Source organism: Malaclemys terrapin, chromosome 3 (genome assembly GCF_027887155.1).
Source record: "Malaclemys terrapin pileata isolate rMalTer1 chromosome 3, rMalTer1.hap1, whole genome shotgun sequence".
Classification (NCBI taxonomy): domain Eukaryota; kingdom Metazoa; phylum Chordata; order Testudines; family Emydidae; genus Malaclemys; species Malaclemys terrapin.
Genome location: NC_071507.1, coordinates 164427714 through 164716071, shown reverse-complemented (window position 1 = coordinate 164716071; position 288358 = coordinate 164427714).

Here is a 288358-nt window from a genome sequence, read left to right as displayed (position 1 = left end):
GCACACATATTTAACACTCCCTAACCTTGACAATGACAGCTATTGCTACTGATTTTACATAGACGGCACTATAGTCATGGGCAGCAGTATAAAATCCAAAAATAGATAAAAAGCAACAAAGAGTCCTGTGGCATCTGTTAGTCTTTAAGGTGCTACAGGACTCTTTGTTGCTTTTTACAGATCCAGACTAACACGGCTACCCCTCTGATACAAAAATAGATAGTTATTCCCTCTTCCACGGTACTACACATGGCAAGTAATTAAATGCCTGGGTTGCCTGTGAGTGGATATGCAGGAAGAGAATGAGGTCTATTAATTAGAGCAGGGAACTGGAAGTAAGACTTCTGGGTTCCATTCTCAGCTTTGTCTCAGTTTGTTACATAATTTTTACCATAATCTCTCTATACCTTTGTTCACCTATCTATAAAATAGAGACAATAATACTTTGACCAACTCACAAAGGGGTTAGGAAGCTTGATTTTATAAAAGTATTTTTCTTATGATTTTATTAGTGGTTAATTTATTACCAACATACAGTGCTTTTGATATTCTGAATTTATTTTGTATTTGTGCATTGCATTTGATGGCAGCTGCAATAATGATGTAACTTCATGTAAAATGGAAATTTGATCAGCAAAGGGTCTAACTCTCCTCTCCCTTTTTTTCCCCCCACCAATACAACTTGATTGACTTCAACAGAGCCTATCACTGAGAGCAGTATATGAGCCCCAAAACTATAGCTAATGAATTAGATTAGGACAAACATAACCAAGGGCCGTACTTAAAAGGGGGGAAAGTATTAAAATATCTCCTACACTGAAGCAAAATAAATTCATTATAGAGGATAAAAAACTGACCTGGAGCAGCTAAATTAGTTCAGAGATTCAAGAGCCATCTTGTGCCAGCAATTCCTCAGAGATAATCCTTGTTAGACAATGACAGATGATAGGACCAGGGGTATAATGAAAGTTAGCAAAAAAAAAAAAAATCAAAACAGACATTAAAATAACAGTTCTTCATGCAGGGAATAATAAACGTTTAACACAGCCTAATGGGCCAGTTTGTTGGCGCAAAGACACTACGGGTCATTTAAGAAGCAGTTACACACTGTCCTGAGGAAAACATCATTGCAAAAAAAATAAAGGATGGAGTCTGATAAATCAAATAGTCTGCATATATCTTTGATATCCCTTATGTGGAAACAGTTCTATAAACACTTTCCCTCACATTTTAGGAAAATGCAATATCAAAGAAAAATAGCTGAATACTGAATAGCTTTTATATTTTTTGTGCAGAGAATTAAAACGTCTAGACTGCTTGCTTGTGCAATAAAAGTATGAGACATTATTATTAGTCAAGCAACTGCAATCGTTTAACCAATTATAATATCTTCATATTTCCTGCTTTTGTACTAATTTTTCTCTTGTATCTAAATGTTCATACAAGTGCTATAAATATTGAAGAATTAGTGAAATCTCATTATGGGACTCCAGGAACCAAGACTGCTGCACAGCAAAACATGAGCATTTCATGAGCAATCTGATAATGAAACTCATAGGACCAGCTCCTCAGCTGGTCTAATTTGCCATGGCACCATTGACTTTAATGGACTTCAGCTGAGGATATGGCTCATGCTATATAGTTCCATTCATAAGACAGGTTGTTAAAGGAAAGTCCTGTCTACTATTTCTGATCCCAATAGAAGATAATCATAGATTCTACTTTATATAGATTTTTAAATGGTGTCCATCACCATAGTATCTGAGTACCTTCCAGTTGTGTATTAAGTGATGTGACTAACATCCATTACTTATGGTTCATTCTCTCATCCTTTTCTCAGAGGCAGCAGTGTGTGTTTGTTTGGTTTTGGTGTGTGGGAGTGGGAGGGGCAGGAATGTTATGTACATATTGCTGTGTGTTTATATTACAGAAAGCAGGTCAAATAAATGTGCCTTGCATTTAAAGTGGAATGTGATGAAATGTGGGATGGGCCTTAGTTCTTGGGGGAGTTCATTAGACCCCCCCACCCCCAAAAAAAGTTCTGTCTGCCACACAGATGAGCTTTACTCTTATTGTAGAAAGTTCCATTGTGCCAGAGGAGTATAATTGTCAACGCTCTTCTTCATCCTAGAGTTGTAATCAATCTTTTAGACATCCTAAGTCCAGGCCACTATGTACTTTGAAGATAAGGACTGAGATCTTGAATGTGACTCAGTAGTCTATGGGAAGCCAATGTAGAGAACTGAGAAGAGGTGTGATGTGCTTGCCATATCCTGTGTGGCTGCGATGATTTGCTGCAGAATCTTAGATTTTATGGCCAGAAGCAGATACTTTCATCCGTCTTGGAAACAAGCCTTTCATTTCTGGGTGTGAGGATAAGTGATGAACAGGTCAAGAATTTAACAAAGGCCTAAAGGACCTCTTTGACCAATGTAGTGAAACATGATCACCATGAATACAAGTGGTAAATCACCATAAAATGTAGCTACTTTTTTAACTGCACTAGTTTCTTTACTATAATCATTCTCCTGCCAATATGTCTTGCCCACTTGCTGTCTGCCCCCTCGCTTGTTGAGGTACTGGTATGTATTATTTTTTATTTGTCTCTAATGAAAAAAACCTGAGAGTTGTACAAGCACAACTGCTATTGAAATGAATGAGGGTTGTGCAACTGACAGAATGACTGAGCTCAAGGATTCTCTTTTCCTTTTCTTTTCTGGGAGCTCTAATATATAGTATGTGCACAAGGATGAACTCTCTAGTGTCAATAAAGGGAAGGTATATTCAGAACTTCAGTGTTAGATATTGTTAACTACATTGAAAATGGAGCCAAAATTTTAGGAAGCACCCAAGGTTAGTTAACATAATTTAAATGTTTCTGGTATCTGGTATGTATTCGTGGGTGAATACATGCATCCGACTAAGTGGATATTCACCCACGAAAGCTCATGCTCCAATACGTCTGTTAGTCTACAAGGTGCCACAGGACTCTTTGCTGCTTTTAAATGTTTCTATCACTCTTTGTTGTAAGTTGATCTAATTGATACATCTTAAGTCTCTTTACCATAAATCAAAATACCTTGCAATGAATTGTCACCGCAAACTCCAAAGGAAAGCAGTCTCAGTCCAGTTCCTTGTTGCCATCTAATGGATGCTCATATGGTAATCTCAGACATATTCCCAGGTGATAAGTGTCCACATCAGAAAAAACACCAATACAACTGGCATAATTTGTACCTTTGGCTGCAATCTTAATGAGGCGGACAAGGACTGAATCAGACAGTAACAGTGAACTAACCTGGTGCCCTTCCCCCCAGCTCAGACACCCTCTAAAAGGAATATGTAATGTAATTGTCCAAGGGGGAGCAGCTTTAATAAATCGGAAACGCATTAGCAGAACATCAATAGGGTGAACACGAGCAATTAAATGAAGAAGATTACATGCATATAGTGTTGGAAGTATGTCAGGGAAAAGCCCTGAGAGTTCAAGGAGTCATTCAGTACCTCTTTTGATGGGTGGTCACACTAAATGAAAGAGGTCCCTCATTTTTACTGAATTTTACTGAATTTCAGCACTGGCTATAGAAAGGAATTCTCTACGAATACAGTAATATGAAGTCTCCCTGTCAGTTGAAGGTTTTAAATCAAGATAAGCTCTAACTGAGCCATAAGTTATGAACTTGCTGAAAGAACTCAAATGTGAAATTGCGGAACTATTAACTATGGTTTGTAACCTGTCCTTTAAATAGGCTTCTGTACCCAATGATTGGAAGATAGCTAATGTAATGCTAATATTTAAAAAGGTCTCTAGAGGTGATCCCAGCAATTACAGACTGGTAAGTCTAACAGTATACCGGGCAAATTAGTTGAAACAATAGTAAAGAATAAAATTGTCAGACACATAGAAGAACATACATTGTTGGGCAAAAGTCAACATGGTTTCTGTAAAAGGAAATCATGTCTTACTAATCTATTAGAGTTATTTGAAGGGGTCAACAAACATGTGGACAAGGGGGATCCAGTGGACATAGTGTACTTAGATTTCCAGAAAGCCTTTGACAAGATCCAAAGGCTCTTACGTAAATTAAGTTGTCATGGGATAAGAGGGAAGATCCTTTCATGGATTGAGAACTGGTTAAAAGACAGGGAACAAAGGGTAGGAATAAATGGTAAATTTTCAGAATGGAGAGGGGTAACTAGTGGTGTTCCCCAAGGATCATTCCTAGGACCAATCCTATTCAACTTATTCATAAATGATCTGGAGAAAGGGATAAACAGTGAGGTGGCAAAGTTTGCAGATGATACTAAACTGCTCAAGATAGTTAAGACCAAAGCAGACTGTGAAGAACTTCAAAAAGATCTCACAAAACTAAGTGATTGGGCAACAAAATGGCAAATGAAATTTAATGTGGATAAATGTAAAGTAATGCACATTGGAAAAAATAACCCTAACTATACATACAATATGAAAGGGGCTAATTTAGCTACAACTAATCAGGAAAGAGATCTTGGAGTCATCGTGGATAGTTCTCTGAAGACGTCCACGCAGTGTGCAGCGGCAGTCAAAAAAGCAAACAGGATGTTAGGAATCATTCAAAAAGGGATAGAGAATAAGATGGAGAATATCTTATTGCCCTTATATAAATCCATGGTACGCCCACATCTTGAATACTGCGTACAGATATCGTCTCCTCATCTCAAAAAAGATATACTGGCATTAGAAAAGGTTCACAGAAGGGCAACGAAAATGATTAGGGGTTTGGAACGGGTCCCATATGAAGAGAGATTAAAGAGAGTAGGACTTTTCAGCTTGGAAAAGAGGAGACTATGGGGGGATATGATAGCGGTATATAAAATCATGAGTGATGTGGAGAAAGTAGATAAGGAAAAGTTATTTACTTGTTCCCATAATATAAGAACTAGGGGCCACCAAATGAAATTAATGGGCAGCAGGTTTAAAACAAATAAAAGGAAGTTCTTCTTCACACAGCACACAGTCAACCTGTTGAACTCCTTACCTGAGGAGGTTGTGAAGGCTAGGACTATAACAGGGTTTAAAAGAGAACTAGATAAATTCATGGAGGTTAAGTCCATTAATGGCTGTTAGCCAGGATGGGTAAGGAATAGTGTCCCCAGCCTCTGTTTGTCAGAGGGTAGAGACGGATGGCAGGAGAGAGATCACTTGACCAGCTCTGTTCAATATCTTCATCAACGACTTAGATATTGGCATAGAAAGTACGCTTATTAAGTTTGCAGATGATACCAAACTGGGAGGGATTGCAACTGCTTTGGAGGATAAGATCATAATTCAAAATGATCTGGACAAATTGGAGAAATGGTCTGAGGTAAACAGGATGAAGTTTAACAAAGATAAATGAAAAGAGTTCCACTTAGGAAGGAACAATCAGTTTCACACATACATAATGGGAAGAGATTGTCTAGGAAGGAGTACTCAGAAAGGGATCTAGGGGTTATAGTGGACCACAAGCTAAATATGAGTCAACAGTGTGATGCTGTTGCAAAAAAAGCAAACATGATTCTGGGATGTATTAACAAGTGTGTTGTGAGCAAGACACGAGAAGTCATTCTTCCACTCTACTCTGTGCTGATTAGGCCTCAACAGAAGTATTGTGTCCAGTTCTGGGCACCGCATTTCAAGAAAGATGTGGAGAAATTGGAGAGGGTCCAGAGAAGAGCAACAAGAAGAAGTGAGGTTCTTACCCACGAAAGCTTATGCTCCCAATACTTCTGTTAATCTTAAAGGTGCCACAGGACCCTCTGTTGCTTTTTAAGAATGATTAAAGCTCTTGAGAACATGACCTATGAAGGAAGGCTGAAAGAATTGGGTTTGTTTAGTTTGGAAAAGAGAAGACTAAGCTGATAGCAGTTTTCAGGTTAGCAGTATCTAAAAGGGTGTCATAAGGAGGGGGGAGAAAACTTGTTCATCTTAGCCTCTAAGGATAGAACAAGAAGCAATGGGCTTAAACTGCAGCAAGGGAGGTTTAGGTTGGACATTAGGAAAAAGTTCCTAAGTGTCAGCGTGGTTAAACACTGGAATAAATTGCCTAGGGAGGTTGTGGAATCTCCATCTCTGGAGATATTTAAGAATAGGTTAGATAAATGTCCATCAGGGATGGTCTAGACAGTATTTGGTCCTGCCATGAGGGCAGTGGACTGGACTCGATGACCTCTTGAGGTCCCTTCCAGCCCTAGAATCTATGAATCTATTAATCATTACCTATTAGGCACATTCCCTCTGGGACACCTGGCACTGGTCACTGTCGGTAGACAGGATACTGGGCTGGATGGACCTTTGGTCTGACCCAGTATGGCCATTCTTATGTTCTTATGCTGCAGAAGTCACTTAGTGAAATTCTATGTTCTGTTTAAATAGATCAGATTAGATGATCACAATCATCCCTCTAGCCTTAAAACTCTACTAATCTATGAAAAAGGTCCCACTTCATAATGGTGACCAAGTATTTAAAATACTAAGGCGCTGATCCTCTAAGCCTCTCTGGAGGGGTTGACCCTGTACCTGCAAAGAGCCACGTTAAAGGCAATGGAGCTCTATATGTAAAAAAGCTTGCAAAATCAATGCCTAAATATATATTCATTTTCAAAGTACTGTGTTAACGTGATACTAATAGTGGATGCAGGAAACTATGAAAGTGGGTGTAGGGGCAAAAGAGAGGATTCAAGTGTGAAGATATTTTAGCAAAGGTCTTATCAATAGAGAAATAGTATCTAAAATAAGGGCATATTAGGCAGTAGCATTAGTGTTAAACACAACAGATGTGCCATCTGAGATACTACATTATAAATCTAAAAGATTTCTTTTGTCCAAGTCCATGTATAGCTTATTTTGGATGTCCATTTATCTAAAACTCCTTTGTCAATAAGCCTGTGGGAACATAACTGACCAAGATTCTGCCAACTGTTTTTGTTTCCAGGTTCAAACCATTGTTAGTAAATTTGAGATTGGAGACAAACATGGCAGTATCATGCCATGGCTATCTAACCACCCTCAGTATTATGAGGGAGGCAGAAAGTTGTGATGCAGTTCTGAAGGGTCTTTTCCTCTCTATAATATCTGAGAAAATTGTACTGAAACTGTTGCTAACCGGAGTGGATAAGATTAAGAATGCTACTATTCTTATGCTACCCACAGGATTCCAGAATAATCAGTGAGAATACATACAATGCCTCTTTTTGAGGATTAAAAATGGACACTTCATACCTGTAGTTACAAAATGTAACATTTTTCACTCTTTCCAAAATGTTCATTGCAATCAAAGCTTTTAATCTGGACTAGTGGAATATCTGCCCTTTTAGCTGCATTCATACATTGGTAACTATGACATAATGAAACACATCTTTACTTTGTTATAAAGTACTAGATGAAAAATAAATAATTACATCCAGGTAGATTAAATAGTGTGTTATCACCTTTTAGATATGCAACTCAGGAACATTCAGAATTATTTAAAATCCTCTTTAATGAAATGTTAATGAATTTTAATGAAAATTTTCTGTGATAGAATAATAGTTCTACTTTTTTCATTGAGTAGCATATATGAGCCACTTCTTTTATCATCTTCAGTTTTTATGATCTATAGTAATAACTTTGAACTTAGTCCCAGATGTGGTCAGTAACAGTAAAAAACAGTAAATAAAACATCCCTGCTATACGATACATGACCAAACAATAACTGTATATGTTTCCTTGTCTGGGCTTCCCATGTACCCTGTTTGTCTCTTTTAGACTGTAAGCTCTTCAGGACAGGGGCTGTCTTATTTTTGTTTCTTGTACAGCATGGTGTACATTGTCAGCAATTAACAAAAAACAATATTAAAGAATTTTTAAGAAATGTAATAGGAGTTATTTGTACTGCAGTAGCATGCAAAGGCATCAGTCTGGATTCAGCACCCTATTGTACTAGGAGCTATATATATAGTTACTAGAATTAGTGAAACAGTTTCAGGTTTTTGATGATGTTTTGCAAATTTATTTTATTTTATTTTATTTTCTGCCAGCTGGCTTATAAAGTAGTCACAATTTTTGAAATTTGACATTTAAAAAAAAAACCTTCATATATTTTTGCACTCTTGTTGACATTTTCCAACCAGCTGTCATAGCAACACAGAGCTGCAGACAATGTCTGCCCCTAAGAGTTTTCAAGCTAAATTAATACAGAGCAAATGGAAACACCACAATTCGGAGAATTTTATTAGATTAGATGCTCTCAAGCCTTGTCTCAAATGAAGCAACCCAGTGTTTCACCTGTGTCTAGTTTCAGAGGGGTAGCCGTGTTAGTCTGTTTCAGCAAAAACAACGAGGAGTCTTGTGGCACCTGTGTCTAGTGCCATGTTTCTTGCTCCAGCATAGTCTGTTTCCATGACAGCGACATCTTAATTTTTTTTAAATGTGTCATCTTTTGTCCTCCTCTTTTCTGTATCCCACTAAGTGGTATCCAGTTCAGGGCTTGTCTAGGATTACATTTTTTTACAACATGCCCAAACCGCTTCAGCTCCAGTCTTCAATCATTATCTCTACAGTTTCATGGCCAGTCCTGTGTAACACATCAGTGTTAGCATGGTTAGGACACTCTGAGCTGTGAGACACTATATTTCCACTCTGTCTTAGAAAGAGTGAGAACTTAACTGCTGCTAAGATATGTGTTAGCCGCCTGACATATCAGCCTGTCAGCCTCAACAGCAAGCTCGTCAAGACTCTGCCAGTGTAAATTTTGCCTTGCAGGTGACAATCAGTGAACCTCAGCTCCTGAGTTCCCCAGAGACTTCTCCCTGTAGTGTCCAGTCCCCCTCACTGGACACTCACCAAAATTATTGAGCTAGAGCACACATCAGCCTGTTAAGTTAGCTGAAGACTCACACTTCACTTTAATACACAGCACTGAGATAATTTTGTAAGAAAGCAAGAATAAGTTTATTAACAAACAATAGACATGTAAGTGATGCTAAACAAGAATAAAAGAGACAGGAATGGTTATAAACAAAATATACTTTCTAGTGACTAAAACTTAATTTTAGCACGTTGCAATCTTTGCCTAAGCAGTTGCCTTACTTATATCAAGTTACCAGTATCCCTAGTTTTCCAGACTAAGGGATTCAACTTTCCTAGGCTCAAAGGATGTAATACCCTATGTCCTCCCAGTGATGGATACCTAAAATGCCTTTTTGCTCCCCTTATATTACCCTGAGTCCATTGTTTCTGCCTCAAGAGCCAGGACAGTGCCCTGGGGTGCAGGCTCTGTCCCCCAGTGTGCTCACTAAGCTGTCACTTGTTACCTTGATTGCTTTGTTACCTTATATGTAAATGTACTTTCATTATCCTCTGGCTTACAAAGCTTGAAAAAAAACAGGTGAACCCATGTTCCTTTGTCTAAGACAAGCTTGTTTATCAAGTATGCCCCAAAAACATATTTTCCGAAAATATTTCCAACACATACTCTTTATACACCATCTGCACGTTCATCAAACAATAATATTCCTGATCAGTATGTCATCAGTTTTTATATGACACCTTACTTAATATGCTTTTATAGTACAATAATATAGTAACAATCAGTTGATTCAATTGCTTATTCTTTGGGGTTCAGACCCTTGTTCTCTTCCTGAGGTGTCTGGACCCTGATTGTCGTAGTTAGTTACTTTATTCTACCAGGTATCGGGGGTAGCCATGTTAGTCTGTATCTACAAAAACAACAAGGAGTCTGGCGGCACCTTAAAGACTAACAGATTTACTTGGGCATAAGCTTTCGTGCATCTGAAGAAGTGAGGCTTTTACCCACGAAAGCTTATGCCCAAATAAATCTGTTAGTCTTTAAGGTGCCACCAGACTCCTTGTTGTTTATTCTACCAGGGCACAGCAAATATTTTCTGTGAGCATTTCTGATGGAATGTGTTAAGTTTCCTGTTGTGGGCTTCTAGCATTTACCAAGTTTCAGAAGTGCATACCAATGTGGGTGTCACAATGACAGTGTATTGTTAGAGTACAGATATTCAGGCCTGCCTGTAAAGGTCTATACTTTAAGAACTTAGGTGTATTTTTATCACTTAGCTAGTTATAGGGGTATAAAAACAAAGAATCAAAATCACAGTCTGCCCGTGTATGAGCCTTCTCTCACTAGGCTAGTCTGAGGCCTTGTTCTTAGGCTAAGGCCTTTGGCTAAGCAGCAGGGGTAGTCATAAGCTGAGAAGCGTATGATCACATCCTCCCATCCCAAACCAGTCACACTGAAGTAAGGTGGTATTGGGCTGTTAGGAAGACCATCCTGTCATCATAATGCCCATCATCACCAGATAAAGAGACAGATCTTAAGTGATAGCATCCTGTCTGGCAAGAAATCACTTATCAATGGTTGTGCTTGTGAAACCCTCATTTCTGTATTGTTTTATCTTTATGGCCCCCACTTTTTTATTGTTACTCTATCTGGTTCCCTAATTATTTCTGTCTGCTGTATAATTAATTTTGCTAGGTGTAAGTTAATTAGGGTAGTGGAATATAATTGGTTAGAGAATTATATTACAATACGTTAGGATTGGTTAGTTAAATTTCAGTAAAATGATTGGTTAAGGTATAACTGAGAATATTACTATATAAATGGGGTCAAACAGGAAGTGGAAGGGAAATTGGAATCATGTTTGTTAAGGGGGGGCAGATGGGAATGGGATTAGGGAATGGGGAACAGGGACACAGGCAAGGCTCTGCGGCATCAGAGCTGGGAAGGGGTAAATGCTCTGTGGCAAGGGTTGCCAAACTTGGTTTGTGGCTTGTTCAGGGTAAGCCCCTGGCGGGCCACGAGATGTTTTGTTTACCTGAGCGTCTGTAGGTATGGCTGCTCGCAGCTCCCAGTGGCCGTGGTTCGCTGTTCCCAGCCAATGGGAGCTGCAGGAAGCGGTGCGGGCTGGGCCACCACTTCCCACAGCTCCCATTGCCCGGGAACAGCGAACCTGGTTAAGACGCGATAAATCGATCCCGGATCGATCCCGAAAGTGCTCGCAGTCGGCGCCAGTACTCCAGCTCGCCGAGAGGAGTACGCGGCATCGACGGGGGAGCCTGCCTGCCGCGTCTGGACCGCGGTAAGTTCGGACTAAGTTATTAACGTAGCTGAATTTGCGTACCTTAGTCCGAAGTGGGGACTTAGTGGGGACCAGGCCTAAGTTTTTCAAAGGGGTCCGTATCTCCATTCAAAGCTTTTTTAGGGATCCACAAATGAAAAAAGGTGGAAAACCACTGGCATAGAATAATTATAGGCCTGAACAAGGGCTTTTGAAGTCAGTGAAATAGTTCCTATTAATTTCAATGAGTATGAGACGAGGCCTTGCATATATATATATATAAATGCCCTCTTTTATGTAATTTGGGCAATTTGAGAAAGTTCAGCAAAATACAACATTATATAGTGACTGGCATCTGATGTGGGACATGCAGAAATAACTGGCCCAGACTGTACTGGTGGGAGAGCAAAGGCGTTCCCTTGGCCTTTGCAGGTCCCACACAGTTGCAGTCCCTGTGATTGGAGGACTATTCCCTCCCTATTCCTTTGGGGAGAGGATTGGGAAAAACTTGTGGGCTTTGGCCAGGCCCTCCTCCCATACTGGCCTGTGGAACAGGACTGGCCTAGTGATGGGAGGGAGAAGCTGCACTCCCCAATAGCAACTAGGGCAGGTCCGTGCCTAAGCAGCATGAATGAGCACTCTGAAATCATGTTCTGTTTTTGGTGCCAAAGTCCACAAGAGAAAGATAGAGAATCTAATAACAAAGGGAATGATGCTGAATTGAAAGCTCCTGTGATTATTTTTAATAGAATAGGTAGCTAATACATACAGTGCTTTCTAGAGGAAAATATATACATGGTTTTAAAAAAAGCTTCAAAGCAGTTTTATAACTGCTGTCCTTCTTTCCATTCACTGAATGGATCTGTTTTCTCTCTCTCTGAGAGCTGACATTTTAATGATGCTTTCCAGCAGGGGTCCAGTTTGATGATGCAAAGGAGTGAAAGAATTGGATTTACCATTAGGAAGCATTAGGAAGCAGAAAGTTTGAACATTTTCATACAATAAATTCTGTAATTTTAAAACATTGTTTGTTAATTGAATAGTTTAATTTTTTTTTTAATTACAGAACTTACCTTCCAACAATAAAACTTTCTGACTCATTCTTTCAACATCTAAGCCAGTCCTTTCCAGCCTACTTTCATTAATGTCTCACTTTCTTTTTTAAATGGACAAAGTCATCTTCTAGGGTAATCTGTTACCTACAATATCTCTTTAATTTGCAGGGATTAAATACTATGCCTGATAATGTCATCCACATTGTCTCCCTCTACTGACCACTATACTGAGTGCATCTCTGCAGAGCCTCCTATCATACAGTGTTATGCACTGCAAAGAGACAGCTCATTGCAACAGCCTGTGTGACTTTCAGGAGTTGCTTTTCCCTGAAGGCCAAAGATCCAGGGTACGATGACTTCCCCCATACGCTGTGGAGCAGGGGAGCAAGAAGTAGGAGATTATGCAGCCATGCACTTGGGGTGTCACTGACCCAATGTATGAGATTTTGAATACTTCCCTTGGATCAGCAGCATGGAATTAAGCAGAAGATGTGAGTCACTCAGGAGCTGTATTGTGGGACCCTTCTTCCATTTTACAATGGTCCCTTAGGGCAAATGGAAATTAACGTAATCTTCTGTTTACTTTTGTAATCGATCTTGTCTCTGTAGCTTTTCATGCTATAAAAATATTTTAAGCAGCAGATATCAGTTGCTTTAGTGTTGCTTGTATGCATTCGATGTGAGCCTGCTTCCACTCTGACACTGGGAACTGCTAGTGTATATTTACTGCTTGGAGCCTCCCTTTTGGGAAAAGGAATATGTGCATATAAAACTGCCTAATGTAGCTAATTTCTTTCCTGGAACTATGCTAAACATTATGGATAGATTATATTATGTGCACATCTATATACCTCTTCTTTGTTTTGTGACATTACAAAGCAACGCTAAATGTATGATTTATATATTTTGCAATATACCTTACTATAAAGTCAGTAGCACCAAAGGATATATTTCAACATTTTGCTGGATTATTATTTCATTTTACTTTAAAATCTGATTTAAAAAAATAGGACAGATCTCCCCCATCCTATGAGAGAGAAAACCCATGGGAGGGAATAAGATGAGGAGGAAAAGAAAAATCTGCAAGATTCCCCTGAGATTCTTCCAAATTCTTTCCTCTGTGTTTCAACAATCCCTCCATGCTCCAATGAAAAAGCAGGTGGTTTGGTCCCCCATGCATCATGGGTCCCAAAGATTTGCCAGAGGCACAGACCTACCTATCCAGGGGCCCTGTTCCACTCACTTTCTGTGGCTCTCTTTCAGCTCCCTGTCAGCACAGCTCTGCTTCTGCTTCTGCATGGATTGCCCTGTGCCTTCGAGATCTACAAGTTTGACTTGCCAGACCCTCTGCTCCTTCCAAATGGGTGGAAGTGGACTATTGTAAGAGAGGTAATGAACTCCAGCAATAGATTTAAGCTTTCTGTTTTATAGCTGCCTGTTTGATGCAGTTGTATGTGCCTAGACATCCTTGCAAATTTGGTGAGTGGGAAAATTTCATACAATACCCTCCCTCTCCCCACATTCTATTATTTAAGGTCTATTGCCAGTCACGTGTTGTGGTCTGATGACTTGTATTAATTTTCAATAATATCTTGTTTTAACATTGCCTTGTTTGGATCTATAAATGCAGATTCCATTAAATGTTCAGTCTCTTTAAGATTAAGAGCAAGAGTTGTTTTGTATTCACAAGCCTGATTGATTAATTTAGAAACATCTGCTACATTGTGTATCCAAATTCTAAACCTGGTCCCAATGGCCAGGGAGCTTCAGGACATGTTTTCTTTCTGCAAAGATGAGAGTTGCTTTGCTGTAACTTCTTAAGATAAAAATGACTGCCCTGACGTTTCTTATCCACCTATGAATTTTAATACTATACAAAAAAGAAATATTAATCACTAAGCAATAAAAACAAGGTAGTAGTCATGGCAATACTGAGATATAAGAGTGTTTTATTGTAATATTCATCACATGCGTGACTGTAATATGGAATGATGAAATAGTCTCCCAATGGGAATGATAGAAACTCCTTTATTTGAATTATTTAAACCCAGACTGGTCAAAACACTAGAAAATGAAGAACAATCGTGCATTAACCAGGAGATGAACTACATGACCTAATAAATTGTCGCAGCTCTAATTTCTATGCATATGTGTGATATAATGCATTTGTAACAGAGTCCTTATAGTAACATTATTAGTAGATCCTGTAGGCTCCAAGTGAGCTTGAGGCCCCTTTGTACCACAATGTAAGCTCTTTGGGGCAGTTACAGTCTTTTTGCTGTGTGTTTGTACAGCACTTAGCACAATGAGGTGCTGATCAATGACCGGGGCCGCTACGTGCTGTGATTATACAAATAAATAATAATAATAAATAATAATAACAGATGTTGTATGTACACACAATAAGAGACAGTCCCTGCCCCTGGAAGCTTGCAATCTAAATAGACCAGACAAAGGATGGGAGGGGAAACAGAGGCACAGAAAAATGAACATACTTGCCCAAGGTTCACACAGCAGGTCAGTGGCAGAACTGGGAATAGAACTTTTGTATCTTGAGCTCCGAGTCCTGGGCTCTGCATTGCGTTGCCACACAAAGAAAACAGAAGCTGTAAAATAATAAAAAATAAAATAAAATAGATCTAAATAACTCCTATTACATCTAGATAACCAAGATGCTGTTTTTTAAATAAATATTGTTATGTTTTGAGAAGCGTTAGTGGGTACGATGGTTTAGCATTTTATTACATATCCTACGGTGACAGCCATTAAAACTTCTGCATTTACCAACAGTTACAACACACTGATATCTGGCAAAAGCTGACTTTATAATGGTGACCATTGCCCATATATATAGTACCTGTAATACTGAAGAGAAAAGACCTCTTTCTATTGAAATCAAGGGTAAAATTTCCATCAACTTCAGTGAAAACAGGATTGGGCTCACAACACCAACTGATCTGCTGTTGCTTCCATTAAAGACAATAGGAAAACTCCCATTCATTATATATTCATTATGTTAACTAGTTTTATTTGTCTAAATTCAAACAGGGTTATTTTGTAGACAAGGATCATAAAATGAGTTTTAAATAGTAGCAATTAGGAATACTGTAGACTTCACATTTTGACTGGGACCGCTAAGCTTTTCTTTTTTATTTTCAAATTAGCCTCATGATTGGCATGACCTTCAATTAACCAGAGCAGACATCTTACGTTCCTCACAAGCAATTTACAAAGTGAAATGGCAGTTGATCCTTTCAAAGAAAGTCCATTCCAGATTATCCAAACTGAGCTAAACTATGTGATAGTTTCGAAACGATGGTAACACACTCTGCCCTCACTTCAGGATCTCTGTTTAATCTAAGTAAGGGTACTTGGTTCCTAGCTGTGATAAAGCTTCATATAATCATTCCTTTTTAATAAGATCAAACAGCTTAGAACATCCAAAAGGCTTAATTCCTTTGGGTGGATTGCATTTATCATCAAAGAATGCATAGTCTATTGAATGACATTTGGAAAATAGCTTTGTTTTCTATTTTATTCCCTCACTGGAGTCATACAAAATAGAGGGAATGGGAACATTGTAGATCCCACTGTTCCATAATAAACAAAAACAGTTTTGGTTTTGGCAGCTATGTTTATAGGAATTGTGCATCAGGGCAGAAGTCAGGCAATTCCTCCTTCCTAAAACTAAAAGTGGAAGAAGGTTTAGACAACGCTGTCCATCAAGAAGCAGAGCTCCTTGAAGTGCCCAATTATGTATGATAGAATCAATCAGACACAGGGTCAGACTTACTACAGTTTTAATTAAGTAGGTGATGGGAGAGAAAAATATTGTGGATAATGGAGAAGAGAAGCAGTAGTTGTTAAGATGAAGTGTGCATGTGTAGAGGGGGAGTTACAGAAGCAGAAAGCAAAGAGCAGAGAGACGGAAGAGGTCTTAAAATTGTCAGATTAGAAGTAGAATGGTGTGGGTGACAATTGTAGGGGATGGCACAATAAAAATGAGGGGTGGGACTTGGAAGATTGAAAGATACACATAAGGCAGGGGAAGGAGCAAAAGCAAAAATATGACTATGAATGTGTTGGGGGCATTGGGTGGCAGTTATATTTCAAAAGCAATGCTCTGCAAAGAAAAGTATCGGCTCTTGTACCGAACACAAACTTTGAGCCCTTGGAGGGATAAATACAATAGGGTATAGCGGAAAGAGAGATTCATTTAAGAAGAACTGCTGTCAAATAACCAGTGTTGGTGTATCTAGGTTGGTCTCAGAATATTACAGAGACAAGATGGGTGACGTAATATCTTTTACTAGACCAACTTCCGTTAGTGGAAGGGACAAGCTTTTGAGCTTCACAGAGCTCTTCTTCAGGTTTGGGAAAGGAACTCAGAGTATCAAGAAAGCAGGAAGTCTGGGGAGACTAGTACTGTTTTCTGAGACCTGGCTGCAGCAGGAATAAAAGACCTGTCAGGAGCTCTGTGGGCCTGATCCAGCAAAGTATTTAACTTCAAACATGTGCAGATCCCCTGCTTCCATGGGACTACTCATGAGCTTTATCTGAATTAGGATCAGAGTGCTCAGCACATGCAGGATCCAGTCCTCTGCCTGTTCCTTCCCTACTGAAATGCTTTTGCTGCTGGTGATGTTCACTCTCTACCTCCAGCAGTTCTTTCATTCTCTGATCTATGGGTCTGATTTTCAGCGGCCTTGTTAGTAGTTCTTTATACAGCTGTGTGAATAATGCATTTTTTATTTGTTTGTTTTCTGGCAATTCTGAAACATTTTAAAAATGTTTGGGCTGAACCAAAAATGAAAAATTTTCAAAATGTTCAGTGAATCGAAAAGTTGAAATAAATATCATTTTGGGTTGAACAGACCTTTGTGTTTGACCCAAAATGAAATGTTTTGGGTCAATTTTGAGCATTTTAAACCATTTTTCTGCTGTTTTCTAAAATAAAATTAAAGAACATATTGGAGGGAAAGTCATTTTGTTTTTTCACCTTGAAACGTTTTGCTTTTTGAAACTGTCAATACAAATGTTTTCTTTTTTTCTGATTTTTTTTTTTTTTTTTTTGGGGGGTTTTCTTTGACTGAAACAACTTGGCCAAACCAACATGAACTCTTGAAATGTTTCAGGGCTGCTGCAGCTGCAATTTGCTCTGAAAAAATGTATTGGATCTGGATGAAAAAAAAAATGCCCAGGTCTAGTCATTCACACCTGGGCAAAGTGAAGGCAAAATGCTGCTGTTCTGAACTGTGTCTCTGCGGAGCAGGGAGCAGCTCAGCCAGGTCATCTTGCCCAATGCCAAACAGTACCAGAGAGCAAGAGTTCCACAAGGCAGGCCTGGAGTGTGTGAAGGGAAGGTTCACGTTGCTGTTGCTTTAAGGTCCCGTCCAGCAAGATGCTGAGCACTGAAGGAACTCATCGCTTCACAGCATCAGTCACGAATGGAACTTTGTGCATCTCTGGCTAGGGTATACTACTAACCACATGGTATTCATACTATGAGGGCCAACTGGAAACACATGAGAACTGGCAGACCATTCTGTAAGGCCTCATTCTCAATCTTTTTGGGTTGGTGACCCCTTCTTCATGATCCCCTTAATTTACTATAAAAGTTACAACTGTATCAATGATACACATATATAATTAATCCTTGTGTGTGTTTCCAGAAGTTGACAAAGAATACTTGACCTTCAAGAGTAAGGCTTTGTGGGAGAGGGGGAGTGAGAGTTTCTCTGTAATACTATTTTCAATGCCTCATGACTCTCCTGTGTGCCTTGTCTGACCCACATGACAATACCAATCCACCAGTTCAGAAACATTGCTGTAAGATATTGGAATAAGTAACAGAGCTCCCTCTAGAGATGTTTGTAGATTATATCAATTTAAGGACATTCTTGTGTATCATTCTTCCTATTTGATGTTGATAAAAGTTAATCAAAGCCTAGTTCTGTGCATATGCCTCAAATTACAGCTTATGCCCAAGAAACCCTAAGGGTGCTACACACATACAATGCTATTGCATGCTAAGAATAGGATTTACTCTTACACTATGAAGGGAAATAAGTGTCTCCCTTTGCATTTCCCCTGCCTCTCCCCACCCCTGTGCAGTTGAATAGCTGCAGAGCAGATGTCAGGATCAAGCCTTCGTGATTATTTTCTTCAGGTTTTGTTCTATGTGGGTTCGCACACCATGGTTCTGAGCTTTAGGGCAAACCACATTCAAAATCTCAAAGCAAAAGTCATTGAAAGCCATAAATTTCACATCAGAGCCATGAACGTCACATGATTTCAATGAAAAGCATAAATCAATCCAGTTTCTGAACCTTAGAAAATGTTGCAAACTTATCAAGTTTGTAGCTAAACCAAATGAATTTGCCACAGTCTGTGGTTTCATTATGAAAATATCACACCACCCTAATATTAATACCATGCATGGAATACCTTCCCTGATCTAATTTATATTGATATATGTGATCACAGTCCATCTTAAACAGGTAAAAGTTGCTTTTCAAGTGCACTTTTTTACAAATAACTGGCTTCCAGAGTTCAAATTCTAACTTTGTCTCTCTTGTTTACCAGTGTCTGTCTCTGGAATTCTACATAGAACTCTTATGTCCAAACAATATACTGTCTGCATGTAAACATATCGTTATAATCTGTACATCCAAATTTTCCTCCTAAAAGTTTCTTAACATCTACCTCTGATGTGATGCCCTCTACAAATTCAGGCAATTACTGTTTCCGAGGTTATTGGGCAATCAGAGATAGCTGGTATAATTTATAGGTTAAAAAGAGTTTTTCAAAATTTCAGAACCATCAAGTTGTGCACATAGCCTATGTAGCCTAAATTTCTTTACGCGTTTCCTATTCATTCACCCGCCCTCCCTTTGTTCCTTATACTTTTATTGCATCTTGTTTCAGTTTGGATTATAAAATCCTCAGAGAAGAGATTGGTAGCTAGATTGGCAAAGGGGGCCTAGACGAAGTTTTGCAATGCCAAACTTCAGACACTCTGGCATCCTGAAGTGGTGGTTCCCTTGTCACCACTAGTAGATAGGTAGGTGAACTCAACCAGGATATGGGGGACACAGGTTCAAACCCCCACTCTGTCTGATTTAAACCCAGGTCCCCCACCAGTGGGCTAGGGGGTATTCTGGGGTACATGTCTTTCATTGTCTCCTGTTGAAGCTGTTCTATTTTATATAAGTAGAACATAGGAACTTCATTGGAGCAGGGACTGGAATCTGGGTCTCCCATCACTAGCCTATATAGTCATTCTCTCTCTCTCTCTCTGACCCAGATCCCTTTGTGGATCTAGCCCTGTGTGTTCTGTCTTCCCATATGTTTTACAGCATCTAACAACTTTCTCCAGTCCTAGCACATGAGTGCAAATAATGGCCAACATTCTGTAATGAATTACATCTTGTTCAAGCCCTCTGAATCCACAATAACTAAAATTAAATTACAACTGTCTAATTAAAGGGACTGAGTACATTTTGTGACACATTACCCTTGCTTTTTATTTTTTGGGATACTTTGGGTCCAGTCCTACATTCTTCATATTGTTTTTGAGGGATATAATAGTAAGATGACACTTTTTTCTATTTTCTGTTCCTTATATATTTCAATCAATGGGAATTTTGAGTTTGCCAGCAAATATGTCAAAATTAGTAGTGGGGCGTCTGGTCCATACTGTAGGCTCTGCATCACTTGTTGGGTCACCAGGTAATTAAATATTTCTGGGTTGCCATGTAATTAAATATTTCTGATTTGGCAGAACTGACAAAAGACAACACATCCAATGTTACCACTTTTTTTAAAAGAAGAAGAAGAACTGAATTATAAATTTTCTGAATCAAATGGCCTAATCAGACTTCCTTGGATTCAGATTTTATTTAATAATAAGTAGTATCTCTTTACTTCATAGAATCTTAAACTATTTGCAGCTTCCCATAACTATGAAATACAGAATGAAAATAAGATGTGACTAATCCTGATGAGATTACATTTAATACACTAAAATGGCTGCAGACAGAGAATTCTCTCAATGCAGTTTTATATATTAAAAAAGTATTCTCTTTATCCCCGCAACCTTTAAAACTACTAACATTGAGTGGCATATATGACAGATCCAACTGAATAAACTACACAGATGAGACTTGACTGAAGGAGATCTTAAAACTGCAATGATGCATATACTGTATAAAACTGACAAGATTACAGAAGGCATAGCCCCTATTTAGATTTATTTAATGATAAAAATATATTCCTTTTTAATGTGTACATCTTGTAAAAGCTTCAGGAGAGGAAAAAGAAAAGATATGGGTGATCTGACTGAATATACTTTTGAGAATAATGAATCTTGACTGAAAGCCATTGTAACAGAGCAGGGCTACATGCTACATAACCAGAAGACAGGGCTTCCGTGAATAAAACTGATAAAATGCCTTGAATCGGATGCCAAACCTACACCACCTAATGACAGATCAACTTGCGTTTCCCAAACCTGAAAGAAAAGGGTTTTTTTTTCCAACTGCTCAGAACCAATTCTAGCAATAAAACACAGAATTTAGAGAGTAACTCTTCCATCACAGTGACAAGCACATCATATTTCTGAACATGGAATTTGGATAGTAAGCATGGCTTGTGAATGTGAATTAAAGATCATTCCAAAGGACCAAAAGACAGGCAAAAAAAAACTGTCTTGAGATTACAAAAGAGACCAAAAGAGAGCTGAAGGCAAAGGTAGCTAAGCCTTAATGAAGACAAGTAAGTAAAACTGTCTAATTAGTGTACCTAACTTTCTGCCTTATGCGTTGTTCTTGAAGGAGGAAATCATGATAACATATCACTGCTATCATGAGCCTGAATTTAGGATGACATTTTTTTAGTTCTGAAAAAATTCATCTCATGACCACTGGTTTCCAAAGTGTCAGAGAAATGAGAGGGAGTCTATCATAAAACCCAATCCTTTAAAAAGAAACCCCAACAAGTATTTCTCTACACTTACAGCTTTCCCTACTGCTAATCAGGGGGGATGGGAGAAAAGATACCCTTTTGAAAAAAGCTTTTATAAGATTCTCTGGGTCAAATAGCAGTCTTCTGTAAACAAGCCCCATCTCACCACCAGTGTTGGGGTTGCACTGAGGTAAATCAGAAAGGAAATTTCTTTTTAAAATTCCCCCAGATAGCATCACCACGAGCAGAGAAAACCAAATATTTCTTTTGTGAGAACTCCAGTTCTAGACAGGCATGGGTGAACCTATAGAACCAAACTTAGGGTCCACAGAATTAGTTTAGGTTTGCACAATTTTTTCACTGTAATTGAAGTTCAGTTTTAATTCAATGGTGATCCATTTTTTAAAAATAAGAAAAAACATTTTCTCTAACCACAAGGAATACTGTTATATAATTGAGACAGAGGCCCCTTCCCCCAAAGTAGTTTTCCACAAGTGGGTGCCCTCTATATTTAGTATTTATTTTATCATTAGAATGCTCTGTTACCTTTCTGATCCTTTGCCTCCCCATAGTCTCTATGTAATTGTTTTTTCACTCTGCTCCATTTTCACCCTCTTTGAATTGAATTATTTACTTTCTACCTCCTGTCTGTTCCTCCTTATACAGCCTCTCTTAGCCACGATGGAGACCCAGTAACCTTAGTCAAACTTTTTCAACTATGAAATCTGAGTGACTTCAAAATCAAGCAAAATTATGTTTGCCCATCCCTGGTTCCAGCATGAGGGATTTAATCCTCTCTATTAGTTCTTTCATTAATACCAAGAGAAAATACATGAGACTTCTTTCCAGTTTCAAGTCAGCCCTCCTCCAAAAATTGATATAGCCTACCTTTCACTCTATAAGTATAAATATACATAGGAGCATTGCCAGCAGATCGAGGGACGTGATAATTCCCCAATATTCGGTATTGTGTGAGGTCTCATCTGGAATACTGTGTCCAGTTTTGGGCCCCACACTACAAGAAGGATGTGGAAAAATTGGAAAGAGTACAGCAGAGGGCAACAAAAATGATTAGGAGGCTGGAGCACATGACTTTTGAGGAGAAGCTGAGGGAACAGGGGCTGCTAACAGGGAGTTTCGCAAGGGAGTTCTCCAGGTGAAGGAGGAGCAATACAGCAACCTTTTGGGGTAAGTGACTGTCTGTAGTGTGTGTTTGTTTGTGTTTGAGGGTTACTTGCTGTGTGCTGAGCTTGTGTTTGTCAGTCTGTTTGTTTGTTTTGGTTGTTTGAAGGACCGTGTGCTGTGGCTGGCAGTTGGAAGCTGTGAGCTTCAAAGGAAGGTTTGAAAGCTAGAAGCCTCTGGTAAGTGGCTGAGCCTTAATCAGTGGGCGGGGCATTCATACAGGCCAGGGCTTTATAAAGCAGCGCACCAGCGACCAGGGGCTGCTAACAGGGAGTTTCGCAAGGGAGTTTGGAAGGGAGCAGGAAGGGGGCGAGGGTCCCTTGCCGGTTCCATCTGTTTTCTCTTGATTCCCCTTAATACCTATAAAGCAACTACATTCTAACTGTTTGCTTAAACAACCCTTTCAGCTGACAGGGGGCTGCAGACGGGAGTTTGACAGAGGGAGGCTTACGATGGTTAGGAAGACCCGCAACACCTGTGCCAGCACTGCTACTGTCTCCTCCACCTGTGCCTGTAGCCAGACAGAGTGCCTAAGCATGGATGCCTCTACCCAGATCCTGGTGTGGTTTTGCAAAGACTGTAACTTGCAATTTCCACTTACTGATATCCAGGCTGGGGGGACCATCCAATGTGAAAGGTGCCTGCTGGTGGAATCTCTCAGGCAGCAAGTGGGAGAGCTACAGGAGGAGGTGGCTAGGTTGAGGAGCATCCGTATCCACGAGCAATTCCTCGACAGTGTCCATGTGGAGACAGCTGAGGTAGCTGTCCCAGTACACAGGACTGCTGATACACCACTGGTGGAGGAGGAGATGGCTCAGGGTGGACGCTGGCAGCTGGTTACTTCTGGCAGCAGGCAGTGCTCCACCCTTGCTCCGAACCCTCCTGCCGTGGTTATAGGTAACCGTTATGCTCTTCTTGATACAGGAAAGAAGGAATCACTCCCTACAGTAAAGGAGGAGAAGCCTCGTACCCCTAAGGCTGGAGAGTCTGCTGCCACCACTGCGAATAGGAAACGTAGGGTAGTGGTGGTCGGAGACTCTCTGCTGAGGGGGACGGAGGCGCCCATCTGTCGCCCTGACATTTCATCTCGGGAGGTATGCAGCCTGCCGGGGGCCCGTATCCGAGACGTTACGGAGGCATTGTCGAGGATTATCCGGCCCTCTGACTACTACCCCATGCTACTCATCCATGTGGGCACAAATGATACTGCGCGGTGTGACACTGAGCGGATCAAGAGTGACTACAGGGCTCTGGGAGCACGGGTGAAGGAGTTTGGAGCGCAGGTGGTATTCTCTTCAATTCTTCCTGTCAAAGGTAGGGGCCCGGGCAGAGACAGATGCATCATGGAGGTGAATGCCTGGCTGCGAAGATGGTGTCACCAGGAGGGCTTTGGCTTCCTAGACCACGGGATGCTATTCGAGGAAGGACTGCTAGGCAGAGATGGCGTTCACCTTTCGAGGAGAGGGAAGACCCTATTCGGACACAGACTGGCTAACCTAGTGAGGAGGGCTTTAAACTAGGTTCGACGGGGACAGGTGAGCAAAGCCCACAGGTAAGTGGGGAACATGGAGACCGGGGAAATGAGTCGGAAACAAGAGGGAGAGTGGGCTATATTGGCAGAGAGAAAGGAGAGTCAGGAAAAAACTGGGAGGAAAGATCAAACCAGTATCTTAGATGCCTATATACAAATGCGAGAAGTATGGGGAATAAGCAGGAAGAACTGGAAGTGCTAATAAATAAATACAACTATGACATTGTTGGCATCACTGAAACTTGGTGGGATAATACACATGATTGGAATGTTGGTGTGGATGGGTACAGCTTGCTCAGGAAGGATAGACAGGGGAAAAAGGGAGGAGGTGTTGCCTTATATATTAAAAATGTACACACTTGGACTGAGGTAGAGATGGACATAGGAGATGGAAGTGTTGAGAGTCTCTGGGTTAGGCTTAAAGGGGCAAAAAACAAGGGAGATGTCATGCTAGGCGTCTACTACAGGCCACCTAACCAGGTGGAAGAGGTGGATGAGGCTTTTTTCAAGCAACTAACAAAATCATCCAAAGCCCAAGATTTGGTGGTGATGGGGGACTTCAACTATCCGGATATATGTTGGGAAAATAACACAGCGGGGAACAGACTATCCAACAAATTCTTGGACTGCATTGGAGACAACTTTTTATTTCAGAAGGTTGAAAAAGCTACTAGGGGGGAAGCTGTTCTAGACTTGATTTTAACAAATAGGGAGGAACTCGTTGAGAATGTGAAAGTAGAAGGCAGCCTGGGTGAAAGTGATCATGAAATCATAGACTTTGCAATTCTAAGGAAGGGTAGAAGGGAGAACAGCAAAATAGAGACAATGGATTTCAGGAAGGCAGATTTTGGGAAGCTCAGAGAGCTGATAGGTAAGGTCCCATGGGAATCAAGACTGAGGGGAAAAACAACTGAGGAGAGTTGGCAGTTTTTCAAAGGGACACTATTAAGGGCCCAAAAGCAAGCTATTCCGCTGGTTAGGAAAGATAGAAAATGTGGCAAAAGACCACCTTGGCTTAACCACGAGATCTTGCACGATCTAAAAAATAAAAAGGAGTCATATAAAAAATGGAAACTAGGACAGATTACAAAGGATGAATATAGGCAAACAACACAGGAATGCAGGGGCAAGATTAGAAATGCAAAGGCACAAAATGAGCTCAAACTAGCTACGGGAATAAAAGGAAACAAGAAGACTTTTTATCAATACATTAGAAGCAAGAGGAAGACCAAAGACAGGGTAGGCCCACTGCTTAGTAAAGAGGGAGAAACAGTAACAGGAAACTTGGAAATGGCAGAGATGCTTAATGACTTCTTTGTTTCGGTCTTCACCGAGAAGTCTGAAGGAATGCCTAACATAGTGAATGCTAATGGGAAGGGGGTAGGTTTAGCGGATAAAATAAAAAAAGAACAAGTTAAACATCACTTAGAAAAGTTAGATGCCTGCAAGTCACCCGGGCCTGATGAAATGCATCCTAGAATACTCAAGGAGCTAATGGAGGAGGTATCTGAGCCTCTAGCTATTATCTTTGGAAAGTCATGGGAGACGGGAGAGATTCCAGAAGACTGGAAAAGGGCAAATATAGTGCCCATCTATAAAAAGGGAAATAAAAACAACCCAGGTAACTACAGACCAGTTAGTTTAACTTCTGTGCCAGGGAAGATAATGGAGCAAGTAATTAAGGAAATCATCTGCCAACACTTGGAAGGTGGTAAGGTGATAGGGAATAGCCAGCATGGATTTGTGAAGAACAAATCATGTCAAACCAATCTGATAGCTTTCTTTGATAGGATAACGAGCCTTGTGGATAAGGGTGAAGCGGTGGATGTGGTATACCTAGACTTTAGTAAGGCATTTGATACGGTCTCGCATGATATTCTTATCGATAAACTAGGCAAATACAAATTAGATGGGGCTACTATAAGGTGGGTGCATAACTGGCTGGATAATCGTACTCAGAGAGTTGTTATTAATGGTTCCCAATCCTGCTGGAAAGGCGTAACGAGTGGGATACCGCAGGGGTCTGTTTTGGGACCGGCTCTGTTCAATATCTTCATCAACGACTTAGATATTGGCATAGAAAGTATGCTTATTAAGTTTGCGGATGATACCAAACTGGGAGGGATTGCAACTACTTTGGAGGACAGGGTCATAATTCAAAATGATCTGGACAAATTGGAGAAATGGTCTGAGTTAAACAGGACGAAGTTTAACAAAGACAAATGCAAAGTGCTCCACTTAGGAAGGAAAAATCAATTTCACACATACAGAATGGGAAAAGACTGTCTAGGAAGGAGTACGGCAGAAAGGGATCTAGGGGTTATAGTGGACCACAAGCTAAATATGAGTCAACAGTGTGATGCTGTTGCAAAAAAAGCAAACATGATTCTGGGATGCATTAACAGGTGTGTTGTGAGCAAGACACGAGAAGTCATTCTTCCGCTCTACTCTGCTCTGGTTAGGCCTCAGCTGGAGTATTGTGTCCAGTTCTGGGCGCCGCATTTTAAAAAAGATGTGGAGAAACTGGAAAGGGTCCAAAGAAGAGCAACAAGAATGATTAAAGGTCTTGAGAACATGACCTATGAAGGAAGGCTGAAAGAATTGGGTTTGTTTAGTTTGGAAAAGAGAAGACTGAGAGGGGACATGATAGCAGTTTTCAGGTATCTAAAAGGGTGTCATAAGGAGGAGGGAGAGAACTTGTTCACCTTAGCCTCTAAGGATAGAACCAGAAACAATGGGTTTAAACTGCAGCAAGGGAGGTCTAGATTGGACATTAGGAAAAAGTTCCTAACTGTCAGGGTGGTTAAACACTGGAACAAACTGCCTAGGGAGGTTGTGGAATCTCCGTCTCTGGAGATATTTAAGAGTAGGTTAGATAAATGTCTATTAGGGATTGTCTAGGCAGTATTTGGTCCTGCCATGCGGGCAGGGGACTGGACTCGATGACCTCTCGAGGTCCCTTCCAGTCCTATAATCTATGAATCTATAAATCTATGAACTGGGATTATTTAGTCTGTGGAAAAGAAGAATGAGGGGGGATTTGACAGCTGCTTTCAACTACCTGAAGGGGGGTTCCAAAGAGGATGGACCTAAACTGTTCTCAGTGGTACCAGATGACAGAACAAGGAGTAATGGTCTCAAGTTGCAGTGGGGAAGGTTTAGATATTAGGAAACACTATTTCACTAGGAGGGTGGTGAAGCACTGGAATGCGTTACTGAGGGAGGTGGTGGAATCTCCTTCCTTAGAGGTTTTTAAGGTCAGGTTTGACAAAGCCCTGGCTGGGATGATTTTGTTGGGGATTGGTCCTGCTTTGAGCAGGGGGTTGGACTAGATGACCGCCTGAGGTCCCTTCCAACCCTGATATTATATGATTCTATCTGCACAGACTACAAATAATCTAGGGGACACTGTAAAAGACTTTGTCCTACCTAGATAAAAGGATAGCACTGTAAGTACATCTAAAGTATAGAGTTTAGCTCCCCCTTTTGTTTCTGGCTTGGTATATCTAATAATAGAATGACCACTGAGCCTACCCTATTTCTCAGCAGTTTGTGCTGAACCTGGCATCCTCAGCTGTGACCCACTGAAGCCTGGTGCCACATGGTTACTTCAGATGTAGCCAGTCTAGGGGCTAACTTATGCCATTCAGGCACTGGCCCATGTCTGAGAAACGCAGAGCCATGCCTCATGGAAGCTCAGGCATTGGCACAGGAAGTAGGAGTGCAGAGGGTGCTGCGTCACCCCCAGGTTTTGTGCCCAGCATCCCGGCCGCTGGCCCCGAACCCTGCTGCCCAGGGTCCCGGCCACCGGCCCCACTGCTTCCTGGGGGCTCTGCTGCCTGCCCCAGGGTCCTGCCTGGCTGCTGGCCCCACCCCCGCCCCTATCTGTGGCTCAAGCCTCCACCGCCTTACCCAGTCCGTATCCCCCACCCCCCAAAGCCATGGCCCTGCTCCCGGCCCCAGCTCTAGGGGAAATGAGGAGTGTGGACAGGGCTAAGGGGGATGCAGCTCAGCACCCCCACTCCAAAAAGACTGTTCCAGCACCACTGAGCTCAGGAACGGATTGTGCATACAAGTGCCCAGGAGAACTGCACATCCTTTAGGATTTACCTTGCCTCCTTTCTGCGGCCTTGGGGTGATGTGTATCCCTGCCGGTGCACATAGTGAGAAATCTTTCTTCAGCTCATCTGCGGGAGAAAATGAAGCCTTCTTGTGCAGAACCAACATGAGATGCCCTGAACAGAATGCAGCTTTCTGCTAACGGAGGGATTCACCAGAGGAGAAGGAGTTGAAAGGAAAAAACAGAATAGAAATTAAAAATGGAGAATCAGAAAACAAGAGAAAAAGAATAATACATGTGTGTACGCACTCACCCACAAAGATGAAAGGAGACAGAGTGATAAAATGAGCAACAGAAAGGATACAAAATGTGACTGTTCAAGAACATGACACAGAGTGGGCACAGAGGACACAACAGTCCAACCAAAGAAGGCTAAAACTAGAGCTGGTCAAGATTTTTGGACCAAGAATTTCTCACCAAAAAGTGGGGTTTTGTCAGGAAATTTCATAATGATATTAAGCATTATCATTTCATTTCTTGTAACTGAAAATTTCATTTCTCCTGTTTATCCCTTTTTGCTACCGAGTGCAATAAAAGTGAATAGTGCCTCAGATTTTCATATACTTTCCTTTCTTGTCCTTTTATACTTTTCAGAACACTAGAACAAAGCCCTAGACACTAGACAGAATTAACTGTATTGCACTCTGTGGTAAAAAGGAAGGAGAGATAAATGGTAAAAATGAACATCTGAAATTTTTCAAAAATATTTAAAAAAAAATGTGACAAGTTGTTCCATTTTATACCCTGTGAAACAGAAATGTTTTTTTTAAATTTCAAATAGTTTGCAAAAATGTTTTTCCAGTTTTCAAACTGCTCTAGTTGAGAATCACTGTGCTAAGATGGAAAAGTTATTTTCAAACTCACAGGAGAAGGTGTTTGCCTGTTTAATTACAATGTGCATTCTTTTCTCCTATGCCAGTGTCCCTAATCTAGCTAGGAATAGAGAGTGATGCTCACAGGACTCCTCACTACATTTACAGATGATTCTCTCCTCCTTTTTCTTCCACCAACTTTGCATGGGAATTATGGACATGTGTGGCAACTGTCAGCTCCCATAAGACCAGTGAGTTTGAATAGCCCAGTAAATGATCATATGGCTTCAGCTCTGACCATGTCCCCTAGGCAGAGCAAGCAGACTGTGAAAGTTGTGAGTTGAGGATCACTGCACTAGCATGGTTCCCTTCTGCCATATGGGCTTGAATTGTGTGGGTGACAGAGAAGGGGAGGTTGTGGAATAGGTGACTCACCATAACCCCACATCTTCCTAGTGTCACATAAGGAAAGAAAGACTGGACCTGTCACTTTTGTTTATAAATACAAGCACCAACAGAAATAAAATAGCATTTATTACCCACAGAGAAAATGACAGCAAAGTAAATAAGTAGTATGCCCAGATTTTTAAAAGCAAGAGATGTTGGAAGTAGCGATTAGCGTTAAATTATACACCTGTCGCCTCTGAGGTCAAGGGAAATTTAGACGGGCTTCTGGGCATCCATCTAAAATTTAATAAACTGCAACAGTAATGTAATGTCTAGACAGTGATAACGAAAGCAGACTCAGTGAGGGAAAAGAGTAATGATTTTTTTATTGTAGGCTTTGTAAAAGTATTTGAGTCCCAAATGCATAGCATCCATAGGGACCTAAAGAGTTGAATGACTGGATGTTGATTCCTCCCCCTCGAGCAGCTTATGAGTGGCATATCTGCCTGCTCTGTGACTCTAAAGGTAAAGCAACACTCCCTCCCAAGCCATCAACAACCACTAAAGATATTCCTTAACTATGTGAATGTTAAAACCTAGCAGCCCTTTAGAGGAGATTTGCATTTTTGATTGTTGAATAGTTATGCTCCAGGCAGCACCAGCTGTTGGGGAGCTCCGTCTGGTCTGTTCGCTGTCGTTTGGGTGTAGGTGCATATTTTTACTTTAGTAATTTAAAATCATGGTGCACAATGTACAGTATTTCTTTAATCTCACATGACATTTAGAACTAGAACTGCAACAATCTGTTCACCACAAATCAAAGGAAGTGGGGACAGAAACAGAGCCATGAGTCACAAGACATAGTCATAGTAGCTTCCTCTGACCAATAACCATGTTCTTACTGTGGTATTGTGCCATCTTTTGGTCCTGTATGCATTTACCTGGATGTAGGCTAGACAAATATCGGAAGAGACAAATATGCGGCATAGAATCATAAAAACGTCGGGCTGGAAGGGACTGCGAGAAGACATCTAGTCCAGCACCCTGCACTAAGGCAGGACCAAGTATACTTAGACAATCTCTGACAGGTGTTGTCCTAACCTATTCTTAAAAGCCTCCAATGATAGGGATTCCAGACCTCCCATGGAATCCTAGTCCAGTGCTTAACTATCCTTATAGTTAGATATTTGGGAAAACATTCCAATCTAACTCTCCCTTTCTGCAGATGAAGCAGATTACTTTTTGTCCTGCCTTCAGTGGAGATGGAGAAAAATTGATCCTTCCACTTTATAACAGCCACTAACATATTTGAAGACTATTATCAGCCGCCCCCCCCCCCATCTTCTTTTCTCAAGACTAAACATGCCCAGTTTTTTTTAACCTTTCCTCACCTTTTCTAAACCTTCTATCATTTATGTTGCTCTCCTCTGGACTCTCTCCATTTAGTCCACATCTTTCTTTAAGTGTGGTACCCAGAACTGGACACAATACTGCAGCTGGGGCCTACCAGTACCAAGTAGAACAGGGCAATTACCTCCTGAGTTTAACATATGACACTGTAGAATGATATCCTTGTTCACAACTGCAGTATTTTTGTCTCACATTCAATTTGTGTGATCCACTATAACACTGAGATAATTTTCAGCAGTACTATTGCCTACCTCTGTATAAGAAATTGAATCTGATCTCATCCATTAAGTTATTGATATAACAAATAGAATTTTCAAGGCCACTTAAGTTAGGTTTTCCACAGAACCCACAGTGACTGTTAGGTTACAGTCCAAAAGAGATTATTGATTTGGGGAAGGACCCATTAGTAACACTATTACCACTAGCAGCCTAACATATGATAACTCGCTTTTGGGAAAGCACAGATCACCCAATACGCATGGCATGCAGAAATAAAGCAAGGGAAATCCATTAAGTAGAAAAATGACAGACAGACCTATATAATGATCAAGCAGCTTTTATCATGTCTGGGGACCATTTTTGGAATTGAACAAAAATACAGATAATAAAAACCAGACACAAATGGGTCTTTTAAAGGTAACAAATAAGATTTGTTAATATTTTATTTAAATATCAGGTAGATTAATAATTATAAAACAACGTTTTTTTAAAAAGTTGAATAAAAGCCTTTTGCTCACTGCTTTTATCTGTGGTTAGTTTACCTCTCCACTCTTAGCACTCATACATACAGGCACTGCATTATATATCAGATCGTGAAATGTGCAAAGTTCTTTAGATGAAAGGTTCTATATAAATATTAGTCATTATTACTGTTATTGTTATTTAGACTTATTCAAAAGCTGAAAGAGGGTGCCACCCATTTGTCTTAGATGCCTTGATATAACTTCAGAATACAGCAAAACCAAAATCCAGGCCTAACTAAAGTCCAGGAATACAATTCAATTTCAGCCCTAGAAGCAAACCAAGCAACCAAAAAGTTAAAATCACCCCTCCCACAGATCACCACCCTTACATTTACCATCCTCCCCCAAACACCATTTTCAAATGCTGGGGGGAAATATTATATTTACAGCATGCCTTCAAGATCATCAGAATTGGGCTATTATGGACTGCATGACAGAACAAATTCCAAAGCCATGGGACCCTTAGAGAGAATGCCCTGACGGTGGCTCCTCCTCTTATATATCAGTATTCGGCTCAAGTGGTATGGTACAGGGAGAGAGATAATCTCTCAGGTAGTTGTTGTTTTATTATGCTGTTCTTCTAGAATCATTTCTGAAAGATATGAAACTGAACAATTCTAGAGCAGGCCACGCATCTTTAAAAAAGAACAAAAAACTACATTCCTCCTCATCGTTTAACATTTTCTTTAGTTATCTAGCTTCATACATAATGGTCATTTATATTAGCTGGCAGTGATAGAAGTAGGGATTAGCCTTAATCTATTCTAATTAATATGGTGAGATTCTATAGGTCACATTTGCATTGTGGAGAATCTGGAGAGAAGAGGGTGGAAGAGCAAAATGATCTGTATAAATTAATTTGTGATAATTAACTTGTTGAAATAAAAATGATACGGATTAATAAATGCAAAGTCCAGTGTGCCATGTTTTCTGCTATTTTTTGTGTGTGTGATCTTCTGCCTGGAAATAGAAATTGGGAAAACACGCACACACTCACCCCCCTCCCTCCATCTCTATTGGTCCAACCATTATTCCAACCAAGCACAGATCATAGTTTCCTACCCAGACCTCCCAGCTGGTCAGCCGGTTAGACTGATTTGCCCATGAAGACCCTTTAATCTGTTTCCAGTGTATTCTATAAGGGAAAGCTGCCAAACTCCCATTGATCTGGATGAGTGCTATAACCAACTAGTGGCCACAAGTATCAACATAAAATACATGGGAAACACAGGTAATTTGGGGACTAAAATAAGTGATGCTTCTTGAAATGAGGGACATTTGAGCAGGTTTAGTGAAGAGCATAATCTGATATTATTACAATTATTTGGATTACAGTAGTGCCTGAGTCCCAGTTGAGATCAGGGTCCTATCGTGCTAGACACTGTACAAAGATGTAGTATGAGATAGCTCTTTGGGACAGGTCGAGTGACTTGGCCAGAGTCACACGAGTGGTCAGTGGTAGGGCCAAAAGAAGACTGCATGACTCTTCAGCCCTAGTGAAGTGCTCTATCTGGTGGACCACTTTGCTTCTCATAACATTACCTACAGATAATTCTGTATATTAAGGATCGGATCCACAGAAAATCACAGGAACAACACTGGAATCCACAAAATCTGAGTTAGGCTCCTAGGTTCCCTATACAATGCGTGGGGCAAGGTAGGTGCCTTAGAATGGGATCTACAAAAGCAAGTAATGATGTGCTAAACTAGCCAATAGGAGATGCCAACGAGAGGGATGTGTCCTAAGTCCCGCCCCTCTCATGGAGATAGATGCCTAAGTCCAGGCTGCAGTGAGGCACCTCTCTCAGCTTGCTATCTATGAACCAGGGGGAAGATAGGTGTTTTTCAGTCTAACTCGCATGTGGGGGCTGATATGGAAGGGGGAACTGCAGCCAATGGGAGCTGCGGGGGCAGTAGTTGCAGGCAGGAGCAGTGTGCGGAGCCACGTTCCCCGCCCCTCCCCCCCACGGGACTGCTGGGGTGTGCTGGCCACTTCCGGAAGTGGCATGGGTCTGGGGAGGACAGGGAGTCTGTGTCAGTCCTGCTGCGCCGCTGCCCGGGAGCCACCCGAGGTAAGTGCTGCCCAACAGGAGCCCGCACCTCTCCTGCATGCACCCCAACCCCCAGCCTTGAGCCAGCACCCCATACCCCCTCATGCACCCCACCACTCTGCCCCAGCTTGGAGCACCATCCTGCACCCCCCCCCCCCCCCGCAATCCAACCCCCTGCCCCAGCCCATTGAAAGTGAGTGAATGTGGGGGAGAGCGAGCAATGGAGGGAGGGGGATTGAGTGAGTGGGGCAGGGCCTTGGGGAAGGGGCGGGGTAAATTTAAGTGGGTTGCACTTAAATTCAAAAAGTGATCTTGTGCATAAAAAGGTTGGAGACTACTGGCCTAGATCTACTCAATATAGGAGGAGGCTGACCTGCCTTATAACCTCTATCCCAGTGGTTAGGGCACTCACCTGAGGGAGACCACCAGTTCAAGTCCCCCCTCTGTCTGAGGAAGAGAGAAGATCTGAGCAGAGCTCTACCACCTCTCAGGTGAGCACCTACCCGCTGGACTCTCTCACTCTCTGCCACAATTAATATTTAATTTAAATGAAACAACTTCAATAGGCAGAGGGGTAGCCGTGTTAGTCTGAATCTGTAAAAAGCAAAAGAGGGTCCTGTGGCACCTTTAAGATTAACAGAAGTATTGGAGCATAAGCTTTCGTGGGTGAATGCCAACTTCATCAGACGTGGCATTCACCCATGAAAGCTTATGCTCCAATACTTCTGTTAGTCTTAAAGGTGCCACAGGACCCTCTGTAACTTCAATAGGAGAGATTGAGGGAGACCCACATCAGTATATCCCATAGTCCAGTGATTAGGGCACTCACATGAGGTGGCAGATCCCTATTCAAATCCCTTATCTTCAGGGATAGGGTGAGACTTGAACCAGGATCTCCCACATCCCAAGAGAATACCCCCAACAACTAAGGCTAAAGGCTAAAGGCTAAAGATTGTGCTCCTCCTTCTCCGTTATGTGTAAATCTAGGTAGCCTCTAAGCAGGCCTACAAGATGAGACCCCACACGCGAATTAGACAGAGGAACATCTACTTTCCTCCACTCAGACTGGAGATAGGTGTCTGGGAGCTTACAGTGGGGCAGCAGCATGAGTGCTCAGATGCAAAAAGTTTGGTGCCTTGGGAACTTTTACTGCAAGAACTTATGCACTGAATGAGTTTAGGTTCCTACAGGGTTAGATGGCAGCCAAGCAGTTTTGTGGCGGACAGTGGAGCCTAAAAGCAGCATTTAGGCACCTGCTTATTTTTGTGGATCATGCCTAAGTGTCTAGTATTATAGTGATGGACGCCTTACAATCCTGTAGATTCCTTATTTTTGTATTCAGTTTTGTGTGTCTGCAGCCATACACGTTATGTGCAGTGCATACCACCGGTGGAGTGAGGCTGCACAAGCTCCTGGGCAGTTAGCCCTGGTGCAGGAGCCTGCCCCATAGCAGGAGAGAGGAGCAGCAGTGCTGGCCACCCCCCCGCCCACTCAGATTTGGCCCACAACCCCTCCATTATGATAAAGGGTCTGCAGGGGCCAAGCCTAATTAGCCTTGTGAGCCCCATGTTCCAGATCTCAATGTCACTCACTCAATTTTGGCCTTGCCACCCCCTACCCCATCATAATGGAGGGGCCAGGGAAACAATCCTGAGTGGTCAGTGGGGAACAGTGCTACTCCTCCGCACCACTGCTGTGGGACTGGCTCCTGCACCAGGGCTTCGCCACCCAGCCCCCTCTGCTCTGCTTGCAGGACTCACTCAGAGACAGCCTCAAGACCTGCTACAAGTATGAGAGAACAAGTGAGAGTGATTCAGTTGTGCATACCATTTGAAAAATGTCTAGGGGCACCCTTGCTGCTGATGATACATATTTACATACATAGAATCATAGAAGATTAGAGTTGGATTAGGGTGGTCATCTAGTCCAACCCCCTGCTCAAAGCAGGACTAACCCCAACTAAATAATCCCAGCCAGGGCTTTGTCAAGTGGGCTTTGCCATAATCACTATCTCAATAAAGGGTATTTAAATGAAGTCATCAGATTAATCTTTATGTTATTTGCTGATGCTAGACACATGTATTAGAACCCTGCTTTAACATTTTCCCCTTCAATGGTGTACTTGAACCATAAATGCAGAACACCGGACACTCACTGGTTATTCACTTAGTGTAGCAAAGTTAATGCTGCAAGTTTTTATCAAGCAGATAATAAAACTAAGCAGGACATGAACATTAAGAAAATTCTATCATCAGCTGGGAAATTAGGATAATTTCTCCTGTAGTTTCAGGAAAAACTAAAACGATGCCTGTTTCTATCACACTTTCAATTCTGCCATTCAAAGATTTTCTAGTTAAAAGTAAAAAGAAAAAGTAAAAACTCCGTTTTGAGTTTGAACATTTTTGTTTAAGAGGTTCCATGTACTGCTGCTTTAAAATTAACTCTCACCTTGGGGCAAATGGGAACCAATGAAGCAATCAGGCTCCAGTAATGACAATGGAAAATGTTTCACAGATTTTCTATTAGGAATGGAAAAACAGTAATTAAAGTGCTAAAAATGTATTTATGGAAACTGCAGAAAACACAGGGGTCTGTGATTACCATAAGGAAAACTGGAGTCTTAATTCTGCCTTTCTCTGGCTTTTGCCTATAATAAAGTGATTCACTATAGAAGTTAAATAGATTGATTTGGGGTAGGATTTTCAAAAGCACCTAATTGATTTTAGAAAATGAGTCCCACTGAAGGTCGATGGGACTTGTGCCCCTAAGTCACTTAAGTACTTCTGAAAACCTCATCCTTTGAAAAAAAACATCACTGGTTAAACTTATTGCATTATTCAGTATAAATTCAAATGTAGAGAGATGTATTTTCATTTTTAATCCAGGGCCCATTCCTACAATCCATGCTCACATGAGTAGTTTCATTTCATTTGGTAGAACTACCCTAATGAATAAGTACTGCTCACGGAGAATGTGGTTGAAATTGTGTTTCAACCTTATCAGTTGCTACCAGCATTAGTTAGAACACGATAGCATATATTAATGTAGTACAAATCACAACTAGTTTGTTAATATATTCTGTAAAATGACACACAGCAAGTTCTACTGCAAACTGATAGTCATGCTCAAGAAAATACGTTCAGATAGATACCTATCCTCAAAACATTGATTGTATTTATAATTTTTTTCTATTGGAACAATGTTCCTTAAATCTTGTGGCTAGACTTTAAAGATTATGGGGTGCCTGGAGTAGGGAATCTAACCACGTGCAAATTTTTGTGCTGTCATAGGGACTGAGTAGAGGACCTGGTCACTGTGTCCTGGAACAGGAATCATCATTATGAAAGCCAGGTAAATGGTCTGAGGGGAGAACATAGCTGTCAGGTTAGATGTAGCTCTTTGAGTGACATTTTTTTTTATTGATGTGGGTGAGTGAAGGGAGTGAGATTTCTCTGACTTAAGCTGTCTCTCTGCCTAATTTTTCATCAACGTTTTTGTCCTCCTTTTTCTCCCGCCTGTTCTTTCTGCTACCTTCCTCTCATTCTCCACCCCGCAATTCCTCATATTTTTGGTTACCTCCTCCTTTGTGGTCTTGTCTTTTACCATCACATGCCTCCCTTTTAATTCTTCCTTTCTTCTCTCTTTCTCAGGCCTGGTATACTCTACACAATTAGATCGATGTAAGGCATCTTACGCTGACCTAATTATGTCAGTGTACCTACTATGGCCTGGTCCCACTGATGTAAGTGCCCTACTACAATGACATAATAACTCCACCTTCACAAGAGGCGGAGGGCTTATGTCGGTCTAGTTAGGGAGATACACTGTCTGTGCAAACAGTGCGTTCCTTATATCGGCTGCACAGAGCCATGAAATTGACAAGAAAGCCAGGCAGCTAGACCCCGGCTTCCCCCAACTCCCTGTTCCTAGCTAGACTGCTGCCCAGAGGCTCCCTGCTCAGGGAGGCAAGAAGCCCAGGGTGGCTGCGCCCCCCACACCCAGCTGCCTCCTTCAGTTGGTGGAAGTGCTCCTGGTGAGGACACACCGCCGACAGAAGGAGAGTAGTGTGAACATTACTGCAGTGGCTGTAATTCCACCTAACATAGATTGACTTAGAACTGTAGTGCAGACATACCCTCAGTGTGTCCATCTCTTCTCCTGTCTCCTTTTCCCACATGCACTTACATTTGTTTAGCTCAATTTCAGTCTCCCATCCCTGCCCCCAAAGGCATGTTTGTCTCATCACTGTTGTGCACAGAGGACTGTTCATTAGGTTGTCCAAGGTAACAAAAGTGCAACTCAGCCTGTTCCATAAAATTGTTCACAAAAATTGAAGACAAATAAACAATTCTGTTTGAACCAGTCTAAGTTGAAAGACCTGTGACAAGGGGTCTTCAAGGCTCCTGATAAAGTTGTGGGTTGATAGGACAATAAGATGAAAGATTCTAGAAATGGGAGGAAATGTTTACAGCTGAAATCACCAGAATGTGTTTTGATCGGTTAAAATTAATGGGAAGGGACTGCCATCCCTTCTTGGACGTTGTTTGAGTGTCACTGACTAGGAGCAAGGTGGATAAATGGACTGGAAGGAGCTGCCACCATATCCTGGGACCTTGGGATCCACCATAACTCCATTTGGCCTACATCATCCTGATCCTGAAAGGCATCCTGACCAGACTATACCAGTGAGAGGGAACTGATGACATTGCCATCCCCACCAGCTTTGGCTAAATCTTCAACACCTAGCAAGTGAGTTTGAGTTCCTGCTGTCACCCTTCCCTCATGTGTCAGTTTCTTTTTCCATCTTATTTCTCCTCTTTCCTTTCTCTCTTTTCACTTTCTGTTTTGATAATAGTCTAGCTTAGCCAAATAAGACTACATCTTTGGCTACACTGCTGTGGGCCCATGGGAGACAGCTAAAAAGCAATGCCTCACACAGTCCAATGTTGGTACAAGTTGGCCAGGTCTTAGAATGGATAAGACCATGTGCTGGGGTTATGTTTCTCCAACAGTGAGGTTGCAAGCAAGAGTCAGTCCCAGAAACAGAAGCTGTATTTTCTATCTTTGCTATTCTTTTCTCTCCCCTTTTGTGCATCTGTCTTTTTTTCTCTCAAAAAAAACATGTTCAGACTTCAGCAATAACAGCAACAATAACTGCAGCTCAACTAACTTCTCTTTGCCTCGAAAGGGACAGTTAATACTGTTTCCTCTTGATTCAAGCAGTGAGCCAATATTTGGGGCCTTCCTGGGTATTTCTATTAGGAGAAGTTGGTTATACAAGTCAGGTATATTCTGTTGTATAATCCAGTTTATTAACAAAGTGAACACAAAATCCTGTGTGAGAATGCAGTAGGAACAAACAGCAGCTGGCAGTTTCTTGCTCACAATCTCTCAGCCTGTCCCTGCAGCCAGTACCCTGCCCAAAAGAATCTCTTAGGCTCTCTCTTAGGGCCACACTCTCACACTGCTTCTCTCACTGTCTGCTCACTTTCTGAATTCTTACACACACAAAGTCATTGCTTCATCCCCCGTGTTTGCAATCAGTCTCTAGGGAAACCCCTCGGGACACATGGCTCAGCTTTTTACTCAGGCCTTTCCATGCTAATCTGTACTTTGGTGGTGGCATCTATTGCATCGCCTATCAACACTGAGGTTTGTGATTGCCCATAGATTAAAGGGTACGTCTACACTTCAAGCTGGGGGTATGATTCCTAGCTAGAGGAGACATACTTGCATTTGTTTTGATTGAGCTAGCATGCTAAAAATAGAGTGTACCCACCGCCATGCCATGCAAGGGGCTAGCCTCCCCAAGTCCATATCTGTCCGAGGTGTTAGGTACATACATAGGGCATCTCGCTCTTCCTACTGTTTGCATTGAAAAATTCACACCCCTGAGTGACGCAGTTAACCCAACCTAAATCTCTGTACAGACAGGGCTAAATTGACAGAAGAATTCTTCCATCAACCTAGCTATCGCCTCTCAGTAGCTACTGCAGCATTTCAAGTGTACACAAGCCCTGAGTTTGATGCAAATGAAAAGAATGTGAAACCACATGAGGAAAACTTCCAAAAAAAAACCCCCAAAGCTGCAGGATGGGGTACTGCTTACAAGTAAAATCAATGGATTTGGGTGGTATAGCTGGGGGTATTGAGGAACATGCTTGATCATTCACCAAAGAGACAGTGTGTTCTGTCTTATGAAAGGAGGGTCACAGACAACCTGGCTGGAAAACACTGCAAAGACTTTGGGTGAACTCAGCTTCATTGGACAAGATCGTATCTTGTTAATTAAGTCCTGGCTCTAGAAGGCTGTGACTTTTGAAGGTCACCCAGACCAGTAAGGGGTTCTGTCACCATCTGCCTTGTAACATTGGAAGTTTTGATTCTATGCTGCTGTGGCTCAAAGCCCTGACACCAGTAGCCAGCCTTCAAGCACAAAAGTCTCACTTTGGCTTCCACCGCTCTTCCAACACCCTAATCCCTTGCAAGGTGACTCCAACAGCCCTTCCAGTCCTGAGTCTCTCCAAATCCATCTACCCCGAGTTCTTAACTACTAGAACCTTGGACTTTTCCCCTCTGGTTTGTCACTCCCCAAAGGTGTGAAAACAGTCCCCAATTAACAGTTCACTTTGGCACACACTCCACACAGTTTGCACACTAGAGACCTACTTTGGGTAACAGTAAAAAAAGAGTTTATTTAATAGAAAAATCACAGATTCAAAGATGAAATAGTAAGGAAAAGCAAACACATACAAGTCACACAGAAAACAAACAAAGATGCAACTTTGGGCTTTACTCTTCTATATTAGATTATTTATATTAGAAAAAGGGTATGTAACTCTTATGTGAGGGAGATTCCCAAACCTTAGCCATTCTTTTTAGGTGACAAATCTGAGGAACTGTCCCAGATTGAGGTGTCATTAGAGGAGGTTTTAGAACAAATTGATAAATTAAACCGTAATAAGTCACTACGACCAGATGGTATTCACCCAAGAGTTCTGAAGGAACTCAAATGTGAAATTGCAGAACTACTAACTGTGGTATGTAACCTATCATTTAAATCGGCCTCTGTACCAGGTGACTGGAATATAGCTAATGTGACGCCAATTATTTTAAAAGGCTCCAGAGGCAAGCCTGGCAATTACAAGTCAGTAAGCCTAACTTCAAGGCAAATTGGTTGAAACTATAGTAATGAACAAAATTAATCAGACACATAGATTAACATGATTTGTTGGGGAAGAGTCAGCATTTTTTTGTAAAGGGAAATCATGCATCACCAATCTATGAGAATTCTTTGAAGGCATCAACAAGCATGTGGACAAGGGTGATCCAGTGGATATAGTGTACCAAGATTTTCAGAAAGCTTTTGACAAAGTCCCTCACCAAAGGGTCTTAAGCAAAGTAAGCTGTCATGGGATAACAGGGAAGTTCCTCTCATGGATCAGTAACTGGTTAAAAGATAGAAAACAAAGAGTAGGAATAAATGGTCAATTTTCGGAATAGAGAGAGGAAATAGTGGTGTCCCCCAGCGGTCTGTATTGGGACCAGTACTATTCGATATATTCATAAATGGTCTGGAAAAAGGAGTAAACAGTGAGGTGGCAAAATTTGCAGATGATACAAAACTACTCAATATAGTTAAGTCCAAAGCAGACTGTGCAGAGTTAGGGATCTCACAAAACTGGGTGACTGGGCAACAAAAATGGCAGATGAAATTAAATGCTGAGAAATGCAAAGTAATGCATGTTGGAAATCATAATCCCATCTATACATATAAAATGATGGGGTCTAAATTAACTGTTACCACTCAAGAGAGATCTTGGAGTCATTGTGAATAGTTCTCTGAAAACATCCATTCAGTGTTCAACAGCAGTCAATAAAGTTAACAGAATGTTGGGAATCATTAGGAAAGGGATAGATAATAAGACAAAATATCATATTGTCTCTATATAAATCCATGGTATGCCCAGATCTTGAATACTATGTGTAGATGTGGTTGCCCCATCTCAAAAAAAAATGAAGTTGGAAAAGGTACAGAAAAGAACAAAAAAAAAAACATTAGGGGTATGGAACCACTTCCTTATGAGGAGAGATTAATAAGAATGGGACTTTTCATCTTGCAATATAGATGACTGAGGGGGGGGATATTATAGAGGTCTATAAAATTGTGACGGGTATGGAGAAAGTAAATAAGGAAGTGTTATTTACTCCTTCTCATAACAGAAAAACTAGGGTTCACCAATTGAAATTAATATATAGCAGGTTTTAAACAAACAAAAGAAAGTATTTCTTCGTACAATGCACAGCCAAACTGTGGAACTTTTTGCCAGAGGATATTGTGAAGGGAAAGACAATAACAGGGCTCTAAAAAGAACTAGATAAGTTCATGCAGGATTGGTCCATCAATGGCTATTAGCCAGGATGGCAGGGATGGTCTCCCTAGCCTTTGTTTGCCAGAAGCTGGGAATGAGCAACAGGGGATGGATCACTTGATGATTACCTGTTCTGTTCATTCCCTTTGAAACACTTGGCACTGGCCACTAACAGAAAACAGGATACTGGGCTAGGTGGACCATTGCTCTGATCGAGTATGGCCATTCTTATGTTCTTATATTGTTGCTGAATAGGTTCCCAGTGTACCACCTCTCCTAGAAGGGACCCAGTGTTTGATGGATATCTTTCCGCTTAAAGGCTGTCCCTCTGTTTCTGGTGCTAAATCTCAGACACAAGCCTCTTTCTTCCCCACACAGCTCTATGACAGAATTTCTCTAGTGGCAACAAAAATTCTCTCTTGTAGCCTCAAGGGAGGAGACGACAAAGGTATGGAGGAGGTAAACAGACCAGGGGATTTCTAGTGTTCCCTGCTCTCACAATATTTTAGCTGGAAAGATGAATTGTGCCTTCATAATGTGAGAACACTTAAGGCACAAAATAAGGATGGAATAAGGTTAGTAGAATTCACACCAGACAAATATGTGAACTCCCCTAGGGACTGGTAGAGAAGCAGCTTTCCCACAGAAACCTATCAACCAACAATAGTAATAAAGCTATTAAGGACACAGAGAAAGGGAACAGACTACGTTCAGTGCATATAAAATATTGAGAACTCAGAAAGCAGTAACTTTTAAAATGCCTGTAACAATTTCTGTACTGTACCAGCAGCCTTACATATATTTGACAATTGGTTTTGTTTGTTTGTTTGTTTGTTTGGGGTTTTTTTTGTTTTTTTTTTTTTAAGGGAGTATGAAGCTCTGGTATGGAGAGGAGAATGGATGAACATTACCAACCATGAACTAGTGGGGATCAATGCATTTAGCATAGACTTTATCTAATTTCTAGCAAGCATCTCGAGTCTCATCGCCGACAAAATCATTTACACTGGCTATGATTGTGAGCAAAGAGCATCTGATATTGCCTGAGCTCTGTACTGTTTATTTTTAACAAATCCATTTCAGGCAGACGTTATAGTTTGACGTTTTAAAACTCAGATTCCACGTAAAAGAGAAACATCGTGTATTAAAGAAATAAACCATTACCCCCTCCTACTCAACTCGCCATCCAATCCCTTCTGCTCCAGTCACCATTTCAGTTTAATATGCTCTACAGACAGCCGCTGCAATTTCAAACTCCCTGCTCTCACAGTTAGAGACAGTGGAAATGGAATTGTCAGTAATGAAAATGGGGGTGCCTGCTATGCATTAAAGTATATGCTAAAATGGATTGAGCCCTACTATTTAGCAGCATATAATGTTATATAAAGTCCTATTGTACATACAGATGCAGAGTTCCTGGAGTTAAACTGTTGGTGGCATTTAAAATGTTTTTTTATATGTAAATAGTAACAAGTTCCATTTCATTTTTTTTTTTTTACACATTTCCCCTACATTGACTTACAGATTTAGTGCAGGGTAGTGTGGCGGTCAGGTCTTGCCCAGCCTAAATTCTGCTGACAACACACTTAGGGCCTGGGATTCTTGTCATCTACCAGGTGCTCCCTCAGCAATAACAATAGTATAAAATAAATCTATAGAATGTGGTTATCTAATCAGAGCTCGGTTTTATTAGGTGAGTAAGATTTCAGGTTTTGATGGATAGCTCATGCTCACCCGGAAGTTTAAGAGGTTCTAAATTAAAACATTTTAAATTTCTAAAAAGCACAGGGGTAGAGTGTGGCCTGAGCAGTGTCAGGGTACAGGGTGAGGAAGAGGGGGAAAGGATCTGACTCAAAGCAAATTAAAGTCAATTGGAGTTTTTGCATTAACTGCAATGAACTTTGTATTAGGCCTAAATAGCCTAACCTCTCCTTGCGCCCCAATGCAGATCTGTGCACCTTGCAAAGACAATATAAGAAGAGCATTCACAATAGAGCTAGCTCCCCCAAAGAGGGGGATGGAGAAGCACAGCTATTCCTCAAGCCTGGCTACAAAAGCTGATTCTGGATTTTCTGGCATCCTTAGGATGAAAGAAGCGCTCCACTGTTTCTGTGCCTAAGTTGTAGCCATAAGAATATCCCTTTTGGTGCACATACATAAACAGAGGTGATAATTCAGTATAGATGGTGAAAGTTTGTGACTATGTTGTTATCAAATATTCACTGTTATTTATGTGTGGCAGATCCCAAAGGCCTCAATGTAGATCCAGGCCCCATTGTTCTAGTCTCTGGGCAAACAGAGGTAGACATGGTCCATTCCTCGAACGGCTCATACTCCTGCAACTGCCTCCCTGCAAGTGGACCATTCTGCCAGTGTTGAGCCCCACTGAAATTAATGAAAACAACAAGGAGTCCTTGTGGCATCTTAGAGACCAACAAATTTGTTTGAGCATAAGCTTTCGTGGGATATAACCCACTTCATCAGATGCCTGGAGTGGAAAATACAGTAAGCAGGTATAAATATATAGCACATGAAAAGATGGGAGTTGCTTTATTAAGTGGGGGTCATTGCTAACCGGGCCAATTCAGTTAGGGTGGATGTGGCCCATTCCCAACAGTTGACAAGAAGGGGTAAATATCAGAGGGAAAATTACTTTTTGTAGTGCTAACGAGGCCAATTCAATCAAAATGGATGTGGGCCACTCCCAGCTGTTGACAGGAAGGTGATGATGGGCATATATCACATTGGTAGATGTGCAGGTGAACAGGCCCTTGATGGTGTGACTGATGTGGTTGGGTCCTATGATGGTGTCCCTTGAATAAATATTGCAGACAGAGTTGGTAATGGGGTTTGTTGCAGAGATTGGTTCCTGGATTAGTGTTTCTGTAGTTGCTGGTGAATATTTGATTCAGGTTGGGGGGCTGTCTGTAAGCGAGGACTGGCCTGTCTCCCAAGGTCTGTGACAGTGAGGGATCATCCTTCAGGATAGGTTGTAGATCCCTGATGATGGGCTGAAGAGGTTTTAGTTGGAAACTGTAGGTGATGGCTCATTTGTGATATATGCCATCATGTGCCAGCAATGCCCCTCTGCCAAGTACATTGGCCAAACTGGACAGTCTCTACACAAAAGAATAAATGGACACAAATCAGATATCAAGAATTGTAACATTCAAAAACCAGTAGGTGACCACTTTAATCTCCCTGGACACTCAATAAGAGACTTAAAAGTTGCCATTCTTCAACAAAAAAACTTCAAAAACAGACTTCAATAAGAAACTGCAGAACTGGAATTAATTTGCAACTCATTGTTTTTACTGACACAGACTAACACAGCTATCCCTCTGAAAACTGAAATTAATGTGGCTCCATGTGGGCGCAAGGGTCCACTGCACATATCACATTGCAAGACTGGAGCCTACTTAAAGACAAGATACAAGAAGAGAGTAACAAACAGTAGGAGGCAATGGGAGAGAGAGAGAGAGGACGAGTATATGAGTGATAGTACCATGTTACACAGGCTACCCATGTGCACAACTTGATGATTCCAAACATGGATGGCGCATGAACCACCGGCTGGGTGAAGCTAGCCCCCAGCCCCACCCCTTCTGCACCCCCCACTGGAGCCCAGAACCCCCCCATCATGGCTGGCAGCCTCCTCCCAGGCTGGCACCCACAGCCCCCGAGCGCCGGGAGGGCAGGTGGCGCAGCCGCGGCCCGAGCTGGGGCCACCGCACAGGGGGACTGGAGCCACAGAGCGGGAAGCAGGAAGGAGAGGCTGGGGTCAGAGCATGGACGGGGCCACACCTGGCTGTTTGGGAGGCACAGCCTCCCTCAGCCTATAATACCCACTGATCATGGTTCCAAATCATAGAAATGTAGGGCCGGATGGGACCTTGAGAGATCATCTACTCCAGCCCCCGGTGCCGAGGGGAGAATTTAGTCACTGATGGATTTTAGGGGCCTACAGGAATGGGCATCAGCTAAGCATGGGTTTTGAGGATCTTGGACATATGCAAAATTTGGATTTAGGTACTTGAGGGGGGAGCTAAGCACCTAAGTCTTTTGTGGTTCTGGGCCTAAGTCACTAAGGTGTACATTATATCAAATCCTCAGAAAATTGTTTGCATAGAAACCTACATTTTCCTGAAAAATAGTAAAAGGATTTAAAAGCTGCATAAAAACCCCATTCATATATGCAATGTCTCTGAGTGTCCATAGCATAAACAGATCACCAAATATTCAAGGAGTTACTTTAAAAAATAAATATAAAAAAATAATTATTTAAAAAAAATCTTAAAGTTCATTTTAAAGTTACATGAAATTTGTGACAGAAAACTTAGATAAAGACATTCATAGGTAGGGGTGAAATGTACCATATGCTCTCTTTATAGGGATTTCTTCTTTTGTCCATAATAGACAAGTCTCTCAAACAAGGGTTTTCAGGTCTGATATGGTGAGAGGCCGAGAACCTCCTAGAAGGTGCTGAGTGCACTCAGTGTTCAGCTCCTCTCAGGACTGGGCCTCTAGTGAGTTTGAAAACTGGTTCAGCAAGTTGTATTTGTACTGTGGGTAGGTCAGAACATTTTTTTGGCTTTGCAATTTCAGTATATAGAACTCCTAGGGAGAAATCCTGGTCCCTTTGCAGTCAATGGCAAAATTCCCACTGGTTTCAATGGAGCCGGGATTTCACCCCTAACGTTTTTTATTCTTACCTGACCTTTGTAGTGCCTTTGTTCCTGATTTTGGTCTCATACATTCTGGTTTCACATCAGTGTAATTCAACTGATTTCAGTGGAATTATTCCTGACCTAAATCAATGGACCTGAGAACAAAATCAGATTCTCTGATTTTAGTTTTAATCTCAAAAATCACATGACCCACAATATTATGTCTATTGAGAGTTTTTTTAAGGGCAAAAAGTAACAGAGAAGAGCACCGCATTATTTTTCATATGTGTATCTCTTTTTTTTTCTTTTTTATTAAAGGCACCCTGAGTGGCAGGGTACATGTACACCATTTAGTGTGACAAATGATTTTTAAACAAACAAACAAAAATAAAAAAAAACCAGACTCATTCAATCAAATTACCCATCACTCTCAGCCATGGGGAGAAAAAAAAGTCTGTCAACTTACCCTTAAATAAAAGAGGGGCAGAATAAAGTGTTTCACCTAAATACTTTACAAAGACAGAACTCTTTTTTTTTTTTAATAATCTTACTTTATTCTACTCATGAAATATAAATTGACAGATTAACTTTGATTTGTCAGAAACCAAAACAAGATAAAGATCCATCTTCAATTAACATATTAATGTCTCCCTTCAGGAGTCTCTTTGCCTATTGGAATACCTAGTTTCACTTTACTAGTTATTGATACTTCCCTGGTTTGGAGATATTTTATACTGGATTTTATTCCACTTGGTTAGCTAATTTTACCTGACATGTTGGTCTCAATACTTGTATCTTTTTGGAAGACAGAGGCATCTTTTGTTTAAGATACATCTTGCAAACATAGTGTACAGTTTATATAAATTGCTTACATTATGGAGCCATAGAAATACAGAGCTGGAAAGTACCTCAAGAGGTCATCAAGTCCAGTCCTCTGCACTGAGGGAGGACCAAGTTTTCTTAGACCATCCCTGACAGACATTTGTCTAACCTGTTCTTAAAAACCACAAAGGACAGGGATTCCACAACCTCCCTTAGATGTCTAGTCCAGTGCTTATTTATCCTTATAGTTAGAATATTTTTCCTAGTTTCTAATGTAAAAGTCCCTTGGTGCAGATTAAGCTCATTACTTCTTGTCCGACCTTCAATGGACATGGAGAACAATCTTTATAATACCCCTTAACATATTTGAAAACGGTTATCAGGTTCTTTCCCCCCCCCCCTTTTCTTTTCTTAAGACTAAACATGCCCTGTTTTTTAAACCTTTCCTCATAGGTCAGATTTTCTAAACCTTTTATCATGTTTGTTGCTCTTCTCTCAACTCTTCAATTTTTCCACACCTTTTCTAAAGTGTGGCAACCAGTAATTTAGCTGAGGCCTGACCAGAGCTGAGTAGAGCAAGACAATTACCCCTAGTGTCTTACATACAACACTCCTTGTAATATACCACAGAATCAGGGCCGGCTCCAGGCACCAGCTTACCAAGCAGGTGCTTGGGGCAGCCACTTCAGAGAGGGGTGGCACGTCCAGCTGTTTGGTGGCAATTCGGCGGACGGTCCTTCACTTCTGCTTGGAGCGAAGGACCTCCCGCTGAATTGTCGCTGCAGATCGCGATCCCGGCTTTTTGTTTTGTTTTGTTTTGTTTTGTTTTGTTTGTTTGGCTGCTTGGGGCGGCCAAAACCCTGGAGCCGGCCCTGCCCAGAATGATACATTAGTCTTCTTCTCAGTGGCCACACCCTATTGACTCTTTCAATTTTGATCCATTTTGACCTCCAGATCAGTTTCAGCAGTATACTAACATTTTGTATTTGTGCATCTATTTTTACCTTCCTGGGTGTATTATTTTGCATTTGCTGTCATTGAATTTCATCTCAATTTCAGATTTTAGATCAATTCTCCAATATGTCAAAATTATTTTGAATTCTAGTCCTGTCCTCCAAAGTGCTTGCAATGCCACCCAGCTTGGTGTCATCCACAAATTTTATAAGCATATTCTTCACTCCATTATTCAAGTCATTAATGAAAATATTACCTAATAATGGACCCAAGACAGACCCTGAGAGAACCCCACTAGAAACATCCCTCTTAGTCTGACAGAGAACTATTAATAACTACCCTTTGAGTATGATCTTTCAACCAGTTGTGCACCCACCTTATAATAATTTTATCACGATCATATTTCCTTAGTTTGCTTATAGAATGTCATGTGGGACTGTGTCAAAAGCCTCACTAAAAGCAAGATATATCACATGTAAAGCTTCCCCCAAACATTAGCCCAATAGCACTGTCAAAGAAGGAAATGAAGTTGATTTGGAATTCTTTGTCCTTGACAAATCTATTTTAGCTATTCTTTATAAGGGCTTGTCTATACTTACCGCGCTGGTTCGGCGGCAGGCAATCGAACTTCTGGGTTCGATTTATCGCGTCTAGTCTGGACGCGATAAATCAAACTCAGAAGTGCTCCCCGTCGACTCCGGTAATCCTGCTCGCCGCGAGGAGTACGCGGAGTCGACGGGGGAGCCTGCCTGCCGCGTCTGGACGGCGGTAAGTTCGAACTAAGGTATGTCGACTTCAGCTACGTTATTCACGTAGCTGAAGTTGCGTACCTTAGTTCGATTTGGGGGTTTAGTGTAGACCAAGCCTAAGTCCAATATCCTCTCTAAGCGCTTACAAACTGATTGTTTAATAATTTATCCAAGCCTCTGGGGCCTCATCCATCCTCCATGAGTTCTCAAAGATCATAGAATCATAGAACTGGAAGGGATCTTGAAAGGTCATCTAATCCAATCCTCTGCACGCTTAGCAGTACTAATTATCTAGACCATTTCTGACAGGTGTTTGTCTAAACTGCTCTTAAAAATCTCCAATGATGAAGATTCCACAATCTCCCTAGGCAATTTATTTCAGTGCTTAACCACCCTGACAGTTAGGAACTTTTTCCTAATGTTCAACCTAAACCTCCTTTGCTGCAATTTAAGCCAATTGCTTCTTGTCCTATCCTCAGAAATTAAGAAAAACAATTTTTCTTTCTCCTCCTTGTAACAACCTTTTATGTACTTGAAAACTGTACCCCTCTCACTCTTCTCTTTTCCAGACTAAACAAACCCATTTTTTTTCAATCTTCCTTCATAGGTCATGTTTTCTAGACCTTTAATCATTTTTGTTGCTCTTCTCTGGACTCTCTCCAATTTGTCCACATCCTTCCTGAAATGTGGCACCCAGAAGTGGACACAATACTCCAGTTGAGGCCTAATCAGAGCGGAGTAGAGCGGAAGAATACTTCTTGTGTCTTGCTCACAACAATCCTGCTAATACTTAAATTCTAATGGTTCTGAGACTGCCTCAGCTAGCTCTACAAGAACCCTAGGATGATTTTCATCAGATTCTCCTGACTTGAGAACTTAAGAACGTCAGACCAATGGTCCATCTAGCCCACTAGCCTGTCTTCTGATAGTGGCCAGCAGCACGTGCTTTAGAGGGAATGAACAGAACAGGTAATCATCAAGTAATCCATCCTCTGTCACCCATTCTTAGCTTCTGGCAAACAGAGGCTAGGGAAACTTCAGAGCATGATTTTGCATCCCTGCCCATCCTGGCTAATAGCCTTTGATGGACCTATCCTCCATGAACTTATCTAGTTCTTTTTTGAACCCCATTATATTTTTGGCCTTCAGAACGTCCTCTGGCAAAGAGTTCCACAGGTCAACTGTGTGTTGTGTGAAGATATACTTCCTCTCTTTTGTTTTAAACCTGCTGCCTATTAATTTCATTTGGTGACCCCTAGTTCTTGTGTTATGAGAAGGAGTAAATAACACTTCCTTATTTACTTTCTCCACACCAGTCATGATTTTATAGACCTCTATAATATCCTCCCTTAGTCATCTCTTTTCCAAGATGAAAAGTCCCATTCTTATTAATCTCTCCTCATAAGGAAGCTGTTCTTTACCCCTAATCATTTTATTGCCCTTTTCTCTACCTTTTCCAGTTCCAATATATCTTTTTTGATATGGGGTGACCAGATCTGCATGCAGCGCTCAAGATGTGGGTGTACCATGGATTTATACAGAGGCAATATGGTATTTTATGTCTTATTATCTATCCCTTTCCTAATGATTCCCAACATTCTGTTTCCCTTTTTGACTGCCGCTGCACATTGAGTGGACATTTTCAGAGAACTATCCACAGTGACTCCAAGATCTCTTTCTTGAGCGGTAACCGCTAATTTAAACCCCACCATTTTATATGTATCGCTGGGATTATGTTTTCCAAAGTGCATTACTTTGCATTTATCAACACTGAATTTCACCTGCCATTTTGTTGCCCAGTCACCCAGTTTTGTGAGATCTCTTCGTAACTCTTCGCAGTCTGCTTTGGACTTAACTATCTTGAGTAGCTATTTTATCATCTGCAAATTTTATCACCTTTTCCAGATCATATATGTGTATTTGAATACACATCTAACTTATATAAGTATTTTTAAACCTGTTGTTTTCCCTTAATTTGGCTTGTGTGCCTTCCCCCCCAGTTGTTTATATTTATTGTGTTAAGTATTTGGTCACCAATAACTTTTTTATTAAAGACTGAAGCAAACCATTTTACATTAAATAACTCAGCCTTCTTGATATCATCAGTTATTAGCCCTCTTCCCCTTTCAGTAGCGGACCTATCCTTCCCATCATTTCAATATTTAAAAGAAAATAATTTTATCTTTGATATATAGACTTGTTACATGCTAACATTTTGAATGAACTAAAAACAAAAGAAATCATTCTCTTACTGTCAAATATAAAAAAGACAGAGTATCACTCTTTACTGTAGCTCATTAAAATGTAGATGCAATCTTTTGGCCTTGATTTGTCAACAATTAACTCATTAAAAAAAGCAAATATAATTGATAATAGTTACAGTTTTTGATTGCTCAGTTAAGCAAATCTTAACTTTGTCATTCAAATTAGCTCTTTTTAATACAATCAGGAAATATTACCCCAAAGCACAACTATATTAAAAGTCAGGACAGGTGAAGGAAATGTCAAACACACAAGTGTAAATATAAAGATTTTCCTAATATATTAATCACCACAAAATACATACGTATTATATTTGGGGGTTTTAATGCTACACCCTTGAACCTTAAACTTTCATTTCTTGACTATTAAGTAAAGGTGAGCAGGAAATGGTTTTCCTATCCCATGAATATCTTTGAATATCTGCATCAGGATGAAGCTGAAACCTTTCCAAGTTTTTCCAATTAAAAACCAGACAGGACCCTCATTGGATAGCCAATAGCCTGGTGGTTATGATACTTATGTGGTAGGGTTAGGTTCAAATCCCTGCTCTGCCTATTTTAGAGCAGGGCCTTGGTCCTAGGTCTCCCATATCCTATGTGAGTGCCCAAAAACTGGGCTATTTTTAGGTTGGACACACTTTCTCTAACCAGAAATTCCATCCTGGACCAGAAAAATCTACTAAAGTTTATTCAAAACTGGATTGTTCCCACAAAAGCTTTCAGTTCTGACAAATCAGCATTTTTCTGACAAAAAAAAGGTTTGGCAAAATTCCTGATTAGCTCAACTAAGTTGATGATTAGCTTAACAGCTTTATCATCTTTTTTTTTTTTTTTTTTTTTTTGCATTTCATTTTTATATATTTTGTCCAAATTTTCCAAAGAGTTTGGCATCTAAGATCAGGGCCAGGCTTTCTAAGAAGCTTAGCTCCTATTTCTGCACCAATGTACACTCACACAGAGAGGTGCCAATTGCTGAGTATTTTTGAAAAGCTAGACCTTACTTATGTGACTGAACAGAAACTGAGCTATTTGGAAATTCTGGTGCTGTGAATGCTTATTCTTCATGTGTAATAAATATATCCCAAGTGGTGTTGAGATGTAATTACATTTATGTTTGTGGATTTCTTAATACTATGTTTGTAGTGTCAGGGATAGTCCACAAGGTGAAATTGTATCCTTGTGTCCATTTGCTTGAAGTATTCCATTACAGGAGATTTAGTGAGGGGCTGGGATAGAAAGCTTACTCTAACATTTCTTAAAGATCCAAAGAAACAGCTGATTGCTGCCTTTTCCTTATTTTATGTGAAGTTCATTATACTTTTTGCAGAAAAATCAATAAGCACTGCTGTCACAGATGCAGATGTTGTTCCTAGCATTTAAATGGAATTCTAGGACCATGGTTCTCTGAGTGCATAGTGGTATCTGCACATAGTAAAATGTGATGTGTTACATGACTACGCTCTCTTTGATGTCTCATTTGTAGATTCCACTGTGCTGTTAGTTGGATTATCTCAGCTCCCATCAAGCGTGAGTTGAAAGACAACGGATGGATTTTCCAAGATTTCACAGCTCTATTAACTTGTATCATTTCCCCTAAAGTGTAGCAATCCTTGCATTCAGTGCAATACTTGTCACAGTAGCCTGCAGTAGCATCTAGCTGTGTTAAAGCAGCAGAGAGTTGAATGTGATAAAGCACTATTTACTGACAAAACGCTTCTGTCTAGACTCTTGTACTTTCCTGTTCCAATGCAAGTACAGAATAGGTATGTCTACACTGCAATTAAAAACCTGCAGCTGGCCTATGCCAGCTGATTCAGGCTCACAAGGCTCAGGCTAATTGGCTGTTTAACTACAGTGTAGATGTTTGAGTTTGGGTGGGAGCCTGGGCTCTAGGATCCTGCTGTTATGGGCCAGGATGTATCTAGTCTGGCCTGGTAGTTAGAGCTGGAGTCGAGTCTACTGGGCAGAGTATGTATCCAGGTTGGGGAGCGAAGCCAAAGGTCAGCACCAGAGTCAACTGCAAGTTACCAGAGCCAGGGATCAAGCCACAGTCAGAACCAGGAATCTAAGCTGAGGGCCAGAGCTGAGGTCAGATGCCAAATGTCAGAGCTAAGGGTCATGTTGAGTCAGGATCAGAAGTCACAGGCCCAGGTTGCAGCCAGGACTGATCACTGAGAATTGGAGGCCAGGTGTAAGGACTTGAGGAGAGGCAAAGATCAGGCATGAACAGGAGCGAAGGCAGGGGTAAGGCAGGAACCAGGAGCAGAGCAGGAACAGGGTTAGATGCAGGAGGCAGGCACAAGCAGGGTCCAGTGCAGCCACTATAGGAAACCACTTTGTTGCTCGGACAAACTTCCTGTTCCTCCTCCTGGTTGGACTCAGTGGAGCCAGGTGATCCTCCAGTCAGAGCACCAATGGGTGGTGCCTTGGCTGGAGCTATAGCCCTAGTTGCTTCTCAGCCCACCTGATTTCGGTAGCCATTGCGGGGGGCCAGGAGTGGCAGCTGTCTGAGTACTCCCAGCCCTGGGTTCAAGACCCAGGACATCACATCTGTGAGGTGGGAGGGTCCCAGAGCTCAGGCTGCAGCCCGACCCTGAACATCTACACCACAATTAAACAACCTTGTAGCTGAGCCCTACAAGCCCAACTAGGCTGGCACAGGCCAGCCACAGGTGTCTAATTGCAGTGTAGACATATCAATCTGGGGTGAGTGTGCTAGGCCTGATCTACACCAGAAGATAGGTTAACTTAGCTACCTGACTCAGGGGTGGGAAACATTTCACTCTCTGTGTGACTTAGTTAGGCCAACCTAACCACACTGTAGATGCAGCTAGGTTGGCGGAAGAATTAATAAATAAATAAATAAATTAAATTAATGGAGATATCCTATCTTGTAGAACTGGAAGGGACCTTGAAAGGTCATTGAGTCTAGCCCCCTGCCTTCACTAGCAGGACCAAGTACTGATTTTGCCCCAGATCCCTAAGTGGCCCCCTCAAGGATTGAACTCACAACCCTGGGTTTAGCAGGCCAATGCTCAAACCACTGAGCTATCCCTCCCCCTTGTGTCATGTGTCTACACTACAGCAGTGTGGCTGCATTGCTGCAACTTGCAGTGTAGACATACCCTTAGTACCAAGACTGAGTTCAGCTGAAGGAGAGATACAGTATTAGAACCAGCATTTGTGAAAACTTTTCCATCTAGTCATTTTAGAATGATTTATCCAAAGACATTCCAATTTGCACAGATTTCTTTCTTAAACCTGCAATCCTATGTGCAGAAATACCAGTGAAGTCAAAGGGTAACTTGATCAATCTGTCTGAATTTACTCCATGGAGTGTTAGTCACCATAGTACTTGCTATTCCTTATGGATCAGTTTGGTTAGCATTTCAGCAATTGTTGAGCCCATCTTCTCAATTCGAAAGAATATCATAGTATTCACCTTCTTTATCAGACCCCTCCAGCACATAACATTCCCCATATGCTCTCTCAAATTCCAGTAAGACTGCTTCTATGAATGACTAGTTCATCTGTATCATTTGCTCCCCAAAGGGGAAATTCTGTACAGAGGGGGCCATTGCAGAGTATAGTAGGACAGCTAGGCAAAATCCTACAAATGTATCAAAGTTTGCATTTTATCCCCAAAGGCCACCTTATCCTAAACTCATGCAGGGGATTTGAATCTAACCCCATTATCATTCTTAACTGACTGAATAAATGAAATCACATATTTGTAAGCAGATCTTGCCTTTTCCTAGACATGGTACTGGCACTGTGAGCTGAGAAGTGGATGGCCTAGAGTCATTATTATGATCCCGCAACACTTGGAATTACCAGAGGGGTAAATCCACTGGTTTCAAAGTTATTTCCCCCCCTCCCCCGATAGCGAGGCTGAGAAACTGAAATACAGATTTCAAACAAATGTAATATAAAGAAAACAGCATCATACATTAAATACATACTTTTACCACTACGTTGTGCAAAGCTGTATGTACACAGCATAGACACTCCACAATTCAAAGTGTAATTTTACTTTCAGGTACTGTATTCATTCGCGAAGTACTGCATAGGTCACCTAGACTTTACACTCCAATCCTTTAAGAGACAATGGTCCATTGTGTTGGGCTGTTACAAGGTTCTACCAACAATAAATAATCAACAGGAAGCTACCCCACCAAATGAGAATATTGCAAGGGAGCAGTATGTTACAGAAAATGTATCACTATTTTATACTTAAGTGACAAAAATTGTTAATGCTACACAGTGTATACTAAAACTGTCATCAGAATTGATAAGTCAAACTGAAAAATATTAAATTGCTTTTCTACAGAGTTATGGGGCCCAATCCCCTTTCACAACCAAAAGTCCCTCTGAAGTTAGTGGGAGTCACCCAAAGAATCCAACATCAGGTACATGCAGCAGATTCATGTCTCAGCTGGGGTCAGTGGAACTCAGAATTTATAGTCTCCCTGTTAGCATAAATTAGAATAATAAATATTGGGAGAGACTCAACAGGGAGTTCACCGTGCTAAGTGGTTACCATTCATGGCGTGAGTAGAAGTGTAAACTAACATGATACATGCAGATTAGCTTTGATTTACAGACTATTCTTTATTCTGCTTAGGGGCAATAATGATACAATGTGAGTCTTCACTGGCATCTTTATATCTGCTGAAAGGTGACGGTTCAGTCCTAGACAAATTAGAGGATTGGGCCAAAAACCTGATGAGGTTCAACAAGGACAAGTGCAGAGTTCTGCACTTAGGATGGAAGAATCCCATTCACTGTTACAGACTACGGACCAAATGGCCAGGAAGCAGTTCTGCAGAAAAGGAGCTAGAGGTTACAGTGGACAAGAAGCTGGATATGAATCAATAGTGTGCCCTTGTTGCCAAGAAGGCTAACAGCATTTTGGGCTGTATAAGTAGGAGCATTGCCAGCAGATCAAAGGACATGATCATTCCCCTCTGTTTGGCATTGGTGAGACCTCATCTGGAGTACGGTGTCCAGTTTTGGGCCCCCTCACTACAAGATGGATGTGGAAAAATTGGAAAGAGTCCAGCGGTGGGCAACAAAAAGGATTAGGGGGTTGGAGCACATGACTTATAAGGGGAGGCTGAGGGAACTGGGATTGTTTAGTCTGCAGAAGAGAATAATGAGGGGGGATTTGATAGCTGCTTTCAACTACCTGAAAGGGGGTTCCAAAGAGGTTGGAGCTAGATGGTTCTCAGTGGTACCAGATGACAGAACAAGGAGTAATGGTCTCAAGTTGCAGTGGGGGAAGTTTAGGTTGGATATTAGGAAAAACTTTTTCACTAGGAGGGTGGTGAAGCACTGGAATGGGTTACCTAGGGAGGTGGTAGAATCTCCATCCTTAAAGGTTTTTAAGGCCTGGCTTGACAAAGCCCTGGCTGGGATGATTTAGTTGGGGATTGTTCCTGCTTCGAGCAGGGGGTTGGACTAGATGACCTCCTGAAGTCCCTTCCAACCCTGATATTCTAGGATTCTACAAATTGTGCATTCAAGCTTGGCAATCCTCAGTCCTCTCACTTTGAGAGCCATGTCTTGATAAGTAATACACATGTAACCCTTCTGCCTGTCAGAGTTGGCAGCAACAAGGGCCGGGTTCAGTATCAAAGGATTCTGTTTCAATAATGGAATGCAAAAATGGCTTGAGCCCCCACCCAGTGACCTGGGACAATTACAAATCACCCCCCTGAGTGCCTCTTAAAGGCAATACTTCCCCTCTCACAAGCACAGAGTCTGAATGTAGCAAAAGCCTTTTAATAAAGGATGGAAACAGTGCAGCATTATGTTGGGGAAACACCACAAACAGGGTTCATAACACAAACTATGAGCAAAAGACCCACCCCCAAGTAAGTTTCGCAGTGTCCTTTTCCCCTCAGGGTCTTAAGTCCAGCAACCCAACAGTCACCCCACCCACAGTTTCTGTCCTTGGTCAGTGCAGCCCCCAGAGTTCAGAAGTTCATTTGCAGAGTTCACCTCTCAGCCTGGGTGGAAGTGAGGGGAGGCATGGGGACATTTTACATGAGGAGATTAGAGTCTGGGGTTTCCAAACCACATCTCTGTTACCTTTTGTCTCTTATTCCTAAATTCCCCTGATTCCTAGGCTTTCAAATGCCTATATTTTGAAGGCCTGATTTACACCTAAAACTTAGGTCAATCTAACTACATTGCCCAGGGGTATGAAAAAAATCACATATGTGAGAGATGTAGTTAAGCTACACTAAGCCCTGATATAGACACTACTGGGTCAATTGAAGAACTACTCCATCATCCAAGCTACCATCTCTCGGGGAAAAGAACGGGGGGGGGGGGGGGGATTTAGTACAGTGATAGAAAAATCTCTTCTGTTGCTGTTGCAAGTGTCTACACTACAGCTCTACAGTGGCACAGTTGCAATGCTGCCTCCAGAGGGCTTGAAGTATAGATACACCCTAAGACGTAGAGAGGTTTCCCTGCAATAGACCCCTTCCAAGATAGGACTACAACTTTGTACTTTTGTTTTAGAGCAGTTCCTACTTTCATCTGCCATTTCCAAGTAATCTCTCTTTCTACAGACCACTGCACTGCAACTCTTGCTTTTTAACTTAAACTAGGAAACATTAGAACTATACTCTCAGCCCTGGTCTACACTATGAATTTTGGTTGAATTTAGCAGCTACCCACAGAGCAACACTACCCACAGTGCAACACTCCAAAAGTTGATGCTAGCCACGGTACTGTGGACGTACTCCACCGACTTAATGCACTTAGTGGGGACACATACAATCGACTGTATAAAATTGCTTCCTAAAAATCAACTTCTATAAATTCAACCTAAGTTCATAGTGTAGACATACCCTTAGATTCAGTCTCTAATCTGCAACACCATCTGTGATTCCATAAGGATTTTTTACCGCTTTTGACTTTCATTCTACTCTCTTTACTTCATGAGATGAGTTACTGATAGAAATAAACCTTTCATTGCTCTATTATGCCATCTCTTACACCATTGTTGGAAATCTCACAGTAGAAGCAATGTATCCGCATTAATTTTGCTTTCAATATGAAGCAGGGTCACTTCTGCATCATAAGCATTTAACTGTACAACTTACATTGGCTTTATTAGAAGTCATAGCTACCCTCTCCCCACCTCCCAAGCACAAGCAACTTTAAAAAATATCCCCATTAAGACTGTCCTGGAAGCTTAATATTTCACCTGTCCTATAGGGTGAATTTCACTAAATGTCATAGAGTTCCTGTATAACGAGGTAGAATATTAAGGCCCAAGGATATACATTAACATGTAGTTAAACTGAACACAGCTGTAGTGATTTAAAAGAGAAAATAAAATAATGCAATGACACCTGATCAATTCTCCCTCTCAAGTGTTTGGCTGGCTGGCTCATATTCAAATGTTCAGGGTCTAACTCAGTGATGCTCAGACTTCAGTGGTCCACTAGCCAAATTAGTGATCAGCATTATCCAGAAGAGCCATAGTAGTGTGAATTCATTGTTTCATTTACTATAGTACAGTATATTCATATTAAAACAATATGGCTGGGAAATATTTAGTTTATAGATTATTCTCACAGCGAAATGACTGCCCAAGTATTATTTTATCAACTACAATTGGTTAATAACATAGTAAAAGCATCCTGATTGGTTAATAATTAAACCACAGTGGTTTAATATCATATGCTGCAAAGAGCCGCAGGAGACGCATTAAAGAGCCACTTGCAGCTCCCGAGCCTCAGTCTGAGTATCACTGGTCTAACTGATCGCCACATGTTGGGGTGTAAAGGTCTTTTCCCTCAAATCAGACTGACAGTGATATGAGTGGTGGGTTGTTGCCTTCCTCTGCAGTGTGTGGGTGCAGATCACTAGCCAGGATAATCTGGATATATCTCACTTAATCATTTTTCTGCCATTGCAGGGGCCTCTGGCACTCCTATTCTCTGCCTGTGGCACATAGTCTAGTCTCCTGTAAGCTGTTATACTCTGGTCTAATTTTGGTTTTTAGGTGTAGTGTACAGGAGCTGGGTGGTGTTGGTGGTCTGTGATATACAGGAGGTCAGACTAGATGATCTGGTGGTCCCTTCTGGCCCTAAACTGTATGACTTTATTGGTAATTCAACAGTGAAACTACATAATTTTTCATTTTATTTTTGTGACTAGATTCTTTTTCAACTGCTCTGGAAGCAAAGAATAGCATGAAAAATAAGAAAATAAAGTAGCAAGCTAAAGATGAGGAAGATCTGCTCTTCTGCAAGGAAATGTTGGATTGAGTACCCAGCATAAATATATTTAGGAAGATAGTTCTAGATGTAGACATTTTACCAGGAATGTGGCTCATAAATCTTGTTCCTAAACCTTATTATTCCCAGACCCAGTGAGGTTTTGTTTTCAAGACCTCCCCAAAGAAGTGATACTTATATTTATCTAGAATCCCTCAACAGAAAAAAATCACTATTTCTCTTCTCTACTAATCTAACTTGATTCTTCCAATTTTTTTTTTAATTGCCAAATGAATCAATTGACCTCTTGTATTAACAAAATCATTGCTGTGATGGAAGCACTTGAATTTTCTTCAAAAATCCATTCAGTATCTTCAAATATATTTTCTGCTTCTATGTTCTGTGACCAAACTAAATGGCAGCAGTAGCATTGCTTTTGTGGTATATCAGCTGTCTAATCTGACAGATTGGTGAGAAAGGTTCTGCATTTCTTTACACTGACTGCTATCACTTATAGAAAGGTATTGTTCCTTTTTTTAAGTTAAAAAAAAAACACACACACCAGCGTGCAGTGAAATGTGGTTTATCTTGAGAGCGCATTCATTACGCTGGGGGACATGACTTGATCTGTGAAAATAATGGATTTTTCAGTTCATTGGCAATTCCAAAATATTTGGAAAAAATAGTTTTGGATCCAGCAAAACATTTCTTTTGACCTGAAACAAAATGTTTGATTTCAATTTTGAACTTTGTACTTTTTAAAAAATAAATTTGAAGAAAATTTCTAAACAAAAAGTCATTTTGAATGACAAAATCTGAACATTTTGACTTTTTCTGATTTGTTTCCCCAGCGTGAATAATTTAGCAAAACAGACCCAAATCCATGAACCCTTCAGTGCCACCAAATCTGCATTTTGTGTCAAAAAAGTTGCAGATGAAAAAAATTACCCAGCTTTAATAATGACTAAGTTTAAAGGATAAGCAGAGGGCTGGCATAAGGCCCATACAACAACCTAACTCCAATGGAAGGCTTATTCTGCAAGCTTAAGTAGGATTTAATTACATATGGTCAACTCTCCTACATTAAAAAGGCACAACAAGTTCCAATGGCAAGAAACCAAAATCAGCAAAGTTCAAACAGAAAATATGAGGCAAGTACTTAAGAATTAGTGATAAACCATTGGAACTGATTACTAAAGGATGTAGTAAATGCTTCATCCCCAGGAGTCTTTGTGACACTGATTGAGCAAAGCACTTACAGTTCCATGTTCTCAAGTTCCATGTTCTCAAGTTCCATCATTTTAGGTTGTTAGGGTAAAAATCACAACAACAACAAAAAAGATAGGTATGTGGAGTGTCCAGATGAGCATGTAAAAATGTGTTAGCAAACTTGACTAAATTGGTAATATAGTAACTTGAGTTAAAACAGTAGTGAAGACCTATTTTATGTCTATGTTATGCATTTAAGGCACTGCCTCAAGTAAGGAATGGTGTGTGGGCCGTATCACCCCAGATGCATTCCCCTGATTACACCATCCTCTAGAGACTCCAATACAACTGTAATCAGTGCTGTCATGGGGTAATAGGGTGACCAGATGTCCCAATATTAGGGACTTTGTCTTGTATATGCAACTAAATCCCAGCCCACTGAAAAAAATGTCCTGATTTTTCACACTTGCTATCTGGTCACCCTATCGCAGTGGTCCCCAACCTTTTCCGTTTGATGGGTGCCACCGAGGACTGTGGCCGGCGGACAAGCATCCGCCAAAATGCCGCCGAGAAGCGGCAACATCAAGAGGCGTCGCCGCCGAAATGCCGCCGAAAATCAGCGGCATTTTGGCGGCGACGCCTCTTGATGACGCTGCTTCTTGGCGGCATTTCGGCGGATGCTTGCCCTCTGGCCAGTACGCGGGCGCACATAGATGCCCTGGCGGGCGCCATGGCACCACAGATACCACGTTGGGGACCACTGCCCTATCGGGTAAGGAAGGGAGGCTTAGGTTCTTTGAAATATATGAAACCTGAAAAAATGGGGAAAATACTTCCCAACCTTACAAGAGTGCTGTGAGGATACATACGTTAAATATTGAGAGAAGAAGTACACACACATATATGGGAACTATTTCAGTATTTTAGATACATTCTTTAGCACACATTTTTTGAATCCACTCATAACCTTTTCCTTGCCCCCACTTTTATATGGAAAGTATTGAGTAGTGAAGTTTCACTATCTTATAGTTGTACGTGTCCTAGGAACATCTTACACTTTCTTTTAAAAATGAAAAGTTTTTTTTTTTATCATCATTCTATAACAGGTGAATGGATTTTGCTGAAAGTATCTAAGTGAAATCAACAGTATGCTGAAACCACAAGTGGAAAATATGAGTCAGAAAGGTAGACCTTTTTTTTTTTTTTTTTTAATTATGAGCATCTGAAAACAGGGAGTTTAAATTAAAAGAACCCAGATAACCTTAACTATGCCATCTGCTGCCAAGTGAACACTACAGTATTATTGTTAACGCTGCTCTTTTTGTAGAGAGAGTATGAAGCATTTCACCATTCTTCTGTTTATCTTTATGCAAATCACCCACTTGGCATTTGTCAGCATTTTTAGCATATTTATCAGCCTCTGTAAACCTTCCTAACAGGAATATTTTTCTGCATTAATGACTTTTTATACTTCATTCTGTTCAAACTGCAGTATCTGTACATTATCTGCAAGAGGTTTTACTTACACTTGGATTAATTTATATTACTTAATCTTAACAGATAAAAGAATTCTTGTACAAATATATAAGAAGTCAAGAACCTGATCTTCTGAGATGCTCAGTGGCTGCAAGAAATGCTCACCAAGGTTAGATTTTTTTTCAAATGCTGAGTATCTTATGTAAGGTACTGAAGTCCATCATATCTCCTAATTAAGGCAATAAGAGATGGGGAAGAGGTTCACCACCACATGCAAGTGGGCTCCAATCTCACAGAATCAGACTCTCAATTATGGGCAAAAAAAAGGAACAAGGAAATTATGTCTTCAAGTTATTTTTATTCTATGACATTTTAGGGACTCAATTAACAAAGAATTAAAGGAGAGTAATGTAATTAATGCCAATCAGTGTCGGTTTATGGAAAATGGATCCTGTCAAACTAACTTGATATCTTTTTTGATGAGATTACAAGTTTGGCTGATAAAAAGTAATAGTGTTGATGTAATATACTTTGATTTCTGTAGGGCATTTGACGTGGTACCACACAACATTAGTGGTGAAATCTGGAGTCGAGCTGAGTTATTTTGGATCCCCGAGAACTGTATGAAGTGTTCTTTCAGAATTTGACATTGTTCTGGAGAAGCAGAGAGGAGAAGGTCTTGGAGGGAATCCCATTAGTGGTACTGTGATTTGGATCTGGATCCAGTCATCTGGAGCAGGTAACGTACAGCTTATTATACATGTAGCTTTGCTATCAAGGATCTTAACCCAGCAGTTTAGCAATAGCATTGGAATAGTTTAAATCTAAGGAGGTTTCCAGGACAGTGAAGGAGTGGTTTAGATGTGAAGGAGATCCCTATGGACTCCCCAGGGAAATGATAGAGGCAGACTGGAACTGGGTAGGAAAAGAACTCCAGCAAATAGTATTAGACAAGAAATGCAAGAAAAAGAATTTTAAAAGTTATTAAATTATAGTACAGAAGTCTCTCCTAACAATAACATAAGGGGAATAGAGGGAGGTACTGTGGATACTATGCAAAAGAATGTTTGGCAGAGCACAGCCCAGGTCTGTTGAAAGCCATTGAAATTTTCGAGAATAAGATCCAACGGTGACCATGGAGAGAACAGTAATTGTAGCTAAAGAATGAGTGCAAAAAAGCACAAAGATAAGCTCAGAGCCCGCCTGAGAGAATTCAGCTGAGAAATGTGTCACTTTGGGAGATAAGTAAGAGATTTAAGCAAAGACAGTGAGGAGTTAAAGGGAGCATTTCTGCAGATGTTAAAAAGTTCTGAAAGGATTAAATGGGCTGGTATATTTAAGGTATTGGATATAACCTTAAGTAAGAAAGAAAAAAGAGAATGCTTGGTTTGATAATAATACCTGGTGATAGCAATGCAACTTGGTGCAGTCTCCCCAGGTGGAACCCTGGTAGTCAAACAAATTATGCAAGGGGCAGTCAGGTGGTGACAAATACTACCACTATGCTTTTTGTCCTCAGGAATCTTTACAGACACTCTGAAGGAAAATGGACCCTTTTCCCAAAAGAATGGTCTGTAAATAATCAATTGTAAATGACTGCTGTAGGCAGGGAGACAATCTCATTTGAATCATTTGACTATGGACAATTTAGTCAAAAATCACTAAAAGGAAATAAGGGGTTTCCATTTGAAGTTGGCTGCCTCAAAGTACAAGTAGAGAATATGCTCTGGGTACAGCTGTGTAAAAAATAATTAGAGCAACACAAGGGGTGTTGAGCAAAATATTGAAAAGAAATGCAATTACATTTGTGTATTTATGCAAGGTGTTTAGGATCTAAACATTCCAGATTTGTAAAACCTTGTAAACCCAGGCCGTGGCCCCACCAACGCTCTGCCCAAAGGCCCTGCCCTCGCTCTTCTTCTCCCCCCAAAGCTGGTGGGGGCTCAGCTTGAGCCAGTGGCCCAGGGCATCTGCGGCTGCCCAGGGGCAGCTCAGACCAGCCAAGGCAGATGGGCTGGTGCTCGGGGCTGTGGCAGGCAAGGGTGGGGTGGAGGGATACGGTAGGGTAGGGGCAGGGCCTCAGGTGGAAGTGGCGAGGTCAAGGGCCAGCCTCCCCGAAGGGGGAGTTCACTTGTCACCCATGGATTTCATTAAAAATCCATTTGAATCTTTCATTCAATGTTGCAAAAGTTGACAGACATTTTTGAGCAGCTGACAATGTTTCCTGACAGTCTTTGCTAAATGTTTTTTCCCCTCTCAGGCCAAACACAAGTAGCTGATGTTATCTGGCTTTGTTACCTCAGTGTTTTTATGAAGTTTGACACCTTTTTTAAATAAGGACTAGAGGACAGGGTTGTGACTGTGGCAGGAATGGCTAGAACCAGAAAAGTACCAAGAGACTCTGGATCCTTTTGTAGTAATAAAACAGCTGCTGAAATCGCTGCAGGAGAGAATGAAAAATTAAAGAGACAGTGAACCTATGGAGTATCAGCAAGGGAAAGGGGTGGTCACAAGAGCAGCGATGTTAGGAACACCACGCCTTAAGGTAGCTCTGAGTAATTAGACCAACATTTTGACAGGGGTACTTGGAAACTCTAAGCACAAAACAAGCAGTTACCGCTCACGTGAAAATTAATATGGCTAACATGATTCTATGGCAAATTAAGAGTAAGGATTGCACTATGAAAGGAAGGTGAATTCCCTTGCCACATGTAGTGTATATCATAAAGAGGGTAAAATGAATGTAAGGACATGCTATTTAATTAAAATATCAGAGGCACCAAAGAGAAAGCACAATAGGTTCTGTTTCCTTTTTCAGCTGGCTGTGTGCTTTGGAAGCAGAAACTAACCCAGCACCAGGAAAGATCAGTGAATATAAGAAATGGAGTTTATAGATAAACAAAAGTTCTATTTAATTGTAATGTAAAGTAAATGTTATTGGGCAGTCAAAACCTATACCATAGTGTTTTGTAACTAGACAAATAATTGTATTAAAACTAAGCAATTATATAAAAGAGATTGAAATGCCCTGGATTGGAAATAAATCCAACTAATGGCTTAGGGTTCATGGTATGAAAGAAATATTGTTTAATAAGGTTTAGTTTATTAATTTGCCAAGTGTTATTGAATTTCACCAATCTGCAGTCACTGGGTTTGGTCAAAAATGCTTCAAAACTATTAAAGGGACTTTATGGACCAAAAAGTAAACTTTTTAAATGTGTAAACCTGTGGAAGTGGGGCAGCAACAAAACATGGGAGCTGAGCTGTTTGGGACTGGTATGTCACTCTGAAACCAAGCTGACAGAAACTCTGGGGAAACTTTATAAAGCAGCGCACAAGCGACCTGGGAGCTTTTGCGACGAGGGGCTGCTAACAGGGAGTTTTGCAAGGGAGTTTGGAAGGGGAGTGGGAAGGGAGCGGGGGTCCCTTTATTCCCCTTAAAACCTATAAACCAAACTACATTCAAAACCTTTTGCTTAAACAATCATTTCATTAACTAGGAGACAATGCAGGCAGAAGCCCAGCTGCAGAGTGGGGGCTATCCAGTTTATTGCACTGAGTGCAGCATGTATGATTACCCGCCCTGTGGGCGGGTGGCGTATGTGTGCATTTGGTGCAAGGAGCTCCTGGCCCTCAGAGACCACGTACGGACTTTGGAGGCCAGGGTAGCGAAACTGGAGAAGCTAAGGGAGGCAGAGAGGTATGCTGATGAGGCTTTCCGGGACACTGTAGAATTGTCCCACCTCCGGTCAGACAGCCCCTGTGCTGTTGAGGAGGACGAAAGGCCCAGGGAAGCAGAGCAGTCAGCGGGAGCAGAGGGAAACCTTCCCATAGTTGGGACCCTCCTTCCAGATGGTGCTGGGGTTACCTCTCACACTGAGGTAGCCTCTCCGCGGGAGGGAACTCCAGTTGCTAGGAAAAGGCAGGTGTTAGTAATGGGAGATTTGATCATTAGAAACGCAGATAGCTGGGTTTGTGATGACCGGGAGAACCGCATGGTGACTTGCCTGCCTGGTGCAAAGGTTGCGGATCTCTCGAGGCTTCTAGACAGACTTATGTGTAGTGCTGGGGAGGAGCCGGTGATCGTGGTACATGTAGGTACCAATGACATAGGGAAGGGTAGGAGAGATGTCCTGGAGGCCAAATTTAGGCTGCTAGGGAAGAGACTGAAATTCCGGACCTCTATGGTGGCATTCTCAGAAATGCTCCCAGTTCCACACGCAGGGCCAGGTAGGCAGGCAGAGCTTCAAAGTCTCAATGCGTGGATGAGACGATGGTGTAGAGAGGAGGGGTTTACTTTCATTAGGAACCGGGGAAACTTTTGGGATGGGGGGAGCCTATACAGGAGAGATGGGCGCCACCTAAATCAAAGTGGAACCAGACTGCTGGCACTAAACATTAAAAAGGTTGTAGAGCAGTTTTTAAACTAGGAGATGGGGGAAAGCCGACTGCTGCCGAGGAGCATGTGGATCGGACAGAGACTTCTCTTAGGGGAGAGTCTAATGATAGAGAATCTCCAGGTTATAGTCAGGAGCAGAGGATGGAGGAGGATAATGTAAGGGCCAGATCAGATGATAAACATTCACATAAAAAAGAACCTAACACATCAGAAAAGGGCAGACAAATAAACAGTGACAGGTTTTTAAAGTGCTTGTACACAAATGCTAGAAGTCTAAATAATAAGATGGGTGAACTAGAGTGCCCCGTGATAAAGGAGGATATTGATATAATAGGCATCACAGAAACCTGGTGGACTGAGAGCAATCAATGGGACACAATCATTCCGGGGTACAAAATATATCGGAAGGACAGAACAGGTCGTGCAGGGGGGGGAGTGGCACTATATGTGAAAGAAAATGTAGAATCAAATGAAGTAAAAATCTTAAGTGAATCCACATGTTCCATAGAATCTCTATGGATAGAAATTTCATGCTGTAATAAGAATATAACATTAGGGATCTATTATAGACCACCTGACCAGGACAGTGATAGTGATGATGAAATGCTAAGAGAAATTAGAGAGGCTATCGAAATTAAGAACCTAATAATAGTGGGGGATTTCAATTATCTCCATATTGACTGGGAACATTTCACTTCAGGACGAAATGCAGAGATAAAATTTCTCGATACTTTAAATGACTGCTTCATGGAGCAGCTGGTACAGGAACCCACAAGAGGAGAGGCATCTCTAGATTTAGTCCTGAGTGGAGCGCAGGAGCTGGTCCAAGAGGTAACTATAACAGGACCGCTTGGAAATAGTGACCATAATACAATAGCATTCAATATCTCTGTGGTGGGAAGAACATCTCAACAGCCCAACACTGTGGCATTTAATTTCAAAAGGGGGAACTATGCAAAAATGAGGGGGTTAGTTAAACAGAAGTTAAAAAGTACAGTGACTAAAGTGAAATCCCTGCAAGCTGCATGGGCACTTTTTAAAAGACACTATAATGGAGGTCCAACTTCAATGTATATCCCAAATTAAGAAACACAGTAAAAGAACTAAAAAAGAGCCAGCGTGGCTTAACAACCATGTAAAAGAAGCAGTGAGAGATAAAAAGACTTCCTTTAAAAAGTGGAAGTCAAATCCTAGTGAGGCAAATAGAAAGGAGTATAAACACTGCCAAATTAAGTGCAAGAATGTAATAAGAAAAGCCAAAGAGGAGTTTGAAGAATGGCTAGCCAAAAACTTCAAAGGTAATAACAAAATGTTTTTTAAGTATATCAGAAGCAGGAAGCCTGCTAAACAACCAGTGGGGTCCCTTGATGATTGAGATACAAAAGGAATGCTTAAAGACGATAAAGTCATTGTGGAGAAACTAAATGGATTCTTTGCTTCAGTCTTCATGGCTGAGGATGTTAGGGAGATTCCCAAACCTGAGCCGGCTATTGTAGGTGACAAATCTGAGGAACTGTCACAGATTGAAGTGTCACTAGAGGAGGTTTTGGAATTAATTGATAAACTTAACATTAACAAGTCACCGGGACCAGATGGCATTCACCCAAGAGTTCTAAAAGAACTCAAATATGAAGTTGCGGAACTATTAACTAAGGTTTGTAACCTGTCCTTTAAATCGGCTTCTGTACCCAATGACTGGAAGTTAGCTAATGTAACGCCAATATTTAAAAAGGGCTCTAGAGGTGATCCCGGCAATTACAGACCGATAAGTCTAACGTCGGTACCGGGCAAATTAGTCGAAACAATAGTTAAGAATAAAATTGTCAGACACATAGAAAAACAAACTGTTGAGCAATAGTCAAGGTGGTTTCTGTTAAGGGAAATCGTGTCTTACTAATCTATTAGAGTTCTTTGAAGGGTCAACAAACATGTGGACAAGGGGGATCCAGTGGACATAGTGTACTTAGATTTCCAGAAAGCCTTTGACAAAGTCCCTAACCAAAGGCTCTTACGTAAATTAAGTTGTCATGGGATAAAAGGGAAGGTCCTTTCATTGAATGAGAACTAGTTAAAAGACCGGGAACAAAGGGTAGGCATTAATGGTAAATTCTCAGAATGGAGAGGGGTAACTAGTGGTGTTCCCCAAGGGTCAGTGCTCGGACCAATCCTATTCAACTTATTTATAAATGACCTGGAGAAAGGGGTAAACAGTGAGGTGGCGAAGTTTGCAGATGATACTAAACTGCTCAAAAACAACAAAGAGTCTGGTGGCACCTTAAAGACTAACAGATTTATTTGGGCATAAGCTTTCGTGAGTAAAAACCTCACTTCTTCGGATGCATAGAGTGAAAGCTACAGATGCAGGCATTATATACAGACACATGGAGAGCAGGGAGTTACTTCACAAGTGGCGAACCAGTGTTGACAAGGCCAATTCAATCAGGGTGGATGTAGTCCACTCCCAATAATAGATGAGGAGGTGTCAATTCCAGGAGAGGAAAAGCTGCTTCTGTAGTGAGCCAGCCACTCCCAATCCCTATTCAAGCCCAGATTAATGGTGTTGAATTTGCAAATGAATTTTAGTTCTGCTGTTTCTCTTTGAAGTCTGTTTCTGAAGTTTTTTTGTTCAATGACAGTGACTTTTAAATCTGTGATAGAATGACCAGGGAGATTGAAGTGTTCACTTACTGGCTTGTGTATGTTACCATTCCTGATGTCCGATTTGTGTCCATTTATTCTTTTGCGGAGGGACTGTCCGGTTTGGCCAATGTACATGGCAGAGGGGCATTGCTGGCACATGATGGCATATATGACATTAGTGGATGTGCAGGTGAATGAGCCCCTGATGGTGTGGCTGATGTGGTTGGGTCCTCTGATGCTGTTGCCAGAGTAGATATGGGGACAGAGTAGGCAACGAGGTTTGCTACAGGGATAGGTTCCTGGGTTGGTGAGAGACTGTGCCACACACTCTCAAAGAAACTGAGGAACCACCTGATCAGCATCCTGTACAGCAGACAGGAGAAGATCAAGAATGAGCTCTCAGAACTGGAGACTCTCATACAATACCAGCCTTCTACACAAACTTCAACATGGCTGGACTTTACAAAAATGAGACAAGCCATTTACAATGCACATTTCACTTCTCTACAGAGGAAAAAGGACTGTAAGCTATCTAAACTAATACCTGCCACTGGGGGCTATAACAATGGTACCCTCAACTCATCTAACAACATTGTCAATCTTTCCAACCACACACTTAGCCCAGCAGAAGAGTCTGTCCTATCTCGGGGACTCTCTTTCTGTCCCACCATCCCCACGAACATGATACAGTTCTGCGGTGATTTGGAAGCCTACTTTCGTCGTCTCCGACTCAAGGAATATTTTCAACGCACCACTGAACAGTGCACTGACCCACAGGAACCTTCCTACCAACACTACAAGAAGAGGAACTCTGCGTGGACTCCTCCTGATGGTCGAAATGACAGACTGGACCTCTACATAGAGTGTTTCCGCAGACGTGCACAGGCTGAAATTGTGGACAAACAACATCACTTGTCCCATAACCTCAGCCGTACAGAACGCAATGCCATCCACAGCCTCAGAAACAACTCTGACATTATCATCAAAGGGGCTGACAAAGGAGGTGCTGTAGTCATAATGAACAGGTCAGATTATGAACAGGAGGCTGCCAGGCAACTCTCCAAGTCCACATTCTACAGGCCACTATCCTCTGATCCTACTGAGGAATACCAAAAGAAACTACACCATCTGCTCAAGAAACTCCCAGCTACAGTACGGGAACAAATCTACATGGACACACCCCCAGAACCCCGACCAGGGGTATTCTATCTGCTACCCAAGATCCATAAACCCGGAAACCCTGGACGCCCCATCATCTCAGGCATTGGTACTAAGACAGCAGGATTATCTGGCTATTTGGACACTCTCCTCAGACCCTATGCTACCAGCACTCCCAGCTATCTTCGAGACACCACCGACTTCCTGAGGAAACTACAGTGCATTGACGTTCTTCCTGAAAACACCATCCTGGCCACCATGGATGTAGAAGCACTTTATACCAATATTCCACATGAGGATGGACTACAAGCTGTCAGGAACAGTATCCCTGATGAGGCCACAGCAAGCCTGGTGGCTGAGCTTTGTGACTTTGTCCTCACCCACAACCACTTCAGATTTGGGGACAACTTATACCTTCAAGTCAGTGGCACTGCTATGGGTACCCGCATGGCTCCACAGTATGCCAACATTTTTATGGCTGACTTAGAACAACGCTTCCTCAGCTCTCGTCCCCTAGTGCCCCTCCTCTACTTGCGCTACATTGATGACATCTTCATCATATGGACCCACGGAAAGGAGGCCCTTGAAGAATTCCACCTGGACTTCAACAATTTCCACCCCACCATCAACCTCAGCCTGGACCAGTCCACACAAGAGATCCACTTCCTGGACACTACAGTACAAATAAGTGATGGTCACATAAACACCACCCTATACCGGAAACCTACTGACCGCTATACGTACCTACATGCCTCCAGCTTCCATCCAAGACACATCATACGATCCATTGTCTACAGCCAAGCCCTAAGATACAACCGAATTTGCTCCAACCCCTCAGACAGAGACAAACACCTACAAGATCTTTATCAAGCATTCGTAAAACTACAATACCCACCTGGGGAAGTGAGGAAACAGATTGACAGAGCAAGACGGGTACCCAGAAATCACCTACTACAGGACAGGCCCAACAAGGACAATAACAGAACACCACTGGCCATCACATACAGCCCCCAGCTAAAACCTCTCCAGCGCATTATCCACGACCTACAACCTATCCTGGAAAATGATCCCTCACTCTCACAGACCTTGGGAGGCAGGCCAGTCCTTGCTTACAGACAACCCCCCAACCTGAAGCAAATACTCACCAGCAACTACACACCACACCACAGAAACACCAACCCAGGAACCTATCCCTGTAGCAAACCTCGTTGCCTACTCTGTCCCCATATCTGGAAAAATTATGGAGCAGGTCCTCAAGGAATCAATTATGAAACATTTAGAGGAAAGGAAAGTGATCAGGAACAGTCAGCATGGATTCACGAAGGGGAAGTCGTGCCTGACTAACCTAATTGCCTTCTATGATGAGATAACTGGCTCTGTGGATGAGGGGAAAGCAGTGGATGTGTTATTTCTTGACTTTAGCAAAGCTTTTGATACTGTCTCCCACAGTATTCTTGCCACCAAGTTAAAGAAGTATGGGCTGGATGAATGGACTGTAAGGTGGATAGAAAGCTGGCTAGATCGTCGGGCTCAACGGGTAGTGATCAATGGCTCCATGTCTAGTTGGCAGCCGGTTTCAAGTGGAGTGCCCCAAGGGTCGGTCCTGGGGCCGGTTTTGTTTAATATCTTTATTAATGATCTGGAGGATGGTGTGGACTGCACTCTCAGCAAGTTTGCAGATGACACTAAACTAGGAGGCGTGGTAGATACACTAGAGGGTAGGGATCGGATACAGAGGGACCTAGACAAATTAGAGGATTGGGCCGAAAAAAACCTGATGAGGTTCAACAAGGACAAGTGCAGAGTCCTGCACTTAGGACGGAAGAATCCCATGCACTGCTACAGACTAGGGACCGAATGGCTAGGTAGCAGTTCTGCTGAAAAGGACCTAGGGGTCACAGTGGACGAGAAGCTGGATATGAGTCAACAGTGTGCTCTTGTTGCCAAGAAGGCTAACGGCATTTTGGGCTGTATAAGTAGGGGCATTGCCAGCAGATCGAGGAACGTGATCGTTCCCCTTTATTCGACATTGGTGAGGCCTCATCTGGAATACTGTGTCCAGTTTTGGGCCCCACACTACAAGAAGGATGTGGAAAAATTGGAAAGAGTCCAGCGGAGGGCAACAAAAATGATTAGGGGTCTGGAGCACATGACTTATGAGGAGAGGCTGAGAGAACTGGGATTGTTTAGTCTCCAGAAGAGAAGAATGAGGGGGGATTTGATAGCAGCCTTCAACTACCTGAAGGGGGGTTCCAAAGAGGATGGAGCTCGGCTGTTCTCAGTGGTGGCAGATGACAGAACAAGGAGCAATGGTCTCAAGTTGCGGTGGGGGAGGTCCAGGTTGGATATCAGGAAAAACTATTTCACTATGAGGGTGGTGAAACACTGGAATGCGTTACCTAGGGAGGTGGTGGAGTCTCCTTCCTTGGAGGTTTTTAAGGCCCGGCTTGACAAAGCCCTGGCTGGGATGATTTAGCTGGGATTTGGTCCTGCTTTGAGCAGGGGGTTGGACTAGATGACCTCTTGAGGTCCCTTCCAACTCTGATATTCTATGATTCTATTCTATGATTCTATCTACTCTGGCAACAGCATCAGAGGACCCAACCACATCAGCCACACCATCAGGGGCTCATTCACCTGCACATCCACTAATGTCATATATGCCATCATGTGCCACCTTGTTTTGGGGACCCCCTACTCCCTGAACTGTGTCCTCAAGCCAGGGAGTAAGGGTTTGGGGATTTTACAACCTGCTGCATATTAAACCTGTGGAGGGACTTACCACCTCCTCCTACTTGTGAGTCCTTTGGGCTGTACTGAACCCAGTCAGCCACACAGCTAGACCACTGCAGAGAAGAATTTTGTGGTCATAGATCATCAAGGGCCCCAACAACGTATGTGTACCAATGGGACACTAATCTTATATTTGCTACATCAGGTCACGTGACTGGGGAAAGTCATGGGTATTATCAGTGTGGGCACCGTGACCCTAAAAATAGTGTTTTAACCTGTTATGTTATATTTGTCTCCTGTTTAATATAATTATTGTGTTGAATATATTGTATGCATTTGTGTTATTTCTTGGAAGTCTCCAACTATCTGGCAAATAAGTGGAGATTACCCTGTGATTAGAATTTTCCTCCCAAGCTACCCTGGTGACCCTGCCAGGAAGGAGAGAGGGAGGTGGAGGCACCGTCAAATAAATTCATAGGAAAAAATAAAGAAGATACACCCTGCTGAGTGGGTGGTGGGATCCAGAACAACCCAGACCTGTCCATCAACACCTGTAAGCAGATTGGCATTAAAGAAGGTAACCAGGTGGAGAGGGGGCACTACACTGGCATGTGGATTCACTCTGGGGAAACAGTCTCTAAAGTGCACAGTACGATTGAGATGCTGGGATACTGGTAAAACAAAACAAAAAAACCTGCTGGTGCTGGTGATGACAAGTATTGTGTGGTGGCTGAAGAGGATCACTTTTGGTATGGACCCAGGTTGTGTTATATTAATTGGCCTATGTTCTGTTTCACACCTTAATTTCCTGTGGTGATAAATGGAAAGATTTTTCTATTTTCTTCCAGTTTTTCATAATGTAATTAAAGTAAAAGCAAAGTTAAAATTACAGAAGGATGCTTTAAAGGCAAAGCAAGCTTATAATGTGGGATTACACCCTGGTGGGCTGTACCAGGGGAGTTGAGTTTTCACCCTGTTTCATTCTTTAATCCTAATATTGATGGTGGTTCAAATAATTACAACTACTGTAGTCTTAGGCATGTGTTGCTGGGTAATAAAATTGAAAAAAGCTAGCACAGAAGATAGGAATATGACATGACTAATTAACACTTGGAGGGAGGCCTCATTTCCTGGAGGAAAGAAGTACAGAAGTAAACAGATCATTAGGCTGAAAACAGAATGTTTGTTCTAAATAAGACAAGTAAATAGGTCAGTAGGCTATGAAAACAGAATGTCTGAGTCAGCTAAGATAAGCGGGAGAACACCCAGGAGACCATTTACTATTAACAAGATCATGATGGGCAAGAATGGAATGTAGAGATGAGGTAAAGAGTAGGTTGAGTGTAGACAATGTATGGACAGAACATGCTGCACAAGGATTGGTTCCTGCGAAGTAACCAATTCAATCCAAAAATGTGTGGTGTAATGTAATGTGTAAGTGTATATAAAGGAAGAGGTTTTCTGTGTAACTTTGGATGTGTGATACATCCTATATCCACCACCAATGCCCAAGTTTGATCACCTCAGCATAGCTTTGCTGTATGCCAAATAAAGGAACCTGAGTGATGAAAGCTGGAGTTTAAATGAGTTTTTTGGATCCCAGATAACTGAAGTGTTCTCCCAGAACTGGACAAGGGGTTCTGGATAAGCCAAGTGGGAAAGGTCTCAGAAGGAATCCCAGCAAGCTGGCTAACTGATACATTAAAAAGAAGAACAGGAGTACTTGTGGCACCTTAGAGACTAACAAATTTATTAGAGCATAAGCTTTATCAGTGCATCCGAAGAAGCATATGCACTGATATCATATGCATCCGAAAAAGTGGGCTGTAGCCCACGAAAGCTTATGCTCTAATAAATTTGTTAGTCTCTAAGGTGCCACAAGTACTCCTGTTCTTCTTTTTGCGGATACAGACTAACACGGCTGTTACTCTGAAACTGATACATTGTAATTGTTAGCCAGATGATATTGTAATTGTAAATGGGGAATCAAGCAGGTTTAATTCTAGTGGGTTTTTTGCAGACTGGTTATTGGCCATATGCTATTTAACATTTTTATCAATGACCTGGAAGAAAAAAACAAATCAATACTGATAAAATTTGCAGAATACATAAGAATTGGGGATGTGGTGAATAATGAAGAGGACTGATCACTGATACAAAGTGACCTGGATCACTTAGTAATCTGGACACGAGTAAACAATATGTTATTTAATACAGACAAATGTAAATGTATACAACTAGGATCAAAGAATGTAAGGAATGTGTCAGGTGGGGGGCTCCTAGGGCAGTCATGAAGTAGATCTAAGTCAGGATCTCTGGCAGAGCTTACACAGGTTCCCTTTGCTCTGATACAGCTTACAGCACACGCACACACATCCCATGCCTAGCTTGACATACACAGACTCTCTGCCCTGTGTCAATGCAATCCCTTCCCAGCTTTCATTCAGTCCAACCTGTCTGTGCATTCTGGTCTGGTGCTGGCCTGCAGCGTGAGCTCAGAATGGTGTGTCGGTTACATGGTCTCCGGTGTCCTGTTAGCTCCAGTCTGAGGGTTTACAGGAGTCCCCTTTTTGATAGCAGCTGGCTCTCCTCCAAGCAGCTCCCTCTCTCCCCTTGCTCAGGGCTCCTGCTTCTTTCTTTGTTTTCTCTCTGAATCTTCTGTGCTGATTCCCCTACCTGGCCCTGTCTGCTCATTTGCTCTCTCTCCCAGGGATCAGAATTGGTTGTGGGATTGTGACAGTCTATCCGGTTTGTGCAGAAAAGCAGGTAGGAGAAGGGGGACGGGGAGAAACGAGGAGGAGTGGAAGGAGCCCTCACATCAGCTCCACCCCATACTTACAGCATGGAGGACTCTATCCTGGGAAGCAGTGACTAAAAAAAGAAGATTTGGGGGTCCTGGATTATCAGATGAACATAGGCTCTCTGGGCAACGCTGTCAAAAGGACTAATGCATGAACTGGCAAATCTTGAGTAGGAGCAGAGAGGTTATTTTACTCTGTATTAGGCACTGGGGTAACTGCTGCTGGAGTACTTTGTCCAGTTCTGGAGTCCATAATTCATGAAGGATGTTGATGAATTAGAGAGGGTTCAGAGAAGAGCCATGAGAATGACAAAAAAAAATAGAATACATGCCTTATAAGGATAGACTCAGGGAACTCAATCTATTTACTTTAACAAAGACAATTAAGGGGAGACTTGATTACAATTTATAAGTACCTACATGGGAAACAATTACATGATAATGGGCTCTTCAGTCTAGCAGAGAAAGGTTCACCACAATTTAATGGCTGGAAATTCAAACTAGACTAATTTAAACTGGAGATATACCTATCTCATAGAGCTGGAAGGGACCCTGAAAAGTCATTGAGTCCAGCCCCCTGCCTTCACTTAGCAGGACCAAGTACTGATTTTTCCCCAGATCCCTAAGTGGCCCCCTCAAGGACAGAACTCACAATCCTGGGTTTAACAGGCCAATGCTCAAACCACTGAGCTTTCCCTCCCCCAATTTCCCACCTGGAAATAAGGTGTAATTTTTTAAACAGTGAGGTAATTAACCATTGGAACAATTTCTCAAGGCAGACTCTCCATCATTGACAATGTTTAAATCAAGATTGGATTTTTCTTTCTAAATGATATGTGGAATTATTTTGGGGAAGTTCTATGGCCTGTGTTATACAGGAGGTCAGACTAGATGAACAAAATGGTCCATTTTGGCCTTGGAATCTATGAACCTTAGCCTCATCTACCTTACAAGTGACCTGTAATATAAAGGTCAGTCCAGAATGTTCGAGATATAATCACCTGACTTGGATTATAAGATGTAGAAATGTAATGAGAGGGTTTTCAAAAAGAAATATACTTTTTTTTTTTTGGTACAAATGCAGTACTTGTTAAAGGTACCAAATGGCCAGGCCAGTTCAAGCGAACTTGGGATTCTCATGGATCAGATCTAAGTTGAATATTTCTATGATCATACTCTGAGTTTATTTAGGTCCCTTTATTTTGAAGTAGGGCAATGATAAAGTCAGAACTGGCTGCAAACCAAAGTTGTGTGAAATTCAAATTTAAAGCTTCACATGTCTGCAGTATGTTTTTGTGCAATGCACTCCAAATTTTGCTTTAAGTGACATTGCAACAATGTTGCTATTTTCCCATTGAAAGCAAGCAAAAAAGGATGAAAAACATGAACTTACAGGTATTGTTGATGCGAAACCATTGTACTAAAAAACTGGCCCATTTTTACTCCAAATATCTTCATCTCTTATACTGTTCTGGGGACAGCTCCTCCACTCCAGCAAAAGAACTGGGGTCTCGGATCAATACTTGTGTGTACTCAGCAGGCAACATAATAATAAATCTTAGGGATAAGGCCACTGTTTCAATCTAAGGTTCCATCTCTAATTGGTGTAGCCCAAAGGATTAATCTGCTTGCTTGCATAGATATATCTTTTCTTATAACTTTAAGTATTTGATGTATTGTAATAGGTTTATAAATTTATATTAAAAATAAGTTTGGCTGTAATGCAAGAGAGCTAAAGGCCAAAAAGCTGTATGTTAAGCTAAAGCAAAGTTAGCATATCTATATTAAGACCTTTTACCGAGGAAGTAAAGTTGACCTTCAACTTGTTACCCAAATAGATAAAGTAACCACGCCTATGTCTAAGACCTTTACCTAGACCAACAGACAATGAAGAATGGCATAGGGGGGGTTTCAAAGTTGTACCCACAGACTTGTCTTAAGTACACCACAAACAACTTGTGTGTACATACCTGTCATCAATACGCACATACATACTAGTCTATGAGGTAAGTGTACCCTAACATTTCTGTGGGGAAGGAATGAAATTTGGGCATTAGAGGAAGGATTTCCGGCACTTGTGCCCTATAAAAGAGGTGACCCACCTTGCTATCTTATCTTCATCTTCAACTAACTATCGATGCTATCCATCCACAATGGCTATTAACTATTAATAGGCCGTACTTATTTTCTTTTCAAACTTCAAGTTCCAAGGGGACTAGGCTAAGCTTGGTTTCCCTAAACTTTTATTCTCAGTTTTGTTTATTAACTTAAAAATTAAAAACTAAGTTAGATAAGTAAACTCTAAGGCATCTTTGACAGCTTTTTGCATTAGTTTTCTCTGCACACCTCTGCAAGAGGTGAGAAACTGGAACCACCAGAGGCAAGGTCCTGTGTCTTTCAACACCAGGTTATCAAGACAGGGTGTGAGTATATTAATCAAAGTTTTGCAGCACATATTGTAGTACCATATGTATCTCTTGAATAACAGTAATACAATTGTAATTTTGTAACTCTGCCTATTTTACCATTTACTTACTATTTCATTTATTTTAATTAAAAGTCTTTATGACCCAAGAAAGCTTATGCCCAAATAAATCTGTTAGTCTTTAAGGTGCCACCAGATTCCTTGTTTTTTTCCAAGTTCAGATCAGAGCATTGATCTTTCTAGTCTGATATGCTTACTCCAGCTTTTATACATGGGATAGGAATTCTCTCATGATCTGTGTAAACAACCTATGCCATGAAGAATAAAATGTTATCCTCTCTTGTATCATTGTTTTATCTTGCTTAAGTGCAACTAATGTTCATAAAGGACCAGAGTCTTACACTGAGTAGTATCATACTCCGCATATAGCTCCACTGGTTTTGCACAGTAAGGTGAAACTCACTGTGAGTAAATATAGCAGAGTCTGGCTCAAAATTATCCAGTACATTTTAAAATTATTTGCCATGAGGAGCCTTGTTTCTGAAATATTACAATAGGATTTCACCTTATGAGATATTTTTTGTCAAATGCAATCACCCATTGTTACAGAAGAGTCTCCTCATTGTCTAATCACATTTTCTACATTACATATTTTCTGAAGGGGATTCTACCACTGAAAATTTTCAGCTGAGGGAGAACTCGTAGATGGAATGAGACATCATAAAACAAGACCCTTTGAGGTAAGATAATTTAAAAACTGGAATATGGCTTTAGAAGCATGGTTAATAAAAAGCAATTGTACTCCATTTTTGCTGAAAACAAATCCCTACCAAGCCACCTTGAGTCAGTTCCATGCTGATTGCACAGGCCTCCAGAGTGTGAGACTGATATCTCACCTGCGGTTCAGTAAATGTGAGGAGAGATTTCAATTCAAAGCTCGGCAGGAGCAGAGGAACCTTTTTTCAAGTTACTTTCTTGGTGGTCCATAAATAAAAGAAAACTCCTTAAAAGAGGTTACAATGTGACTGTTCATTACAGAAGGAGTACCTTTACACAATTTTACATTATAGAATGAAGGGCCTAATTAGCCCAAGCTAACTTCTACAAATAGAAAATAGAGATTTTTGTTTTCACAAAGGATGATCCTCTTACAATTTACACTTCCATTTTTTTTTTCAGTTGCTGGCACCATGTGCTTTAGTCCTGCAGCAAGCACTCTGTCTCCTTTACATTTGTGACACAGAACCTTGGATAGGAGTTTTCTTTTTAATAGGCATTGAGGAGGAGGGCTGGGAATGGTAAGTCTGTAAAAGTAATGGGCATATTGTGACATTCTGGGGTGCAATCCAGACCAGTGAGAGGCTGTGTCCAGGGGCGGCTCTATGTATTTTGCCACCCCAAGCACGGCAGTCAGGCAGCCTTCAGCAGCATACCTGTGGGAGGTCCGCTGGTAACACAGATTCGGCGGCATGCCTGTGGGAGGTCCGCCGGTCCCGCACCTTCAGCGTACCCACTGCCGAATTGCGCCAAAACCATGGGACTGGCGGACTTCCCACAGGCATGCCGCCGAGGCAGCCTGACTGCTGCCCTCATGGCGACCGGCAGGATGCCCCCTGTGGCTTGCCGCCCCAGGCACACGTTTGGTGCGCTGGTGCCTGGAGCCGCCCCTGGCTGTGTCAGCCCCTGCCTTGCAACCTTGGGTGCCTTATAATGCTTTGTTGCAATAGGTGCTACATGGACTGCTCAAAAACAGCCTTTCAGCATGCAAGCCACACCAAGAGAGAGAGAGAGAGAGAGAGAGAGAGAGAGAGAGTGTGTGTGTGTGTGTCTGTGTCTGTGTGTGTCTCTGTGTGTGTGTAACTGCCTGCCACCCACTCTTGAGTTAAACTCTGGCTTTTACCAGCCTTGACTACTTCTGCAGGCTGACCCCAACACACTCCCAGTCCCAGGTTTCCCATAAAAATATACATTCTGTACTGTCCAGTCCCATCCAGGACAGTCCGGAAATATTAGATGCATTGTCCCTTTAAGAGAACAATGCACAACAACTTGCCACCTTAGATGGAGTTACCCAGACAATTTAACTTAGTTCCAATTAAAGAATAAAACAGGTTTATTTAACTACAAAGAGATGTACTCATTTAAAATCTAAGCAATGAAACATAAAGGTTAGAAATGGTTAGAAGAAAAATAAAAATAAAACACTTCCTAGTGCCTAACTTAACAAACTATACTCCATTTAAGGTAAGGTCCTTACCACATACTTCCAACAGCATTATTGACAAAAAAATTCAGGTCGGGACCCTCCCCAAAAGCCCAGCTGCTGTTTCCTTTGTTTGCTTAGGTACAAAGAGGGAGATGTACAGGAAGAGAGGCACTTCAGGGTATTTGCCCCTCACTTTTATAGTTCAGCACCCCTCAAAGTTCTATTCAGTTGACCAGAAAGAAACCTGGAGTCTAGTAGGAAAGATGCTTCATGCTGTTTCCTTCACCTGTGTGTGCTCAGATGCAGATTTCCTTTGTCTCCTTTCTTTTCCCTCTCGCTGTCTCAGGGCTCTGTTTACAGCTTATAGGCAAATTGAGGTAACCACATATCCTTTTGTTAAAGGCATGCTAATCAGGGCTACGTGAGTTTGAACATGTGCCTTTAACATTATACAGGGGGGATTTTATAACTTTACACACAATGTTGCTACATACATTTCATCATGGTATTATTGACCAGTGAGTTATTAGTTTTTAAATTATACCTTACAAGGCATATTTTGTACAAAGATTATTACAACAGTGTTTAGGGTGCGAATACAGGAGTGCATTTGGTCATATAAAGAGACAGCATAAGAAGCAGAAAAACTAGCCAGAATTAGGGTCTCTTGAAGAAGTCTGAGTCCAGAATGAGTCCCAGAGAAGATTTTACCAGGCAGTAGGAAATTCTTACAGGTTATACATTACACCAGGGTAACATTTTAAAGCTTTCACTTTGTGAAGGGAACCTTGTAGCAAGGAAATAAAAAGCATCCAAACTGCTCTGTGCATATAGACATCTGCTTTTGATGAAATGCGAAGTCAATAGTAGACTAGGGAAGGATATGTACTAAGGGACACCTACGCATTTCTGGAACTACCAAAACACAAAAATCTGCCTTTGTGTTTGCACAATGTTGTTTTTCAAGTGCAGGTGCAGTGGCAATTGCATTGTCAGGTGTCTGATCCTGTGAAGCTCTGAGTACCTCCAGGGAAGTTTCTGTAAGATTTTGACTACAGCTGGTTGAAAACTGCAAATCTAGTTTTGCAAAAACATGTCAAAGTTGTTTTCATTTGAAGAGTTTGAAATGAACCCATATTTTCATTTTTTAAAGTTTTCTCAAATCTATTATTAAATCTGCTATCAAAATAGTTTAAAAATCAGGCAAATTGTAATTAAAAAATTGATCAAATATTAACATTTTCCTTTAACTGAAAAATACTGACAATTTTTTTGCAAAAAAACCAAACATTTAAAAAAGGATAGTTTTTCAACAACAACAAAAATGGCCATAGGTTTCACACTATGTAAAAAAATGTGGTTTGGGTTTGGTTTTGTTTTTTGCATGACTGAGAATACTCTCTATGGAGCAGTTCTGCAGCTAAGAAAATTATTCCAATCAAAGAGAGACTCAGATACAAAATAAAATTGTATTGGTCAGATGCTCAGCTTCTAAAAAGAACACCACCACAATGAAGAACATAGTATTTCTTCCAAGATGTTAGTGTCTATATATTCAGTTAAACTACATTTGTAAGACTACCTGTAATTGCACAATCTGGTGACTCCCAATAGACTCATAGACTCATAGACTTTAAGGTCAGAAGGGACCATTATGATCATCTGGTCTGACCCCCTGCATGCTGCAGGCCATAAAACCGTCCCTACCCCTTCCCTGGACTCTGCTGTTGAAGTCCCCAATCCTGTTTTAAGTGACTTCAATCAGCAGAGACCCTCCTGCTAGAGATCCCTGCCCCATGCTGCGGAGGAAGGCGAAAAACCTCCAGAGGCTCAGCCAATCTGCCCTGGAGGAAAATTCCTTCCCGACCCCAAATATGGCGATCAGTAAGACCCCGAGCATATAGGCAAGAGTCTCCAGCCTGACCCCTGTCAGCCATTATACTATTTACCTACCATTGCTTGGTTTTCCTTGACTACTATGCTTTACCATTAAACCATTCCCTCCATAAACTTATCTAACTTAATCTTAAAACCAGACAGGTCCGTCGCCCCCACCGTTTCCCTCAGAAGGCCATTCCAATATTTCACCCCTCTGACGGTCAGAAACCTTCGTCTAATTTCAAGCCTGAACTTCCCCACGGCCAGTTTATATCCATTCGTTCTCGTGTCCACATTAGTACTAAGCTGGAATAATTCTTCTCCCTCCCTTGTATTAATCCCTCTAATATATTTAAAGATAGCAATCATATCCCCCCTCAGCCTTCGCTTTGTCAGACTAAACAACCCAAGCTCCTCTAGACTCTTTTCATACGACAGGGTTTCCATTCCTCTGATCATCCTAGTGGCCCTTCTCTGCACCCGTTCCAGTTTGAGTTCATCTTTTTTAAACATGGGAGACCAGAACTGCACACAGTACTCCAAATGAGGTCTCACCAGCGCCTTGTACAACGGAAGCAGGACCTCCTTATCCCTACTAGATATACCTCGCCTAATGCATCCCAAGACAGCATTGGCTTTTTTCACCGCCACGTCGCATTGTCGACTCATAGTCATTCTGCAGTCTACAAGGACCCCTAGGTCCTTCTCCTCTTCCGTTACTTCTAACCAATGCGTCCCCATCTTGTAACTAAAATTGTTATTAGTCATCCCCAAATGCATCACCTTACACTTTTCACTATTAAATTTCATCCTATTTCTGATACTCCAATTCACAAGCTCATTCAAGTCTCCCTGCAGGATATCCCTATCCTCCTCCGAATTTTCAACGCCTCCCACCTTCGTATCATCCGCAAACTTTATCAGCCCACTCCTGCAATCGGTTCTGAGGTCAGTTATAAATAGATTAAATAAAATGGGTCCCAAAACCGAACCTTGAGGCACTCCACTAGTAACCTCCCTCCAACCTGACAGTTCACCCTTTAATACTACCCGCTGCATTCTCCCCATTAACCAATTCCTTATCCACCTCTGGATTTTCATATCGATCCCCATGTTTTTCAGTTTAACCAATAATTCCTCATGGGGTACAGTATCAAACGCTTTACTGAAATCCAGGTATATTAGGTCCACCGCATTTCCCTTGTCTAATAAATCCATTACTTTCTCAAAGAAGGAGATCAGATTCGTTTGGCACGATCTGCCCTTCGTAAAACCATGTTGTAATTTATCGCAATTGCCACTAACCTCCAGGTCCTCAACTAGTTTCTCTTTCAGAATTTTCTCTAACACCTTGCACACTACAGATGTTAAACTAACAGGCCTGTAGTTACCCGGATCACTTTTTTTCCCTTTCTTGAAAATAGGAACCACATTAGCTATTCTCCAGTCTAACGGGACCACCCCCGAGTTTACAGATTCATTAAATATTATCGCTAATGGGCCTGCTATTTCCCCTGCCAATTCCTTCAATATTCTTGGATGAAGATCGTCCGGTCCTCCCGACTTAGCCCCATTAAGGCATTCAAGTTTTGTTTCTACCTCGGATACGGTAATCCCCCATCCTGAATGCCCCTCTGTAGTGGTGCTAGTATCCCTAATACCTTCATTGGCCTCATTAAACACCGATGCAAAATATTCATTGAGATATTGCGCCATGCCTAGATTGTCTTTAATCTCCTCTCCGGCAATAGTCTTCAGTGGTCCCACCTCTTCTTTCTTTGCTTTATTCCTATTTATGTGACTGTAAAACCTCTTACTATTGCTTTTAATTCCCCTCGCTAGGTCCAACTCTACACGGCCTTTGGCCTTTCTCACTCTATCTCTACATTCTCTGACTTCACTTAGGTACATTTCCTTACTGATCCCTCCCCTCTTCCACTCTTTGTACGCTTTCTGTTTTTTCCTAATCGCCCCTTTGAGTCGGTCGCTCATCCAGCTCGGTCTAAATCTCTTGCTTAGTAATCTTTTTCCCGTTTTTGGAATGCAGGCCTCCGACAGCTCATGCATCTTTAACTTGAAGTAATCCCAGGCTTCTTCTGCCTTTAGATCCATTAATACGTTTTCCCAATCCACTTCCCTTACCAGTCCCCTTAATTTGTTAAAATTGGCCTTTTTAAAATTATAAACCCTAGTCTTTGACTTAATTCTGTTACTCCTCCCATGTATTTTAAACCGAATTAGCTCATGATCACTGGAGCCCAAATTGTCCCCTACTACCACTTCCTCAACGAGGTCCTCACTACTTACCAGAATCAAATCTAAAATGGCCTCCCCCCTCGTCGGTTCAACTACCACTTGATGGAGGAATTGATCAGCAAGCACATCTAGGAACATCTGAGCCCTATTATTGCTACTAGCATTTGTTCCCCAATCTATATCCGGGAAGTTAAAGTCCCCCATAATTACACAGTTTCTATTAGTAATTACTTCTCTAAACACATTAAATAGTTCCTTATCCATATCCTGGGTCGATCCCGGCGGTCTATAGCACACCCCAAGCACTATCCCCAGAGAGGCTCTAGTAGTCCTATTACCCAGTGTGAGTATTGCCCAGACGGACTCTGTGTTATCTAATCCATCCACTATTATTTCTTTACAGCTTATTTCACTATTGACATACAATGCCACCCCCCCCACCTTTACCTTTGTTCCGGTCTTTCCTAAACAGCGCATACCCCTCCATACCTATGTTCCAGTCGTGACTGCCATTCCACCACGTTTCTGTTATTCCTACGATATCTGGTTTCAGCTCTTGGACCAAGAGCTCCAATTCCTCCATTTTATTACCTAGGCTTCTGGCATTGGTGTATAAACACCCCAATGTATGTCGTTTAGCCTGTCTCCCATTAGTAGCAGTATATGTTGCGGGCCTCCTTGCGTCCTTCCCCCCTATCCTTCCTATGTCCAATCTCATCTCCCCGGCTATTTCTCCTCTCATTTTACTCACCTTTTCCATACTGGAATCTGGCGTGGAGATTAACTGTGCATCTCCCAACCATCTCCCCAAACTTCCTAGTTTAAAGCTCTTTTGATAAGATGAGCCAGCCTCCCTCCCAGAAGTCTATTTCCTTCCCTACTCAGGTGAAGCCCATCCCGCGAGAACAGGTGTCTGTCCCCGAAAGCCTCCCAGTGGCCATACATCCCAAAACCCTCCTTATAGCACCACTCTCTTAGCCAACTATTTATTCTCACTATCTTATCAGCCCTTTGCTGCCCTTCCCTCGGAACGGGCAGAATCCCACTAAAGATAATCTGAGCCTCTATCTCCTTGAGCGTCTTCCCCAGCCTGGCATAATCTCCCTTGATTCTCTCTAACGAGAACCTAGCCGTGTCATTCGTTCCTACATGAAGGATTATCAAGGGGTTCTTACCTGCTCCTGAATTCTCTGAAACATATTGAACTCAATAGGAATGTTACCTATCAGCTCTGTGTTCTTGGGGAACCAGGGCGCAGTACCCAGCCTGTCTGACTCACGAAAGACCTTCCCCCTAACCCAGCCTCTGCTTGAACCAAAACTGATCAGAAGAAAGAGACTTACAAAAAGCAATGAAAAGGCAGTGGGAGACACACCTAAACTCCTTGGACAAGGGTGATACAATTAAGGAAACTCCCCTAGCCTCATTTGCATCAAAGATGGGACAGGGAGGCATCTCCATTAGCATACATAATGGAGAATAGAGATTCCAAGGCAAGAACCGCACTGAACTCTGGGATCAGAAAGCAGCGAAGCACTGCATAATGGGGGATCTCTGCTCCAGATATTAATGAACCAATGTCTGCACACACCCAGCTCAGTAGTTATAAGACCAATTCTAGTAATAAATCCTTTATTGGTATCCAAAATAGTGAAGCTCCCTAACTGCATTGTGAGCTCCTTCCAAGTAACAACACCCATAGCCAGGAATAATCAGTTCCTATTGTCTAACTTGAACAAAACAACTTTGGTACACTCCCTTGAGCCATCAGTTTACCCATAAACAAATCTAGTGTTCTCCCTTGAACCACTGTTGTTTCCCTACAAAAACCCCTACCCATGCTCAAGTTAGTGTTCTGATGCATGGATCCAAAATCTGCATCAGTTCCATTGGGACTTCATCTTCTCCTGATTGATCGTGGTAGGTAGGGACTCTGCCTGTCTCCAGCACTCCAGACCCTCAGCTACCACCATCACCTGGGAACCCTGACTGGTTCAAGCTTCACAGCGTGGTGAGAACCCATCTCTCTCTCTCTAGGTATAGCCTTCTGACCCTGACTTGTGTGATCAGTTATACTTTTCTAAACCTGACTTTTATAATCAAATTTAAGTTAAATTTAATATTATAACTGTTTTGCTTGTTTGGCTCCCCAATGGTTATTACCTGGCAATAAATAACTTTCATGGTTAAGCTGGTTGCTTCTCTCTTTCCCCCTCCCTCCCCATAGTTGTTTTTTTGCCTTATTCATTTGCTCTGCAGCAACACTCCTTGTACCTACAAAAACAACAAAGAGTCTGGTGGCACCTTAAAGACTAACAGATTTATTTGGGCATAAGCTTTCGTGAGTAAAAACCTCACTTCTTCGGATGCATAGAGTGAAAGCTACAGATGCAGGCATTATATACAGACACATGGAGAGCAGGGAGTTACTTCACAAGTGGCGAACCAGTGTTGACAAGGCCAATTGTACAAGCTTGTACCTAAGCTAAAGATCCCTGCAGCACCCAAAAATCCTGTGGGGTGTGCTCATCAAGTGGGTTACTACCAGAACAATTGTAACGTGAAAGCGGGGATAGGTACGTGCTGAACCTGGGACATATGAGGGTGGCAGCTTGGAAGTGCTGCTTGACCCAGCTTGTTCAGGAGTAGTCTATTACAATGCGGTGCCCATGGCATATGAGGGTGACAGCTAGGAGGTGCTGTTCGACCCAGGCTGCTGAATCCAAGGGCCTATAAGGGGACAGCTTGGAAATGCTGCTCGACCCAGCCTACTGAGTCCAGGGACATATAAGGGATCAGCTTAGGAGTGCTTATTAACCCGATCGTCTCAGATCGCTCTGTTAATGTGTGTTTGTCTGATTCTGGGGCTGGAAGAACCCAGCCCTGGGGAACCTAAGTCCTGCAGGATAGCTCCACTGGGAGGGGGAAGCAGAGCTCCATATAAGAATACAAGTGACACAAGCAGTACCTTGATAGAATTACAGAACTCTCCACCCCTGGAAGAGTAACCCTAATAAATGAGCATAACCCAAAATAAGGGGCAAATCTGGTAACAGGAATTGAGAACATGCAGCATCTCAGGGAGGCACTCAGAACTTAGTACGTCTGGCCTCACATGACTAGACAGAAGGTGAAATCCTGGTTCCACTAATGTCAATAGCGAAACTCCCATTACTTCAGTAAGACTATGATTTCATCTGAGTCTCTAGTATTTAGTGGCTTTCTTTGTTAAGTTAATAATGCTCCTTATTTCTCTGAAGTTTGTCAGAAACAGAGGAGCACATCTAGCAGTAAATAGGAGAGGCATACTGTGCACACTCAAAACATGAGTCTGACTCTTACCCAAGTAAGTAACGCAAAGAACAAAGTGGGAAAAGAAGAAAGGCAACACTATTTTTAGCGTAAAAAGATATTGGAGATGGGACAACTAAAATTTAATTCACCATTTGTTTGTGGCTGGCTGAGAAAGCCTGATTCCCATCAGTTCCCTGATGAGTCTGATTAATGCTATCACATACAGTATCTGTAATTTGCCAGACACCCTATTTTTCTTTATGCTATAGATAATCCCCATGGCTTCTTTTTCATGCCACTGGGAAACACCTTCTCCCTGAGCAACCGACAGCTGAGAATTCTGAAAGTGTTCTTTTTAACCTTGTGTATTACTGTATGAGACTGGGACAACAACTTTATATTCTACTTTCTGATATACAGTCTACTTTCCTTGAAAGAGGAAACATTTGCTAGGCTCCTAAGAGAGTCCAGTATCCCTTATAAATGTGAGGGGTTTTAAATCTCATAAGATTTGTATTAAGATGGTCTTCACTCTTTTCCAACAGTAGCAGTCAATTAAAATAAAGATGCCAAACACCACAACAAGCATTGGAACCGTTGGTGAGTCACGGCAACCAGGGTTCTATAAATAAAGCAGATAGTTTGGTGTTTACACTATACTTTACTACAGGATCTATCCAAAGCAATAATTACTCAACGGGTGAATTGCTATTTCAGTTTCTTACTATCCACCAAAGGGTACTTTTGAGAGTATTCACTGAGAATACATGTCCAAAAACACAATTTGGCAGCTAGTAACAAAGAGACTGATTCTGAAAACAAAATAAAATTCATAGAATGAGGGAATTTATCATACTATATTAATGAATTTTTCATTGTAGCAATTTTCTACCTGATAATACCATTAACTGTTGTCTGTAATACAATATGTATAGCTATTGAATAATGTCTTAGACATTGTCTACTGCATCAAAGGAGCACCAGCTAGTATTAGTGTATTTTAATAATGTACTACAGAAGTGTGATGATTTTACTGTAACAAAAAAGTCACTCATAAGGCTGAATCCTTATAACAAAAATTATCCTATAAAGGTACATCTACACTGCACACTTCTTTTGGCAGAGAACATACAGCTGTAGTCCCGCTACCATCACTATAAATAGCAGGGTAGACCATGAGACATGGCTTAGGAGGGTAGAGTAAAGGTATGCCTGAAAGGTATGGGTATTGTTCTATTCAACCAAAATGTGCCTCCCCCACCTATACTGCTATTTTTAGCAGTGTGGGGTCTTGCTGCCTCCCTGCTGCTGGAGCCTTTCCATGCCTCAAGAAACAACTCTGGCAGTGGGGAAAGGCTGGTTGGGGAGGCAGCGGGGAAAGGCTCTGCCAGCTTCTCATTGCTAGAATCTTTCCCCCCTGGAGTATTTCCTGTCTGTGGGGAGCTGCTGAAGCCTTTGCCTGCTGCCTCACCTCTGCCAGAGCCTTTCACTGACATGTCTAGCTACACACGGCAGTGTGGACACAGTGTGCTTTTCACTGTGGGATGTGGCTACATGTACACTACACACTGCTGCCAGAGGTGTGTGGTATAGATGTAGCTTAAGTGGAGGCTGCCAGACATAAAATAAAGAGCTACAGATGATAATACTTTGCATTTACACAGCATTAATCTTGTGATGAACTGGAAGTGCTCTACAGACTTTGATGAACTGAGGCTCACACTTAGCCCTATTTTGCAGATGGAGAAAATGAAGCATTTAAGGACAACATTTTCAAACTTAGGTGCCCAAAGTTAGGCATATAAACCTATATTTAAATTCATAAATCAATGGCCTGACTCTTCAAGACTCAGCACCTTCAGCTCTCAGTGACTGTCATGGAAAAAAAATCAGGCTATTTATTTATGTGCCTAATTTGGGCATTGAAATTTAAAAATCTTGGCCTAATTGACTTGAGACAAAGAAGTCACTGCCAGAGCCAGGAATAGACCCATTTTACATTGTGATTCCCAGGAGTGTACTCTAAATACTTTTAAAACTTCTCCCTTCCTCCATTGTAAAATAAAATGAACAAAAGTAAAAATAATATAATCCCTTGCCAAAATTTTCCACTCCCCTAAGACAATATTAAAATTAAACTCTCAGTTGAATGAAGCATCAGTTGTCCCTCTTTTTCTGGTTGGATTTATTTAATTCCACATTTTTGCAAATCAATTTAAATTCATAAGGAGTCAATGCTAGCTTTGTATGGTTCTTCATACCTCCCTGGTGGCTGGACCACATAAAGAAGATTATCAAAACTCTGCTATGGTCTTCAAACTAACAGAGATGGCCATTTAACTCAAGCAACAGACATTGAATACTTTTTGAACCACGGATCCTGGGTTTATTCATCACAGCTGAACCCTTCCTGGGGTGTTATTAGACACACAAAATATAATATCCATAATAGTGATAATATTGCTCTCTCAACCCTTTGGGTTACCCACTTTATCATTTTTTTTCCTTGTAAGGGGTCAGATTTTATGTTTTCCACACAAAGTAACATTGGGGGTGCAGTAAAACTTCATCACTCCAGAGAAAGTTCGAGAAGGCACAACACCATGCTTGGCTTCCCAGTACACAGGGGAGTGCACATATATTTGGTGCATCCTACTTCCCCTGGAGCAGCCAACAGCTCTGAAAGCTGTGGTTAAGGTGGAATTCCTGTGAAATCATGTACATCACTGGAGCACTAAAAGAAGTCAGTTGTTCATTCCTGACCATTACCATGAGGACATAAGAGAAGGTTATTTGCATCCACCCATATTCCTGTATAAAGGTCAGACACAATTTGACCATCAAGTGGATCACCCTTCCTGTTATAGAATTATAGAATTGTGGAACTAGAAGGGACCTTGAGAGGTCATCTAATCCAGTCCCCTGCACTTATGGCAGGACTAAGTATTATCTTCTAGACCATTCTTGACAGGTGTTTGCCTAACCTGCTCTTAAAGATTGCCAATTATGGAGATTCCACAACCTCCCTAGGCAATTTATTCTAGTGCTTAATTACCCTAACAATTATAATTTTTTTCCTAATGTCCAACCTAAATCACCCTGGCTGCAATTTAAGCCCACTGCTTCTTGTCCTATCCTCAGAGGTTAACGAGAACAATTTACCTCCCTCCTCCTTGTAACAACCTTTTATGTATTTGAAAAATGTTATCATGTCCCCTCTTAGTCTTCTCTTAGACCAAACAAACCCAATTTTTTTCAATCTTCCATCATAGGTCATGTTTTCTAGACCTTTAATCATTTTTGTCACTCTTCTCTGGACTTTCTCCAATTTGTCCGTATCTTTCCTGAAATGTGGCACCCAGAACTGGACACAATACTCCAGTTGAGGCCTAATCAGTGAGGAGTAGAGTGGAAGGATGACTGCTTGTGTCTTGCTTACAACACCCCTGCTAATACATTCCAGAATAATGTTTGCTTTTTTTGCAACAGTGTTACATTGTTGACTCTCCATGCATCTGAAGAAGTGGCTTTTTTACCCACAAAAGCTGAAATAAATCCTTTAATCTTTAAGATTCCACCAGACTCCTCATTGTTTTCATATTTAGCTTATGATCCACTCCCAGATCCCTTTCCACAGTATTCCTTCCTAGGCAGTCATTTCCCATTTTGTATGTGTGCAACTGATTGTTCCTTCCTAAATGGAGTAATTTGCATTTGTCCTTATTGAATTTCATCCTATTTACTTCCGACCATTTCTCCAGTTTGTCCAGATCATTTTGAATTTTAATCCTATCCTCCAAAGCACTTGCAACTCCTCCCAGAGTGATGACATCCACAAACGTTATAAGTGTACTCTCTATGCCATTATCTAAATCACTGATGAAGATATTGAACAGAACCGGACCCCTGATCCCTTCGGGACCCCACTCAATATGCCCTTCCATCTGGACTGTGAACCACTGATAACTACTCTCTGGGAACAGTTTTACAAACAGCTATGCACCCACCTTATAGTAGCTCCATCTAGGTTGAATTTCCCTAGTTTGTTTATGAAAAGGTCATGCAAGACAGTATCAAAAGCCTTACTAAAGTCAAGATATACCATATCTACCACTTTCCCCCTACCCACAAGGCTTGTTACCCTGTCAAAGAAAGCTATTAGGTTGGTTTGACATGATTTGTTCTTGACAAATCCATATGCTGACTGTTACTTTCACCTTATTATCTTCTAGGTGTTCACAAATTGATTACTTAATTACACTGCTCTACAGCCAAAATGCTTCTGAAATAAATGTGGTCAAACTTTACTAATTCTGGGTCACTGAGAATGAAAATGATGCTTAAAATTGTTGATTGGCTCTAGTTTTCAAGATATGCTATTAGGTCTGTATATATGACCCTTGACTTGGGAATGGTGGAGGATAAGTGAGTTATAAAGGGAAGGGATCTCAATTTAAACCAGAAATTACTAAAATACATCTTTGACTGGATCTATGAATAAATCTATGACTGGGTTTGGACAGTACTTGCTTTTTAGGCAAAACAATGAATGATGCAATCTGAAGCTGGTATTGCTTCATACATGATATGAATTGCATCATGTTATTCTTAGAAGCCATGGATGATGTAATCATAATGAAGCTTACATCACTCTGCTGAACAAATTGCTCTAGAAATCATAAAGTGTCGTGCTCTCTTATTTGTCAGTGTTTGATTTTGCAAAGGGACACATTTCTGTTTAGCCAAAGTGAGCAGAGATGCCTCATACTTGTATGAACAGTGCAGATAACTTCTGCTATGTTTGTGGTGAAGTGACTTTTGCATCACAAAAGCGCAGTATAACCACTATGGTTAAGAAAGCCTATCACCTTTATTTTGGCTGCAAAATTGGAGATCAGGACAAGAGGTGGGCCCTACACATATGCTGCAACACTTGTACAACAAATCTTCGCCAGTGGTTGAACAGGAAAAGGAAATCTATGCCTTTTGCAGTGCCAATGATTTGGAGAGAGCCAACAGATCATACCAGCAATTGTTACCTACATTTTCTCCCATCCTCCTGCTCTGAACCACACCTCATAACACAAGGTGAACTGAATGACCTTGTCAGGGATTTGGAACTACCCAAGAGTAAGGCAGAGCTTTTGGGCTCCAGACTACAGCAGTGGAATCTCCTGGCAGGTGATGTTAGTGTAACCCTTCTGCCCATCTAAGTTGACAGCAACAAGGGCCGGGTTCTGTATCTAGGGGTTCCGTTTCAATAACGCAATGCAAAACCGGCTCGAGCCCCCACCCAGTGACCTGGGACAATTACATACCACCCCCTGGTATTGCCTCTAAGAGGCAATACTTCCCCTCTCGCAAGCACGGAGTCTGAGTGTAACAGAAAATGTTTAATAACATGAGGTAAACGACATCAGCATTAAATTGGAAAAAACACCACAAACAGGATTCATAACACAAACCATGAGCAAAAAAAACCCACCCCAGCAAGTTGGGCTGTGTGGCCCTTTCCCTTGGGTTCTTGAAACCAGCAACCCAAGGATCACCAAAGTCCCAAAAGTCCAACAACCCCCCAAAGTCTCTGTCCCTGGTCAGTGCAGCCCCAGAGTTCGGGGGGGGGGGCACATAGGGTGTTAAGGGGCACCTTACGTGATCCGAGGCCGACGGGGTTCCGCGACAGCCTTCACCACAAGCCGCTCCACTCCACCAGCTGTCCCGTGAGCTGCTCCCGCCGTCCCACGAACTACTCTGGCAGCTGCTCCACTCTGCTCACCGACCTGTGAGCCACTCAGCTCTGCTCCAATTCAGCCGTCCCTTGGGCCACTCCCACAAGGCTCCGCTCTGCTCTGCTAGCTGCTCCTCCAGCCACTCCACTCCACTCTGCTCACCGACCTGTGAGTCGCTCAGCTCCACTCCAACCATCCCCGCAAGGCTCCACTCTGCTAGCTGCTCCGCCAGCCACTTAGCAATATAGCTTCAGGCTCCCACACTAGTTAACACAGCCTCAGTGATCTTTAGCTCTTTTGTGATTTCAGCTCTTAGCAATTTCAGCTCATAGTAGGGGAGCACCAGTGCTAGTGCACCATTGGCCCAAAGTGAATTCAGCTCAGCAGTCTGTAACTAGACTTTTAATGGAATCAAAGCTAGCTCTGATATTCAACAGTGGAGAGAGGAGGTAGTGCAATTAGTGTTTCAACCACTCAGAGAGGGCCCATACCATCAGGTACAAATACCTGTCCCCATCCTCTCTCTATTCACTTGGTTTTGTAACCCATGCCCCTTGTCAAGCAAGTGCTACTTAGGTAATGGTGAAGGACTCACTCAGTCCTTCTGTCATACAACAGTTTCACTGGCCTTGATTCACAGAATCAGGGTAACAAAACTTTATTCTTCCTGCCCCAATAACAGAGAAAACTGGGGATCCCACACCAGCCAAAGTAACCACTTTGAGTTGCTGTTGTTTCATGCCAGGCGAGTGGGTGTGCCTATGCAAACAAGATCAGCCCCTGGAGTTCTTTTCCACACTCGCCATAATTCACCACCAGATGTCAGGGTAGAGCTCATCCTGACTCTGCTTATATTAGGGTTTCCATGTTCCATGACCGTCAAAAGGATCTTGTCCCATTCTTCTTCATGGAAGGTGATCTTGTAGCCTGCAACAACATCGATAGTGTGATGGCAGCCCTCAACATCGTTCACGATCCAGATGAGTGGAGACTGTTCATTGATTCATCGAAGACGAGTCTCAAAGCTGTTTTACTGCATAATGGCAATGTTTTGCCATCAATTCCAGTTGGTCATGCAGGCCATATGAAGGAAACCTATGACAACATGAAACAACTTTTGAGGTGCATAAACTAGGACCAACATCACTGGCAGCTTTGTGGTGATTTGTTGCTCTCTTGGTTGGTCTGCAGACTGGATACACAAAGTACTGCTGTTTTCTCTGCGAATGGGATAGTCATGAAAGAGATTCCCGCTACATCAAGAAAGATTGGCCACTCCGACAGTCATTGGAGCCTGGGAGGAAAAGTGTTCAGCATCCACCACTTGTTGAATCAAGGAAGATTTTGTTACCACCCTTACACATCAAGCTGGGTCTGATGAAGAACTTTGTCAAGGTCATTGACAAAACACAAGCAGCTTTCAAGTACCTCCGTGGAAAATTTCCAAGGTTAAGTGAAGCTAAGATAAAGGAAGGTGTCTTTGTTGGTCCTCAGATTCGTGAACTTCTTCAAGATGATGCATTTAACCATGCATTGCGTGGCAAGGAAAAGACGTCATGGAAAGCCTTCCAGTTAGTGGCAATCAATTTTCTCGGAAACAACAAGGCAGACAACTACAGGTTGTTGGTGGAAAACCTCCTCAAGGCATACAAAAGCCTTGGTTGCAACATGTCACTAAAGATACATTTTTTGCACTCTCATCTAGATTTTTTTCCTCCGAACTGAGGAGCAGTGAGCGACGAGCACGGCGAGCGATTTCACCAGGACATTGCAACAATGGAGAAACGCTATCAGGGCAAATGGAGCCCATCAATGCTTGCAGACTATTGCTGGACAGTGACAAGAAATGCTCCATTTAATGAATACAAGAGACAAGCCAAGAAGCGCCGAGTAGACACTGAATAGGACTAAACTATGTACATAATAGTTTTTTGCCTTTTGTTTCATAATAAATTTTATTTATATAACCCTTTTGCTGATTTTTAAAGTGTTACATAAACAGGACAGGTGAAATATTATCATGTAAAGCAACCATAAACACATGAAAAGACCTAGGTTTACAATTTATGATTAAAACTCTACTATCTACACAATATACCTAGACATAACATGAAAAACTTAAATATCTTAGAAACAGTAGCCATTCAGTTGTTTTAATTGTCATATTTGAATTCAGCACATCAAAATACATAATAAATAGCACATTTTATCTCTGAAGCAGACGACTTCTCAAAAATAGTAAACAGTGTTATTTGCTCCATTATCTTTCCAGGTATTGAAGTTCAGCTGACTGGTCTATAATACCCTGGGTTGCCCTTATTTCCCTTTTTATAGATTGGCACTATATTTGCCCTTTTCTAGTCTTCTGGAGATATGCTGGGGGTTCTTTGAAGTTGGTGGCTGTGAGAGCCACCTTTCATTCAGGATGAATGTAAGCAGCAGTTAATCTCTTTTTGGAGTAAGAGATCTGAAGTAATGAGTGAATGAGAGAGAGCAGATGAAGCCAAAAACATACACAGAAACATACAGAGAAGGCAGGAGAAAGCCAAGTACAGCCAGAGAAGCACTTGTAGCATGACTGAGGCCTTGTCTACACTACGAGAGTAGTTCGATTTTACTTAAATCGAATTTTTGGAATCGATATTGCAAAGTCGAACGTGTGTGTCCACACTAAGGACAGTAATTCGACTTTGTGAGTCCACACTAACGGGGAAAGCGTCGACATTGGAAGTGGTGCACTGTGGTCAGCTATCCCACAGTTCCCGGAGTCCCCGCTGCCCATTGGAATTCTGGGTGGAGCCGCAAATGCCTTCTGGGTAAAAAAAAGGTGTCCAGGGTGCTTTTGGGTAACTGTCGTCATCCGTCCATCACTCCCGCCCTCCCTCCCTGAAAGCGCCGGCGGGAAATCAGTTCGCGCACTTTTCTAGTCAGTGACAGCGCGGACGCCACAGCACTGCGAGCATGGAGCCTGCTGCAACCATCACTGCAGTTGTGGCCGCTCTCAACGCCTCGCAACTTATCATACACCTTTCCCTGAGGCAGATGCAGAAAAGTCAGGCGAGGAGGCTACGTCAACGCGGTGATGGCCTGAAGTCTGAGAGTAGCACAGACCTCTCAGAAAGCAGGGGACCCAGCGCCGAGAACATCACGGTGGCAATGGGTCATGTTGATGCCGTCGAAAGGAGATTCTGGGCACGGGAAACAAGCACTGAGTGGTGGGACCGCATAGTGCTGCAGGTCTGGGATGAATCCCAGTGGCTGCGAAACTTTTGCATGCGGAAGGGAACTTTCCTGGAACTTTGTGAGTTGCTGTCCCCTGCCCTGAAGCGCAATGACACCCGGATGCGAGCAGCCCTGACTGTCCAGAAGCGAGTGGCCATAGCCCTGTGGAAGCTTGCAACGCCAGACAGCTACCGGTCAGTCGCGAACCAGTTTGGGGTGGGCAAATCTACCGTGGGGGTTGTTGTGATGCAAGTAGCCAAGGCAATCGTTGATGTACTGCTGCCAAAGGTAGTCACCCTGGGAAACGTGGAGGCGATCATAGATGGCTTCGCAGCGATGGGATTCCCAAACTGCGGTGGGGCCATAGATGGAACTCACATCCCTATCCTGGCACCGGAACACCAGGCCAGCCAGTACATTAACAGAAAGGGCTACTTTTCCATGGTGCTGCAAGCACTGGTGGACCACAGGGGACGTTTTACCAACATCTACGTGGGATGGCCGGGCAAGGTTCATGACGCTCGTGTTTTCAGGAACTCTGGTCTGTTTAGACGGCTGCAGCAAGGTATTTACTTCCCGGACCACAAAATAACTCTTGGGGATGTGGAGATGCCTATAGTCATCCTCGGGGACCCAGCCTACCCGCTAATGCCCTGGCTCATGAAGCCCTATACTGGCGCCCTGGACACTGAAAAAGAACTCTTCAACTACCGGCTGAGCAAGTGCAGAATGGTGGTGGAGTGTGCTTTTGGCCGTCTCAAGGGGAGATGGAGAAGCTTACTGACTCGCTGTGATCTCAGCGAAACCAATATCCCCATTGTTATTGCAGCTTGCTGTGTGCTCCACAATCTCTGTGAGAGCAAGGGGGAGACCTTTATGGCGGGGTGGGAGGTTGAGGAAAATAGCCTGGCTGCTGATTACTCACAGCCAGACAGCCGGGCGATTAGAAGAGACCAGCGGGAAGCGCTGTGCATCCGGAAGGCTTTGAAAGCAAAGTTCCTGAGTGAGCAGGGTAACCTGTGACTTTAAAGTTTGTGTATTGAGAAGCTAAACCTGCCCCCGTTTCTTTGCCCAGTTAATGTTGACTATCCTATCCAGTTACATACCCCCTTCACCCCACTTCCAACACACGTTTCAAAATAAAAATAGTTCTACTTTGTTAAAGCACACCGTTTTCTTTAATACTGTATTCGCGGGAATTTTTTAAAACTGGGACGCAGACTGTGGTGCGGAGCGGGTGTACTGTAGTGGCGCGAATGCAGCTTCTAAACTCAAGGATTGACAGGCTCCGCTGCGGTGGGATGGTTGTTTCAACGGAGCCTGTCACCCCTCCTGATAGGGACTGTGTGTATGGGGGGGTCTATGTGACTTTGTGGCAGGGGGAGGACGGTTACAGATCCCCTGCTGTGTGGCTCTGTGATCCTGCCTAAGGACCGCCGCTTAAGATCTGTAACTGCCCTCCACTGCCACAAAGTCACAGAGCAACCCACCCCCCACCACATAACATGAAAACAACCTCCCAGACTAACCAGGGTAACTAGTCACTGCATCACTGCACTATGTATGTGCCCTGCTGCTGTGCCCTGCTGCTGTGCCTGCCCCCGACTATATACCCTGCCAAAGGTGACTGTCCTGTCGAATTACCAACCCCCTATCCCCCCCTCCTCCAAAAGAACATGATGAAAACAGTAGTTAACAGAAACGTATTTTTTATTATCAACCAAACATGGAACTGGGAAAGTGAAACTTGGACGGGGGCTTGTGTCAGGCGGGAAGGAAAGAACTTGTCAAATTTTGGGGAATGAGAGCCTTCTGCTGCTCGAGCTCTCTGCAGGGGTAGAGTGAGAGTTAGCAGGGACTCTGCCGCCTCTCCTTCTGTGCACTTTGGGTGAGGGGAGTATGGGACTTGGTGGCGGGGGAGGGCGGTTAGAGATGGACTGCAGCGGGGCTCTGTCCTCCTGCCTCCGTTCCTGCAGAACATCCACAAGGCGCCGGAGCGTGTCCGTTTGCTCCCTCATTAGTCCAAGCAGGGTTTGAGTCGCCTGCTGGTCTTCCTGACGCCACCTCTCCTCCCGATCCATCTTGGCTTGGTGCATTCGGGTCAAGTTCTCCCGCCACTGGGTCTGCTGTGCTGCCTGGGCTCTGGAGCAGGCTATAAGCTCCGAGAACATGTCCTCCCGTGTCCTCTTCTTCTTATGCCTAATCCGCGCTAGCCTCTGGGAGTGTGATGACAGGCTAGGTTGTGAGACAGTCGCAGATGGGGCTGTGGGAATGGGAAAAAGGGAGTGAATTCCTCAGAAAGATAAATGTAGTTGTGAACAAAGAACATAGTCTTTCTCTGTTAACAAGACCATGCACAGCACCTATCACATGCGCACTCAGCACAAGGTCGAATTCTCGGCCTTCGCATTCAGTGCCTGGGGTCTTCTACAGCACATTTGAGAAGCCTCTCAGGAGAACGGAATTTCTGTTGCAGGCAGACATGGTAAGCCGTAGACTTGTGGCAGCTTAAAACTTTAATATTAGCAATGGCCTCATTTCACATTGAAATCAATGTCGGTCCCTGCTGCCAGCAATTCGGCAAGCAGGAAGTCTGCTCCTGTCCCACACCCTCGCGGCTGTCCCCGGGAACGATCCCTTTCGGCTGCCCCTCTCCCGCCTCCACCGCGTGGCTGCAAACCAGCGGTTACAGTTCTGTAAAGGAACGGCAAAGCAGTCCCAACACTAACATTCCCCTACCTCATTCAAAGCAGGTCATCATGAGCGACATCACCCTCATGAGGATCTCTGACAGCGAGAAAGAGAGAATGCTCCGGGAAAGCCTGCAAAGACCAGGGCCGTATGCCGCCATGCTGTGCAGAGCAATGATTCCAGAGTACTTGATAGTCTCGTGGCGTGGCAACGTGTCCTACTACGGAGGACCCAATAAGGCCGCTCTCCCCAAGAACCTAATGCAGCGGATTTCCAATTACCTCCAGGAGAGCTTCCTCGAGATGTCACAGGAGGATTTCTGCTCCATCCCCGGACATATAGACCGCATTTTACTGTAGCTGCTGTAGCAGTGACTAACCAGTAGAGCGGCTTGGGCAGGACAATCATGCAAAACCGGACATTGCTAGATTTTTTTTCAATAGTTGCACTGCCCATGACTGAACCGTTAAGCTAATCAAACTAATCATGAGAAACCCATTTTTTAAATTGTTAATATTCCTGTTCTGTTACAAATAAATGTTTAGATTTTTACAACACTTACTGGCTGATCCTTCCCCAGATTCTGTGTCCGGGGTAACGGCTGGGGAGGGTTGGTAGGGGATCTCTGTAAGGGTGATGAAGAGATCCTGGCTGTCGGGGAAATCAGCGTTGTGAGCGCTGTCGACTGCCTCGTCCTCCTCATCTCCTTCCTCATCTTCCCCGTCCGCTAACATGTCCGAGGATCCAGCCGTGGACACTATCCCATCCTCAGAGTCCACGGTCACTGGTGGGGTAGTGGTGGCGGCCGCACCGAGGATGGAATGCAGTGCCTCGTAGAAACGGGATGTCTGGGGATGGGATCCGGAGCGTCCGTTTGCCTCTTTGGTCTTCTGGTAGCCTTGTCTCAGCTCCTTGATTTTCACGCGGCACTGCGTTACATCCCGGCTGTATCCTCTCTCTGCCATGTCTTTAGAGATCTTCTCGTAGATCTTTGCATTCCGTCTTTTGGATCGCAGCTCGGAAAGCACGGACTCATCGCCCCACACAGCGATGAGATCCAAGACTTCCCGATCAGTCCATGCTGGGGCCCTCTTTCTATTCTGAGATTGCACGGCCATCACTGCTGGAGAGCTCTGCATCGTTGCCAGTGCTGCTGAGCTCGCCACGATGTCCAGACAGGAAATGAGATTCAAACTGGCCAGACAGGAAAAGGAATTCAAATTCAAATTTTCCCGGGGCTTTTCCTGTGTGGCAGTTCAGAGCATCCGAGCTCGTACTGCTGTCCAGAGCGTCAACAGAGTGGTGCACTGTGGGATAGCTCCCGGAGCTATTAGCGTCGATTTCCATCCACACCTAGCCTAATTCGACATGGCCATGTCGAATTTAGCGCTACTCCCCTCGTGGGGGAGGAGTACAGAAGTCGAATTAAAGAGACCTCTATGTCGAACTAAATACCTTCGCGGTGTGGACGGGTGCAGGGTTAATTCGATGTAACGGCGCTAACTTCGACATAAACGCCTAGTGTAGACCAGGCCTGAGAGAAAGCCAAGAGAGCTTTTTGGGTAGAGTTCTGGCTGGTTCACAACCGCATCAAAGAAATATCAGGCTATCATCAATTTCTCTTGCTATTGGAAACAAGTCACAAGACCACAAATGTTGGTAGTCACTCAGGAGAAAAAGAGTAACAATAGCAACAAACAACAACAGGGTGTATTACTATAAGCTATTGGTACACACCACAAGGAGCATGGTAAGGCATAAGGTGACAGGATGAGTTCCTTCAGCTACCAGTGCCCCACTAATGCACACTCTGGAGTGGCTTTCTGCTGTTGAAGTATGTCTACTTAATGTGACTTTTTTTTTAACTGGTTTACCTAAAATATCCAAATCCTTCACATCTAGACTTCATGGTCTTCAGAATCAATTATCAAAAAGAACGAGGAGTACTTGTGGCACCTTAGAGACTAACAAATTTATCTGAGCATAGGCTTTCGTGGGCTAAAGCCCACTTCATCAGATGCATGCAGTGGAAAATACAGTAGAAAGATAGATAGATAGATAGATATAGATATATACACAGAGAACATGAAAAAATGGGTTTTGCCATACCAACTCTAATGAGACTACTTGATTAGGGTGGGCTATTATCAGCAGAAGAAAAAAAAACTTCTGTAGTGACAAACAGGATGGCCCATTTCAAACAGTTGACAAGAAGGTGTGAGTAACAGTAGGGGGGAAATTAACATGGGGAAATAGTTTTTAGTTTGTGTAATGACTGATCCACTCCCAGTCTTTATTCAAGCCTAATTTAATGGTGTCCAGTTTGCAAATTAATTCTAATTCTGCAGTTTCTTGTTGGAGTCTGTTTTTGAAGTTTTTTTGTTGAATAATTGTGACTTTTAGGTCTGTAATTGAGGGACCAGGGAGGTTGAAGTGTTCTCCGACTGGTTTTCGAATGTTATAATTCTTGATGTCTGATTTGTGTCCATTTATTCTTTTGCATAGAGACTGTCTAGTTTGGCCAATGTACATGGCAGAGGTGCATTGCTGGCACATGATGGCATATATCACATTGGTAGATGTGCAGGTGAATGAGCTCCTGATGGCGTGGCTGATGTGATTAGGTCCTATGATAGTGTCCCCTGAATAGATACGTGGACAGAGTTGGCAACAGGCTTTGTTGCAAGGATAGGTTCCTGTGTTAGTATTTTTATTGTGTGGTGTGTGGTTGCAGGTAAGTATTTGCTTCAGGTTGGGGGGCTGTCCTTAAGCGAGGACTGGCCTGTCTCCCAAGACCTATGAGAGTGAGGGATCGTCCTGCAGGATAGGTTGTAGATCCTTGATGATGCACTGGAGAGGTTTTAGTTGGGGGCTGAAGGTGACAGCTAGTGGCATTCTGTTACTTTCTTTGTTGGGCCTCTCCTGTAGTAGATGACTTCTGGGTACTCTTCTGGCTCTGTCAATCTGTTTCTTCACTTCAGCCGGTGGGTTTTGTAGTATAAGAATGCTTGATAGAGATCTTGCAGGTGTTTGTCTCTGTCTGAGGGGTTGGAGCAAATGCAGTTGTATCTTAGAGCTTGGCTGTAGACAATGGATCGTGTGGTGTGGTCTGGATGAAAGCTGGAGGCATGTAGGTAAGTATAGTGGTCCGAAGGTTTCCGGTATAGGGTGGTGTTTATGTGATCATCGCTTATTAGCACTGTAGTGTCCAGGTAGTGGATCTCTTGTGTGAACTGGTCAAGGCTGAGGTTGATGGTGGGATGGAAATTGTTGAAATCATGGTGGAATGGGTGGAATGAAAAGAGTCAATTTATGTGACAAGTTGCAGTCTGGTCATGAGTAAATGCAAAAGTCATGTGTCAAACACACACAGCCCCGGTAGAGCTCACACTGGCTGGACTCACTGTGCCGGCATGCTCTTGTCCCACCCACACAGGGACTGTGTGCTCTTAAGCTTCCCTTGTTTTAAGTAGGCTGCAGCACTGTCCTTTTTCTTGGCCTCTCTGGCGCATTTCTTGGGTACTGATAGTCTGTTACCCCCCCTTCTGGGTAATGGGACCATGTGGCCCTGGTGCTCTAGGCTGCCAGGCCTAGTGCTGACCCCTCAGACTTCTCATGTACGTACACCTGCTCCCAGAACTCCAGCCTGGATGGTGCTCTGAGTTTACAGTTTACCACATGATAGTGAGAGGCAAACAGACAGACTTCACAAAGATTTCTAAACCCAGTTACTCTTTGCTTAGATAGCAGAGTAGATATAAAGATGCAAACAAAAATAGTAAATACACCTGCATGCATTTCCCTGCCTCAGTTTTGTCCATCTCAGGAGTTATTTAGTTATAGGGCAGAGTCCTCTGAGGATTCCAGGATCCTTCTCCTGCAGATCAAGGCTTCTCCTCCATATCATGGACTCGTTCCTCCAAGTCAGTTTCCGCTGACCTTGTCTGCTCCCATAATCAAACGGAACCCATCTGATCCTCCCTCCTGCCTATCTGCCCCCCTGCAATGTGACTCCCTCAACACTTAGGTCCTTTATTCTGCCACCAAGTATGTTCTACTCTCCAAACCACTGCCGCAGTAGAGAAATTGGAGGAACTAGTTCTCCTAGCTTCAGCTAACCCATTGTTGCTGTGTTTCCACCTGAATAAGCAACCATGAAGGTATAATGACTCACCATTGTACTTAGTCAAGGAGGGATATGCTACAGCCCTTACAGTAGATGGCCAAGTCCTCACCCACTGAGGTATTCCTTGATACAACAATTTCATAACATTAGACAGAATTCATAAGGTGTACCTAGATCCCTCAACTTGTGACTTCATGCATTTATAGAAAAAAACCTAGTCATATTATTACAACATCCCTTATTTTGCCTTATCCCACTATATAACATTTAGTTACAACTTCAGACTTACCAGTAGTCCAGTGCTCGCATGTTCTGCAACTGCTGCAGCAGCACAGGAAGCTGGGTGGGACATGCCTTTTTCAGCACTGCTTCAATAATATGTTTGCTGATTACATACCTCTTCCTATATCTCGCTGATGTTTAAAGGATAAAGACACCTGTCCTATACTCTGTATTGCCAACACAGAATATAGGACAATTGACATAGTGTCTTACCCAGATTTTAACCAAACCCTTCTCCGATCTGGGTTTAGAGATGCTTTAAGCCTATAACAGCTGGCCAGGCCAGGGGCATAGTTTAGAACCTGGGCTATTGATTAATTCAGGCTGGATCCCACCCACTTTGCAGTGAGGATGGAAGCAAAAATCACTAGAGTGCTGATGTTCCTCCAATGCTATTCCCCAAATTCCAGACAAGAACTCCCACATTTAACACAATTGATTAGAAAAGAATCCTACAGCATCTCAGCACAAAGAACAATCGTCTATCCCCCATACACACCCGAGCTAGTACAGAAACAGTGAGAGCACAGTAGCATGGGAAGGGGTTTGGTGTGGGGACTAGGCTAATCTGAATGCTCAGACCTGGGTGCCAATCACCCTCATTAACTGGGCAGTAAAGACATAGCCTTAGGGTACACAGAGTTAGCTCAGGATCTTACCTAGGGTGGTGTCCCCCAACCTTCCTTCTGTTCACATACAACATCTTCTCATCTGAGTTTAATGGTGCTTTCAGCCTGGGCTAGATGCCCCATCCTAGAGGTATGGGTTACAGCTCAGATTCCACTTTCATTTGGACATTGCAATGACACAGGCTACATCACTCAAATACTGATAACTAGGCAATGTTTTCCCACAGTTCCCCTGTGGGCCCAGAAGAATAGACAAGTTCTCCCACAATTCACTGGGAAAGAATCAGAGCAGCACACAGCACAAAGAAGCATGGAATATGCCCTCAAAAGTCCCAGCAACCAACACAGGGGTGTGCAGCACAAGTGAGAAGAGAATAACTTGGGTAGGGCTTTGCAGTGTGGCTGCTTGCACCTGGGCTAAACTGACCTGGGTGCCAAATACCTGGGTTAACTCTGCAGATGACATACCCTTACATCACTTAGAGCACTGGTGCTTGGATATAGACCCTTTTGCTTTTTGTTCAAGGTAAACTCTGAACACTGCTTACCATATGCTAGATATTCTGTCACTAGTGAACCACCACTCTATTAGGCTCATGGTCTCAGTTCAGTTCTTAGTGAACAGATGTCTACATCAGAAAAATACCACTATAATTGATACACTTTCTGGTAATCTCTGCAGAAAGGCGAGGACTAAATGGGTAAGAAACCTACACCTTTGGAGGTGATCCCTCCAGAACAGGGATACATTGAAATACACTATGGGGATGTGTTGGAGTTCACTCACCACAGCCTCCCCAGGGCTTCTTTTAACCCCTTTTCTACCACTCAGGGGCAGCCTCCCCATCACAGGGGACAACATAATTTTTGTCCTGGCTGCTCCCATTATAGCTTTTCTGTGGGGAAAAAAAAAAACGAAGGATGTAAATTTCAAACCCTACCAGTATTAACTTCACTTTAAGGGTAGGATGCAGACTAGATTCCATAATTTTGACTCACATGTGGTATGGAATTTCCCTCCAGCTTGCATTTTGCTATAATGACCATCACTCCAGTGTTTTTAAAATGTTTGTACCAGTCTATTCAGTCCAATGATGAATTTCTATTATTAATATTTTTCCACTGTAAAACAACATAAGGTGTATCTTTGGTGAAGAACATGTCAGTAGTAAAATTTTCCGTTTCAATCATATTCAGTGTGTCAGTGGAATCTGACTTTTTCAGATGCTTGAACTTTGCTGGACAGATGCTGAAATATTTTCAGAAAGTTATTTTCAGTGAGTATTAAAAAGATTGGACTAGACACTGTGCTCCAGAAGTACTCTAGAAAGAAATGTCAAGCCCAGAAGTGCCACTGTGGAGGACCTTTGTTAAATGTTCTCAGCACAATATTTCTCTGGAACTGCTACATGAAAAATGACATTGTAATGAAACCATACAACTGATCCTCATCATCATCATCATTATCACAACAAAACTTCATCAACGTTCCTTACAATGAGTACAGCTTTACATCACGTTACCTCCATTTCCACTATGTAAATTAGTGGCAGATTTCTTGACTGAAAAGAGGGGGAAGATCTTTTGAATATTTTGTCAGGAACCAATGTTTAATTGTTTAGTCATATTGCACTACCACACAGTGGTACATGACAAAGCAGTGACTTGTTTCTAAACATTAAAAATGATGTAGACCGTTTTTCACTGTTAATTCATAATGCAGTAAAGCAAGCTGGCACAATCATACTTGGGATATGTGTCCACTGAATTTTGCAGTGATATGAAGTAATAGCTAAGATTCAGGCAAGCTACTTGATTTGTCTGCACAAACAAGCAAATCTCCAAAGGATTCCATACAAAATACACATTTCTTAGATTTACAGCTCTTGTACTCCATGGCACTGAAAACATTTTTGTATCACAAAAAGTAGCAAGAAGCATGCTAAAAAAGGGATTTTATACTGGATTGCAAAGGAGTGGAGAGCTAAAGCATAGTGGGGTTATTCTTATAACCAAGAACCTTACATTTATGTATGCATTTATGTAATCAGGGTCCCCTGACATCTAGTAATGAGCTGGGGAAGAGGACTTCAGGTGTTGACCCCTTTGTTATTGGGAGCAGGGGTAATAAAGGGTTGTTATCCTTGTTTTGTGAATCAAGGGCAACAGAATTGTGCTTGACATACCCTTATTGAGAGACTCGCCCTCAACTAAACTGCACTCAGTAGGCAGGGGATGGGGGTGCCAAAGCCCAGTGGAGTTGAGAAAGTGTGGGGACAGGTGTTTGTACTGGGTGGTATGGGTGCTGCTTAAGAGTCCTAGCGGTCATTTAATCCTCTCTCTCTCTCAACTGTATAATAACAGAGCCTGTTTGGGAGTCTTTTGCTGCATATCAGTGGAGCTGAAATCACTGATAACCAGGTCTAATCATTAGGCCGGCTAGGGGACAGTGTCTTGGATGAAAGAGGCTGCCCAGCTTACACTAGCAGTGAGGCCCCGCCCAACAGCTGAAATCACCAATTGCTGAAATCTGTGTTGAGCTGAAATCTATGGGACTGCAAGATGTCTCAGAGGGTGTGGAGCAGCCTGCGAGCTGGTGGAGTACTTGATGCCAGAGGAGGGACTGATGGACAGCAAAGGAAGCAAGGTGCCTTCTTCACCCCATCCCCAGGATGGGAGGTGAACTCATGCAAATGCACCTTTGCACTCTGGGTCTTTCCTGACCAAGGCCAATAATTGTGAGTGGGGTGGGGTGGAAGGAGAAGGAAGGCAGCACAATAGAGGAACTTTTGGTTGTTGGACTTAAAGACATGAGGTGAAAGACATGGTGCAATGTACTCTGGGGTGCGGGTTTTGCTCATGGTTTTATGCTTATGAATCCTGCTTGCAGCGTTTTCCCAAATTAATGCAGGGTTCCTTTCCCCCTTTTTTTATTAAACGTTTCTTTTCGACACTCAGACTCTGTGCTTGCAAGAAGGGAAGTTTTGCTTCTTGGAGCTGTCCAGGGGGTGGTATATAATTGTCCCAGGTTACTGAGTGGGGTCTCATGTCGGTTCTGCGTTGTATTGTTGAAAAGGAACCCATAGATATGGAACCCAGCCCTTGTCATTGTTGACTTCACCTGGCTGGCAGAAGGGTTACATTTTGAACTTTCAGGATTTAATATATGCTAAAACAGAAAACTTTATGATCTCAGTATGTGTCCTATGCTGTCCTTGGTACAGCTAAGGACCAGGAATCTATTGGTAGCTCTAAACTGGCCTAGGTGCCACCCTCCTCAAGGAGCCATTCTGGCAGATAGAGATCTGCTGGATACTGTGGCATCCTGGCCATACCCTCTACATCGGAGACCAGGAGGGATATGTCGTAAGAGCCATAACAGTGATGCTATGCTACCACATAAATCTATGCTAGGAGAGACTCCTCCACTGTCCAGGTCATTTAGATATATGATCATCATTCATAGTTGTCCCACAACAGTGATCCAGGTAGGCCATTCAGGGGGTTGGCTTTATGCTCATGTATGGTCCCATAAGGCTGGGATACAATCTGATCCTACAGGTTGCTCCACACCCTCTGAGACATCTTGCAGTCCCATAGGCAAGAAGGGAACATTATGATTATCTACTCTGACCTCCGGTATAACACAGACCATTGAATTTCACCCACCAATTTTTGTACGAGGCCCATTACTTCTGGTTGAGCTGGAGTATATCTTCAGGAAGACATCCAATCTTGATTTAAAGACTTCATGTAATGGAGAAATCCCCACATCTCTAGGCAAATTACTCCAATGGTTCGTTACCCTCACTTAACAAATTGGGTCCTATGTTTAATCTGAATTAGTCTAGCTTCAGATTTCCGTCACTGTATCTTGTAATAGAGTTGCTAAATTAAAGACTACTAATCAGAAAGCTAGTCTGACTGTGAGAGGTACTTACAGACAGTGACCAAGTCATCTCTAATCCTCCTCTTTGGATAAACTCAACAGACTGAACTCCTTTAATCTCGCACTGTAATGCGTTTTTTCTCTAACCTTGTCACTCTTTTCTGAACCCTTTTCAATTTGTCAACATCTATTTAAAGTGTTCACATCAGAACTGGACAAAGTATTCTAGCAATGGTCCCACTAATGCCATATGCAGTAAAAATACCATTTTCTGACATCTACTTAATACTCAGTAACTCCAGCTACTGCTGAATAACAATTTAAAATGCCAAAAAGTATCTTCCTATTTTCCCTGCTTCCTATCAACAGTGTCACATCATGAGCATCATTGCCTGATCTAAATTCCGTGCCTCAGTTATCCAGGTGTTTAAACCCACAAATCTTCCTTTGCTATGACTCATCGATAAATACCTATTTAAAAAGCCCAACGGTGGACTTAAGTTACAGCTCAGCATCACAACAGAGTGCATTTTAATCACTTTCCCACTCCACTCATTCATCAAAAATTAAAGAGGGTTTTCTATATTATTTTAATATTGATGCTCTTACTCGGGATTTACTCAGGCAAAATGCCAACTGACTCCTATACGTTTTTTGCCTCAGAGTAAGAACTGAGATAGTAAGGTGATAGGCACTCTAGAAAAATATGAGAATAGATTCAATTTGATTGACAGCCTTCAAGATTTGGTGCTTAGTTTTTTGTTCCAGTAAGGTCATCATGTTGTCTACCCTGTACATTTTTTTCCTCAGATCAGTATGACCACTGAACACTTGGGATGTTATTGCTGAACACTGCACTGTGCAATTTACTATAGTATCTCTTTCCTCGTTGAAGGTCAACGAGAATAATAGGAGGGATGTGAGCCTATGGACCCTAATATAGAGCCTCAGGAGCAGAGTCACTGAAAGGAAATTATGTATAATTCTTTATTGTGCCATCTGTAATCAGGTCACATGACTTCACTACACTGTTTATGAAGTAGTTGGGTGCATATTCTTCTCTTGATTCTCGGTTTTAATGGAAATAGAGGGAGTAATTAATGGAAACAGGAATGTTTTGTGGCTTTCAGAAGAATAGCTTTTAAAAAAAAAACAGAATTAGCTCCATTAATCCCCTCTAAAATCTAATCATAAACAGACAATGAAAAACATCAGATTTTATAGTGAAGCAATAGCCATAAGTATGGAAAACAATGAAGGGTTCAGACTTTATACAGCATCAAACTATCTAATGATTTAGTAGTTTATAAAGTACCTTTAACAAACTTGCACTTGCTCTGTATTTTATATCCTTTGAAGGGCACAAACTACCATAAAATCGGGGTGTTAAGGGAACATTCTAGCTAATCCAGCTTCAGGAATGATATAGCATGCAGTTCTTAAAGTAAAGTAACCAGTAGCAAATGCATAGTTAAATTTACAAGATACAGTCCATTCTAAAACCTCATTTTCACTCTCTTTTTTCTAAATAAATAATAATAAAAATACAAGAAATCTTGTTGGATTTAAATATGTCAGTTTTAGTTTTAGCTCAAAGGTGTTTTATTTTGAAAAATTGGAATAAATCCCCCAGTCCAATAAATACACCTTTTATTAACTTTCAAAATTACAATAAAAACAGACACCAGTAGTTGTGCTGCAATATCACTTCATGTACTTTACTAGTGAACTTTTACAGTGCTAGACTCAAAGCTAAATTATTTTGTCTAATTAATAGAAAAGTTAATCCCTTGATGCCTACAGTCAACATTCCACAGCCCTTCATCTCACTGCCAACAACAGGCTGTGCCAAAAATGCTGGAAGAAAGGCTGATTTTTGTAGTTAAATCACTGAACTGGCACTCAAGAGATCTAGGTTCAGTTTCTTGCCCTGCTGCAGACTATGTAACCTTAGGCAAATCACTTGATCTTCCTGTGCCTTACAGCATCATCTGTAAAGTGGGGATAATACCTCCCTTCCTGACAGGTGTGGTGTGGATACATTCCTTATTATTTGAGAGTCTCCCATATTCTATAAGGAATGGGACCCACTAAGTATCTAGACTTACTGAAATCTCAATCGTGAGCCCTAATCTTGATTCAGAGAGCATGTCAAGGATATATATATATATATATATATATATATATATATATATATATATATATATATATGAGAGAGAGAGAGAGAGAGAGAGAGAGTTATGAATTAATGAAAACTATATTTACAAATTATGCAGAAAAACAGCCAAGTCCTAGGCTAGTACCCAAATGGGTAATACAGATAAAAGCTTCAAACTCCCAGGACTCCTGGCAACATGGCTCTACAGGACTGACTACAGCTACAAGTATTTGGACATTTGGACATGACTCTTCCTCTACAGGACCCCTCTTTCCTAGTGGTTTGCAGTTCTCCCTTCCTGCCAAGAAGCTTTCCCTGTTTACAATTCCAGGGCCTTAACTTAACAGTCAGTCTCCTCCTTCTCCCTCTCTTTAGGCAGGATTCTTTCCAGCACACTAAGTGGGTGGCGGGCTGATAATATGATTGGAGTCCACTGCCCTCAGGAGGAATTTAAATCTTTGTATGCACACATTGGCACTGTAGTTCTGCAGCTCTTAGGGAAATGCTGCATACTGCCTATCCCTTGCCTTGCCAGCTCCAAATGCCAGTGCAGATTTGGGAGAGAGGAGACTAAGCACTACAGAAAGCAGAGAGTGCTCTCCCAAATAGGTTTCTAATTTTACTTTGTATAAATAATTAAACAGTCACTGGAATCCAGATGAGTGCCCTAATTACCAGGCTAGAAAGTTATTCTGAACAAAGTGGGAGAGATTTAGTAGGAAACATTGAGAAAGCCCCACCACAGAGTACCCCATAACCCAGCAGTGAGCACATTTATCTGGGAAGGAAGAGGACCAACCTGGCTTCAAGTCTGTACTCCTGAACAGGTATTTGAACCTGTGTCTCCCACATACCAGGTGAGTACCATCACCACTGACATCAAGGTTAGAAAGAAGCCACCACGACCTTTACCTTCTTTTTGTGAATGGTGCCTAAAACCCCTTTGAATCTAGTTTGAAAATTTTAAATGTTTTGTTATGTGTTTTGACATTTCTCATCCCCCCCCCCCTCAAAAAAATCTATTTTGTTTCAGTCAAAACAATTCATTAAAATTAACATGAATTCATTAAATGTTTTGCATCTGCCTTTTTTGGCAAAACAAGTTCTGCCCACCTCTCATCATAACTGCAGAGATTTGCTAAACAAACCTTCAGAAGAAATCATGGAGATTCACCAAGGCAAATTCTAATAGGGAATACTGCTTCTATACTACAGGAGTCCAAGACACACAGTCCAAGTCAGCTGTTAAAAACTATACAAAAGAGAATTTACTACAGTAACTTCCACACCACTCTTTTATCCATATCTGATTAATGAAAAGCATTACTACTTGTAGTAGTAGTAGTAGTAGTAGTACCTAAATTTCTACAGAGTTCATCACCAAAATATAGGGTACAGCCATTTCACTTGTTAAACAAAATAGAAGTGGAAGGCACACTCAAGAGTGGAACTATGATGAATTAACACAGGCAGTGCCATACCAGAAGACATCAAATGACTGCTTCAATCTAGTACCCTGACTCCCAGCAGTGGTCCCTGAAGCCCCATCTTCACTGGAAAAAAAGGTGTGGTGTTTATCATGTGTTAGTAACAGGTGGTAAGTAACATGTAAAATCCTAGAGCGGACAAGTCAGTTGTCATTTTAACATGAATTACCAGGTCAAGGTAAACCCTAGGTTCTACCTCAGCCTTTACCTTGACCCGCTAACACATTTGAAAACTACAAACTACCTTGTAATCACTAGGTAAGAAGACAGCTTTTTTTCCTAGTGAAGATGCACCTTAATGGTTTGTCTACACGAGAATGTTTACCTTGTGATATTTGATTGTCAATTAACTTGAGGTAAAAAAAAAAATCTGTAGTGAAGAAAAGCCCTAGCGGATCTCTGGATAGCTGGCACATCCCCAACAGATAACACACCATATTTTATAAATTGTACTTCTTATAAAGGGGTGTCGCAGGGCAAGTACACTCCGCACCTCTTCGTGGTCAGGCAGAGGTGTCACGGCCCTGCAGTTAAATCCCCCTGCCTGCCCTTAGCCTCAGGACAGTATGGTCCAATGGCCAGAGTCAATATGGTCACCCTTGTCATCAGGGCAGTACTGCCTAATGGCCAGAGTCAATAGGGTCGCCCTTGTCATCAGGGCAGTACGGCCTACTGGCCAAAGTCAATATAGTCACCCTCACCTTCAGGGCAGTATGGCCTAGTGGCCGGAGTTAATGTAATTGCCCTTGACAGCAAGGCAGTACAGCCCAATGGTCAAAGTCAATATAGTCACCCTCAACATGAGGGCAGTATGCCCTAGTTGCCACAGTCTGTATGACTGACCTGTTCAATGTGGTTATGCAGCCTAGCAGCCAGAGTCAATAAGTCTGCCTTCCTTAACAGGACTAATCGGCCTAATGGTCAGAAATGGGAAAGTGGGCGGCCACCTGTGTGTGGGGGAGTGGGGGTGGCCAGAGAAGGGGGACTTGGGCCCTCACTCTCCGCCAGGTCCCAGCCCAGAACCCTAGTAGTGGCAAGTGTGTGTGCCACTGGGTCAGCGGGGATCCGGCCGAAACACACTGACTCAAGATCCAGTTCACTAACTGGTCCACTGTCAAATTCCCCATGGCTACTTCCTACCATTTTCCCTGATGCTGTGGTCAGGATGTCTTCAGGGTCTCTGTGTTCCTCTGCCTGCACTGCTCCCAGTGGCTCCAGCCTCCCTTGGGTGTCCGCAGATATCCGGGCATCTGCCTAGGTCTCGGCGCCTCAAGCTACTGTGCTCTGAGGTTCCAGCTGCTCCCAGGCTGGAGCCTGTGAGATGCATTCTCCCTCTCCAGCAGTCAGCGTAGAATGAGCTGAGCTGTTCCCTTTTATATTGCAGCAACTGTTGGAGCATGCCCAGCAGGGGTGAGGGGGCGTGGCATCCTCTGTCCATAGTGTGGGTTTAACTTCTTGCTGTCCTGTACAGGGCAAGTATACCCCGTCACATGGGGTGAGAACTGTTTCTTAAGTATGAACACTAAAACATGAGGACTGGTGTCTTTTATAATCTGTATTAGCTAGTGTAAATGCAGATGCTAATCTTAGTCATACTAATGTCTAGTCCTTTTTAAAACTTCCTCAGGTATTTGCTCCAATAATATTGTAACAAAAGCTATAAAAGATTTTTTTGTGTGTGCTATGTTTGAGAGTGGAAAGAATTCCACAGGCAGGCAATGCAGGTTGCCCCAAATCCGAATATGGAGCAGCCATGTGGTAACAATGTGTGCCATTAAACTGAATCAACTGTTAACAGCTGATCCTTAAGCCTTTGGGCCAATTTCATTCTTGGGGAAATTGACCAGTATAGCAATAGTGGAATAATTCTGCTGCTATAGCTATGCCGGTATAACTCCCCACATGGACAGTCTATTCTGGAATAAAAATGACAGTATTTATTTGAATACATGTAAATAAATAATATATATTAAGTAAGAGTCAGTTTTATTCCAGAATAGTATGTTCTTCTGGGGAGTTATACCAGCATAGCTATAGTGGTATAATTATTCCACTATTGCCCAAAGCAAGCTCAACACGCAGAACAAAAAAGGGCCAAATTATGTGGAAGGTCCAGCTTAGGTCTGGAAACCTTTGGTAATTGACAGTAGTGTGAGACAGGAAGAAACTGTGGGCTTGATCTTTGATTCTGGCCACACGGCAGCTGGCAGAGGGCTAGAAGTGTATGGCAACTTGGCCCCCAAACCCCAACATTAATGTAGGGGAGCAGCCAACGATCTATGAACCTATTATGCCCTTGTTGTAAATTAGAGTAGCTTGAAGGGTGCTCTAATGTAAATCTGCTACAATAGCCCCCTAGTGGCTGTTGGGATCAAAGTCATTCGGGTCATGCACATTCCTATCTCTAGTATGCTACCTAAATAGTGGGGATGTCAGGAGTGAGGGCACAAAGGAATCATAGAATCACAGAATATCGGGGTTGGAAGGGACCTCAGGAGGTCATCTAGTCCAACCCCCTGCTCAAAGCAGGATCAATTCCCAACTAAATCATCCCAGCCAGGGCTTTGTCAAGCCTCAGCTTAAAAATCTCTAAGGAAGGAGATTCTACCACCTCCCTTGGTAACCCATTCCAGTGCTTCACCACCCTCCTAGTGAAAAAGTTTTTCCTAATATCCAACCTAAACTTCCCCCACTGCAACTTGAGACCATTACTCCTTGTTCTGTCATCTGGTACCACTGAGAACCGTCAAGCTCCATCCTCTTTGGAACCCCCTTTCAGGTAGTTGAAAGCAGCTATCAAATCCCCCCCTCATTCTTCTCTTCTGCAGACTAAACAATCCCAGTTCCCTCAGCCTCTCCTCATAAGTCATGTGCTCCAGCCCCCTAAACATTTTTGTTGCCCTCCGCTGGACTCTTTCCAATTTTTCCACATCCTTCTTATAGTGGGGGGCCCAAAACTGGACACAGTACTCCAGATGAGGCCTCACCAATGTCGAATAGAAGGGAATGATTATGTCCCTCGATCTGCTGGCAATGCCCCTACTTATACAGCTCAAAATGCCATTAGCCTTCTTGGCAACAAGGGCGCACTGTTGACTCATATCCAGCTTCTCATCCACTGTAACCCCTAGGTCCTTTTCTGCAGAACTGCTGCCTAGCCATTCAGTCCCTAGTCAGTAACAGTGCATGGGATTCTTCCATCCTAAGTGCAGGACTCTGCACTTGTCCTTGTTGAACCTCATCATATTTCTTTTGGCCCAATCCTCTAATTTGTCTAGGTTCCTCTGTATGCTATCCCTACCCTCCAGCATATCTATCACTCTTCCCAGTTTAGTGTCATCTGCAAACTTTCTGAGGGTGCAGTCCACGCCATCCTCCAGATCAGGAGAGAGAGCAGGTATTGATGATCTGGCCTGCTTTATGTAGTTGAAAACTGGGACAGAGCAGTTGTTTGGAGACCTGCAAGCAAGATATAAACTGCACTTGGCTTTTTGCCATCTATGATCTCTGTTTAAGAATTTGCTATTTTGTAAATAAATTAGACTAGAATATAGAAAAGCCCAATGCTAAAGTCCTGAAACTTCCTGACCATTCAGAAGCCACAGTAATTTCCTGCTGTCAGTAAATTCCATTATTTATGCATAGTGTAAAAAAGTATTTCTTTCTTTAAAATCTCTTTTAATTATATAGCCTTTTAATTTCAAGTGTCTTTTTGTTCTTGTGTTATGATAAAGGATAATCAAGAGTGCCTAACTGGCCTTCTTTATGCCATGAACTATTATCCATACCAGCTCTGTTCTATCTTCTCTTGCGCTTATCCTTTCCATATTCATTAGTCCTTTATTTAATCTCTCCTCATATGGAAACTCCCATCAAAGGCTTCCACAGAGAAGTGGATTGGGTATTATAAAGGAAAACCTATTTAAACTAATCTAGAATCTCTTTGAGAAAAATAGAACCAAACATATCAAGATAAAGAGGGACAGCATAAAAAATTAAAAGTAAGGTTTCTTTTCTTTGCATACTGGAAATACCTCAGGCTAAGAGCTTATTGAATAGGCCACATATATTATTATCTTCTCAAGGGACTTGCTACCACAGGCTTTTTGTGCTCAGTATTAGTTATGTTGGCAGGTGTTCCGCAGAGCTCAGAACTTGGCTGTTTGGAAATCATGATTTAAGTTATTTCTGCCTGAGTCACTATCTCCTAACAGTCCGCAATTTAACATCATTCTGTGCTACACAAAAATATATTTCTTAAATGTGACACAGTTAGCCACCACTTTTCTTGGTAGAGAATGAAACTTTCACTGAACCTTATCATTTGATCTCTGCACTTCACGTATAGCTCAGCTATCTGATTGCTGCTAATGTTCATCTCGTTCTTGTGAATTTACCTCTGATGTCATATGCCTCTGAATAGTTTACTCTCCCTCATAATTACACAAGTTTTAATTTTAGCAACTAATTGATCACCACCAAATTCACAAAGTTCTTGCTTTTGCTGAAGTCTCAGTGGTTGAATGAAGAGAAAATGTTACCCCGAATGTAAGTACATAATGTCACAGGCATCAGCTTAACCTACATTTTAACTAAACTTTGCATTCCTTCAGACATTTTGAACCACAATTTCAAATGGCAAACATTACCTGGGATAAAAGGCCATTTCAGGTCTGCTGAACAGAGTCATCAGCTTTATGGAAGATGTGGGACTCGGAAATTTATTCAGCCAACTTCTGGGCTCAGATATCCATGCTCAGCTCTCAATATGGCAAGTGTGTGTCTGTGCGTGCACATGCGTGTGTGTGCGTGTATGTATGTATTTGAGGACCAAATTCTGCCCTCAATCCTTTTTTGCCTTGGGCCTTCCAGGGGCCATGTTTAAAGACAGTGATTATTAGGTGGAGTGAACCTTCAGAATATTTTATAAAAGTTAACATTTGTATTATTTTCTGGTGGGTATATTTTGAAGTCAGAAATTTTCTACAAGTTAGTTCACAGAACCATAGAAAGTCGATAATATTGGAACATAGAATTTGCCGTATCAGTGATATCTTTGATCCATCTGCAAGCGAAGCTTACCTCCAGCAGTATCCAGTACATGACGCTTCAGAAGAAGACATCTCCACCTTCCACTTTTCCCAGACCCATAATGCTTTGAAACAGTTATGTAACCCTGTGGAAGTAAAAATAATATTCCATTCCAACTCTCATCAATGATTAGTTTATGGCTTGAAGAACAAGATTGGATGTGGCTCACTTTCACTGGAAAGAGCAGATTTTCAGGTGACTTAACTGAAAATTCTTATAAATGGATCATGAAAAAAAAGGAAATATTTACCTTCCCATTGGCAAAAACTAGGAGGGAAAACTATGTGATCTGCATATTAGGAACTAGACTGTGCCTTGTGCTTTCTCAGCCAAGCACCCTCAGCTTAGAGTTGAGGAATTGTGCATTAGAGGGATGTCTCTGAAGCACAATGCCTTTCTGTTCAGTGCTTCTCCTGGGGTGATGCACCTACACATGTAGTTTGATCAATTATTGCAATCATAAAATTATTTACTGGGGTGCAACATGCAACTGTCACAGATAACTGGTTCTTTTCCCCAGCTACTTAAGAGGAAATTGGTGAAGCACACACAGAAATGTTATGAGCTTTAGTTAATACAAAGAAATATAACTTAAATCATAGGAAAAATCAATATACATAAATTTAAGTACAGTAATGTGGTTTCCTGCATTCTTCATACTCAGCCTCATATTGTGCATACTTACAACCTTATGAAGACCAATAGAAACAAATATAGAAGAAAAAGTAAGTAGAGATCACCCCAAGAGGAAGGTTGTGTGCCAGGCTTCCTACCCAGGTGTCCCATGTTGCTTTTCCAATGTCCAAACAACAGGTTGGATAACTACATCTTTTATATCCTTTTTCCTATACCACCCACATATGCCTGGGACCTTATCTAATAAGGTTTCAGCCCCTGACCACATGTGATATTCTGACTAACCATATGTAATATTCTTGCTAGCCATAATTAAACTTCCAAACATTAAGTCCTCCCTTGAATCAATTAATGTCCCCATATAGCTTTGCGAACAGGGGCTGCTAACAGGGAGTTTCGCAAGGGAGTTTGGAAGGGAGCAGGAAGGGGGCGAGGGTCCCTTGCCGGTTCCATCTGTTGTCTCTTGATTCCCCTTAATACCTATAAAGCAACTACATTCTAACTGTTTGCTTAAACAACCCTTTCAGCTGACAGGGGGCTGCAGGCGGGAGTTTGACAGAGGGAGGCTTACGATGGTTAGGAAGACCCGCAACACCTGTGCCAGCACTGCTGCTGTCTCCTCCACCTGTGCCTGTAGCCAGACAGAGTGCCTAAACATGGATGCCTCTACCCAGATCCTGGTGTGGTTTTGCAAAGACTGTAACTTGCAATTTCCACTTACTGATATCCAGGCTGGGGGGACCATCCAATGTGAAAGGTGCCTGCTGGTGGAATCTCTCAGGCAGCAGGTGGGAGAGCTACAGGAGGAGGTGGCTAGGTTGAGGAGCATCCGTATCCACGAGCAATTCCTCGACAGTGTCCATGTGGAGACAGCTGAGGTAGCTGTCCCAGTACACAGGACTGCTGATACACCACTGGTGGAGGAGGAGATGGCTCAGGGTGGACGCTGGCAGCTGGTTACTTCTGGCAGCAGGCAGTGCTCCACCCTTGCTCCGAACCCTCCTGCCGTGGTTATAGGTAACCGTTATGCTCTTCTTGATACAGGAAAGAAGGAATCACTCCCTACAGTAAAGGAGGAGAAGCCTCGTACCCCTAAGGCTGGAGAGTCTGCTGCCACCACTGCGAATAGGAAACGTAGGGTAGTGGTGGTCGGAGACTCTCTGCTGAGGGGGACGGAGGCGCCCATCTGTCGCCCTGACATTTCATCTCGGGAGGTATGCTGCCTGCCGGGGGCCCGTATCCGAGACGTTACGGAGGCATTGTCGAGGATTATCCGGCCCTCTGACTACTACCCCATGCTACTCATCCATGTGGGCACAAATGATACTGCGCGGTGTGACACTGAGCGGATCAAGAGTGACTACAGGGCTCTGGGAGCACGGGTGAAGGAGTTTGGAGCACAGGTGGTATTCTCTTCAATTCTTCCTGTTAAAGGTAGGGGCCCGGGCAGAGACAGATGCATCATGGAGGTGAATGCCTGGCTGCGAAGATGGTGTCGCCAGGAGGGCTTTGGCTTCCTAGACCACGGGATGCTATTCGAGGAAGGACTGCTAGGCAGAGATGGCGTTCACCTTTCGAGGAGAGGGAAGACCCTATTCGGACACAGACTGGCTAACCTAGTGAGGAGGGCTTTAAACTAGGTTCGACGGGGACAGGTGAGCAAAGCCCACAGGTAAGTGGGGAACATGGAGACCGGGGAAATGAGTCGGAAACAAGAGGGAGTGTGGGCTATATTGGCAGAGAGAAAGGAGAGTCAGGAAAAAACTGGGAGGAAAGATCAAACCAGTATCTTAGATGCCTATATACAAATGCGAGAAGTATGGGGAATAAGCAGGAAGAACTGGAAGTGCTAATAAATAAATACAACTATGACATTGTTGGCATCACTGAAACTTGGTGGGATAATACACATGATTGGAATGTTGGTGTGGATGGGTACAGCTTGCTCAGGAAGGATAGACAGGGGAAAAAGGGAGGAGGTGTTGCCTTATATATTAAAAATGTACACACTTGGACTGAGGTAGAGATGGACATAGGAGACGGAAGTGTTGAGAGTCTCTGGGTTAGGCTTAAAGGGGCAAAAAACAAGGGAGATGTCATGCTAGGCGTCTACTACAGGCCACCTAACCAGGTGGAAGAGGTGGATGAGGCTTTTTTCAAGCAACTAACAAAATCATCCAAAGCCCAAGATTTGGTGGTGATGGGGGACTTCAACTATCCGGATATATGTTGGGAAAATAACACAGCGGGGAACAGACTATCCAACAAATTCTTGGACTGCATTGGAGACAACTTTTTATTTCAGAAGGTTGAAAAAGCTACTAGGGGGGAAGCTGTTCTAGACTTGATTTTAACAAATAGGGAGGAACTTGTTGAGAATGTGAAAGTAGAAGGCAGCCTGGGTGAAAGTGATCATGAAATCATAGACTTTGCAATTCTAAGGAAGGGTAGAAGGGAGAACAGCAAAATAGAGACAATGGATTTCAGGAAGGCAGATTTTGGGAAGCTCAGAGAGCTGATAGGTAAGGTCCCATGGGAATCAAGACTGAGGGGAAAAACAACTGAGGAGAGTTGGCAGTTTTTCAAAGGGACACTATTAAGGGTCCAAAAGCAAGCTATTCCGCTGGTTAGGAAAGATAGAAAATGTGGCAAAAGACCACCTTGGCTTAACCACGAGATCTTGCACGATCTAAAAAATAAAAAGGAGTCATATAAAAAATGGAAACTAGGACAGATTACAAAGGATGAATATAGGCAAACAACACAGGAATGCAGGGGCAAGATTAGAAATGCAAAGGCACAAAATGAGCTCAAACTAGCTACGGGAATAAAAGGAAACAAGAAGACTTTTTATCAATACATTAGAAGCAAGAGGAAGACCAAAGACAGGGTAGGCCCACTGCTTAGTGAAGAGGGAGAAACAGTAACAGGAAACTTGGAAATGGCAGAGATGCTTAATGACTTCTTTGTTTCGGTCTTCACCGAGAAGTCTGAAGGAATGCCTAACATAGTGAATGCTAATGGGAAGGGGGTAGGTTTAGCGGATAAAATAAAAAAAGAACAAGTTAAACATCACTTAGAAAAGTTAGATGCCTGCAAGTCACCCGGGCCTGATGAAATGCATCCTAGAATACTCAAGGAGCTAATAGAGGAGGTATCTGAGCCTCTAGCTATTATCTTTGGAAAGTCATGGGAGACGGGAGAGATTCCAGAAGACTGGAAAAGGGCAAATATAGTGCCCATCTATAAAAAGGGAAATAAAAACAACCCAGGTAACTACAGACCAGTTAGTTTAACTTCTGTGCCAGGGAAGATAATGGAGCAAGTAATTAAGGAAATCGTCTGCCAACACTTGGAAGGTGGTAAGGTGATAGGGAATAGCCAGCATGGATTTGTGAAGAACAAATCATGTCAAACCAATCTGATAGCTTTCTTTGATAGGATAACGAGCCTTGTGGATAAGGGTGAAGCGGTGGATGTGGTATACCTAGACTTTAGTAAGGCATTTGATACGGTCTCGCATGATATTCTTATCGATAAACTAGGCAAATACAAATTAGATGGGGCTACTATAAGGTGGGTGCATAACTGGCTGGATAATCGTACTCAGAGAGTTGTTATTAATGGTTCCCAATCCTGCTGGAAAGGCGTAACGAGTGGGGTACCGCAGGGGTCTGTTTTGGGACCGGCTCTGTTCAATATCTTCATCAACGACTTAGATATTGGCATAGAAAGTACGCTTATTAAGTTTGCGGATGATACCAAACTGGGAGGGATTGCAACTACTTTGGAGGACAGGGTCATAATTCAAAATGATCTGGACAAATTGGAGAAATGGTCTGAGTTAAACAGGATGAAGTTTAACAAAGACAAATGCAAAGTGCTCCACTTAGGAAGGAAAAATCAATTTCACACATACAGAATGGGAAAAGACTGTCTAGGAAGGAGTACGTCAGAAAGGGATCTAGGGGTTATAGTGGACCACAAGCTAAATATGAGTCAACAGTGTGATGCTGTTGCAAAAAAAGCAAACATGATTCTGGGATGCATTAACAGGTGTGTTGTGAGCAAGACACGAGAAGTCATTCTTCCGCTCTACTCTGCTCTTGTTAGGCCTCAGCTGGAGTATTGTGTCCAGTTCTGGGCGCCGCATTTTAAAAAAGATGTGGAGAAACTGGAAAGGGTCCAAAGAAGAGCAACAAGAATGATTAAAGGTCTTGAGAACATGACCTATGAAGGAAGGCTGAAAGAATTGGGTTTGTTTAGTTTGGAAAAGAGAAGACTGAGAGGGGACATGATAGCAGTTTTCAGGTATATAAAAGGGTGTCATAAGGAGGAGGGAGAGAACTTGTTCACCTTAGCCTCTAAGGATAGAACCAGAAACAATGGGTTTAAACTGCAGCAAGGGAGGTCTAGATTGGACATTAGGAAAAAGTTCCTAACTGTCAGGGTGGTTAAACACTGGAACAAATTGCCTAGGGAGGTTGTGGAATCTCCGTCTCTGGAGATATTTAAGAGTAGGTTAGATAAATGTCTATTAGGGATGGTCTAGGCAGTATTTGGTCCTGCCATGCGGGCAGGGGACTGGACTCGATGACCTCTCGAGGTCCCTTCCAGTCCTAGAATCTATGAATCTATGAATCTATGAATCTATACCAATGCAGTTAACTCCGTGATTACCTTATTGCAAAAGTACCCTAAGTATGTCTTAACTATAAGGACACTTGATAACAACTGGAAAGATCAAAACCTGATGAAATGAAGGAAAAGGGGAAGAGTCTGTTTGCTGAATATACCTGGTATCTCTTGATTTATACTTAAATCATAAAGCTCTTTGGTGCAGGGACCCTGTTTTCATTATGTGTGTGCAAAGTACCTGGCAAAACAGGGCCCTGATTCTTGATTTGAGCACTAGGCACTACTGCAATATAAATAACTAACTCAAATAGTCAGATTCATAGGGAAGGGTTGCAGACCAACCTGATAAACAAGCATCTCAAACAGGTGGTTAAGAGAAAGCAGAAAGCCTATGAGGAATGGAAGATGGAAGGGATCAGCAAGGAAGGCTACCTCTTGGAGGTCACAAAGTGAGAATGCCAAAAGCCAAGCAGAGTTGGACCTTGCAAAGGGAATTAAAACCAATAGTAAAAGGTTATATAGCCAGATAAATAAGAAAACAAGGAAAGAAGTGGGCCCACTAAGCACTGAGGAGGGGTGGAGATTAAAGGTTATCTAGGCAAGGCCCAACACTTAAACACTTTGCCTCTGTTTTTAATGAAGCCAATAAACAGCTTAGGGGTAGTGGCAGGGTGGCTAATGGCAAGGAGGATATGGAGGTACAAATTACTATTGTACATCCAAGGTGGAAGTCAAATTTCTTAATGGGACTAAATCAGGGGGATGGATAATCTCCATCCAAGAATATTAAAGAAACTGGCACATGAAATTGCAAGCCCAATAGCAAGAATGTTTAATGAACCTGTAAACTCGGGGGTTGTACCCTATGCCTGGAGAATTGCTTATATAGCACCTAATTTTAAGAAAGGGGGAAAAAGTGATCTGGGAAACTACAGGCCTGTTAGTTTGACCTCAATTGTATGCAAGGTCTTAAAAAGAGAAAATAGTTAAGGACATATTGTTGAACGGTAATTGGGATAAAATACAACATGGTTTTACAAAAGATAGATCATGCCAGACCAACCTGATTTCCTTCTTTGAGAAGATAAATGATATTTTAGACAAAGAAAATGCAGTAGATCTAATCTACCTGGATTTCAGTAAGGCATTTGATACAGTTCCACATGGGAAATTATTAGTTAAATTGGAGACATAGGGGATTAATATGAGAATTGAAAGTTAGATAAGGAACTGGTTAAAAGGGCAACTACAATGGGTCATACTGAAAGGTGAACTGCCAGGCTGGAGGGAGGTTACTAGTGGATTTCCTCCGGGATTGGTCTTGCGACCAATCTTATTTAACATTTTAATTAGTGAACTTGGCACAAAAACAGAGAGTGTGCTAGTAAAATTTGCAGATGACACAAAGTTGGGAGGTATTGCCAATATGGAGGAGGACCAGAATGTCATACAAGAAGATCTAGATGACTTTGTACACTGGAGTAAATAGAAATGGGATGCTATTTAATAGTGCAAAGTGCAAGGTAATGCAATTTTTACTATAAACTGGGGATTTATCAGTTGGAAGCAACAGAGGAGGAGAAAGACCTGGGTGAATTGGTTGATCACAGGATCATCAACGTGATGCAGCTGTGAAAAGGGCTTGATTAACTTTGGAACAAACTACCAAGAGTAATGGTGAATTCTCCATTTCCTGATGTCTTCAGATCAAGACTTGATGTCTTTCTGGGAATGATGTGCTTTAGTCAAACACAAGTTGTTAGATTCCATAGAGTAGTACCAGGGTGAAAGTTAAGGGTCTGATCTAATTTGTTCCTTCTGACCCTAAACTCTATGAATCTATGGATCTAGTGTCAATGCACCTAGAGCTGCCACCCGATGTGCAAAGACTACCCCTGCTTCTGTTTTCCCTGCCAGCTCAGGACTCCAGCACCCTGTCTTGCTGAGCCAGACACTCCCGTCTGGCTCCAGACACAGACCCAGGGTCTGAATCACTTGTCCCAAAGCTGCAAGTTTACCTGAAAACAGCTCGCAGTAGCGTGCTTGTCTTTAGCACTCAGATGCCCAACTCCCAATGGGGTCTAAACCCAGATAAATCCGTTTTGCCCTGCATAAAGTTTATGCAGGGCAAACTCATAAATTGTTCGCCCTCTATAACACTGATAGAGAGATATGCACAGTTGTTTGCTCCCCCAGGTATTAATACATACTCTGAGTGAATTACTAAATAGAAAGTGATTTTATTAAATACAGACAGTAGGATTTAAGTGGTTCAAAGTAGTAACAGACAGAACAAAGTAAGTCACAAGCAAAATAAAATAAAATGCGCAAATCTATGCCTAATCAAACTGAATACAGATAATCTCACCCTCAGAGATGCTTCAGTAAGTTTTTCTCAGACTGGACACCTTCCAGGCCTGGGCACAATTCTTTCCCCTGGTGCAGCTCTTGTTGCAGCTCAGGTGATAGCTAGGGGATTCTTCATGATGGCTCCTCTCCCTCTCTGTTCTCTTCCCCCCTTTATATATCTTTTGCATAAGGCGGGAACTCTTTGTCTCTCTGGGTTTCCACCCCCCCTCACTGGAAAAGCACCAGGTTAAAGATGGATTCCAGTTCAGGTGACATGATCACATGTCACTGCAAGACTTCATTACTCACTTGCCAGCACACACATATACAGGAAGACTCACAGGTAAATACAGCCATCTGCAGACAATGGGAGTCATCAAGATTCCAAACCATCATTAATGGTCCACACTTTACACAATTACAATAGGCCCTCAGAGTTACATTTTATATTTCTAGTTTTAGATACAAGAGTGGTACATTTATACAAATCAGATGATCACACTCAGTAGATTATAAGCTTTGTAATGATACCTTACAAGAGACCTTTTGCATGAGGCATATCCCAGTTACTTACATTCACTTATTACCGTATTTTCTCTAAAACTATCTCAGTTACATTATATTGACTTATTATCAAGTTTTTATAAAACCATATAGACTGCACAACGTCACAATGTCTTTCTGGGAATGATGTGCTTTAGTCAAACACAAGTTGTTAGATTCCATAGAGTAGTACCAGGGTGAAAGTTAAGGGTCTGATCTAATTTGTTCCTTCTGACCCTAAACTCTATGAATCTATGGATCTAGTGTCAATGCACCTAGAATTTAAGTAAGATGCATATTTTGTGAAAAAAATGTCAATCATCAAAACTGAAAATTTGCAAAATAAGGTTGGTTTGGATTCATATTCTGACTCAAACATTTTTTTGAAAGAATTTTTCAAATTGTTGAAAACATCCCATTTTGGCACTGTCAAAATGAAAGGTTGCTGTTTTTTTAGTCAAAACAGCTTTTTTTTAAAGCTAAATTTAGACTAAAAAAGGCTAACTAAAAGGAAAGAGGTCAACATCAAAACAAAATATGTTGACATTTTCAAAATGTTAGTTTCAATTAACCTGAACTGGTGTGTCCGCCTCCCCCCCACCCCCGCACCCCCCCAGTTTGTGAGGTCATGACCATTTGAGAGATTTCTACTTTTCATCACAATTTGGAATGGGAATTTCAAAATTTCAACATTTTGCAGTATAGGAAGCCCATTTCCCTTTCAACCCATTTTCCCAAACTCACTTTTAGAGGCTTCTTTCACCTCTTTTCTACATATTATGCCTTATTTCTGTGTTGATAATAACATTACCTAGCATTTAGAAATTAGCACTTTTTGTCCTGAAGAACCCCAAAATGCTTGAAAACATTTGCTACAATCCTATTGCAATTGAAATCAATGGCAAAACCCTCATTTTCCCCAAAGAAGCAGGATAGGGCTTTTAATATATACAGAAATCACTTTACCTACCAATGAAATGTATCCACATCTGACCCAGAATATGGAAGTTGTTCAACTGTATACAAGAGCATTAGCGTACAAGTTACAGGAGTGGTGAAAAGGAATGTTATGTACAATTGAAACTACAGGAGGAATTTTGCCAGGCAGAATAGAATTACCACACATGGATTTCATCCAGGACATTGAGGCTAAAGCCCTTATTCTTTATAAAGTACCGTGGGAAGCTTTAATGACTACAAGTGGTGAAGACTTTGATTTTCTGCGTTATTCAAAAGTCGTTCTTTAAAGTGAAATGAAATACCATGGGTAAAGTATCACCAAAAAGAAAATGTTGCACTGTGTTATTCTCAGATGGGCTTCAATGCAGTCATGCTGAGCTCCCACAGCACCCATGCAACTGTGTAGCCACATCAGTAATGACTTCTCATGCCTGTGACAGCTTTTGCACGCTGAATGCTATTCCCAATGGAATATTGCATCTCATTCTGTATGAGCACCATGTCATCACATGCTCTTGGGGTGTGGAAAAAATACGAGTAGCTGTTCATACCTGTCATTTGTTGGAACAAAGACTAAGCTGACAACTGATAGAGTGGCTCATATTTAATTTGACAACGTGCACTTCAGGCTGAAGAGAGCGCATTTATCTGTTATCTAAGCCAAACTCCTGTCATACAGATGAACAGATAGGGCATGCATTGGTTTTGTGTCACTTCATCCCCCAAGTGTTGTAGGTACCAAGGAAAAAAGAGCAGGAACTATTTTGTATCTATCCTCTGCCTCAAGCTACGCTCTGAGTGTGGATCCAATTGCCTGGGAAACTGAAACTTTGCTTTCCTCAAGCATGTTCCAAGCCGTAACATTTTGTGATGAAGCTTAAAAAGTTCTGAAAAATCTTGACACTCATTCAAAGGGTATGTCTACATTGTAGTGGGAAGCATGCTTCCCAGCATGGCGAGATAGACACGCGCTTGCTCTGCTCAAGCTATCGTGCTAAAAATATGTCTAGACTGCAGCTCGGAACATGCTTTCCAGGATAGGAGATAGACACGTGCTAAATTGCGCAGAACTATAGAGTGCTAAAAATAGCAGCGTAGCCAGGGGTAGCTCAGGCTAGCCATTGATATATATATCCAGGGAGGCTGAGTGGATCTGTGCTCCAGCCACTAACTTGAGCTGCCACCCAAGCGACCCCTGGCTACACTGCAATTTTTAGCACTCTATAGTTCTGCGCAATCTCCCACACTGGAAAGCACACTCCCAGCTACAGTCTAGACATAACCTAAGTGAATGCTATAATTAAAGCACTGTACAATAGGTAAGGGCTATGCAGCAAAGAGACCTACAGACATAATACAGAAGGCAGAGGGAGGAGAATAGACATTTTAGAGAGAGCCAAAATGGAGCTGGAACACTGGACCCCCTCAAAAGAGACCTACATAGACATTCAAATAAAATTAGAAGCTATAACTCCAGTGCTGGGCTACTGGTTCCAACAGAAAGAGCAAGTAAAAAAGGCAGCTACAACTTTGTATGTTTTCAGAAATTCCCAAAGTTCTGAGATCAGATGGAAAAATGTCTCCCCTCCTTCCAGAACGTAAGAAGGAAATCACCAGGGGGCCTGGATGGTGATGAAATGCTGTACAGCCGGGGTGTAAATACTTATATGGCATACATATATTCAGTTGTCCCCCAAAGATATGAAACATTAATGCCTCTGCAACCTTAGCGGTAGAACAGAAGTATTACTAACCCCAAGTGTTCAAAAACAGGAGTCAGGCCCCCAAAAATTCATGAGGCGGCCTTAAAAATCATGAGATTTTTTTTAAAAGCCAATAGTTTTGGAATCTTTTCATTTTGCTTCTGGTTTTTGAACCATTAGCTGTTTTTTCAGTTTCAGTATTTTCATTTTTTGTTTTCTGCACCTGTGAGGGCTAGAATTTATGCTTTTTAAAAAATGAAAGCTGAGATTTTCAAGTAATGATAGGATTCCAGAAGCTGGGCTTAAAAAAAAAACACCAAATATTGTGAGATACAGGGTAAAAATCATGAATGTTGCCAAGACTAAGTAAATAAAGTATCTAGGATCCTGCCAGGTGGGAGGGTCCCAGAACTCAGAATGCAGCTCAAGCCCAAATTTATACTGTTCTAATTGACAAGGTCCCTCACCAAATGCTCTTAAGCAGAGTAAGCTGTCATGGGATAAGAGGGAAGGTCCTCTCATGGATCAGTAACTGGTTAAAAGATAGGAAACAAAGAGTAGGAATAAATGCACAGTTTTCAGAATGGACCGAGGTAAATAATGGTGTCTGTACTGGGCCCAGTCCTATTTAATATATTCATAAATGACCTTGAAAAAGAGGTCAGGCCAATGGGGGCATTCCAGGCCAATGCAGGTGGCGGGAAACAGCAGCCATCACATACCTCGGCCCGCACTGCTTCCCGCAGTCCCCACTGGCCTGGAGCAGCGAACCGTGGCCAGTGGGAGCTGCAATCGGCAGAACCTGCAGACGCGGCAAGTAAATGCAATGAAATATGTAAATGTATATGAAGGGAGAGGGTTTCTGTGTAACTCTGGATTTGTGGTATGCCCTATACCCAACCCCTACTCTTATGTCTGATTAACTCAGCATAGCTTTGCTGTATGTCAAATAAAGGAATCTGAGTAATGAAATCTGGAGTAGAACTGAGTTTTTTGGATCTCAGAAAATTGGATGAAGTGTTCTCCCAGAACTGAACAAAGTGTTTTGGATAAGCCCAGTGGGAAAGGTCTTGGAGGGAATACCAACACTGTTATCAGGTCCCCTCAGTCTTCTTTTTTCCAAGATTAAACATGCCCAATGTTTTCAACCTTTCCTCGCAGGTCAGTTTTTTAAAACCTTTAATCACTTTCATTGCTCTCCTCTGGATTCTCTTTAGTTTGGAAGTTAAAATAAGTCAGTGGAGATGATTTAGTAGATAAATAGATGGTAAGATGGTCCAAGGTGAATGATAAATCAAGTCATCACATGAACGTGACCCATACATGCATGGCAATAAAACATCTTAATACAAATAGGTTTAAGATCTAGTTATCCACACCAGAGAAAAACTTTCCAACCTTCCAATAGTCAAATTTGAACCACAGAATTGACAATTGTAGTGATGGTTACTACAGTGCAGGTTTGTAAAGCAGAACAGTCCAAATGTGATAAAAGACTAATTTACTGTGAATTTTATGATTTGATATTTCTGTGGCTAATTATTTACACAGACTGCACTTAAATGACTCTCTGCTCCACAATGTTCAAGTGCCTATGTGATAAGCAAAACATGGTAACATCCATCCAGGAGATAACAAAAGTAAGATCAGCAATTTAAAGGGACACTGACAACTTCAACTCTAGTCATGGTGAAATAGCGAGTTAAAAGTAGTTTGTGGTTTTACTATCACCTTTTCCTATTTTAAAAAATGTTTCTCTCGCCTCTGTTGGGTGAAGGCTGAATCAGTCAGGGGATGTGACTGACTATACAGAGGAAAAAGTAAAACTGACTGTATAAAAAGTGCTGCTAAATACACAAAGGAGACAACCTAAAAAAATAATAATTGATTTTCTCTTATTTCTGAGTTTTAGAAACTTAGCTATTGCTTGTATCCACAGTTTCAGATAAAACATTTTCAGACTGAAACTTGATTTTTTTTAAGTTGGTGGGGTCCCTTTAAGACTCTAGTATTTATATACAGGCGAGTCTCATCTTACACGCATTTAACATGCGCAAATTTAGCTTTGCGCAGTCGGCAAAAAAAATAAAATAAAAAGAGAAAAACAACAATTTAAATACTGTACCTGTAGTGTGGGCGATTCCGCCCCCCATTACACTCAATGTAATTTTGAGTATATTCGGTTTTCACTTTACACGCTGACAGCGGAACGTAACCCCAGCGTAAGATGAGACTCGCCTGTATTTGAATACTTCCCCATTTCGTCTTTAAATGTCTAAAACAACGAACTACTGACAAACAATTTCAAATACACCAATTTCATCTTTATTTTTATATTGGCATTAGGGCTGTCGATTAATCGCAGTTAACTCAAGCAATTAACTAAAAAATTTATTGCGATTAAAAAAATTAATCGGGATTAATCACAGTTTTAATCACACTGTTAAGAAATAGAATACCAATTGAAATGTATTAAATATTTTTGGATGTTTTTCTACATTTTCAAATATATTGATTTCAATAACAACACAGAATTCAAAGTGTACACTGCTCCTTTTATATTATTATTTTTTATTACATACAAGTACTGTAGTGTAATCTTTTTATCATGAAAGTGCAACTTACAAATGTAGATTTTTTTTGTTACATAACTGCACTCAAAACAATGTAAAATTTTAGAGCCTACAAGTCCACTCAGTCCTACTTCTCGTTCAGCCAATCGTTAAGCCAAACAAATCTGTTTACATTTACGGGAGATAATGCTGCACACTTGTTATTTACAATGTCACCAGAAAGTGAGAACAGGCATCGGCATGGGACTTTTGTAGCTGGCATTTGTATCTATGTGCCAGATATGCTAAACATTCTTATGCTCCTTCATACTTTGGCCACCATTCCAGATGACATGCTTCCATGCTGATGACGCTCATTAAAAAAAAAACACGTTAATTAAATTGGTGACTGAACTCCTTGGGGGGGAATTGTATGTCTCCTGCTCTGTTTTACCCACATTCTGCCATATATTTCATGTTATAGTAGTCTCGGATGATGACTCAGCACATGTTCATTTTAAGAACACTTTTGTTGCAGCTTTGACAAAACACAAAGAAGGTACCAATGTGAGATTTCTAAAGATAGCTACAGCACTTGACCCAAGGTTTAAGAATCTGAAGTGCCATCCAAAATCTGAGAGGGATGAGGTGTGGAGCATGCTTTCAGAAGTTTTAAAAGAGCAACATGCTGATGCGGAAACTACAGAACCCAAACCACCAAAAAAATAAAATCAACTTTCTGCTGGTGGCATTTGACTCAGATGATGAAAATGAACATGCATCGGTCCATACTGCTTTGGATTGTTATCAAGCAGAACCCATCGTCAGCATGGACACATGTCCTCTGGAATGATGGTTCAAGCATGAAGCTTTAGCGCATCTGGAATGTAAATATCTTGCAACGCCGGTTACCACAGAGCCATGCGAACACCTGTTCTCACATTCAGGTGACATTGTCAACAAGAAGCAGGCAGCATTAGCTCCGGCAAATGTAAACAAACTTGTTTGAGCGATTGGCTGAATAAGAAATAGGACTGGGTGGACTTGTAGGCTCTAAAGTTTTACTTTTTTTTTTTTGTACATAATTCTACATTTGTAAGTTCAACTGTCATGATAAAGAGATTGCACTACAGTACTTGCATTATGTGAACTGAAAAATACTATTTCTTTTGTTTTTTACAGTGCAAATATTTGTAATAAAAATAAATATAAGGTGAGCACTGTACACTTTGTATTCTGTGTTATAATTGAAATCAATATATTTGAAAAATGTGGAAATAAATGGTATTCTATTATTGTTTAACAGTGCGATTAATCACACAATTAATTGCGATTAATATTTTTAATGGCTAATTGGCATGAATGTGCTTGACAGAATTATCTCTTTATTTTCCCAAGATTTCCATAATGAAATATAAATTGTTATTAGGATTAATCCTTCCACCTTTACTAGTCTTAATGAACTAAGATCTTGAAAAAGATAGAAATTGTGTCGTTTAGAGCACCTATTATATAATATACCTATTGCAAATTAATTCATTCTATCACTGTTCTTCTAATTAAGAAGAATGATATAACTAGCAAAAATCTTTATGGACCAATGGCTAGTTATACTTCCTTTCCAGTCTGAAACTTTTCATTAGAATGATCTGTCTGAGCCACAAAGAATAAAAATAAGAAGAATACACATGGGGTTCAATTCTCAGGTAGCATGAATTGTCATAGCTACGCTGAAGTCAAGAGAGCTACATTGATTTACCATAGCAGAGAAACTAGTCAATGCTGACTTCTTTCTGTCCCCACCCCCTCAAAAAACCTATCTTACATACTCCCATTCTCTCACCCACCTATGTCTAAAGCCACTAGCTTTTTAGCTATACATCAATCAACTCTTTCCCTCACTCTCTGGCAAAATACTCTCTCTCTCTCTCTCTCTCTCTCTCTCTCTCACACACACACACACACACACACACACACACACACCAGCATTCTGGTGGTTTGATTCTTCTCACACTAAAAGTGACATAAATCAGGAGTAACTCCACTGATGTCAAGGATGGCTGGCTGGAAATTAATTCCATTTCAAGAAAAATGTTGAGGTTTAAAAGTAATGGGCTTTTTTTGTTCCGATGTGAAACAAAACAAGAATTTTGAAATTTTTAACAAAATCACATGAGAGAAAAAGACAGACAGGCAACCTCAATACTTTGGATATTATAGTCAATAAAATATTTGTAGAGTAATGTACCATGAATGTAACCATAGATGATTTCCTATTATGATAATCAAATTAAATTTGAAAATGAAAGTTACACTAGGAATAGCTACCATCTCAATCAACAAGAACCCAAAGACATGCTGTGATTGTCAATACTAGATTTCTATCTAAAAGATTTGTTTACAGTTGTTATTTTAAAGTAGGCATGACCTTAAATGTCTAACATACTTCAGGAAAGCTGCCAGAATGACTAAAATATTTTTTTAAGAAACAAACATGTTGAATTAAATGTAAAAATTATTCTCTCAGAACTATACAAAGAAGCAGCAATCCAGCATGGAAAGATTAGTTAAAGGCCTTGGGAGCTAATCAAGGCTACTTATTAAAGAAAGCAGCAGAATTAATTAAAAGTAATTTTACCAACTTTAAAAAGGGCACTGAACAAAACATGAAGGAGACTAAAGTGCAGCTGCAAATGCCAATTCAGCTAAAAACAGAACAACAACTAGAGGCAGGATTCTGCCACTGATTTTAAAGAACAGCAGGGCAGCAAGAGAAGCAGCGGATCAAGTCTGCAGACCATATGTGTTTCTGTTGTGGTTTGAACTGGTATAATCCAGCTACTTAATTAATTAATTTAAAAAATCCTGCCATAGGACTGAAAGAAGAGACAGAACCAGTGTATTTTTAAAAGCCCTGTATATTTGCTAAACCTTAAAAAGAGTAGGAAGAGAAAATGAATAGAAGAGAATGGAACAGGGAAAACTTTTGCCCTGAAGTGTAGAACTAGAAAATGTAATTTCTGTTAGCAATTTTTCAAGCAAGTGGGAGAAAAAACATTGTCATTTGAAACATGGGGCCCTGATTCTCTTCCTGCTTACACCAGCGTAAATCAGGAATGACTCCACTGATGACACAAGTGACATACCAGAGACCAAGTGATAACAAAGCAGAGTTGTCATTATTCACAAAAAATAGCTGTCCAACTTCGTTTGTTTTCTATCATGTTTTATTTGAATGTCTGAAGGTGCCACGAATCAGATTGGGTAAAATTATGTGCATATAGATCTCTATTCACAGCAGCCCATGTCTGTACGAGTTGTGATGTAAATCTTTTTTCATTTCATTGAAGCAGGTAAAATGTTCTTAAAACTGGCAGGAGTCAGAAAAGGAAGCAAAAACCTAAACAAGAAAAGGACTTTCCTTTCCCCACCTTCCTTTTTCTATTTTTGGCCATTCTTGGCTGGGTCTTTTCTAAGTGAATGGGACTTGTCTGAATTATGGAGTCATAGAGTTTAAGGCCAGAAGGGACTACTAGATCATCTAGTCTGACCTCTTGTATATCACAGGCCACCAACACTACCCAGGGCACACACACTAAATTCAACAACTGAAATTAGATGAAAATATTATAGGACTAAACTATTACGTGCCACAGGCAGACACTAGGAGGAACTGACATGCATCAACACTCAAGGCCCCTGCAATGGAAGGAAAATAATTAAGTGAGATATACCCAGATAATCTTGGCAAGTGATCCGCACCCAGGCTCTGCAGATGAAGGCAAAAAAAACCCCCAAGGTCACTGCCAATCTGACCTGGGGCAAAATTCCTTCCCGATCCCCACATATGGCAATCAGCTAGACATTCAGGATGTGGGCAAGAACCAGCCAGCCAAGGACCTGAGAGAGAATGCTCAGTGCCACCTCAGAGCCCTGGCCCACCCTGCCAAATGTCCCATCTTCAGCATCTCTGATGCTTCAGAGGAAAGAGACAAGACCAAAAAAAACCAAAATACATGGGATGGGGTCAGGAAGAAACCTATCTTGACCCTTTCGGGTGGCCAACTGAAAACGTGAAGCATGAGTTTTTAGTAACATAAAATATAAACCAAAAATGAGTCCCAGGGCTGCTGAGCCTGGCTCCCTACCATCACAAGCAACCCCATTGTACAATCACATTCATACATTTTTCCAGCTCTCTCTTAAAACTAATCAATTTTTTCTCCCACAATTCCTATTAGGAGGCTGTTCCAGAACCTCACCCCTCTGAGGGTTAGAAAATTTCTTCTGATTTCCAGCCTGATTTGGTTCATTGCCAGTTCGTATCCATTTGGTCTTGTGCCAACATTGTCCTTTAGCTTAAAGACCTCTTCACCTTCCCCGGTGTTTACCACTTTGATGTATTTATAGAAAGCAACCATATCTTCGCTCAGCCTTGTTTTTGTTAGGCTAAACAAGCAAAGCTTTTCCAGTCTCCTCTCATAAGATAGGCCCACCATTCCCCTAATCTTCCTAGTAGCTCTTCGCTACACCTGTTCCAGTTTGAATTAACCTTTCTTGAGCATGGGTAACCTGAACTGTACATGATATTCAAAATGAGGATTTACCAGTGTCCTGTACAACAGCATTACTATTTCTCTATCTCTACGGGAAATGCTTCACCTGATAAATCCTAGGCTTGCATTTGCCATTTTCATAGTCATATAAAATTGTTAGCTCATAATCATCCTGTGATCAACACAATCAGGTCTCTCTTCTCCTCTGTCACTTCCAAGTGATGAGTGCCTAGCTTATAGCAGAAATTCTTGTAACTCGACCCTAAGTGTGTGACCTTGTACTTTGTGCTATTGAATTTGATCCCATTTCTGTCACTCCAATCTTCAAGGTCATCCAGAGCTTCCTATATAATATTCTGATCTTCCTCTGTCTTGGTGATGCCTCCCAACTTTGTATCAGCAAGTTTCATTAGCCCACTCCTACTTTTTGTAGGTCATTCATAACAAATATTTGAGGAACTCCACTAGTAACAGCTCTTCTGTCTAATAATTCTCTTTTCAGCACAAGCCATTGCCTTCTCCTCTTTAGCCAGTTGCTTATTCACTTTATAATTCTTGTACTAATCCCCATCTTCTGTTATTTAACCAATAATTTTCCATGTGGTAGCATGTCAAATGCTTTACTGAAGTCCAAGTATATTTAGATGTATTGCATTTTTCTTATCAGTTACTTTTCTCAAAGAAGGAAATCAGGTTAGACTGGTATAGTCTACCAGTGGTAAGAATATAAGAATGGTCATACTGGGTCAGACCAAAGGTCCATCTAGCCCAGTATCCTGTCTTCTGACAATGGCCAATGCCAGGTGCCCCAGAGGGAATGAACAGAACATGTTATCATCAAATAATCCATCCCCCTGTTGCCCATTCCCAGCTTCTGGCAAACAGAGGCTAGGGACACCGTCCCTGCCCATCCTGACTAATAGCCTTTGATGGACCTATCCTCCATGAATGTATCTATTTCTTTTTTTTAACCCTGTTATAGTCTTGATCTTCACAACATCCTCTGGCAAGGAGTTCCACAGATTGACTGTGCACTGTGTGAAAAAATACTTCCTTCTGTTTGTTTTAAATCTGATGCCTATTAATTTCATTTGGTAACTCCTAGCTCTTGTGTTATGAGAAGGGTAAACCCATGTTCCATTACATTCCTTTTATCTCTGTGAATTTAATTTTTCTTTCTTCACAATTTGATCTAAAGTCTTGCATACTACTGAAGCCGGACTAACAAGCTGTAAGTGCTGGAATCACGTTTTTCCCCCCTTTTCTTAAATAGAGGTATAATGTTAGCTATTTTTCAGTCATATGGTACTAATGCAGATTTATTAAACATCCTTGCTACTGGACTAGCAATCTCATGTGCCAGTTCTTTCAAGTATTCGGGGATGGAAATTATCTGATCCCCCTGATTTGAGCACATTAATCTCGTTAGGGTTATCATATTACTCCTGGGGGAATTCTGCGCTACTGCATGTGCACATAATTAAATAGACATGCATATTTTAAATTTTTGATGCAGAAAAAAGCTTCTGCCGAAATGTTGCAAAACTTCCGCCTTTTGCCCACCAGAGGGTGCTGTGGTACAGCAGCTTCCTGCAGAAAATAACTTTTGCAATTCTGCATTTTGACCACCAGAGGGTGATGTGGTGATAAAACAAAGCAGCAACTCCCAGCCAGGAGGGAAGAGAAAGCCTATCTTCTTTGCAGCGCCTGTCAGGCCAGGTCAGGAGAGAGGGGATAAGGGGAGTCAGACAGGGGCTCATAAGGGCTAGTGGGGGAGGACAGACTGGGGAGGGGCTTAATGGGAGCAGAGGCACAGGGCCACAGAGTTGAGGGAGGTGCAGGGTCATATGGTCATGGAGGAGGGGGTGCAGAGCTATATAGGGATAGAGGAACGGCTTGGTGGGAACATAGAGACACATAGGGAGGGGGTACAGGGACACATAGGAATGGGGGGTTGCAGGGCCAGATGGGGATAGGCTGAGTGGGGGCACAGAGACACATAGGGACAGGGGGAGGGAGTACAGAGCCACATGGGGATGGGGGGTTGCAGGGCCGGATGGGGATGGGGATTGGGATTGGCCATTATCTTTGAAAATTCGTGGCAATCGGGGGAGGTCCCGGACGATTGGAAAAAGGCAAATATAGTGTTCCATATTTTAAAAAGGGAAGAAAGAGAACCTGGGGAACTACAGACCATTCATCCTCACTTCAGTCCCCAGCAAAATCATGGAGCAGGGCCTCAAGGAAACCATTCTGAAACATTTGGAGGAGAGGAAGGTTATCAGGAACAGTCAACATGGATTCACCAAGGGCAACCTGATTGCCTTCTATGATGAGATAACTGGCTCTGTGGATATGGGGAAAGTGGTGGATGTGATATATCTTGACTTTAGCAAAGCTTTTGATATGGTCTCCCACAGTATTCTTGCCAGCCAGTTAAAGAAGTATGGATTGGATGAATGGACTATAAGGTGGATAGAAAGCTGGCTAGATTGTCGGGCTCAACAGGTAGTGATCAATGGTAGATCTAGTTGGTAGCGTATCAAGTGGAGTGCCCCAGGGGTCGGTCCTGGGGCTGGTTTTGTTCAACATCTTTATTAATTATCTGGATGATGGGATGAATTGCACCCTCAGAAAGTTCACAGATGACACTAAGGGGGGAGAGATAGATATGCTGGAGGGTAGGGATAGGGTCCAGAGTGACCTAGACAAATTGGAGGACTGGGCCAAAAGAAATCTGATGAGGTTCAACAGGGACAAGTGCAGAGTCCTGCACTTAGGAAGGAAGAATCCTATTCACCGCTACAGGCTGGGGACCAACTGGCTAAGCAGCAGTTCTGCAGAAAAGGACCTGGGGATTACAGTGGATGAGAAGCTGGATATGAGTCAGCAGTGTGCCCTTGTTGCCAAGAAAACCAATGGCATAGTGGGTTGTATTAGTAAGAGCATTGCCAGCAGATCGAGGGAAGTGATTATTCCCCTCTATTTAGCACTGGTGAGGCCACACCTGGAGTATTGTGTCCAGTTTTGGTGTGTGTCCCGTCCCCCCCCCAATACAGAAGGGATGTGGACAAATTGGAGAGACTCCGGCGGAGGGCAGCGAAAATGATTAGGGGGCTGGGGCACATGACTTACGAGGAGAGGCTGAGGGAAGTTGGGTTATTTAGTCTACAGAAGAGAAGAGTGAGGCGGGATTTGATAGCAGCCTTCAACTACCTGAAGGGGGGTTCCAAAGAGGATGGAGCTAGGCTGTTCTCAGTGGTGGCAGATGACAGAACAAGAAGCAATGGTCTCAAATTGCAGTGAGAGAGGTCTAGGTTGGATATTAGGAAACAGTATTTCACTAGGAGGGTGGTGAAGCACTGGAATGGGTTACCTAGGGAGGTGGTGGAATCTCCATCCTTAGAGGTTTTTAAGGTCTGGCTTGACAAAACCCTGGTTGGGATGATTTAGTTGGTGTTAGTCCTGCTTTGAGCAGGAGATTGGACTAGATGACCTCCTGAGGTCTCTTCCAACCCTAATATTCTATGATTCTATGATGGGGGGAGTGAGTGTCTGAGTGGGGGTAGAGGGGCACATGTGGACACGTGGTGCAAGGACACATGGGGGTGCAAGGAACACATGGGGATAGGGGCAGACGTGTCTGACTAAATAGGAGAGGCTAGGGGTCAGCCAAGGTCTGCATCAGGGAAGCTTCCTAACAATCCCTCTCCGCACCCACCCTCCCCCAAATAAAACTGTTCCATGCTTTTCCCACCCATACCCAACAATCCTCCTTGTTCATACCCAGGATGCTTCCCAGCAATTTACTTCCCTCTCCCTCAGCTCCTCCGTTACCCTGCCTCCCCCAAGCCTTTGCACTTCTTCTGAGAATTGCGGGAAATATGGGTCTGTATTGTAGTTTAAATGAATTATTACTCAGAGTTCTGTATTAATATGCCTAGTAAGGAATCTAATTGTCAAAAAACATTTCCTGAATCTGTTATGTTGTCTGTATTTTTACAGATGTATTTGCTGATAGGTATTTTGAAATAAATGACCAAAAATAATTGAAACTGGTGTGATTATATTGTTATTTTGACAAATAAAATATGCAGAATTTTGCAGAATTTTAAAATATTGTATGCAGAATTTTTAATTTTTTGTTGCAGAATTTTTAATTTGTTGGCACAGAATTCCCCCAGAAGTATCATATGCAGGAAGAAGGATGTATTTGGATATAGAACTTTAATGTTTACCTTTCTATATTATCCCTGTCATGACTACTGACTACAGGCTTCATATCATCAAAGTGTACTAACCTGAGAGCGCTGTACTGTGCTTCCTTCAGAATACTTTCAAGGTCTCTCAAGGTGGGCTAGCAGTTGTTATTGAGTAATATGATTCCTTTTCTTTCACATTATCTCCCACATGAGAAATGAGTCATCTTCATAGTTCTTCCAGCCTCTGCTGGCTTAGGGTTCAATTTTGCTGCCATTGAAGTAAATGATAAAACTCCCATTTCTTTCAATGAAAGTGAATTCAAGCCTCTAGGTGCAAGAGATCATTTAGTAGTCTGTAACAAGACTCCTGCTTGGTGGTATATAATAAAACCTTTGGACGGCTTGGAAGACAAATGTGTTTCACAGTGCATGAAAGTAAAATAAAACTTGAGACTGTATGATAAAAATAAAAGCTGTAAAAACATTTGCCAAAATTGATCTGGCATTAACCAGATCTGAATAGGCCCGCTTCTGTATTTTTAAAAATATTTTTTCAAACACATAATAATACTATAGAAATTTACAGTATATAATAATAATAATAATAATAATTAATAAAAACCTTCTACTTATCTTGACAGCTGACCCAGACCAGGTAACAAAATCTAGGAAGAATAAAGCCAATTTGAAACATTTTATTAGTTTCATAGGTGATTCATAGATTCATAGATTCTAGGACTGGAAGGGACCTCGAGAGGTCATCGAGTCCAGTCCCCTGCCCGCATGGCAGGACCAAATACTATCTAGACCATCCCTGATAGACATTTATCTAACCTACTCTTAAATATCTCCAGAGATGGAGATTCCACAACCTCCCTAGGCAATTTATTTCAGTGTTTAACCACCCTGACAGTTAGGAACTTTTTCCTAATGTCCAACCTAGACCTCCCTTGCTGCAGTTTAAGCCCATTGCTTCTTGTTCTATCCTTAGAGGCTAAGGTGAACAAGTTTTCTCCCTCCTCCTTATGACACCCTTTTAGATACCTGAAAACTGCTATCATGTCCCCTCTCAGTCTTCTCTTTTCCAAACTGAACAAACCTTTCAGTGTTCCTTCATAGGTCATGTTCTCAAGACCTTTCCTCATTCTCGTTGCTCTTCTCTGGACCCTTTCCAATTTCTCCACATCTTTCTTGAAATGCGGTGCCCAGAACTGGGCATAATACTCCAGCTGAGGCCTAACCAGAGCAGAGTAGAGCAGAAGAATGACTTCTTGTGTCTTGCTCACAACACACCTGTTAATACATCCCAGAATCATGTTTGCCTTTTTTGCAACAGCATCACACTGTTGACTCATATTTAGCTTGTGGATGAGTAGTTAACATTGGTATTCTAATAGAAACCTAAATTTAATATAGATGGGATAGACTGAAAGTTTATATAGATGTAAACATAAGGTAATAGTTTATGTTGGCTGCTTATTGCACTTCCCCTCATGACCAGGGGCCACTTTCCAGCACCCTTCCCCTGTTAGCGCTCTCTTGTGGGTCTCTTAAGCACTCCACACAGTCTGTTGTGTTTAACAGAACCCCACCTGGGACTGGTTTAATAATAGATAAGATTCAAACAGTCCTCAAAGTCGCTAATAATAAAAGGTTCCAACCATCCCCAGAGAGTCCCCAAAATAAAGTCCATCACAATAATACAAAAGTTAATACTTACCCCTGGTTCTTCTGCCACACACAGACCCCTTTCCAGTCTGCTCCACTCCAAGCCACCAGTCCCAGCCCTTTCCAGCTGGTGCTCTGACTCTGGCTTTCTTCTCCTCAGTGTCTCCCTTCTTTCTTCTTCTTGGGTTTAGTGGCTCAGCAGACTCATTTCCTAAGTCTATGACCACCATTAACTGGATTTGGTAGATAGGTTATGACTTAAAGTCTGTTGCCTTTCCCAGTATTTTTAAAGAATTGCAGAATAGCTTTTTTAATTGGCCCCCATTTTCCTTGTATCCTAGATCAGGGGTCGGCAACCTTTCAGAAGTGATGTACCGAATCTTCATTTTTAACTCTAATTTAAGGTTTTGCGTGCCGGTAATATATTTTAACATTTTTAGAAGGTTTCTTTCTATAAGTCTATAATATATAACTAAACTATTATTGTATGTAAAGTAAATAAGGTTTTTTAAATGTTTAAGAAGCTTAATTTAAAATTAAATTAAAATGCAGAGTCCCCCCAGACCAGTGGCCGGGACCTGGGCAGTGTGAGTGCCACTGAAAATCAGCTCGTGTGCCGCCTTTGGCACTCGCGCCATAGGTTGCCTACCCCTGCCCTAAATAGATATTGCAAAGAAAACTTTTGTTACTCCAAGGCTTCTGAGTTTCACTGGTACAGTCTTTACAATTACACAGCAGATGATTTATCCTCTCCTGGACCTAACGTGTCTAACGTATTCCATCATTATATTTATTTATTAGAAATTCACAATGACCTATTAAAGTTCTGAATAAAGCCACTTTACTCTTCCTCTCAGGGCCTTGGTTTATATCAACATTTTCAACTGTTGGGCCGACTTCACAGATTTTTTTCCCCTTCATTTCATGTACCCACACGTAGTATTTGCCATTCCTTACTTAGCTCATTTTTGATTAAGTATTTAAATTCTAGTTTGCTTAAGGAGATCTCTAAGTCACCTTGGTTGTGCTTAATAGCATAATTTTGCCTCTTTATCTGCCAATTCATTACCAGCTATCCCTACATGCACAGGGATCCATGCTATTACTATGGTCACATCTAATTGTGCCAATTTGGATGTTAGCAGTAATATTTCATTAAGTATATTGTTTATGCTGTCAGACTTCCCTTTGTATAATGCCTGCAACCTTGATAAGGAATCAGACAGAATGGCCACACCATATGGCCACACATATAAGGTCTAAATTAGTCCCAGCAATCAGGGCCGGCTCTAGCCTTTTTGCTGCCCCAAGCAGCAAAAAAAAAGCGCCGCCCCCGAGCCCCCGCGCCGAGCGCCGTGCCGCCCCCTCGCTGAGTGTGGGAGCCCGCCCCCCCCAAGTGCCGAGCCCCGCGCTGCCCCCCCCCGCTGAGCGCCGCGCCGCCGGAGCCCGCCCCCGCCCCCCGCCAAGCGCCACCGAAACCCCCCTCCAGCGCCGCGCCCACGCCGCCCCCTCGCCGAGCCCCGCACAACCGAAGCCCGCCCCCCCCAGCGCCGCGCCGCACTGCCGGAGCGCCCCCCCGCGGAATGCCGCACCGCGCTCCCCCCGCCGCCCCTTACCAGGTGCCGCCCCAATCATGTGCTTGGGTGCCTGGTGCCTGGAGCTGGCCCTGCCAGCAATACCCCTGTTAGCTCAGCTGTTAAGATGGAGCTAAAGTTAGTTTGCCTTATACGGCTTTCTTGAGTCCAAACATGAGCACACAGAAAACTGCTCCCATTCTATCCATTCCTTCCTCTTTGCAACCACTAGGCTACCCTGGACAGTGTCCCCATTTATCACAGATACACGGATGTGCTATATCCTATATATTTATCATTCTTCTTTAGCTTATTTTATTATATAATACCATGTCTATCTGAGGTGGTGGTTTCCCAGTAATAGAATATTTTCCCATAGCTATAGATTTTCTCCTCTTTCTTTTCATTGAGATCCTTTATCCATTTCTCTACCTTACCTACATGAAGAATTTTGAGTTTTTTGTCCTACTCAGTCTCCACTTATTTCCCAGCCATCAGTATATATTAGCTTAGTATTATCATCTTCACTATTACCTAATTCTTTGGCCAAAAAGGTTATGTTTAGGAGCTTCAGTCTAAGAGTGATAGGCATTTCTCCAGCTGCTATCTGCATTATACAGATGCGTAGTAATGAAAACACCACATACTAGATGCAATGCCTGTGCTTGGATACATTCTACTTTTCTCAGATTAGTTTCTGATGCAGACTTGAAGGCCTGGCAGGCATACTCAATAATTGGTCTGATCAGCATTCTGTATAGCATTATCACTGTTTTCTTATCCATTCCGCAGGAGGTTCCAGGTACATTTTAAAGTAAATTGATACTTCTTTGCACTTATCTATAATATTTTCAATATGATTCCTCCAGGTAAGCTTGTTATCAAATATCACACCAAGGATATTTTTACTATAATTATCTGCTGATCATATATATATATATATAATTTGACTTCCTTTTGAATCTTCCATGTTATGAAGATCACTCCCTTAGTTTCAGAGTAGCAGCCGTGTTAGTCTGTATCCGCAAAAAGAAGAACAGGAGTACTTGTGGCACCTTAGAGACTAACAAATTTATTTGTTAGTCTCTAAGGTGCCACAAGTACTCCTGTTCTTCCTTTTCCCTTAGTTTCGTCAATGAAGAACTGGAGGCCCTGACCTGTTTCCCCATTCTGTACTCCTTTGAAGTGCATCATTGATTCTTTTGGTGGCACTTTCAAGGTTTCTGCCTTTGGTCCCTATGATGCAGTCATCAGCAAATAATATGATGCTTATTCCTGCACTCATCTCTTTTGGAAGGTCATTTATCATGATGTTTAAAAGGGCTGCGCTAATGACACTCCCCTGTGAGTTCCATTTGTAATGGAATAAATGGTGGAAAAGGTTTTCTCTACCCAGACTTGTATAATTCTTTTGCTTAGGAAATCCCATATCCATCTGTACATTCTTCCTGCAGTACCCATGGTTGCCACTTTATCAGGGGTGAAAGTAGGCCGGTACGGCGTACCGGTAAAAAGTGGCCACCGGTACCAGCCCGTACTCAGCTGATGTTAAAGTGCTGGTGGGGGCGGAGGGGGGGAAGATGGACGGGGACGCAAAAGGGGCAGCGACGTTAAAGCGCTGCCGTGGCAAAGGACCCTGCTTAAAGCACTGCCACGGCAGCGCTTTAACGTCGTTGCCACTTTTTGCCCCCAGGCTGCCGACAGGGGTGGGGGGCAAAAGGAGAAGCTGCCCCGGGGCCGGGATTTAAAAGGGCCTGGGGCTCCGGCCACCGCTGCTGCTACTGTGGCAGCAGCCAGAGCCCCGGGCCCTTTAAATCGCTGCTGGAGCCCCGGGTGACACAGGCCAGGCAGTGTGGATGGACTGGCTGGGTGATGCTGACCCCCAGCCCGCCCCTTCCAGGGGCCGCAGCCAGCTCCCATACCGGTAAGTGTGGAATGTTACTTTCACCCCGGCACTTTATATGATAGTCCCTTTCTCCAGAACACATCATAAGCTTTTTCTATGTCCAGGAAGGTTACTATCACATACTCTTTGGTTTTCAAGCTTTACAGAGCTTCTGTCTCTATCTATTCAATGTGGGCACTCATACTCCTACCTCTTCTGAACCCAGTTTGCATTCCATCTATGAACCTATTTCTTTCTAAGTCTGCTACTAATCTCTCAGTCACCAGTTTATCCATAGTTTTACTTATACATGCTGTTGAAATGGACCTTTAATGGCCCATAGCTGGGCAGATAGTTACCAGTACCAGTGAAGATTTGGGAACAATATATTTAATGCATAGTAATTTATTTGAGAAAGAATCACTCAAGCGGTAAAGGTTACATAATACACATCTCCCTATTAAGCTTCAGTTCCCCAAGAATAAACCCTCACTAACTATGTTGGTCTTACACAGTATCTTGATTGGCAAACAAAGCAGGTATAGCTACCAATTCTAGATGGGGACTTCTTTTCTTCTCTTCTTTCTGTAGCCTGATCTTAGATTATGTATTAATTATACTGAGATTATGTATTAATTATACTAAGAATCCCCAGTTATCACTTTGAGGGTTGACAGGTTCTTGCCCCAATATTTTGTAAGGGCTGCAAAACAGACACAGACCAAAGCTCAATCAACATTTACCCTCTTATCAATCATTCACTTGAGCTCTTAGCATGATGCCATCCAGAGAGGTCATTTTGACCTGGGTCAGCCTGTACCAAGCCCACTGATCGCATGTTTTTACGTCTTCTTTACATTGGTAAGCTGGTCCCCCAGCTGATATATTCCAAAGTTCGATGTTGAAACATACATGCAAATAGAGCTTCTAATCACTCGCAGTAAATTTCCACACCAACTATCTGATGCTAAGAGAATCCTGCTCCCAGAATCCTCTAGCAAATTCAGACATAGCAAGCCATACCAAACTCATGCTTACCACATTCATTCATATCAATCACAATTCATAATAATTTGGCACCGTCCCAACATGTTGTGAGGGCAATAGCGCACTTGCCTGGTTTCCTCACTAGAGCAATAATTGCACTTTTACAGTCTCTAGGCACTTCACCTTTCCTCCATATGCTATTGTATAATTTTAATATTACCCTGAGGCTTTCATCATCTAGATGCTCTGAGCATTTCAAAGTTTACTTCATCCTTCCCTGGTGCAGTGCTTTTGGTCCTTATTATTGCTTTTTGGAGTTGCCTCATACTGAAGTTTTCATTTAAAATAAAATCTACATCCTCCTCCCACCACTTTGTCATCTCATCATTAAGGAATGTTCTTTTACATTCTCTAATTTCTTTCCTCTGATCCTTGTCATTACTGACATTTCGAAACATGGTGGACAGAATTTCTGCTTTTTCTTTGCTGGGGCTTATTACTCTATAACCTTCAACTGCAAGCTTGGTATTGTATTCTGCTTACTCTTTATTCCATTCATTGTCTGAAGTTGCTTGTATACCACGGATATGTTGATATCTTTATTTACTTTCCCATACAGTATTTCCTCCAGCTTTCTCGTTTTGCCCTTTTTATAGCCTTTTGTGCAACTGTCCCACTTTTTTATATGCACTGTTGTTGTAGCTGTGTTTGTCCTAGGATATTAGAGAGACAAAAGGTGGGTGAGGTAATATCTTTTATTGGAACAATTTCTGTTGAAGAGAAAGACAAGCTTTTGAGCTTTCACTTTTTTATATGTCATTAAGTCCTCACCATTTAGTGTAGTTTTTGCTTACTTATATGCATTGTTCCTTTCTTTAATTATCTGTTATTAATTATATTTCTTTAATTAATTCCTTGTTCCACCAGGGTACACTTTTCCGATCTTTAGTTAGGGTTGGTATCCTAGGAATAACTAGATGGCTGGCTTTACAATTCCCTTGGTAATATTATCACAGAATTCCACAATATCCATTTATACACTGTTCACTCACAATATCCTCACTTTTATGTCTAAAGGGGGGTATTATTCTTGTATCACGTATTTTCTTTTTCCTTGATATGTAATTAATGTCGGCAAGTGGTCCCTACCCCTTCCCTCCTCTCTGTAAATTCTCCCTTTTTTTGAGGGAGAAGACAGTCTATATACTGCCCTCTTCCAGTGACCTCCTCCCAGTTGGGGGGGGGAAGGGGAGAGATATGGGACTCCTGCCTGACCCTACACTACAGGAGTCCTGATCTGGGCCTCGAGGTTTTTCCCCTCATCCAACTCCTAATTATCCAGGACTGCTTCCTCTCTTCCACTACCAGGCCACTTCCTGGCCCTTTGCTCAATCCAACTCCCTGGAATAGGGTCTTCTGGCCCGCTCTACACTTAAAGGGACAGTATACCCCATTACAGTTACAATGGCTAAAATTTTCAAAAGCACTAAGCAGCCTAGCTTTCTTTGGAAGTGTTATTAAAAGACAATGTGCTTGCACAGGATTTATATTTCGTTAACAATTTACCACATGTGCTCCCCTAGTTCATATGGCCAGATTCCTCTTCTGAATCGCCAAATGGGGACGTTAACAAATTTTCTAATCTGTGAAGGTTTCCTATTGACACAGAAGTCACTTGACATGTGATCTATCGTTCAGAGCTTAGCTTGCTGGTGAAGTATAGAAATGGGCATCGATCCAGGGCATCAAGAAGAAAAAGAAGGAAAAAACAGTCTCTGCCACTACCTCAGTCACCTCTTCTGTCAGCCTTTTCAGGTCTGCCATCAAGAGAAGATAAGTAAGGTCATTTTCCAGGGTTAAGAAGCGGCCTGGAAAGAGAGGCAGGCATGAGTGAACATATTCAGTAGAGATGGCTGAAAAATTTCCAATAGACTGGTTTTCTGTCAGAAAATATTGTTTAATCAAAATCAAAATATTTTGCAAGAATGTGTCAATTATGGTGAATTCTCTTACAGAATTTTTTTTAAATGATCTAATATCAAAATGCAGTATTTTATTTTGTCTTTCTTATTATGTTTAGACTTTCATATACCATAAATATTTTATTATATATTGCATTTAATAATTATATGTTATATTTGTTTCAACACTATTGAAACAAACATTTCAATAAAGTTTTTCTATGTTTCTGAATTTCTGTTTCCTGAAAATTGTGAAAAGTTGAGCTTTTGTCCCAATTTGGGACAAAATCAAATTTTGAAATATCAGAATTTCCCATGGAATGGAAATTCTAACTTACACTCAAGCTTTAATGTTCGTCTCTCCACATAGTTTTGAGGACCTACTCAGTCTCAATACTGTTTATTACAAATAAGCAATCAAAAGACTGATTTGATTGTAATACAAACAGTACATAATAATAAAATCAAGCTTGAACATGTTAAAATCTAGCACCATATGATGGTATCACTATGGACTATCATCAGAGATGTGAACTGTAGTACAGGAGAATGCCAAAACCCATCCAAATGCAGCTACAAAGTTGTATCGTTTTATTTCTGAGCTTGATTACTAGATGTATCAGCTGCCTTTGACACAGTGTAAATTTTCGATATAAATAATGACTCCCATGTCCCACTCTCTGAATCAAAATCTGAATTTAAGGAAGACACATCCCTTCCCAGGATGGGAAAGTATACTGCATTAAGGAAAGGTTAAAAAGTTAACAGGTGTTTGAATGACATTAATATTTATATTTACATTTTTCACTGACTTTTTAAAAAAATGCCTCCAAGGGCCATTAGTGGGGCTACAATAGCAGAAAAACAAAAACAAACAAAAACCCCAAGGTGGTCTTGAATGGTATTTTTACCATCCAGAAACTGAAATATTGTGAGAAGACCAAATCAAGCAAATCTAATCTAGGTAAGGTATTGTAGCTGTCATAACACTATCATAGACCTAACCTAGCTTTCCAGATCTGTGGATCAACACTTAATTTTCCCAACAGGTGGGCGGGGGGTTGTTTTTGTTTTCATATTGTTTTCTCTCTCCCTCCTATGCTCCCAGATTAGAGAGGAGATGGATTGGCATCCACCTAGAGTCTGATCATTTTCTGAATACTGCAAAGCTATGACTGTTACCCCCCCCTTCTGCCCCAGACTGAGCTGAGGGGGAGAAGCCATGATCCACCAGCAGCTAGGGCCAAGACTGCAAGCCACTGGACCAGCCATCCCCCTCACCCACCAGTTAGGGCCCAGAAGCAGTCAGGATTGGAGCCTCAGGTACTCTACCAACATGGCTGCAGCATAACTAGTCACCAGTGAATGTGTGCCCCACTCCCTTCTACCCCCTGTACCAGCAGTAGCAGTTGGGGTCAGAAACTCTACCAGCTATAACTGGCCCCACTTAATGTCCTTCAAAGCATAGTCCCACATCACAAAAACAACTACCACAGTTGAAGCTAATTGAAAACCTTGTTAGCAGTCTCAGTGGAGAGGCCAAGGACCGAATACGCCAGAGGCTGAATTCCCCTTTCACTCATGGAGGTGAGCTCCCGAGCTGTTAAAGCACAGTGGCAGGGTGGCATGACAAAGCTTGCACTGCTGTACCTGCACCTGCACTGAGGATAATATCTGTGTTCTGTCCCTATTTGAAAATATCAATCCAGCAGCTTTCACAAGCACTAAATTCACTTTAAAATATCATAAAGTTTCATTCCTAAACTGCGGTATGGGACCTTGTGTGCCAACACTCACTTTCTTTCATTACTCACTGTAATTTGATTTCTTCGGCTTGTAAGGAATCAGATTGTGACAGATGATTTGAGCCACAGACCTATTTTAAGATGCGCAGTGCACTGGTAGCAGTAACTCAGGGAAAAGAAAACGAGAAAAAATACATTTTTCCATGACATCGTTTTCATGATTTTTGACTGTAGCAGATTTGCTACATGGTAAGAGTAAAGATGGATAAATTCAGTAATTATGTGTGAATACTATATAAATCATGTTTCTGTTTTCTTTCACTAGAAAGCAATGTATTGTTTAGTTGTAATCCTAGTTGCCCAATGATCTATGCTTGAGTGCATTATAGACAATCCAGTCTCCTCCCAAAGTACACCCAAAGGCAGATTATTATTTCAGGAGAATTGCTGTTTTATTTTATATAGTAATTACACATCTCATTTGCTTTATTATGCTGTCTATATAATTCTGCAGACAGATGTTTTAGTTACTGTAGACACAAAACGTAAGGAAAAGTTAGCGTAAACCAATTTATAAAATGTGCCATATGTTTATATGTGCAAAAGGGGGTTTAGATTGTCATTGGTAGGGCCCTACCAAATTCACGGCCATGAAAAATGTGTCATGGACCATGAAATCTGGTCTCCCCCCATGAAATCTGATCTTTTGTGTGCTTTTACAACCACTACCACCACTCTCCAGCTGCCCAGCTCTGAAGGGCAGTGCCACCACCAGCAGCAGTACAGAAGTAAGGATATCAGTACCATGTCCCCCCTCCCTACAATAACCTTGCAACCCCTACAATTACCACACCATTAAATTTCAGATTTAAATAGCTGAAATCATGAAATTTACTATTTTAAAACCCTATGACCATGAAATTGACCAAAATGGACCGTGAATTTGGTAAAGCCCTAGTCATTGGCCCTTGTGCAGGTGCAAAAGGGAAAAAACAAGGAGACTTCCCAACTCCCAAGCCAGGGTCAGCCCATGGAAGAGAGGTCAGAGGGTTGGGAAGGCTGTGGAGGAGACAGCATTTCACATACACAAACACAGAGAACAAAGGAAGAACTGGCCAGCCATAGAGAAGGGAATGGTGCAGCACCATCATGAGGGATAAGTACTCTAAACATACCTCCTGCAGCTGCTGAAGGTATTGTACTTCCTGAAGCATAATCCCTCCCAGAGCTCCCTTTGAGACAATAAAATTCTGTACTTCCCATTCCTCAGGGTTGTGTTGTAATGGCATATCTGATCCCATGATGTACAGCATAGAATACAAATAATGTAAAAGTGTAAGAAGATTTGCCAAAGATTTTGTATTTTTAAGTTTCATAAATTCTAACAGTAATTAAAAGCTGGAGATGATGGGCCAAATTCTGCCCTTGCATACAACACCATTGACTTTAGTAGAGTGGCATCAGGACAGAATTGGGCCCTATATGTTAAAATATGTAGTTTTACTGCAATACACTTAATGTTACGTCTCATTCACTGTTCTAAAAATCTGTCTCCTCAGTATCTAAAACTGCTTTATGTAGTCATTCTAAAATACTGAGTAGAATCAAACATTGTGAGAACACCAGGACCTTTTCTGCTTTACTTTGAAAAAAAAAGGATGAATAAAAAGTAAAATGAATCCTTAAAGCATGACGGGGAGTATCTTTATCCTCACCAATGGGTAATCTTATCAACCGTAGGAAGAGTAAAATTAGACTGTTCTGTACAGAGAGCAAAATTAATTCATTCTATTGCATTTCTCTGTGCTAAAACCCTAGCTTTCATCTGTAGCGGATTTAGAATTTTTGCCCCAGTGTGGAATTCAATTGGATTCAGAAACAAATGTTTATAGAAGACGCCATCATTTTGTAATGGTATCTAGAAATATTCATTTCAGTCAGGTTTAGCCTTGTGGAAAAAACAACTGACAGTGAAATAGAGAGCCCAAGAGCTAATGAAACATCTCTTGCCCTTTGTATATGCCTAACCCTATCTTCCCTACCATAGACTAGGTATGCTATCTGGTAGGAACAATGAAAAATAGTTTAGGCCATCTCAAAACAATCATGTTGTGAACCATACAACACAACATTTTGTATCTGAAGTTTGCAATATAATCTAATTTGTAAGATTTTTCTTAGACTTCCTGTCCGGTGTAAAATATTTCATTCCTTTTATTTTATGCTTCCTGTACTGCATCTCTAATTCAATAATTTCTGGAATGGGTTTTGTTCGGGCTGATTCTCATTTACACTGGGGGAAAATAGTGGTAAACACTTTCAAGGGGAATGTGATTGCTGATCTATTACACAGAGGCAGGTAACATAGGGGTGGGTATGTGGATGAGGTAGTCTTTGTGTTGCTCATTAACTACAAGAAACTGTGAAGTCTGCCTAGAAGCCAATCTAAGGAGAACTCGGAAGGTTTAGGCCCAGAGGGCCAGCAATCTGAGGGAAATACATTAAAATGTGCAATTATTAAAAAAATCAGAAGATTATTGTATATATAGATATGGACAAGTCACTTTAACCTCTCTGTGCCTCAGTTTCTCCATAAAATGTGGATAAAGGTATTTATCTTCCTTTTAAAACACTTTAATAGTTATGGATAGAAAGCACTGTATAAGAGATAAGTAGTATTATATGTCATTTTACCAATCTGGATTCTATTGCAATACCTTATTTCTGTATATGGATTTTATGGACAGCTATTAGTCAGATTAAATACCAAGTTACCAATTGTTATTAGCCAAATCCCGTCTTTAAAACCTTTTTTCTCCATTAGGTGCTTCCTTCAACATCTGCTTCTAGACATGAGCCTTAACCATTGGTCCATATTGGATTTTTCTGAGTCAGACTGAAAGTTCTTCAGGACTTGCTCATTGTCAGCATATGTGCTATGTAAAGCACTTTATACATTTATGGCATTCGACAGGTACCAATATACACAATTGCGATATTAGTACAAGACAGTTCATTAAAGGATCCTTCACTACACATTGATATAAAATCTGTTTGAGGTAATGTCATTTATTGTTTAAATTTTCTTGTCACTGCACTTATTCCTTCTGGGGCCTCCGTATTTTATGACTGCCTAGAACCGGTAAATAATGTGTAATGGAAGAAAGATTCACTCTTAAGTTCACTGAGAGTAAAATAGAGGCATTACTTAGTAGGCTTTCTGTGCCAACATAAGCATTTGTCATACTTCTTGCTTATTACTGAAGTGCCACCATCAAGCAAGGAGTCTAAGATATTTTTAAGCTGGCAATGTGATCCAACCAGAATACCTCTGGGCTGTCTGCATTGATATTTCGAAAGTTCCAGCAAATGATCAAAGAGGCAGCCTATTGGCTTAGACTGAGTGCTGTAACTGATAAATCTAAAACTGTGGCCTCTGCCAGCCTTACAAATCAGAAAATGACTGTTTCATAGCAAAAGCAAGCAAAATGTACCTTTCTAAATGTGCTTAAAGTGGATAATAATGTCGCTGTTTATTTTCTCTTAGTTCTATTAGGTGTATTGAACATACACAGTTTGTTATTATTATAAATAAAATTGGATTGGATAACAAAAAGCAACCATGTGAAAAAGAAATTAAAATAGAGATAAAAATATTTTAATATTAAAAAAATGATCATAGAGGGGAAAAATGGCATTGGGACCCAGCCAAGAAAGAAAATGAGAAACATCCACATCCATCCCATAATGTTCTTAGAATGACTATTACATTTTATTTTCCATATACCTTAAATGAAACCATGAATGAAAAAAGTGAACGAGGCAATGGGAGAGGTCTGTGACAAAAAAGTCTACACTTGGTCATTTGAAGATATCCCCCAGCCTGCTAATATATTTGACAACATCTCCTTGTATGTCAACACTTTGCTCTCATTTTAATACAGTACTTTTGTAATGTGAACACCGAAATTCCAAAAGAGATATTCTCTGAGCCAAAGATGACTATGCTGCCAGCCACTAAGGCAGCCCCATTGCTCATTTATCAGTTTCTTCAACCTACATCTCAGCCTCTTCTTTCATACAGACCTTTATGCCCTCCCCTGCAATCATTGCAAGGCTATTTCCTCTTTCAAATCCCTTCTCTCAAGATCCACTTCTGCTGTGTCAGCTTTAAAGGAATCTGATGGTGGTGGTAGAAAGAGGGGCAGATACGACAGGTGACACTTTATTTTATAATTTTAAAAACAATGTACATATGTACATTTCAGTTTGTATAAAATTGTATATATTTGATTGAATCCCCCTCTCCCATCCTTTATATGTCATTTATATTCTTAGACTCCAATCCTGCAAAGATTTACACACATACTTAACTTTCCATCCTGTGAACAGTTCGTTAACTTCAGTGGGACTACTTACAGTGTGTAAAGTTTCAATTTGTATAAAATTGTATATATTAAGCATCAGTGTGAATTTGAGGGAACTTAGATTGTCAATGCTTTGAGATAGGAAATATGACTTCACGTGTATTTGTACAGCACTTAGCACAATGTGATCCTTTGGGCGTCTGGGCACTATCTCCATTTATAAATATTAAACAATGTTGTTTAGAATGTATGTTGTTTAGAACAAGTCATGTGGTAATCCTAAGGGTGAATGTAAGGAAAAATAATCATCTAAAGACAAAACAAACTTTCTGACTACATCTTAAAGAGTCTGTTTTACCAATAATACAATTGGGAGGTTATACATGTAGTTTCCTTGGATTAATAAGAGTTGTGCTTCAGAGGATGAAAATTCCAGGATTATAGACTAAACTGTGGCTTTTAGTCATAGCCTTCAGAGGAAGTGGTGTAGCAGCACATTGCATCAGCAAGCTGTCCTGGAATATTGTGTGTCTGGGAGTTCAGGGGCTGCAAGATGCCTTTTGAAACAACTTTTGAAAGTGTACAGCTGGAGTATGGAGCCACCTCTTAGCTCCTTCCAATCTATAGAACCATGTACATATTTATATATCCATTTTGCCACATAGTCTCTGAATCTAAAGGCCCTCAATCTCCTGCAAAGTGGAGAAAGAGTCACATTAAGAAAGAAATTCTGACTCCACTAAAGCCAATCGCTAAGCTCCTATTGACTTCAACGAGGCCAGGATTTCACCTTAATATTCTGCACTGAAAACTCTGAAACCTTTCTACTTTCTGCATAGGGGGATTTGCTAATTAATATGAATACAGAACTTTGCAAATATGAAGATGTGATAAGTATTATCAAAAAGCCAAGAAGGGTAATGTCATCTATATTAAATAAATTTCAATTGGATTAGCTGAAAATATAAAATTGTTGTTTGGCTTTGTTTGTACAAAATTCAAAGTAACTTACTTGAAAAGTAAATTAAAAAATAAATCAGTATTAATAGCTCATAAAAATAACTCCTAACAAAAAGATAGGGTACATGAAATACAAAATCAAGCACAAAGGACTCAAGGGCAAGGATTAAGGGGATTCACAACTATAAAGACAAATGAGAGTTTGCCAGTAACCAATCTAATCCCTCTAGCAGAGGCATTATTCATATAAATAACAAAAATGAACCAAAACTGCCTCACATTCAGATACTTAGTATCATTTTATATGCTGCCAGGTTAGCCATTTCATGGCAATTTCAGATCATACTCTGAACTAGCAAATCAATCATGACAGAACAGTATTTGTCCTTCTAGTAGGGGCCTCACTGCTAATTTCCAAGATCATCTGACAAGATGCTCCCATCTTTTTTTAGAAGGTTTGGAATTTTGTGTAATAAAATATCCATGCTAAATTGCATTAGTAATATAGCAGTAGGGGCCAGGGAAGCTTATAAAATTGCAGTTGAATACAACGTGCAAAAACCCAGAAAGAAAGGACATTGTCAAGTACATTTGCAAAGGTATATATGCTTTGATTCTACTGTATATAGAAGGAAACCGGCTGGAGGGAGTTTGAGGGTGGAGAGTATTTTAGCATCCTGTGGACAATATTGAGCTAGTGCAGGGAGCCTGTAATGATTTTCAATATCTCAAGAGGACAACAGGGAGTGTCAATTTTCAAACTCTGCAGGACGAATTTTACAGATGATCTTTTCCTTTCAGAATCGCACAAAAAGACAGAAGAAAATCTATCTGCTTCATAATTAGAATGCACTGAAAAACAGGGTTTAAGAGGGTTTTTTTACTTGTTGAATAGGAATTAGCATAAATTTTATAGATTTTTTAAAGCACAGGAAACAAGCAGAACAAATTAAAATTTGATGTAATCTATTATCAGAGAGATAGCCGTGTTAGTCTGCATCCACAAAAACAATGAGGAGTCAGGTGGCACCTTAAAGACTAACAGATTTATTTGGGCATAAGCTTCTGAGGGTAAAAAACCCCACTTCTTCAGATGTTTGGGGTGAAAATCACAGATACAGGCATAAATATACTGACACATGACGAGAAGGGAGTTACCTTACAAGTGGAGAACCAGTGTTGTTGACAAGGCCAATTCAATCAGGGTGGATGTGGTCCACTCCCAATAATTGATGAGGAGGTGTCAATACCAAGACAGGGAAAATTGCTTTTGTAGTGAGCCAGCCACCCCCAGTTCCTATTCAAGACCAAATTAATGGTGTCAAATTTGCAAATGAATTGTAGCTCTGCAGTTTCTCTTTGAAGTCTGTTTTTGAAGTCTTTTTTGTTGAAGGATGGCTTTTAAAATCTTTTGACTGTCCAGGGAGATTGAAGTATTCTCCTACTGGCTTTTGTATGTTACCATTCCTGATGTCTGATATGTGTCCATTTATTCTTTTACGTAGAGACTGTCTGGTTTGGCCAATGTACATGGCAGAGGGGCATTGCTGGCACATGATGGCATATATCACATTAGTAGATGTGCAGGTGAATGAGCCCTTGATGGTGTGGCTCATGTGGTTGGGTCCTCTGATGGTGTCACTGGAGTAGATATGGGGACAGAATAGGCAACGGGGTTTGTTACAGGGATTGGTTCCTGGGTTGGTGTTTCTGTGGTGTGGTGTGCAGTTGCTGGTGAGTATTTGCTTCAGGTTGGGGGGCTGTCTGTAAGTGAGGACTGGCCTGGCTCCCAAGGTCTGTGAGAGTGAGGGATTGTTTTCAAGGATAGGTTGTAGATCGTTGATGGAGAGGTTTTAGCTGGGGGCTGTATGTGATGGCCAGTAGTGTTCTGTTATTTCCCTTGTTGGGCCTGTCATGTAGTAGGTGACTTCTGGGTACCCATCTCACTCTATCAATCTGTTTCCTCACTTCCCCAGGTAAGTATTGTAATTTTAAGAATGCTTGATAAAGATCTTGTAGGTGTTTGTAGGTGTAATTCATATTTTTTACAGTGACAATTTTATATCTCTTCTATTGAGAGAATTTCTACAGCCACCAAAGTTAACATTTTACCCACAATTAAATTATAATTTCCTTGGCTTGGTAGTTGATAACTTTCCAGTACAAACACAACCTGATCCACAAACCCTACTTTCATCTATAGTACCTTTGTAAAGGGACTACTGAACAAAAATAAAGGCTATTCCCAAGAGTGAATGATGGGAATTTGCTGTTTTATTTAACTGAATCACTACAGAGAGGGACAGGTGGACTCCCACTAACTAGCAGCAAAAGTAAGGAAGGGATGAAGCATGGCTCCATCTCATAATACTCTGGGTAACCCAGTTAACCCTATCATGACCACTTTACTACAAGTACTTATTTCTGTTCATAGTCCCAATGAGGTCCATGGTGAACACTCGGGAGTTAAAGTACGTAGGACTAGGACACATAAAATGCAAATGAAGTATGCCTTGTGTGCAGCTGTTTATTAAAAGTCTACATGCAATCATCAGGTTGTTTTCTGAGAACCAAGTGATAAAATAATATGAGCCAGAGGTAATTATCACATCAAGTGAGTGAAAAGTTCACACTGATGGGTGAACCAATTACAGACTAATGTTCATTTAAAGATCTGGTGACACAAGGTCAATAGTGTTTTGTTTTAAATGGAGTTTGATGCAATTGTAAATCTTCTAGTCTTATGTCCTACTGCAACTAAAAGCATGTGCAATACACAAAGCTGTGCATTACTGTAGGTGCTTTTTGGAGGAGGCGGTTCTGCTTCAGGGAAGGAATCCCTGCCCCTGGAAAGTACTGCACTTTAATGGACTCACCTGCATAGTCATGTGTTTCTGACAACAGTTGTCAGCAGTGTGTCCTCTACATTAGTACTAAAATAATTATCCACTAGCATTGGCATGACAAAAACACTTCTGCACTACTGCAGAAATCATTGTTTAAATTTTTTTTCAGCCCCTGGTGCAGTGAAAACCATTTCTGCCCATCCAGCATGACAGCGCAGCGGAATAAGGAAGCATAAGACACTCCTTTACTCAGACTGTAGACAGCGGCATGGAGAAGACAGCAGTTGCTGTGGGGCTGCTACATCCCCTCCTACACCTGTGTGTAGAGTGAATATGGAATGGGTGGAGCTTTGGATTAATTCACCACAATACTCATAGACTTTAAGGTCGGAAAGAACCATCATGATCATCTAGTCCAGTGGTTCTTAACCTATTTACCATTGTGAGCCGCCTATGCAACTCCCTATGTGTTATGTGGGCCGCATCCATATAATAGATATACAGTACTACCTGTATGGCCCTTAGGATGTCACATGGACCACAGCTGTGTGCTGACTGGTCTGCAAGCAGCCCATGGGCCACGGATTGAGAACCACTGAGCTACACTGAGCTCCTGCACATTGGAGACCACAGAATTTCACTCACCCCCTCTTGTAATAGACCCCTAGCCCCAAGGTGACTCATAACTGTTGATAATGGGGGGGACAATTTAAAGGTTGGGGGATCACATGTCTGCCCACATGTCACCTCTGCTGCCTACCAATTGGCTGTTACATGCTCTCCTCCTTGATGTCCTCTCCCCACTTTGCCCCTTCACCCCCACCAGACTTTCTGCTCCCCCCATAAATCCCCAGAAGGGCACATCCCACTCCCTGCACTGTGCAGAGAACCAGCTCCTCACGGGAGTGCTCAGCACACCCGCAGCCTGCCCGGCACGCTCCTTCCTCCCTCGCGGCCTCTGGCTGGGCCGGCACCCTGGGAAAGCCCAAGATCCTCCCTCATGAGGCGCTGCCCAGGAGGAGCAGAGCCCTACATATGCCAAAGCCTCCCAAAGCCCCACCAGATGGACACCACACTGGCACGGGGGCGCCTCTCCCCACCTTGGATAAGCACTGGAGTAGGAAGGGGAAGCGATGTCCAGCACAACCTGCAGGCTCCACAGCAGCCCCCTGGGCAGGGGGTTAGCATCTTCTTTGCCCCACCACCCTGGGTCCTGGCCCCAGGGACCGTGGGGCTGCTCCACCCCCTTAGCACCTTCCCCTGCTGAGCCATCTCTGGCCGGGCTCCCCAGACGGTTTTAACCTGGAGGGGCACATGACCCCACATGCTCCCGCCCCACACACACACTCATTTTCTCTGCCCTAACCTCTGTCTGAGTTACTGAAGGCCTCAAATCATGATTTAAAGACTTCAAGTTAAAGAGAATTCACCATTTACACTAGTTTAAACCTGCAAGTGACCTATGCTCCATGCTGCAGAAGAAGGTGAAAACCTCCCAGGGTATCTGCCAACCTGACTCTGCGGGGGAAATTCCTTCCCAACCCTAAATATGTTGATCAGTTAGACCCTGAGCATGTGGGCAAAACCCACCAGCCTGACACCCATCATCCAGACTCTAAGCACTACAGCTGTATTGACTACCAGGGAATGTACATCTCACCAGGTGGTGCAGGATACATCTCAACCAGAACCAGGGGAAACCATGAGATAGATACCTACTATCTGTCCCAGTCTGCTTCTGGGGAAGCACAGCTATTCACTTCCCCATGAATGATGCTTGTGGAAAACCCACAACTGACTCTGACATGTTGTCAGCAAAAGGTCCATTGGCAACCTTAGCGTTAATGACCAAATTTAAAGTATTTGATGATGATATTCATCATGTAATCTCAATTAAGTGTATTCACAACCAATTTTTTTAAATGGTTGAGACTGGATGCAAATACACTAGTACAGATCATATTTAGAAATATTTTTTATTAATCTGCATTTAGATAAGCAGAAGTGAACAGTTTTAGGAGTGGTTTCTAACATATTTGGACTTAAAAAAAAAAAGTCTTAAGGCTAAAATTCTCAATCCCAGGTGCCTGCCTAATGTTAGGCTCCTAAATCCATATTTAGGAATCTAAAGGTATGTGGCCTGATTTTCAAAGGTGATTTTCAGCAGCTTTCATTTGTATCAGTGGGATCCATAGGCGCTATGAAGCACTTCTGAGTCAGGCTGTCATGGTTAGCTGCACCTCCTGCATGGGATGTAAGGTGTTTACCTGCCCTGCGATAGAATCACACAATTCTCCTGCTCTTAGATCAAGCCCTGGGATATAGTACCCTGTATACTCATTCATTTCTTCTTTCACCCTGGTATTCATTCACTTGTTCAAAGACAATTAATAAATATATTTGCTATATAGAAATACAGCATATATGTGAAAGCATCACTCTATAGACATTTGTAAGAACATTACATACCTCCCAAGGTGGGAATATATATTAGATCACAAATAAGGTGGGGTAACTTCTTACCAGCTCCAGTGCCTGGTGAGAAAAGTGAGAAAAGTGTCATGCCTGTATAAAGTTCATTGTCACCTTCAGAAGTAATAACTCCTCATACTGAACATTTCATTGCAAAAAACACTGACATGCTGATGCCAAAATATGTTTTCCTCTCTATGGTGGTGCTTCAGAAGCAGACATTTGAGTCTGAAGGATCATACTTTTACTTTCTGTATAAAGACAAATCATTGCATTTCCTGCTGATTACCATGCTGCAGGTATCTATATTTGGATTAATTTGTCCCTTTCAGAGCACTGATCATTCTATTATCAGCTTCATTAGTATAAATTACAGGACAATCTTTCTTTTCCCTCGAGAGTCACAAAGGGTAGCTGTATGAGTAAATTAGATCAAAGTTAAAGCTTAATTAAAATAAAACACGAATAAAGTTTCTTGAGCAACATTTCTTGGGTTGAGAAAAATGGCAAAGATATACTTTCATTGCATGAGAGGCTTAATTTTTTTAATGAGTTTCATGAATGCTATGCTAACTTCAATTCTTAATATAAAGCTCTCTCATTTTCATTAGGAAAAGTTTTTCAGAATTTGAGTGCTGTAATTAAGGTAAATGTGTTTTTTCAGGTAAAGTAATCCCCTTTTGTTTATGCCTGCTAGCTACATATTGACTGTTCTCATTTGTATTAGCACACAGGCATTGTATTTTAATTAAGCAAATAGAGTTTCTCATTAGGTAACGTTAATACCTCACACATTTGGCCCAGGCATTTGAAATTGTCCAGGAATGTTCTTTATCATTCAGCTTAGTTTTGCATATGTCTTGTGTTATTAGATAGCTCCATTAACAGGTTGTCCAACACTCATTCAATGTCAACTTCTAAATCATTTGAAACACCTCTGCTTGCTTATGATCCAACAAAAGGATAAACAACTTATTATTGCAATTAGGCAATATTTGAAATGTCTAACAGATCACTCTGTCCATGAAAGGGAATTAAATTCTATGATTATTAACTATTTGTTGGTTTGAGGGAAGTTGTTGTTCATTTGGACCTTATACCAAAAAAAACAATTAAACACATAGAAGTTTAGGGGCTAATCCTGCTATCTCCCGTTGATTTCAGAGGCTCTGCCTGCTTCAGAATTGTAAAATGTGGCCCTTAATGTTAAAGGATGTCCTTAAGATTCTGTGTGTTAACTATAATGTTCCTTCACAGACAACCACCATTAAGACCAATCTCCTTTGGGAAAGCAGCTAAAAATAGGAAGGTGAACAAGGTCCACTTTTCAGATACACAGTTCAGATTTAATTATACATTGTCTCTGATGGTGATGAGCTGTTTAGAAATCCAAGCAGACCTAGACAGACAGAGTTGTTCAGTAGTGACCCCACTGTTATGGCTGCCTTTCTGTTCTAAAGCTTAGTTTTTTTCCATACTTCCCCCACTAAATCATAAAAATATCCTCTCCCTTCACTCTGAAACCAAAATAATTCCTTGCATTCTTTTGCAATATTTATAAACAAACAAGGCTTAGTAATAAACTGAATCAAATGACATTTATATTCAGAATAAACAATATTTCTCAAGGTTGAAAGCCTCTCAATGTCAGAAGTTTGACATTTAAAATCTTGTAAGGGGGCAAAACATTTACCCACTTATTGCGAATATGGTTTGTGTCTGTATGTGGGGAAGATAGAAACTCAATGTCCCTAGAGATTTTTTCTACAGTGAGATATAAAGAATGTAGGAGGAAGAGGAAATTATTCAGTGTGGTAGACTGTGTTTTTGACATCTCTCTGAATGCAATCCATAGGATGGGAAATGAAAGAATGGGGATCAAATATTCACCTACTGCACTAGCATGTAGAAACGAGAGGAAAACATGATACATTATAGAGTTTCTGATCTGTGGTACATTTTCCCTTTTCAAGATGATGAATGAGCAAACAAGAAAACCATTGAAATTGTTAGAACAACATTTCAACTGAACAAGGAATTTCATAATAGTATGCATATTCTCCCCTTCTCCCACAGGCAAAACTCCCATCAATAATCCCATTTAGAACCAATGAGCTGCACTGGAGGAAGTACAGATTACACTTTTTATTGCTTATTTTAAAACTACTAGCAAACTAGCAGCTATCACTGGGAGTTAGTGTATTACCCTGTGACCTCACAAGACCTTGACTCATGTAATGAATTACCGTAGGTAACAAATGGAAATGAGCTTGTGAACTCCTCACTTACCCATGAACATATGTCCACATCACCAAACCACCACATAGTTTTGCAAAAGTTGACACAACTGGGTCAGCTCTTTAGAAGCCCAGGTCTGGAGTTTTGCCATATAAATTACAGCTCTAACTGGAGGTTATTTGAAAAATTAATGAAGTGAAGCTTGCACGCCATGCACCTGCACTATGTGCAGTTTCAGATGGTGATAACAGCCCTTCACTGTCAAGATCACCACAACCACACAGACTTTTAAGAAGAGTTAAAAAGAGAAGCTTAACAAAGGAACTAGGATCAGTAAATAGAAAGGAGCTATTATGGACCAAATCCTTGACCCTGTGTGAACACCAGATACATAGATTTCCTCCAGGGGAACTTCAAATGTGTGAGTGTGTAATCCACCCCAGTAATGTGGAGTACCAACATATTACTACTTTAGCCCATAGGCTTAAGTAGTAGCCATGGCCACTGCACCACTGCATACTGAGAATTTGACTTGTGAATCCATATACTCACAAGGACACAGGCCATGCCCTAGCCTCTCCTCAAGTCCCCTTCTATAGTGGTTTGCATATTCTTATTAGGTTAATTTTTCATATTTTAAAAATGTAAGTAGGTGTCCATAACAAGTTGTGGGCACCTGGGGATAATTCAATGTCAAAAGCTCAGTTAGAGTGGACTGCTCTTCCCAACATAAAATACTTTCCAGCAGGTAAAATAACCCACACAGCAAACCACATGATCTCCCTAACCTTCAATCTTTCCAGGCCCCAAATGCTGGGTCAAAAGGATTAACCTTGCCGCTTGCCTTGAAAGTCAATAGAACAGGGTCCTGGCAGATTGACTTTCTTTCAAACTCAAGAACCCCTTATGAAGAACATCTTGCTGGCAGCTCGCTGCCTTTTAATCAGAGAGCTCCAGCTGAGGCATCTCCAACTGACTGTAACTGTGGCAGTATGACACAAGGAGAGAGGAGGTCTCTCAGGTAAATGGGTCTACTATTATTTATGACTTTATAGATTAAATCCATCCAGAAACTCATTGGCAGTCAGTGGATCCCAGAGCACTAGTGTAATGTGCTACTAACATAAAGCTCTGCTTATTTAAGTAGGCAGCTCATTTTGTATTAGCTTCAGTTTCCAAGTGTCCTCAGTATGTAGAGCACATAACAGCAATCTAATTTCCAACTGACAAAGGCACAGATAATTGTGACAAGGTCAGCATTGGAGTAAAAAAGATTATTCACAGTTGTCACCTGGGTATCTCAGAGAAGTGATTTAGTTGGGCACCTTAGTTTCAAAAGGCAATCACATTCCCTTAACTAGGGATACTAAAATGCACACCACTGACTCTTCTGGAAGCATCCCGCAACTATCAAACCCACCAACCCATCAAACAGCTTATTTAAGAATGGCACCCTTCACAGCCACAGCAACTCAAAGTAGCTATCAAACCAAACTATCAACCAGCAAGAATCACTCTGCAGTGTAAGATGGCAGACATTTCGATTATAGAAAAGAACTCTTTCCTTGTCTACTGCACAGCAACAGTATATGCATGAATATGATATTTACAATTATGTGTGTTTCCATAATTCAAATTCAACTCAACTTCCACAACTGGAGCTCTAGATATCTGCCCTCTCACTTGCATCTGTTGCAGACCATCTGTGAGCCCTGGTACCCTGCAAGGGCAAAGCTGGCAGAGAAAGTATTTAAGGACAACCATAACTGTAGCAGAGGACAAAAGATTAATTATAAAATCCTATCTGTCTTTCAGTAAAGTTGTCAGTCAGATGAATGACATCTTCCTTCAACAAATGACTGGAAGCTTTCTGGTTCTGTCAATTTCTAGGACAAGTTATCAAAACACGTCTTTCATGGGATACATGCATGACTACCTCAAACCGAAGGAGGCAATGATCATTATACGACAGAGACAGAGATATCAATCTCCCCAACCACCACTCTGAATCCAAACATCAGATGCAGAATGTGCTCAGCCTTATGACTGGAGCCTACAACTATCACAAAACTCTCTGCAGATACAGAAGAAGAGTCATCTACAGGGACAGTGAATTCACCAAACACAAGTCAGTATAATAAGGACCCCACCCAAACCTTTTTGTTTGTAGAAGGGTAAGTTACAGATCTTGGCCAAATGCTGTTCAATATCTTAATCACTGATCTGGAAGAAAATATAAAATAATTGTTAGTAAAATTTGCTGATGGCACACAAATTGATATAATGATGTGGACTGGAGAGTTATACAGACCAATCTGGATTGCTTGGTAAGGTGGGTTCATATGAACAACATGCAGTTTAAACAGCTAAATGCAACTTCATACATTTAGAAGCAAAAAATATGGGTCACACTTCAAGATGGGGGACTGTATCGTGGAATGCAGAGACACTGAAAAGAACTTAGAAGGCATGATGGATAGGTGAGTGAGCATGAGTTCCCAGAATCATGTGTAGCTAAGAGGGCTAACGCAATTGGATGTAGAAGCAGAGGAATATTGGGTAGGAGTAGAGAGGTGGCATTACCTCTGTAAACAGCATTAGTGAGACCATGAATGGAATATTATGTTCAGTTTTGGTATCCACGTTACAAAAAGGATGTTGAAAGTTGGAAAGTGTTTAGACGGGAGCTACAAGAATAATTTTAGGTTTGGAAAACTGTCTTATAGTGAGAGACTCAACCTGTTTAGTTTACCCAAATAAAGGTTAACAGATGACTTGATCACAGTTCATCAGTACCTATATGGGGTGAATATTTTTGCCAATAGAGGGCTCTTTAATCTATCAAAAAAACATAAATAATTCAATCCAACACTGGAATGCAGAAGCTAGACAAATTCAGAAGAAATAAGATACAACTTTGTCACAATGAGACTAGTTAACCATTTAAACAAGTTACCTATGGCATGGTAGATTCTCCATCACTTGAAATCTTTAATCAGCACTGGATATCTTTCTAAAAGACATGTTATGCCTCAAATAGATGTTTATAGGTATGATGCAGAAATTACTGGGTGAGGTTCCATGACCTGTATTATGCAAGTCAAACTAGATGATCCTTTCTGTCCTTAAAATCTAGAAATCAGCTGATGAACTTCTGCTGGAGTGTGATGACCTCATCTTAGCATGTACAACTATTATATGTACATGTATTAGTTTGGGTCATAAAATTGTCCAGCTGCTTTTTAAATCCAGCTCTAATATTTTATTCATGATTTCATGTGGCTCTGAATTCCACATGCTGAGAGTACATATTTTTATAACTAACCATAACAACCATTTCTGAAAAGTATGTGTTTAGGGACTTTTCAAAATATATTTTATTTATATGGCAGATTATAGAGTCTCGATTGTACATAGGCAATTTCGATAGACCTTAAAACTTACAACCTAGGATATTACAAACCATAATAGTTAAAGCATATATACCCAGCTTCTTCTGAAATATTATGAGCTACAGTATCCATCTGCAGTATGAAAAGGTCATTAAATGGATTTTTACATGATATCTCATAATGGCACCACATTGTCTCAATTTGTAATATGGAGCTGTTATACTGTTAATATGGATAAGCACACACTATTAAAAATGCTATAAAAATTATTCTACATGCAAATTAGCCAGTTTTCAAATGATAATAACTTGGCCATAGTAAAACACTTATAATATCCTAATAAAAGTAAATATAAGGTGAATCGTAATTTTATCTGAATGAAAACAGTTGCTTAGTTGAAGAATATGTTGACAGCTCAGCTAACAAATTTAAATAGTAAGTAGGAATTCTGCAAGGAAATTATTATGAAAGAATCAAAAGAGCAAATTTCAGAAAGAGAGAGAACTGCACTGTGTTAATAACTGCTGAATTTACATGGAAAAAGCATGGAAAGCACTACATTGATAAACAAATGTTAGTGGGTATTCAGTGATATTTATTTATCACAGGTATTCATGATATTTATTTATCACGGCATTCCGTTTAGAAAGGTAGATTTTGAAATTCCAAATGTAGCAAAGTGATATGCAAAAGGAGAACAGGTGCTTCCATCACAGAAAAATTACAGATTCACCTTAAAGTGGGAAGTAAATATATTCTATATTACAGGCACCGGTTTAGGTTCTGTCACATCTGAAAAATATAGTAAACATTCAAAACATTCAAGCTGCATTTCACCGACTCACTGAGGGTCAGGCCATCACTTGCCCTTTACACCCACATAGGTATTTGACCTTCACAGATTATAAAGATTTCTAATAGTTTAAAGTGCCATAGATTTGTCTGAACTTCCTTAAGGACATTCATCTGACCTGAGTAGAAAGGACTTTGGTTTATATCATTTAAAGAGTCCATAATACAACAGTGCAAATATTTTCTTTCATTACTATGCCTCCACCACACCTACTCCCAGTGCCAAACTGCAGTGTCAACACTTGAATACTAAGAGTCCCACATGCTCAGTAGAACTTTGAACCCACAATCTTTTGACTTTAAAGTGTTAGGAGCATCAACGGAATCAAATTAACAATGAAAATTTGGTTTTAAAACTAGGGCTTCTTATTTGCAACATTTTAATACACATGGAATGGTATTCTTCTGCCAATAAAATTAAATCAGAAAACCCAGTTTCCAAATATTTTTTCAGCATTTAATCTCAGACTCTGTGCACTTCAGCTCTACATGGTCCCTTCACCACATCATTGACATTGTCTATACTAGAGGGATCCTCCCCCTTCTGTTGCTAAGAATGGTGCAAACAATGAAAGCACTAGTACAGGAAGCTCTTGGGTAGCGATTGGTGTTTTAACAGCTATGTCATCTAGGCCTGCTCCATGTTGTCTAGAATAAGTCTAGAAAGAGATGCTATCAAGAGCACTCCTAACATTGCTATCACCAGTGTATTTAAAAAGAATGGGTAGACATAACTTGTGTCTCTCTGAAGTGGCATGAAGCTGAGGCAAGATGCAGGTACAAGAACAGCCTGAAATATTGTGTGCAAGGAAGTGCAGCAGTACAAGCTAACATGTACTGGAAATGAGCTTTCTTTTTAAGTCAGCAAGCATTTACCAGCAAAAATCAGATTAACCAAAAACCAGACATCCTATTTGTAATGGAAATGCTGACAGACCTCTAACTATAGCAGAAGGAAGAGTCATAACTATAAGACTATAAAACTAAATCTATGAGTATGAAGCTTACCCAGGCAGGCCAAAATTCTTGGCAGCATGCTGCAATCATACAACTGCAGCTCATTGGAACAAAAAGTGGCATATTCCCATTTCCTCTTGTTTTCCGTAGTTTGGGGACTGATCCTGCCTTTAGATATCATATTTACCTCACAAATGGTTCATGTTTGTCTATTACAGATTGTTGAAACTCTCATGGCTACTGCATAACATTAAATGCTAATAAGAACATTGCATAGTGAAACACATAAATTCTCTCAGAATGATACTTTAAATATATTTTAAAATGCATGGAGGCTTCTAATATGAAGCCTTGTATTACTCAGTAGCAATTTTGGTTTTCTTAGCACTCATTTGTAAACGTCAGTAGTAGGCCCAAGGGAGATCTCTATTTTTGCTAAAGAGACCATCAGCATCATGTTCAGGGATCATGTTACCCTCATTATATTATACGTATAAATATTTAGGTCGAGATCCATCTACATCAATGGGAGAAGGATTTAGTCCATAAATTACAATATATATTATGTGATCTAATAAGAGATAATGTACAATAGACAACATGTTATATATAACATATGTAACCCAATTCTGTATGGTTAAGTACAGTTTGTACTACAATCAGCAGCTTCCATTTTTCACTTGATAATGTTCTTAACTTTTACCTCAAATGTAGTGAAGTTGGTTGCTGTTTTTCAGATCTTTTATAATTACATCAGTGAAAGCATCAATGAGCTGACCATTAATTAACGACTGGCATAAGCTCTTCCTTATTATTCTAGGAAGGATTTGCATTTACCAAAGGGAAACTGGTTGATTAATTGAAATGACTATATTCAGTATCCTGTGCCAAATGCCAGTAATAATGAGTTGCTATTAGGGATGGGCAGTTTCATGTTTGCCTGAACGTACTCAAATATTATTGGTTGAAAACTGAGCACTATGAGTTTCTAATCACCATCTCTCCTAAAAGGAATAGAGAGGGAGACAGAAAGAACAAATTATAATGAAAATATAGGGTGAAAATGGAGCAAAGAGTGAGCAGAGTGAAAGACAAATACAAACAATCTGTAGAGAAAAAAGAGCAGAGAATAAAAAATAGATACAGTACTACAGAGATGCCATATTAAGGACCGCACATGTAGCAGAATAGCTTCAGGGGAAAGAAGAGCAGACATCTCCTATACCAGACTTTCCAAATAGTTTAGTTTTGACAAAACCTTGAATTCATAGAATCATAGCAATGTAGGGCTGGAAGGGATCTTGAGAAGTCATCAAGTTCAGCCCCCTGTGCTGAAGCAGGACTAAGTAAACCTAAACCATCCCTGTCAGGTGTTTGTCCAACTTTCCACAACTTCTGTTGGAAGCCTATTCCAAAACTTAACTACCCCTATAGTTGAAAAGCTTTTCCTAATATCTAACCCAAATCGCTCTTGCTTTAGATTAAGCCCATTACATTTTGTCCTACCTTCAGTGGACATGAAGAACAATTGATCACAGTCCTCTTTATAACAACCCTTGACATACATGAAGACTGTTATTAGGTTTCCCTTCTCGGTCTTCTTTTCCCAAGGCTAAATATGTTCAGCTTTTTTAACCTTTCCTCATAGGTCAGGCTTTTATCATTTTTGTTGCTCTCCTCTGGATTCAATATTGATGAGAGGTTCTCATGGGTGCCTTGCAGTGCAATAGGCCTGTAGTAGCTAACTTGTCTTTCTACAGTGTTGGCCTTGAGTCCCAGGGTCTAAAAGCACCAGAATGTCCTTTGCTTCAGCTGACTTTACCCTGCTGTGTGTCCCTTGTAACATCAACATCTAAACCTCATGTAATACATATATTTGTGGATTTTCTCCGAGGTGCCAGAAGGGTGTTTATCACCTTCTTAGAGAAGTTATTGTAGTTCCTTCCTCTAGCTTCCCAGCTGAAGAGTTAGGCAGCTCTGGATACTGGTTCATCACAGGTCCCTGTTACACTCTGGTGTGTACATATGTGTTGGCAGTTTGAGGGGAGGTTTCAAGTCCATCTAAATCAGGGCCAAGAACCAAGACCTGAAGGTCAATGAAAAGGTGATTATGATCATTGTGACCTGTTCATTCATAATCTTCTTCACCACCTTTACTCAGTGGTTTCGGGGGGGGGGAGTGGGGGGAGGAGAAGGGGAAAGAAAGAAAGAAAGAAAGAAAGAAAGAAAGAAAGAAAGAAAGAAAGAAAGAAAGAAAGAAAGAAAGAAAGGAGGCCTTCAGATAAGGGGACCACAGCCTCCACTTTTCAGTGTCTCTTCCTCATGTAGTACCTTTTGTACCTCATGTAGTATACCTTTTAGTTTTCCAACTGAATTTGAATGCAAATAGGATGATCCACAGGCTTGTAATTTGGTTGTGATGCACCAAAACGTTAGCTAATCTAAACTGCATTCAACAACAATACACTTAGACAGCAAGGGTCCATGATGCCGAATATCCATAACCACATTTTATGGCTTTATTCCAGGCATCTAAAAGCTCCACAGAGTTATTACTGATCTGGTGCTGCCAGGTTAGTCATGAATAACTGCATGGCCACCACCAATCAATGGCCAGGCAATGCCCCCTCCAAAACTTTAGTCTGATCTTCAGGGCTCTATGTGGGTACTTTATCTCTATGACCAATAAATGCTAGCCAGTGGTTACCAATGCTGACTTCAATCCTCTCAAGGTCAGTTCTCAGTAATACATCTGATTTACTGATAAAATCAAACTATATTATGCCCTATAACTGCTATTTGCAACACATATAAAATGCCTGCTGCCTCCTGATGTCTTGTTTAAGCAATGTCCATGTTTCAGATCCATATAAGGATCAGAAGTACACAGGTTTGATAAATCCACCTTCTTTTGGCTCCAGACCCTATGCAGGTCCTTCATGGCTGAGGCTGCTAAACTGATTATCCTTAGGATATCTGGCTGGCTATGCCCATCTGATGACAATTTACTGCCCAGATAGGTTAAATCATCCATTTTCATGGTTTGTCTGGCAGCACAGATGTCTTGTATAACAACTTTTGCACTGACACTCTGGATTTTTGTTTTTGCCCAAAAAATCTTTAGGCCAAGGGCAGCTACCATGTGCTGGAAGCTCTCTTGTGCATCTTTAAGGTCGTTTGCATCCTGGCTAAAGAGAACGACATTATCCACATAAATCAGGTCAGTAAAAGGAGTTGAACCAACACTTCTACTGGTATTTGCAGAAGTATATTCAAGGAGACAATCCATTGCATAGCAGAACAGGGCTGGGGCCAGGATATATCCCTGCTTCATCCTGGATCTAGTATAAAACTGGTTGGACCTATGTGTCCCTCATCACACCTGTGTCCCTGAGTCATTATATAGCTTTTATATTAACCTCAAGAGTATGTTGGGAACACGAGTGCCTTATAGGGCTTTTCACAGGGCAGCTCTATCGACAGAATAGAGACCTGACTTTAGGTCTACATATGCTGCTGTTAACAGACGATTGAATTCACGCTGGATCTCAGATAAAAGATGAAGAGCAAGTATAGCGTCCATTGTAGATCGCCCAGCAGTGAAGTCCAATTGCTCTGTGCAATGGTGTTTCACAAGGAGAGGCTGGAGCTGGGTGAATAGGACATGTGTAAAAACTTTTCTGGGAACAGAAAGCAGAGTTATTGGGCTGGAAGCTGCATCATTCAGTGCATGAATCTTTCCCCATATAAAGTGGAGTGATGATTCACTCCATGCTGGGACAAAAAGTTGTCAAAATACTATGCAAATTGGCTCTATGGCAACCTGAGGTGTTTGGATGTTATGCTGTCAGGGGCGGCAGCACCTCAAGAAAATATTGGGAATGCTTTTCATTTTCTTTATGGCAGAGCAAATCTCTTCCAATGTAGGTACACCTACACAAGTTTGGGGATCAGACATTGCATCTACAACTGATGCACCTACATCTGGGCAAGGAGTCATTTCAAGATGGTTAAGTGCAGCAGGACTTCTTCCCCCTGAGGTTTTTCTCCCAGATGGTGGGAAACACTGGCCATATCCACTTATCTACACTGGATGGCTTATATTCAGGCTCCAGTTTCTCAGTCCTTGCAAGATGGACCAGGCCCTTTATGGGGCCTTCCTATGTCTCTTCAGATAGGGGAATCAAAAGGAAAACAAATATATATTCAGTAGATCTTCATATTCTGGAGTTTTGGAATGACAATTCTGTAATGATGGATTTCAGTGATCTCAATGATCTTCTTATGGACTTGTTAAGAGAAATGAGATCTAAAATGGGTTGTATCCCATTGTTTCTCTTTGTACCATGAAGCATCTTTTGCCCTTTCCAAAGAACATATCCCTCCACAGAACTGGTTCTATCATTCCAATGTGTAGGAAATGGATTACTGAATTCTTCATCTTCTGATGCTATGAAGGGTCTTCAAGATAGAATCAGTTATTTTCATTTACTTTGGGGAAAGCACTAACTCATCCCTGGGACAATGAGTGAGTTCAATTGACAGTCCTTCCCTGTTTATTTCAAGCACCCATTTTCTGAAGTGGTTCACTCCCAGATGAGGGCCCACTCTGAAGTGCCCTTCATTACGGCATGGGGACTACATAGACTTAGCAAACCTTAAACTCACTAAAAGCTTTTGGAGTTGAATGATTTTTTCCACAGAATCCCAGGCATGGTTTTGCAAGTCTCAAGGCAGCAATGGCCTCCTCCTAATATGTAATCTCTGTGCTGGAACCTGGAGGGGAATTGGCTTCAAAGGGAACACTTGCTGAGACAAAATAGCTTGAAGATTCTCATGGGAAGATGGAAAAGATGTATTCTATTGTCTAAGTGCCAGTAACTGCTCTGTCTCAATGAACTTTAAAGAGCTTACCAAAAATTATTTTGGAGAAGAGCGGATGTAAGGCTGCAATTCCAGTTTCTTTAAGTGGAGCCCTAGTTACCGCTGGGACATGACTTTGCAGGTTTTGAATATACCTCAATCAGTGTCAGATTTTATGTAGGTGTTTTTTGTTTGTTTGTTGTTTTTTGCACACACACTCTCAATTGCCACCCCGTTGGTATAGACCTCCACACTAAGACTCTGCAGCCAGTACTCTCTGGGCCACAGCTGCTATATCCCAGTTGAGTCTGAGGCCAGGCCGACACTAAAAAGTTCAGTTGACCCAGCTACCTGAGCGATGGAGTTAAGCATATCCAACCCCTGTCAGACAGTGCTCAGTCAATGGAAGAATTCTTCTGTCAACCTATCATCTCTCAGGGAGATGAATTAACTACAGCAATTGGAGAACCCCTCCCGTCACTGTAGTGAGTGGCTGCACTGAAGTGCTACAGCAGTGCAGCTGCAGTACTGCAGCTGTAGCAGTTTAAGCGTAGACATAGGGCATGGCTACACTTGCAGATGTAGAGTGCTGTGAGTTAAACCAGCCTTCGTAGAGCGCAGTAGGGAAAGCGCAGCAATCTGTCCACACTGACAGCTTCAAGTGCACTAGCCTGGCCACATTTGCGGCACTTGCAGCGGCATTGGAAGTGGTGCATTATGGGCAGCTATCCCAGCATGCAAGTGACTGCAACATGCTTTTAAAATGGGAGGGGTGGGGTGGAGTGTGACAGGGAGTGTGTTGTGTGTATGTGGGGGGAGAGAGAGTGGGTTTTTGAGTGGCTGAGAGCATGTCATCATGCTGTCTTGTAAATTCAGACAGCAGCAAACCTCCCCCTCCCTCCCACCTCTCTCTCACACACAGCATTCCACAGTAACAGCTTGCATGCCGGATGTCAGAAACAGACCTTTGAAAGGGCATTTCCACATTCCTACAGGAGTTCAAAACAATGACAAGAGTGGTCACTTGACTTAAGGGGCTTATAGGACTTTTCCGGAGGCCGATCAGAGCGCATTAACGCAACACCTCATTCACAGTGATGCCCGGGCGTTGTAGCCAAGGCGCAGCAAACGTTATTCCTCTCGCTGAGGTGGAGTAGCAGCAGCACTATAGCCACGGAGTCAGAGCGCTCTACGTGCCTTGCCAGTGTGGACGGGTAGTGAGCTAGTGCGCCTGGGGCTTCTTTATTGCGCTGTAACTTGCAAGTGTAGCCAAATCCATAGTCCGTGTGATTATCTTATTCTCCTGTCTGTGGATTCTACAGAAATATTCACTCAACTGGTATGACTATGCCCTTTACTAAGGAGGCTGCAGCAGGATTAACCTTAAGCAGAATAACAAAGACTTTTTGGTCCATAGTTATATCTTGATCTTGATAGGGAATTCCCACTGCATCTTAATCACACCCTCATAAATCAGGTGAGGAAGAATTACAGAATGCTCTTCTGCAATTTTGCAGGGGTTGTGTGTGTGTGTGTGTGTGTTTGTGATTTTCTAAAAACATATGCTCCTGTGAAATTAGATTCCCATTCATGCTTCATTCTGGGAAATTTAATTGAAAGTCTCAAATATTTGGCTCAGTGCCTGAGCTTTAGAGATCTCTCCTTCTCTGTAAAGGATCTAGAAGGGAGACTCTCTTATAAGAGGTTTTAAGACATTGTGCTGTCCCGATAAGAGTTCATTGCGAGACATACCTACACCACCAGTCTTTGGGACAAACTCCTAAAAGAAGGCTCTGAGAGGGAGCATATTACCAGATAGACAGAAAGGATAGTCTGCAGGCATATCTCCTTCATGTTTCCCTAAGGAAAATAGTAGCCACTTTATGACCTCCTATGGGACCCATGGAAGTCCATCTCCATGGGAATTTGATCTGAATCACTTCACTCTGTGACCTCTGCTGCTGTGTCAAGGCTGTACACAATGAGTAGTGAGGTGGAGCCACTAGACATAAATGACGCTCTGATATCAAAGAGGTCGCAGGAGCTAGCACGTTTAAGGCAGCTTGAGGCCTTGCAGGTAACTCAGCTTGTAGGAAGGAGGGATTCTTTGCAGCCTTCTCAGCACAGAGTTTGCTTATGTGTTGGCTGGCAATAGAATTTCTTCTTCACAGTTGCCAGGGGGGAGACCTTGCATTCCCCTGAGATTCAGGAGGTCCCAGTGACATTTTCCTGCTTGCTCTACAAGCTGTGACAATAGGGATCCACTGCTTTTTAAAAATGTAACCCCTGATTCCACATCACTGATTTTGACATGGTCTCTGTCAAGGGAAGTTCCATGCAGCCTGGTAAACCCTCTGGGCATGAACCTCACCCACCTGCTAATAGGAAGCTGGGTTCCTGCCACCTCTGCCATTTCTCAGTGGGGAGGGGAAGTTAGGCATTTTCCTCCAAACCCTCCTCAGAAAGCCAATATATATATATATTTACATGTAGCCATTTTGAGGAGAAAAACCTGAGAACCACTGAAGAAACTGAGAGACATTAAGTTAAAATTCTTTTACAAATCCTGTGAGAGCTTCACTACAAAGGGAGAACAGGAGCCTGCCGTGAGTGCTGCTGGAGGCAGAGAATTCTGGAAACTCCTGCCTGAGGGGAGACCAAAGCCCAGGCTCAGAGCAAAGGTCTTTCCCCAGTGTCTATAGAGACAGGGTAAACTTGACTGTGAAGACTGTCTAACAGTGGTGGGCAGCCTGTGGCCTGCAGGCCACACGCAGCTCATCAGGGTAATCCACTGGTGGGCCACGAGACAGTTTGTTTACATTGACTGTCTGCAGCCATGGCCACACGCAGCTCCCAGTGGCCACGGTCTACCGTTCACAGCCAATGGAAGCTAAGGGAAGCAGCAGCCAGCACGTCCCTGCGGCCCAGGACACTTCCCACAGCTCCCGTTGGCTGGAAAGGGGCCACTGTGGCCACTGGGAGCTGCAGGTGGTCGTGTCTGCGGATGGTCAGCGTAAACAAACTGCCTCACAGCCTGCCAGCATATTAACTTGACAGACCGCAGGTTGCCCACCACTAATTTAAATACATGCTTAACCACTTCATATGCTTAAGTCCCAAGCTTAAACTGAAGCTTTAGTTTTCAAACCCACATAGCTATTTAGATTCCACCAAAGCATGTATAGGCTTTTGCTTAACAAATATGCATTCTGATTGCCCTATAACATGATGTCATTTGTTATTGTGCATTATGGGATAAACAGTCATCTGCCTCTCAGCTTTGTTTTGTAAAAAACTTAATGAAAAACTTATGACACTGCAGAAAAGAAAGTAGCACTTTGTTTATCTTGGCTGCATCTCCTCATTAGGGCTTTGGTTTTTAATTTGTGTTAATTTCTCTTTAATTGTAACAGCACTTCCATGTGCACATTTTCCTTAATTAAAAAAAGTTTGGCCACATTTTGGGCTGATTGCAATGACGTCAATAAGAGTTACCCTGGATTTAAATCATTACAGAATTTGGTGTTTTAGATTTAAGCTTTATAAATTGACTGATACTTTCCTTATTCTGCAATGCCAGGACACAGAGGCTAGGTCTACACTGCCCGCCTGAATTGGCGGGTAGAAATCGACCTCTCGGGGATCGATTTATCGCGTCCCATCGGGACGCGACAATCGATCCCCGAATCGGCGCTCTTACTCCACCAGCGGAGGTGGTAGTAAGCGCCGCCGACAGAAAGCCGCAGAAGTCGATTTTGCCGCCGTCCTCACAGCGGGGTAAGTCGGCTGCGATACGTCAAATTCAGCTACGCTATTCACGTAGCTGAATTTGCGTATCTTAAAGCGACTCCCCCTGTAGTGTAGATGTACCCAGAGAAGTCATTGTTGACCAAGGATCTGAACCTTAAATTTTCTGCTAATCATCCTAATAAGAAATGCAAAACTGATCTTCATTCTGCTTTCACTTACAGTGCTTTTACACAAGTATATCTCCATTGACTGAAATGGAATCACTCCTGATTTACACTTGTGTAAGTGAAAGGAGATTCAGGTCCACAGAGCAAATTCCTTTTCAAAACAGGATTTGGAAAAGGTTCCTGCCCTCTTCTTCTTATGTGGCATCTCCATTACTGGAGGTTTGCAACCATGGTACAATCATCTGCTAATCTCTTTATGGATAAATAATCCTTTTGATACACCCAGGATACCACATCCTCCATTCAAGATTTTTTTTTTCTGCCTTGTGTTCCTCTGCAATCAACTTTCTCTTCCAGTGCTCTGAACCTCCTAAAATATGCCCTGAAAATCAAATCTCTTTTCATAAGATCTCTGACTAGCATTTGCTGAGTTCCAATCATCTCCAATACCTTTTCATTGGTTATTTGGTCTATCCATGATATTTTCAGAATTCTTCTATACCACCATACATTGAAGGATTCAAATTTCTTTATTATTGATTGTTTGAATGTCCATGTTTCACAGACATAATTTAACACAGACCAAATGTAAGTTTAAGAGTTGGAAGTTAGTCTTTAGATTTATGCCCCTTCTCATCACATGTATATTCTTCCGGAATGTCTCTTTGGCTCTTGCTATTCTATTGCTGACTTCAATATCCAATCTTCCATCTTCTGTAACAATAATCTCAATTGCTGTACATCTGTGTTGTTCACTGGAATCATGCATGTTTTCCCAGGATCTTTGCATATCATCATAATTGTTAAATGCAACATATAGTCCCAACTCAAAAAAGAAAGAAAGAAAGAAAGAATCCCTATTCAGCATGTGTATTCAAGCGTGTGCTTAAATGCTTTCGTGAGCCACAGCCTAAGGGTTCATAGCTAACTAATCCCCAAGCCTGACTCTCTCTTCTCCCTCCCCCTGCCCCAAAAACAATTAAACTACAACATTTCCAATATATGAAACCACTTGGGCCAAATTCTCACCTGGTATAAATTAGCATAACTCCACTGATGTCAATGCAGCTACACCAGGTTATGCTAGCTGAGGATCTGGCCCTACATTGGTTGCTTTCTCTTTCATTAAAGGGTTTCTAAGTCTTGTGTTATTTATGTGACATTTTCAAAAATTAATCTATGTCTCTGATGTATTCAAAGGACACAAAAGTATATCCTCATACATTACTTGCATAGGAAAAGTGTATTTGCATTCAAATAAGGATTTTATCTTTGTATGTATAATAAGCTTTAGCTTCAGCTTACCTAATTAATTCCCACCAAATTTCTGTTTTCTCAAAACTACACATTTGGTTGATGTATCCAGACAGATAATCCTCCTTGTTTATTCAGTTTCCTGAAGTGATTTGCAAAAGTACAGAATTTCTGCCAGAGAAAAAAAAACTTTCTCTAATGACAACAGTTTCCCAGTAAGCACATAGTCAAATGTCAGTGCACTTTGTTAAAGCCACATTTCATTTATCAACATTTCCAATACACCAATGTCCTTGTTAGTTTCTTATACTGAATTTCAGGTATTGTGTATTTCAAGACCATTCATGGTATAAGTAAACAAAAATCCAGGCAAGTAGTGTATGTTAAAAGTATAGTGACGTTACTGTTTCTCGGAGTCTGAACCTGCAGTCACTAGGAGTTGAGGGTGCCCACGCATCCCATTATTTGGCTTTTACTTTGTAAAATGGAAATTTCAGAAGAGTACGTTAAGCACTGCAAACCTATCTAAGAAGGGTTTTTTTTTTGGTCCCAATGATGCAATCCTTTCTCTAGCAAAACCCACATTAATTGTAATGGGGTAACATGCATCAGAATTTCTGCCTCCTGCGTGTGCCTTCCGCCAAGATTTGTGTATCTCAAACATGCCACGACTTGGTGACTTGCAGAACTGCAGTGTACTTTGGAGTCCAGGCCCAAATTAACCAATTTACAAGAGGTGCACTTGCACCCCAACCATCAGAAAAAACACATACATACACAAAACCCAACCAAGGGCCAGGAAAGGGGCAGGGCATCACTTACACTCTAAGATGAGAGCCAGGCCAGGAACCACTGCACGGTGAGTGTGGGGTGGGTTTGCTCTCCCCAGGACTTGACCTCCCCAGGGGCAGGACCTGACTACCACCTTCTGGGGGCAGGGAAGGTGGTGTCCCTCCTCCTCCTAATTGCCGTAGTGCACAGGGCCCCAGCATTCTTGAATCCTGTCGTAATAGAGTCAGATGTGTCATCGTGTACATTCGATTGTGGGGATATTATGTCTGCATCATCATTTACTTCATTTTATCCTCAGGACGTCTTTTCACGCACATATGGTTTTTTTATGAATTCACGTGAGGGAGGCTGGGGGGATGGAGCACAGCTCCCCCACCTCATTGATTGCTAAAAATGTAGTGAGGGCTCCACCTCATCCCTGGCTGATGTGATGACCACTCCAATCTATTTAACTAATCTGCTTCAATCTATTTAACTACTGTTCATATTACAAAATTATTTAAGTGCCATAAATGAGATAACATTGTTATTGTTGCCAGTTTAGCCTGAGCAGTTAACCAATATTCAGGGTCTTGAATGATTGTTTCTGTTAGGAGGAAAAATGGATGATATGAGTCTGGTATATTCTTTAGTGCAATTCTGTTTATTTACAGAAAAGTACAAAAAGTCCTGTTCCTCAGAACATAAGAGGAATAAACAACAGCAGGACATTTCTTGCTCACAATTTCCAAGTCTGCCTTTCTGGCCTGTCCTGTGTCCCAAGGAGCTCTATCTCCGCTCCCTCCCAGGGCCATACACATGGCTGCTTTGTTCATGTCTCTTGGCTTTCTGCTTCCAAAATACTCAAAGCTTGCCAAATGATCCCTTAGCCCCTATTTTGTAATCAGTCCCAGGAAAACCCCAGAGACCACAAAATTAGCCCTGCTCAGGTTTTGCTATGTGGCCCAGTGCCTTGGGCAGTAGCCTCCTATTGTTTCAGCTATCACTACTTAAATTGGCTTTCAATTGCTCCTGCCCATTAGCCTGAAAGGTGGGTGCTTTAAACAGGTCTTTGATTGTCTATGGATCAAACACTCACTTGATGCCAGCAATTAACACCTTTCAGCACAATATTATTATTGTTTGCATTGTTATTGAGATCTTAAATGCACAGGTGAAGAAATTCACATCGGCATCTCAAGCTATGGTGCCATGGGAAAGAAGGGGGCTGTGAGCAGCAAGGAAGGAGAGAGGTGCTATATAGGATGTGAAGAAGACAGGAGAGATGAGGTACAGAATGGAAAGGGAAAGACTTGAGGCAATCAAGAAAGGGAAGGAAAAATATATGCTAAGATTTTCAAAAGTGACTAGTGACTTGGGGTGCCTCCAGTTTTGTGTGTTTGACTTTAGACTCTTTAAGGGGACTGATTTTCAGCGGGTGGGTGCTCAACACTTTATGAAAATTGCTCATCTATAAAGGTACCCCAAATTGGGCACCCAAAAATCAGTAGTCACTTTTGAGAATCTCATCCATAAGATGTCAAGTATCAGAGGGGTAGCCGTGTTAGTCTGGATCTGTAAAAAGCAACAGAGAGTCCTGTGGCACCTTTAAGACTAACAGATGTAGTGGAGTATAAGCTTTCATGGGTGAATGCCCACTTTGTCGGATGCATGTAATGGAAAATTCCAGGAGCAGGTATAAATATGCTGGCAAGAATCAGTCTGGAGATAGCGAGGTTAGTTCAACCTGGGAGGGTGAGGCCCTCTTCTAGCAGTTGAAGTGTAAACACCAAGGGAGGAGAAACTGCTTCTGTAGTTGGATAGCCATTCACAGTCTTTGTTTAATCCTGATCTGATGGTGTCAAATTTGCAAATGAACTGAAGCTCAGCAATGTCTCTTTGGAGTCTGGTCCTGAAGTTTTTTTTGCTGTAAGATGGCTACCTTTACATCTGCTAGTGTGTGGCCAGGGAGGTTGAAGTGTTCTCCTACAGGTTTCTGTATATTGCCATTCCTGATATCTGACTTGTGTTCATTTATCCTTTTACGTAGTGACTGTCCAGTTTGGCCAATGTATATAGCAGAGGGGCATTGCTGGCACATGATTATGCCAGCATATTTATACCTGCCCCTGGAAATTTCCATTACATGCATCCGACGAAGTGGGCATTCACCCACAAAAGTTTATGCGCCAATACATCTGTTAGTGTTAAAGGTGCCACAGGACTCTCTGTTGCTTTCAGCCATAAGATGGAAACCCATGGAACCCTGGAAAAAAAGACATCATAAAGATAAAAGGGGATTGGATGGGAAGAAAGCAATAGATAAAGAGAAAAACATGGAAATAAGATGGGTGAAGTGGGAAATGAAATGAGAAAGAAAAACAGATCATTAAATTTTTTCCTTTTCTTATTGATATTCCAACATTCAGACTTGTATTTTAAGAGTAGGTAGTAATATATACTTTATCCACATTTTTATATGTAAAAGACAAATTATTGTCTATATTGATGACCCTTTCCATTTCTTTAGTGTTATCTATTTGCCGAGAGGACCAGAACACATAAGGCCAGCCAGATGTATTTTCTTTATGAAGCAAATTGTCAGCACTAGTTTATTAGTAAGCGAAATAATCCAGTCCTTAGGAAGCCAATAAAAGCTCTTGCTCCCTATATTAAATATTTCCATTTGCTGACAGAGCTGATTGGCTCATTTACAGTCTTTTGTCAGACTTTCCAATCAGCTTCAGAGAGACAGGGAACACTACAGCTCTGAAAAATCAAGTGAATGTGTGTGTGTGGGGGGGGGATCTTGTTTTTGAATAAACTTTTGCTTGCTGCCTCTTCAAATAAGGAAATGTGCAGCACAAAGTGTATGCTGGCCAGTATCCAAATCACACTATGAATCCCTGGAATATATCCCAGTATTTTAATCTGAGGAGGAAATGCTTGGAAAGGAGATGTTGCAGGTCTTCCAAGAGGGAAAACTATTCAACTGGGGAGGGGGAGGGGGGGAGTGAATAAAACTCAGACTAAGGAAGTGTGCAGCTGGTGCCTCTGAAAGACTACTTACACCTGCTGGTGATGAAACATCAATAGGTCAACTGCCTCACTTATTTGGATCCAACTTTTCCTACATCATCACAACACACACATCCAAGGCAACTTGCTTTCTCTGCAGAAATCTAGTGAGCCCTGGCATGCCTAGAAGTGATGCTGGCACATTTAGGCACCATCTATACAATTTGAAAAAGCCACTGACACTTTTAAAGCACTTTTACTTCCATTTCTTAAGTAGCTAAATGAATTGGGATGAGAAAAAAAGTATTCAGGGTTAACAAAGTCTAACTGCATCTGGTGTTACATGGAAGCAACAGAGCAGCTTGGGGAAGAGCAAAGCTTCTAGCAGCTGTTGCAAAAACAGAGCAGACAATTAAGATTCCAGCTGCAGAGGGAGAGAAAACATGTAATCTGGTGTAATAGTAATAATCAAGTACAGTGAATTTGAGGAAACAGAATTGCCTTTTGCTCCCAAATTAGACTATATTCTAGACGAGAGAAGAACAACTAATGATGTGTGAATAAGACGGAGTAATCAGCAGTGATTCTGGTTGGTCTGGTGTTTTCCCTTATCTCTCTGGCCATTGCACAGTTTTCCCCATTATGAACTTAAAGCCCATCCTGACCTGAGCTGACCTCCAGGGCTTTTGCAAGTGACAGAAATTCAAAGAGGAGTCACTGTGTATCTAGGCTCCAAGTTCTATTTTTAGGTTGGGAGAAGATATTAGGTTTTGCTCTAGGGGTTCAGCAACAAGCCATGGAGGTCATCTTTCAGCTACAAGTGTCAATGCCCTCCTTACCAAAACATTTTTCAGTGGCAAACAAACTAACCTTCCTCATCCTTGTCCTCCCTGCCACCTCCTTCATCCCCCTCGGCAACAAGTGGCACAATTCTGCCCCTTGAGCTGCCAAACCTCCCGCAAATAATCTATGACTCATCTAACAGCTTCCAAAACCATCCCCAACTTAAACCTCCACATCAACAATGCTAGTTACAAGAATGATCTGTATCTGAATATGTAAATAATTGATTAACAGATACAGTGCCAGTAAGTGGCACTAAAGAATAGGTAGCATACTGGGTTTTGTAGGACTGGTAAACTTTAAATAATAAAGGGATGGGCTATTCTACCCATTTCTCCCTTTTTTGGGGGGCCCTTAAAAGAAAGATTTTGTGGTGAAAGTATGAATAACATCTCCAGCCCAACACAACTAACTTCTCTTTTTGTCAAAATGACAGTTATTACTGACTTTGATGCCATCTAAGAGACTGGCAACAATACGTGGCGGAGCAGGGTGAGGGGGTTTCTTCTAAAAAACCCCATCTACAGATAAAGGGAAAGATAACAAGGGGCTTGTTAACCGTGTTTAATGTTTTCTCTGGGTTATATTAACACCTTTGGCCCCATTTGTTCCATCCAAATTAATACAACAGACAGCAGATCAGTGTCACAGGTGGGATAGCTCAGTGGTTTGAACATTAGCCTGCTAAACCCAGGGTTGTGAGTTCAATCCTTGAGGGGGCCACTTAGGGATCTGGGGCAAAATCAGTACTTGGTCCTGCTAGTGAAGGCAGGGGGCTGGACTTGATGACCTTTCAAGGTCCCTTCCAGTTCTAGGAGATAGGATATCTCCATTAATGTAATAAATGGCCAAATCCTGGTCCCACTGACTTCAGTAGTGTTTAGGAGCTGTCCCAAAAGAGAAGATTCCTAGTCCCCTGATTTAATGACCAGATAATAGTCCATCCCTGATAAGTTAGATGGCAGCATTATGGATAATAGGCACAGATAAATGAGCTTCTGAAATCCAGAGATCACAATTCAACTTCTGCTTTAGAAGCCAACTGAAAATGGATACACTGATTTCCTCCCAATCTCTGTCAGTTGTCCATGATTCAGCATGATTGGCCTGAGGAGAGAGAGACAAAGTTGAGGTGCAGCTTGAGGAGCTGTCTGAGGAAGCCTGCACAGTTTTGCACTACAATACGGTCCTGGTCAGGGCTACAAATCCTTCACGCATATCTGATTCACACTCAAAAATATACACCAAAAATTTAAAAACAGGTAACCTTCCATTGAACCAACTACTGGGGACAGTTAGAAAGAAGGGTCTAAATTCAGAGGTGCACATTACACATTGGGTATAAATTAGTCAAAATGTGGATGTATGTGTGAGAAACAGAGAAAGCAATACAGTCGAGCTTGCATTGATTTGGTGTGAATTCAGGAGCTGTTCAGAACAATTGTACTTTAGAAGTCAAGGGGTGAATAGCAGGAATACCAACATATTAAAGAATATAAAATAAAGGCCCTGATTCAGATTTTACACCAATTTTATACTGATGAAACTCCATGGACTTTAGTGGAATTTACATCACATTAAATAAGAGCAGAATCAGGCCTTTTCTTTTCCACCCTTCCGTTACCTGCTAATCATTCTACAGGTCCTCCTACCTCAATGTAGGCTGCTCCCAAATTTAGTCTTACTATTAGAAATCAATGGGGAAATCTGCTTACAAATTGATTGCATGATATGGCCCATAATTATGAAAAAGGCCAAAATATTGATTCATTCCTTAGATCTTCTGAGAAAAATCACAGAAAGTGTAGCTATAATTAAGTATAAAGAGTTGAAGAGTTTTGCTTCTGTATTAAGTAACAGAACTCTGGAGACATATAGATTAGTTGATGCAGATAATTGTTTTATACCATTATAAAACAAACATTTTGTGGTATTATAAGTTTACACTTGAGCTTTTCAGACCTAAACAAAGATCTTTAGGAATATATAAGGAAGCACATAGGGAGTTTTCCCAAAGATGAATGAGCTAAAATGATAAAGAGATGATACATAGGATTAATTGATTAAAATAATTGTTTTTCCACTAATTTTAGAATTTCAGTAAAAGAAAAATAAACAAAATCAAACTAAGGTTCCTTTTACATTCCTTTTTTGTATATAGTTATTGTAGGACTGTTTAAAGTTAGACTTATTTTCTAGAACATAAAAACAACAAAAACAGGTGTATCTATTAATCTGGGTTATTGGGTGAAATTAGATTCCTCAGCGAAAGCAATTCCAAATATAAGAACAATCATCCTGCGGTGTTTGGCTTTAGAAACTGTTATGACTCACTTGTTTTCTGTAGACTGCATCTTCAAATTTCCAAGACTGTGCTTCTATAACCATTTTGAAACGTGAGGTTCAATAGAGATATACACACTATGCTCTCAGAATTTACATTCTTAATGTTTTCTTAATCTAGACTAAAGCCATTTAAACTGAAAGCATCCTTTTGCTCTGTCTGTATGAAGAAACATAACACATAACAAGAAAGGCTCTGATAAATTGAACAAATGAGAACAAAAAATAAATAATTTTGACATTACAATTGTTACAAGTTTACTTTGGATTACTGTAAACTATAGAAAAGAATGACACAATTCAGGTATTGAGCAGTCATCCACTCTGTTCATTCATTAGCAATATGTGAGGCTTGAGAACACTGGGATGTGATCCCATTTTAATTCTTATTGAAACTAAAAATCAATTGATCTGTGATGGACATTAGTTTCAGTACAGCAAATATGAAAAGCTTCACACCCAGCAATTGATGTCTGTATTAGACCAAATTAAAGGATTCGGTATACTTGATTATGCCACTTGTCAATAAAACCATAACAAGCCACACTGAAAACTGCAAATGAGTAACAGTGAAAGAATATTATGAAAATTGCTAGAAGATGTGAATGATAATGGTATTATTACCCCTTTTGACCCAAGCAGTTAGCCAAAGTTCAAGACCCTGCAGTGGTTTCCATTAGGAGGAGAAATTGATGATTGAGTCAGGTATCTTTGATGCAATCCTGTTTATTTACAAAGAAGTCCTGTTTCCCTGAACACAAGAGGAAACAAATAGGGGTAGTTTCTTTGCTCACACCACCACGCCCCTTTCACCCAGCACTCTCCCCTTTCACCCAGCACTCTCTAGGCCTTTCTCAGCATCATGCTCTCAGTCTCTGTTTAGGTGATGTCTGGTATGTCCTGGCTTTTTCTCTATATCTGTTTCTGTGGTGTTTCTCTTTCACACACATACACACACCCCTCTTCTAAAAACAACACACAGCCAAGCCCCGTCCCACATAATTTGAATTCCATAATGGTCTCACACATCCCATTTCTTCAGGCCATAACATGTGCCTGTATTTGGGATTGAGGCCTCTATTGTTCCATAAAAGTATCCTTTTCTTCTGTCTGTATGAAGGATTATAACACATACCCTAACCCTAGCTGCCATATTTGAGGTTGGGAAGAAATGTCCCCCTGGGTCAGACTGGCAGAGACCTTTCCTTATTGAGTGTCTACCTCTGGCTGAGCTATTTATTTATTTTTGTTGTTGTGGGAAACATTTAGCCAAAACAGTTCAACAGTTTCTGAGAATGAAGTTAGGGAAAATACATTTTGCCCATGTTAAAAAATTCTGGTCACCATTTCTTTCAAATTCTCTGGTACAGGGTTTCTCAACCCATGAGTCGGGACCCAAAATTGGGTTGCCAGAATGTTTCAAAGGGTCACGTGGCAGCTCCTGAGGTTCCCGTCCCACAGGGCTGGCTGGGTCACCTCCCTGCTCCAGGCACTGCAACATTTAGGATCCCAGTGCCACTCAGGTTTGGCCCAGCTATCATGATCATGGGCATCTGGATAGGCCAAATATGAGTGAGTAGCACTGCAAACACACGAGCCAGGTAACAACTCCACTCACACAAATTTGGTCCAGTCAGGGGGGCAGGGCCAAGCTAGAGCAAAGCTGCAACCCCAGAGGTTGCAATGCCCAGAGCGGAGAGCCAAGTCCCATCAGTCCCACCGCACTGGAGCTGCAGGAGCTGCCACTGTGGGGTGAGTGCCAGGTAGGAGCCAAAGCCCACACATACTCACCCACCCTGGAGGGCAAGACCCAACTGAAACCACCTGAGGGCCTCCACCCCTGGACTATTTACTGGGTTGCAACATGCCATAAACATTTACAAATAGGTCCTGAGCCCAAAAGGGTTGAGAACCCCTGTTCTGACACACCTATGCTTTGTAGCAGGGACATAAAATTGGGGATAGGGGTTTTGTTAGAGATGTATATTTTGCCATGAAAATCTGCACAAATTTGGCAGAGTTATAAGGTCTTGATAAATCACATTTTCTATGTGCTCAATAAACTTATTTGATTCTAGACGCTAAATTCCCCAAAGATTCCATCTGAACTGATCATGCTCCAACATAGGCCTGAACAGGATTTTCCCTGCAATTGTAGATATGCTGTGGGCCAATCAGGACCTAGGGCCAGGGCCAGGCACCTGAACTGAGAACAGGAGGACCATCTGTCCTGTTCTCTCATTGATCCACATGCTGGAAGAAGTTTCCTGATCCAAATATAGAGGTCATGGGGAGGAATAGATTGGGACAAGGAGCCTTGGTGGGAAGGGGGACACAATGTGACTTGAGGCTAGCAAGGGGACAGAAACTGGGCCTGAGACAGAGTGGTGGAAGACAGCGTGGCTAGGCAAGGAGACTGGGATTGGGAGCCAGGGGCTGAGACTGGGAGCTGGAGAGAAGTAAGGTAGGGGACTGGGAAACAGAAGATTGGGTGGGAGACTGAAATTGGACAAGGAGAGAGGGGTAGACTGGGAGACTGATATTGAGAACAATGGGGCAGAGGAAAGAAGCTGAAGAGGGAGGGGAGACAGATCTGATGATGAACTGGGTGCAGGAGAATTGGGACTAGATGAGAGGAGAGTTTGGGACCAGGAGCCAGTGGTGATGGAGCACATGAGGGGTGGGGGTTAATTTTGGGTGCCCCGTTTGAAATTCAAGACCTGATTTTTCAAAGTACTTAGCATTATATATATATGTTCCATTCTATGCATCCGAAGAAGTGGGCTGTAGCCCATGAAAGCTTATGCTCTAATAAATTTGTTCGTCTCTAAGGTGCCACAAGTACTCCTGTTCTTTTTGCGATACAGACTAACACGGCTGCTACTCTGAAACCTAGCATTATATAGCACTTTATGTTTAAAGAATAGCTCCCATTGATTTCAATTGCCCCTGAAACTGCTCAGCACTTCTGCATATCAGAGGGTCTCAAAGCAGACAAACAGAAAATGAGAAACAATTAGTGACCACCTATGAAAAGTTTGTTCTAAGTCACTTGTCCAACTTTACACGCAAACTCTATAGCAGAAGGGTTATCCCACTCTGCAGGGCAGCATTCAGTTGACTTTACCACGAGACCATCCTTTATCTTCCTGCAATCCCCTGATCCATTCACTTCACACATGCCAATCCTCCCTCAAATGAGACAATTACTTTTGGGTGGGCTTAGACCCATCCATCCCAGGATCTGCAATAGGTACACACCTTTCCACTTTTGCAACAAATGAAGTAGGACTCCCATAGTCAACAGCCTCCTTTCATTTCATAGCTGTAATTCATACCTAGGGCAGTTCCATCTTATGAACTGAATGAGACAGGGATCCTGTGGAACAAATAGTGTGTGATCATGTAATTAAAGACTGCATCAAAATGCATATGCACAGGGGGCTGAATTAAGGCAATCTTAATTCTGGCATTTCCTATTTTTTAATCACTTGATTTTGCAACCTTAATTATGTTCTTTTAACATTGTTTTGTGTGTTGAGTTATAAATATTTCAGATAGAAAGATAGATAAGGAACATGAATCTGCTCTTAATTGCGCTGTTAATAATTATAAATTATCATTAATAATTCCTCTGAAGTCTTACATTGAGTTACATCAGCATAAAACAAAGTGTTAGCAAGAGCAGAATCAGGCCCAGGTCATTTTAATCTCATGTAACCTGGCCTATTTTTTGGATAATGGCTGAAAAAATTGTGGTACTTGGTCTTCCTCTATAAATCTGAACTATGCTAAACTCTTTACTATGAAATGCTGTTCAACTTGGTGTTAAAATTTTCTTTTGGTTTCTTGGTTGTGTGAGAAAGTAATTCCTGGATTCATTTGATCTTGTTTTACACCTCCCAAGGATTTAGGTTTTCTGAAATTAAAACTCTTCACAACATGTCTGTGCTTCTCTAAGAAGGCAATTCTGGAATTTTCAGCTGCAATAGAATTTCTACAATATGACTGACCTTGTTCTCATCTCAAGCTAAGATGACCCTCCATGGGGGTACTGTTAAAAATAAATGAGCTAAACATAGTCATGGCGTAAGCAGATCCAATTCCATTTAATTCAGTGGGTTTACACTTTGGTGGAATTACGTCTGAAATATTTTGACCAATTTCTCATTTGGTTTCCTGGTCAAATTTTATTACAGCATTGTATCCCACCTTGATAGAGCTATAATATGTTTAAAGAAAATAGATATTGGGGATATTTAAAAGATGAAGAATGTTTTACGGTCATTTTTAAGAAGATAATTTAAGAATTTTGTTCCAAATGAATGAGTTCAAACTATTAACAATAAAAAATATAGCTAAATACCAGTCTAAACAGGAGTTTAAAAGAATCAGTTAAATAAGAGTGTCTGCTCTGAAGCTCACTGACCAAATGAAGTCTTCTGTGTCCAACACAGAAAAGGTTGCTCTGATCAAGAGAGATACTGTAGTGATAGGTGCTGAAGTGCAATGGCTAGACAAACATCCAGTGTATTAACTTTTCACCCCTGATGAAGATACCCAGATATCCAACATTGTTACATATTTTACCTTTTTTGGCAGGGGAGATGGGGCACGAGGGCAAGGGGGCAAATGGTTCATGGTCACACTGTCAATAGTACCAAAGTGAGTGTTTAAAATTGAGCAGCTTTTTTTTCTTTTGGGTCTTCCACAAGAACCTTGGAATGCCCAGTCACAAACAATTTATCTGGAATTAGCCTGATGGGAAAAGAAGTACTCCCCTCTTGTGAAATAATATGGGTCTCAAGATTCTTGGCAGTAGCTGTTGTCAGAGTAAGTCTGCCTGTAAAGCAAATCCCCAGCTATGGGACCAATCCTATAAGATGCTGCATGTCTCCTGTGAGGTGCTGAACACTCTCAACTCCCATTGGTGTGATTGGAAGTCAAGGGCACTCAGCAGCCTCCAGGATCAGATACTAAAGCAGGGAACCAGCAGAGGTGGGAACAAAAAATGTATATAGTGGAGCCTGCTGGTCATCAGTGTATTCTTGTTTTTGTAAAATTGCCACCATTTTTCAGTAGTTGGATTTGCTGTTCCATAACTTTAACCAGTTGGGGGATTGAATCAATAGTAAAAGGTAGGTAACATCTGATTAATTCTAGTTCTTTCCAGCCAATTTATCCTGGGGGTAACTGGGTTTTTCCTGCTTAATTTTAGTTACTGCTTTACTCTAAGGTAGTACAGTATTTACTATCTTCCCTTATGCATATAGAGCCTAAGGTCAGCCTGACATTAAGGGATAATGACAGATCATTTCTATTTCAACAAAATTGAACTGACCTGGTTCCGGGATGAACTGTACCTTTGACCCCTTGTTCACTATCTCCATGGACACCCCTTTCAAGTGACAGGCCCAGCACCTGCACTTTTCTCAGGGCAGGTCTACACTACCCGCCTGAATCGGCGGGTAGAAATTGATCTCTCGGGGATCGAATTATCATGTCTCGTCGGGACGCGACAATCGATCCCCAAATCAACGCTTCTACTCCACCAGCGGAGGTAGGAGTAAGCGCCGTTGACGGGGAGTCGCGGAGGTCGATTTGCCGCCGTCCTCACAGCGGGGTAAGTCGGCTCGGATACGTCGAAATCAGCTACACTATTCACGTAGCTGAATTTGCATATCTTAAATTGACCCCCCCCACCCCCGTAGTGAGGACGTAGCCTCAGAGCAGAACTCTCAGGTCCAACTGGGTTTGGCCCCTGCTATAGACTTCCCTGAGGAAGCTAAGAACAGTAGGTAAATGCAGTGAAACTGAATAGTTATTTCACAAGACAGTATTATTTATCCACAGGAATACAGCAATCAGAGAGAAAAGGGCTGACATAACAAGAGACCAAAAGTCCAACAAACAATAGTCCCAGGACTTCAAACCAAGTCTTTGGCCCAAGTCCTGACTCAATAACCCTTCAATCACAACCAAGGTCTGCATATAACCTTTTCCAGGGGACAGTAGGGCAACCAAGACCTACCTTCCTTCTCTGCGTTCCAGCAAAGGGACCCTTTAATAAGCAGTTAAGGTCTTTCTATTCAGATTCCCTGCTTCCGTTGAGCTTCTCCATACATCAGCCTGTCCACAGGCCTTTCCCACCATCCCCTCCCTGCATACCTGTGTTCGGCTCAGACATCCCAAAGTCTCAGATTTTATCCTTTCTTCAGGGCCATGGCTCACAGGATTCCCCCTGGAGTTCTCCAACAGATCCCAAACCAAAAAGTGCAAACTTAAACCACTTCCACCCTTCCCAAGATGGAGTTTAGTCCTTCACAAGTCTTCCCCAATACTCTTCTGCTCAGTTGAACACCAACATCCCAGTGCTTCCTCCCTGGAACTGTGTCCCTACTTTGAGACTCACCACAGAAGCAAATGCTCCTCCTGTAACTTTTCCCAATTCTCCTCTCTCCTGACTTTTACCAGGCCTTTCTCAGCAATCAAACACTCCCAACATTCTCCTTCCTGGGGCTCCCTCTATCTTACATTTCTCAGAGTATGTCTTCACTAGCTACGTTAAAGCGCTGCCGCAGCAGTGCTTTAATGTGGCTGTGTAGTTGTGGCACCAGCACTGGGAGAGAGCTCTCCCAGCTCTCCCAGTGCTGTAAAAAACACACCCTATGAGGGGAGTAGCTATCAGCGCTGGGAGTGAGGCTCTCACTGCTGGTGTACTGCCTACACTGCCACTTTACAGTGCTGAAACTTGCAGCACTCAGGGGTGCGTTTTCTCACATCCCTGAGTGGGAAAATTGCAGTTCTGTAAAGTGGCAGTGTAGACAAGCCCACAGTCCCGTTAAGGAAACCTGACTCCTTTCCTGGTGGACCTGCTAATTGACGTATTAACATCCCTCCAGGTGCCAGCAAATGGGTTAATTGTGCTCTCCCACTCCTGTTAATTCCCCTGCCCCACCCCAGTACTATTGTGGAGGTTTTTACCCTATCAGAAACGCACATCAGTAATAAGAGATGGGCCTGCTTCTTCTCTCACACCAGTTTTAAACTGTCATAACTCTATGGACTTCAATGGAATTACTCCTCATTTACACTGATGTAAATGAAAGCAGAATCAGGACTGAAGATTATAAATATCGATCAAGCCAAATTCTCATTTATATTATTTAGGGAAAAACCCAGTTATTAATATGATTCCATGTTTTGGATTTTTAAACACACAAATTAAGAAATTGAAAGATATGGGGTCAGACCACCAGTTGGTGCAGTGTCATAGCTGAATCTGAACAGCTACTCCAGTTTAGATCAGCTAAGGATCTAGCCTGCTGTTTTCAAATGAAGTATATAACTCATCCACATCACACATATTATAGCTTTTACCAACAATGAACACTGGGAGGTTGGTCCTTCAAAGAGCTCCATTCGGGTGGACTCCCGCACCTATGCAGAACACCATTGAAACTAGTGGGGCAAAGTTGCAGCAGGGATTTCATTCCAGGATCAGAACACATAGTCCTATTTAAACCCCACTCCAAATGCATAAAATGCACTTGCTAAAGGTCTCCTTTTGTGCTGAAACTTTAGATGCTTCATCTCAGCAGAAAGGTGATTTTTTTTTAAATGAGCAAAACTCTTCAACTGTTTTTGAGTTCTCACACTGAAATAATCTGCTTTTTCTGCTGCAAAAGAATTTAAATTATTTTGTGTGCATGTTTTACCAATATAAACTGTCATTCTTTCCATACAGATTACCCCAAAGATTTCAGTTGTGCCCTACGCCAGTGTTTCTCAACCTGTGGGGTGTAACCCATACTGGATTGTGCATCCATCCTGAATTATTTCCAGTTGTTTTGTTTTTTTCATAGATTCTGAGACCAAAAGGGACCATTGTGATCAGCTAGTCTGACCTCATGTATAAAGCAGACCATAGAACCTCCCCAAAATAATTCCTATAGCCCTAGAGTATATCTTTTAGAAAAATCCTTTGGCCTTATCTTTGGCAACATAAACAGATTGAGCTCCTTCGATATGCCTACACTGCAATTAAAAACCCATGGCTGGCCCATGTCAGCTGACTCAGGTAAGGGGCTTGGGCTTGCGGTGGAACTGGACACAGTATTTCAGCCACGGTTGCACTGTGTCTAATAGAGAGATAAAATAACCTCTCTACTTCTACTCAAGATTCTCCTGTTTATGTGTCCAAGGATCACATTAGCCCTTTTGGCCACAGCGTCACACTGGAAGCTCATGTTCAGCTGATTATATACCAGCACCCCCAAAAAATTTTCAGTCACTGCTTCCCAGGAAAAAGACCCCCATTCTGTAAGCATGGCCTACATCCTTTGTTCCTAGATGTATATATTTACATTTAGCCATATTAAAATGCGCATTGTTTGTTTGAATCAGCTTACCAAGTGATCTAGATCACTCTGTATCAGTGACCTGTTTTCTTCAGTTTTATCTCTCCTCAGATTTGTGTATCATCTGCAAACTTTATCATTGATGATTTTATGTTTTCTTCCAAGTCTTTGATAAAAATGTTAAATAGCATAGGGTCAAGAACCAATCCCTGCAGGACCCTGCCTGAAACTCACCCGCTCAATGATGAGTCCCTGTGTATAATTACATCTTGAAACCAATCAGTTAGCCAATTTTTAATCCATCTAATGTGTGCCATGTAATATTTATATCGTTCTAGTTTTTTTAATCATGGTATTACCAACACTATTACCTTTATCAACCAAACTAGTACTCTTATCAAAAAAAGATATCAAGTTAGTTTGACAAGATCTATTTTACATAAACATTTAATTCTTTATTAATCATATCCATTTTGTTGCCCAGTCACCCAGTTTTGAGAGATCCTTTTGTAGCTCTCCGCACTCTGCCTGGGACTTAACTATCTTGAGTAGTTTAGTATCATCTGCAAATTTTGTCACCTCACTGTTTACCCCTTTTTCCAGATCATTTATGAATATGTTGAATAGGACTAGTCTCAGTACAGACCCCTAGCCTAGGGGACACCACTATTTACTTCTCTCCATTCTGAAAACTGACCATTTATTCCTACCCTTTGTTTCCTATCTTTTAACCAGTTACCAATCCATGAGAGGACCTTCCCTCTTATTCCATTGACAGCTTACTTTGCTTAAGAGCCTTTGGTGCAGGACCTTGTCAACAGCTTTCTGAAAATCTAAATACACTATATCCACTAGATATGCCTTGTCCCACATCCTTGTTGACCCCCTCACAGAATTCTAGTAGAAGTATGATTTCCCTTTACAAAAACCATGTTGACTTTTCCCCAACAAATTATGTTCATTTGTGTGTCTGACAATTCTGTTCTTTACTATAGTTTCAACCAGTTTACCTGGTACTGAAATCAGGTGTAGCGGCCTATAGTTTCTGGGATCACTTCTGGAGCCCTTTTTAAAAATTGGCATCAAATTAGCTATCCTCCAGTCATTTGGTACAGAAGCTGATTTAAATGATTTAAGGTTACAGACTAAAATCAATAGTTCTGCAATTTCACATTTGAGTTCCGTCAGAACTCTTAAGTGAATATCATCTGGACCTGGTGACTTATTACTGTTTAGTTTATCAATTTGTTCCAAAACCTCCTCTAATGACACCTCAATCTGGGACAGTTCCTCAGATTTGTCACCTAAAAAGAATGGTTTGGGTTTGGGAATCTCCCTCACATCCTCAGTCATGAAGATTGATGCAAAGAATTCATTTAGTTTCTCCACAATAGCCTTATCGTCCTTGAATGCTCCTTTAGCATCTCAATCATCCAGTGGCCCCACTGATTGTTTAGCAGGCTTCCTGCTTCTGATGTACTTTAAAAAAAAATTTTGCTATTACTTTTTCAGTTCTTTTGATCTCTTGTGTTCCTGGGCCTTTTCTTGACCAGCTTCAAACCAGTTTTGTAGATTAGCTGGAGAGGAGAAAAAATCTTTAAAGCTAATAGTCCTGGCACTGTTCCTTAACAACTCTCAAGCTGTTGCAGAAAGGTGGCTTATCTTTGCCATTCTTTCCTTTCCTGCTTTTTGTTTTTCAGAAAGCACCCTCTTCTGTTAAATCAATGTAGTGATCCAGAAAACATCTCACAAACTAGGTCAATTTACAGTATTAATAAACTATTAGAGAGCAGCTCCAAATCCTTTAATATCTCCCCCCATTGAAGATGAATGGAACAGGAGTATCTCTGAAGCACCATAGGAAAGTTCTCACACCTCCTTTTGAGAGAGAAAATCTGCCATCATGTTTTCACTCCCTTTGACGTGAATCACCTCCTTGTCATCATCTTGGAATACCAGACTCCATTTTAGCAATTCGACATTAGATACTTTCCACATGAGAAACATGCTCCTCCCATCTCTAATTAAAGATACAAATACCAGCTATATATGTCAGGGCAAATTCCTCCATCCCAATACACAGGATGTCAAAACGGAGCTAGGGCTCCCTGAAGGCCAAAAGGTAAACCAAGAAACTCATAGAGAACCTCTGCCTCCCCTGACATTAATTTAGACCCATATATTCACATAGTAAACAAGCAGGAACCTGACCAGCACAGAGTATTCATAAATTATTAGAGTCCAAATCCATCACACCAAGTAATTCAAAAGATTTTAAAAAATAGACATCTCTTGATTTTGCTGGAGAAGCAGAAGTAACTGCTTTTGCTCAACTTTTTAAGTGCTAGCAATATTTCTGTGTGCATTGTGTTGTGCTGACCAATCCTGACAAATACTACTAAGGAGCAAATTTTTAACCTTCTTGAGGATTCTTTAAAACAAAGTAACGTTCAGCAGCAGTGCTGTTATTCAAATATATACTGGTGGTGCTACAGCTATGTCAAGGCTGCTTCCCCAATCTGAACTTTAGGGTACAAATGTGGGGGCCTGCATGAAAACTTCTAAGCTTAACTACCAGCTTAGATCTGGTCCGCTGCCACCATCCCAAAGCTAATTCCCTTCCCTGGGTAGCCTTGAGAGACCTTCACCAATTCCCTGGTGAATACAGATCCAAACCCCTTGGATCTTAAAGCAGGGAGAAATGAACCATCCCCCCTCCTTCCTTCCACCAACTCCTGGTGGATCAAGATCCAACCCCCTTGGATCTAAAAACAAGGAAAATCAATCAGGTTCTTAAAAAGAAGGCTTTTAATTAAAGAAAAAGGTAAAAATCATCTCTGTAAAATCAAGATGGGAAAATAACTTTACAGGGTAATCAAACTTAAAGAGCCCAGAGGACCCCCCTCTAACCTTAGGTTTAAAGTTACAGCAAACAGAGGTAAACACCCTAGCAAAAGGTACGTTTACAAGTTGAGAAAGCAAAGATAAACTAACACGCTTTGCCTGGCTGTTTACTTACAAATCTGAAATATGAGAGACTTGTTCAGAAAGATTTGGAGAACTCGGATTGATGTCTGGTCCCTCTCAGTCCCAAGAGCGAACAACCCCCAAAACAAAGAGCACAAACAAAAGCCTTCCCCCCCCCCAGATTTGAAAGTATTTTGTCCCCTTATTGGTCCTTTGGGTCAGGTGTCAGCCAGGTTACCCGAGCTTCTTAACCCTTTACAGGGAAAAGGATTTTGGAGTCTCTGGCCAGGAGGGATTTTATAGTACTGTACACAGGACAGCTGTTACCCTTCCCTTTATAGTTATGACAAGCTACAACTAGCAAAAAGAGTGGCCTCTGAGCTAGAATCAGAATTTTCCAAGACTTGTGTAAAGCAGATTCAGTGCATTATCTAAAGAGAAGCGCTAACAGCAAAGCAATTATCTCCTGAATTACATTCAAGTTATGTATGCCTATCAGATGCTATAAAATTGGCAAATTTTATCAAGTCAAGGACACTCAATTCAAGACTTTTAGAGAAGATGTGCTCTGAGCAACAAAACCTCCTCTCCATACTGAAGTAAAATAGCTGTCAAGAGGCAACATTGTGAGTTTAAGTGTTTGAACTCAGAAATTAAGTCTTTTTATTTCTGGAAAGCAATTCAGTAAAGCAATACACTAGTGACTGTATATTCTGGCAGACCTGTCTGATACATTTGATAAGTTAAATATACTCAGTTTGTCACTGCAGAGATATGATTCAAACTTTCTGAAAATGACAGACAAGTTAGCTGCATTCAAAGAAAAGCTTAGTCTATATGGGGGGGGGGGAAGAAGGGGTATAGAAATAATGACCTCATTTAAACTTCTTGGAGATGTCTGTATAAAAATTAAAAATTGTGTGGAGTGAATGGAATACTGAGCACATATCAAAATCACAAAGCAAATTCATGAATCATTTCTCAGAGTCTGAGATTAATGACGTGAAGCAGTATGACTGGGTAAAAAGTCCTTTCAAAGCAGCAGTTATTAACTGTGCTTTTCTGCCAAGTGAAGATGTGGAGGTATTGACTGAACTTTCCACTGATTGTTCAATGAAAATAAAACCTCAGCCACAGACACGGTGTTAGTTTTGGCTCTGTACTTCAAATAAATATTCTGGAAGAGGATGAAAGAATTATGCCTGTTGCTACCATTTGGATCTTCTGCGAACTACGGTTCTCTGCAATTCCCATGACATAAATAAAACCTAGCAAATTACCTTTCGACAATGATTTGACACGTGATAACTTGTCATTACCAGCAAACTCAAATATCACGCTAGAGATATTATGTTGTAATTATGTTTTACTTCCAAAACAATTAACAATGAAACAGTTAATAATGTTGACATTAAATATTACATATGTAGGTTAACAATCTCACTAAGGTTGGGCAATTGTTTTAGACTTTCTGAAAATTTAGGCTGATATAACTATTGGTTTACAATCTGTTCACATTTTCAAGGTTAACTTTAGAACCATGAGAAGAAATAAAATGTGGTATGACGTAGGTTCTGGAACACAATTTTACAGAAAAGAGTGGTCAAATGGCAAATTCTACAGTAACCTACATCAAAGTAAAAATTGCAGAATGCCTGCAAGATTAAAGATATTTTAATGCATTATTCTTTTTTTGCTACTGAATACCTTCATCTTCCATCTTATTGTCTATGCTGGGAAAGTAAGTACATTTCAGTAACATGAAAGTTTCACCTTTATTCCTTCCTGTTTATTTTATAATCTGTTAACAATTTCTGCCATTTTGAATCTAGGAGGCTTGCAACACACCTGATTTTAAATGGAAACCATTTAATCCAAAGAGAGTTGATTCACATTGTAAATGGTATTCTAGTAACTAGTAACATGGGGCCTCCTGCTACTTTCATTATACAAATTTTACACACATTCCCTAGCCTTCCATAAATTTACTCCCAATGTACACCAGTTCAAGTGAGATGAAAAGTGCAACCTGTGAGTCTACAAACTCTCCTCTCTACACCATCAGCAATTCCATGAGTTGTCCTCTCTTAACAGTCCTGTTCTTTTATGAGATATCAGCTATAAAACTGGATAGGAAAGCACATTATATTTTTTTCATCTTGTTTATTCCAGCAATTTTTAAAAACACAAAATCTATAAAAGGTATGATACACAATACATTCATTTAATATAAAAATCACCATTTAAGCTAAAGTGTAAACAAAACTACAGTTAAAACCACTAGCCTTTCTAAATGTCTGGGCGCAATCGGCAGAGGCTGAGGAAACTGGGATTGTTTAGTCTGCAGAAGAGAAGAGTGAGGCGGGAATTTGATAGCAGCCTTCAACCATAGGCGCCAACTCCATGGGTGCTCCGAGGCTGGAGTACCCACAGGGAAAAATTAGTGGGTGCTCTGCACCCAATGGCAGCTAAGCTCCCTCCCACCCCGCGAGTGTGCCACGTCCCCGCTCCTCCACCTACCTCCCACCACTTCCCGCCCGGCCGCCGCTAAGCAGCACGCTCCGGGAGGGTGGGGGGAGGAACGGGAATGTGGCACGCTCAGGGGAGAAGGTGAGGAAGAGGCGGGGCCCAGGCGGGGATTTGGGGAAGGAGTTGGAATAGGACCAGGGAGGGGGTGGAGTTGCGGCAGGGACTTTGGGGAAGGGGTTGGAATGGGGGTGGGGCCTCATGGAAGGGAGGAGTGGGGACAGAGGCGGGGGAGGTCGAGCACCCAGGGGAAAGAGGGGAAGTTGGAGCCTATGCCTTCAACTACCTGAAGGGAGGTTCCAAAGAGGATGGAGCTAGGCTGTTCTCAGTGGTTGCAGATAACAGAACAAGAAGCAATGGTCTTAAGTTGCAGTGGGGGAGTTCTAGGTTGGATATTAGGAAACACTATTTCACTAGGAGGGTGGTGAAGCACTGGAATGGATTATCTAGGGAGGTGGTGGAATCTCCATCCTTAGAGGTTTTTGAGGCCTGGCTTGACAAAGCCCTGGCTGGGATGATTTAGTTGGTGCTGGTCCTGCTTTGAGCAGGGGGTTGGATTAGATGACCTCCTGAGGTCACTTCCAACCCTAAACTTCTATGATTCTATATATAATTAATTACAGTAGATTAAGGGTATGTCTACACTATGAAATTAGGTCGATTTTATAGAAGTCGATTTTTTAGAAATCAATTTTATACAGTCAATTTTGTGTCCCCACTAAGTGCATTAAGTCAGTACCAAGGCTAGCATCGACTTTCAGAGCGTTGCACTGTGGGTAGCTATCCCACAGTTCCTGCAGTCTCCACCACCCATTGGAATTGTGGGTTGAGCTCCCAATGCCTGATAGGGCAAAAACATTGTCGCAGGTGGTTCTGGGTACATGTTGTCAGGCCCCCCTCCCTCCCTCCGTGAAAGCAACGGCAAAAAATCGTTTCTCGCCTTTTTTCCTGGGTTACCCGTGCAGACAACATACCACGGCAAGCATGGAGCCCACTCAGCTCACCGTCACCGTACGTCTCCTGGGTGCTGCTGACAGACGCGGTACAGCATTGCTACACAGCGGCAGCAGCAGCTCCTTGCCTTTGCAAGTTAGCAAATTCGGTTAGCAGTGGTACTGCACCATCTGCCGCCGTCTCCTGGTTGCTCCTGGCTGACTTCGGTGATGTCGGTCAGGAACGCCTAGATAAAAATGGGAATGATTCCAGGTCATTCTCTTCTTTAAGTTTCATCCAATGGAGATTCAGTCCTCCCTGGAATATCATGCCAGCTGGAGGCTTCTGCCTCAGGCTGCTCTCCCAGCCGTCAGCACTGCGCGGTCGCAGGTACCCCAGCCTACCCCTTGCTCCCATGGTTCATGAAGCCTGGACAGTAGTAAGGAGCAGTTCAACTATAGGCTGAACAAGTGCAGAATGGTGGTAGAATGTGCCTTTGGACGTTTAAAAGCTCACTGGCGCAGTTTGCTGACTAGGCTGTTTGCGATTAGATTAGAAGAGCACAGCAAGGCGCGCTGCGCATCACAGAGGCTTTGAAAACCAGTTTCATGACTGGTCAGGCTTCAATGTGACAGTTGTGTGTGTTTCTCCTTGATTCAAACCTGCCCCTTTTGATGATTTTAATTCCCTGTAAGCCAACCCTGTAAGCCATGTCGTGAGTCGCTCCTCCCTCTGTGAGAGCAACGTCAGACACTCGTTTCACGCCTTTTTTCCACAGATGACATACCACGGCAAGCATGGAGCCCACTCAGATCACTGTGGCAGTTATGAGCACTGTAAACACCATGCACATTATCCTGCAGTATATGCAGCACCAGAAACTTCAAAAGCAGGTGAGGAGGTGACAGCAGTGCAGTGACGAGAGTGAAGAGGACATGGACACAGAGTTCTCTCAAAGCACGGGCCCTGACAATTTGGACATCATGGTGCTAATGGGGCAGGTTCATGCCGTGGAACACTGATTCTGGGCCCAGGAAACATGCACAGACTGATGGGACTGCATAGTGTTGCAGGTCTGGGATGATTCCCAGTGGCTGCGAAACTTTCGCACCCATAAGAGGACTTTCATGGAACTTTGTGACTTGCTTTCTCCTGCCCTGAAGCACAAGAATACCAAGATGAGAGCAGCTCTCACAGTTCACAAGTGAGTGGCGATAGCCCTCTGGAAACTTGCAACGCCAGACAGCTACTGGTCAGTCAGGAATCAATTTGGAGTGAGCAAATCTACTGTGGGGGCTGCTGTGATCCAAGTAGCCAATGTGATCACTGAGCTGCTATCAAGCGTAGTGACTCTGGGAAATATGCAGGTCATAGTGGCTGGCTTTGCTGCAGTGGGATTCCCTAACAGTGGGGTGGGGCGATAGACAGAACGCATATCCTTATCTTGGGACCAGACCACCAAGGTAGCCAGTACATAAACCGAAAAGGGTACTTTTCAATGGTGCTGCAAGCACTGGTGGATCACAAGGGACGTTTCACCAACATCAACATGGGATGGCCAGGAAAGGTACATGACGCTCGCATCTTTAGGAACTCTGGTCTGTGTGAACGGCTGCAGCAAGGGACTTACTTTCCAGACCAGAAAATAACCATTGGGGATGTTGAAATGTCTATAGTTATCCTTGGGGACCCAGCCTACCCCTTAATGCCATGGATCATGAAGCCGTACACAGGCACCCTGGACAGTAGTCAGGAGCTGTTCAACTATAGGCTGAGCAAGTGCAGAATGGTGGTAGAATGTGGAATTGGAGGTTTAAAAGCACATTAGCGCAGTTTACTGACTCGGTTAGATCTTAGCGAAACCAATATTCCCATCGTTATTACTGCTTGCTGTGTGCTCCACAATATCTGTGAGAGTAAGGGGAAGACGTTTATGGAGGGGTGGGAGGTTGAGGCAAATCGCCTGGCCACTGATTACACGCAGCCAGACACCAGGGCGGTTAGAAGACCACAGCAGGGCGTGCTGTGCATCAGAGAAGCTTTGAAAACCAGTTTCATCACTGGCCAGGCTACGGTGTGAAAGTTTTGTTTGTTTCTCCTTGATGAAAACCTGCCCCCTTGGTTCACTCTACTTCCCTGTAAGCCAACCGCCCTCCCGTCCCCATTTTGATCTCCGCTTGCAGAGGCAATAAAGTCATTGTTGTTTCAAATTCATGGATTCTTTATTAATTCGTCACACAAATGGGGGGATAACTGCCAAGGTAGTCCGGGAGGGGTGGAGGAGGAGGGAAGCACTGGGTGAGCTGGCGGAGGAGGGGAAGAGGGAAGGACAAGGCCACACTGCACTTCAAAACTTATTGAATGCCAGCTTTCTATTGCTTGGGCAGTCCTCTGGGTGGAGTGATTGGGTAGCCGGAGGCCTCCCCACCGCATTCTTGGGCATCTGGGTGAGGAGGCTATGGAACTTGGGGAGGAGGGCGGTTGGTTACACAGGGGCTGCAGCAGTGGTCTGTGCTCCTGCTGCCTTTCCTGCACCTCAACAATATGCCAGAGAATATCAGTTTGATCCTCCAGTAGCCTAAGCATTGCTTCCTGCCTCCTCTCATCATGCTGATGCCACTGATCATCTTGATCTTGCCATCTCTCCTCTTGCTCCCGCCACCTGTCTTCACATTCATTTTGTGCTTTCCTGCACTCTGACAGTGTCTGCCTCCAGGCATTCTGCTGGACTCTTTCAATGTGGGAGGATTGCATGAGCTCAGAAAACATTTCGTCACGAGTACATTTTTTTCACCTTCTAATCTTTGCTAGTGTCTGGGACGGAGATGATACGGAGAGCATTGACACATTTGCAGCTGCAGGAGGAAAAAAAGGGAGAGTAGTATTTTAAAAGACACATTTTAGAGAACAATGGGTAGACTCTTTCATGGTGAACCAAGCAGTTAACATTACATAGCATGTGTGCTTTCTTTACAAGGTCGTATTTTGCCTCTTATATTGAGGGCCCGCCGGTTTGGTGGGAGAGATCACACACGCAGGGCCGGCAGGCAACAGAATTTGGCTTGCAGGCAGACATGGTAAGCCACAGTCTTTTGGCTTTTTTAACCTTCATAACATGTGGGGATGGTTTCAAACAGCAGCGCCCTCATTTCCCATACCAAGCACCTGTTGGGTTGGCCATTTAAAATGGGTTGGCCATTTAAAAGGAGGGGCTGTGGTTTTCGGGTTAACCTACAGCACAAACCCAACTAAAACCCACACACACACACAATTCTCTGGGATAATCGCTTTACCCCTCCCCCCACCGCATGGCTAACAGCGGGGATGATTTCTGTTCAGCCACGAGCAAACAGCCCAGCAGGAACGGCCACCTCTGAATGTTCCCTTAATAAAATTCCCCTATTTCAACCGGGTGATCCTACGGGTACATCCAGGAGAGCTTCACTGAGATGTCTCTGGAGGATTTCCTCTCCATCCCTATACACATTAACAGACTTTTCCAGTAGCTGTACTGGCCGCCAAGGCATCCCAAGTCTTCAGGGTAAATTAATCATTAAACACACTTGCTTTTAAACCATGTATTATATTTACAAAAGGTACACCCACCAGAGGTCCCTTTTCCATCTTCAAGGTATCCTATCCTATCTCCTAGAACTGGAAGGGACCTTAAAAGGTCATTGAGTCCAGCCCCCTGCCTTCACTAGCAGGACCAAGTACTGATTTTGCCCCAGATCCCTGAGTGGTCCCCTCAAGGATTGAACTTACAACCCTGGGTTTAAAAACAACAAGGAGTCTGGTGGCACCTTAAAGACTAACAGATTTATTTGGGCATAAGCTTTCGTGAGTAAAAACCTCACTTCTTCGGATGCAAACCCTGGGTTTAGCAGGCCAATGCTCAAACCACTGAGCTATCCCTCCGGAAGCCCATCTTGGGTGGGTTGGGAGGGTATTAGATCCAGGGTGAAAAACAGTTCCTGGCTGTCGGGGAAAACAGTTTCTCTGCTTGCTTGCTGTGCGCTATCTTCTTTGTCCCCAAAATCCGCATCCCTGTTGCGTGAGAATCCACTGACAGAGTCCATGCACAGGGGTGGGGTAGTTGTAGGGGCACCCCCTAGAATGGCATGCAGCTCATCATAGAAGTAGCATGTCTGGGGCTCTGACCCGGAGCGGCCATTTGCCTCTCTGGTTCTTTGGTAGGCTTGCCTGAGCTCCTTAAGTTTTATGCGGCACTGCTGTGGGTCCCTTTTATAGCCTCTGTCCTTCATGCCCTTGGAGATTTTTTCAAATATTCTGGCATTTCGTCTTTTGGAACAGAGTTTGGATAGCATGGATTCATCTCCCCATACAGCAACCAGATCCAGATCTGGTCCATGCTAGAGCTCTTTTGCGATTCTGGGACTCATGGTCACCTGTGCAGATGAGCTCTACATGGTCACCTGTGCTCATCAGCTCGCCGCGGTGGCCAAACAGGAAATGAAATTCAAAAGTTCACAGGGCTTTTCCTGTCTACTTGACTAGGGCATTTGAGTTGAGAGTGCTGTCCAGAGCGGTCACAGTGGAGCACTCTGGGATAGCTCCCGAAGGCCAATACCGTCGAATTGCGTCCACTCTACCCCAAATTTGACCCAGCAGGGTCGATTTCAGCGCTAATCCCCTCATCAGGGAGGAGTACAGAAATCGATTTTAAAAGCCCTTTAAGTCAACAAAAATGGCTTCATCGTGTGGATGGGTGCAGGGTTAAATCGATCTAATGCTGCTAAATTCGACCTAAACTCATAGTGTAGACCAGGACTAAGATGAAGGATTAACAATGGTAAACATTCTCCCAATTCAGATTGCGTATTCATTTTCACTATGCTCATGACCTTTAATCTTCTCTATTTGGAAACAGGCTTTTTATTTGGAGATGTGCTACGCCCGGCTCATGACACAGGTCCTGGTGTCCGACACCATCAGGTGGTCCAGAGACATCTATACAGAACACATCATGGGACGCCATCAGTACTAGCTCAAGTAACCGAGACCCCCGACCAGGGAAATAACTCACTTTCTTCCCTGATGAACCAAAGGATGCACCCCACCCAGGTACTTATTCACTACACTGATACTCACTTGGACTCTTAATACATTCCAGGGGTGGCGTACCCAAGCTCACTTATCCACTGATGCTTTAAAAACTCCTGCACCCCAGTCTGGGTCTATGCTGGTTATGTGATATGTACGTATCTTGTGATCCTTGTAACCGATACCCGTAATCCCTCATAACTCAAGCCTGACCCCAGATGTCCAGTACCTTCCATCTTAACTTGTGTATATTTAATTTTAAACATTAACTTTAATAATATTTACTTAGAAAGTTCTACCTATCATGTCTCAGTAACCTATATCATGGCTCATTATAATAGCCACATTTTTAATTCCATTAAGGCCTTCCTTTGGACTGGCACAATAATGAGGGAAACAAATGAAGCATTGTAGTATAGTACTGTAATCTGTATAGTACTAAGCAGCTGACATCCTTTTTTGGTAAGAGTTTTCTAATTTTCTCTACATTTACATTTGATCCTTTCAGTAATTTCTACTAATAGATTCTGGTAAAATAAAACCTCTCATTTTGATTCTCATTCCTCACCCCTGAAGTTGACAATTTATTTCAGCTGGTGGCTCTGCAGTAGATTCTTCTTCATTTTGCCATGAAAGCAGGTTTCTTATCCAAGTCAACTTTAATCATATTCTGTCTGTGTCCAATTCTTTCTTCACTTTCCTTCACCAGAAAAGGCAGGTTTTATGTTTCAGGCTTGCCTTTTGTAATGCATTATGTATAACAAGCCTACATCCATTAGTGTCAATTAGAAATACTTAAAACATTTTAAAAGACATTTTATGTTAAAATTCCCCTTTTATCCTTGACCAACAAGTCATCTGAGCTCAGCTTTTCTCATCCTTCATAGCTAACTATAGAGTCTGATCCTGCTTCCATTGACGTCAACAGGAGATTTGCCACTGATTTCAATTAGAGCAGCATTGGGTCCTGGGTTACTGAATGAACTTAACTGATCATATGATACTTCTCTTTTCATGGTGTTTATTTTAAAACTGGGACTTTTTGATTCTGCCATACAGAAAAAGAAAGACAGGAGACACTGCTTGAAACAGCTTTTTCTAGATATTTTGGACCGAACACAAAGCCCATTGAAGTCCACAGAAGTCTTTCCACTGAATTAAATGGGTTTTTGATCAGGACCCGACTAGGACATGGATCTTTGATAGGAACATGCAATCTGACCTAAAAATAAATGATCGACTGGTTGGTAATGGTGAGAAGATTTAGGGGAGATGCAGTCATTCATCAACATCCTCCAGTCAGTGTTTAAATATGATAAGGAGAAAAGCATGGTGTGGCTTCGTTGCTAAGAATACAGATTCTTAGGAGGAAGATTGGTAATCTATAATGTACAAAGGCTGTTTTTCTCAACTGTAGCGCATAACGTTTTCCCAGAGAATAGAGGAATTACATATCAAGGCATGTTTCTATTTGTAGGATACATCTATATATGGGAGGGAAGGCAAAAAACATGATTGGATCTAGATTTATTTTTAAAAAGTAACTCGAAACTTCTGTAAACTAGTACAGCCATCTCAAATGCAAAGCTTCCAAGAGAGAAATCCCTACCCTATTATATGATAAACACCTTACATCAGCTATAAAACGCATCTTCAGCTAGCTCAAACAAAGACAGAAGCACAATTCACATGCCAGAAGTCAGAATTACATGGACATTTTATATAGCACTTACACTAAAATAATTTAAATATTACTAATTATTCATTGAGCTTCAGCAGTGGCCCCACTTTTGTTCAGAACTTCAAGAAGACATGGAGTTTATAGTCTAAGGCCCCAGTTCTGAAAACAATTATAAACATTGAAGTCTATAGGATTATTCACTTGAATAAAAGTCAGCATATGTAGACGTATTTCCAGGATGAAGCTCCAGATAGCAAACATCAGACAACTATTCAAATGCATAAAGCATCAGGAGGTGAATAAATCATAGAGGGTTATAAAAATAACATCACTTCTTTAGCTAGGAAGTTAACAGTGGAAAAAATGTGTGCTCTGAAAGAGGAGAGAAGGGATGATTTAATAAATTCTCAGATTTTTAGTCTAGAAAAAACCATAACATCCTCTAGTCTTGTATAACACAGGCCATAGAATTTCATCCAGTTACCCCTGTATTGAGCCCAGGATGGACTGATTTAAATTACCAATTTTAATCATGATTTAAATCAAACAGGAAACCTTGATGTAATAATTTATTTTAATATTGTTTTGCATTTGTGCTTTGTTATTTTTCTAAAGAAGGTTGATTTTCACTGGTTGGTAGCTATTAAAATATGTTAATTTGCAATTAAATTGAGCTTTTAGATTAAATTTGATATCCAGGGGGATATACTATATCTACATACATTTATTTAAGCAATTATATAGCTTAATTTACATTTATTCAGATTAATTTTATGTTTTTATGTTAGAAAATTGTGAATGATACATTTCTTATTTATTAGATTATTAGCTTTTTACTTGTGATTTATGTCAAGCTGTATTTGTATAGATCTTGGAATTCAATTAAAAATACAAAAACACCATTTTAAAATTATTGTTACTAAATAATTCTACTGTAAACATGCTGGATTCATAAGAAAAAAAGTTTATCAAACCAGGTTTTGCATTTAAAACTAAACTGATTTATTAAACAAAGGAAGTATTATCTGTAGTTAGTGAATTATTTCTGGTCACTATGACCTTCAAGTATCAGAGGGGTAGCTGTGTTAGTCTGAATCTGTAAAAAGCAACAGAGGGTCCTGTGGCACCTTTAAGACTAACAGAAGTATTGGGAGCATAAGCTTTCGTGGGTAAGAACCTCACTTCTTCAGATGCAAGTAATGGAAATCTCCAGAGGCCTAACTGAGCCAAGGTGGGGACCAGAATGACTTGTTCAGGTGGGGCCACAGACCCACCAGGCACATTAGTGAGAAAGGGTATTAATGTCCTGTGCCCTTCAGTCAGAACCTTCTCTCATCACAGACTACCAGCACCCACCTTCCCATCGATGGGATCAGCTTAGGACCAGGGTTTTCATGATCTGCTATGGGCTTTACACTAGACTGGTTTAGGCAAGGTAGGCTTTTTCACCTTCCAACAGTATGTCAGGGACCTGGTGAAGGAGGTAACATCAAGATTTTGCAGCTTAGTAGGTAGTATGTGTGGCAGATATCCAGTGCAGGTATCATTGCAGATGGGATATGATTATATGATAAACAGGAGTTGGACATGGATTTACGGGAAGACAGCCTCTAAAGCTGGAGAAGATGGGCTGAGGCTCCTAATGTCTAGTTCTACAGGGGACACCCCTCCTATAGGCCCCCCCTTAATATTATACAAGAGAAGGGTGGGGTCCCATGGGGTGGGACCAGGTTGGAAATGGCGAGGGCTGACAGCAGTCCTTCCAAATAGGTGGAAATGGTTAAAGAAAGAAGGATGACCTGCCCTATATAATTTATTGCCAGAAACGCTGAATTAAACCACTGCCTCTGGTCTTTCTTCCTGCATGGCCAAGATAATTAACATGCGGGCAGACAAGGATCACATTTCGGAAAAATAGCACTGCTTTTGGTTGGGTACTTTTCAATGAACTGGATGTTAGCCAGTCATGGCTGTGAGAACTGGTTCATGATTATCATTAGTTGGGTGCTTGATCAACATGTCAGAAAGAGAAATCAAGCCAAAAAGTGAGTGCCTAATAGCCTGGTACACATGGATATTTTCCATTCAAATCCAGTGGAGGATGCAGCATTTCCCTGGTTTCCTGGTCTCATGCAGCCTAGCAACAATAAATAAATAAAAAAAAAATGTTTACAAGATTCAGCACCAGTGAGTGATCAGCATAAATGAGGAAAACATTATGGTTAGACAACTTTACAACATAGTCCAGGTTGTGATTTCAGTGAGCAGAAGGCTGTCAGGGCTCAAGAACAGTTCTCAACTGTCAAGTATGTAACTTGTTTTATGGAAGATGTATGTATAACAATTATTCCTAGTAGGGTTACACTGATAATTATGCAGTGTTTGCTTCCACAGGAGCGTACTCCATTTGCTCTATTGGGACTGTGCTTTTTCTATGCCTTCTTTTTCTTCTTGCAAACAAAAATAAACTGGATCATTTCAAAAAAGTGTTCCTGTACCACCAATAATTGCTCCACAATGCAACCTCAGAAAATACAAGAGAAGTGGCTTTTTCACACTCCGTGTGTCTGCTGAAATTTGCAGCTATTTTTATTAGTTCACTATGCTACAGTTAACATTGGCATGATCCAGCACCATGTACTGCTTTACCAAGTGTGCTACAAAGTGGTTGTGCTGATACATAAAGTGCATCTGCCACCCCCACTTATGCAAATTAAGTGGCTGGCAGCAAGTCTAAATGTAAAACCAAAGTAGGGTTTTTCAGCCTTTATTTATAAAAGAAATGCAAAAATATAATGTTATAATACAGGTGCCATAGTAGTAAGGAAACTAACAAGTTGTGTCTGAATCAAAATAAAGTTTATGTAATGCAAATATTCACTCTCATTGTTTGTTTGTATTGCACTAAAGATGTCATTCAGGATTAGGGCCCCATTGTCTTCTCAAAGCCGGTCTGCCGCTTGTTCAGGGAAAGTCCAGGCCGGTTTGCAAACCGCGGCCAGTGGGAGCCGGGATCGGCCAAACCTGCGGACGCGGCAGGTAAACAAGCTGGCCTGGCCCGCCAGGGGCTTTCCCAGAAGAAGCGGCGGCCCGACTTTGAGAAGCACTGGTCTAAGGCATTGTACAAAAACAATGAAAAGACTGTTGCTATCCCACAGACCTTACACTAAGAAAGCCAGATTCTGATCCTCTTTCTTACATTGACTAGCATCTTATTCCACAAATATTTCCAATGATTTTGGTGAAGCTACTTATGGAGTAAGGTGCTATCCATTGTAGCAATCAAACGGATCAGGCTCTGATTTTTCAGGAGTAGTCCCCTTGAAGCTATTTGGACTACTCATAAATAAGGTAGAGTAAGGGCATTGGAATCTGGTTGTGAATGAATCACTTACTCATGCTCTAATCCTGCAATCTAATCTGCACAAACTGTACCTTAGAGACCCACTGAATTCAGATTACAAGATTGAGTACAAATTGAAACCCCAATGAGGCCACACTAACAGGGAGCCAGAGAAAGATTCAGGAGACCCTAGCATGTACAAGAAATCACATGGCCATAGCTCTACATCACATTGGAGTCATTCGGATAACAAAGAACTAAGTCATGACTTCAAGTTTTGTCCAGGATGACCAGCCTCAAAGGCAATCTGACAGTGTGATTTATAACTGCAGGATTAGTTTGAGCCACATTTAAAGGAGGAACACAGTCTGATCTTATTTATGAGACTTTTTGGTAGACATTTTGAATATATTTTCTAGTTATTACACATAACTGTTAGGATATAGATATTTAGGCCTGTTTGCAAAGACCTGTACTTTAAGAATTTAGGTATATTTTTATTATTTAGCTAGAGAAAGAATTAAAATTACTGTTTGCTGGTGTAAGGGCCTTTTTTTTTTTTTTTTTTTTTTTACTGTAACAGTTTGAGGCCCTGTTTTTAGGCTAAGGCCTTTGGCTAAGCAGCAAAGGCAGCCATAAGCTGGAAAGTGAATGGTTAAATTTTTACATTTTAAACTAGTTACATTGAAATAAGGCAATTTGGGGCTGTTAGAAAGGTGATTTGGTTTATTACCTTTAGAGAAAGGGAAGAGACTAAAAGATTTAAAGAAAACTTAGTTTGGTAGCATTTTGTTTGGCAAGAACTTACTTATTAATAGCTGGGATGTGAAAATTTTTTTTTTTTGGTTGTCTTATTACTGTAGTTTTTATTTGTTATTGTTTGTACAATTTGTTTGGTTTTGTAACTGTTTTTGTTTGCTGTATAATTAATTTTGTTGGGTGTAAACCAATTAAGGTGGTGGGATATAATTGGTTAAACAATTATGTTACAATATATTACAATTGGTTAGTTAAATTTTAGTAAAATAATTGGTTAAGGTACAGCTAAGCAAAACTCAAGTTTTACTATATAGTTTGCAGTTAATTAGGAAGTAAAGGGGGAATGGGAACAGGGGTGAGAAATTGGAATTATGTTTTGCTAAGGGGAAGAATGGGAACAGGACACAGGCAAGGCTTTGTGGTGTCCGAGCTGGGAAGGGGGACACTAAGAAAGGAAACTGTAATTATGCTTGCTGAAAGTTCACCCCAACAAACATTAAATTATTTGCGCCTTTGGACGTTGGGTATTGTTGCTTTTTGTTTATGCAAGAAGGAACAGGGAAGTGAGTGGGTGAAGGACTAAGCCCTTTAACATATTGGTGCCGTGCCTTGGATGCATCGCATTGGATAGGTCAGTGGCAGCCTGTAAGTCCCCCTCCCCAACAGTCCGCGCAGCTGCTTGGAGGGGATATAGCAAACTCTCGTGATGGTAGTTGTGGGTTCTGGCAAGCCAGGGTAAAAATAAATAAATAAATAAAACCAGGGCCCATACCAGGTACAGCGGTCAACCTGGAATAAAATTAAAAAAAAAAAAAATGGAGGCAGTGTTAGGGAACCCCGAGGGATCGGGGGGTGGCTGAGGAGCCCACCCTCCTTAGTATATCGGTAGTGGACAAAGGTCCCTGCCCATTGAAACGAAATGCCTTCCAAGGAAAGGAGGCACTTCAGTCCACTTGTAAAAGGTTTAAAGTAAGGGCAGCATTATAAAAAGCTGCCAGTAATCTTTCAAGTTTGGTGCTGTTTCAGCAAGGGCTGCTGAAGGATTGTAAATTAGTTAGGGGTGGTTAAAAATAATTTTGCACAACAGGGTTTAAATTCAAAAGCAAAGTTAACAGTGTACCTTTAAAGACAAGAGCTGGGACTTGGTGCTGGGAGAATGGAGGGGGGAAAAAAAGGTTTCAAAGTAAAAAATGGCAGGGTTTTCAGGAGCAGGTAACAACACCCACTCTTCTCTCAAAGCCAGGATGAAACCCTGGGAGGAAGGGTTCCCAACTGTTTCAACCCAGAAAGCCTACTCTTGTCTCAAAGCTAACTATATCCTTTTCTTCTTTTCCTTCTTCTTTCTCTCAGTTTACTTAATCTGCTGCTGATAGCCTGTACTTTAAACTAACCTAACAGGCTTAATTGGTTTCTTTCCACCTCTTCCCCTGCCTTTCCACACTTTTGTTTTTCTAAACTTTTAATAAAGGGTACTTTAAATACTTATGTAAAATGTTTGCGGGGGGGTTGGACAAAGTATAACAAAGGTCTGCTGTATTCCACTGAAATTTTTTAAAGTAAAAAATCCATGAGCAACCATAAAAACAAATGTTTTACTGCCTTTTTGAACAGTCTCAAGGTAAAGACAACACCGGTTAAGGCAGCCATATGGCAATAATTGTACTTGGTGGCTAAGCTATTACAAACAAATTGCACTACCTTAAAAAACTAAATGTAGAAGTAAGTAATTTAAAAAAAGTAAAAAGTTACAAATACCTCTTGCAAAAAATTAATAATACAGGGTGTAAAAAACATTTAAAAGTTGTAAAAATGGTAAAGGTAACAGTTGTAGTGTTACAAAAAGCAAGTTTTTGGTTTAATAATAAAACCCAGTTATATAAATGTAACTGTATGTGCAACTCTGTGCAGTCACATTGAATAACAGCTTGGTAATTAAATTATACCAGAGGGTCCAAAAAAAGTGGCTACTACCACCACTATGCTTCTGTCCCCAAAAGCCTTTACAGCTATTCTAAGAAAAAATGGGCCCTTTTCCCACAAAAATGGTCTATAAGGGACTGCTGCAGGCAGCAGGCAAAAAAATAATCTAATCAAAATTATTTAACTATTGGGTAATGTAATCAAAATCACTAAAAAAATGTAAGGGGTTTCTATTAAAACTTAACTTGGCCGCCCCTGGTTTTGTCTAGCTGTACAAAATAAAAGTGTAATCAGGGTACAGTTGTGTAAAAAAAGTAATCGCAGTGCAAGGAATGTTAGGCAAAAAATGTGTGTATGCGCAAAGGAAAAGGAAAAAGAAAAGGAAAAGGGGAACAATGATGGGAACACTGAGCGTTGGGGTGACTCTGGGGGATTGGACTGTCGCTTTGGTGGGGGTGCATGAAAACTCTGTGGGTATAGGGGAGGCGTTTACACCTTGTGTAAAATTAATATGGCTAATATAAAGTTATGGAGGTTAAACTATGGAAGGAATGTGCATTTTCCCAGGATTTGTGCAGTGTTTATTGGAGAAGGGGTGTAAAAAAAAATGCAAACAAAACATGGTACTTAATTAAAATCCTATTAGGGCTCCAAAAGGAGCTACGATAGGTTTTGCTTTCTTTTTCGGGTCTCTGTGTGTTTTGGAGCAGGAGATGAAAGCGGAAAGTAATCAGAACTCTGGAGAAAGTGAAATGTGTCCCTTTTAAGACAGTCTCTGAGCTGCTGATAGCTTTGGATCCAAAAACAAGCCAGAAAGCCTCTGTGTGGATGCAAATTTCCTAGCTGATGGGAGAAGAAGAAAACTACCCATAAGTAGCAGCACAAAGAAGCTGCAAATAATAAATACATCTGGTCAGCAAACAAGCTACCAGAAGACTCAGATTATGGCCCTCCAGAAAAGGGAAGTGAAAAAGCAAGTCAAACCTAGAAATAAGGGGGACAGGTTAACCCTAAGGGGTGCGTGTGTGTACAGAGCAAAAATCTTAAGCTGTCTCTCAACTATTAACTAAGAATAAACTTAAAGCTTGGTACAGGAAAAAAAAAAAAACTATTGCAAACCTGCTCTGTTGTACAAGAGGGGAAACTGAGGTAAACCACCTCACAAATTTCATAAATGACCAGTGAGTGGGTTAATTCACTAGCCTAACTATAGAACAAAATAAGGACAGCCTGGAGGTAATTCTTCTGTTTTTCCTTCAATTAGCAAGAAAATTTGTAAAAGGAATTGGTATTATTATTAAGCAATAATCTGTCCCCACCAAGGGGCTGGAAATTGTTTCTTTTGTTTTTCAGACACTCTACAAGCAAGTTGGCGCCAGCAAAAAAAATAACCCAAAATACCATAAATCTATGTTTTGTGTTGTTTGTCTATGGCGTTTGTCTTGTTGCTAGCATTGTTGTGTTTCAATAAACAGAAAGCCTCATAACGTGGGTGGGAATGGCTTCAAAAGGCTGACCTGGGGGGAAGATGTGTTTGGGAATGCAAAATGTTCAAGTAGGAGGCCAGCACCTGTGTAAATAGCTACCATGATACCTAAAAATAAAACAGCAACTAAGGTGGGCGGCACAGGGAGAAGCTCACTGGGAATCAATGGAGGGGTGTGTTAAATGATGTAAATCAAAGAAAATGTTTGAATGTGTCCCTCTCCTATGACTATGGAGGAGCAGGATCAATGGCCCATGGCAAGGGGTGAACAGTTAAATGTACTGTGTATAAGGTGTTTTGCTAAAAATGTATATATTACTAGGGGGCATAATTACACCAGCCCATAACCAAACTACACATATCTACACGCTATCTGAACTTTGGTGCACAAATGAATCTGTAAATCTTATTGCTGTAAATAATCAAACCAGGGCATACGGGCCTGATTCCATACCAACTGGTTAAGTTGGTTTAAACAATAACCCATTTATCTGTAAACATTCAATAAACTTATAATATAAATAAAAGCACGCAAAACCTGCAGGGGCAGCTTCTTGCAACTGCCAGCAACTGAGCACATAAGATCTTGACCCTGTCAAAGGAGGAGAGGCAGTGTTTTGGTGATGGCTCTAATGTTAAACCATACTGCAGTAATCAGAACTCTCGGTGTTGCTGTAAATTATCATAGCAGCTGGTATATTGTTAACTGTACTTGTGTTACATTGCATATAAAAATAACCTATACGTTATGTAGTAAGCCCTCCCAACCCTGCAGTGTACTAAACAACCCAAACCCAACTTCTCGGGCCCACTATAATGGGAAGTCTGGAACACTAATTAAAATAGGTGTGGTATGCCCATACAAGAGAAGGTGCAGGGCACTATACTACACAAGGGGCAGTGAAACAAATAAAATATCAACACCTTCCACCTTAATGCCTGGCCCTATCAAAAAATGTGTTGCAATATGTCCTATGCTTTTCCAGGAATACCTGGGCAGAAGGATCCCAAAAGAAAAAGAAAAAGAAAAAGAAAAGGGGGTGGAGTATTAGAATATAGATATTCAGGCCTGTCAGAAAAGGCCTATACTTTAAGAATTTAGGTGTATTCTTATCACTTAGCTAGAGAAAGAATCAAAATCACTGTCTGCCGGTGTAAGGGCCTTCTCTTATCGTAACAGTCTGAGGCCCTGTTCTTTGGCTAAGGTCTTTGGCTAAACAGCAAAGGCAGCCATAAGCTGGAAAGTGAACGGTCACAGCCTCACATACCAAACTAGTCACATTGAAATAAGGCAATCTGGGGCTGCTAGACAGGTGATCCAATCTATCACCTCCAGAGAATGGGAAGAGCCTAAAAGATTTAAAGAAAGCTTAGTTTGGTAGCATCCTGTCTGGCAAGAACTCACTTAGCAATAGCTGCAATGTGAAATCCTCATTTCTTTGTTGTTCTATCACTGTAGTCCCCATTTCCCTATTGTTTGTCTGTATAATCTCTGTCTGGTTCTGTAATTGTTTCTGTCTGCTGTATAATTAATTTTGTTGGGTGTAAACCAATTAAGTTGGTGGGATATAATTGGTTAAATAATGATGTTACAATGATTGGTTAGTTAAATTTCAGTAAAATAATTGGTTAAGGTACACCTAAGTAAAACTCAAGTTTTACTATATAGTCTGCAGTCAATCAGGAAGTAAGGGGGGAATGGGAACAGTGAATGAGGGTGGGAAATTGGAATCATGTTTTGCTAAGGGGGAGAATGGGAACAGGGACACAGGCAAGGCTCTGTGGTGTCAGAGCTGGGAAGGGGGACACTAAGGAAGGAAACTGGAATCATGCTTGCTGAAAGTTCACCCTAATAAACATCAAATTGTTTGTACCTTCAGACTTCAGGTATTGTTGCTCTCTGTTCATGCAAGAAGGACAGGGAAGTGAGTGGGTGAAGGAATATGCCCTCTAACAATAACTCCAATATCTTCCTGTCATAGAGAATCCCTTCACCTATCCTGTGAGTCCCGCTGCTTAGTGTATTCTTCTGATCTTCTTGCCACAAACAGAAGCAGGCCATTTTCCTTTCACCACATGTGCTTTTAATCTTCAGTTTCAAAGCATAACAGAAGAAACCACAGGTATACAGCAAACAGACACTTCCACACAGCTTTCACTCCTCTTCCCCCAGGTTACACTCTGAATCCCCACATTTTACTCCCAGTTCCTCCCAAATATATCCTCCCAATTACTGAGGCAATTGCCTCATTAGCCCAGCAATTGCCACCCCAGTGTCAGTAATCCCCAACAGAAACTAGTTAATTGACTTCAATTAAGCCTGCAATCTTCCCAGCGTGCAGTAACCTCAGTGACCAACATGCTACAGATAGGGAAGTGTGACAGGCGCTATCACAATCTGAGATGATCATAGTTCTCTCTTTCAAGATCCACTGGAATCACACCAAGTAAAAATTGCCATCTAAATACCTTTTACCTAAGCCTGGGAGAGTCCACTAAAAAAAAAAATCAAGGGAAGGTTGAAAGTTTTTAGAAAGGCACAGACTTTAACAAGCTAAACAAAGGCCTGTGGTGGGAAACCCTATAGACTTTATTTTAGGGCTTGGATTTTCATTTCCTATACTACCTGGAATAAGAGGAACAATCTGGAAGCTTACTTGTATATGACTGATCAGAAAGAAAGATTGGTGTTATATTTGTCTACATAAAGAAAAGGCACAAAGGGAGCTGATAAGCACAACTTTATTGTGAACTGCTAGCAGGAAAATAACTCTTTCTGTTTAAAGGCCCTTGCTAATTTACCTTATACGCTTAGGGTATGTCTACACAGCAAAAAAAGGTGTATTCTTAACATGTATTAGCTAACCCTATAGCTTCCCTATAGGCTTGAACTCAAGCTGCTAACCTGAGATAGAAGCAGAGTTGCCACGTCTTTGCTGCTATTTTAATCCAAATTAACTAACCCAGGTTATATAACCAGAGTTAAGAACACACATTTTTTTTCTGTTTAGATCCACACTCAAAAGGACTTTCCTAAATAACTATTTACTATAATTAAACAAAAAGATAGTGGGAATGGCAAACCTGCATAACTAAACCAAGAGCAAGAATAATACAGTTTATCAGAAATGCCAGAGAATGGTCCACATACTTTCTGTGGTTTAAATCCAGCCTTTAAGATGTTAGTGAAGGTTGTCTAAAATTAGACAGCGGGCTCTGTCTTCCAAATTTCCTGGACTATTACTGGCCTGACAGATTCAACCACTTTCACAATCATTTCTGGCTTCCTCTTCAGGCACATGGAAATCTTGAGTAGAGTTCGTCAAATAGTGGGGGAAATTATTCAATGTGTTTACAAATTGTAAATCGTTATTTATCCAGCCACGTGTAAGAGGGCTGTTGGCCCCTTTCTAAAACTTGCGGGGGGAGGGATTGGTTGGCCCTCATTCTGTACCAGGACAAAGAGGAAGGGCCAAAGAGCAGTAAGGATCCTGGGACTGAGAGGGTTTCTGGCCAATCAAAGAACTGCAAACCAACATCCAAAGTCAGTCTGACTGACCAAGCAGCCAGGCCAGTCGAGGAGCCCCAGCTCAGGTCCCAGATGCCAGGTGTGCTGGGGGAAGGACACTCGACGAGAGCAGCACTGGGTGGAGTAAGGGGGCTGTACCTGGAAGCCAAGAGTAGAAAAAGAGTGTGAGAGAAGTGAGCTGTGTAAAGACACAGCAACATGTGTAGGAGGGAGCCAGAGAGTGGAGTGGAGGAGGTTCAGTAAGGAAAGTGGGAATCCACTGTGAACAAGGGAAAGAACCAGCAGTGAGTCGGACAAACTGTGGGAACCCAGTAACCCCACCATCACACTGCCCTGACACCAGACATGACTAGCACCAATCTGGGGGATTCCCAGCAGCCCCTGAATCCAGGGAGAAAGTGACAAGTCCTGCAGGGTAACTTCAGCTCATTTTGTGGAGGCTGTTCCAGTCCAGTCCTGAAGCAAAGGCTTGTCTGAGCTGTGCACAGCCCGGAAAATAGCATCATTGCAGCAGGCAGAGGAGTCTGGAGCTCAGAGGAGGACAGGTTTTTTTCTTTGTCTCTTTTTCTCTCCTTTTCAGTCAGTCCTTGACTATGGGTGGGAAGGCATGAGTGGACCGCTTCCCCCGGTGTGTACTCAGCCAGTACATTCACCTGCTTGGAAGACAGGTCTTCTTAATTCACTAAAGCTTACTGTGACACAAAATCTAGTGACCTTTCAAATCAAGGTCTCTGTTATAGGGGAATAATTTTGAGCTTGCACAAAAAAGGAAAAGGTGGGGTCTGGACACTGCTGTGACAATTTATGTGGAACTCTGAGTGACACCCTTACCTGGTGGGCAGGGCATTATCCTCACCACACACCCCTTCTGGAACTATCAAACCAAAGAGCCAAATTTCCCCAGCTCAGAGAAGAGACGGTTACTGTTTAAAGTGGGGGGGAGGGGTTTAGTAGGTCTTTTCATTTCCATGTAAGTAGTAGTGTAAGGATTGTTTTACTGTATTATTCAACTGCTTAATACATTTTGAAACTTGTTAACAATTTTTCCCCCCATTTTCAGGGTGTGCCTGAGAAAGATAAATCTATTTTACTTGATTTGGTGTTTTGTGTGTGTGCCCATTTTAACAGTTTAGTTCAAGATAAGGCTATTACCTCAGTTAGGTGTATGTTACTTATTGGGAATCTGTCTAGGAACCGGAGGGGAGCACTCCACCTCACAGATGGATCTGACATAGGTAAGAGCAGCAACTGGGGAAGAAGTACCATGATGAGAGGGTGATCTGATTTGGAATATCTATGTTCAGACTCAGTCCTGGATTCTCTCAGGCAGCTTTGACATCCCTCAAGAAGGAGGGTAATTGGATTGCAGCCTTAAACACAATCCCAGAGTGTTCTGGGGACCCAGAGGCAAGGCCCTACTGGTATAACCTCTCTAGGTAGATTAGAGGGAAAGGAAGTCTCCTGGAGCTACTAGTGTCCCACCCCTTCCCACAGGTGGGGAATCACACCCAGACTGTTCCTCTGGGTAACGCCGGGGGCAGTGAGAGACAGGATGCTTCTCTTCCCACTGTGATAACTTAGGGTGGGGTAGGTTCCCATTTTACAATACCCCTACCCCTAATCCTGTTATACTTGTTTAGGTACTTGATAATTTTTCTGCATATTTTCCCTGTTTTTGATTATATGGATGGGGCTAGGTTTGTGTGACTATGAGTAATGGCTGGATTTGGCATCCTGTAATCTTTTGTTTGTAGGGAGTAGTTCTATACTTAATACAATGATTTCAGTGGTAGGGAGATAGTCAAGCACCAACAGATTTTACTGGTGATTATGCCTGTCTTCTAAAAAGAACTGACAGGAGGCATTTTTCAGCATCTAACTTCTCTCCATTTGGATAAACAGACCATATAACACCATCTCTAAGGGCACCATCTAATGATTACCAACAATTTAATACTATTAGGGGAAGGAAGAGAATAAGAGAGTGAGAAAGCCAATGACTTTCCAACAAACAACTGAGTGAACCCATGAGAGATTCAATGTGCCAATGACTTCTTTAGACACTGTCCTTATAAAGGCTGTTATTTGATCAAGGAACAGAAACCATATCATGTAGCCAAACAGAGAACTTCAAACATTCATTTCAAAAGTGAAATCAACAGTTCTTAAACATAGGCTCAAACATATTAATAAAAGTTATTAATCACTTATGAATAACAAATAAATCCATAAAAAATCATGATCCGCAATCTGAGAATACAATATAGGCCAGTTCTGAAAAATAATTTTTTCACATCAAGTAGTTAGTCTAGCTCTCATCTTGAGGTACTGTAATATCAGCCCCCCTATCTTTGAGCAGATGTCTTGTCTATATTCCTCTTGGAGGTCTCACTCATTTCTATTATTCCTCCTCATGGAGTCTCCTGTATTTGCCATATTGTATAACTTCTCATTTCTATCAACTGTCTTAATGCAGAAGATGACATATCACTTCACTAAAAAGGTAATCAGACTCTCTCATAGATTCCAGATACAGATAGATCTCATCTTCTCTTTTCATTAGTAACTCCATATTCAGCTTTATGGACCAGATTTGCTCTGTTATTACACTGCAACTCCATGGTATTTCTTGCTTAGATTGAGTATTGAGGATGGAATTGTTGAGAAAAATCCAAATGCCCACTATATTTTGATTAGGCTGGGAACTATCACTCACTGTTATTGGAACAGCCTTATTGAGACATTAGGTAGTATTGTGATAGGCAACATATTATATTTATCAATATGGAATAATGCTCTAAACTCTAGTTTTACTTGGGAAGACTGGGAAGATTGGAGTCAGGGCTCATAAAATATTATTACGAATGTAGAGAAAGGGAGTATTGTACTAGTCAGAAGGATCTTTTACGGCATAAACATTCAAATCCTCCCTACATCTGGGTAAACTTCATAAATATGATCATCCTCATAATTGTAAATATAACTTTAAAAAATTCAGTGTGATTGTTATTTCATTTGGTTATTTACATGTTTTATTGTATTTTATGAAGACATACAAAAGTCCAAAGAAGATGCAATATAATTATTAAGGTTTGATATACAAAAGAGGTGGTAAGGTAGAGTAATATGGAACAAACTAGTGCAAACCACAGTTTGTATGCTGTCTGGTGTCTGGTAGATAAGGAAGATTAAATTTTGTTGTGTTAGTCATGTTCAGAGGTCATTTGTGGCTTTTTAAATACACAAGCACATTGCAGACCACTCTGAGATTATATATCTCATTTCTAAAGAGCTCCTAATATATTAGTTCTGTGTAGAGTATTAGCTAATAAGTAATTATAAATACTGGCTGCTCCAACCTGCTCATATACTTAGGAAATGCATAAATTTGGAGATATCAGATGGACCAAGATATTATTCCAGTCAAGTTTAAATAATTTATGGAGGCAATGTCTTACTTGAAGAAAGTGCCAAAAAAGTAATTATAAAAAAAATCAAATAGTACACAATGCTCTTAAAGCTGGATAATTTGAAATGTAAACATTTTTTAAAGTAGTAATTCCTCCATCAACTTGTCTTGGAATGTAGATATGAGAAAACATTACATCTGGTAATATTTTGATAAAGCAATTCAAGTTCATGTCTCCAAGAGCACATGCCAGGTGGCTAGGGAGTCAGGGGATGCAGCTATTTTAAGTAAATCATTATGTTAAAATCAATAATTGCATAACCATCTTGGATACCAAAGGAAACCTTTTCTGAGTACATTATCTTCTTACTTTCGGTCCATTGTTTCAGTCCATTACATTCAGTCACTGTCAGTGAAACAATTCTTCTAGTACTACCTTCAAATAAAACTTTCCTTCAGTAAACTAGATAATTTCCTCTCTCACGTTTGAAGAAGAGACTTATTCATAGATTCATAGATTCTAGGACTGGAAGGGACCTCAAGAGGCCATCAAGTCCAGTCCCCTGCCCACATGGCAAGACCAAATACTGTCTAGACCATCCCTGATAGACATTTATCTAACCTACTCTTAAATATCTCCAGAGATGGAGATTCCACAACCTCCCTAGGCAATTTATTCCAGTGTTTAACCACCCTGACAGTTAGGAACTTTTTCCTAATGTCCAACCTAGACCTCCCTTGCTGCAGTTTAAGCCCATTGCTTCTTGTTCTATCCTTAGAGGCTAAGGTGAACAAGTTTTCTCCCTCCTCCTTATGACACCCTTTTAGATACCTGAAAACTGCTATCATGTCCCCTCTCAGTCTTCTCTTTTCCAAACTAAACAAACCCAGTTCTTTCAGCCTTCCTTCATAGGTCATGTTCTCAAGACCTTTAATCATTCTTATTGCTCTTCTCTGGACCCTTTCCAATTTCTCCACATCTTTCTTGAAATGCGGTGCCCAGAACTGGACACAATACTCCAGCTGAGGCCTAACCAGAGCAGAGTAGAGCAGAAGAATGACTTCTCGTGTCTTGCTCACAACACACCTGTTAATACATCCCAGAATCATGTTTGCCTTTTTTGCAACAGCATCACACTGTTGACTCATATTTAGCTTGTGGTCCACTATAATCCCTAGATCCCTTTCTGCCGTACTCCTTCCTAGACAGTCTCTTCCCATTCTGTATGTGTGAAACTGATTTTTTTTTCCCCTAAGTGGAGCACTTTGCATTTGTCTTTGTTAAACTTCATCCTGTTTAACTCAGACCATTTCTCCAATTTGTCCAGATTATTTTGAAATATGACCTTGTCCTCCAAAGCAGTTGCAATCCCTCCCAGTTTGGTATCATCCGCAAACTTAATAAGCATACTGTCTATGCCAATATCTAAGTCGTTAATGAAGATATTGAACAGAGCCGGTCCCAAAACAGACCCCTGCGGAATCCCACTCGTTATGCCTTTCCAGCAGGATTGGGAACCATTAATAACAACACTCTGAGTACGGTTATCCAGCCAGTTATGCACCCACCTTATAGTAGCCCCATCTAAATTGTATTTGCCTAGTTTATCGATAAGAATATCATGCGAGACCGTATCAAATGCCTTACTAAAGGCTAGGTATACCACATCCACAGCTTCTCCCTTATCCACAAGACTCATTATCCTATCGAAGAAAGCTATCAGATTGGTTTGACATGATTTGTTCTTTACAAATCCATGCTGGCTGTTCCCTATCACCTTACCACCTTCCAAGTGTTTGCAGATGATTTCCTTAATTACTTGCTCCATTATCTTCCCTGGCACAGAAGTTAAACTAACTGGTCTGTAGTTTCCTGGGTTGTTTTTATTTCCCTTTTTATAGATGGGCACTATATTTGCCCTTTTCCAGTCTTCTGGAATCTCTCCCGTCTCCCATGATTTTCCAAAGATAATAGCTAGAGGCTCAGATACCTCCTCTATTAGCTCCTTGAGTATTCTAGGATGCATTTCATCAGACCCTGGTGACTTGCAGGCATCTAACTTTTCTAAGTGATTTTTAACTTGTTCTTTTTTTATTTTATCTGCTAAACCTACTCCCTTCCCATTAGCATTCACTATGTTAGGCATTCCTTCAGACTTCTCGGTGAAGACCGAAACAAAGAAGTCATTAAGCATCTCTGCCATTTCCAAGTTTCCTGTTACTGTTTCTCCCTCTTCACTAAGCAGTGGGCCTACCTGTCTTTGGTCTTCCTCTTCCTTCTAATGTATTGATAAAAAGTCTTCTTGTTTCCCTTTATTCCCGTAGCTAGTTTGAGCTCATTTTGTGCCTTTGCCTTTCTAATCTTGCCCCTGCATTCCTGTGTTGTTTGCCTATATTCATCCTTTGTAATCTGTCCTAGTTTCCCTTTTTTATATGACTCCTTTTTATTTTTTAGATCATGCAAGATCTCGTGGTTAAGCCAAGGTGGCCTTTTGCCACATTTTCTATCTTTCCTAACCAGCGGAATAGCTTGCTTTTGGGCCCTTAATAGTGTCCCTTTGAAAAACTGCCAACTCTTCTCAGTTGTTTTTCTCCTCAGTCTTGATTCCCATGGGACCTTACCTATCAGCTCTCTGAGCTTACCAAAATCTGCCTTCCTGAAATCCATTGTCTCTATTTTGCTGTTCTCCCTTCTACCCTTCCTTAGAATTGCAAACTCTATGATTTCATGATCACTTTCACCCAAGCTGCCTTCTACTTTCAAATTCTCAACGAGTTCCTCCCTATTTGTTAATATCAAGTCTAGAACAGCTTCCCCCCAGTAGCTTTTTCAACCTTCTGAAATAAAAAGTTGTCTGCAATGCAGTCCAAGAATTTGTTGGATAGTCTGTGCCCTGCTGTGTTATTTTCCCAACATATATCTGGATAGTTAAAGTCCCCCATCACCACCAAATCTTGGGCTTTGGATGATTTTGTTATTTGTTTAAAAAAACCCTCATCCACCTCTTCCACCTGGTTAGGTGGCCTGTAGTAGACTCCTAGCATGACATCACCCTTGTTTTTTACCCCTTTTAGCCTAACCCAGAGACTCTCAACACTTCCATCTCCTATGTCCATCTCTACCTCAGTTCAAGTGTGTACATTTTTAATATATAAGGCAACACCGCCTCCCTTTTTCCCCTGTCTATCCTTCCTGAGCAAGCTGTATCCATCCACACCAACATTCCAATCATGTGTATTATCCCACCAAGTTTCAGTGATGCCAACAGTGTCATAGTTGTATTTATTTATTAGCACTTCCAGTTCTTCCTGCTTATTACCCATACTTCTTGCATTTGTATATAGGCATCTAAGATACTGGTTTTATCTTTCCTCTCAGTTTTGTCCTGACCCTCCTTTCTCTCTGCCAGTATAGCCCATACTCCCTTTCATTTCCGCCCCGTCTCCCATGTCTCCATGTTCCCCACTTACCTGCGGGCTTTGCTCACCTGTCCCCATCGAACCTAGTTTAAAGCCCTCCTCACTAGGTTAGCCAGTCTGTGTCCAAATAGGGTCTTTCCCCTCCTCGAAAGGTGAACGCCATCTCTGCCTAGCAGTCCTTCCTCAAATAGCATCCAGTGGTCTAAGAAGCTAAAGCCCTCCTGGCGACACCATCTTCGCAGCCAGGCATTCACCTCCATGATCCATCTGTCTCTGCCTGGGCCCCTACCTTTGACAGGAAGAATCAAAGAGAATACCACCTGCGCTCCAAACTCCTTCACCTGTACTCCCAGAGCCCTGTAGTCACTCTTGATCCGCTCAGTTTCACACCACGCAGTATCATTTGTGCCCACATGGATGAGTAGCATGGGGTAGTAGTCAGAGGGCTGGATAATCCTCGACAATGCCTCTGTAACGTCTCGGATACAGGCTCCCAGCAGGCAGCATACCTCCCGAGATGAAATGTCAGAGCGACAGATGGGCGCCTCCGTCCCCCTCAGCAGAGAGTCTCCGACCACCACTACCCTACGTTTCCTATTTGCAGTGGTGGCAGCAGACCTCCCAGCCTTAGGGGTACAAGACTTCTCCTCCTTTACTGTAGGGGGTGATGCCTTCTTTTCTGTATCAAGAACAGCATAACGGTTACCTATTACCACGGCGGGAGGGTTTGGAGCAGGGGTGGAGCACTGCCTGCTGCCAGAAGTAACCAGCTGCCAGTGTCCACCCTGAGCCATCTCCTTCTCCACCAGTGGTGTATCAGCAGTCCTGTGTACTGGGACAGCTACCTCAGCTGTCTCCACATGGACAATGTCGAGGAATTGCTCATGGATTCGGATGCTCCTCAACCTAGCCACCTCCTCCTATAGCTCTCCCACCTGCTGCCTGAGAGATTCCACCAGCAGGCACCTTTCACATTGGATGGTCCCCCCCAGCCTGGATATCAGTAAGTGGAAATTGCAAGTTACAGTCTCTGCAAAACAACACCAGGATCTGGGTGGAAGCATCCATGCTCAGGCACTCTGTCTGGCTACAGGCACAGGTGGAGGAGACAGAAGCAGTGCTGGCATAGGTGTTGCAGGTCTTCCTAACCATCGTAAGCCTCCCTCTGTCAAACTCCCGTCTGCAGCCCCCTGCCCGCTGAAAGGGTTGTTTAAGCAAGAAGTTTTAGGTTTTAAGGAGAATAAAGGGAAAACAGATAGAACCGGCAAGGGACCTTCGCCCCTTCCCAACTCCCTTGCGAAACTCCCTGTTAGCAGCCCCTGTTCGCAAAAGCTCCCTGGTCGCTTGTGCGCTGCTTTATAAAGCCCTGGCCTGTATGAATGCCCCGCCCACTGATTAAGGCTCAGCCACTTACCAGAGGCTTCTAGCCTTCAGATCTTCCTTTGAAGCTCACAGCTTCCAACTGCCACCCACAGCACACGGTCCTTCAACCAACCAACCAACCAGACTGACAAACACAAGCTCAGCACACAGCAAGTAACCCCCAAACACAAACAAACACACACTACAGACAGTCACTTACCCCAAAAGGGTGCTGTATTGCTCCTCCTTCACCTGGAGAACTCCCTTGCGAAACTCCCTGTTAGCAGCCCCTGTTCGCAAAAGGTGCTGTGTTAAGGTGCTGTATTCTTGCCATACTGGAGATGAGAGAGAAGCCGTTCTTCCTACATTAGCAGCTAGAAAATAAAAGCTACTCTATAGAAGGTTCCCAAAAAGAAAAGGACCCCAGGGTGTACCAATGTCCTAGAGGTGACAGCCAGTGGAAACAAAGCCAGAGAAAAGGAAGAATAATGACTGGGGCAGGACCCTGATGGCAGAGGTATCCAAGGAATACATTTTAAATTCTGAGGTAAGATTCTGTGTTGTGTTTCTAAGACACATAGCAATGAATTCATAGCTCAGAGGATGTGCGGTCTATTGGGTCTCTAAATCATCTTTGCACTTTTAGATTCTGGGCTAAGCAAGGGAATGGAGTGGCCCCCAAAATAATTTTGACAACTGTCTGAGGCCTGCTCTACCCCTACAAATTAAATTACTACTACTTCACTCAGGACTGTGACAAATTTCACACCTTGTGCAACGTAGTTAGGTCAACCTAACCCCAACCATAGACACATCTATCTAGAATTCTTCTGTCAACCTAGCTACTGCCTCTCAGAGAGGTGGATTACCTACATCAACAGAAAAACCTCTTCCATCAATGTAAGAAGCATTGACACTACAGCACTAGAACAGCACAGCTGCAGCACCATAGCTGTGCCTCAGTAGCCATTATGGTGTAGATATAACATAAGTTATATCTTCATCTGTAATACGTGCAACAACACTGTCCAGAATCTCCACAGCACTGTGTGCTATGGCCTTGCCCCCAACACACCCCTCGCACTCACAGCCCTGCCCTGGAATGCAACTGTGATGCTTTGGGGTTCACCCAGGTCAATAAAGGGGTTCAGTCAACACCTGCCCTGCAAATTCTCCAGCTTTAAGAGCATTGTGTACTATTTGATTTTTTTTAAATTACTTTTTTGGCACTTTTTTCAGGTAGACATTTGGGTGCCTTAAATGCTAGGCTGCTGTGGCTCACAGCCTAGATACCCACAGCTAGCATACAAGTAAAGAGGCCTCACCCTGGTTTCCACCACCTAATTACTCTTTGCAAGGGAACCTCAACAACCCTTCTAGCCTGAGTTCTCTCCAAAAACATTTCTCGGCAGTCTTCAGCCCCTCCCACTGTAACACTCATAAAACCTTATCAAGTTTGCTGTGCCTTTAAAGAGACAGTACACAGCAGTCTGTTAACTTAACTGGCATTAACACACCCTCCACTTCAATACACAGCATTGAGTTGGTTTGTAGTAAAAATAAAACAAGTTTATTAATAATAGAACACAGATTTAAGTGATATCAAGTAGAAAGGATAGGGATAGAAATGGTTAAAAATAAACAAAAATAAAAATATCCTTCTAAGACTAAAGTCTAAATTAACTACTTTTCAAAGTAATTTTCTCACCACAGTCTGTCTTCCAGCTTGGCAGGTCAGTCTTCAGCCAGACTCCAACACAGAGACCAAAGCACTTGGTTTCTTTGTCTCCTCAGGTAAAAGATGATAAAATGGCTTTTTGTCTTCACTTATATCTTCCCAAAGTCCATTGACCCAGTTTCAGGAGGCAGGAAGACTTCCTGGGGGTGTATTCTCCATCCACCATCATAATTAAGTTGTCATCTTTCCCCACCTGCCTGCTTGATGGCTTTGTTTACTTTGCATGTAAATGTGCTTTTCATTGTCTTAGGTCACACCTTGCATAATTTACATTGGAGACATTGTCAAGCCTGGAAAACAACATTCCTTTGTCTAGGACCAACAGGCCAAACACATTTGAGAAACATATGTGTCTCCCAAACACATTTGAGGAACATACAGGTTGCAAGAATATTAATGATCAATGAGTTACTAGTTTTCCAATGAAATATTACAAGACACTTTTTAAATAAATATCATGACAACAGTGTATAGGGTGCACTGAGCTAGTCAGGCCAGTTGCGACCCACTGTTACATACCAGGGAGCCCCTTACCCTGTGGCATTGGAGTGTTCTAAAGGTCACAGCACCATATGCCAGGGCCTGCATGGACATCCACTGAAGATGACCTATGGCTGTCTTCCTCAGTTATTGCACCAGGATAATTTTCCCCCAGTAGGATCTGGGGCTTTTACAGCCCCTTATATTGTTCCAGCTCTTTTATCCTGTATAAAGATGCTAGAGCTGGGGTGAGAAACTCATCCCTGGGATTTTGTCACATGAATCAGAGTTTATGGTAGCATTGAATCTGAAAGTGCCTGTCCTCAAGATGATAACTTGAATGTGCAGTGGTTTGAATGGCTGAAAATATTTAAAATTAAGTACATGTATATATATTTTATAGAAATAATAAAATATTTTAGTTTTTTCTAATATTTGTTTAAAATGTAGAATTTTGTAGTAATATATACTGTTGCACAAGAAAATGTACTATATCATGGATTATACTGATTTCTTAATCATAAAATCTGCGTGTTTTGGAATGTTGTTTGCTATGCTCTGAAGTTACCTTCTTTGTTTTTCAGCTCAAAACTGTTGCTGATAGCTATGATCAACTCCATGCTCTCTCAGACAACTCCATGATTTTTCTATAATAGAGTTTTATTTTTCTTGATTGTACTCAAGGCACACTCCTCCACTGCATTAGAATATAGGAAAATGAAGAACTTCTCAGCCATCTTGGTTAGTTTCTTGGATAGCTTTGTCCCATCAGCCCAAGTCATTTAGAACAGACATGACCAAATTATGTCCACAGTGTCAAAGTCATTTTCCTGCTGAGCTTGTTTCCACAACTCTTCAGAGATTTTACCTTCCCTGAAGACATGTCTACACTTAAAATGCTACAGCACTACAGCAATGGGAGGGGTATTCCCATCAGTGTAAGTAATCCACTTCCCTGAGAGGTGGTAGCTGGGTTAATAGAAGAATTCTTCCACTGACCCAGCACTGTTTACATGATGGGGTTAGGCTGACATAGCTACATCTTTCAGGGGTGGGGATTTTTCACACCCTGGAGATGTAGCTATGCTGATATAAGTTTTCAGCACAGATCAGCACTGAAAGACTGAGTGTTGCTCAACTGAAGTGTACTATCAGCTGACCTTTTAGGGGTAGGTTATTGAGAATATTCTGGGCAGACTTCACCTAAAATATGCTGGTTGCTTCAAAAAATACTCTCATTTTCTATCTTAGTGATGTCACCTGTACCTAGCGCTTTCCTTTTCTTTTTCATGGTTGTAATCCCAATAAATAGATCATTACTGCCCTCTGTCTACACCTCCCTTATTTTTATTTTACCCAATTTTGATTTTGAATAAAGGGCTATTTTCTTCCTGAAACTGCTTGATTCTTAACTCCAACAGGCTGAGTGATGTAAAGCAAAGAAATTATTGTAGAAGCTTACAGTAGGAAAGTAACATCATTTGGAGGCAAATAAGTAGACACGGCTGTTAAGGCCCACATAAAATATTTAAGAACTTTATGGTAGAAAATTATTATTTTTCTTGTGAGCTCATCAAAAAAAAAAGAGACAGCTTATAATAGGATCTTTGTCCTCTTTTAAATTCAGCATTATCGAAACAGTTTGCAGCAGCCAATCCATCCCATAAACAGTTGACAGGAAAGAGGCAATTTATATCAATACAAAATTTGTAAAAGACAGACAGACCAGCATGAGATATGAGACTTTTAGCTGCCTGAATAATTTTATATTCTTGATGATATGGGTGAATCTAACATTGGTTTATTAGTAATGCAGAAAGTGATATCTTTGTATCCTGTCATTGCACAAAACAAATTGTCAACATTTAAATGGTATTTTGAATCTTGGAAATATAAGAAGTGAGAGATTGTTCCCTCTGATGACTCTATCCGACAAGGGATTGAGTGTCTCCTGCTGAGATGCTTGAAAGATTGATTCTTGTTGACTCCTGACCTGATTTTGGAGGGTTTATAGTTTTGAGAAGCATGTAATTCTTTTGCTTAATGGAAGTTATGAAAGCTGTAACAGCAAGTAGGAGAAAAAATAACTGGGTTGCTATAATTAAAGACCTGTTGTATTAGAATGCAGTCTTGTGGATGTAGTTATGCTAAAGGCTGAGATTTAGCAGAATAGAATCATAGAAGATTAGGGTTGGAAGAAACCTCAGGAGGTCATCTAGTGTTGGCCTAAGGAGATAACCCCAGGTCAGATATTTTGCACACACATTCTGAGAGAAAAATGTGTATCGATATACTATGTGGGTTTGGGAAGAAGGATAAAAGTGTTTGGGGTGCAATTGGTGTTCTCTTCCATACTCCCGGTTCAAGGCCTGGGCAGGGAACATCAAGTCATAGAAGTAAATGCATGGCTATGCAGGTGGTGTTGGTGAGAGGGTTTTGGCTTCTTGAACAACAAGTTGATGTTCCGGGAAAGAGGATTACTGTGCTGGGATGGGCTCCATCTATCAAATACTGGGAAGAGCATCTTTGGACATCATCTGGCTAACCTGATAAGGAGAACTTTAAAGTAGGTTTTATAGGGCAGTGTTTCCCAAACTTGGGACACTGCTTGTGTAGGGAAAGCCCCTGGCGGGCCAGGCCGGTTTGTTTACCTGCCCCTTCTGCAGGTCTGGCCGATCGGGGCTCCCACTGGCTGTGGTTCGCTGCTCCAGGCCAATGGGAGCTGCTGGAAGTGGCGCAGGCCGAAGAACGTACTGGCCGCCGCTTCCAGCAACCCCCATTGGCCTGTAGCAGCGAACCACAGCCAGTGGGAGCTCTGATCGGCCAGACCTGCAGACGCGGCAGGTAAACAAACCAGCCTGGCCCGACAGGGGCTTTCCCTACACAAGCAGTGTCCCAAGTTTGGGAAACACTGTTATAGGGGATGGTGACATAAATCTGGCCAATGAGAATGTAGGCTCAAGTAATGAAGACATTAAAAAGGGGCTAATTAATGGAGAAGGGAGTAGGAACCACAACTGCATTAAAAAGGTAAGAAGAAAAGCAACAGGGCAGTTGTTGGGATATGTAAGGGTTAAAGCAAAAACCTGGGAAACTGCTGGTGAACGGAGATGGCATTACGGAGTAAAGGCATGGGCAAGCACCGCTTCTGCGCTTAATAGATAAAGTGTAGGCATCTTTCTGTGTTTGATAGATTTAGGGCTACACCTCTCCCCTCCCTTCTCCTTGTTAAGGGTTTTGATAAGGTTGCATCAAGAGTATGATGTAACTAATCCGGTGCTTAATGGACAATTGGGTCCAGGAGAACAAGTACCGCAATAAAGAAGCCCATCTATTCAAATCCGCCTCTAGGTCAGCCTGTGCTTCTTCCAACAGCAGTGTTCAAAATATCTTTGATGCCTGTATACAAATGCAAGGAGTATGGAGAACAAGCCGGATGCACTGGAAGTTATGGTATATGAAGAAAATTATTACTTAACTAGTATTACAGTTAAGTGGGACTGGGTGGGACAACTCCCAGCATTGAGAGATATAGCTTATTCCAGAAGGATAGGTATGGGAAAAGAGGAGAAGGCATTGCTCTATATGTCAAGAATGTAGACATTTGCTCCAAGGTCCAAGAGGAAGTAAGCGACAGACCTACTGAAAGTCTCTGAGTGAGTATAAAAAAGGGAAAAGAATAGTAGCTATGTTATGGTGGGGGTCTATTATAGACCACCAAATCAGGAAGAAGAAGTGGATGAGTCATTCTACAAGCAGGTAACAAGATTACCTAACACATGAGCTAGTATTAATGGGGGATTTTAACTTCCCTGATATCTGCTGGAAGATTATTACAGCAAAACATAATATGTCCTGCAAGTTCTTATCATGTAGGGGACAACTTTCTGATTCAGAAAGCTGAGAAAACAACTAGGCAGTTATCCATTTTGGATCTGGTTTTAATTAACAGGAATGACCTTGTTGTGAGCTCTTATATACGTATATATAAATAGTTAACTATCTAATAACATTAAATTCTCAACCTATCTAGTACATTTTCATAAACCCAAAGTGTCAACTACCTAGAAAGGAGAGGTTCCCAGCACATCACTCTCAAGTGAGTCTTTACACTCACTTTCCTCAAATATCCCTTCTCCTAGCAGGTTAGCAAGACTCTGAGTCTTTCCGGATGTTTAATCTCCCACTCTGATCTGCTCAGTATGAACCTTTCATTAGCATCTCAGTTTTTCTTTTGTTCCTTAACAGTTTCTCCTTTGTACGTTGATGATAAAGAATCAGTCAAATGGGAAATGTCCGAGTCCACCTCAGGTGTCATTGTGTTGGAACTTTCTGGGATTACACATAGACCCCTTCGATTAGATCAAAATATGTCTGGACTACATAAGACCTTGGATGCAACTGTTCTTTTATAGTACCTATTTGACCCCAAGCATTAGAGGTGTGATTCCTCAGGCAAACTCTATCACCTGGGTAAAGAGATGGGAGATCATGGGCCCTTTTGTCAAAATAATATTTCTGCTTCCATTTCTGATTTTCTTTCATCTTCTGTATGATTGCATTGTTATGAGATTTCTCAGGTTATCAGTAATTGGTAAATTAGATCTGATCCTTCTTCCCATCTTATATTTTTCTTAACAGCTGAGCTGGAGAAAAGCTATTCTCCTGAGGAGTACTTCAGTAAACTAATAAAGCTTTATACAAATTGCCCCCACTATCAAAAATATTTTTCATAAGTTTCTTTACTGTCCATATAGACCGTTCCACAAATCTATTTGACTGGGGGTAATTTGGACTTGATGTTTTGTGATGAAAATCCCAATCTATGGCAAATTACCTGAAATCTGTCCTGGAAAGTTGCAGTCGATTATCGCTAAAGACTTCATCTGGAATTCCGTGTCTGGAGAAGCTTCCCTCCATGCCGAGTATCACTACTTTATTAGTAGTACTGTTTAGTGTGCAAATTTTTGGATACAGAGAATAAAATCTGTGACTATTAAATAATCCTTTGATTGCCAGGTAAATAAATCAGTGCCTACCTTTTCAAAAGGCCTTTGTGGAACTGGATGAGGTCTCAGTGGCTCTGCATGTTGGCATGACTTGTATTTCAAGCATGAAAACAGATTCCTACCACCTTAGCAATGTCATGATTGATCCGTGGCCAATACAGCACCTTTCAACCTTGTTGTTTGCACTTCTAAATTCCTAAATGACTCTCATGGATCTACCATAACATTTCCTTTTGGAGGCACATTGGAATTACAACCTTACTGCCCTTGAAAATTACCCATCTATCACAGTAAGTTCATGTCTGCAGTTCCAATAGTCTCTTATACTTGGACAGCAACTGCTTATTTCTTCAGGCCATCCTTTAATTATCACTTTTTAAAGGATTCTCAACTATTCATTTTTCTCCATTTCCTCTCTCATTGTTGCAGTTTCCTGTTAGCTATGGGAACTGACTTGACAATCAGATCTACATAGGTTTGCATCTCTGTCTCTAAAGTCTTCTCCAGTTTCGTGGGAGCCACTGCTCCGGAAAATGCATCTGCAGTGAACATAAATTTACTGGGCACATAGGTCACAACCAACTAATATTTTTGCAGTTTTATCGTTCTTTGAATCCTTAAGGTACAGTCCTTTAGCAGTTTGTTAAATAATGCTCTCAGGATTTTGTGGTCCATTTCAGTTTCCACTGTCTCTCCATAAATATACTGATTGAGATCTCTCACAATATTCTTAAAGGCTCCTTTTTGATCTGTGCATATCTGGTTTCTGCCTCAGTCAGTGATTTGCCACTGGTTGCCAACAATCCTCATGCTTCTGTAAAATCACTGCACCTAACCTAGATTGTGAAGCATCTGCTGAGATTTTAATAGCCCTTCCTGATGCATAGAACTTCATCACCAGTTCTTGTATCAGTTATTGTTTTAAACCTTCCAATGATTCCTCCTGTTCTGCACCCCAATACCATTCATTTTTATTCTCTAGGAGTTTTTTCAAAGCTGCTGCTTTGGTAGATTAGGTATGAATTTTCCAAGATAATTAATTATTCCCAGGAACCATTGGACATTTTCTTTGACTGGGGATGTGGCATCATTTCAATGGCTGCAATCTTCCTTTTATCAGATTTTACACCTTCATTGTAAATAAAGCCCCACAAAAGTCAGTTCTGTAACTCCTAAAACACATATCTCCCTATTTAGTTTGAGGTTTGCAGCTCTAGCTGCATCCAGAACTTCCTGAAATCTATGATCATTCTCCTCTTTCATTCTCCTCTTTCATGATGATGTCATCCACTGAGGTATCAACACCATTAATATGTTCATAAATCATATGTATGGTTTTGTGGTATGCTTCTGGTGCTGAAGCTATGCCGAGGGGTAAGAATCTGTATCCTCAAAATGGGGTATTAAATATTTATAGCTTTGAGATTTCTTCAGTTAATTTTAGCTGCCAAAACCCTGAGGATGCATCCAATTCACTGAAATATTGATTATTTGCAAATTGAGCCATAATCTCTTCTCTGGTTGGTAGTTTGAAATGTTCTCTTTTTACAGCCTTGTTGAGGTCCCTGGGATCTAAGCATATGCATAAATGGAAGTTACTTTTCTACACGATGACTAGGGAGATCACCCATTCTGTTGGCTCTTCAGTTTTTTGTATTACTTGCATTGCATCCATCCTTGCAAGCTCATCCTTGAGTTTATCACGAAGTGCAAATGGCACCTTTCTACATGGATGGATCACTGGAGGGACCTGCTTGTTTATCTGGATTGTATGTTCACCCTACAAGCAACCCAACCCTTGAAACAGGTCATGATATTCCTGAAAAAATGCCTCATAGCCAGGTTCATTATGATTTTGTAGTGAGAGCACCCGTGTTACCAGATTGAGTTTCTCATATGCAGCCAGGACTAAAATTGTTATCACCTTCTTTGGCACTACAATGGATGGGAACCTGTACATGGTGTTTTTTATGGTTGATGCTAGCAATGCACCTCCCCTTCACTGGTATATTTGTTCCAGAATAACCAGTTACTTTTATTTTTGTTGGTCCCAGTTTTGGTCTTATTTTCAGTTTCTCGTAATCTTGTTCAGACAGAGTATTAACCGAGCTCCTGTATCCAGTTTCAGTGGAGTAATTATTCCAGTCACTGTCCTAGGCAGTATCATTGCTAGATCCCAGTAAGTCTATGAAAAACTCATTAACCCGATTGTCTTTAACTGAGTGCACTTGACTTTTCTGCATTTGGGATCTGCAGCATTTTGTAAAATGATTATTTTCCCCACATTTATGACAGAGTTTCCCAAAGACAACATATTGTTTGGAGCCATACTGTGATCCACACCTTCCCCATAATCCTCTGTACCATCTTCCCTCTAGCAGTGGTTTTTATAGCGAATGGTTCCACTTTCTGATTTGACCTATTCTGGCTTTATTCTTTAGTACTTGGCTAACCTCTTCTGGCAAATTCAGCGCTTTGGCTTGTGCTTTCACAGTTTCTGCTGCCCTGCATATCTGGAGAGCTTTTTCTAAGGAGGTGTTGTGTTAATTTAGATGGAATAGGTGCGCCAAAGGTGTTAACATAACCCAGTCACTGTCCAACATTAAATAGTGTTTGTCCAGGGTTTGGTACACAGAGACCTCAGCCTGCTTAATATCATGGCAAACATGATTAAAAATCCTCTTTTTTAACCTCTTATTACAGATAAAGAAAAGGAAAAACAGTTAAAATGTAAAAGATTAAATAAGGCTTTCATTTTAACCACATCTCTTGTTCCCTTTCCCTTCAGCTGGAAAGAGATTTTAGAAGGAACACCCCACCTCCCCTTTGTTACACAGCCTTGTAGATGGTGACAAAGATGGGTAATTTCCTTTTGGGGAAAAGTTGAGATGAGCTGGGCTGTTGTGGCTGCTGTTGTTAAAGTCCAATCCCATTTTATACAAGGCAGTGTTTGGGATTTAGCTGAAGCTGGCAGGGGTAGGGTCATTTTATCGGATCCCTCTTTCTGGCCTCATCTGGTCAGGCCATCTGTCAGGATCAGGATGATGGAGGCCTGGAGTTCCAGGAGATCACAGGGGTGGCAGCCACAATGGTGAAGATCACTCCCGAAGTCTTTGTCTGTTCTTCCTCTTCCATTTGTTCTTTCTGAATTCTCCCCTCCCCCAGTCTCTTTCTTTAAGGAGCCACACGGGAGTGACAGGTGGAATAACCCATCCCCTCATTTATTTTGTCCACCAATTAGGACTAATATGTGACACACCAATTTTGGTTCATTCATTTCTGGTTCTACATCTTCTGTTTTCACCAAGAATGATTTCACCATAACTCAAGGACTATGTCAGTAGGCCTAATTCAGTTTTCCTTTCATCCTTTCATATCTTTTCACATCAACATTTGTCATTATAGGTTATTGTGACATTTTATAAACTTGTACATAGTTCTTTTAGTTAAGCTTACAAATAGAGTAAACTTGTAGGCCCTATAATTACAGCAGGGGAAGAGGAAGCAGAAAATAGTCAAGCAGCTCAGAGCAACTCCACTTCCTCCTCTCCCAGCTCCTTCCAGCAGCAACAGGTATAGATCCTGTGCTCCTTTCCCACCCTGCAATATCCAGCCTGGGAAGAAGAGGGATTCTGACTGCAGCTCTCCCCAGACCTTAAAGAGGAGCTGCAGGAAGAGCAAAGGTGAGGCTGAGAGGGCAGAATTGATAGGGAACAGGCCCTATGAGAGGTTGCTTTCCTTTCTTTAGAAATGATAAACCACACACACACTTTTTTCAGACCACTGTCAGCAGTGCAAACCACACGAAATGAACCCGAGGCACGAAGCTTGGGCTAGATTTGGTGGAAGGGGTGGAGGGGACTGGATCCAGGATCTAGTTAGGAGCTCTCTCTGTAAACAACACACAAGATGCCACTCTTATTAGATAACATCTGGGAAAGGGAGGTATTGAAAGCACAGAAGATGAGCTATTACCATTGGCAGATGACATACAGCTGCAGAATATACATGCAACACCATTAACATACAGCCATTGTCTGAGTGAAACATGGAAGACAACCAGCACATAGTACATTGCACCAGCTTTTGCTAAGTACACCAGAGCAGACCCCCTAGCATTATAAGAAATACCATGGGATTTTTATAGTCCATGGAGAATAGACACGATCTGTTTTCATTAAGGTTTCATTTGGAAGATCATCACACATTTTACTGCATTTCAGTTTAGTTACCTGGGAAGGCAGAAAGGCTGAGCTGACCCTATGGGGATTTGAACAGAACTTAGGTATCCTAGACTTAATGCTTAGACCGCTACACTATCTCCTCCAAGAAATTCAAATAATAAAAAAAAAAAATGAATTCCACAACAATGTTAACTCAGAAAAACTGCAAATGAAATTCTAGAAGAAATAAGCCAAAGCCTGCCTTCAGTTACACCTATACAACTGCTATTTAAAACACAACCACCTGTGTGATTTTTGTTCTGCTGGATCCTACAATTAGAAATATATTTCAAATCAAATGTTAAGCTCTGAAGGCATGCAAGAAACTTCCTCTGACGCATCTGGTACTGACCATTGTCAGAAATAGGATACAAGACTTGATGAACTATTGGTCTTACCCAATACACAATTTCTCTATTTCTAGAATTCTGAATACTCAAAAACACAAATATGTTTTAAAACATTATTTATTAAACAGATACAAATAATTAGCATTTGTCAAAGACATCGTTTTTTTTTACAGTTCATCAACAGTAAATTGGGCCAAATCCAACAAACTTTTCATAAGAAATAATCCAACTAGTTCTTGTTTCAATTTAAATTGCCTGTACACCTTCTTAAAAGGTGTATCACAAGTATTACCTATTATTCTAGTAATGCCTATGAGCTGCCCAATAAACATATCTAAAGAATAGCCCCAAACTGAGGAGTCAGAACTTTCTGGTTTTAATTGAACTTCAAAATCCTAGCTTTTTTCTATAAAGTTGAATACATGTATATTATCAAAACTGCAAATATAGCGATACTGCAGCTCTGAGATATGCTCACGATGAATGTCTCTGTGGTTGTCCTCTATAGGCTATATTGAAGCTTATGCCAAGAAGCACTCAGACAGAAAGTCAATAAGGCTGCTTCCAGTAGCGTAGACACTTGTATTGTTTACCAACTCTTCTAAAACTAATCTGGGGTGTATTTTACATGGATTAACAGACAAAAAGGGATTAGTGTATATATCTTGTTAAATGAAATGTTTTATGACATGATTAACATTAAAACTGAGTGCAGAGCTATTTTGTCACATTTATTCAGAGCTACACAAGCAAGAAGCAGTTTTGACTGAAGACAAAGGCCAACATTTTCAAATTTGAGTGTCTCAAATTGGGCCCTTGTGTCCATATCTAGGCACCTAAATAGATGTTTGCCTGATTTTCAGAAGTGTTGAGCACCTGCCGCTCCTATTACAGCTTCCATGGAAGCTGTAGTGTTCAGTATATCTGAAACGCAGCACACTATTATTCAGATGACTAGACATGCATGCAGCTGCAGTTGAATTTGAAATTTTGATCTAACTATGATCTAAATGAGATTTCCTCATACATGACTCCATAGGCACTATGGTATTGATATTTTAACATCAAGTTTTAATTTAACATTATGTTCAAGTAACTTTGTCATCCCTTGCTGTTTGATAGCTAATTAAGGGCTTGCGTCTGCTCCCATTACATAAACTGGGAGCAGAATCCAGCCCTTAGATTGCAAACTCCTTGATGCAGAGTTTATAATTTTAAAGACCTAGGGCATTGTTCTTTGGAAGAATAAATAACAGAAACCTTAGAAGCCCCATTGTGCATGGAAGGCCTTACTCATGTGAACAACACTGAAAGTTTTGGCCAAGTAATGACTGAATAATCTGATCCTAAAGTCTTAAAGCTATTAAGACAATGAAATAACAGTGCTGGATAAAAATCCAAGCAAAAGAAAACAAGAATAGAGTTACAGTCCAAGCAGTGCTCCATAAATCTAATTATGTATGCTTTGTGAATCTGTCAGACCCCTAAGGTTATTTTTGTGGTTAAATAGCCCTTTATGAGAGTGATTAAAACTAAAACTTCCTGCAGTAGAGGTGACACTAGAGAATGCAACATACTTGAAGTCATTCATCTATCCTGAAAATACAGGGCACTCTCTTTACAAAGCACCCCATGAAAGTCTGTCCTTGATAACACGAGCCAGATTTTCAGCTGGCACAGCTCCATTGAAGTCAGTGGAGCTACACTGATATATACCAGCTGAAAATTTGGCCAAATTAGTTTATAATGGAAATTCTAACAGACTATTAACTTTAGTACAGCACCATGACATGGTAATAATGCACAGAAACCCCTCCAAGTTGCGGTGGAGATGTGTTATCGGTTTCCATTAAGCATTATTTCCACTGACTACGCAGGCCATCATGTTTCAGACCTTTTTGAAATACACATTGCAATAAAATTCATTTACCTTTCTACCACTCCAAGTTTACTCAATGAATATTCTGTAATATATCAGATCAGGGTAATGGAATCTTTTTGGTCCAAATCCTGACTGGTGCTGAGCCCCAAGCATCTGATGCTCTTGAATGTTAGAGGAATGAATAACTTGCTCTCCAGTGCGAAACTCCACCAATAGGATTTTGAAAAATAGTTAAACTCTTAACTACTTGTGCGTATACTGCCAACAAAAGCAGCTGTAATGCTGACAGACCCCAATCATCGGCAAGCGGGATTGAACGAGGGACTTCTGGAGCTTAGTGCATGAGCTTCTACCGCATGAGCTAAAAGCCAGCTGCCTGTTAGCTAAGGCTGTAGAGCAGACTCATTAATCCCTCTCTCTCTAAGTGGTCTCAGTTCCACTAGATGGGACAGAACACCACACCCAGAAGGTGTGTGGGTTACACAGGCACTAATGCAAGAGCATAAGAAAAGCAGAGATGTACCCTTCAGGATCATTACTATGTGACATTAGTATACCAGTAGTGCTCAGAGGGTCTTTGGTCTCTGTTGTGTGAGTGCTGTGCTAACACATTTGCAGATATGTTTTTGTCCCAAGAGTTTACAATCTAAGGCCTGGTCTACACTAGGAGGTTATGTCGAATTTAGCAGTGTTAAATCGAATTAACCCTGCACCCGTCCACACAATGAAGCTATTTAGTTCGACATAGAGGTCTCTTTAAATCGATTTCTGTACTCCTCCCCGACGAGGGGAGTAGCGCTAAATTCGACATGGCCATGTCGAATTACGGTAGGTGTGGATGGAATTCGACGCTAATAGCTCCGGGAGCTATCCCACAGTGCACCACTCTGTTGACGCTCTGGACAGCAGTCCGAGCTCGGATGCTCTGACCAGCCACACAGGAAAAGCCCCGGGAAAATTTGAATTCCTTTTCCTGTCTGGCCAGTTTGAATCTCATTTCCTGTTTGGACACATGGCGAGCTCAGCAGCACTGGCAACGATGCAGAGCTCTCCAGCAGAGGTGACCATGCAATCGCAGAATAGAAAGAGGGCCCCAGCATGGACTGATCGGGAAGTCTTGGATCTGATCGCTGTGTGGGGCGATGAGTCCACGCTTTCGGAGCTGCGATCGAAAAAATGGAATGCGAAGATCTACTAGAAGATCTCCAAAGCCATGATGGAGAGAGGATACAGCCGGGATGCAACGCAGTGCCGCGTGAAAATCAAGGACCTGAGACAAGGCTACCAGAAGACCAAAGCGGCAAACGGACGCTCTGGATCCCAGCCCCAGACATGGCATTTCTATGAGGCACTGCATTCCATTCTAGGTGCGGCCGCCACCACTGCCCCGCCAGTGACCGTGGACTCTGACGATGGGGTATTGTCGATGGCCGCTTCCTCTGAGATGTTCGCGGACGGGGAAGATGAGGAAGGAGATGAGGAGGATGAGGCAGTCGACAGCGCATACAACACTGATTTCCCCGACAGCCAGGATATTTTCATCACCCTCACGGAGATCCCTTACCAACCATCCCAAGGCATTAACCCAGACTCTGAATCAGGGGAAGGATCAGTCGGTAAGTGTTTTAAACATGTAAACATTTATTTTGATCAGAACAGGAATGGAATATTAACAATGGGTTTTTCATGATTACTTTGCCCTGGGCGTTTTAGTTTTTAGTCCTTGCCAGTGCAACTACTGCAAAAGTATCTCAAAATGTCCAGTTTTGCATGATTACTTTGACCTAGGCGCTCTACTTTTTAGTCCTTGCCAGTGCAGCTACTGGAAAATTCTGTCAATAAGTCTGGGGATAGAGCAGACATCCTCCTGGGACATCTCCACGAAGCTCCCCTGGAGGTAATTTGAAAGCCTTTGCATGAGGTTCCTGGGGAGAGCGGCATTATTGCATTCTCCATGCTAGGAAACTTTTCCGCGCCAGGCTAGCAGCAAGTACTCCAGGGTCAGTGCCTCGCACAGCATGGCCGCATACAGCCCTGCTTTTTGCTGGCATTCACACAGCATGCGGTCTTTCTCTGTGTCTGAGATCCTCATCAGAGTGATATCACTCATGGTGACCTGATTTAAATTAGGGGAATGTTAGTATTGGGACTGATTGCCCATTCCTTTACATAACTGTAACCGGCGGTTTACAGCCACGCGGGGGAGGCGGGACAGGGGCAGCATACAAGGATCTTTCCCGGGGACAGCCGCGAGGGGGGTGGGACAGGGGCAGAGTTCATGCTGGCCGGATTGCCGGCAGCAGGAACTGGCCAACGCTAGAGGCACTGCTTTGAATGTGAAAGGAGGGCACTGCTATAAATTAAGCTTTCAGCAGCCAAAAGTCTACAGCTTACCGTGTCTGCCTGTTAGCCGAATTCCGCTGTCCTTCCCTGCTTGTGTGATCTGTACTCCAAGACCCCAGGCACTGAATGCGAAAGCCGAAAATTCGACCTTGTCCTGAGTGCGCATGTGATAGGTGCTGTGCATGGTCTTCTTCACAGAGAAAGACTATGTTCATTGTTCACAAAAATGTATCTTTGTGAGGAATTCACTCCCTTTTTCCCATCCCACAGCTGCGAGTGTCTCCCGACCTACCCCGGCATCCCCCTCCCAGAGGCTGGCGCAGATTAGGCAATGAAAGAGAAGGACACGGGACGAGATGTTCTCAGAACTTATGGGCTGCTCCCGAGCCGAGGGGGCACAGCAGACCCAGTGGAGGGAGAACATGTCGCAATACCAGCGATCACACAGCGAACAGGAGGACAGGTGGCGGCAGGAAGACCAGCAGGCGACTCAAATGCTCCTTGGACTAATGAGGGAGCAAACGGACATGCTCTGGCGCCTTGTAGATGTTCTGCAGGACCGGAGGCAGGAGGACAGAGCCCCGCTGCAGTCTATCTCTAACCGCCCTCCCCCGACACAAAGTCCCATCCCCCCTCACTCAAAGTCCCAAGAAGGAGGGGTGGCAGGGGCCGTGAAAACAGTCACTCCACCCCTGCAGACTGCTCAAGTACCAGACGGCTCTCATTCCCAAAGTTTTGATAAGTCCTTTCCTTCACTCCAAAAGCACCTCACCCAAGCCCCCGTCCCAGTGTCATCCCCTAACTGTGTAGTTGTTAATAAAAAATACATTTCTGTTCATTACTGTTTCCGTCATGTTCTTTTAGAGGAGAGTGTGTTTGAATGGGGGAAAGGGGGTTGGTAATTGGAGAGGACAGTCACCTTTACCAGGGTACAGAAACGGGGACAGGTTCAGCAGCAGGTCACACACACATTGCAGTCACTAGGCACCCTGGTCAGTCTGGGAGGTGGTTTTCATGTTCGGGGGGGGGGGGGCAGGGCCAGCTCCAGGCACCAGCCTGGCAAGCAGGTGCTTGGGGCTGCCGCTCCAGAGAGGGGCGGCATGTCCAGGTATTGGGTGGCAATTCGGCGGACGGTCCCTCACTCCCGCTGGGAGCAAAGGACCTTCTGCTGAATTGCCATCGCGATCGCTGCTTTTGTTTATTTTTGTTGTTTTTTTTTTGGCTGCTTGGGCCGGCCAAAACCCTGGAGCCGGCCCTGTGTGGGGGCTATGTGAGTTTGTGGCGGGGGAGGGCGGTTACAGATCTTATGCAGCGGTCCTTAGCCTGGATGACAGAGCCACGCACCAGGGGATCTGTAACCATCCTCCCCCGCCACAAACTCACATAGCCCCCACACACAGAGTTCCAAAAAGGAGGGGTGACAGGCTCCATTGAAACAACCAGTCCACCACTGCGGACCACTCTAGGAGCAGGAGCCTGTCATTCCTCAAGTTTAGAAACGTCCTTTCCATCACTACACCCGCTCCCCACCACAGTCTGCGTCCCAGTTTCAACCCTTTACCACGAAACCCTTAGTAAAGAAAACAGTGTTAATGAACAAAGTTCCATTTATTTTATTTTTAAAGGTGTGTTGGAAGGGGGGCAACGGGGTGAAGGGGGTATGTAACTGGAGAGGATAGTCAACATTAAGTGGGTAAAGAAACGAGGGCAGGTTCAGCTTCGCTTTAAACAAACTTAATAGTCACAGGTTACCCTGCTCACTGTGGAACCTAACTTTCAAAGCCTCCCGGATGCACAGCACATCCCACTGGGCTCTTCTAATCGCCCGGCTGTCTGGCTGGGCATAATCAGCAGCCAGGCGATGTGCCTCAACTTCACACCCCACCATAAACGTCACCCCCTTGCTCTCACAGAGATTGTGGAGCACACAGCAAGCTGCAATAACAATGGGGATATTGGTTTCGCTGAGATCAGAGCGAGTCAGTAAGCTTCTCCATCTCCCCTTGAGACGTCCAAAAGCACACTTCACCACCATTCTGCACTTGCTCAGTCGGTAGTTGAAGAGTTCTTTTTCACTGTCCAGGGCACCTGTATAGGGCTTCATGAGCCAGGGCATTAGCGGGTAGGCTGGGTCCCCGAGGATCACTATAGGCATCTCCACATCCCCAACAGTTATTTTGTGGTCAGGGAAGTAAATACCTTCCTGCAGCCGTCTAAACAGACCAGAGTTCCTGAAAACACGAGCGTCATGAACCTTGCCGGGCCATCCGACGTTGACGTTGGTAAAATGTCCCCTATGGTCCATCAGTGCTTGCAGCACCATTGAAAAGTAGCCCTTTCTGTTAATGTACTGGCTGGCCTGGTGCTCCGGTCCCAGGATAGGGATGTGAGTTCCATCTATAGCCCCACCTGGCCAGCCAGTACATTAACAGCCAGTACATTCCCAGGTCAGCCAGTTTGGGAATCCCATCGCGGCGACGCCATCTATGATCACCTGCACGTTTCCCAGGGTCACTACCTTTGAGAGCAGTAGCTCAACGATTGCGTTGGCTACTTGCATCACAGCAACCCCCACGGTAGATTTGCCAACGCCAAAGTGGTTCACGACAGACTGGTAGCTGTCTGGCGTTGCAAGCTTCCAGAGGGCTATGGCCACACGCTTCTGGACAGTCAGGGCTGCTCGCATCCGGGTGTCCTTGTGCTTCAGGGCAGGTGCGAGGTGTTGACAACGACCATAACTGCAGCGATGGTCGCAGTGGGCTCTATGCTTGCAGTGCTGTGGCGTCCGCGCTGTCACTCACCAGAAAAGTGACCGAACTGATTGCCCGCCGATGCTTTCAGGGAAGGAGGGCGGGAGTGACGGTTGAATGACGACAGTTACCCAAAACCACCCTCGACACATTTTTTTCCCCAGCAGGCATTGGAGGCTCGACCCAGAATTCCAATGGGCAGCGGGGACTGCAGGAACTGTGGGATAGCTGCCCACAGTGCACCACTTCCAATGTTGACGCTTGCCCCATTAGTGTGGACTCACAAAGTCGAATTACTGTTCTTAGTGTGGATAAACACGTTCAACTTTGTAATATCGGTTCTACTAATTCGATTTAAGTAAAATTGAACTACTCTCGTAGTGTAGACGTACCCTAAGAACCCAAGTGACAAAGGGAGGCTGGGGATGGGAAGAGGCAATCCAATCTAAACATGTTTGCTCATTATTACTAATAATATAATTAAATACATGACAGCTATCCTTATTTGCCCTTTAATTTAGCCATCATTTGGTTAATTTCCTACAACCATTATGGTAGAGTTGGGTCATGAGGAGGAATGTGGTGGTGAAGAAGAAGAAGAAAGCAATAGGATTACATATCAGTCTCCGCCACTTGCTGTGTTGCTTCATATAGAAAGGGCAGGATTTTGCCCAAAGTCTGTTCATAAGATTGTAAATAATCAATAATGCTGTAACATCCTTTTAAAAGAAACAACTCCAAGTTAAACGGTTAAAGAACAAATTCTCTGTTCACACAGGACTTTTTATAACAGATTTGCACACTCACCTTAGCAACAGAAGTAAATGTTAATAATGTGAAGAAATTAGGTGCAAGTTTGACATTTTGGTGTCATGTTTCTCAGCATGAATAGCTCTCTGAAATGGCATCAAGCATGATACAGATTTTTCCTAATACTGCTGCTGACATGAAGTGGCATTTAGAAGAGTTTAGATGAGCCAAGCTGAAAAGTAAGATTTCCATCACAAAAGTCCAGGTTTCACTGCAGATCAGACACTGCTCTCTGAAGTTCTGCAGATCACTAAGCATTTCAATCATGTTCAGTAGTTCTCTGAATTGTCATCTTTTCAGTACATCATTTTTCTCTAATTATATTGATTTTAGTAAATTGCAGTGTCTTCCTGTGGTGATTTTCAAATATGTACAGCAAAAAATTGGAGTGTGAGAGGAAAAATAAACTCATTGTGCTCCACTAAGTTATTTTATACCATTAAACCTTTCATGGGGCAATACAGTAACTTAAACAGAGATGAGAACACATGAAAATATTATAGTTATCTCAAAAATAAACAGCAGCTTAGTTTCAAAATGAATATAGCCTCATCCATCCACCCACCAATCACTGGGCAGAAAAAGAAAACTCTTATCATCTGAAGTGCTGGCTGAATAGTTACAATTCGAGTTTATTTTCAGTATACCAAGGGTATAATTGCCTGGGGCCACCTCTATCTTTATTGTGGAAATGCAGCCAGCAGAGTACAGGTCCCAGCATGTAGTGTGATCTGGCCATTCTGATATGATGAAGCATTAAACACTGACACCCACAGTCTCCACAAATCACACCTTAATAAAGGGAGAGATCCTAAATTGTGCTCCATTCAGCTAATTAGATGTGGTTATATGACCCCCTAGCAAGCTGCCAATGTAGCCCCCCCTTCTCTAGTTGGGCAAACTATTGAGTACCCATTCATTTTACAATGTTTCCCCTGTAACTGTACCAGCAATAGAGAAGTAATAAAACAGCTGTATATGATGATCATGTTAAAAATAGAGGGCCAGATCCTCAGCTGGTGTAAATCCATTGAAGTCAATGCATCTATTCCGGTTACAGCCACCGAAAATCTGGCCCTGAATTTAGTAAGACATATACCATCCAAATGGTTTAGAAAGTGCACAGCTCAGTCATCATAACTCATATGAAATGTTACCCAAACCCTGCCATTTCTTTGCTGTGGGCACATGAATACATGTTCATGTTATTTTTATTTAGTTTACAGTCCTGCAGATTTTCTCTCTTACACTTTTTTGACCTTCTGCCATCTGACTGTCAGATATAAAACAAAACAACACGATACACTCTATAGTTATATTTAGCTATTGCCCCAAGAATTTTAGGTGTACTACATAATAACTTCCCTATCAATTACAGAAAAGTTTGGAATTATACTTCTATATCTTGCCTTGTCAAGTATTTGGAAGTCAAACGCCCCTTTTCTCTGTAACTCAGACATCTTTGCAAAGCTACTAAAGGGATACCTCAGACTACTCAAACTTCAAAAAGTTAATTTAGGGTCTGATACTGCAGCCCATACTTTCACTGAAATCAGTGGACCAAATCTCCTCTTGCATACACCAACAGAATCGCACTGAAGCCAAAGGGGTTGCCTCAATGTAAATAAGAAAAGAATTTGACCCAGCAGGAATACTCCTTGTGAGGCAAACCCACAACCGGACCAGAGCCACTCACTCAATTACAATTCACTGCTTCCACAGAGCCTGCAGTGAGCCATCCCTCGGGCATGCTGCAGCAGACTATTCCTGCGCTGGATCCAGGAGAGATGACCCCCAGGCACAGGTATTTCACTCTCACCACAAGAGCTGCAAGTCAATCTGTACAACAGTACCACTTCGCTAGGAACCCTCTTGCTGCCTCACAGTGTTACAGACTTCCTGGGCTTCCAGCCTGCCCTCAATCCTGTGCCTTGCCTATGCCTGCCCCAGCCTTGTTCCAGCACACTTCAGCTTCATCTATACCCTAGTATGACCTTGCTTCAACCCTGTTCTTGATCCCCAGACCTTTGGAATCATACTTAGCTTGTGATCCATAATGACCCCCAGATCCCTTTCTAAGTACTGCTTCCTAGGCAGTCATTTACCATTTTGTTACTTATCACTTTATTATCTTCTAGATGTTTGCAAATTGATTGCTTAATTATTTGCTTCATAATTTTTCTGGGTAAGGAAGTTAAACTGACTGGTTTGTAATTCCCCAGGTTGTCCTTATTTCCCTTTTTATAGATTGCCACTACATTTGCCCTTTTCCAGTCCTCTGGAATCTCTCCCATCTTCCATGATTTTTCAAAGATAATCACTAATGAATCAGATACTTCCTCAGTCAGCTTCTTGACTTGAAGACATCTAAGTAATTTTAACTTGTTCTTTCCCTATTTTAGCTTCTGATCCTACCTCATTTTCACTGGCATTCACTATGTTAGATATCCAATTGCTACTAAACTTTTTGGTGAAAACTGAAACAAAGAAATCATTTAACACATCTGCCATTTCCACATTTTCTGTTATTAATTTTCCCCTCTCACTGAGTAACAGGCCTACCCTGTCCTTGGTCTTCCTCTTTTTTCTAATGTGTTTATAGAAGGTTTTCTTGTTACCCTTTATGTCTGAAGCTAATTTAATCTTGTTTTGTGCCTTGGCTTTTCTAATTTTGTCCCTACATATTTGTGTTATTTGTTTATATTCATCCTTTGTAATTTGACCTTATTGTAAGACTCTTTTTTGAGTTTCAGATCATTGAAGAGCTCCTTGTTAAGCCAGGGTGTCTCTTGCCATACTTCCTATCTTTCCTACAGAGTAGGATAGTTTGCACTTGTGCCCTTAATAATGTCTCTTTGAAAAACTGCCAACTCTCTTGAACTGTTTTTACCCTAAGATTTGCTTCCCATGGGATCTTACCTAAAAACTTAGGTTGCTAAAGTCTGCCTTCTTTAAATCCATTATCTTTCTTGTGCTGTTTTTCCTTCTACAATTTCATAATCACTTTCACCTACACTGCCTTCCACTTTCAAATTCTCAACCAGTTCATTCCTATTTGTTAAAATCAAATCTAGAACAGCCTCTCCCCTAATAGCTTTCTCCACCTTCTGAAATAAAAAATTGTGTCCAATACATTCCAAGAATTTGTTGGATAATCTGTGACCTGCTGTGTTATTTTCCCAATAGATGTCTGGGTAGTTGAAGTCCCCCATCACCACCAAGTCCTGTGCTTTGGATGATTCTGTTAGTTGTTTAAAGAAAGCCTCATCCATCTCTTCTGCATGGGTAGGTGGTCTGTAGTAGACCCCTACCATGAAATCAGCCTTGATCTACTGGCCTTAAACTCTATCGATCTCCATGGATAAGGATTTGGATATTGCACAAAAATCATATTCCCAAGTTCTTGTTCCTATAATTCGACTAGTTTGATGAAAGCAGTTTAGATAGCCTTTGAAACTGACCAATTTCTGAAAAGTTAATGGCCAAAAAATGGTTAGTGTTAAAAGCTGAATAGCTTTACCTAAATAGTTTTTATTTCTTATTGTAAAATTGATTTATGATCTATAATATTACTATTATTAATAAAGAGCCTATATAGTTATTAACATCAATGGAGCTACAATGTCATAAAAAACAGTAAAGAGTCTGGTGGCACCTTAAAGACTAACAGATTTATTTGGGCATAAGCTTTCGTGAGTAAAAACCTCACTTCTTCGGATGCATAGAGTGAAAGCTACAGATGCAGGCATTATATACAGACACATGGAGAGCAGGGAGTTACTTCACAAGTGGCGAACCAGTGTTGACAAGGCCAATTCAATCAGGGTGGATGTAGTCCACTCCCAATAATAGATGAGGAGGTGTCAATTCCAGGAGAGGAAAAGCTGCTTCTGTAGTGAGCCAGCCACTCCCAATCCCTATTCAAGCCCAGATTAATGGTGTTGAATTTGCAAATGAATTTTAGTTCTGCTGTTTCTCTTTGAAGTCTGTTTCTGAAGTTTTTTTGTTCAATGACAGTGACTTTTAAATCTGTGATAGAATGACCAGGGAGATTGAAGTGTTCACTTACTGGCTTGTGTATGTTACCATTCCTGATGTCCGATTTGTGTCCATTTATTCTTTTGCGGAGGGACTGTCCGGTTTGGCCAATGTACATGGCAGAGGGGCATTGCTGGCACATGATGGCATATATGACATTAGTGGATGTGCAGGTGAATGAGCCCCTGATGGTGTGGCTGATGTGGTTGGGTCCTCTGATGCTGTTGCCAGAGTAGATATGGGGACAGAGTAGGCAACGAGGTTTGCTACAGGGATAGGTTCCTGGGTTGGTGTTTCTGTGGTGTGGTGTGTAGTTGCTGGTGAGTATTTGCTTCAGGTTGGGGGGTTGTCTGTAAGCAAGGACTGGCCTGCCTCCCAAGGTCTGTGAGAGTGAGGGATCATTTTCCAGGATAGGTTGTAGGTCGTGGATAATGCGCTGGAGAGGTTTTAGCTGGGGGCTGTATGTGATGGCCAGTGGTGTTCTGTTATTGTCCTTGTTGGGCCTGTCCTGTAGTAGGTGATTTCTGGGTACCCGTCTTGCTCTGTCAATCTGTTTCCTCACTTCCCCAGGTGGGTATTGTAGTTTTACGAATGCTTGATAAAGATCTTGTAGGTGTTTGTCTCTGTCTGAGGGGTTGGAGCAAATTCGGTTGTATCTTAGGGCTTGGCTGTAGACAATGGATCGTATGATGTGTCTTGGATGGAAGCTGGAGGCATGTAGGTACGTATAGCGGTCAGTAGGTTTCCGGTATAGGGTGGTGTTTATGTGACCATCACTTATTTGTACTGTAGTGTCCAGGAAGTGGATCTCTTGTGTGGACTGGTCCAGGCTGAGGTTGATGGTGGGGTGGAAATTGTTGAAGTCCAGGTGGAATTCTTCAAGGGCCTCCTTTCCGTGGGTCCATATGATGAAGATGTCATCAATGTAGCGCAAGTAGAGGAGGGGCATTAGGGGACGAGAGCTGAGGAAGCGTTGTTCTAAGTCAGCCATAAAAATGTTGGCATACTGTGGGGCCATGCGGGTACCCATAGCAGTGCCACTGACTTGAAGGTATAAGTTGTCCCCAAATCTGAAGTGGTTGTGGGTGAAGACAAAGTCACAAAGCTCAGCCACCAGGCTTGCTGTGGCCTCATCAGGGATAATGTTCCTGACAGCTTGTAGTCCATCCTCATGTGGAATATTGGTATAAAGTGCTTCTACATCCATGGTGGCCAGGATGGTGTTTTCAGGAAGAACGTCAATGCACTGTAGTTTCCTCAGGAAGTCGGTGGTGTCTCGAAGATAGCTGGGAGTGCTGGTAGCATAGGGTCTGAGGAGAGTGTCCAAATAGCCAGATAATCCTGCTGTCAGAGTACCAATGCCTGAGATGATGGGGCGTCCAGGGTTTCCGGGTTTATGGATCTTTGGTAGTAGATAGAATACCCCTGGTCGGGGTTCTGGGGGGGTGTCCATGTAGATTTGTTCCCGTACTGTAGCTGGGAGTTTCTTGAGCAGATGGTGTAGTTTCTTTTGGTATTCCTCAGTAGGATCAGAGGATAGTGGCCTGTAGAATGTGGTCTTGGAGAGTTGCCTGGCAGCCTCCTGTTCATAATCTGACCTGTTCATTATGACTACAGCACCTCCTTTGTCAGCCCCTTTGATGATAATGTCAGAGTTGTTTCTGAGGCTGTGGATGGCATTGCGTTCTATACGGCTGAGGTTATGGGACAAGTGATGTTGTTTGTCCACAATTTCAGCCTGTGCACGTCTGCGGAAACACTCTATGTAGAGGTTCAGTCTGTCATTTCGACCATCAGGAGGAGTCCACGCAGAGTTCCTCTTCTTGTAGTGTTGGTAGGAAGGTTCCTGTGGGTCAGTGCACTGTTCAGTGGTGCGTTGAAAATATTCCTTGAGTCGGAGACGACGAAAGTAGGCTTCCAAATCAGTCTACAGCCAAGCCCTAAGATACAACCGAATTTGCTCCAACCCCTCAGACAGAGACAAACACCTACAAGATCTTTATCAAGCATTCGTAAAACTACAATACCCACCTGGGGAAGTGAGGAAACAGATTGACAGAGCAAGACGGGTACCCAGAAATCACCTACTACAGGACAGGCCCAACAAGGACAATAACAGAACACCACTGGCCATCACATACAGCCCCCAGCTAAAACCTCTCCAGCGCATTATCCACGACCTACAACCTATCCTGGAAAATGATCCCTCACTCTCACAGACCTTGGGAGGCAGGCCAGTCCTTGCTTACAGACAACCCCCCAACCTGAAGCAAATACTCACCAGCAACTACACACCACACCACAGAAACACCAACCCAGGAACCTATCCCTGTAGCAAACCTCGTTGCCTACTCTGTCCCCATATCTACTCTGGCAACAGCATCAGAGGACCCAACCACATCAGCCACACCATCAGGGGCTCATTCACCTGCACATCCACTAATGTCATATATGCCATCATGTGCCAGCAATGCCCCTCTGCCATGTACATTGGCCAAACCGGACAGTCCCTCCGCAAAAGAATAAATGGACACAAATCGGACATCAGGAATGGTAACATACACAAGCCAGTAAGTGAACACTTCAATCTCCCTGGTCATTCTATCACAGATTTAAAAGTCACTGTCATTGAACAAAAAAACTTCAGAAACAGACTTCAAAGAGAAACAGCAGAACTAAAATTCATTTGCAAATTCAACACCATTAATCTGGGCTTGAATAGGGATTGGGAGTGGCTGGCTCACTACAGAAGCAGCTTTTCCTCTCCTGGAATTGACACCTCCTCATCTATTATTGGGAGTGGACTACATCCACCCTGATTGAATTGGCCTTGTCAACACTGGTTCGCCACTTGTGAAGTAACTCCCTGCTCTCCATGTGTCTGTATATAATGCCTGCATCTGTAGCTTTCACTCTATGCATCCGAAGAAGTGAGGTTTTTACTCACGAAAGCTTATGCCCAAATAAATCTGTTAGTCTTTAAGGTGCCACCAGACTCTTTGTTGTTTTTGTAGATACAGACTAACACGGCTACCCCCTGATACATAAAAAACAGTGTAAGATAGTTGAGGGCTAAGCTTTCTGTTTTCATTTATAATTCAACTTCTGAGGACATCAATATAATTTGCAAATATTTGTTCACTGAACCTCACAATAATCCCTGAAGTACCAGGGGGTACATTATTATTACTCCAGTTTCATAGATGTTTTTTCCCTTCAGAGCTGAAATGGTGTGTTCAAGGCCATACAGAAAGTCAGTAGCAGAGCAAGCAATAGAACAGAAGTGACTCCATTTAAGTCAATGACAAAATTACCATTGAGTGCAGAGGGGACCAAGATTTAACCCTAGGTTTCTTAACTTCTAGTTCAGGCCCTTACCTAAAAGTCCATCCTAGGTGTGATTAAATACTTCTCATTCAATCTTGTATCCAAACTGAAGATTTGTATCAAGAGGAGGAATAACAACCATTTTATACTTGCCTTTCATCTTCTCATTTGTACTACACTATACCTTGTATGCTTATCATTGAATAAATTCTTTGAGGCAAAAAAACCTGTTTTATCTGACCATTTTGCAGTGTTTTATACTTATTGCCTTTGAGGGCAAAGGGATAAAGATTAAATGCTACCAACAGGTACATCCTATAACGAACAAGGAAAATATCCTGGAAAAATTATTGGAGGCCTTTTATTATTATGCAATAGTTGACTAGAGAGAAGGAAGGATGGCTCAGTGGTTAAGATACTGGCTTGGGATGTGGGAGATCCACATTCAATTTCATACTCCACCCCACACTTCCTATGTGACCTTGGGCAAGTCACTTGACCTCTTTATGACTCAGTTCCTTGTGTGTAAAATGGTGGTCCCAGAAAGAAGACAGGCACAACTGGGATAAAACCGTGTATTGAAATTTCATGAAAATGAAACCCCTATGATCAAGTCGGACATGGGATACACACACACTGTTGACTAGGGAAGATGTATACTCCAGCTAATGAATCTGATTTAAGAATTTTGTAAAGCTCATGAATTAAAAGAAGCTAAAGCTAAATGACAACAGCTTACAAAGTTTAATGTGAGAAATGACATGTCCACAAAAGATTTGGAAATCCATTAAATTCTGCTTTATTGAAAGATCATTGATGTGATTTTGTTTCAGGTAAACTGACAGCAACCGATACAAAAACTTAACATAACTTGTGAGGTATTTCTGACTGAAAATGTTGGACTTGGTTCAGATAGAGCAAAGGATGGGGGCACAGGGCTCCAGTTGCAGCTCCACAATTCAGAACCACCTGGTCCCATCACAAGTAAGGGTTGCACTCTGAGTCATGGAACTGCACAGGCTCCATCCTGCTCCACCATGCCTCCTTTCACATCATCCAGGCATCCAACATGCTGCCTCCTTTCCCCATATGCTAAGAAAGTAGGGTTACCATACGTCCGGTTTTTCCCGGACATGTCCTGCTTTTCGGCAATCAAACCCCCATCCGGGGGGATTTGCCGAAAAGCCAAACATGTCAGGGAAAATGCCAGCCGGGCACTTCCCCTACCGCGGCTGCTCTGCTCCGCTCCTCCCCTCTCAGACTTTAAGAGCCGAGCTGCCCGAGCCAGCGCTACCGGCTTCGGGCAGTCCCCGTGCCTCCGGACCCTGCGCCGCCGGAGCCCGGGAGGGGAAGTGCCCGGCTGGGGGCGCAGGGTCCGGAGGCATAGGGGCTGCCCAAAGCCCGAGCGCTACTGGCTTCACGGTTTGCCAGGCAGCCTCCAGACCCTGCGCCCCCGGCTGGGCACTTCCCCTCCCGGGCTCCAGATGCGCTGGGGAAGCGCCGGCCGGTGGGCGCAGGGACTGGGGGCTGCCCGGCAAACCGTGAAGCCGGTAGCGCTGGGTCAGCCCTTTCCCCGTGGCTGGGAGTGGGAGGGAGGAGGGGCGGAGTTAGGGCGGGGAAGGGGTGGAGTTGGGGCGGGGCTAGGGGCGGGTAAATGGGCGGGGCCAGGGCCCGTGGAGGGTCCTCTTTTTTTATTTATTAGATATGGTAACCCTAAAGAAAGAGAATAGTGCAGGAAGTAGCAGAGTACCTGCGCCAACTTTCCATCAGGGGAGAGTTTCCCTGCTCAGGGGGAATTCTCCACTGGCCATCTGTAGCCCCTTTAGAACAGCACAAACTGGATTACACAAAGTGTCCTTAGACTGCAGAATTCAGCACTCTGTTTCCATTTTAAATACTAGGGGTATGATTTCCCCCGTCTCCCCTTGAAGATTTATGCGTATAACTCTTGGAACACTGAGGAAGTTCCAGAAGAAAGCCTATGTTCTGACAGTTACCTGAGACAACCCAGGTAATTATAGTTCTGTCAACCTGACATCGATCCCAGGCAAGATAATGGAGAGGCTGATATGGGATTTGATTAATAAAAAGAGAGTAGTACAATTAATGGCCATCAATAAGGGCTTATGAAAAACAAATCTTGTCAAACTAATTTGAATTTTTTTTTTGAGATTATATTTGATGAAGGTAATAGTGTTGATGTAATATACTTAGACCTCTTGACAGCATTTGACTTGGTACTGCATGATATTTTGATTAAAAAACTAGAATGATACCAAATTAACATAGCACACATGAAATGGGTTTAAAAATAGTTAAGTGGCAGGTCTCAAAATGTAATTGTAAATGGGGAATCATCATTGAGCTGGTTTGTTTCCAGTGGAATCTGTTCTTGGCCTTAACATTTTTATTGGTGCCCAAGAAAACATAAAATCACCACTGATAAAGTTTGCAGATGATACAATGATTGGAGGAGTTGTAAATGACATAATTAAGAGGGGAGGTCTGGTACAGAGCAATCTGGATCACTTGGTAAACTGAGTAAAAGCAAACAGTATGTGTTTTAATACAGCCAAATATAAATATATACATATAGGAGCAGAGAATGTAGACCAAACTTACAGTATAGGGGACTATCCTGGAAGGTAGTGAATCTGAAAAAGATTTGGGAGTCGTGGTAGATGATCAGCTAAACAGGTCTCAGTGCAGTGCTGTGTCCAAAAGGACTAATGTGAATATCAAGTTGGAGTAGAGAAGGTATATGATCTCTGTATTTGGCACTGGAGTGACTGCAGCTGGAATACTATGTGCAGTTCTGGTGTCCTCAGTTCAAAGAGGATGTTGATAAATTGGAGAGGGTTCAGAGGATAGACTCAAGAAGCTTAGCTTATTAGAAGGTTAAGGAGTGACTTGAGTCCAGTCTATAAATACCTACATGGGGAACAAATATTTAATAATGGCTCTTCAATCTAGCAGAGAAATGTATAACATAGTCCAATCATTAGAAGCTGAACCTAGACACATTCAGACTGGATATAAGGTGTACATTTCTAAAAGTTAGGATAATTAACCACTGAAACAATTTACCCGAGTTTGCAGTGGACTCTCCATCACTGGCAATTTTAAAGTCAAGATTGAATGCTATAGTGGAACTCTAGTTCAAGCTCTAGTTCAAACAGGAATTATTTTGTCCTAAGGACTGTGTTATGCAAAGCAGATGACTACAGGTGTCCCTTCTGGCCTTAAAATCTCTGAATCCATTAACCTCAAAATATTGGTAGGTCACGTGATCAGGATCTAGAATAAATTCAGTTGCCTTGATTTTCTGCACATCTTGTGTCTAGATCTGATTGTAGAAGGGATGGACCTGTTTTTCTGCCAAATGTTTAACCAAAAATTAAACTTACAGACAAGTCTCTGCTTATATTTTTAGTAGCCAGTCCAAATTTCCATAGCATTAATGGGTGTTGTAGTAGACTCTTAGCATCTATAATATTTTTCTTTTTGGATATCTATACACCATGGGCCAGATTTTCAAAAGAGTTCAGTTACCATTTAGGCACCAAAATAAGTGGCCAGATTTTCAAAAGAACTCAGCACTCAATATGCTGAGGTGTTTTTTTTTAATCTGACCATAAGTGTCACACTTGAGTTCCTGGGTGCTGATCTCTTTGGAAAATCCAGTGTCACTTGCAGATGCTGAGTTCTTGAATATCCGGCCCTGTGCTCTTCTGAAATTCTGGCCCATGATGTGACCCATAATCAGTTCTTCTCTGGACATAACATCCCCACTAGACTGGACCAGAACTTCAGCTGATGTAAAAAAGTATAACATCATTAAAGTCATTTTTCACCAGCTGAGGATCTGGCCCATTGACTGTAAAAAAAGTTATATTGTCTGAAGAACATCTAAGTTTGTCCTGGTAATTATTAAAGAAGATTTTTATCTATGTTTGTTTAAATTGTGGGACATTTTCTTGTTCTTCCCCTAGAAATGAAATATAATCATACAGCTTTCAAAATGTGATGGCATACAAGATATGGTATTGATGCTGAAAGGAAAGTTTTGAATAATTGATCTCTTCGGGTGTTTATATTGTTCATCACTGTAGTATCAGAGTGCATATCCAAGCTGTGGTCCTGGAAACAGGCATAACTTCATTATGAAACTTAAATAAATAATAAAGGGGAAGGAGATATAAAAATTCCAGTACAATCAGTTTCAAATATAATTCCCCAAACTGTTGCTAACAGATTTGTTGAGGATATCTGTACTGGGTAGTTTTAGGGGAATATACTGATACACAGCAGCATGATGGTGAAATGTAACTACCAGTCTATGTCAATAAAAAGAATGTGAATAATTTATACACACACGCACACGTCAAAGATAATCATATCGCACACAGATTATGAGTCACGCTGAAGTCACTTTCCTCAGAGCATGTCTGCCTGAAAGGATATTTAGCTTTGGCTCTGTGATCTGTCTGAAGAACAGACTTAGCGATTTCCAGAGGCATGCACCAAGTTAGGTTACAGGTCATTTATCCAAATTGCTTTTGATTTTTGAAATGTGCAAATTGCCTTTGCTGAAGGACCTGTTGGCATGAGAATGCATATTTAAGGCTTATTAAATGTACTAGTTATATGGGAGGGAATGAGATAATTGTTATATTTGTACATGAAGGCATAGAGGTGAATTTGAATTTAATACTCCAGAGTGATCAGTTAGGTTTTTGCATACAGTATGTGAGCTAAAGCATTAAGATCCATTTCAGAATGAAAAGCTTTATTAACCTATTTTAAAATAGCATATATATGTATGTAGCACCTTTAATCAAATTTCAACTAATGAATTTTAAGAGGTTGGTTAGGTGAGATGTTCTAAGATTCCTCTCACTTTCTGCTTTGAAATGGTCATCTCTGGTAACAGTAACTAAGTGCCATCAGAGACACAAGGTGGGTGAGGTAATATCTTTTATTTATTGGACCAACTTCTGTGGGGGGGAAAAGACAGAAAGAGAGAGAGAATCTTTTGAGCAACAGACAGCGGCCTGAGGAAGAGCTCTAGGTAGCTCTAAAGCTTGTCTCTATCTCCAACAGAAGTTGGTCCAATCAAAGCTATTTCTTCACCCACCTTGTCTCTCTAATATTCTGGGATTGACAGGGGTACAACACTGCATACCTATCATATGCCTTGTCATTCTGTTCTAACCTATGGTCAATCTGATAATGTATTAGCCATTAATAATAAGCTTGCTGATAAGTTATTTTGGCAACTATTGTTTTCATAAAAGATATCAGAAAAAGAGAAGGTGCTGGAATAAACCGATAAGTTAAATAGCACCATGCCCAGATGACAGATACCCAAAAGTTCTGAAGGCACTTTAGAATGAAGTGGCTAATGGCCTAACAAAAATATGCAATTTCTCATTAAAATCTAACCCTAAAAAAGCACAGAAATGACAAGTTAATGCATTAATCATACCCTATTGCCCACACAACTTGTTTCCACAGACAGTGACAGATTCTGTATCTCCAGAAGGAATTTCCAGCAGATAAGGAAACACCACACAGTAATCTCCCTCATAGTACAATGCAAAACCTTAACTACAATCTCAGCAAAATTTGCAAATATTCAGCACTGACAGGGTAGTTGCGGCACATGCAATGTGTTTTGTGGAGAAAGTACTGTATGAAAGTAACATAGTTACATTTTTGTGTTGTAGTGCGAGGCATGTGTTATTGAGATCCCTGTAGGACAAAAGCCCATCCTCTGTATTTATATAAATAAGTCCACTGGCTCAGGTGCCTCCAGCCCATTCTGGCTCCCTTGTAGCGCACCTCTACTGGAGGTCCAGAGATTTGAAGCTGCCGACAGTCCTTTTTGCATAGGGAGGTTATCCTCCATGCACAGATTTATGGGGCACAGTGTGGTCTGGTATATTTGGCTAATGTTAACCACGTAAATTGTGCCAGACACACTGGAGAGGTGTTTCCTGTAAATGTATAACAAATATTTGCAATATAATTAGACATATTTTTACTTTTTAAAACTGATCTGTGAAAGTATTTTTCATTTTTGATCCTTTTGTACATATTAGCTGAGATAATTTAGGGTATACTTACCGTTTGCCTTAATACCAATGATTTAAATGGAAAAAAAAATCTCACAAATTGAGTTAATTTTAAAAGTTGACTGACACTGTCAACAGCCAGCCAATTGTAGATGGCTCAGACATATAGGACTCTGTCCCCACTCTGTGAAATCTCAGATGTAAAATTTCCATGAGGAGCAGATAAAAAAAATCAGGATCCAGAGTAAAATCTCTTAGATATATTTTTGTGGGGTTTTTTTACACTGAATTTACACTAGTGAAAGTGAGAGTAGAATTTGGCCCAGTAGCGCTGAAAGAAGTGTGAACTGCCTCATTTGGTGGTGATGGGGGACTTCAACTATCTGGATATATGTTGGGAAAATAACACAGCGGGACACAGACTATCCAACAAATTCTTGGACTGCATTGGAGACAACTTTTTATTTCAGAAGGTTGAAAAAGCTACTAGGGGGGAAGCTGTTCTAGACTTGATTTTAACAAATAGGGAGGAACTCGTTGAGAATGTGAAAGTAGAAGGCAGCCTGGGTGAAAGTGATCATGAAATCATAGAGTTTGCAATTCTAAGGAAGGGTAGAAGGGAGAACAGCAAAATAGAGACAATGGATTTCAGGAAGGCAGATTTTGGGAAGCTCAGAGAGCTGATGGGTAAGGTCCCATGGGAATCAAGACTCAGGGGAAAAACAACTGAGGAGAGTTGGCAGTTTTTCAAAGGGACACTATTAAGGGCCCAAAAGCAAGCTATTCCGCTGGTTAGGAAAGATAGAAAATGTGGCAAAAGACCACCTTGGCTTAACCACGAGATCTTGCACGATCTAAAAAATAAAAAGGAGTCATAAAAAATGGAAACTAGGACAGATTACAAAGGATGAATATAGGCAAACAACACAGGAATGCAGGGGCAAGATTAGAAAGGCAAAGGCACAAAATGAGCTCAAACTAGCTACGGGAATAAAAGGAAACAAGAAGACTTTTTATCAATACATTAGAAGCAAGAGGAAGACCAAAGACAGGGTAGGCCCACTGCTTAGTGAAGAGGGAGAAACAGTAACAGGAAACTTGGAAATGGCAGAGATGCTTAATGACTTCTTTGTTTCGGTCTTCACCGAGAAGTCTGAAGGAATGCCTAACATAGTGAATGCTAATGGGAAGGGGGTAGGTTTAGCGGATAAAATAAAAAAAGAACAAGTTAAAAATCACTTAGAAAAGTTAGATGCCTGCAAGTCACCCGGGCCTGATGAAATGCATCCTAGAATACTCAAGGAGCTAATAGAGGAGGTATCTGAGCCTCTAGCTATTATCTTTGGAAAGTCATGGGAGACGGGAGAGGTTCCAGAAGACTGGAAAAGGACAAATATAGTGCCCATCTATAAAAAGGGAAATAAAAACAACCCAGGTAACTACAGACCAGTTAGTTTAACTTCTGTGCCAGGGAAGATAATGGAGCAAGTAATTAAGGAAATCATCTGCAAACACTTGCAGCTTTGGATAAGGGTGAAGCGGTGGATGTGGTATACCTAGACTTTAGTAAGGCATTTGATACGGTCTCGCATGATATTCTTATCGATAAACTAGGCAAATACAAATTAGATTGGGGGGGGAGGGATAGCTCAGTGGTTTGAGCATTGGCCTGCTAAACCCAGGGTTGTGAGTTCAATCCTTGAGGGGGCCACTTAGGGATCTGGGGCAAAATCAGTACTTGGTCCTGCTAGTGAAGGCAGGGGGCTGGACTTGATGATCTTTCAAGGTCCCTTCCAGTTCTAGGAGATAGGATATCTCCATTTATTTTATTTTTTATTATTTTAGATGGGGCTACTATAAGGTGGGTGCATAACTGGCTGGATAACCGTACTCAGAGAGTTGTTATTAATGGTTCCCAATCCTGCTGGAAAGGCGTAACGAGTGGGGTTCCGCAGGGGTCTGTTTTGGGACCGGCTCTGTTCAATATCTTCATCAACGACTTAGATATTGGCTTAGAAAGTACGCTTATTAAGTTTGCGGATGATACCGAACTGGGAGGGATTGCAACTACTTTGGAGGACAGGGTCATAATTCAAAATGATCTGGACAAATTGGAGAAATGGGCTGAGGTAAACAGGATGAAGTTTAACAAAGACAAATGCAAAGTGCTCCACTTAGGAAGGAAAAATCAATTTCACACATACAGAATGGGAAAAGACTGTCTAGGAAGGAGTACAGCAGAAAGGGATCTAGGGGTTATAGTGGACCACAAGCTAAATATGAGTCAACAGTGTGATGCTGTTGCAAAAAAAGCAAACATGATTCTGGGATGCATTAACAGGTGTGTTGTGAGCAAGACACGAGAAGTCATTCTTCCGCTCTACTCTGCTCTGGTTAGGCCTCAGCTGGAGTATTGTGTCCAGTTCTGGGCGCCGCATTTTAAAAAAGATGTGGAGAAATTGGAAAGGGTCCAAAGAAGAGTAACAAGAATGATTAAAGGTCTTGAGAACATGACCTATGAAGGAAGGCTGAAAGAACTGGGTTTGTTTAGTTTGGAAAAGAGAAGACTGAGAGGGGACATGATAGCAGTTTTCAGGTATCTAAAAGGGTGTCATAAGGAGGAGGGAGAGAACTTGTTCACCTTAGCCTTTAAGGATAGAACCAGAAACAATGGGTTTAAACTGCAGCAAGGGAGGTCTAGGTTGGACATTAGGAAAAAGTTCCTAACTGTCAGGGTGGTTAAACACTGGAACAAATTGCCTAGGGAGGTTGTGGAATCTCCGTCTCTGGAGATATTTAAGAGTAGGTTAGATAAATGTCTATCAGGGATGGTCTAGACAGTATTTGGTCCTGCCATGCGGGCAGGGGACTGGACTCTATGACCTCTCGAGGTCCCTTCCAGTCCTATAATCTATGAATCTATGAATCTATTAAATTCATGGCATTAGAATGCTCACCATGAAACCTAAGTGTCATATTAAATGTCAAAAAAGTGTAGATCATTTTAGTCGAGACATAAAGCTAGTATATATCCATGTAGTTAGATATTCTAGAAGTCAAAAATTAAAAAGACACCCAGCCAGTGCAAGGCCAGTACAGTATATTTTTCATTCAGTGCATTGTTAAGTTGAAATATAAGTGACTCCAGTGATGGAACTTCTACCACTTTGCTAGAGAAACACTAATCCATACCAGCTTCTTCCTTTTCATATTTTCATCCATCATTGCTGATGGTACCCGAGGGCTCAAAATGAGCCATCACTGTGTGTGAAAGCGGTACAGCACTCTCCAGTGAAAAGGAAAGGGGTAAAAAAGGGATCCACCAGGGGGTTGGAGATGTGGCATGCTGGACTTGAGCAGAATTCCACTGCTTTTCTTCCCCAGCTTTGACCTCTGGTGAAAGTATTCCCAATACACAATACCCTTCTGTTTTATATATTGACTTTGTATTTTCACAGCCTGCTCTGTGAATAAATTCTTTGGTAGATGAATCACTCCCAACCTACACTGTAGATTTTCAAAAGGAGTTTGAGAAAATTACAGCTACCACCTTTATTGTAAATGTTCTATTCAGCTACATTTAGTTAGCTAAGTGAATAAACAAAACACTGATAAAACAACTGAAAGTGACAGGATACTTATTTTTTCTAGATAGGAAACTGTTAATCTTGTAATTAAAGGTTGACACTTGAAATTCTATTATGCCTTTGCTTACAATATAATATTTCCACAATAGCTCTGGGACTGGAACACAGAAAATAAGAACCATCTTGATCATTTTCTCTCTAGCCAGAAAGATTCAACCTGGGAATAGTGTGCCCTCAAGCATTTATCACAAGTAATTACCCTGCAGAGGGAACACAGCCAGAGAAAAGTTAGAACATTACTATTATTACTTTTTGGGATTAAATAATAAATATTTAAAAGAGTAAAGCTATCCCACATGAAATGATAAATGCATACTCAAAAAATCCACCTGCTCTAGGGTGCAGTTTTGGGCCTTTTGTATCTAAAACAAATAGCAAAAATATTTTTTCCCATTGTGGGTTTTTATTTTTTTTTATTTTTTTTAGCAAATTAAATCCTCTGACAAATTTAAAAACTCTGTTGTGAGATTAATTAATTTTACACATGTTCAGAGTAGCTCAAAACTGAACATGGCAATATAGCATGTGTGTCTAGAACTGGTTACCATTATGTAGGGAGGGAAATAGATAAGGGACCGATCATTTCCCCACTGTCATATTGTTAGGCTTGGCAGAGTGATTTATTTTATATATATATATAAAATTTTGATGATCATATCTGTTTATTTTTAAGCATTTTTATTCAGCAATTTAAATCTTCACAGCTGTACAGAAGTATGGGTTAAGCATTTTATCAATTTTGAATTTTCACAGTTGCAGGAAATGGGCGGGGGTCACATATGAGGTGTCAGACAAATAATTCAACTAGACACTGAGATTCAAAAAAAGTTAAAGCTGTATAACTGATAAAAATGCAAATTGTCACCCTCACATGTTAAAATATACAAAAACAATATCCTTAATCAAATTCTAATAAATTATCATGCAGCATTCTTCTTACTTTGTCTATCTACAGAAATCTTTGTGGGTTTGTGTGTATGGTGAAATCAACATTTATAATAAATTTAATCCTTGCAAGGATATATATGAAATCCTCTTTCGCTCACCCACCCAACTTTCCCACTCACTCAAAGTTAACTTTGCACAATAAAATTTGCAAAAATATGTAGCAAGTGCATAATAATTGTTAATAATTTATTAAGTTCCACTTTCTATTCAAGAGATCCTTTCCAACAATCTCCTTTAAAATGATTGTTAACATTTGGATATATTTTTGCAAATGTGAGGGAGAAAAATTAAACCTGGATAGGCAATGAGTGACAAGAAAGTGAGCAATATGGCTATGAGAAAATAGTCTTATCCCTTAACTGTACATTTCCAGCCATTCTAAAGTGGGTTATTTTCTTAACCTATAGAATTTATGTAATTAAAACTGTAATATTGTTTTGAGTGTTAGACAGACTCCATTGAAACACATTTTCAACCTTAACTTGGAAAAACAAAACAAAACAAAGAAAAGCTCTGTTTTGCAAATGGTAAAAAAAATTAAAACCTACCACTCCACTCAAAATAATTAATTAAAAAAAATAGATGAATAATAGCGCCAAATTTGGTTTATTATGATTCATACAGTCATATTATACACAATTCACAAGTATTTACAGAGCTACTACTAGAAAACACCTGTGAAACCCAAGTGTTCCAAATTTTGAAACAAATGTTCCTTTATCAAAAAATTCATAATGGACATGCATTAGTCATTACTGGCTATTCTGTTTGATGACATTTCATTCATCTAATCAGGAAGCAAAAATAACACCAAGTGACTAAGCGATCATTCCACACATTGAGCTACATTTTCAAAAGTGCTCAGCACTCACAATTAGGGTGGATTTTCAAGAGATCTCAGCTCCTATATAGATACCTAAACAAAGTCTACACTGGATCCTGAGCTCTTTAGAAAAATGGCCCCAATTGTGGGTGGGAGTGACAGGGGACACTCACCTCTCATGAGCGGCGAGTTCTATGGGCCCATGGTGCCTGGGTACCAGGAATATTCCTGGTGCCAGGCACCATGGGCCCGGCTCCAGCACTGTTTGAGGCCGGGTCTCTCCCTCAGCCCCACCTTCTACCCCAGGCACCCAACCCCCCCATGCATTCCCCGGGCCATTTAAAACAGCCTGGGATCCCCACTCACCACCGGCAGCATAGCTGAGCTGAGCAGCTTCCTGTCTACTCACTCCACGCGGCTGCCAGCCCCTCCTTGAGGCCCCTGGGCAGGGGGGTCTGTGTCCGGCCCCAAGCGCCCCTGCGGCCAATGGGAAGCTGCGGGGGCAGTGCCTGGGGGTAGCAGCACACGGAGGCCCCCCAGCCCACCCTGCCTAAGAGCCCCAGGTAAGCACTGCTTCCCACCCACCCTTTCTGGCCCCCAAACTCTTTCCCAGAGCCTGCACCCCCTCCCTCTGCACCCCTCCAATCCCCAAACTCCCTCCCAGAGCCTGCATCCCCACCCCAGCCCAGAGCCTGCACCCAAACTCCATCCCAGAGCCTGCACCCCTCACCCCCTTCTACACCTCCACCTCCTGCCCCAGCCCAGAGCCTGCACCCAAACTCTATCCCAGACCCCATCCCCCACCCAAACTCCCTCCCAGAACTCAACCGCTCACCCGTCCTGTATCCCAATCCCTTGCCTCAGGCCAGGCCATGCACCCCAGACCTCCTCTCCCCCCCAAAAAAACTCTCCCCCCAGAGCCTTAGGCATATGGGGGCAGAGTTTGGGGGGACAGAGTTTGGGGGGGCAAGCTCTGGGCATTATGGGCACCACCAAAATTTCTACAAACCTGCCACCCCTGCTCATGAGTGCCTAAACAAACATCCACACAAATGATTGTTCTCTTCCTTTTGGCTTACTCTTCAGGCTGCTTTCTGGGCTTAGGTCTCAGCCCTTTCTGGGCTAACTTTAAGTCCTTCCCTATCCTGTTATAAGCACTGACTCCCAGGCTGCTTTCCCTGGAGTCCATCTTGCAGTACATCACTTGTTGAAGTTTCCTGCTCTTCACTCCTATTCCTGGGCCCTGCAGAGCTCTTCTTTGCTCCTTTAGCTAGGCATCCCCCAGAGACTCTTTGTTTTCACAGGTTCTCACTGCCCCAGCCCTCCTCTCAGGTCATCTCTCAAGCTAAGTCCCCTTCTGGGGTTTAGGCCACTTTGCTCACAGCCAGTGGGGGAACCCAGATACCCTATTAACAGCATCCACATATGACTGCCTCCAGTTTGCTGCTGCTATTCCCTGGGCCCTTTCCCACATAGCTGCTTTCCTTTCACCCATTACATTAGGGATGAAGTTCTCAGAGCCTCTTCCTTCTCGCTGCATGCAAAATACCACCAGAACCCACCTTCTGGTTATCTCCCAAGCTCCTGTGTCCAGCAAGAAATAATGTTCCTTACTTCTCTGGTGCAAGGTAAAAAGTGACCTTCTTAGGCTTTGCTGCTCCTTTTAGCTGAGCCTGCTGCTCTGAGCCCTGGTCTACACTAGGAGGTTATGTCGAATTTAGCAGCATTAACTCAAATTAACCCTGCACCCGTCCACACAATGAAGCTATTTAGCTCGACATAGAGGTCTCTTTAAATCTATTTCTGTACTCCTCCCCGACGAGGGGAGTAGCGCTAAATTCGACATGGCCATGTCGAATTAGGGTAGGTGTGGATGGAATTCGACGCTAATAGCTCCAGGAGCTATCCCACAGTGCACCACTCTGTTGATGCTCTGGACAGCAGTCCGAGCTCGGATGCTCTGACCATCCACACAGGAAAAGCCCTGGGAAAATTTGAATTCCTTTTCCTGTCTGGCCAGTTTGAATCTCATTTCCTGTTTGGACATCGTGGCGAGCTCAGCAGCACTGGCAACGATGCAGAGCTCTCCAGCAGAGGTGACCATGCATTCACAGAATAGAAAGAGGGCCCCAGCATGGACTGATCAGGAAGTCTTGGATCTGATCGCTGTGTGGGGTGATGAGTCCGTGCTTTCGGAGCTGCGATCAAAAAAACAGAATGCGAAGATCTACTAGAAGATCTCAAAAGCCATGACAGAGAGACGATACAGCCGGGATGCAGCGCAGGGCCGCATGAAAATCAAGGAGCTGAGACAAGGGTACCAGAAGACCAAAGAGTCAAATGGACGCTCCGGATCCCAGCCCCAGACATGCCGTTTCTACGAGGCGCTGCATTCCATTCTAGGTGCGGCCGCCACCACTACCCCACCACTGTCCGTGGACTCTGACGATGGGGTATTGTCGACAGCCGCTTCCTCAGAGCTGTTCGTGGACGGGGAAGATGAGGAAGGAGATGAGGAAGACGAGGCAGTCGACAGCACTTTCAACGCTGATTTCCCCGACAGCCAGGATCTCTTCATCACCCTCACGGAGATCCCCTACCAACCCTCCCAAGGCCATAACCCGGACCGTGAATCAGGGGAAGGATCAGTAGATAAGTGTTTTAAACATTTATTTTGAACAGAATAGGAATGGTATCTTAACAATGGGTTTTTCATGATTAGTTTGCCCTAGGCGCTTTAGTTTTTAGTCCTTGCCAGTGCAGCTACTGGAAAATTCTGTCAATATGTCTGGGGATAGAGCAGAAATCCTCCTGGGACATCTCCACGAAGCTCTCCTGGAGGTATTGTGAAAGCCTTTGCATGAGGTTCCTGGGGAGAGCGGCCTTATTGCGACCTCCATGGTAGGAAACTTTTCCGCGCCAGGCTAGCAGCAAGTACTCCGGGATCATTGCCTCGCAAAACATGGTGGCATACGTCCCTGGTGTTTGCTGGCATTCACACAGCATGCACTCTTTCTCTGTCTCCGAAATCCTCATCAGAGTGATATCACTCATGGTGACCTGCTTTGAATTAGGGGAATGTTAGTATTGGGACTGATAGCCTGTTCCTTTACATAACTGTAACCGGCGGTTTACAGCCACGCGGTGGAGGCGGGACAAGGGCAGCATGCGGGATCTTTCCCGGGGACAGCCGCGAGGGGGGTGGGACAGGGGCAGAGTTCATGCTGGCTGGATTGCCGGCAGCAAGAACTGGCCAACGCTAGGAGCATTGCTTGGAACGTGAAAGGAGGGCACTGCTATAAATTAAGCTTTAAGCAGCCAAAAGTCTATGGCTTACCATGTCCGCCTGCTAGCCGAATTCCGTTGTCCGGCCCCACTTGTGTGATCTGTACAGCACGACCCCAGGCACTCAATGGAAAGGTCGAAAATTTGACCTTGTACTGAGTGCGCATGTGATGGGTAATGTGCATGGTCTGGTTCACAGAGAAAGATTATATTGATTGTTCGCAAAACTGTATCTTTGTGAGGAATTCACTCCCTTTTTCCCATCCCACAGCTGCGAGTGTCTCCCGACCTACCCCGGCATCCCCCTCCCAGAGGCTGGCGCAGATCAGGCGATGAAAGAGAAGGACACGGGACGAGATGTTCTCAGAACTTATGGGCTGCTCCCGAGCCGAGGCGGCACAGCAGACCCAGTGGAGGGAGAACATGTTGCAATACCAGTGATCACACAGCGAAAAGGAGGACAGGTGGCGGCAGGAAGACCAGCAGGCGACTCAAACGCTGCTTGGACTAATGAGGGAGCAAACGGACACGCTCCGGCGCCTTGTAGATGTTCTGCAGGACCGGAGGCAGGAGGACAGAGCCCCACTGCATTTTATCTCTAACCGCCTCCCCCGCCACAATGTTCCATCCCCTCCTCACCCAAAGTCCCAAAAAGGAGGGGTGGCAGGGGCCGCGAAAACAGTCACTCCACCCCTGCAGACTGCTCAAGTAGCAGAAGGCTCTCATTCCCAAAGATTTGATAAGTCCTTTCCTTCACTCCAAAAGCACCTCACCCAAGCCCCCTTCCTAGTGTCATCCCCTAACTGTGTAGTTGTTAATAAAAAATATGTTTCTGTTCATTACTGTTTCCGTCATGTTCTTTTAGAGGAGAGTGTGTTTGAATGGGGGAAAGGGGGTTGGTAATTGGAGAGGACAGTCACCTTTACCAGGGTACAGACACGGGGACAGGTTCAGCAGCAGGTCACACACACATTGCAGTCACTAGGCACCCTGGTCAGTCTGGGAGGTGGTTTTCATGTTCTGTGTGTGGGCGGCTATGTGAGTTTGTGGCGGGGGAGGGCGGTTACAGATCTTATGCAGCGGTCCTTAGCCTGGATGACAGAGCCACGCAGCAGGGGATCTGTAACCACCCTCCCCCGCCACAAAGCCCCCACACACAGAGTCCCGAAAAGAAGGGGTGGCAGGCTCCGTTGAAACAATCAGTCCACCACTGTGGACCGCTCCAGGAGCAGGAGCCTGTCATTCCTCGAATTTAGAAGGGTCCTTTCCATCACTACACCTGCTCCCCACCACAGTCTGCGTCTCAGTTTCAACACTTTACCACGAAATCCTTAATAAAGAAAACTGTGTTAATGAACAAAGTTTCATTTATTTTATTTTTAAAGGTGTGTTGGAAGGGGGTGAAGGGGGTATGTAACTGGAGAGGATAGTCAACATTAAGTGGGTAAAGAAACAGGGGCAGGTTCAGCTTCTGTTTAAACAAACTTAATAGTCACAGGTTACCCTGCTCACTCTGGAACTAGCTTTCAAAGCTTCCCGGATGCACAGCGCGTCCCGCTGGGCTCTTCTAATCGCCCGGCTGTCTGGCTGGGCGTAATCAGCAGCCAGGCGATTTGCCTCAACCTCCCACTCCTTCCCCCTTGCTCTCACAGAGATTGTGGAGCACACAGCAAGCTGCAATAACAATGGGGATATTGGTTTCGCTGAGATCAGAGCGAGTCAGTAAGCTTCTCCATCTCCCCTTCAGACATCCAAAAGCACACTCCACCACCATTCTACACTTGCTCAGCTGGTAGTTGAAGAGTTCTTTTTCACTGTCCAGGGCACCTGTATAGGGCTACATGAGCCAGGGCATTAGCGGGTAGGCTGGGTCCCCGAGGATCACTATAGGCATCTCCACATCCCCAACAGTTATTTTGTGGTCCGGGAAGTAAATACCTTCTGCAGCCATCTAAACAGACCAGAGTTCCTGAAAACATGAGCATCATGAACCTTGCCCGGCCATCCAACGTTGATGTTGGTAAAATGTCCCCTATGGTCCATTGCAGCTTGCAGCACCATTGAAAAGTAGTCCTTTCGATTAATGTACTGGCTGGCCTGATGATCCGGTCCCAGGATAGGGATGTGAGTTCCATCTATAGCCCCACCGCAGTTTGGGAATCCCATCGCAGCGAAACCATCTATGATCACCTGCACATTTCCCAAGGTCACTACCTTTGAGAGCAGTAGCTCAACGATTGCGTTGGCTACTTGCATCACAGCAACCCCCACGGTAGATTTGCCAACACCAAAGTGGTTCGCGACTGACCAGTAGCTGTCTGGCGTTGCAAGCTTCCAGAGGGCTATGGCCACACGCTTCTGGACAGTCAGGGCTGCTCACAGCCGGGTGTCCTTGCGCTTTAGGGCAGGGGACAGCAACTCACAAAGTTCCAGGAAAGTTCCCTTACGCATGCGAAAGTTTCACAGCCACTGTGATTCATCCCAGACCTGCAACACTATGCGGTCCCACCAGACCGTGCTTGTTTCCCGGGCCAAGAATCGCCGTTCCACAGCATCAACATGACCCATTGCCACCATGATGTCCACGGCGCGGGGTCCCGTGCTTTGTGAGAGGTCTGTGCCCCTCTCTGACTTAATGTCCTCACCGTGCTGCCGTAGCCTCCTTGCCCGATTTCTCAGCATCTGCCTCTGAAAAAGGTGGATGATAAGGTTTGAGGCATTGACAACGGCCATAACTGCAGCAATGGTCGCAGCGGACTCCCTGCTCGCAGTGCTGTGGTGTCCACGCTGTCAATCACCAGAAAAGTGCGTGAACTGATTGCCCACTGGCGCTTTCACGGAGGAAGGGCGGGAGTGAGGGTTGAATGACGACAGTTACCCAAAACCACCCTCGAAACATTTTTTGCCCCAGCAGGCATTGGGGGCTCGACCCAGAATTCCAGTGGGCAGCGGGGACTGCGGGAACTGTGGGATAGCTGCCCACATTGCACCGCTTCCAATGTCGACGCTTGCCCCGTTAGTGTGGACTCACAAAGTCAAATTACTGTCCTTAGTGTGGATACACACGTTCGACTTTGTAATATCGGTTCCACAAATTCACTTTAAGTAAAATCGAACTACTCTCATAGTGTAGACATACCCTGATTGACTGCTTCCCTGCAGCCTCTCTAGGCAGGCCAGGAAGACCCATCTTCACTGCTCCTTTCCTGGGGCAGGAAGTGGTAGACTACAGAGCCTCTAGTAAAGGGCCTGGTACACCCCATCGTAATGATGCACTCTTTTGAAAATCTAGCCAATAGCAAAGTATTAAAACAACCAGGTGATAAACAACCCATAGGCTGAACATAATTGATCCAAACAATTTGATTAATACTTAAAGCTAACAGCTTGCAAACTATTTACTAACCAAAAAGGGACAAAATTCATACCAAATTCTATTCATGGTGAATAGTTCAACCACTTCCATGTGCAACATATGTAGTGAATATATTTTAAAAGGGACTGAGTGGTTTTATATTTGTTCATTTAATGAAAAGGAAATGTGTAACGCTACAGTTTTGGTGCATCTTCACTATTTAAGAACACTTGTTGCAGACATAAAAAAAACGAATTCCTTTCTATCACTACAGACGTGGTCTTTTTAATTCTCAAAAAATTAATACATTAATAATTTAATAATAATTAATAGAAGAGGAAAACGGAAAAAAACTTTGACTTTCTTGCCTGTTTATTACTATTGCTGCTTTAATGTAGGAGATAACGGGGAAATTCTTATTTTGAAGGCATTTTGTATGAGACATCAGAGTTTGGCCTTGACAGAGATTGAGTCTCTAAGTAGAATGCTATGAAGAACCATGAGAAACTCAAGACAAGTAAATCACTAACACAGGATTGGATTCATCTAAAATTTCTGAAGAGTAAAGCATGAAATACTGATGAAGATATGCAATGTAGCCTTTAAGTTCCTGAAAGCAATTGCTAACCATAGCCCCATCCTATAAACACTTATACACATGCTTAAGTCAAATGGGAAGTCCCATTGAAACCAATGGGTTCTACTCACGTGCTTGAAGTTAAGAAAGAGCCTGCCTACTTTAAAACAAGAATCCCAGGAATCATAGACCAATCAGTGACCATTTATAGCCATTACATAAATAAGGGGGGAAAGCAGGTACTTATTTATATAATAAAGAAACAAAAAAAACAAAAAACAAAAAAGGTTAATTCATAAGAAGCAATAACAATCCATGACAAAAGAACAAAAAAGAGAACTTATATCAAGTACCGTTTTTTCCTAAGCAATAACTAACAATAACCCCTAGCTATAGAACAAGTTTCTAGTAATAAAGTCTTTCCTTACCCACAGAGTTGCATCTGTTTAATTAAAATTGGTTTAAAAATCAATTTAGTAAAACTCGTGCAAACCTTTTTGACACTCTTATTCTGGTTTCAACCTGGCTTATACAGGCTTTGCTGGCATCAATAAATTTACCAATGTACACTAAATCATTAAAACCTGATTGAAATTGAATTAAGTGTCCACACAGGGATTTTACTAAATCATTTTAAAAATACACTTTTAGTAAAAGCAGTGCAGCTTTGTGCGTTGACCAGGCCTGAGGTGATCAGAATTGTATTCCCTAATGCAACATACGCAGCGATGTACGTCTTAAGCACAAACAAATGAAGCAGCAACTTGGGGTTCCACTCTAGTAAGCCCCACATTTCAGGAGGATTCCATGTAAGGTCTCAGACTCACAGGCCAGCTTGATCTTTCTCTACAAAAATAAGGCCTGGTCTACACTAGGCGTTTATGTCGAAGTTAGCGCCGTTACATCGAATTAACCCTGCACCCGTCCACACCGCGAAGGTATTTAGTTCGACATAGAGGTCTCTTTAATTCGACTTCTGTACTCCTCCCCGACGAGGGGAGTAGCGCTAAATTCGACATGGCCATGTCGAATTACGCTAGGTGTGGATGGAAATCGACGCTAATAGCTCCGGGAGCTATCCCACAGTGCACCACTCTGTTGACGCTCTGGACAGCAGTACGAGCTCGGATGCTCTGAACTGCCACACAGGAAAAGCCCCGGGAAAATTTGAATTTGAATTCCTTTTCCTGTCTGGCCAGTTTGAATCTCATTTCCTGTCTGGACATCGTGGCGAGCTCAGCAGCACTGGCAACGATGCAGAGCTCTCCAGCAGTGATGGCCGTGCAATCTCAGAATAGAAAGAGGGCCCCAGCATGGACTGATCGGGAAGTCTTGGATCTCATCGCTGTGTGGGGCGATGAGTCCGTGCTTTCCGAGCTGCGATCCAAAAGACGGAATGCAAAGATCTACGAGAAGATCTCTAAAGACATGGCAGAGAGAGGATACAGCCGGGATGTAACGCAGTGCCGCGTGAAAATCAAGGAGCTGAGACAAGGCTACCAGAAGACCAAAGAGGCAAACGGACGCTCCGGATCCCATCCCCAGACATCCCGTTTCTACGAGGCACTGCATTCCATCCTCGGTGCGGCCGCCACCACTACCCCACCAGTGACCGTGGACTCTGAGGATGGGATAGTGTCCACGGCTGGATCCTCGGACATGTTAGCGGACGGGGAAGATGAGGAAGGAGATGAGGAGGACGAGGCAGTCGACAGCGCTCACAACGCTGATTTCCCCGACAGCCAGGATCTCTTCATCACCCTTACAGAGATCCCCTACCAACCCTCCCCAGCCGTTACCCCGGACACAGAATCTGGGGAAGGATCAGCCAGTAAGTGTTGTAAAAATCTAAACATTTATTTGTAACAGAACAGGAATATTAACAATTTAAAAAATGGGTTTCTCATGATTAGTTTGATTAGCTTAACGGTTCAGTCATGGGCAGTGCAACTATTGAAAAAAAATCTAGCAATGTCCGGTTTTGCATGATTGTCCTGCCCAAGCCGCTCTACTGGTTAGTCACTGCTACAGCAGCTACAGTAAAATGCGGTCTATATGTCCGGGGATGGAGCAGAAATCCTCCTGTGACATCTCGAGGAAGCTCTCCTGGAGGTAATTGGAAATCCGCTGCATTAGGTTCTTGGGGAGAGCGGCCTTATTGGGTCCTCCGTAGTAGGACACGTTGCCACGCCACGAGACTATCAAGTACTCTGGAATCATTGCTCTGCACAGCATGGCGGCATACGGCCCTGGTCTTTGCAGGCTTTCCCGGAGCATTCTCTCTTTCTCGCTGTCAGAGATCCTCATGAGGGTGATGTCGCTCATGATGACCTGCTTTGAATGAGGTAGGGGAATGTTAGTGTTGGGACTGCTTTGCCGTTCCTTTACAGAACTGTAACCGCTGGTTTGCAGCCACGCGGTGGAGGCGGGAGAGGGGCAGCCGAAAGGGATCGTTCCCGGGGACAGCCGCGAGGGTGTGGGACAGGAGCAGACTTCCTGCTTGCCGAATTGCTGGCAGCAGGGACCGACATTGATTTCAATGTGAAATGAGGCCATTGCTAATATTAAAGTTTTAAGCTGCCACAAGTCTACGGCTTACCATGTCTGCCTGCAACAGAAATTCCGTTCTCCTGAGAGGCTTCTCAAATGTGCTGTAGAAGACCCCAGGCACTGAATGCGAAGGCCGAGAATTCGACCTTGTGCTGAGTGCGCATGTGAGAGGTGCTGTGCATGGTCTTGTTAACAGAGAAAGACTATGTTCTTTGTTCACAACTACATTTATCTTTCTGAGGAATTCACTCCCTTTTTCCCATTCCCACAGCCCCATCTGCGACTGTCTCACAACCTAGCCTGTCATCACACTCCCAGAGGCTAGCGCGGATTAGGCATAAGAAGAAGAGGACACGGGAGGACATGTTCTCGGAGCTTATAGCCTGCTCCAGAGCCCAGGCAGCACAGCAGACCCAGTGGCGGGAGAACTTGACCCGAATGCACCAAGCCAACATGGATCGGGAGGAGAGGTGGCGTCAGGAAGACCAGCAGGCGACTCAAACCCTGCTTGGACTAATGAGGGAGCAAACGGACACGCTCCGGCGCCTTGTGGATGTTCTGCAGGAACGGAGGCAGGAGGACAGAGCCCCGCTGCAGTCCATCTCTAACCGCCCTCCCCCGCCACCAAGTCCCATACTCCCCTCACCCAAAGTGCACAGAAGGAGAGGCGGCAGAGTCCCTGCTAACTCTCACTCCACCCCTGCAGAGAGCTCGAGCAGCAGAAGGCTCTCATTCCCCAAAATTTGACAAGTTCTTTCCTTCCCGCCTGACACAAGCCCCCGTCCAAGTTTCACTTTCCCAGTTCCATGTTTGGTTGATAATAAAAAATACGTTTCTGTTAACTACTGTTTCCATCATGTTCTTTTGCAGGAGGGGGGGATAGGGGGTTGGTAATTCGACAGGACAGTCACCTTTGGCAGGGTATATAGTCGGGGGCAGGCACAGCAGCAGGGCACATACATAGTGCAGTGATGCAGTGACTAGTTACCCTGGTTAGTCTGGGAGGTTGTTTTCATGTTATGTGGTGGGGGGTGGGTTGCTCTGTGACTTTGTGGCAGGGGAGGGCAGTTACAGATCTTAAGCGGCGGTCCTTAGGCAGGATCACAGAGCCACACAGCAGGGGATCTGTAACCGTCCTCCCCCTGCCACAAAGTCACATAGACCCCCCCATACACACAGTCCCTATCAGGAGGGGTGACAGGCTCCGTTGAAACAACCATCCCACCGCAGCGGAGCCTGTCAATCCTTGAGTTTAGAAGCTGCATTCGCGCCACTACAGTACACCCGCTCCGCACCACAGTCTGCGTCCCAGTTTTAAAAAATTCCCGCGAATACAGTATTAAAGAAAACGGTGTGCTTTAACAAAGTAGAACTATTTTTATTTTGAAACGTGTGTTGGAAGTGGGGTGAAGGGGGTATGTAACTGGATAGGATAGTCAACATTAACTGGGCAAAGAAATGGGGGCAGGTTTAGCTTCTCAATACACAAACTTTAAAGTCACAGGTTACCCTGCTCACTCAGGAACTTTGCTTTCAAAGCCTCCCGGATGCACAGCGCTTCCCGCTGGTCTCTTCTAATCGCCCGGCTGTCTGGCTGTGAGTAATCAGCAGCCAGGCTATTTTCCTCAACCTCCCACCCCGCCATAAAGGTCTCCCCCTTGCTCTCACAGAGATTGTGGAGCACACAGCAAGCTGCAATAACAATGGGGATATTGGTTTTGCTGAGATCACAGCGAGTCAGTAAGCTTCTCCATCTCCCCTTGAGACGGCCAAAAGCACACTCCACCACCATTCTGCACTTGCTCAGCCGGTAGTTGAAGAGTTCTTTTTCAGTGTCCAGGGCGCCAGTATAGGGCTTCATGAGCCAGGGCATTAGCGGGTAGGCTGGGTCCCCGAGGATGACTATAGGCATCTCCACATCCCCAAGAGTTATTTTGTGGTCCGGGAAGTAAATACCTTGCTGCAGCCGTCTAAACAGACCAGAGTTCCTGAAAACACGAGCGTCATGAACCTTGCCCGGCCATCCCACGTAGATGTTGGTAAAACGTCCCCTGTGGTCCACCAGTGCTTGCAGCACCATGGAAAAGTAGCCCTTTCTGTTAATGTACTGGCTGGCCTGGTGTTCCGGTGCCAGGATAGGGATGTGAGTTCCATCTATGGCCCCACTGCAGTTTGGGAATCCCATCGCTGCGAAGCCATCTATGATCGCCTCCACGTTTCCCAGGGTGACTACCTTTGGCAGCAGTACATCAACGATTGCCTTGGCTACTTGCATCACAACAACCCCCACGGTAGATTTGCCCACCCCAAACTGGTTCGCGACTGACCGGTAGCTGTCTGGCGTTGCAAGCTTCCACAGGGCTATGGCCACTCGCTTCTGGACAGTCAGGGCTGCTCGCATCCGGGTGTCATTGCGCTTCAGGGCAGGGGACAGCAACTCACAAAGTTCCAGGAAAGTTCCCTTCCGCATGCGAAAGTTTCGCAGCCACTGGGATTCATCCCAGACCTGCAGCACTATGCGGTCCCACCACTCAGTGCTTGTTTCCCGTGCCCAGAATCTCCTTTCGACGGCATCAACATGACCCATTGCCACCGTGATGTTCTCGGCGCTGGGTCCCCTGCTTTCTGAGAGGTCTGTGCTACTCTCAGACTTCAGGCCATCACCGCGTTGACGTAGCCTCCTCGCCTGACTTTTCTGCATCTGCCTCAGGGAAAGGTGTATGATAAGTTGCGAGGCGTTGAGAGCGGCCACAACTGCAGTGATGGTTGCAGCAGGCTCCATGCTCGCAGTGCTGTGGCGTCCGCGCTGTCACTGACTAGAAAAGTGCGCGAACTGATTTCCCGCCGGCGCTTTCAGGGAGGGAGGGCGGGAGTGATGGACGGATGACGACAGTTACCCAAAAGCACCCTGGACACCTTTTTTTTACCCAGAAGGCATTTGCGGCTCCACCCAGAATTCCAATGGGCAGCGGGGACTCCGGGAACTGTGGGATAGCTGACCACAGTGCACCACTTCCAATGTCGACGCTTTCCCCGTTAGTGTGGACTCACAAAGTCGAATTACTGTCCTTAGTGTGGACACACACGTTCGACTTTGCAATATCGATTCCAAAAATTCGATTTAAGTAAAATCGAACTACTCTCGTAGTGTAGACAAGGCCTAAGAGTTGATAGGAAAGACAATTGATTAGTTTGATCCCCTACACCTGGCAGTTTGTCCCCTTGCTCCTGCCTGGGGCCCCACTATGGTAAGACTACCCCAGAAGTGAACATAGTTCCTTTCTATATGGCTCTATCAACTTCCTGATCCAAAACTTCATTTGTTTTTTAAAGCTTTTCCTTCACATTACTTAAATATTTTGATTATAGTGAAGATTTAATAAGACTAAGAACAGGAGATAATAAGAGATAAGCAAAGAGATTTCATTTCAATCAGGGAAGGAAGATCCTAGCATTGATTGACAAAAGTTGGATGCCATATTATTATAGGTAGGATTAATTCATCAAAAATATTAGAGACCCTGAAATTTCTATTGACCAGCCCCAAAAAGCCAGGAATATTAATACATGTAGATATGAAAAGAGCATGAGCTAAAGTCCAAATTATTTCTGACATTCACAAAAAGTATTCATAACATTCATAATACTTAGGCAGCAAAGGAGGCTTCAAATTCCATGGTGTATTAATGCAAAAAAACCTGTGCCCTTAAAGAATATCTTGTTAAAATTATTTTTCATTTTAACCATGATGTTTACTCCTCAGGCTTTATTGTAGTTTTCATTTTTGTAGCCTTTATATGCAGTTACATATTTATAATTCAAATCTGGTAATCAAATAGGGAGAAAAAAGTTACAGATAAATTGAAAATGGGCCAAGACCAGGATATGGTTTGCCATATTTCTATGTCAACTAGCCTGGAAAAAAAATGAGACAGTGGAAATGTTTCTAGTTTAAAAACTTTCAGTGGTGTTATGAACACTTACACTCTAAATAGTAATGCTGTGTGTTTTTCTAGTTTTATTGGAGCATCACACTATCCTGCTTGGTTTTCTGCTATAGATTTACAGAAACAGCATGTATACCCCCAGAGTAAGCCACATTAAAGCATCACAGTATATTATCAGAGCATCAGAGTGTGAAACCTGCATACAGCTATCTGTGCAAAGCTGGTTGACATTTTTAGTGACATTTCACTAAAAAGTTTCAAAAAGTTTCGCTGTTTCATTTAGGGCAATTTCACAAGCCTAAATTACATTTTCCTACTAAATATTAAGGCTGTATTGTTGGGAAAAGAATGTGGAGTCTCTGAGCCCATGACAGGCATAGCAACTCAGGGCCTGGTCTGCTCCCTCCTCCTGTCTGGGAAAAATGTATTAATTCCAGCAGTTCCTTCTGCCCTGCTTTACTCTTCACAAAAACTACTGTCAGCTCCTGAGAAGCTAAATTAAGAACATAAGAATGGCCATACTGGGTCAGACCAATGGTCCATCTAGCCGGGTATCTGGTCTTCCAACAGTGTCCACTGCCAGATGTTGCAGAGGGAATATACATAACAGGGCAATTATTGAGTGATCCATCCCATTGTCCAGTCCCAGCACCAGGCAGTCAGAGGCTTAGAGACACCCAGAGCATGCAATCCTGACCTTCTTGGCTAATAGCTAAGGCTATAATTTAGTCACAGGTATTTTAAGTAAAAGCCAGAGCCAGCAGACCACAGCTGCTCCAGCTGGCTGGGAACTGCTGCTCGGGGCCACAGAATGTGGCTGCTCTGGCCAGGGACCACTACCCGGGGCCACAGACCACAGTTGCTCCAGCTGCCTGCCCGGGGACCACTGCCAAGGGCCACCGGAGTAGCAGCTGGTGTGGTTGCCCCCAGAGCTGCTCCAGCAGCAGCTGGTGTGGCTGCCCGGGGCAACCTGAGCAGCTGGCCCCAGAGCCAGCTGCTTGGGCGGCCCTGGGGTCAGCCACACTAGCCCCTGCGGAAGTCAAAGAGGTTGCAGAAAGTCACGGAATCCATGACTTCTGCGACCTCCATGACAGACATGGAGCCCTACTAATAGCCATTGATGGAGCTATCCTCCATGAACTTATCTAGTTCGTTTTTGAAGCTTGTTATAATTTTGGCCTTTACAACATCACCTGGCAATGAGTTCCACAGACTGACTGCATTGTGTGAAGAAGTATTTCCTTTTGGGGGAGGGATAGTTCTGTGGTTTGAGCATTGGCCTGCTAAACCTAGGATTGTGAGTTCAATCCTTGAGGGAGCCACTTAGGGATCTGGGGCAAAAATCAGTACTTGGTCCTGCTAGTGAAGGCAGGGGGCTGGACTCAATGACCTTTCAGGGTCCCTTCCAGTTCTATGAGATAGGTATATCTCCTTATATTATATTTGTTAGTTTTAAACCTGCTGCCTATTAATTTAATTAGGTGACTCCTGGTTCTTACATTATGTGAAAGGGTAAATGACATTTCCTTATTCACTTTCCCCACAACAGGCATGATTTTACAGATCTCTATCATCTCCTCTGTTAGTCATCTCTTTTCCAAGCTGAACAGTCCCAATCTTTTCAATCTCTCCTCATGTGAAAGCTGTTCCATACCCCTAATCATTTTTGTTACCCTTCTCTGTACCTTTTCCATTTCTAATATATCTTCCCTCAGAGGGCGCTCTCTGCTCCTTGGAAGGGAGGATCTCAGGAGAACAGAGATCTAATTGCCAGAGGGTTTTTCACTTCTAGATACATCTCCATAGTTCCTTCCCATGCATTTAGAAGTTGAGAGGCCTAATCTGAATGCTGCTGAAGAGGCCAACAGGAGTAAGCACACAGGTTAGGTAGGGGGTTATGGAAACTGAGTAGGTATGGTGCTCTTGCTCTTGGACCCACTCACATTCGCTACTGAAAAGACACATAAAAAGTCAAGGAAGTAGAAAAAATGTATACACAAGAAAACGTATACACTTTTCTTGCAGCCTTAACTCATCATACAAAGGTCATCTGACTCCTGAAGATACATGGCCCACAGGAGTCAAGAAGTTCTTCAACTGCCTTGTCACAGATTGCAGAATCTTTATCTTATGCTTAATACATGACATTGGTATTTCTCCAGCAGTTGATCTGAGGTAGCTAAGCTGGTGCAAAGAGGCAACAGAATCCCACGGAACACCCCTGGTGCAGGTGGCCTCTCTGGCAGCCAAAGAACAGTTCCAGGCCCCCTCCAATTTCCCCTCCTACACCTAAGGAAACTGAAGTACACCGAGGGCACAGAGACTTGTGAAGGAGGGTGCCAGGAATCAAGGAGGGAGTAGGGATGGGCATGGCATCCCTATACTCCAGTAACATCCACAGCTGCCTATGGCAGCTAGAGCACAAGTTAGGAGTGTGCTGGGAACTAAACCAATTACACAAGCAAGGATACTGTGGTAGCAGTTGAACTGAGGTGTACATATCCTTGGATAAAGTGGTAAAGGTGATTGGAGACAGAGATAATGAGGAAGCAGAAGAGCTGCTGGCAGCAAAGGTACCCTGTTTCCTCTTTGCACCAGCTTAGCTACCTCAGGGGAACTGCTGGAGAAATACCTATGTCATGTATTGAGTGCAAGATAAAGATTCTGCAATCTGTGGCAAGACAGTTGAAAAAACTCTTGACTGCTGTGGGTCATGTACCTTCTGGAGGCAGATGACCTTTGTATGATGAGTTAATGCTGCAAGAAAAGTGTTTACATTTTTTCTACTTCCTTGATTTTTTAAACCTGTGAGTGCATCCAAGAGCAAGAGTAGCCCCAGGACTTGGGAGGCTGGCACAAGTTCCCCTACCTCCATCCCTGCACCAAGCGATACACCTGCACAGGATAGATTTAGCCTACATGATAGATTTGACTAGTTATTACTTAATCCTGCTGTGAGTACAGAGGAATGGACTAGAAGACCTACTGAGGTTCCTTCCAATCCTACACTGTGATTCTATCTTAGAGGAAACAGGCTCCATTTGGAGCCAGCAGCTCTTCTTCTACTTCCTCATTATTCCAGTCTCCAATCATCCCTACCATTTTATCTAGAGATACCTACATCTCAGTTCAACTGCTACCACAATATCCCCACTTGTCATGGGACAAGAAATAGATTCTTACTTCTGCCACCAAGTAAGGGTGATTATTAGTAATAAGGAAAATATTATTCTGAAAACATCTCTATATTTGTCCTTCTGCTCCACTGTAGAGCAGATAAAAACCTAAGATAATACTTAGTCCTGCCATGAGTGCAGGGGACAGACCAGATGACCTCTTGAGGTCCCTTCCAGTCTTACAGTTCTATGATTCTGCCTAGAACTCCATGCTGCTTGGCTTATTGCTACAGTTTTAAAGAAACAGCATGTATATCCTCAGACTAAGCCATATTGCTCTTAAAACTCCTGTATTATAAATATAATTATTATGTATATTATGGTAACACATAGAAGCCCCATTAACCAATAAAGTCCCCATTCTGTTAGGCATTGTACAAACACTTAACAAAGAGATAGGCCAAGGAGCTTAAATCCAAGTATAATAGGACAATTTACAGATGATAAGTCAAGTAGACCAGGGGAGCACAATGAATCAATGAGAAAATATTGGCCAGCATGATCTCCAGTGCCTTGATAGTATAACTGTAGGATTTGACTTAAATGTTGTGGTGAGGAAAAGGAAGAAAATAGAGGCAGCAAAGATGATTCACTAACACAACCTAGCTCAGTAAACACTGCAGTGAGTAAACTGTCAGTATACTTGGGCAGGGTGGAGAATCCTAATAGAGACAAATGTTGCTGGTGGCTGGCATGATGCACAAGTATTTCAGTCTTCCTAACACTGAATCATAACAAAACCAAAAAGGGATTCACCTAATTTAACAACTGCAGATAAAAGCTTTCTGCTCTTAAAATGGCATTTTTATCTATGTGGGATATTTTTCTTCATTCCACAGACTGTTAGAATCACGACCCACCTGAACAACAGAAACTGTCTAGTTGATGAGAGGTAGCAAGCATTGCAAGGTTATATTCTATTCTTTGCATACAACCACAAAGAAAGTGTATATCTCTCAAGAATAGATAAGGTTGAAAACAAAGTCCCAATCTTACAAGGAGCTCTATTGACTTCAGTAGAGTTTCACACAGACAGAGGGTTGATATAATACTAATTCCCCAGTTGTTTATAGGTGTCACTAATAATATATTTCTTGAGGTATTTAAGTAATTCATTGTGCCCCCCTTCACGCGCTGTGACGTTGTGCAGTCTATATGGCTTTATAAAAACTTGATAATAAGTCAATATAATGTAACTGAGATAGTTTTAGAGAAAATACGGTAATAAGTGAATGTAACGTAACTGGGATATGCTTCATGCAAAAGGTCTCTTGTAAGGTATCATTACAAAGTTTATAATCTACTGAGTATGATCATCTGATTTGTATAAATGTACCACTCTTGTATCTAAAACTAGAAATATAAAATGTAACTCTGAGGGCCTATTGTAATTGTGTAAAGTGTGGACCATTAATGATGGTTTGGAATCTTGATGACTCCCATTGTCTGCAGATGGCTGTATTTACCTGTGAGTCTTCCTGTATATGTGTGTGCTGGCAAGTGAGTAATGAAGTCTTGCAGTGACATGTGATCATGTCACCTGAACTGGAATCCATCTTTAACCTGGTGCTTTTCCAGTGGGGGGGGGATGTGGAAACCCAGAGAGACAAAGAGTTCCCGCCTTATGCAAAAGATATATAAAGGGGGGAAGAGAACAGAGAGGGAGAGGAGCCATCATGAAGAATCCCCTAGCTATCACCTGAGCTGCAACAAGAGCTGTACCAGGGGAAAGAATTGTGCCCAGGCCTGGAAGGTGTCCAGTCTGAGAAAAACTTACTGAAGCATCTCTGAGGGTGAGATTATCTGTATTCAGTTTGATTAGGCATAGATTTGCGCATTTTATTTTATTTTGCTTGTGACTTACTTTGTTCTGTCTGTAACTACTTTGAACCACTTAAATCCTACCGTCTGTATTTAATAAAATCACTTTCTATTTAGTAATTCACTCGGAGTATGTATTAATACCTGGGGGAGCAAACAACTGTGCATATCTCTCTATCAGTGTTATAGAGGGCGAACAATTTATGAGTTTGCCCTGCATAAGCTTTATGCAGGGTAAAACGGATTTATCTGGGTTTAGCCCCCATTGGGAGTTGAGCATCTGAGTGCTAAAGACAAGCACACTACTGTGAGCTGTCTTCAGGTAAACCTGCAGCTTTGGGACAAGTGATTCAGACCCTGGATCTGTGTTAGAGCCAGACGGGAGTGTCTGGCTCAGCAAGACAGGGTGCTGGAGTCCTGAGCTGGCAGGGAAAACAGAAGCAGGGGTAGTCTTTTCACATCTGTTGGCAGCTCCCAAGGGGGTTTCTGTGATCCAACCCATCACACGCGCCTCTTAACCTAAGCAGTGGGACAAGGACCAATAGAGACATGAGGGAGAGATGGGGAGCCCTCATCTTCCATCAAGAGATCCCTTCACAGAGCCATGGAGCAATGGCAGGCTTCAGGTGAGGATATAACACAGGGGAGGCATTCCTTGCACCTCACTGACCTGTCTCCTAGTCTTGCGGGGAAATTCAGAGTTTGAGAACCCAGACAATACTGCTGAGGAGTTCAGCTGAGGTGTGCCCAAAAGGAGAGGCAATTCTGAGAACATCTGGTGATGGTGTTTTCTGACATGCCCATTTTTCCTTGCTGAAAAAGCCATTAAAAACCTTAACAAAACATGGAAAGAGAAAAACCCTTGCAGATATTTTTATAAAATGGATTTTGTATTAAAAAATAATAATTCAAGACACACTTTAAAAAGGAGCTCTCTCGGGGACTCATATTTTTTAAAAATTAGTCAAGCTAGCCAATTTCAAGTTTAAACTGACAGTCTCCCTTTAACAATAATGTAATCTGTATAATGAACTGAAACAGTGCATAAAGTTAATACTATTCCACTGGGCACAGTGTAGAAATCACATGCCAATTAAAATCTTTCAGTGTGTTCCTCTTATACTAAAGTATTAGAGCAGCCTACACAGCCCACTAGGGTCTCAAGTGCAAAAATAGCTTTCCTGAAATAACTATCATGTTTTTATGTGTTTTATTGGACTAGTGAATTTCCCAGTGGATAAGTTACTGTTGTTTTATATGTTAACACACTCGCTGTAGAGTGAGAGTATTGAACCCAAATACATTAGTACTTTGTTAGCTTGCTTGTTGACTACGAATGGCATTTAAGCAACAGCAGTGCTGCTTTATAGTGGATAGACTTTTGGTTTCAGAATTCTGGCAAGTTGTTGGAATAACCCCATGTTTCCTTCCCAGTACATAAATCTCAACATGGGTGGTATATGTTCTCAGTCAAATTAGTGGGAAGGGAGGGGTCTTCAGAGCTGTATTAATTAAATGAATTTGGCAAGATATTTATATTATTGTATTTTCTAATGCTAGATTTTTTTTTCACTGCTCTGCCGGAGCTAGTAATCAGAACAAAAGTGATTCCAAAATGTAAATTAGGATGTCTGATGCAAAGATCTGGTGCAAATAAAAAGTTTTGTATTGAAAACATTTCTTTTCCAGTTCACTGGTAGCAATCTAACCTTTGGAGTAAAAAAGCCATTTTTCAAATCCTGGTCTTATTTGAGCATTGTTTAAGGATTCAATACATGTTCACATACATACCATATATATCTTTGTTTAGAGGTTGGTAGTTTCTATTAAATTTAATTACTTCACCCTATGATTTTAATGACAGGTGGCTTCCAAACAAAGGCAGTTTCTACTAAATATACAGTAATGTTTCTGTGACATATTAAAGGTACATGGCAACAATGTGGTACAGAATGAAGGGTTTCTGCTAAATGATAGGTGTGCAACTATTGTCAAGGTGCTTCATTACTGTTACAGCTTTTATCCTAATGAAGCACATTTTCAGAACTTGCAAACAATTAGGTCCCAATCCTTCAATCACTGCACATTGAAAACTTGACATTAAATTTATTTTAATTAGAGTTATGAGTGCAACTGCTGTAGGATCAAGCTTTTACATGGTTTTGTTCACACGTCTTACAATCTCTTCCAAGTTTACCTCACTATTTACTTCAGTGTATGAATTAAGACTAAGATATTAAAATGAGAATAAAATATTAATTAAGATAGGAGTTCAGAATAAATTCTGTTTGGAAGATTATCCACAATGCTGTTTAATCATTAACTTATAGAACCTTCCACATTGTAATTTGTCTGCCCAGTAAATATTTATTATTATTCTATTATTTAATAATTTAATAACATTGATGTGTATGGCACTATCCAAAAAGAACTGTGCTAATGCCCAGTTTTGCACTGAGATCCCAATATGTGGATCCCTTTGCCCACGTAGAGTTCCACTGAACTCAGTGGAGTTCCAAATAGGTGCAGGACTGATTGTAGAACTGGGGTCATGGTCCCTTCCTTGAGGCTAGACATGACACTACAGGATGCAAGAAGGAAATATGACCCCAGTTCTGTATGGTGCTGAAGTACATAAATGATTTGGATAATGGCATAGAGAGTACACTTAGAAAGTCTGCGCACAATACCAAGCCGGGAGGAGTTGCAAGCACTTTGGAAGACAGAATTAGAATTCAAAATACAAAGTAGAAACAAATGCCTAGGAATGGAGTACTGCAGAAAAGGATCTGGGGGTTATAGTGGATCACAAATTAAATATGGGTCAACAATGTAATACTGTTGCAAAAATGGTGAACATCATTCTGGGATTTATTAGCAGGAATATTGTGAGCAAGACACAAGAACTAATTCTTCCACTCTATTCAGCACTGATAAGACCTCACCTGGAGTACTGTATCCAGTTCTGGGCACCACACTTTGGGAAAGATGTGGACAAATTGGAGAAAGTCCAGAGACAAAAATGATTCAAGGTCTAGAAAACATGATTGTTTTCCTACAAAAAAAGATTGAAAAACTTGGATTTGTTTAGTCTGGAGAAAAGAAAACTGGAGGAGTGAGGGACATGATATCAGTTTTCAAAATGTAAAAGACTGTTATAAAGAGGAGGGTGATAAATTGTTCTCCTTAACTATAGAAGAAAGGACAAGAAGATATGGGCTTAAATTGCAGCAAGGGAGATTTAGGTTAGACATTAGGAAAAACTTCCTACCTGTAAGGGTAGTTAAGTACTGGAACAAATTATCTAGGGAGGTTTGGAATCCCCATCACTGGAGGTTTTGAAGAACAGGTTAGACAAATACCTGTCAGAGATGGGATGGTAGACAATACTTAATCCTGCCTCATTACGGGGGACTGGACTAGATGACATTCTGAGATCCTTTCCAGTCCTACATTTTTATGATTCTACATGTGTAGCTAATCATATGACTGGTCCCATTGTTTTCATTGGGGCCATGCAATAATATCATTACTATTTATATTATAGTAGCACTCCTGGTGGGAGGAGGTACTGGTAGTGCCTCCCCAGTAATTGTTAGCCTGGGATGTTGAAGCACTCCCCTGGGATGGGGAAGACCCTAGTTCCAACCCTTTTCCACATCAGACAAAGGGGGGAATTGAACTCCAGTCTTCAACATCCCAGTTAAGAGCCCCCACCACTGGGCTAAAGCTCATAAGGGATGCACCATCACCATTCACCTCTCTCTCAAAAAAAATTAGACAAAATTATTCAGCAAATTTTAGAATGGTTTTGGTACCTTGAAAAATGTATTTTTCGGCTTATTTACTAAAAAAAATTCACCAGCTCTAATTATAACTCATTATTACTGCATTTAAAGTTATGCATGTTCTTCAGTAGCTTGCTAAACTGGTATCTGTATTAGGCAAAAAGTAGTGAGGGAGTCTTACATAATAGTATTTTATGAGATTACTTGATTTAGCAAAGTACATATGTTAATTCTCCCTTTTTTGTATGTGTGTATGGATTTTTTTTAAACTCATTTCAGTTTTATGAAGTTGGCATAAGAATGTTGTTTAATAGCAGGAGAGAATGGGATAGGCATAACTAGCTAGACTAATTTTTCTCTAAGACAGTTTTCCTCAGAAATATCTTATACACATGACTAATATTGTTGCAATAAAAAGGCTATCCAGATCAATTACTTATTGATTATTGGGAGAAATAAATTATAAATAGATTGTGCATGAAAGAGGCATCTACTTACTTTTTGAGCTTAAAAAAAAAACTGAACAAAAAGGCATTTAGCCTTGCACCAAAAATGCTTCTGGGAACAGTTGGCTATTATTCTTTTCAACGTGATCTTAAAAGTTAGATATTTGCCCTGAATATATTATGAAACAGAAAGGAAGTACTTCAACTGAAACAGTAATGCACTTCTATAACATAATCATCAGCAATGAGGATATTGAGCATGGCATCACTGAGTGCAATGCTGCATTTACTATAATGTCAAAATAGTGAGGAAAATAATTTAAAAGCCAGACAATTTTGCTGTCCCCTTTAAGGCTCTGAGATAATAAATCCCTTTAAGGCTCTTAGATAAGAAATCGAGAGCTATGTCTAAACCAAAACCCTGAATTTAAACCCTCCCAGATATTGGGAGTCTGAAAATAAAACCCAGATTTAGTTCAGAATTCATAAATGGACCCTATTTTTCTAATAGGACAAACCCAGATTCTGGATCTGAATCTGATCTGAATTTTGCAGTTGGTGACAATCAATAGTTCTTGTATATGATGATTGCAGCTATTGCACCCTGAGTTATGAAATCTAAAAATCAAAATTTACAAATTGCATAAAAGCAGTTACAACTCAATGGTCCACTATTCAAATGCAGTTAAAGTAACCCCTCTTCCACACTTTATTTATTTTTCTCCTTCACTCAGAAATGTCACAATTTTACCTCATCTGATTTGGTAATCTCAAACATGGGATTATTGTAGCTGTATCCATAACTAGAGTAAGTTTTTGTTCTTTACAAATAAATGACCCCTTCCAGATTTTTGTAACGTATACCAAAATAGGGAAAACGAAGAGGCAAGAAAAAGGAAGTGACGACAATTTGTTTGAATAAAGTTTGCAGATGACAAAAATTGGGGGGGAGTGGTAAAAAATAAAGATAACAAAGCACCTGGATTGCTTGTAAATGGGGTGCAGGCAAACAATATGTATTTTAATTTGGCTAAATGTAAATGTATGTATGCATCTAGGAACAAAGAATGTAGGCCATAGTTAGTGGATGGGTGACTCTATCCCAGGAAGAAGTGACTCTGAAAACGATTTGGGGAGACATGGGGGATAATCAGCTGAACACGAGCACCCAGTGTGATGCTGTAGCCTAGACAGCTAATGAGATCTTAGGATGCATAAGCAGGGGAATCTTGAGTAGAAGTAGAGAGCTTATCATACCTCTGTATTTGGCACTGGTGTGACCACACTGTGTTCAGTTCTGGTGCCCACAGTTCCAGGAGGATGTGGATACATTGGAGAGGGTTCCAAGAAGAGCCACAAGAATTCAAAACTTTTAATCAAACATGCCTTACAATGATTGAGTTCCTTGAGTCTATCTATTTAGCTTAACAAAAGAGAAGGTTAAGGAGTGACTTGATTACAGTCTAAATATCTGAACAGGTATCAAATATTTAATAATGGGGACTTCAATCTACCAGAGAAAGGTATAACATTTGTCACAGAATACTGGAAGCTAACAGGTGGAGCCAGCACTCCGATCATTTAAGCACCAATCTGTTCCCTACAGAAGAATGATTGGCGATACACAAGCTAATTACCTGATCAGCCTACGAGGGCTGGAGAACCAATTAGTCCATCAGATGAGGGGTATAAGAAAGAGATGGGAAGGAAGTAAGAGAGAGAAAGGACCAAGGCTATCTAAGCCCGGTGTGTTCAGCAATCTCAAGGAAGGAAGACTTCTGTTCCTTTCTGTACCTGTGAGGAAGGGTGAAAGGTAGAAAAGCACTGTAAATAATTTGCTGCACACTGTATTGGTGTTGGTGATGGGAAAGCAGATAAATCACAGGACATTGCCATTTACTGGACAGAGTCTGAGAGGTTTCTGGGCCATCAGAGGATGGGGATACCATTACAACAATCCAATGGCTGGAAGTT